Source organism: Petromyzon marinus, unplaced genomic scaffold, assembly GCF_048934315.1.
Source record: "Petromyzon marinus isolate PM22_M1 ecotype Great Lakes invasive population unplaced genomic scaffold, UKy_Petmar_22M1.pri1.0 PM_G_Scaffold_65, whole genome shotgun sequence".
Classification (NCBI taxonomy): domain Eukaryota; kingdom Metazoa; phylum Chordata; class Hyperoartia; order Petromyzontiformes; family Petromyzontidae; genus Petromyzon; species Petromyzon marinus.
The window spans coordinates 553,338-840,000 of record NW_027423019.1 but is presented as its reverse complement, the minus strand read 5'-3'; the positions used below and the strand labels follow the sequence as shown (position 1 = coordinate 840,000).

Below are 286,663 nucleotides of genomic sequence, written 5' to 3'. Positions count from 1 at the left end.
TAGTCTATGGGTGTCTGTGTGATGAGTCTATGGGTCTCTGTGTGAGTAGTCTATGGGTCTCTGTGTGAGTAGTCTATGGGTGTCTGTGTGAGTAGTCTATGGGTGTCTGTGTGAGTAGTCTATGGGTCTCTGTGTAAGTAGTCTATGGGTCTCTGTGTGAGTAGTCTATGGGTGTCTGTGTGAGTAGTCTATGGGTGTCTGTGTGAGTAGTCTATGGGTCTCTGTGTAAGTAATCTATGGGTCTCTGTGTGATGAGTCTATGGGTCTCTGTGTGAGTAGTCTATGGGTCTCTGTGTGATGAGTCTATGGGTCTCTGTGTGAGTAGTCTATGGGTGTCTGTGTGATGAGTCTATGGGTCTCTGTGTGAGTAGTCTATGGGTGTCTGTGTGATGAGTCTATGGGTCTCTGTGTGAGTAGTCTATGGGTCTCTGAGTGAGTAGTCTATGGTGTCTGTGTGATGAGTCCATGGGTCTCTGTGTGAGTAGTCTATGGGTGTCTGTGTGAGTCTATGGGTCTCTGTGTGAGTAGACTATGGGTCTCTGTGTGAGTCTATGGGTCTCTGTGTGAGTCTATGGGTCTCTGTGTGAGTAGTCTATGGGTGTCTGTGTGATGAGTCTATGGGTCTCTGTGTGAGTAGTCTATGGGTGTCTGTGTGAGTAGTCTATGGGTGTCTGTGTGAGTAGTCTATGGGTCTCAGTGTGAGTCTATGGGTCTCTGTGTGAGTAGTCTATGGGTGTCTGTGTGATGAGTCTATGGGTCTCTGTGTGAGTAGTCTATGGGTGACTGTGTGAGTAGTCTATGGGTGTTTGTGTGAGTAGTCTATGGGTCTCAGTGTGAGTCTATGGGTCTCTGTGTGTATGAGTCTATGGGTCTCTGTGTGAGTAGTCTATGGGTGTCTGTGTGATGAGTCTATGGGTCTCTGTGTGAGTAATCTATGGGTCTCTGTGTGAGTAGTCTATGAGTGTCTGTGTGAGTAGTCTATGGGTCTCTGTGTAAGTAGTCTATGGGTCTCTTTGTGAGTAGTCCATGGGTGTCTGTGTGAGTAGTCTATGGGTGTCTGTGTGAGTAGTCTATGGGTCTCTGTGTAAATATTCTATGGGTGTCTGTGTAAGTAATCTATGGGTCTCTGTGTGATGAGTCTATGGGTCTCTGTGTGAGTAGTCTATGGGTCTCTGTGTGATGAGTCTATGGGTCTCTGTGTGAGTAGTCTATGGGTCTCTGAGTGAGTAGTCTATGGTGTCTGTGTGATGAGTCCATGGGTCTCTGTGTGAGTAGTCTATGGGTGTCTGTGTGAGTCTATGGGTCTCTGTGTGAGTAGACTATGGGTCTCTGTGTGAGTCTATGGGTCTCTGTGTGAGTCTATGGGTCTCTGTGTGAGTAGTCTATGGGTGTCTGTGTGATGAGTCTATGGGTCTCTGTGTGAGTAGTCTATGGGTGTCTGTGTGAGTAGTCTATGGGTGTCTGTGTGAGTAGTCTATGGGTCTCAGTGTGAGTCTATGGGTCTCTGTGTGAGTAGTCTATGGGTGTCTGTGTGATGAGTCTATGGGTCTCTGTGTGAGTAGTCTATGGGTGACTGTGTGAGTAGTCTATGGGTGTTTGTGTGAGTAGTCTATGGGTCTCAGTGTGAGTCTATGGGTCTCTGTGTGTATGAGTCTATGGGTCTCTGTGTGAGTAGTCTATGGGTGTCTGTGTGATGAGTCTATGGGTCTCTGTGTGAGTAATCTATGGGTCTCTGTGTGAGTAGTCTATGAGTGTCTGTGTGAGTAGTCTATGGGTCTCTGTGTAAGTAGTCTATGGGTCTCTTTGTGAGTAGTCCATGGGTGTCTGTGTGAGTAGTCTATGGGTGTCTGTGTGAGTAGTCTATGGGTCTCTGTGTAAATATTCTATGGGTGTCTGTGTGAGTAGTCCATGGGTCTCTGTGTGAGTAGTCTATGGGTCTCTGTGTGATGAGTCTATGGGTCTCTGTGTGAGTATTCTATGGGTCTCTGTGTGAGTAGTCTATGGGTCTCTGTGTGAGTCTATGGGTCTCTGAGTGAGTAGTCTATGGGTGTCTGTGTGAGTAGTCTATGGGTCTCTGTGTGAGTCTATGGGTCTCTGTGTGAGTAGTCTATGGGTCTCTGTGTGAGTAGTCTATGGGTGTCTGTGTGAGTAGTCTATGGGTCTCTGTGTGAGTAGTCTATGGGTGTCTGTGTGAGTAGTCTATGGGTCTCTGTGTGAGTAGTCTATGGGTCTCTGTGTGAGTAGTCTATGGGTGTCTGTGTGAGTAGTCTATGGGTGTCTGTGTGAGTAGTCTATGGGTCTCAGTGTGAGTCTATGGGTCTCTGTGTGAGTAGTCTATGGGTGTCTGTGTGATGAGTCTATGGGTCTCTGTGTGAGTAGTCTATGGGTGACTGTGTGAGTAGTCTATGGGTGTTTGTGTGAGTAGTCTATGGGTCTCAGTGTGAGTCTATGGGTCTCTGTGTGTATGAGTCTATGGGTCTCTGTGTGAGTAGTCTATGGGTGTCTGTGTGATGAGTCTATGGGTCTCTGTGTGAGTAATCTATGGGTCTCTGTGTGAGTAGTCTATGAGTGTCTGTGTGAGTAGTCTATGGGTCTCTGTGTAAGTAGTCTATGGGTCTCTTTGTGAGTAGTCCATGGGTGTCTGTGTGAGTAGTCTATGGGTGTCTGTGTGAGTAGTCTATGGGTCTCTGTGTAAATATTCTATGGGTGTCTGTGTAAGTAATCTATGGGTCTCTGTGTGATGAGTCTATGGGTCTCTGTGTGAGTAGTCTATGGGTCTCTGTGTGATGAGTCTATGGGTCTCTGTGTGAGTAGTCTATGGGTCTCTGAGTGAGTAGTCTATGGTGTCTGTGTGATGAGTCCATGGGTCTCTGTGTGAGTAGTCTATGGGTGTCTGTGTGAGTCTATGGGTCTCTGTGTGAGTAGACTATGGGTCTCTGTGTGAGTCTATGGGTCTCTGTGTGAGTCTATGGGTCTCTGTGTGAGTAGTCTATGGGTGTCTGTGTGATGAGTCTATGGGTCTCTGTGTGAGTAGTCTATGGGTGTCTGTGTGAGTAGTCTATGGGTGTCTGTGTGAGTAGTCTATGGGTCTCAGTGTGAGTCTATGGGTCTCTGTGTGAGTAGTCTATGGGTGTCTGTGTGATGAGTCTATGGGTCTCTGTGTGAGTAGTCTATGGGTGACTGTGTGAGTAGTCTATGGGTGTTTGTGTGAGTAGTCTATGGGTCTCAGTGTGAGTCTATGGGTCTCTGTGTGTATGAGTCTATGGGTCTCTGTGTGAGTAGTCTATGGGTGTCTGTGTGATGAGTCTATGGGTCTCTGTGTGAGTAATCTATGGGTCTCTGTGTGAGTAGTCTATGAGTGTCTGTGTGAGTAGTCTATGGGTCTCTGTGTAAGTAGTCTATGGGTCTCTTTGTGAGTAGTCCATGGGTGTCTGTGTGAGTAGTCTATGGGTGTCTGTGTGAGTAGTCTATGGGTCTCTGTGTAAATATTCTATGGGTGTCTGTGTGAGTAGTCCATGGGTCTCTGTGTGAGTAGTCTATGGGTCTCTGTGTGATGAGTCTATGGGTCTCTGTGTGAGTATTCTATGGGTCTCTGTGTGAGTAGTCTATGGGTCTCTGTGTGAGTCTATGGGTCTCTGAGTGAGTAGTCTATGGGTGTCTGTGTGAGTAGTCTATGGGTCTCTGTGTGAGTCTATGGGTCTCTGTGTGAGTAGTCTATGGGTCTCTGTGTGAGTAGTCTATGGGTGTCTGTGTGAGTAGTCTATGGGTCTCTGTGTGAGTAGTCTATGGGTGTCTGTGTGAGTAGTCTATGGGTCTCTGTGTGAGTAGTCTATGGGTCTCTGTGTGAGTAGTCTATGGGTGTCTGTGTGAGTAGTCTATGGGTGTCTGTGTGAGTAGTCTATGGGTCTCTGTGTGAGTAGTCTATGGGTGTCTGTGTGAGTAGTCTATGGGTCTCTGTGTGAGTAGTCTATGGGTGTCTGTGTGAGTAGTCTATGGGTGTCTGTGTGAGTCTATGGGTCTCTGTGTGAGTAGTCTATGGGTGTCTGTGTGAGTAGTCTATGGGTGTCTGTGTGAGTAGTCTATGGGTCTCTGTGTGAGTAGTCTATGGGTGTCTGTGTGAGTAGTCTATGGATCTCTGTGTGAGTAGTCTATGGATCTCTGTGTGAGTAGTCTATGGGTGTCTGTGTGAGTAGTCTATGGGTGTCTGTGTGAGTAGTCTATGGGTGTCTGTGTGAGTAGTCTATGGGTTTCTGTGTGAGTAGTCTATGGGTGTCTGCGTGAGTAGTCTATGGGTCTCTGCATGATGAGTCTATGGGTCTCTGCGTGGGGCAGTGTCAATCCTCACCGATGACAGAGAGGTTGACCCTCCCCTCGAAGTTGTCGTGGGGGAAGGTGGCCACGTGGCAGAGGAAGAGGCCCCCGTCGCCACCCCGCACGTCCAGCAGCTCCAGCGAGACGTCGCCGGGAGGCCCCCCAACGCGGAACCGCAGTCGGCCCGCGAGGGACGAGTTGGAGTACGCCGTGCCGTGCAGCGGGCTGAGTGCGGCCAAATTGGCCCCCGCCCAGACGTTGCCACGGGAGGCCTTCAGCCAGTTGGCCTGCACCACCACCACGGCCGCACCCCACAGAACGCAGCGCAGCAGCGCCACCTTCTGGCCGACCACCGCCGTGACCTGGCCGTCCGTGTCGACACCCACACGAGGGGCTGGGTGGGAAGACAACACAGAGACCCATAGACTACTCATAGAGACCCATAGACTACTCATAGAGACCCATAGACTACTCATAGAGAGCCATAAACTACTCACACAGACACCCATAGACTACTCACAGAGACCCATAGACTACTCATAGAGACCCATAGACTACTCACGCAGAGTCCCATAGACGACTTATAGACCGACAAGACTATTTACGCAGAGATCCATAGAGTACTCATAGAGACCCATAGACTATCTTCTTTGGTAATTTCGATAAAGTCACGTAGAATGAGAATAAAATAATAAATTGATAAAATAACACAATAATATTCTTACGACGTATCGGCCACAACACAAGCGGCCATCATCAGGTGAAGGGACGAGACTGTCTGGAGGACAGCGCTGGTCTGAGCGTGGCTGTGTTCGCTCCAGCGCTGTCCTCGTGTTCGCTCCAGCGCTGTCCTCCAGACAGTCTCGTCCCTTCACCTGATGAAGGCCGCTTGTGTTGTGGCCGAAACGTCGTGAGAATATTATTGTGTTATTTTATTTTATCAATTTATTTTATTCTCATTCTACGCGGTGACTTTACCGAAAGAACCAAAGATGAATCCTTGCAGTTACGAAAGCTTTAAATCGAAATCCATAGACTACTCATAGAAACTCATAGACTACTCACGCAGAGTCCCATAGACCACTCAGAGACCCACAAGACTACTCACACAGAGACCCATAGACCACTCATAGAGATCCACAAGACTACTCACACAGAGACCCACTTCACACGCACAAAAATACCTCTCACTCATTCACCCAGCCACCCACTCACCCACAGTGCTGTGTGGTGGAGGGACGGAGACACACGACAGTGGAGACCACTCCCCTGCCTTCCACCGTGGCAAGTCGGCTACCATTCTCACGCGGACACAGTACTCATCCTCGCGTCCCGGCAGAAGCATCATTCGGTGTTGGTACCGGCATCCGATGAAGCGCTCCTGGCAGTAAGCATCATCATCATCAGTAGTAGCAGCAGTAGTAGTAGCAGCAACAGCATCATCATCAGTAGTAGTAGCATCATCAGTAGTAGTGTCATTGGTAGTATCATCATCATCAGTAGCAGCATCGCCACCCACCCACTCAACCACGCACATCTCCCGCCACAACCTCCCGACCCCCGTCACAACTCCCGCAATCTCTCACCGTGAGTTGAACGCCGCCTCTTGTCGAAATGTCAACCTGATGGTGGAACTTCACGTCGTGCGACACCAGCGCCCTCCACCCCCGCCCGACGGAGACCAACAACGACAGCTTCCGCACCTCCGGCTCTCCGTCGACCACCGCCTCCAACTCCCCAGCCACCCCAGGACCACCGTCATCACGGCGGTCATCGTCACCGCCGTCACGGTCATCGTCATCGCCGTCGTCGTTGTCGCTGTAGCCATCATCGTCGTTGTCTTCATCGTCACCCACAACACCGCACTCCTCATCCTCATCCTCACCACCATCGCCCTCCTCCTCCTCCTCCCCCCGCGTCAGTTTGTCGAGCCTCAGGGTGAACGACGAAGCGCTGAGCACAGCTGAGACACGGGAGAGGGGGGGTCATGGCGAGGGATGTTTGTGTGATCTCTCCCTGTCCTACAGAGTGAGTGAGTGCAGTTTGTGTGATCTCCCCCTGTCCTACAGAGTGTGAGTGGAGTTTGTGTGATCTCCCCCTGTCCTACAGAGTGTGTGGAGTTTGTGTGATCTCCCCCTGTTCTACAGAGTGTGTGAGTGGAGTTTGTGTGATCTCCCCCTGTCCTACAGAGTGAGTGGAGTTTGTGTGATCTCCCCCTGTCCTACAGAGTGAGTGAGTGGAGTTTGTGTGATCTCCCCCTGTGCTACAGAGTGAGTGAGTGGAGTTTGTGTGATCTCCCCCTGTCCTACAGAGTGAGTGAGTGGAGTTTGTGTGATCTCCCCCTGTGCTACAGAGTGAGTGAGTGGAGTTTGTGTGATCTCCCCCTGTCCTACAGAGTGAGTGGAGTTTGTGTGATCTCCCCTTGTGAGCCGAAGACACACACACAGGCAGAAAGAGTCACAGACATACACAGCGACACACACAGACAAAGATGACAAAGATCCTCCGTGTAGCCTGAAAAATACCGTTGGGGCAAGTGCTGTTAGTGAGCACCAGACAGACACGGACAAAGAGAGACACAGAGAGAGAGACACAGAGAGACACACACACAGAGACACAGAGAGACACAGAGAGACACACACACAGAGACACAGAGAGAGACACACACACAGAGACACAGAGAGAGAGACACACACACAGAGACACAGGCATATGTACAATCTCGTGCCACTCACTTTCCATCAAGGGCAGGACCACAACCGCGACCCAGGGTGAGGATCGTGACGGCGAGGATGAGAAGGAGAATCTCACACGGAGGAGGTAGCGGTCACCGGGATCGTCCAGCGCCGAGGAGACGTCGCACCGTGTCTCCGTTGTTGCAGCGCAGACGGTCTGCCAGCGGGCTCGTCTGAAGCTGCGCAGACAGAGACACAGGGAGGAGTGGTGAGGGTGGTGAGGAGCCAGTGGGTGAGAGAGACGTGTGTGTGTGTGAGTGAGTGGGTTGGTGGATGAGTGGGTTGGTGAGTGAGTGGGTGAGTGGGTTGGTGAGTGGGTGAATGGGTTGGTGAGTGAGTGGGTGAATGGGTGAGTGGGTGATTGAGTGGGTGAGTGAGTGGGTTGGTGAGTGAGTGGGTTGGTGAGTGGGTTGGTGAGTGAGTGGGTGGGTGAGTGGGTTGGTGAGTGAGTGGGTGAGTGGGTAAGTTGGTTGGTGAGTGAGTGGGTGAGTGGGTTGGTGAGTGAGTGGGTTAGTGAGTGGGTGAGTGGGTTGGTGAGTGAGTGGCTGAGTGAGTGAGCATCTCACAGTTTGCTCTGAACTCTGTATGTAACATTCAGGAATGTTGAGTTGGTCGTGGTCGTGGTGGTCGAGTTGATGGTTAAAGGATCAACAAGTGGGGGTCTATCCCCTCCATCCCCACTGGGAGCCGCTTCAACGGGGTCCCAGCAAAGGGTCGCCAGGAGGTCTCGAGACTCCAAACGAACATTCAGTGGGAACAGCGGAGCTGGGCAGATGGGGAAAAAACACTCAAGAGTGCGCTAACCACTGCACCACCACTCCTCACTCACACACAGTGCGTTAACCACTGCACCACCACTCCCCACACACTTACACACACAGTGTGCTAACCACTGCACCACCACTCCACACACACAATGCGTTAACCACTGCACCACCACTCCCCACTCACACCCACACAGTGCGTTAACCACTGCACCACCACTCCCCACACACACACAGTGCGTTAACCACTGCACCACCACTCCCCACACACAGTGCGCTAACCACTGCACCACCACTCCCCACACACTCACAGTGCGCTAACCACTGCACCACCACTCCCCACTCACACACAGTGCGCTAACCACTGCACCACCACTCCCCACACACTCACACACAGTGCGCTAACCACTGCACCACCACTCCCCACTCACACACACACAGTGCGCTATCCACTGCACCACCACTCCCCACACACACACAGTGCGCTAACCACTGCACCACCACTCCACACTCACACAGTGCGCTAACCACTGTACCACCACTCCCCACTCACACTTACACAGTGCGCTAACCACTGCACCACCACTCTCCACACAATCACAACCTGGCACCCGATTTATCGACCACCTCGGGCTCTGATCACCTTGGCTGCTGCACGTGACAAGGTGGTGGAGGAGGAGGAGAGGCAGGATGAAGGGGAAGAGTAGGCCAAGTTTGTAGAGTTTCGACATCGCCATTAACTCCACACGCAGCCACGCGCCCGCCTCACCCAAGTCACGTGCTGAGGAAATCGATTCAAGGTTAAATTAAAAACTCGGATCGATTCCTATGGGGATAACAAATGCGAATCGATAGTGGTCAAAAATGTAGCCGATAGCATCGATCCCTATTGGGACTGCATTGGAATTGACGTTGGTCGTGAGTGTAAAATGGAATCGAATACATTTTCGATAACATGGGAATTGATTATGGCGATTTGTTCTAATAACATAGGAATCGATCTAGCTAGTGATTTGAAGCGCATAGAATCGAATCCCATTGGGATACCTACAATGAGAATCGATTGTTAGAAAAGGAGAACGTTTAGAATCGATTCCTATTGAGAATGAATCAGAATCAGAAAGGGTATTCGCTATGAAAGTTCACACCGACACGGAAGTTACTTTGGCAGGATGGTGCATACATTCAACATATAGGAATCTAAAATCTTAAATAAGTTTTAAACAAGTCTTACTATAATAATAAGGATTAAAAGTCTAACTAACACCAAGGGGCTGAAGTATATAAAATTGAATAAATATCGAATATAAAATAGCTTTAAGATATAATTTTAAAAAAATACAAATAGGTTAACATAGTTAATATCGGCAAGGTTTCATTATGTAGATAAAATGTTAACAGGCCAGCAGCAGATGGGAAGAAACTGTCTTTATGGCGTGAGGTTTTGGTCCTGATGGACCGAAGCCTTCTGCCGGAGGGGAGTAGCTGAAACAGAGAGTGTGTCCAGGGTGGGAGGAATCGGCCACAAATCTTCCTCGCTCGCCTCATGGTCCTTGTCGTGTGCAGGTCCTCGAGGGTTGGTAGATTGCAGGCAATCACCTTCTCAGCAGTGTGGATGATACACTGCAGTCTGCTCTCGTCCTTGGCAGTGGCAGCAGCGTACCAGATGGTTATGGAGGAGGTGAGGATGGATTCAATGATCGCTGTATAGAATTGCACCATCATTGTCTTTGGCAGGTTGAATTTCTTCAGCTGCCGTAGAAAGTACATCCTCTGTTGAGCTCTCTTGGTGAGGGAGCTGATGTTCAGTTCCCACTTGAGGTCCCGGGAGAGAATAGTGCCCAGGAAGCGGAAGGACTCTACAATTTTGACTGGGGAGTCTAACAGGGTGATGGGGGTGAGGGGGGCTGTATTCTTCCTGAAGTCCACAACCATCTCAACTGTCTTTAGAGCATTTAGCTCTAAGTTGTTCTGGCTACACCAGGTCACCAGGTTGTCAGCTTCCCACCTATAGTCAGACTCATCCCCACCAGAGATCAGCCCAATGAGGGTGGTGTCGTCCGCAAACTTCAAGAGTTTGACGGACAGATGATTGGAGGTGCAGCTGTTGGTATACAGGGAGAAGAGCAGAGGGGAAAGGACGCAGCCCTGAGGAGTTCCGGTGCTGAAGGACTTGGAGTCGGAGATTTGTGTTCCCAGCTTAACGCACTGCTTCCTGTCAGACAGGAAGTGTGATCCATTTACAGGTGGTGTAGGGCACGTTCAGCTGGAAGAGCTTGTCCTGAAGCAGGGCAGGGATGATGGTGTTAAAGGCAGAGCTGAAGTCCACAAACAGGATCCTGGCGTAGGATGCTGGGGCGTCCAGATGCTGTAGGGTGAAGTGGAGGGCCATGTTAACTGCGTCGTCCACAGACCTGTTGGCTTTGTAGGCAAACTGAAGGGGGTCCAGGAGAGGGTCTGTGATGGCTTTGAGGTGTGCCAGGACCAGGCGCTCAAAAGACTTCATTACCACAGATGTAAGGGCGACCGGTCTGTAATCATTTAGTCCTGTTGGCCTTAGCTTTTTGGGCACAGGGATGATGGTGGAGGACTTGAGACAGGCTGGTACATGGCATGTCTCCAGGGAGGTGTTAAAGATGTTGGTGAACACCGGAGACAGCTGGTCAGCGCTGTGCCTGAGGGTGGCTGGAGAGACAGAGACCGGCCCGGCTGCTTTGCGTGGATTCTGCCTCTTGAAAAGTCTATTAACTTCTCCCTCCTGAAAGGAGATAGTCGTCTCTGTAGTATTGGTGGGGGATGGGGCCTCTTGGGTTGGAAGGGGTGGTTCAGGACAGTCCAATTGTCTTTCAAATCTACAGTAGAACTCGTTCAGGTCGTTGGCTAGGCGGGAGTCGTTAGTGGTGTGGGGGGCTCTGGGTTTGTAGTTGGTGATCTGCCTGAGCCCTCTCCAGACAGAAGCAGCGTCGTTTGTAGAGAACTGGTGTTTTAGTCTCTCTGAGTACAGTCGTTTAGCCTCTCTCACCGCTTTGCTAAACCTGTTCTTCGACTCCTTGAATCTGTCTCTATCTCCACTCCTAAACGCTTCCTCCTTCTCCAACCTCAACCTTCTGAGCTTTGCTGAGAACCAGGGCTTATTGTTGTTAAAGTTCACCCTGGTACGTGTTGGGATACAGCAGTCCTCACAGAAGCTGATGTAGGACGTCACAGCCGCTGTGAGTTCATCTAGACTATTGGTAGCAGTCGTGAACATATCCCAGTCAGTACAGTCTAAGCACGCCCGCAAATCTTCCACAGCCTCACTGGTCCACTGTTTAGATGTCCTCACAGCAGGTTTACAGAGTTTTAGTTTCTGCCTGTATGCAGGAATCAGGTGGACTATGGCATGGTCAGAGTGTCCTAGTGCTGCTCGGGGGACGGCGTGGTAGGCTCTACTGACTGTAGTGTAGCAGTGATCCAGAGTGTTCCCTTCTTTGGTTGGGCATTTAATGAATTGTATGTATTTGGGGAGTTCGTGGCTGAGATTACCTTTGTTAAAGTCGCCAAGTACGATAACCAACGAATCTGGATTTGCTCGCTCCACACTCAGAATCTGATCGGCGAGCATGCGTTGGGCCTCTTTAACCTGAGGACAAGGCGGCAAATAAACTCCGACCAAAATGAGCGACGCGAACTCGCGAGGCGAGTAAAACGGTTTACAGGTTATAAAAATTGATTCAAGGAGTGGAGAACAATGTTGCAGAATCACTGTGACATCTACACACCAGCCACTATTAATGTAAAAACAAATACCACCGCCTTTCGTCTTGCCGGAGAGTGCTATGTCACGATCCGATCTTACAAGATGGAATCCTGCTAGTTGTAGCGAAGTGTCCGGAATCAAATCACACAGCCATGTTTCCGTGAAGCACAAAGCAGAAGTTGAAAGAAAGTCTTTGTTTTTTACCATCAGTAGCTGAAGTTCATCCATTTTGTTGTACAGTGAACGTACGTTGGAGAGAGAAAAGCTCGGAAGCACTGTTCGGATCCCGCGTCTGCGTAGCCGTACTAGAGCCCCCGACCGTTTACCCCTTGGGCGGCGTTTCGCTGCTTGAGCAAAGCCTAGCGCGGCATTGACTAGAATGCCTACTAATTCTGCCGCTGGAAGCAGAAAAGTAGGAATTAAATCCACAGGAGTTGTTTCCCTGATATTTAAAAGTTCGTCTCTTGTTAAAGAACTCCGAAAATCTTGGCAAAACACTGAATTGACAGACAAAACAAGACAAAACAGGGCGCACCGACCGGCTGAGGCTACTATCATCGGCGCCATCTTCGCACCAGCACGGGTGTGCTGAACAGCAGGACTCTCTCACCAGCACTGGTGTGTTGAACAGTAGGCCCCTCTCACCAGCATGAGAGTGGTGAACAGCAGGCCCCTCTCACCAACACGGGTGTGATGAACAGTAGGCCTCTCTCACCAGCATGGGAGTGAACAGCAGGCCCCTCTCACCAACACGGGTGTGATGAACAGCACGCCCCTCTCACCAGCACGGATGTGATGAATAGTAGGCCTCTCTCACCAGCACGGGTGTGTTGAACAGCAGGCCCCTCTCACCAGCACGGGTGTGCTGAACAGTAGGCCCCTCTCACCAGCACGGGTGTGCTGAACAGCAGGCCCCTCTCACCAGCACGGGTGTGTTTAAACAGCAGGCCCCACTCACCAGCACGGGTGTGTTAAACAGCAGGCCCCTCTCACCAGCACGGGTGTGTTGAACAGCAGGCCCGTCTCACCAGCACGGGTGTGCTGAACAGTAGGCCCCTCTCACCAGCACGGGTGTGTTGAACAGCAGGCCCCTCTCACCAGCACGGGTGTACTGAACAGTAGGCCCCTCAACACGGGTGTGCTGAACAGCAGGCCTCTCTCACCAGCACGGGTGTGCTGAACAGCAGGCCCCTCAACAGCAGGCCCCTCTCACCAGCACGGGTGTGCTGAACAGCAGACCCCTCAACACGGGTGTGCTGAACAGCAGGCCTCTCTCACCAGCACGGGTGTGCTGAACAGCAGGCCCCTCTCACCAACACGGATGTGATGAACAGCAGGCCCCTCTCACCAGCACGGGTGTGCTGAACAGCAGGCCCCTCAACAGCAGGCCTCTCTCACCAGCGCAGGTGTGCTGAACAGCAGGCCTCTCAACAGCAGGCCTCTCTCACCAGCAAGGGTGTGCTGAACAGCAGGCCCCTCAACACGGGTGTACTGAACAGCAGGCCTCTCTCACCAGCACGGGTGTGATGAACAGCAGGCCTCTCAACAGCAGGCCTCTCTCACCAGCACGGGTGTGATGAACAGCAGGCCTCTCTCACCAGCACGAGTGTGTTGAACAGCAAGCCCCTCTCAAGACAAAACTGGACAAAACAGGGCGCACCAACCGGCCGAGGCTGCCATCATCGGGGCCATGAACTGTCCTAGTGGTCTTCCCCCCATGTGTACTGTCGCCTGCTGACGTATGTACTGCCGTACACTGTATTTATAACTTTCAGTCGGCAGACGGCGCTATTACGCTACATTTGGAATGTGCTAACCCAGCGGCCCCCACCCTTTTTGGCACCAGGGACCGGTTTCGTGGAAGACAATTTTTTTCACGGACCGGAGGAGGGGGGGGGGTTCATCATTGGGTCTTTCCCCCTTTTCAAAGAAGCTCTCCAGCGACGTTTGTTTATTACACATTGTGGCTACTAGGGGGTTAGAGCTTGTGGGCTTTATACCAACACTGTGACTGAGACAAGTGCGCAGTGCGGGAAAGAGGCGCGGACGGAAGTGGTAAATAATAAAATAATGGGGGCGGGCCACACGCGGACTCACCGCTCACCTCCTGCTGCTGTGCGGCCCGGTTCCTAACAGGGGGTTGGGGACCCCTGTGCTAACCCACCAAGCAGGGTAGGTAAGCATTCTCATTCGTGAGATTCGATATTTCAGAGTCTGTATTTGTGGCGTCCATTGCATTAAGACGGGCAAAGTGCGTGTAATTTGGAGACGGACAAAGGCATCTCGGGGATCACAGATAGCTTGGTGGTGATGGCTATGCTGTATGTAGCCTCTAATCCAGCACCGCAGAGGCAGTGAGGGTGGCTGGACCGCACACGTTTTGCGAAAATCCCTTCCCATGGACGTCGAGGAGGTGCCACTCCCCGGCACGCCGGAAGAAGGCAGTACAGCAAAGTGCAGACTAAATATTGTAGATCCCTTCTGTATGCGTGTATGTTGAACTTCTTTTGCACGGTACGGAGCCAATTGTGCAAATTGGAGGGATCAACACTCATTAACTTAATTTGCAGAGGACTGCAGAGCTTGGCTAATTGTTGGTGTTGGCTCACAGCCTGTATGCCTGAGGTTCCTCAGCGATGGTGAGATGCAATTTGCAATGAATGATGACGCGATATGAAACTAAACATGAGTATTATCAATAGGTGATGTTTTAGTGCGTTAAACGGTGGCTGGATCACACACATTCAGAGGTTCTGATTTGTAATCATCTTGAAAAGCGTGTTACTAAATTTCTGCCAGTAGATGAAGGCGCTATTTTAGTTAGTATTGGCGATGTAATGCGGGTTAAAGCTTGCGCACAAATTGGAGGCTTTGGAAGATAAGCCTATAGAGGTGTTTCACGATAACATGCCATGTCACTTTCATGCAGTAGAGAAGCAGCAGCTCGCCTGCGTTTAAGTGACTCGGTACAATGGTGAGCACAATGCTTGATAAGTAGGGACGTGCTCACCCAGCCATGGATAGAACTAAATAATGAAGCAATTCTGCTGGAGCTTTTCTTTTGTTGGCGGCAGGCTACCTATCTGTAATACCCAATTCTGACGTGGCATTGTGCTTGCCACTCACCCCTTCATGTGCCATGCCGGCCTGTTAAGGCTATATGGGGGATCTTTGTGTTTGTGGAGAGAGTGAAGAGTTTTCCATACCTGGGCAGTGTGCTCATGACCAGCTCCGGTTTGACAACAGAGGTCTCATTCCGAATCAGTCAAGCGGCATTAACTTTCCATCAGTTGCGTAAAGCTACCTGGTCTGTCACTCCCTATGAAGCTTCGGATCTTCTCGGCCAGTCATGCCCTCCCTTCTCTACGCTTGCAAAATGTAAACCCCCCTAAAGGAAAATCTTCCCTGGTTAGAAACATTTAGGCTGGCCTGCCTACGATCCATCCTGGGTTTAACCAGGCTGGATTGTGTGAGGAGCTCACAGATCTTTAAAAGATCTGGACAAAATCCCATCGGTGAGCTCCTCTGGCAGGCAAGGTTGCATTAGTTGGGTCATGTAGCCCACATGCCTAAACAGCTTTTGTTCAGCCAGATAGAGGGGGCTAAACGAGAAGAGATGGAGTGATGTGGTACAAGAGGATGTGGAGCTGAGTGGACTGGTACCAGTGGTGTCTAGATCGGCCTAATTGGAGGAGGCTCGTGAATGCTGCTGCTGGGCAGTTGGGTGGCTGAAGCACAGCAAGTTGGCACAGTACGGGGCACAGGTGGTGCATCGGCCATTCATTTCAGTCAGTGGACCCCTGGCACCTGGGTCTGCCCCATAACCTCCTACCAGTGGGCCTTCGGCACTTCACGTGGCCTCAACATGCACATAGCCTGGCACAAGCGATGTGGTGAGGTCACCGCCACTTAGTGGCGAATGGCGGTTGTTGTGTCGACCTGTATGGGTGGTCTGTGTAATGTAAAGGAAGTGTTTTTGGCGGCCGCAAAGTCCTAAACTTTTTAATGAAAAACAAATGGAACAGGTTCCCTCTTGTGAACAGCAACACAACATTGAGAAACAACGCGCACCACGGTAACTCCCGGGTCGGCCGCAGCGAGATTCTAAACGGCAAACCCCTCTGTGCCGTCACGAGCGCCGCCACCACCGGCCTGTCCCCCCTCCCCCGAACGCCAACGACGACACCTGGTAACCTACCCGCTGGAAAAAATTAACGGTGCTCAAGCGGTAAATGTCATGGGTTTACTCTCCAGCACGCAAATCGGCGGGGTCGAAAGCGGGAGCTCATCGGCCACGGTTTATAGCAGCAGCTGTCAGAGTCGGGATCGAACCCACGACCTCCTGTAGACCGGGCGAGGTAGTTAACATCTCATAGCCACTGTGGTGATGATGATGATGATGAGAGAGTGAGAGAGACGCAAGCTCCAAATATACGGCAGCAGCTGTCAGAATTGGGATCGCACCTACAACCTCCTGTAGGGCTGCACGGATTCCTCCAGTATAGACAAAAGTTTCTGATGGATGTGAAAGTGACGTAACCCTATGAGCCCCACCCGGCACGGCCAATGGGAGACGTTTGTCACGTGAACGGAGTGCGGTCGTTGTTACTGCCGCTGGTGGTGATCACCAAGCGGGACGTCAAACTCCACTGTCAACGTTGTGGGTTTGCTCTCCCAGAACACAATTGGTGTGCGTTAAAGTAGTAACGAATTGAAACTATTAAACTCAACAAATTTATTTTTCATTTTACCAGGCCGAGGACCCACCGACCCACGCAGCTATTTTCATAAGCGACCTGGCCATCACAAACGATAGCTCAATGACGCGGCGTTATCGTCGTCGTCGTGCGTGAGAATCTCCAGCGAGCGGCTCTCCGAACACAACTGACGGGGGCGACGAGGCGCGCGCTCGCACGCGTGGACCCCGTGACGCTTGTGCACGACGTGGTTTTTTGTATTTGTTTGTCGCTGTAACGTTTTTACCCCGGGGCCCCCGACCAGAAGTCTGTGGGAAAAGAGCTTCACAGCTTGTCGGATTCCTACCTCCAGCGTAAATAAATATTTCCGATTCGGATTCCGTTTGCGCTCAGAGGAGGCAATCGACTGGCGGTGACGACGAGAGGCTCCTGCCAAGCGCCACAGGGTAGTAGGCAGATGACCTGCGGGCAGCGTTAAGACCACAGGAATCTGATGAGTGGTGAGGCCAGTGGGCAAGGTCCTTTTTGCGTCGTTTTTTTTCCCCACGAGTTTTTTTTTTGGGGAACCCCTTGCGACCGCATTGGAGGGCGAGGAGGCGGGCGCGAAGGGAAGGACTCTCGCGTTGTTACCGGGGGGAGGTCACTTCCTGGCTCCGGTCACCGCGGCTTTGGCGGGGAAGGGGAAGCGGAGGAAGCCGTCGGATTGCGGCGACCTGCCCGGGGGGCTGCCGTCGAAAAACAACGGCCTCGGCGCAAACTCCGTCCCCTCAGGGCGGCAGCATGGAGGCGTCTTCATCATCCAGCTCCACGCGTTTCCCTCCGCGCCTTGCGATGTTCGCGGGGTCGACGTCTCTGCTACAGGGGGGGGGGGGGGGGGTGGGGGAAAAAATTACATTACGTACAAAACGTCACCGTATGAACCTATCCCCATTTTCCCTGCTTGGTCGGTTCCTAACAAAGTTCAAACATATCATTACCAGAGTTGTTTATTTTCGTTTGCATTTTTGACTGCTTGTGTTGTGGTTATTGCAAACATGATTCCTTGTATAAAGGTGTCAGTTTTTGTTGTGCCAGCCAAAAGGGTAAAAACCTATTCCTATATCTTGTTACTGGCAAAGGAGGTCTCATAATGTAAAGGTTTACCCCGAGCCCTCAATACTCCCTGATGGTGCGCTGTTTTTGAGTTGTACGCCTTTTGGCGTCTTCTGGTCCAACATCAGTGGAGACTAGGCTCTAAGAAAAGCCGTCTCGGGTGTGGACCAATCAAATTCAAGGACAGTGCATATTATTATCAGAGTTGTCTCTTTTGTTTGCATTTTGACTGCTTGTGTTGTGGTTATTGCAAACATGATGCCTTGAATAAAGGTGTCAGTTTTTGTGCCAGCTAAAAGGGTAAAAACCTATTACTAAAGTTCAAACGGCCCTACCGAATCTCACTATGAATGGCGAGGACGCCACGCCGTTCAGAGCCTCCTCCTCCTCAGCGCGTCTCCCCTCGTCGATAGCGGAGAATCGCAGGCGGAGGCGATCGTAGGAGACCTGCAGTTTCTTCTGCTCCCGGTCCCTCTCCAGCAGTTTCTCGGCAGCCTCGTTGTACCTCTTCTTGAACTTGGCCAGCTCGCTCTTGGCAAGCGAGAACTGCCGCTTCAGAGTGGCGACCTCCGTGACCTTGTTCTGGATCTCCTGCTTGAAGCGGTCCTCAGACTGCACCCTGAGCCTCTTTGATTTCACGGCCAAGTGTTCCTGATACAGTCTCTCCTGGTGCACCTGCGAGATGGAAAATTTGATTAAACGTATTTTTTATCGGTTAAAGAGCCGTACGCGCAAGGGGACTTACGTGTAGAAGAATAACTCGGTTAGCGAAGCCTCTGGGAATGACGAAGCTCCAAAAAAAAATCGAAAGAATGAAAAACAAATATTCATAATTTTCAATTTAAAGCTTTCGTGACTGCAGGGATTCATCTTCTGGGTTCTTTCGGTAAAGTCACCACGTAGAATTGAGATAAAAAAATAAAACAGAATTTATTCTGTAATAAAAATTAAAATAATAATAACATAATAAATTCTGTTATTATTTTTATTATTTTATCTCCATTCTACGTGACTTTACCGAAAGAACCCAGCAGGAGAAAAATATTCATAAATCACGCAAATTAATTCAAGAGTGACATCTTAAACGCTGTACATGTTCTAAGTAGTGCCACCGATAATAGACGGACTAAATATTAACTGCGTCATTCCAATGGTGCTCGCTAAATAAAGAAATGCCTCCAAGTCTTTTTGTCTCCGAGTTAGTCACTACTTATGTTTGGAGTTTGCACGTTCTCCCAGTGGCCGTGTGGATTTTCTCCAGGTCCTCTGATTTTTCCCTCCCAATGTTTAGAAACGACATCTAACGCGTTTTAGAGTATTTGACTGCTGTAAATTTCCACGTGATGATAACAGCCGCTTGGGTTGGGCTATCATTCGTGATGGCCAGGTCGCTTCTGCAAAAAAAAGAGGTTACGTAGCTCAGTGGGACTTTATCCGCTAAAATATAAAACATTTCAGTTTGTTACTTTTTAAAAATAAATTTTATTTTTATTTTTAAAAAGTCACCGATCCGTCGCCGATACCTGAAAGATCCAGAATGAAAGCGCCCGCGAACATATCTCCTGGATGACGTCCGGCCCTAGGCCCGCCAGCACCATGGACTTGTGCTCCTCGGGGGGGTTCAAGCAGACCCGCACCACGTCCAGGCTGCCGCGCGGCAAGGCGCCGCACGCCGGGCAGGCGGCCGCCCCCGTCTTGAACTCGCGTTCGCCGTCCTCGTCGCAAAAGAGATGCGAGCAGGAGGTGACCCAGGCGAAGTCGCCGACAATGCGCCGGCACTTCCTCAAGTTGCACACCAGAATTTGTTCGTGCGCCGACATTTCCTCCCCGCCTGACCACTGGCCCCGGGGGGTCGCCAGTTCTCCTGTTCCCAGTCGCCGCCGTTCTGGTTGAGGGAAACGAATCGCGGGTGAAACACGTTTTCGCATGGAGTGCGCGAAATGCGTTCGCGTTTTTTTTTTGCGAGCTCCTTCCGTTTATTGACTGGCTCAGAGCTCCAGAGAGAGCACCGGGGTGCGGTCTCGTTCGTTAAGGGCGGCGAGAGATCTTGGTCAGCGTAATGACGGAAGCAAGTGAGGTACAGTACGATGGCGAAGCAAACAGAAATCAGTTGGGAGAGCGACGGTTTTAGAGGATAAATTGCTGAGCAGGGGGAGTGTTCTGACCTGCGGTTTGGTGAGTGGGTGGATGAGTTTGTGGGTGAGTGAGCGAACTTGTAAGTGGCTGATGGGCTGGGTGTATGCACGTTGAACTTATTTCACACCGTACAGAGCGAACCTTGCTAATCGGAGGTACGGGTAGAGGACAAGAAACAAAACACAAAGACCAGTGCAAAAGAAATTAGTCTTCAATCTAGATGATTTTAAAATGCACAGTTTCAGTGGATTCCTAATAGCGGAAGGAAAATGGTTCCAGACGGACGCAGAAGCGCATCTGAAAGTGCGCAACGCTTGCCCAAAAACCTCTGCGAGGGTGAGTGTGTTGTGACCTGCAGGGTGGTGGGGTGAGTGGATGGGTTTCTGGGTGAGTGAACTTGTCAGTGGCTGACTGGTTCAGTGAGTGTCTTGTTGTGCCTGCAGTTTGGTGAGTGGGTGGGTGAGTTAGTGGGTGAGTGAGCCTGTGAGTGGCCGACTGGCTTTAGTGTGCTGTCGTGACCTGCAATGTGGTGAGTGGGTAAGTGGATGCGTGCGTGGGTGAGTGAGTGAACTAGTCAGTGGCTGGTTGGCTCAGTGAGTGTCTTGTTGTGCTTGCAGTTTGGTGAGTGGGTGCAAGTGAATTAGTGGGTGAGTGAGCCTGTCAGTGGCTGGCTGGCTTAGCGTGCTGTCGTAACCTTCAATGTGATGAGTGGGTGGTTGGATGAGTGAGTTAGTGGGTGAGGAAGCTTGTCAGTGGCTGACTAGCTGCGCGAATGTGCTGCTGTGACCTGCAGTGTGGTGGGTGAGTGAGTTAATGGGTGAGTGAGCTTGTCAGTGGCTGACTGGCTGTGTTGAGTCCTCACCACTTGAGATTGGGACGAATTGGGGAGGCCTTCGTTCCAGAAGTCGATTGACAATGGCAGAGGATAATGACTGCATGCCACACTCAATGTGCCGTCTGTATTCATCCGTATTGTTAATGTATGAATACGCCTGTTGCTCAGGAAAGCCCCACTGAGTCTCAACTCTTCTTCAGGAGGGGTCCTGCCAAGTTTGCACAAGAGGGGGCGATGTTGCTGTGATCCCTCCCACAGCCATTTCCAGGTAATCTTTTAGCTTTGGGATGTGGTTCTGGCAAGTACCAGTTCCACTGTGTTTGTGGGTTTAGCTATGGGAGGTAAACTCGGAGGAAACCAATGGAGATGACACACATGCCACTCTGTAGTACAGAGAATGATCACACAAACCATTGCCGGACAGCTGGGATCACTCCGTGTAGAGTGCTGTACAGTATCTAAATGTGTAGGGGCCATCCCTTTCGTGCGTACGCAAAAATCTGTCAAAACCTGACCCCGTACGCACGCGGACTTTTTACACACCCCCCCCCCCCCCCCACCTGCCTACGTACGTTGGCCTGACGCATCACCCCCCCCCCCCACCCCCTAGAATCCTGTAGAACGGCCGATATGTAATCCACGCAGAAATGATCAATTATTAATATTAACGTGTTTAAGCAAACAGATAGTCCACCGCCGGCTGCATTATTATCGAGGCTTTAACCCCCCCCCCCCCCATTTCCTATGCGTACATTGTGAGTAGACCCCCCCATATGCAAGCGTACGCATTTTGGGTATCCCCCTCCATGACAACGAACTAAATGGATGGCCCCGTATCGGGAAAAATCGGAGGACCCTGAGACAAATCCACGCAATCAACATGGGGAGAGAGACGCAGACTCCAAATATACAGCAGCAGGAGCAAGCGTAGTCAGGGCCTGGGCGCGAACCGACGATCTCCTGTAGGCCAGGCGAGGATGTTAACATCTAGTCACCGTGATGATAACAGGCGAGGTAGTTAACATCTCCTAGTCACCGTGATGATAACAGGCGAGGTAGTTAACATCTCCTAGTCACCTTGATGACAACAGGCGAGGTAGTTAACATCTCCTAGTCACCGTGATGATAACAGGCGAGGTAGTTAACATCTCCTAGTCACCGTGATGATAACAGGCGAGGTAGTTAACATCTCCTAGTCACCTTGATGACAACAGGCGAGGTAGTTAACATCTCCTAGTCACGGTGATGATGACAGGCGAGGTAGTTAACATCTCCTAGTCACCGTGATGATAACAGGCGAGGTAGTTAACATCTCCTAGTCACCGTGATGATAACAGGCGAGGTAGTTAACATCTCCTAGTCACCGTGATGACGACAGGCGAGGTAGTTAACATCTCCTAGTCACCGTGATTATGACAGGCGAGGTAGTTAACATCTCCTAGTCACCGTGATGATAACAGGCGAGGTAGTTAACATCTCCTAGTCACCGTGGTGATAACAGGCGAGGTAGTTAACATCTCCTAGTCACCGTGATGATAACAGGCGAGGTAGTTAACATCTCCTAGTCACCGTGATGATAACAGGCGAGGTAGTTAACATCTCCTAGTCACCGTGATGACGACAGGCGAGGTAGTTAACATCTCCTAGTCACCGTGATAACAGGCGAGGTAGTTAACATCTCCTAGTCACCGTGATGACGACAGGCGAGGTAGTTAACATCTCCTAGTCACCGTGATGATAACAGGCGAGATAGTTAACATCTCCTAGTCACCTTGTAGATGACAGACGAGGTAGTTAACATCTCCTAGTCACCGTGATGACAACAGGCGAGGTAGTTAACACCTCCTAGTCACCGTGATAACAGGCGAGGTAGTTAACATCTCCTAGTCACCGTGATGATAATAGGCGAGGTAGTTAACATCTCCTAGTCACCGTGATGACAACAGGCGAGGTAGTTAACATCTCCTAGTCACCGTGATGATAACAGGGGAGGTAGTTAACATCTCCTAGCACATTCCAAACACTGCACAGCAATCGAATCGCTGGGGATGGGAGGGGGTGGTGTAAAACGTCGTATTTCCAATCAAAGTAAAATGTTGTGGACCCCATGAGGCTGATGAAAGTTTCGCCCTCACGAAAGCGACGCTGGGTCGTGGCTCACGGCGCGATACCAAAATAAAAAATAAAATAAATGAAATAAATCCATCACCTCACAACTTTTTTAGGGTTTCCCGCTCTTTTTTATTGTGTGTATTTAGTGAGACCCTCAGACGTGGTGTCTCATCATTACGTTGCCGAGTAGTTTATTTATAAATACAATTTTACACAGACGTGTAAAATTGTATTTATAAATAAACTACTCGGCAACGTAAAATAACAGCCGCCCCACGTTCTCTACTTGATATAAACCCCGAAGTGTTTAATGTGATTTATAGGAAAATATAGTTTTGTATTGTTTTTACCTCACAGCAATCCACACACACACTGCAGCTGCGCTCGTGACGTCACGGTGGGGGGGGGGGTTGAGGCGTGCGTGACGTCACGGTGTGGGGGTGGTTGCAGGCGTTCGTGACGTCACGATGCAGGAGAGTGGTTGCGGGCGACCGTGTGACGTCACGGACCCCCACCCCCCCGTCCAAGGACGGGCAAAAAAATATTCAATAGAAAACATTTTCAGCTCATGATTATTAATCGTGAGGGGGGGGGGTTGCCCCATGTGGAGTGACGTCACCCGCTCATGAATATTCATGAGGGGAGGGGTTCGGTACGTGGAGTGCCGCGACCTTCTTGTGCGTCGGTGTAAATTTCCACGCGTGCGTGAATATTAATGAAGGGGGAGGGGCTCATGTGGAGTGACGTCACGCGGGGGGGTGGGCCTCATGTGGGGTGACGTCACGCACGTGACGGACAGACACTTCTGGGTGATTATAGTAGGTAATTAATGTATTATATTAAGCTCCTAAAGTTGGTTACTGCTGATCAAACTATATATTTTACTAGGTAAAGCCAGAAGCTACCCCGTGGGTAGTTTCTGGCTTTACGTGGGTTGAAAAACTATGTAGAGAAAACCCGGAATTGTAAGAGGCACAACAGTGCAAATTGAACTCGCTGCTGCTGCAGTTCTCAGATGTTTTCAGTAAAGGGAAATTTGACATTGGATGTACTTCCCTGTTGCATTACCACGTTGATAACGGGGGACGCCACCCTTATTCGCCAAAATTCGTATCGTGCGAGTCCAGCTGAGAAGGAGCACGTGAAATGGGCGGTGGACGAGGTGTTAGTCGCGGAGACAGTTTCACCGTCATACAAGTCCTCGGGGTGCTCCTGTCGTGCTTGTGAAACAAACTGGACGGTAGCCCGAGGTTCTGCATCGATTTCGGAAAGTTTTACGAGGTATCAGTGGCTGATGCGTACCCGCTCCCGTGCATGGATGTGATTTGTTCTGTGGTTCTTTCGGTAAAGTCACGTAGAATGAGAATAAAACAATAAAACAAAACAATGAAATTCTCACAACGTTTCGGCGGGTGCTGGTTTTTGTTTTTTACGTAAGAATTAATGTCGGGATTTTGGCAACTGCCCTTGGATGAATTGTCAAAACCAAAAACTGCATTTCGTATGCCTCACGGGTTTTAACAGTTCAATTGTGTCCCGATGGGTTTACAGTATTCAGTGCTTGCCACGTTTCAGAGAGTCATGAAGCTGGTTCTTGCGGGATTATAACATTTTTGACATGCGTTTTTCTGGATTTTTAATTGTTGTTATTCTGTCTCTCACTGTTCAAATAAACCTACCATTAAAATTATAGACTGATTATTTCTTTGTCAGTGGGCAAACGTACAAAATCAGCTGGGGATCAAATACTTTTTCCCCTCACTGTATTCGTCTTCCCAAGAGATGCCTCGGTTTTCTTTCCTTTCGGAGGTGGCGGCCGTGTGCTCAACAAAAAGCTCGGCCCATTGCGTTCAAAGTTCGTAGGCCAAATCAAAAAAGTTTAAGCGGAAAACCAACCTTGGGTGCAGATTCTACAAATGTATCGCCTCTGGACCAAGTCCTAAATCACCCTTGCTTTCCATCAGCTGCGTTGACATGAATCTCGATGGACTCTCACCTGGTCTTTATTAGGGGCAGGATGTTAATCAATATGGTGCCTGCTCTATGACAAGGCAAAGATCTGTTAATGGAAGTTACACACGTCATGACGCAATGTATACACGCACAGTAGAGTACAGTATATTCACGAGCTTCAGCTTGTGCATTTTGTATGGGCAGGATACGTCGCTGCAAGGGATGATAGCTGGAGGTCGCAACTAATACAGGAGTGGCAGCCCAAGGCGTGAACACCGCCCGACATTGTGACCCGCCCCTAGTGGATATCTGTTAAGAAAAAAAAAAGCTTAATCGGGTTACTCGCGAAATCTAAATAAATATCTTTAAATGGAATCAGCTTTGCGGGGCAGGTGGTTCAGACGGATCGTTACGTTACACCGCAGGGCCGTGACGGGGGGGGGGGGGTTCATCCAGCAATGGATTGAATATGGCCCGTTGACGGAAACACGCGCAGACGCGCACGCGCACCAAGGAATCCTCATCTCCGCTCGAGCGCTGACAGCCGACAGAGGTGACGGACGCGGCGGTTCGCGCAGTGCCAGGGCTCCCAGGGCGTCCTGGCTGCAACCGCGCGTTGACGATCTTCGTTCGGAACCGAATGGGCGCGCGTCAAGGAGCTGCTCCCCCCCCCCCTGCCGCTCGTGACACGTAGAGCGAGGCCGTCGGACGCCGTGCCCGGGGGCGACGCGCGGCACCGACCGAAAGCCGCAGCGGAGAGAGCTGCAGTTACGACGCGCTTTTGGAGCGGTGGTGTTAAGTAACAACGCCGATTGTAAAACACAAGAAAAAACGGCGGAGCTGAACGAAGTTGAAATGGTCACGTTAGGAACAACAACAAAACACTGCGTTGGAAACCAGAACACAACGGACTGACGTTTTGGGTAATGGCCCTAATTCAGATCGGGCCCTTCCCCCTCGGCATTTTCACCGGAGACATTGATCGCCACGTGTTAGAACGTCACCGCAAGACCCAAGGAGTTGAGAAGTTAACATGAGAGTTCTAGATTTGAAGCTTTCGTGACTGCAATGATTCATACTCTTTGTTTTTTTTCGGTAAAGTCACGTAGGTAAAAAAATCAATGAAATAAAAATAAAAGAAATAAAAAGAATTTAGTTGTTTTCATATATTTTTATTTTATTGACAGTGTAAACTTCGCGGTCCACGACAGAGGACACAGGACACTCCGCGTCATACGGTGGACCGCATGACCCACAGTGCAGTGCGTCATGTAACCTGCCACCAATGAATGCCCTTTGACACAGGCTGGCTGTTATGTGTTTACGGGTCACAAGGTTGACTGACGAGACCGAGAGAAGTCAAAACCAGTCCAGGGCGTTTTGCTACTGGAAAGCAATGTATCAGAGGGCCTAATAGGCTTAGACATAGAAAGATGATTTTTTGTCTTTGGTATATATATTTTATCTCAAAAATCCCCGCTGATTGTGCAATGAGCTTCATGTCCTGAGATGAAACATACATTTGGATTTTTCGCAGAGCAATCCATTGCCTTGTGTTAGAGAACAGCCCACTGAAGCGGATATCACAGAGCAACCTCCGAGGTCACTTGATATTACCTACACACGTGCCCTACTTAGTAGGGGGCAGCACTATCCCACTTGCCTTGCCACAAAAGGTGTTCTCCACGTGGAAACACAACAAAATTTAAGATCCTGTCTGCTCACCATTGAGAACTCTATGTAACCACAGGCAGCATTTGCCTGGATTCGACCCCAGAATCTCAACGATGCCAGCAGAGCGCTCTGAACGCCGAGCAACCCAATCTCTTTGGGATTCATTTAGTTGTGAAACGGACTTGGCAATTTACCTTTGTGACCCAAAATGCTCCACAACAACCCATAATTAATGCATTAATGGTGTACATTCTCAAGATCGCTTGGTCGTACGAGTGTTGCATCGACATTTGAGAACTGTGGTAATAAAAAAAAAAACAGATAAGCGGAACAAACCTGACTTTATGTTCACGACTCTTGTTAACGTAAAATGTCATGTCACGGTTGTTAATGATAAAGAGATTCTGGCATGTGTGGGAGTACGCCTCACCGATACTAATCACGCCACGGCCCCTGCAACAACTTTAAAATAATCTCGCTCAGGTTCATGAATTGGGCACCTTAGCAAGACTCTGCCCGGATTCCCGCGGCAGCGTTACCGGGCAAATTCCGCTGACGGAGTCGTGCGGACCCACTTTTGCTGCTATAAATTGTCCACGCGATAAGCCACTTTGTTGAGCTATCATTTGCGGCAAGGTTGCGTCTGAAAAAACAGGTCCCTGCAGGGTGGGCTGGTAGGACAAGTCTCTGCGCTGTCTATTGCTGATTTTACACCCAACAGCACGAGATTTCACTTCGTTAAAGTATTGAAAGGGGACGGACGGACGGACGGACACATTAATCTATTGCAGGCTGGTACACTCAGTTTACAACTTCGTTCCTACCAGTATAAGTGAATACCTCAGTTGGACTTTGCCGGTTAAGATGGGTGTGGTTTAGTTTTATTTGCATGTTTATGGGTGATTGTTTGCCTTTTTTGTACTTTGCACCGGTATCGTGTTTTTATTCTTTGGTTCTTTCGGTAAAGTCACCACCACGTAGAATGAGAATAAAATAATAAATTGATCAAATAAAATAACGCAATAATATTCTCACGACGTTTCTCATTCTACGTGGTGACTTTACCGAAAGAACCAAAGAAGATGAATCCTTGCAGTCACGAAAGCTTTAAATCGAAATTTTTATCGTGTTTTTGTTGTACTGTTTGTTGTAACGTTCTTACCCGCTCCCTACTGGACATCTGTAAAAAAGAGCTTTATAGCTCATCGGATTCCTCCAGTATATATATTCTGATTCTCATTCTGAACTGTAAACTGGTTCTGCTGTAACTTTGTTATGGAACATTACGACAAAAAACTAAAGATTGTTTTACTGACGGAATCGGTCGCCGATTCTGGATTTGAATCCAGACCTCAGCCACCCATTGTTTTAGAGTATTTGGCTGCTATAAACGTCCACATTGATAATCCACTTCGTTGAGCTAACATTTGTGGCCAGTTCACTTCTGAAAAGGCGCTACATAGCTCAGTGGGCCTTACCTGGTAAAATATTAAGTTACAAATTTAACCGGGTCCTCAAGTGCATTGAGTTGACGGTCTAAGCACATTCACCAATGACTGCACGAAAAAATAACAATTGAAATATATTTGCTTTTCACAAAATGTGGATGAATTCAGCTCTTGATAGTTAACTTCAGTTTGACGCAAGGGACATTTTTTGTATGGCATTAGCTTGGGGTGAAGTGGCGTATTGAAAGTGTGCTCAGTCAGAGTTGCGTGACACCTTACGGGGGATGTTCTCCGAGACAACTGCAGAGTTCCGAATGGAAATGTATTGATCTTGATGCCTATTGCACTTCATTGGGGACAAAAGCATAACAAACTACCGATGCCGCCTGAAGCAGAGCCACGCGGACACTCACCGATCAACTCTCTTGGTCCCGTGGACTCCTTGTCATAGTCCTCTACTGCTACCACCACGGACGTTGGTGCCATGAACTCACCCCTCGATTCTTCCGCCCATGCCAGGGACTTTCTAAACTCCTACAAACTTGCTCGATTCCATGAAATGTTCTATTTCAAGGGTCATGATTAAATTAAGAATGTCGTTTTTAACGCTCCTGTCCTATTATTAGTGCCCTCCGCTGCTGGTTTTCGGAGCTCCCTCGCATCATCTCTCCCCCCCACCCCCCCCCCCCCCCCCCAGTTACTTCGTGCCAAGCTACTACGTGTCAATTCACTGCTGGATGAAGGCCATTTCCCACGCCATGGCACTCGAGGGGGGTTATGATGACCTCACCTCACTGGGCTGGTTCGCGTGAGATCCTAGAAGCTCGATTCCAGAGACACGCTGGTCCTTATCCGTGAGCGGCCCTTTCGCCTCGAAAGAGTGACCCAGGTTACGCTCGAAAAAGAGACTTGTCTTGGTCTCTTAAAGTACTTTAACCAGTTTCAACAACATCTATTGTAAACTCTGCCACTCACCGTTTGGCACTTGGATATTTGACCTTTGCTCAGACGGCGAGATTTGCTGGTTTATCCAGGATGCTTCTGTTGCGCGTCGTCGCTTTAAGAAATTATTTGTTCATATTATGTTTGTTGCGGTTGCACCCGACTCAAGAGCCGCATGGCTCACAGGGCTACACCTAATAAATGAAACTTGAACTGACGTTTCAGGCAACAGTCCTCAAGGTGAGATGTGCTCCCCGTTGGGGTGCGTACGCACGCGTGCGCGTGTGTGTGTGCGCCCATCAGACGAGACAAACGTGCGTCCATCGATAGATGTCTTTATATGCGAACGGATCTGTTTGGCATATACAAGTGAAAGCGGTAACGGTAACTTCTACATGCACGGTTACGTTGGCGGTATATACACGGCATCTCTCGGTGTGTTAGCACCGCACAGAGAGGACATGACAGAGGCGGAAGTTAAGAAGAAACAAAAAGTAAATAAAAAAATCACCGTTATTTCATTTTTATAACCCAACGGGAATTTGTCATTTTTCCGATTTCGTGTTATTTTTTTGTTACCGAACAGAAAAACCCCCTCGGTGTACGTACAGCACACGATCCGGCCTCCCCCGCTCTAGAATATACATTTTCTTAAATTTTATTACAAGTGCAACACATTAAAAAAAAATATTCTTAAGAGTGACTGAATCTCTATAAATGTACAATTTCTGTTGTCTGTATTACGACTACCATCATCATTATCATCATCATACAGGCGCTCAAGAACAAATCGCCGACTATTTACATTAGAATATATCGTGTCTTTATTTACTTGTTTTAACTCGCCACCACGTAAGGTAGGTCTAACATTTAGACTAGACACGAGCACACACGCACAGCAGCAGCACAGTCAAACATCATCATCATCATCCCCTCCAGAGGAGCAGCTTAGAGCCTCTGGCAGATGCGTCACGGTATTGCAGGGTCACACACACGTGTGCACATACGTGCACACGTGCATGCACACACGCATGTGCACGCGCACACGTACACACACGCACACACACAAAGACACACGCACAAAGACTCACGTGCGCACAGGCACGCGAACCCTGCCAAGCAGACAGAAGCAAACGAATACAAATAACAACCAGAACGAAGACAAAATCAAGACTCTTGGAGAGAGAGAGAGAATCAACATAAACCCACGTATGCGTGTCTGCATGTGTGTGTGTAAATATTTATATCGACACCACTGGGACGATTAGTGATCGCAGCATCGAACGATGGTGGGGGGCGGCGGCGTTGCGCAATGATGGCACTGCCCCCCCCGCAGCTGTCAACGAGAAAGCAACGGCGGCAGCAGCCGACGCCAAACACAGCCGGCGTGCCAGCCGTGCGCGCGTCTCACGCACGTGGCGTCGCATAGTCACCGCGCGCACTCTACGGCGAGGGGAAGCCGGGCCAGAGGAGAAAAGAAACAACACTATATATTCTTAGCTCTTTCGGTAAAGTCACCACGTTGAAGGGAAACAATAAAATAATAAAATATATTTAAAACAATAAAAAATTCTCACGACGTTTCGACCATAACACAAACGGTCGTCATCAGGTGTGTCGGTTTGCATTAATTTATTTATTTTAAAACGGTGTATTTATTTATAAAAAAACGTTAGCACCACGGGCAGCGATTTGGCAGTTTATTTAGAAGGACTAGTCCATCTATGTTCTGAAAAGAGGAGGGGGGAGACGAAAAATTAATGTATGCTGTCTGAAAGCCACTGTAAGCGTGAACAATCAATTAAGACCTGAAATGGTTTATCAAATCAAATCTTTCCAATGATTGCTAAGCCAGAATCCATCTTCTCGGTTGAAATTGTCTCTGTGCTTGTATATGTGGATAGCCTCATGAACGAATCTCTCATGGTAGCCAGATGGCTTACAAAGAATCTCTGTCTTGGAAAAGTCAATGTCATGTGAGCCTACTGAATTATAACAATGATCTGTTTTATATATATTTTATTGTTTCCCTTCAACGTGACTTTACCGAAAGAGCTAAGAATATAAATGTAATTTAAATAAAATATATTTATTAAAAAATTCAATTTAATTTAACGTAGGTATGAAATAAAATAAATTTAAATAAAATTTAGTTTATTACAAATCTAAATTAAATTTAACGTAGGTATAACATAAAATACATTTAATTTAAATTATAAAAAATATTTATCCATAAAAAAATACGTAGGTATAAAATAAGTTTTAATTAAGTTAAAATTTTAAATTAAATTTAACGTAGGTATAAAACAAAATGTAATAAATTAAATAATAAATACATTTTTTTTCTACCTCCGTGACTTCACCGAAAGAAGCAAAGAGTGTGGACCCACGTGACATCAAGGCTGTCCTAATCTAGGCAAGGCCTCAGGGTGTACCGGGCCTTTCACAACAACAACCGCAGCTGCAGCAACAACGGTTCTCTTGAGAAAACGATTCAAAAATAAAGTCAACGTAGCTTACCTTGACACTAGCGAACTTTAAAGATTAAAATAATTAAAACAAAACTAAACACTCACACGCACATGGGCGCGCGGCGTTCAGCATGTAGGGCATTAAAAATGATAGCGTCCTCCCGCGATCTGATTGGTCGCCGCGTGCCAAAGTGGGGAGGGGGGGGAGGGCCAGCGATCCGATTGGTCGAGAGGCAAACCTGGGCGCGTCTCCGGCGATGGTGCGCAGCGATTGGTCAACGGTTGTCCTATGCTAATTTTGGTATGCTAATTTATTTTAATCTGTATGCTAATGTAGTTTATTTATCCATACTCATTAAGTTTAATGTTTATCCTAAATTAGTTCAAAATGTATGCTCGTTTAGTTAACATTCTATGATAGTATCGTTATATTTTTTTATGCTATAACAGCAGTGCAAACTGACTGTGGTGGTACCTGCTATGATTACAGCAGGCATACTGACTGTGGTGGTACCTGCTATGATAACAGCAGGCATACTGACTAGTGGTACCTGCTATAATTACATCAGTGCATACTGTGGTGGTACCTGCTTTCACTACAGCAGTGCATACTGACTGTGGTGGGACCTGCTAAGGTTACAGCAGTGCATACTGCTTATATGCTTTATCACGTGTCGTGAATGTGATAGTTTCATCCCAGAAATGGTGTCCTTGACCGGCCCAGAGCAGACATTTCACTTTGCCTTAGAACCTGAGGTGGCACAGCATTAGCAATTCCAAGTTCTTTATGTGACCAATAGCAACAAATTACGTGGCAAGCATTTGAAATGAGTGGGTTATGACGTACTGTACTTCACTCTTATCGACCATTAACATAAGTCTGTGTTACTGGCGTTGTGCTGCCTCGGCTGGTACCAACTTCTTCTTTGACCACGTGGACCACGCGGATGAATGGTCTACGCGAGTCGAGCGACCGATGGAGAAGACCCATGGGGGCACGCGGCGGGAGACTTTCAGGCGAAATCGTGGAAGTCGCGTGACAGAAGCCACGCGTGGAGGATAGATGCATGCTGGCGAGACGTCGTCTTCAGTTTAATTTAAGTTTCATGTGTCAGGTGTAGAGCCCTGTGAGCCGTGCGGCCCTTGACTCGGGTGCAACCGCAACAAACAAAAACGTGAACAAGAAACATCTTAAAGTGACTACGCGCAAACAGAAAAATCCGGGAAAAAAACAGCAGAGTCTTCCAGAAAAAAACAACCGTATTTGAACGCTGCGTGCAGAAATCCCAGTGGGATGCAAGTCAAACAATAACCATAAGACAATTTAAATTAAAGTTATCAGGCTAACTCTTTACTACAACAAACGTTTTCAAAATCACCAAAACAAAGCTACAAAAAACAATGTAACAGTGATCGACATAGGCGAGGCCATAACCGATTCAGACAATCGTCACTGGTCTTTGCCGTGAGCGGGGAATCCAACTGGTTGGCCGACTTCGTGGCGAAGCGTGTTCATCACGACACTACCGCTTCCCACATTTACACACTCACGCAAAGACACAGATCCCACAGCACCTGCCCCGAGCACCTTAACAGACTGTTGGGGCAGGTGCTGTTAGCGAGCACCTGCCCCGAGCACTTTAACAGACTGTTGGGGCAGGTGCTGTTAGCGAGCACCTGCCCCGAGCACCTTAACAGACTGTTGGGGCAGGTGCTGTTAGCGAGCACCTGTGCAGGCCAGCACGACTTGATGAATGAGCTATTGTGTGTGTGTGAGAGCTTGAGAGGGTGGGTAGGTGGTTTTGTGAGTGATTGATTGGTATAAATATTCTGATGAATTTGCAATTTGCTATCTGAATTCAATATTTGGACGGCAGAACGTGTATTTACATTCGTATTCATGCGTGTCATGTATGAAGTGTATTTGTTGGGGTGTGTGTGTGTGCACCTTCTACCAACAGTCTGTTCATAAGGGTGCGCGAGGCGCGTGCTAGTGGTTCGTGTGCTGGGCTCCTCTCTGATTCGTGCGCCATGGAGCACGTGACGTGCCGTGCCGTCAGCCAAATAGCCGCGTTCTTGCGGCGCTCAAGATTCCCGAAGAATGACCTCGTACGAGAAGATTTCACAGAAAGACATTGACATGGCGAGTGGAGCGAGTGTCGCTGTGTGTGTGTAGATGCCCATGTGGGGAGCCGGCAGGGCTGTTGCATCGCTAGAGGATTAGCGCGAATTTATATTCCAGTTGTTGAGTTTTTAAAAAAAAAGTCATGGGCCTCCTCTACATCCACTCAGACTCAAAACGATTACCGCGACTGATTCAACGTGTTAAAACATTACCAATGTGGAGACCTCCCCTTGAATCAGCGTAGGGGAGACAAAGGTGGCCAGGCGTGGTGTGCCGTGCTGCTCTTCAGCACGGCTCTGGCCCAAGGCTACCAGGGGGGGATCTTCGTCTCTGTAGCTGTACGTGAGGAGCGTGCTTAGTGGCACGCTTCACAATTTTTATTTCCTCCGCCCCCGGTTCCCTCCCTTTTGACTCCGGATTCTGAGAAGCCTGCGAGGTCCTCATCCACAGCCGCTTGGGCCGAAGCGGTCGCGGTCTACGAGGCGAACCAAGGGTAGTGAACATCTGTGAGAACGAGCTTTACAGTTCATCGTATTCCTCCAGTGTGAATATTGAGATTCTGATTCTGACCAAAGGCAAGGACAGAAATCCCCCGCCCCCCCCCCCCCCCCCCCCCCGTGTAGCCGTAACAGATTTGGGGCAGGTGCTCATCGCGAGTAACCAATCAACACCCACCACTCACTTGCTTCAGTGGGAAACAACTTTGACGTGCCCGCCCTTGCTCGACACTAAACAATGATTTAATAGCGACGACGAGGACATTCATACGTAGAGTGACGCACCTTGAATGACGACATTCAAGGTGCGTCACTCTTCGGCCTGTGGCCGCACCTCTCAGCAATTTACCTCTTTGGTTTTTCCTCTTAAACACCTGGCGAGTTGCTATCTCTTAAACAAGTAATTTGGCAAGGATAGTCTCAGTAACAATAAGTAAGTAAATCAATGGTAAACGAGCGCTAATTTAACGGCGGCTTTCAGACAGCATGCATTAATTTTTCGTCTCCCACCTCCTCTTTTCCGAACATACATGGACTCGTCCATCTGAACCAGGGGTGTCCAAACTACGGCCAACGGGCCAACTGCGGCCCGCGGTCCAGTTTTTATTGGCCCGCAGCAAATTCTGAAAATATAATAGAATATGGCCCGCACAAAAAGCTTGAGCTCAACTCTGTTGCACTTCTCAGTTTCAACACTAGATGGAGCCAGCCACGGAAAACCGTGCTTCTCCACTAAACAAAATTAAGCAAAGAAAAACTTTTACCGCGAGTCACCAGAAATGGCAGCACCGAAGAAACGCAAAATAGCAAGTGAGTGTAGAAGATTTCAAACACGGTGGGAAAATGAATATTTTTTCAAAGAAATCAACGGAAAGTGTGTCTGTTTGATTTGCAATGAAGATGTTGCTGTGATGAAAGAGTATAATGTCCGTCGGCACTATGAAACCAAACATCAGAGCTACACATCGTACACCGGTGCCGAACGAACACAGCAAGTTAAGCAAATGGTGGCTAGCCTGCAAGCTCAATAACAATTTTTTTCGTGCTAACAAAATACAGGAAAACGCCACTACAGCAAGCTATGAAGTCACTAAACTTATTGCCCAGCACGGCAAACCGTTCTCAGACGGTGATTTCATAAAGCAGTGCCTCATCAAAGTCACAGAAATAATGTGCCCGGAAAAAGTGCAGGATTTCAACAGCGTGAGCTTATCCAGAAATACAGTGGTGCGGAGAATCGAGGACTTGTCAGCTAACTTGAAACTTCAGCTGAGAGACAAAGCTTGTGCTTTTGATTTTTACTCGATAGCATGCGACGAGGGCACAGATGCCACAGACACCGCGCAGCTGTTAATTTTTTTGCGGGGAGTAGATGATAATTTTTGCTGTACGGAGGAACTGCTTGATATGATGAGCCTAAAAGGCACGACGGGTAGAGATATTTTTGAAGCTGTGTCAGAGGCAGTTGAAAAGATGGGGCTTAAATGGGACAAGATCTGTGGAGTAACAACGGATGGAGCTCCGGCCATGACGGGCGAGCGCAAAGGAATGGCATCGATGGTGTGCGCCAAGGTAAAAGAGAGCGTAGGTGAGGCTGTTAGGATGCACTGTATAATCCACCAAGAAGCACTGTGTGCCAAGACTGTCCAGCTGGGCGATGTGATGAACACCGTTGTAAAAACTGTCAACATAATTCGAGCTAGAGGACTGTACCACAGAGAATTTCAAGCTTTCCTATCTGATGTGGATGCTGAATACGGGGATGTACTCTACCACTCTGATGTGCGCTGGCTCAGCAGCGGCTCTGTGCTGCAGCGGTTTTATTCGCTGAGATCAGAAATCGACCAGTTTTTGAAAGAGAAGGGCCGACCTCTTCATGAACTGAGTGACCCTCTGTGGCTGGCAGACCTGGCATTTTTAGTTGATCTTACTCATGATCTGAATACACTGAACAAGAACCTACAAGGTAAAGAACAGCTGGTGCCACACCTGTATGCGCACATGAAAGCCTTCTGTGCAAAGCTCCGCCTGTTTGAGACACAACTACGAAGCTTTAATGCTGCACACTTCCCTGCGCTGTCTGAAATCAAGTATGCTTTTCCAAAGGCCGACCTTTCTGCTAAACAGGAGAAATATGTGTCTGTGATTGTATCTCTCGTGACAGAATTCAACCAGCGTTTCCAAGATTTTTCTGTCATTGAAAAACAAATCAAGCTGTTCTCGACTCCCTTCCTGGTGGATGCAGAAGTGGAAGAGAGTCTGCAGTTAGAACTGATTGAAATGCAATGTGATGATTCTCTGAAGAGTCAACATCAGCTTCTCTCCCTCCCTGACTTCTATCAGAGTTTGGATAATGCCAAGTTTCCTCTGATGAGACGCCACGCAAAAAGAATGATGAGCCTGTTCGGCTCAACATACATATGTGAACAAACATTTTCTCTGTTAAATCAGAACAAAAGCAGACTGAGAACCAGAATGACTGACAGCCATCTCTGTGAAGTCCTTCGTGTCTCAACCACCAAACTTTCTCGTGACATGTCAGCCATCCTTCAATCCAAAGGACAGCATCACTGCTCCCACTGAGTGCAATGTTCTTCACATTATAGGTGAGTTAGAAATACACACAGTATTCATGTGTTAATGTCACCTCAAGTGTGTGGCCCGGCCTTTTGTTTATTTTTCTGTATTTGGCCCTCACTAAAAAAAACTTTTGACACCCCTGGTGTAGTGTATAGTAGTGTAGTGTATAGTGGAGTGTATAGTGTAGTGTATAGTGTAGTGTATAGTTTAGTATACTAGTTATCACGTGACTAGTGTAGCCAACCAGGTGGTGACCACACTCGTGCGTGCATCTCCACTCGTCCTTGTCTGAAAGTAAGCGCTCGTGTGTGTATGTGCACCCACGTGTTTGTTCGTGTCTGTATGTACGCACACTGTTGCACATGGTTCGCTCGTGTGGGTGTGTAGTGGAACGCACTGCTCATGAAAACGTTGCCTCGTTACGCGGTAAATGCTGCGGCACAACAGGAGGGAACTGCAGGGATGAGGCTCTCCACTCTTGGTGCTGTGAATTAAAACAGCGCCAGGGTGGAGAATCCCGTCCCTACAGCTCGTAGCTGTGACGAAGCGAGAGTGATCAGCGGACAGCCACCATGGTTGCCAGGTAAGGGGAGACTTCACCCGGAACTCTCCTCCACACGTGTTCCCCTTGAACATTGTCGCAATAAACGTACGATCAGGAATCTTTAAAATATCCGACCTTTGTTGTTCCGCAAGAATATTAACACTCAAACTCATATCGAACTCTTCATGAATTCACTTGGTCAAACAGTTCAGGTACTCGGCAAAGCATTTCACCACCCGGTATGCAACAGTTAAACAATCTACTCCAAATCAACACCGAAATGTCAAATTATCATCCACCATTGACTTCCACATCGATGGAAGCCGTTTTCCATGACGTCCAAGCCATTAAACACCGGAACGAGCGTGCCATTCAAGTACATCTTGAAACCCATTATCTGAAGTAGTTGGTATTAAACAATAACTAAATAATAGAAACACATTTACAATATTGAGCGAAGTTATAGTCACGGACTTTTTTCAACTTTAGCTCAACAGGACCACAAAAGCTCAGATATGTGGTTCATAATAAATGAATCAATCTGATTGAAATCATCAACTGGCCAAACACTTTCCGATTTCAACATCATCTTATAAAAGAATAACATTTTAAATATAAGCGCACAACTTTATCTGTGATGAGCACTGCACTTTCCGTTGTTTTCATGCAGGGGGCGCTGCAAACCTACGCACCCCCTGCATGGACGACGGAGGCGCAGGGACAGACGTTCGATTACGTTGGAATCGATCTGCAGACGGCGGTCTTCTCGCACGGCCAGCTCCGTGTCGCCTTATCACGATCCCGCAATTCCAAACAGGTGAAAGTCTGCATTGAACAGAACCCCCGGCAAGGCCATCTACTTAATTACGAGAGAAAATTCACATGAAATGTCCTTTTCAATTAAGTCTTCCACATGTAAATTGATACAAGCTTTTAATGAAGAAATAACATCATCTAATTCAAAACACAAGACAATTCAAAGATGTTTCATTTTAAAACTTCAAAACGGAGCATGGGGTACTTGCGTGAATGCGTCCTTCGTGTGCAAATGTTGTGACTTTCCTGGCCTGAAGGCCGTCAATGTGTTGGACCCTTATTGGTGCACAGCGTCTCAACAACAGCAGTGGGGTTTGCTTCAACCGATAGGTACGAACATCCAGACGTGAATCACCAAGGAGCATTTATAGTCCTAGCTAGACAAAATCTACGTCAACACGTAAGACAAAACTACTATTCGTGTTGTAGAGAATGTACCTCTTCCTATACGTGTAACTTTCAAGTGGTATGCCTTGTAACTGATGATTGATCCGAGTGTGCTACCTATTTCAAAGACAATGCGTTGCTCCAGATGCTTCGTGGAACACAAAAACACCATTTGACCTGTATCACAAGAACAACGGGTCTCACCTGAGTTCTCTGTACAGGTTACTTTCGAACACACACACACACACACTGTCCTAACATCACTTATTCAATGTTTGAACCTTAAAGATCAAATGTTACAAGTATGCACAAAACCAGGCAAGTATACATTCTAAATTATTGACAGGCATATTAACCATTACTGCAGTGAAATATACTGCATCACGTTACATCGTATTAACAAGAAGCTTTTAAAAAAGTTGCACAGTCTGCTTCAAAGTGTATGTTAAACATACTATTGTGTCATTCAAAACGAGTAGGCCATTGCATGCTGGCGTCTGAGTGAAATTGTAGCAAATTCTAAACATTACCTTCACTTCTTCGCTCATCACTTCTTCACATTTCACCATCACCTCTTCATATTTCACCTCGATACCTTTAAAAGTGTCCAAGCTGGGATTTTCTTCCGGTTCGTGTTTCATGAGGGATGGGCTCATTGCGGCACTTTGACTTTCACAAGCTGATTTCAGACTCCGACTCCGCTCCTTGTGATGCTTTTGTGTTCTCTGGTGTACTTGAAGATTTGATGAATCTGCAAACGACTTCCCGCACAGAGTACACTTGAAGGGCTTCTCTCCTGTGTGTGTTCTCTGGTGTTTTACAAGAGCAGATGAACGTGCAAATGCCTTCACGCACACACTGCACTTGAAGGGTTTCTCTCCCGTGTGTGTTTTCTGGTGTACTTGAAGATGTGGTGACTGTGTAAACACCATCCCGCACACAGTGCACATGAAGGGTTTCTCTCCCGTGTGTGTTCTCTGGTGTGTTACAAGATTACATGACTGTGTAAACGCCATCCCGCACATCGTGCACCTGAAGGGTTTCTCTCCTGTGTGTGTTCTCTGGTGTTTTTTAAGAGTAGATAAATCTGAAAATGCCTTCCCACACACACTGCACCTGAAGGGTTTCTCTCCCGTGTGTGTTCTCTGGTGGGTCTGAAGAACTGATGGCCATGCAAATGCCTTGTTACACACAGTACATTTGAAGGGTTTCTCTCCTGTGTGACTTCTCTGGTGCCGTGTCAAATTTCCAGTCCGGTCCGTGCTGTATGCACGCTGGTCGCATTCTTGACTTGTCGTACCGAGCTGCGCTGAGTGCCTTTGCTCCATCAGACCAATTCTGCAGAGGAAGCGTCAGCTGCAGACAGAAAAAAAGAATATCCACACCATCTACACATCAGGCACAGAGGAATGCACACGTGACTTACACGTCTATACTTATTAATATATTCATGATGTAGTGAAAAAGTTTCCCAAATTCATCAGATTTGATGGAGCCAGGAAGTGACCTCCCCCCGATAACAACGCGAGAGTCCTTCCCTTCGCGCCCGCCTCCCCGCCCTCCAATGCGGTCGCAAGGGGTTCCCCAAAAAAAAAACTCGTGGGGAAAAAAAACGACGCAGAAAGGACCTCGCCCACTGGCCTCACCGCGCATCAGATTCCTGTGGTCTTAACGCTGCCCGCAGGTCATCTGCCTACTCCCTGTGGCGCTTGGCAGGAGCCTCTCGTCGTTACCGCCAGTCGATTGCCTCCTCTGAGCGCAAACGGAATCCGAATCGGAAATATTTATTTACGCTGGAGGTAGGAATCCGACAAGCTGTGAAGCTCTTTTCCACAGACTTGTGGTCGGGGGCACCGGGGTAAAAACGTTACAGCGACAAACAAATGCAAAAAAAACGCGTCGTGCACAAGCGTCACGGGGTCCACGCGTGCGAGCGCGTGGTTCATCGCCCCCATCAGTTGTGTTCGGAGAGCCGCTCGCTGGAGATTTTCACGCACGACGACAACGCCGCGTCATTGAGCCATCGTTTGTGACGGCCGGTTCGCTTGTGAAAATAGCTGCGTAGGTCGGTGGGTCCTCGCCTGGTAAAATGAAAAATAAATTTGTTGAGTTTAATAGTTTCAATTCGTTACTACTTTAGCACACACCAATTGTGTTCTGGGAGAGCAAACCCACAACGTTGACAGTGGAGTTTGACGTCCCGCTTGGTGATCACCACCAGCGGCAGTAACTAAACGACCGCACTCCGTTCAAGTGACAAACGTCTCCCATTGGCCGTGCCGGGTGGGGCTCACAGGGTTACGTCACTTTCACATCCATCAGAAACTTTTGTCTGTACTGGAGGAATCCGTGCAGCCCTACAGGAGGTTGTAGGTGCGATCCCAATTCTGACAGCTGCTGCCGTATATTTGGAGCTTGCGTCTCTCTCACTCTCTCATCATCATCATCACCACAGTGGCTATGAGATGTTAACTACCTCGCCTGGTCTACAGGAGGTCGTGGGTTCGATCCTGACTCTGACAGCTGCTGCTATAAACCGTGGCCGATGAGCGACCGCTTTCGACCCCGCCGCTTTGCGTGCTGGAGAGTAAACCCACGACATTTACCGCTTGAGCACCGTGAATTTTTTTCCGGCGGGTAGGTTGCCGGGTGTCGTCGTTGGCGTTCGGGGGAGGGGGGACAGGCCAGTGGTGGCGGCGCTCGTGATGGCACAGAGGGGTTTGCCGTTTAGAATCTCGCTGCGGCCGACCCGGGAGGTACCGTGGTGCGCGTTTTTTCTCGATGCTGTGTTGGAGTAAGTGCTGTTCACAAGAGGGAACCTGTTCCATTTGTTTTTCATTAAAAAGTTTAGGACTTTGCGGCCGCCAACAACCCTTCCTTTACATTACACAGACCACCCATACAGGTCGACACAATAACCGCCATTCGCCACTAAGTGGCAGTGACCTCACCACGTCGCTTGTGCCAGGCTATGTGCATGTTGAGGCCACGTGAAGTGTCGAAGGCCCGCTGGTAGGAGGTTATGGGGCAGACCCAGGTGCCAGTGGTCCACTGACTGAAATGAATGGCCGATGCACCACCTGTGCCCCGTACTGTGCCAAATTGCTGTGCTTCAGCCACCCAACTGCCCAGCAGCAGCATTCACGAGCCTCCTCCAATTAGGCCGATCTAGACACCACTGGTACCAGTCCACTCAGCTCCACATCCTCTTGTACCACATCACTCCATCTCTTCTCTAGCTCGTGCCGTGCTCGTTTAGCCCCCTCTATCTGGCCGAACAAAAGCTGTTTAGGCATGTGGGCTACATGACCCAACTAATGCAACCTTGCCTGCCAGAGGAGCTCACCGATGGGATTTTGTCCAGATCTTTCAAAGATCTGTGAGCTCCTCACACAATCCAGCCTGATTAAACCCAGGATGGATCTTAGGCAGGCCAGCCTAAATGTTTCTAACCAGGGAAGATTTACCATTCGGGGGGTTTACATTTTGCAAGCGTAGAGAAGGGAGGGCATGACTGTGGCCGAGAAGACCCGAAGCTTCATGTGGAGTGACAGACCAGGTAGCTTTACGCAACTGATGAAAAGTTAATGCCGCTTGACTGATTCGGAATGAGACCTCTGTTGTCAAACCGGAGCTGGTCATGAGCACACTGCCCAGGTATGGAAAATTCTTCACTCTCTCCACAAACACAAAGATCCCCATATAGCCTTAACAGGCCGGCATGGCACATGAAGGGGTGAGTGGCATACACAATGCCACGTCAGAATTGGGTATTACAGATAGATAGCCTGCCGCCAACAAAATAATAGCTCCAGCAGAATTGCTTCATTATTTAGTTCTATCCATGGCTGGGTGAGCACGTCCCTACTTATCAAGCATTGTGCTCACCATTGTACCGAGTCACTTAAACGCAGGCGAGCTGCTGCTTCTCTACTGCATGAAAGTAACATGGCATGTTATCTTGAAACACCTCTATAGGCTTATCTTCCAAAGCCTCCAATTGGTGTGGAAGCTTTAACCCGCATCACATCGCCAATACTGACTAAAATAGCGCCTTCATCTACTAGCAGAAATTTAGTAACACGCTTTTCAACATGATTACAAATCAGAACCTCTGAGTGTGTGTGATCCATCCACCGTTTAACGCACTAAAACATCACCTATTGATCATACTCATGTTTAGTTTCATATCGCGTCATCATTCATTGCAAATTGCATCTCACCATCACTGAGGAACCTCAGGCATACAGGCTGTGAGCCAACACCAACAATTAGCCAAGCTCTGCAGTCCTCTGCAAATTAAGTTAATGAGTGTTGATACCTACAATTAGCACAATTGGCTCCGTACCGTGCAAAAGAAGTTCAACATTCACGCATACAGAAGGGACCTACAATATTTAGTCTGCACTTTGCTGTACTGCCTTCTTCCGGCGTGCCGGGGAGTGGCACCTCCTCGACGTCCATGGGAAGGGATTTTCGCAAAACGTGTGCGGGTCCAGCCACCCTCACTGCCTCTGCGGTGCTGGATTAGAGGCTACGTACAGCATAGCCATCACCACCACGCTATCTGTGATCCCCGAGATGCCTTTGTCCGTCTCCGAATTACACGCACTTTGCCCGTCTGTTGTATATATAGGTGTTATGAAAATTGATGAAAATAATGAAAATTAAATGAAATTTGCATAATTTATCCGAAATTATGTTAATCAGTGTAATTATGCCCATAAATTATGCTGATTCGAGAGATAATCGTATTAATTTATGCGAGTGGGCGTGGTTATGATAATGCAGGTCGTTATGGATTATCAGGTCGAGCCTCGGTGACGAGGATTGTGTTATGAATTGGAATGACGCAATTAATCGTATGCAGTGACGCAGGCGTTGTGAGCGTGAATGAGAGAGAGTCGATTCGACTCTGCTCTTTAATTCCGTATTATCGATAAGGATACGATTACTCTCGATTGAACATTATGAATTATGTGTGTTATGGATTATGTGTGGTGATAGTGTGCTTATGATAGGTCCCCAGGATTCAGATCTCATACGCAGAACAATATTATGCAGAATTTCAGGAAGAATCACACACAAACCTTCTGCTTTGATCAATTTTATTTTCTAGCTAACTTTAATTTTTGGATAATATGAAAACTCAATCTCGGGATGTTGGAATTTCAACACAGCGTTAACATACCATCACGATTGCGTTGTTTCACCCCGATAGCGGCACCTGTGGTTAATCCCCGACGCGTAACGCAATCGATCGGTTGTTGAGAGAGGGATTAAAAACAAGCGAACTATTCTATCAAAACCTTAACCTTATAATATGCAAACTCGTATTCTTGAATGATTACACAACACGGCACTCGGTCTTTGATTCGTATCCAATCCTTAACACATTCTGATATGCGAAATTATTATGCTTGAAATCGTCAGCACAGTACCACGGCGATGTTCGTTCATTGATTCATCAACGATTATGCAATAAAAGCGTTCGACTGAAATAATTCTGATTGCCTCATCAACGTAACTCAATGGGTGGCGATGTTTTCGTTATCAGCTAATAGTTGACGCAGTTATCATGAGTCTTGTATGTTTAATGGGAGGGTTGTTGATTTCTTGCGTTGAGCAAAAGCCTAGGTTGATTTCATTGTCAAAAAAAATGTTTGTTCGTTGTGTAGCGGTGGGGGAGTGAGGAGGGAGTGTGGGGGAGGGGCATACGAACGACTGCCAGTTTCTGTCCACTGCTGGCTGGAAGAGTCAGCACGACGCTCGCCGTCGTCGCGCCGATGGGTGTTGAGTGCGGGGCCGCTTCCCTCTCAGCCCTGGTGACGCGAAGTTGTGCGCTGTAGCACGCTGGTGGCACGCTGTTGGCATGCGCTGGTGCTGGTGGCACGCTGGTGGTGCGCTGTTGGCACGCGCTGGTGCTGATGCTGGTGCTGATGGCACGCTGGTGGCGCGCGCTCCCTCTCCTTGAAGATGCGCGAACGCGCCCGTGCTGGTTCGCTGATAGCAGTTTCTCTCTACTGCTGGCTGAGCTGCTGCACGCTCTTGCTTGGCGTTGCTGGCCACGCTCTTTCTCCTTGAAGATGCGCGAACGCGCCCGTGCTGGTTCGCTGACAGCAGGTTTCCTCCACTGCTGTATGACTCACTTTTGTTGATACATCACGACTCGGCGATCCTCGCTACTCAGCGAGGCTCGGAGCCAGCCGCTCCATGCGACTGCTCGTCCTGTGGACGTCTTGACTCGCTGATCTGTCTTGACTCGCTGCTTCACTTCACTGACTTTTGAAAATGCGGCTGACCGTTATATTCAAAGACAATTCTCTCTGCGCAGTGGAAAAGGGGGGGGGGGCAGGGTCTGTGTGTGTGAGTTCGTGTGTGTACAGATGGCTCCTGCGATAACGATCTGTTTGCCCTGGCGTGAAATTCCTCTCTCGCGCTCTTCGGGAGAGACAAAGGTGGTCGGGAGTACCTATCTCTTTATACTTTCGACTTTATATTTCTCAAATACAATTTGGTCCCATGTTCGCCAAGACTCGTGTTTGTAACTACGTCCTCCCGACACCCCTCTCGGGTTACCGAGGTTCGCATTGATATGATGGAGTTATTAGAAAGAAAAATAATTTTCATCCTGAGTTTAAGAGGTCCGTTTCCAGATTGTTGGAATCCATATCCCTTGGTTCTGTAAGGTTCTATAATGGAATATCGTTTAAGGTTAACACGTTATTATTAATGTTATATTGCAATTTTCTTTAAAACTTTGTTTGCCTGGTTGCCGTGTGTGGGGTGGGATGTGTCTCCTCATCAAACCCGGCTGGCTTTTCCAGATGGCCCCTTGTGATAAGGTGTAATTCCTGCTTCTCCGCGCTGTGAGAGAGACAAAGGTGGTCGGGGTTGCTTGGGATATTGTTTAAACTCTTTCGTAAGTTTGCCTGTTCGCCTCATTCCTTCTCGATAACCTTTGATGTGACTCGGTATTTTGTCTCCAAGCTTTGTTTTAACAGTAAAAGTATTAAAGGTGAAAATCATTTGATAGCGAATTAATTTCGATTTAAAGCTTTCGTGACTGCAATGATTCATCTTCTTTGGTTCTTTCGGTAAAGTCACGTAGAATGAGAATAAAATAATAAATTGATAAAATAAAATAACACAATAATATTCTCACGACGTTTCGGCCACAACACAAGCGGCCTTCATCAGGTGAAGGGACGAGACTGTCTGGTAGGACAGCGCTGGAGTGAAAGAGCCACGTTCAGATCACGGCCTTTAAACTGTGTGAGAGGAACAAAGCGCCTTGACAAAGGAATTAGCATATAATTTAGCATTGAAATGGCTGAATGATTAGCTTGTGACTGGTCACAGAAATAGCTATGTTAAAAGTTAAAGCATACACATCCGCAGAGGCACCCCTTGTTAAAGGAATTAGCATAGAATTTAGCATTGAAATAGCTAAGTTAAAGCATACACATCTGCAGAGGCACCCCTTGACAATGGAATTAGCATAGAATTTAGCATTGAAATATCTGAGTGATTAGCTTGTAACTGCTCACAGAAATAGCTACGTTAAAGTCAGAGCATACACATTCACCGAGGCACTTAGTACAAATCAAACAGGAGAATTTAGCATTGAAATAACTAGGCGAATTTAGCATTGAAATAACTGAGTGATTAGCTAGTGACTGGTCACAGAAATGACTATGTTGAAGTCAAGGCCTACACATCTGAGCTATTCACAGTACTATATAGTGAACCAATAAAAAACTAATATATAAATTACCTTAATGTTATCAATAAACTCTATATTCTCCAATCAGCTAAGCTACCAACAATAAGTCGTTATATATCACAATGCTATATGGCGAAAAAATGGGTGGATTCTTACCCTCAACTTTAGCACCACGGATAGCTACGGGCCCCGTTCAGACGGACGAGTTCGTCCATGGTCGGAACAGAGGAGAGGGAGAGAGACAGCTTAGAGTCGCGGCATCTCTTCAGAAAGGTAAGAGACTCGATTAGTTGAGCCTTCTTATCCCGGAGTCTGTTGAATGATCTTAAGGATGTGTGGAATCCCTCCCCGTAGAGGCGGTTAAATTTCGATTTAAAGCTTTCATGACTTCAATGATTCATCTTCTTTGGTTCTTTCGGTAAAGTCACGTAGAATGAGAATAAAATAATAAATTGATAAAATAAAATAACACAAGCTAATCATTCAGCCATTTCAATGCTAAATTATATGCTAATTCCTTTGTCAAGGCGCTTTGTTCCTCTCACACAGCTTAAAGGCTGTGATCTGAACGTGGCTCTTTCACTCCAGCGCTGTCCTACCAGACAGTCTCGTCCCTTCACCTGATGAAGGCCGCTTGTGTTGTGGCCGAAACGTCGTGAGAATATTATTGTGTTATTTTATTTTATCAATTTATTATTTTATTCTCATTCTACGTGACTTTACCGAAAGAACCAAAGAAAGCGAATTAATTATTGGATAATAATTCACTGATGTATCTGGTGGCCTGGTCTTGATTGGAGTGAGCGCGAGGACCGCTAACTTTAGCTTATTCTTGCATTTTAAATTTGAACCGTTGTTTTAATGACAAAGGAAAAAATATATATGGTTTAACCCGTGGGCGTCCTCGTTTCTGGCTTGCGGAGGGCTTCCCTCTGCGTGACCTCCCTTAGGGCACATCAAACTCTTGTTCATCTGGAGATCTTCGCAGATAGCTGCTAACATCCTCGCCTCGAGAGTTTTATTATTTCTTTATTTTTTAATGGTCTGTTTATGATCGACATCTGGTTTTTCGTGTGCCTGGCTTACGAGTTTTATTGATTATTTTTTTTGTTTGTTAAAAAAAATATTATATATAACGCAAATATTATTTTTTGATTTAAAGCTTTCGTGACTGCAGTAATTCATATTCTTAGTTTTTTCGGTAAAGTCACGTTGAAGAGAAACAACAAAATAATAAAATATATAAAACAATAAAAAATTATCACGACGTTTCGACCATAACTCAAACGGTCATCTTCAGGTGTGTTGGTTTGCAACTAAGAATATGCAAATATTATTGTTAATATCAATTTTTGAAAAGGCTCAACACCAGGCAGCGCTCACAAGCAATGCAAAGTTACATTGTTTCCTCATAGGTTCATGTCATAAAGTTTATAATAAAAACAACAATGATAATTATTACATAATGCATTGGATTGATCCTAACTCTTAACAGAGTTAGTCTGTTGGCAGCAGTCAGTGTCCAGTGTAGTCCTGGCATCTGCTGCTCAGTTTCCTTCCCCGGCTGCGGTCCCAGTGGCACCTCCATCACCCCAACTGTGCGGTCGACCGGCCGCAACCAAACAGCATCATGCTGCGGAAGAGCGCGCGGATCGCGTTCGCCACACGAGCCAGGCCCTTTCGTTCCTGCACTACCACCGCCTCCTGCCACTCTGTCTCCTCCTCTGTCTCATCCTCTGTCTCCTTCCCCGTCGCCTCCTCTGTCTCCTCCGTCTTCTCTTTCTCCGTCTTTTCGACCTCCTGCATCACCATCTCTTCCACCAACACCACCACCATCTTCTCCTTTTCCTCCTCCACAGCCATCTTCTCCTCCATCTCCTTGTCGTCCTCTTCGTCCTCCACCGCTATCTCCTCATGTCTTCTCCAACTCCCTCTCCACCTTCTCCATTTCCTCTTTCACCTCCTCCTTCACTTCCTCTTTCATCTTCTTCTCCACAACCTCTCTCTCCTCTTCAACGGCCTGCGAGGATTGCTGCGCTGGCTCCGCTCTGTGAAGAGACGCGCATGACACCGTTCAACCTTCCTGCTACGGCAGACATCGCAGTCGTCTCCTTACAATCTGTAGGTGGACTGTGTGGCGGATTAATTCGAATTTAATAACCACACAAAACATCACAATCAGTGAGTACGCTTGGCATTGCAGCTGTCATTCTCTCAATGCAAGGCTAGCACGAAGAAAGGTGCTGCTGAATCTAACACAGACTGTTGTAGTTTCACAGTAGTGGCTGGCATTGCTGTGTAAATCCAATCGAATAACTTGCAGTGACATTTGTATATGTGTATTATAATTGATCCCTGGCACACAATGGCATACTCATTTCCAATGACATCAGGGGAGATTTTTTACGTCTGCTACGAAGGAGAGGGTGTGCGTGTCTTTGTGGTTTACGCAGCAGCAGTAATACCCAGGGCAGGACACCAGAGCTGAACTGTAAGCAGTGAGTGATGAACCCGCTATCGCTGGCCCGCTTCACGCATGCACGATTGTGGAAAAAATATCTATGGTGATTCGTGGTCGACTAAGTTGCCCCCTTTGACTTTGATGTCATCTCAGAGCGCTTTACACGTGATGAGCCACTCACATCTTGCATTTCTCGTCTCAATGCATTTGAAAGGGGGCACTCCCCTCCTCCCAATGGCAGCTATCCTTGTGCAGTAAAAATACACTTGGTAGTTGGCCAGGAAGCGGGCATTAGTCTGGCAACAATATAGTGGATGTAGGGTTACATGGTGAATGTATGACCGCATTGTTACGTGGTCTCACCCAGAAACCAATTATGGAGAACATTTCTATCGCCGAATGTACATGTGGGGTTTGCATTGTCTGTGTGTTTGTGCGGGTGGCAGAGCTGGAACATCTTTGCCTCGTAACTAGAGGGATCTGGGTTCGATTCCCAACTTGGGCCACTTTCTCTGTGCGGAGTTTGTTCTCTCCCCCTAGTTCTGGGTGGGCTCTGCAGCTTTCTCCCCATAACTGAACCCACATAAGCAATGCAAATCACTCAATTGGGATCGCAAACAACAGTCATTTTTATATTCTTAGTCCTTTCAGTAAAGTCACGTTGAAGGGAAACAACAACAAAATAATAAAATATATATAAAACAATAAAAATTCTCACGACGTTTCGACCATAACACAAACGGTCGTCTTCAGGTGTGTTGGTTTGCATAAATGTATTTTTAAACGGTGCATTTATTTATTTATAAAAAAAACGTTAGCGCCACGCGCAGCAATTTGGCAGTTTATTTAGGACTAGTCCATCTATGTTCTGAAAAGAGGAGGGGGGAGACGATTTTTTTATTGTTTTATATATATTTTATTATTTTTTGTTGTTTCCCTTCAACGTGACTTTACCGAAAGAACTAAGAATATGAATTACTGCAGTCACGAAAGCTTTAAATCAAAACAGTCATTTTGTTCCCGATTACTAACAAAACTTGGCAGGACCCTGCTGAAAAAAGGTCTTGAGACTCAGTGATGCTTATCCTGCGTAAACAATAATAATAAAAATAAATACACACAGGACACACGCAGCTGGTGGTGGTGCTGGTGGTGGTGCTGGCGGTGGTGCTGGCGGTGGTGCTGGTGGTGGTGCTGGCGGTGGTGCTGGCGGTGGTGCTGGTGGTGGTGCTGGCGGTGGTGCTGGCGGTGGTGCTGGTGGCGGTGCTGGTGGTGGTGCTGGTGGCGGTGCTGGTGGTGGTGCTGGTGGTGGTGCTGGTGGCCGTGGTCCAGAGGCAGTGGTGCTTCAATTTGGTGATGCGCTTCTCCTCCTCGAGACGTTTCACTTCCATGAAATGCTTTAACTGATCGAGGCGCTTCTCCATGAGGTGGTTCACATCTTTGAGGCGCTTTTCCACTAAGCGCTTCACTTCCTCGAGCCGCTCCTCTGCAAGCCGCTTCTCCTCTGCAAGGTGCTTCTCCTCTGCAAGGTGCTTCTCCTCTGCAAGGTGCTTCTCCTCTGCAAGGTGCTTCTCCTCTGCAAGGTGCTTCTCCTCTGCAAGGTGCTTCTCCTCTGCAAGGTGCTTCTCCTCTGCAAGGTGCTTCTCCTCTGCAAGGTGCTTCTCCTCTGCAAGGTGCTTCTCTTCCTCGAGACGCTTCACCTCGCCGAGGTTATTCACCTCCCGAATGCTCCTCTGGTTCTTGGGGCGCCTACACTTGAGCTGCTTCTATTCGTACATATGCGCAACGATAAGCACAGGAACATTCAGACATGCACACACATGCACAAAATCATACTCACACGCACGCAAACATGCATTTCCACCCATACACAAATGCATACTCACACACCTATGCATGGACGCAAACATGCATATTGACTCATGCAAATATGCTGAGCACACACATACATATACACAATCACCCGATGTTAAAACAAACCTTTACCAATCAGTACTTTTGAACACAGAATTAATGTAGCCCTAACCCCTAATTCACCTAAACCCTACAAACTAATGATACATGTTACACCCTCATATATTCCCACAGACACCTATCGACCCCACAGACCTCATGAACCCCATTGAGGCCTTGATCAACTGCGATAATTTAATGGCGATTGTTATCAACATTCATCACGGGCAATAGGTGCCAGAGAATGTTCCATTGTAAGGATCTAGCTGCCCATAAGCTAGAAAAATCTAAAAGCAGCGCTCATAGTGGGCAACTGGAATAGCACCTTCCAATGAGCTCACAGACTGAGGTCGCGTCACTGCCTGAAAAAAAGGCCAATTTATGTGCATGCACAAGTGGAATATGGCATGACATGGTGGCCAGATGGGGTGATGTCAGGAGATGATGTGGTGGTATTTAGATGTGATGTGTTGGAATGTTATGGAGAGATGGTGTCATGTGATGGTGAAGATACATGGTGAGGTTCTATGATGGGTTATTGACTAGATGTTGGGGTGGTATGATGGGAAAGGTGGTGTGGAGAAATGGCTTGATGTGATGTGTAGTCATGTTGTAGTTTGATCGTGTGGTGGCATGGTGTGCTATCATGTAGAGACGGTGTCTTTGACCCTCACCGATCACATACACACCTTTTGGTCGCCATTGTTGTCACCTTGGTTCGGGAAAGGGTCAACTCTGTCCATAATGTCCCCCCACGTAGTCGTTTGGAGCTGCGACTTCCGGGCTACGGAGCACAGACATTTCATTCAAAGGATGAGTAATGGATTAGAGAACGAAGCACATGGAGATTTCACAGAACTCATTCTGAGATCCCTCTAGTTACCTCTTATCACACTACAGGCCCTGCTATTGAGAAATATTCATCACATGGCATTAACACTTTACATGTCATATTGTTGTGAGCATGTTGAGATCATTCATTCCATAAACTTGAGACCCTAGTATAATTATAGGTTGCTGAAACCCAGAGCTTAATCAACATTCTCTGCCATGCTGGATCAGTGTCTAATCCCTTACCCACCAAGCCAGTTCTACTGAATGTCATTATTAGGGAGTTCTCCTCTGCATTTCGTAGTAATTTGTGAAAAGTAAGTTTATAGCTCATCAGAATCCTCCAGAATATATAAATATTCTGATTCTAACTATTTTATGTAGGTATATGTAACTTACTCTCATAGTGCTCCAAGATATCAGCCCACTTAAGTTGTCTGTCCATGGTGTCGGTGTTGTGTCTGTTTGATGGTGGTGGGCTGGAGGGGTTGGAACAAGGATCAAATTTATCAACTCAACGAATCACTCATCCTCTCAATGATTACCATTTCCCACTCACAGTACCAGTTCACTCGCTCTTGTGCATGTTGATTTACAAGCCCCTTCATTTACTTGCTTACTGCCAACTCACTCACTTGTGCACCCGCTCACTCACTCATTCACTGACCCACTCACACATGTTTATTCCAATCCACTATTCCATTGAACATAATCGTCAGACTTAACCATGTTCATGTAGAACCCATTTGTATTAATCCACTGGCTGATAAAGGCCTCTCAATGCCTCATGGATGATGAGGGTTATGTAACCATACTTTAAAACGCTGGTCAGTGTGGGTTGGTGAAGGTCGGGGAGACTGCAAAAGAAAATATATTTCTACACTGCCCTCCAATGCTCACAATGGCTATTACACCATTTATAGCACGTGGTGGCCACCCAATGCTAGGACATCCAATCACTCCCCAAGCTAGACCCTGCTTAGCTTCTGAGACCTGATGAAATCAGGAGCATAACGGGTACTCTATTCATAGGTCAACCAATCATAGTTCATAGTTTATAGTTCATTTATTTGGTATAGCCCTGTGAGCCATTCGGCTCTTGAATCGGGTGCAACCGCAACAAACAAAAAACATGAACAAGAAAACATCTTAAAGTGATTATGTGACTGTGCAAACAGAAAATACAGGAAAAAATATCAAAATATTCCTGAAATAGCACCGTACACCAACGCTGTGTGCAATCGAATAACCTGAGCAATATCCCTCGCCCAAACATCAAAATACTATTACTCAAGCATAACCCGAACACCTGATAGGCAACCCTAACCCGTCATACCGAACACTAACCCTTAATACACAAACCCTAATACACAACCGTAACTCTAACTCCTAAACCGTAACTGTATCACACTTGCCCGTATGGCAAACTCCAACCTCTAATTATAACTGTGAACTCTAACCCTTCACTCTATAAAGAAGACCTGTACCACCGCCGTCGCCTTGCTCTGCAGATGCACATGGACACAACGCACACACACATACATGGGGAAAGGTGATGCAAAAGTATACTGCACTGCAAGCAAGAACTAAAATTATTCGTATATTTGGTATTTTTTACCATTTGTTAGAAAGTAATGCTATCACCAAGGTGCACAAGACACGTGAAGGGATGGCAGCCAATGGTCAAGGATTGGAAAGCATCCTAGAGATGTTCAGAGATGGAGTGATTAAATCAGCTCGCGTACAGGTGCTCGGTGGATTTGTACGTTACGGGACCACGAGCGAGTTACGGGACCATGAGCGATTGCAATAGTTTGGCGAGGCCCTCAGCAGTGTGTTTGTATTAAATCTTTGCATATCCACAATTAGTCACAATGCAGCAATAAATTGGCCAAACAAAATCGTTTGGATGATTGTCTCAATTCTTGGCAACCGGAAACAGCAAACATTGTATAAAGGTGCCAGGTTTTTTGTGCCAGCTAAAAGGGTAAAAACCTATTATTATGTCATGTTACTGGCAAAGGAGGTCTCATGATGTAAAGGCTTACCCCGAGCTCTCAATACTCTGATGGTGCGCTGTTTTTGAGTTGTACGCCTTATGGTGTCATCTGGTCCAACACCAGTAGAGACTAGGCTCTAAGAAAAGCCGTCTCGGCTGTGGACCAATCAAATTCAAGGACAGTGCCAATATTATTATCAGAGTTGTCTATTTTTTGTTTGCATTTTGACTGCTTGTGTTGTGGTCATTGCAAACATGATGCCTTGAATAAAGGTGTCACTTTTTGTGCCAGCCATAAGGGTAAAAACCTATTACTATATCTTGTTACTGGCAAAGGTCTCATGATGTAAAGGCTTACCCCGAGTTCTCAATACTCCCTGATGGTGCGCTGTTTTTGAGTTGTACGCCTTATGGTGTCATCTGGTCCAACACCAGTGGAGACTAGGCTATAAGAAAAGCCGTCTCGGCTGTGGACCAATCAAATTCAAGGACAGTGCCAATATCATTATCAGAGTTGTTTCTTTTTGTTTGCATTTTTGACTGCTTGTGTTGTGGTTATTGCAAACATGATCCCTTGTATAAAGGTGTCAGATTTTTTGTGCCAGCTAAAAGGGTAAAAACCTATTACTATTGGTAAGTTAACTTATTATCGGACAAAAAGCAATATTTGACAATAAGTGAATGGGGGTTCAAAGCAAGTTGCTCAATGGTGAAAGTGTATGCAACTAAGAGAGGCCGCTCTCTCTACTTAGTGTTCACTCAAGTGGTACTCGTGTGATTGTTTCATTGATCCCAGGGGGATGACAAACTAAGTCTAGCGTCAACTGGAAAATTAAGTCACGACTTTTCATTTTGAATTGAGTGACCTATCACACAGTACCCTCCTCCCTGGCTGGATGCTCCATTATTAGGTATCGTTATTACTGAACACCCATGCCTGTTCTTATTTGGAAAAGGTCAATTGCAGCTCTAATGCTAAATTATAAACATGATGATAGCAGCAAGGCTTTGATATGCCAAGTAGGAAGGATTGCCGCCTGGTACTGTTGTTCATCTTGGATTGAACCTGTTCATGTTTTAATTTAAAACTGCTACAGTTTAAAATCATTGTAATTCCAATTTAAAGCCCCTGATAATCCTCATGCCTTTCTTACATGTAAGGGTCTCCAAGACAAAATAAATATCAATTGGACGTTCTAACTTCTGATGCTATTTCATTGAAAAGTTACGTTAACTTATAACACGTTTTAAATATAAAAAGTTACCACTATTGAAATACAGCAATGTATGCCAAAATCCAACATGGTGGATAATTCAATCATCATCATATGTGAGACACCCAGCTGAACTTAAAACCCAGTGTACACCCAGTATTTTGTTTACTTTTATGTATGGGTATTTAAGTGTTACCTGCTGGTATAGGCAAAGTTTATCCCTGTACTCAGATTTCTTCTCACAAACAAACCTACAAGATGAGGAAATGGCCAAACATAAAATGTCTTCTTGAGATCTTGAGACTCGGTGAGACTTGTTTAGATAAATGAAGTGTTATACTGGTAGGAACGAAGTTGTAAACTGAGTGTACCAGCCTGCAATAGATTAATGTGTCCGTCCGTCCCCTTTCAATACTTTAACGAAGTGAAATCTCGTGCTGTTGGGTGTAAAAAAAATTCCAATGTTCCTACCAGCCCACCCTGCAAGGACCTGTTTGTTATAACTTGAATAATATACTTTTGAGTGTATTAGGGTACATGTATTATCATTGTCGTTACTACATAATGCACCTAAACTGACTTAACAATGTATTTGCATGAGATTTTGCAAAGGAGCAAAACATTTCTACACCATATATTTATTTTATTACAGGCGTAGTAACATCACGGATGTCACTGTGTGGTGCCGGCCCTAGCGAGGCACGGCGTGCGATGCATCGTCATCGCGAACACCCCGTAGGTGGGTGTAGTACCAGCCCTAGGGGGGCACGGCGTGCGATGCATCGTCATCGCGAACACCCCGTAGGTGGGTGTAGTACCAGCCCTAGGGGGGCTAGGTGAGCGCTGGAATAGCGCAGTAGCACCACACGTGGCGCGCAGTGCTGACTCCTACAGGAGGGAGTGTGGGAGTGTCAGCCATGGGATGAGGTTACCCTCGGCCATGGCACTCTGGTTGACCCCGGAAGGCACGTGGCGGGTAAGATCTACACAGGGGCCTCAGGAGGGGGCTTGGGGGTGGTCACGTGTCAGGGTAAGCTCCTAGGGAAGGGCCGAGAAACAACAAGAGGTTTCTCGAAGGTGGTCTTGGCCAGCCGCGACCCAGCAGCATATAAACTGGGTCCGCACAGGGACCGAGGTTCAGCGTTGCTACCGTCATCTGAAGATCTACGTCCAAGAAGAAGTCACCAACACGTGGACGAGGACCCCAGCTAGGGAGGGTCCTGTCCGTTGTAGCTACTCCCGGTAACTAGCGTAGTTAGCCTGGTGGTCCACCACCATAGGTTATCTGGTAAAGGGACAGTAACCCCTTGTGTTATGTGTTGGTGTTAATAAATATGTTGCCTCCACGAAGAATATCTGCGACTCAGTTGAATCCACTACACAGGTATTACAAACTGAAAAGGCTCGGTAATAACTAAAAAACGCAATACATTGTATACACTCGAATGTAGCTGTATAATGCTCAGGGAAAGGCTGGTAGAATGGTGCTCGAGAAATTATGTAAAATTAAAGCCGTACAAACAATTGCTATTAGGTTAACTGTCTAGAGTATCGGTCATTTTGTAATGACATTAATGTTTTTTTTGTTACAGGCAGCGTAGAGAATTATGAAAATCTGGTTGCATGCAGGAGTCCTTGATGTGAATGACAATAACTTAGAGAGAAAGTATCACAATAGTCAACCCCCCTCACATGTTGTTATAGGCTGCAGTAACGACGACAGGGTGGGCAGCAGTTAGCAGTTTTGGCAAAAACCCAATGTTGTAATGTCTATGCTCTTCCATCTTTGCTCCATGCTTCCACCAGCCGACACTGAGCAGCAAGGTGCAAGGTTAAACAAAAACTCGGTGACCCGCAGTGTCAGAAGGCCCTCGTCCAGCAGTGTATTAAATTAGGGCTGTACACGTTTATCCTATCATTACATAACAGCCTTTACCTGTCCCACCGTATTTTCATCTTGACATTTAATCGTAAGAATGCGACTTGCTTACATTATCACAATACTATAGAAAAAAATATATATGTATTGCTGTGTTTAAAAGTTCATCCAGTTCCTTCTGACACATGCATTATATGGTGCCTCTAGGCGAGTTTAATTTCAAGCATAAAGTGTTATTTTAGTTACTGTTCAGGCATACGGCTCATCTGATCAACAACAAATGAGTCAACACCGATATAAACAAACCTGTTCACTGTATATTGGAATAAAGATTATGTGGCTGGTATTTTACAACAACTTTGTAGCGTGGTTATTTGCATGCAAAGCAACTATGCCTCACATTTAAATATTGACAGTCTCAAGCTAAGCAAAGTTACATCAGGAATTAAAAAAAAACTACATAGTATCTTTGACAACAAGCATGACAATGTTGCAGTACCAAAAACAGACTTATCACAGAGAAAATGTATAGTTAGACCAGTGGTTCTTAACCTTGTTGGAGGTACCGAACCCCACCAGTTTCATATGCGCATTCACCGAACCCCTCTTTAGTGAAAAATAAAATGTGATTTTTTTCAAATTCAAGACATAGATATGTTTTTTACTGGTACACAAAATGAGCCGTGCATGAACATTACCTTGTTCAAAGAATAAAACCAACACAATGCATAAACTCACAACAAATTACATACCTGGAAATCAATGTGACTTCTGCTGTTGCCTTTGAGAGATCAGTTCAGATATGCGTGGCTTCACCTTGGCAAGTGCCACTCTCATGTCATTTTCACAGCAAAGTCTGTTCCTTTTCTTCGTTTTTATGTCCAGCATCCTCGAAAAGGATTGCTCACAAAGATATGTTGTAACAAATGGTATAACAAAAATCCAGGGCTTTCTTAGCAATAACTGGATACTTGTTCATTTGTCGACACCAAAACGTTGAGAGCGTTGTTGTTCTGAAGAGTTGCTGTTGAACCTGGCTCTGCTGAATTTCAATGATTTCGTCGAGGAATTCATCATTGACATCTGCTGTTTCAACAGCAAACGTGAACGGCTGTCTCACCCATGCTGGATATGACTCTCTTGTAGGGAAATATCTGTCGAGAGACTTTGCAAGCTCATCTAAGTGCGTGGCAATTGTTTGCTTCAGTTCCGTGGATACAGAAATATCTCCGATTCCAGACACATCTTCGATCTTACTTGCACAGTCGTCCAGAAGCGGGAAGTTTGCGAAGTTATTGTTCTCTGTTCGTCGTTTCCATAACGGTAGCTTTTTTTGAAAAGCCTCCAGGTGTTCTTCCGCTTCCATGATATTGACTCCACCACCCTGCATCTGCTGATTGAGATGATTGAGAGCTGCGAATATATCAGCCATGTACGCTAAAATGAGAATGAACTCAGGGTTTTTGAAGCAATCTGTATGGCAGTGTTGGTGCTCTTGCAAAAACAGGGCTAATTCCACACGCATGGCAAAAACACGATTCAGCACCTGTCCCCGGGATAACCACCGAATATTAGAATGGAGCAGAAGTACCTCAAATTCAGAGCCCATTTCTTTACACAGCTCACTGAAGATGCGGTGCCTCAGAGCACTTTTTCGCACATAGTTCACACATTCCACCACAGTTTTTAATACTTCTGCCATTTTTGGAGGTAAGGTTTTTGTTGCCAACGCATGCCTGTGCAGAATACAATGCGTCACAATGATGTGTGGTGCATCGGCCTTTACTAGCGCACCAAAACCAGACTTTCTTCCCAGCATGACTGGAGCTCCATCCGTACAAACTGCAGAAACCATATCCCATGAAAGATTGTTGTCTCTGAAGAAGTCATCCACAAGCTTCTTCACATCGGCTGCCTTCGTTGTTGTTGTAAGAGGCTTACAAAATAAAAACTCTTCTTTTATCATGTCGTCTTTCACATAGCGTACAAAAACAGCAAGCTGGCTTAGATCAGAAACGTCTGTGGTTTCGTCGAGTTGAAGGCTGAATTTTGCCGGGCTTGAAATCAGATCCGCGACTACTTGAGCCAAGATGTCTTTACTCATGTCTTCTATTCTGTCACTGACGGTGTCATTTGAAAGGGGAATTTGGGATAATTTACCTTCGGCCGCTGTTCCGAGTATCAGATTCGCCATCTTTAATGCAGCTGGTTTCACAAGTGTTTCACCAATGGTGTGTGGCTTGCCCTGCTTTGCGATCAGGTAAGCAACTTCGTACGATGCTGTCAGGATCGGTTTGTTAACAGGTACAAATCCAAGAGCAGGCAGAGTGGCCCTTTCATCGAATCTGGCTCTCTTCACCCTGAATTCAGCAAGTGTTGTGTTCTTGTATTCCCCGTCTCCATGCAGCTTCAAGAAGTGTTCCTTTAGTTTTGCCGGTGCAAGACTAGAGTTGCTCAACTTGGCGTTGCAAATCATGCAGATAGGACGCTCACTCCCATCACGTTCCGTGATACATGAGAATCCATGTTGTACATATTCGTCCGACCACTTTCTTCTTTTGCCCGACATAGTTAGTATGGATAAAATATTAAAGAAATCACACGACGTACGACAACAGTCACACGTTGACTACTGAGTACGCACTAAATTCCCCGCAGCGCTGATTGGCCAAGCAGTGTAGCATGATCATCTGCAGCCAGTGATGGCCAAGCGCGCCGTGTGTGTCATCACAAATTTACACAATAATTCAAGTGTGTCCGGACCTCCGTGGCGGGGGCTCTGCCGAACCCCTGAGATCGACTCACCGAACCCCTGGGGTTCGATCGAACCCAGGTTAAGAACCACTGAGTTAGACAATTAGTATTCACATTTGATATATACTTAGCAAAGAGAACCAGTGGACGTTTTTAATGACACACAACCAACGCTGAATGTAAAGAATAACAATTACTAAATACACAAGCCCCCTTTCAGTTAAAATCGTTCAAATCAAACCACGCTACATCAAAGCACGGACCGGCGCTGCCCCCGGCCGGGGCTCGTCCCAGGGCGGCCGGCCGGCAGGGGCTAGGAAAGAGGGGTAAAGCCTCCGGCCTAATCACCAACTCACCGGACACCTGCGGCCCAGCACGTTGAAGATGATCTCATTCTCGCGCGGGGTGAGCACGGCCGGAGCCGGCACACGGCTGCTGCCGCTTTTGCTGCCTTCCCGGCTGCGTAGGCATCGTCGTCAAGAGCGTGGGCCCGCGTCGGCCGTGCGGGCACGCGGCCTCTCGGCGGAGTCTGAAGCCGCCTCGGGAGCCGCGTCCCAGCGCCGTCACCGCCGGGCAAAACTTCAATGACGTCACACACCCAGGGGGAGGAGGGGGGGAGGGGTCAGACACTTGTGTGACGATTTGAATTCGAAAGGGCAATATTTAACAATTTTAAATTAAACAGCGTGGTGTTTACACCATTGGAAACCTCATTTGCCAGTAACAAAATATGATAGTTGTTTTTTTTTACCCTTTAATCTGGCAACAAAACATCGATATATCGGTGTGGTGTTTCTCTGTCGTGTTGCATTTCTCTCAATTAGTTCATTTAGAATTGTGACAATGTTGATTTCTGTATACTACACTGCTTTGAGTAGAGCTGTGGCTACGACTCCAGAGGACATGAGCTCGATTCCCAGCGACGGCTTAACGTCAGTGGCGAGTGACATCTGAACCGATACAGGCTCCTCTCTATCAACCCGCAATGTGCCTGTGTGTACCAGTGTAACTTCCAATTAAATGCTCCTATAAAATGACAAATTCCCCAGTACAAACAGAAAATCACAAGAAACAAGTTGTTGACAGTAGAACTCTGAAGCCCATACAAATGAAAAGAAAAAAATAATTGCCAAAAAAAATAAACCGAAAAAGTTATCTATGTTGTGTTAAATAATTGGCAGAGTAAGAAGGCACTACGTTATATTGTCTGTACAAGATCTGTCTGTCCTACGGGCAGACTTGTTCACACAATGTGAATGTTGAATTTCCATCACGAGCTCAGGGCTGGTGACAGAGATGGGCACTGATCAACATTTTTTTGAGAAGTGAGGCCAATTGAAATGTATGTTAACAATGCGGCTATAAATTTTGATTTAAAGCTTTCGTGACTGCAGTAATTCATATTCTTAGTTTTTTCGGTAAAGTCACGTTGAAGAGAAACAACAAAATAACAAAATATATATAAAACAATAAAAAATTCTCACGACGTTTCGACCATAACTCAAACGGTCATCATCAGGTGTGTCGGTTTGCATAAATTTATTTTGAAAACGGCATGTTTATTTATATATATATAAAAATAACGTTTGCGTCACGCGCAACGATTGGCTGTTTGCCAGGACTAGTCCATCTATTTTTTGAAAAGAGGAGGGGGGAGACGAAATTTGTTTTTATGTATGCTGTCTGAAAGGCACTGTAAGCGTGAACAATCAATCAAGAACTGAAATGATTTATCAAATCTTTCCAATGATTGCTAAGATAGAATCCATCTTCTCGGTTGAAATTGTCTCTGTGTTTGTATATGTGGATAGCCTCATGAACGAATCTCTCATGGAAGCCAGATTACCCTACATTGCTGGGATCACAAAAAAGATCTCCAAAATCTTGAATAAACACAAGATCCAGGTCCGTTTCAACACATTACATAAAATCCGTGATCTGGTTCCGTCTGTAAAAGATGTGATTCCGGACATACAATACCCTGGTGTCTACAAACTAAGTTGCCTCTGTGGTAGTAGTTACATTGGAGAAACCAAACGCCATATCTCGGACCGCATTCGTGAACATAAAGCAGACCTTAAACACGGTAGGACCAACACCTCGGCCGTAGCAGATCATTGTTCTAATTCAGTAGGCTCACATGCCATTGACTTTTCCAAGACGGAGGTTCTTTGTAAGCCATCTGGCTTCCATGAGAGATTCGTTCATGAGGCTATCCACATATACAAACACAGAGACAATTTCAACCGAGAAGATGGATTCTATCTTAGCAATCATTGGAAAGATTTGATAAATCATTTCAGTTCTTGATTGATTGTTCACGCTTACAGTGCCTTTCAGACAGCATACATAAAAACAAATTTCGTCTCCCCCCTCCTCTTTTCAAAAAATAGATGGACTAGTCCTGGCAAACAGCCAATCGTTGCGCGTGACGCAAACGTTATTTATATATATAAATAAATAAACATGCCGTTTTCAAAATAAATTTATGCAAACCGACACACCTGATGATGACCGTTTGAGTTATGGTCGAAACGTCGTGAGAATTTTTTATTGTTTTATATATATTTTGTTATTTTGTTGTTTCTCTTCAACGTGACTTTACCGAAAAAACTAAGAATATGAATGCGGCTATAGCTAAGGGCATTTTCTCCAACATCCCTATAAGGCTGTACAGGGGGGGGATCTTTATTTTGACGAGTGTGACTTGCATCCCACTGGGATTTTTGCACACAGCGTTGGTGTACGGTGTTTTTTCAAGGAAAATTTTGATGTTTTTTTTTCCTGGATTTTCTGTTTGCACAGTCACACAAAGTCACTTTAAGATGTTTTTCTCGTTCGTGTTTTTGTTTTTTTAGTTTGTTGCGGTTGCACTCGATTCAAGAGCCGAATGGCTCACAGGGGGCTATACACCAAATTAATGGAACTGAAACTGAACGAGGGAATCCCGACGCAGGGCTACGTGGCTGCCGCCTCGTGGACGGCCTGAGTATCGCGCGTGAATTCCCTCGCACCGGCAGTCCCCGGCGGCAGCTTCCCCAACAGCCACGAGCCGCGTGCTGAGGTCACTCTGAGCAGAGCAGCGCTCAAGCTGCATTCTGGGCGATGTTGTCGGAGCCCTCAACGCAGCCGGGCAATTTACCTGCAGAACAGAACAGTCCGTTGCAATTATATACACAGAATGTAAACCTTTGACTCGAAACTTTTGTGACCGCAGAAACATTCACATTCTTTTGTTTCTTTCGGTAAAGTCACGTAGATAGAAACTATTAAAGTTTTTTTTTCTTCACTTTATTTTTTTTTCTATCTACGTGACTTTACCGAAAGAACCAAATAATAAGAATGTAGTTGAATTAACGCTTAGGAGGCTTTCACGACCAATATCATCCACAACAGAGGTGTTTTTGGGGGTTAGAACGCGTAAATATACAAATGTGTCGTTAAACCCGCCACCACCCGACACAGCCAACCAGTAAGGGTGGTCACGTAAACAGAACGTGGCCAATTCGTGTATAGTACAGCACTAGTGTGTAGTAGTGTATAGTGTAGTGTATAGTGTAGTGTATATTGTAGTGTATAGTAGTGTATAGTGTAGTGTATAGTAGTGTATAGTGTAGTGTATAGTGTAGTGTATAGTAGTGTATAGAATAGTGTAGTGTATAGTGTAGTGTATAGTGTAGTGTATAGTAGTGTATAGTGTAGTGTATAGTGTAGTGTCTAGTGTAGTGTATAGTGTATTGCATAGTAGTGTATAATGTAATGCATAGTAGTATAGTGCATAGTGTAGTGTATAGTAGTGTATAATGTAGTGTATAGTGTAGTGTATAGTGCAGTGTATAGTGTAGTGTATAGTGTAGTATACTAGTACAGCACACCGGTGTGTTGGAGAGCCAAGCCACAACATTTACAGTCTGAGTACCGTGACGTTTCGCCAGTAATTACAATTAGCTTCATCAGGCGACATCCAGATTTGGTGAAATATGCCAATTTTATTTTTGAGTCCACACACCAAGGCTATTTATTCAGTCAACAGAGGAGCTGCGCAGTGAGCTGCTGCCAAAAGCATTCAGGTTCATCAGACCATTGCCTTGACACCAGTGTTGACTTGGTCGCTGTCAATAAGTATGATGGCAAGTCTTAATATGACTGCTGCTTGCACTGAAAAAAGTTTAACTTCTTAGTTTTCAAAACATAGGCGATGTGTGCGTCTTTTTTTGTCACCGTAAATCTAATATTGCATCTGTTCTCCCACAACAGAATTGTCTGGGCAAACGATTAGCAGCATGTGCCATTACCGGCAAATTGGACAGAGATTGATTCATCTGTCATCGCCTTTCCGAAAATGTCCATCGAGCAATGTGCAACGCAGCTATGGTCAGCACTCCACGCTATTTGTGGTTCCCCACCACTTATGTCATCCACCCGTGGTGCACTGTGTCTACCACGGGGTCAAACCGAGTGCTGGTCAGTCATCATTCGCCTCCTGCGGTCACGATGTTCACACGAATCCTCATCAGAGCACATCGTAAGGTCCAGCAGCTGCTGTAGTTAAAGTAGCTCTGACCATCGTGCTCATCTCTGACCTCTTGTGCAGTTCATTACGAATGTATCAACTAAGGTAATACCGATCGCATTTAGACTCGCATCTGCCGCTGTCACTTCTCGTAAGCTAGCCTATCAGAGAGGATAAGACTGCTCCGTTTTGAACTTGATAATTTAGACAAATGTCTCTTACAATCACACTTAGCATTAACAGATAAAATGTCCACATCTGATTGGGACCTTGTAGATAACATGACTGTTTTTTTTTCTGCCGCGACAATGTCAACCAAATGTAAAGTTAACCTGATTGCTAAAGACAATGCACTATCAAAATAATGAGTGCATTGTCTTTGAGCTGTACGCCTTTTGGCATCATCTGGTCGAGCACCAATTGGGTCGAGGCTCAAAAGAAAGCCGTCCCTTGGTGTGGACCAATCAGTTTCAAGGACAATGCATATATTATCATAGTAGGTTTTTTGTTTGCATTTTGACTGCAGGTATTGCGGTTAATGCAGACATGAATCCTCGTAAAAAGGTTTCAGTTTTGTTGCCAGAAAAAAGGGGAAAAACCCTATCATTACATTTTGGTACTGGCAAAGGAGGTCTAATGATGAATAATAGCTTTCAAACACTGCACAAAATTAATGCAGAACTCCAGGTTATCCACTGTTGGCATAGCCAACACCTTAAACGCCTTTTGTTTTGTCAATATAAATCGGAGCAGGCTATCACGGGCAAAATAACGACGTGCCCGCTAAACTCGGGCCCTCTTGTCCACTGATGAGTGAGGAAGTTTAACAAAAAATGACAACAGAAACTCACGCAAATTAAGAAGTAAGCTAAAGTAACAAAAATATTTGGGTTTCTTTAATCAAAACACACCTCCATATTGATTACAAACCCTCACGCAAACATTCCCCCCAACTCGTGCGTTTATACGTTGGCCGAATGCGAAAGCCACGATGTCACACAAAACGCGTTCTAAGGAGATTTGAACTCTAAATGCTCTGGGTTACAAACCCAGCGCCGTATCACCCGAGCCACGAGGCTGGGTGCTGGCGTGCCCCCCGTGCCGTCGCGAGCGCGTTAGCGGGGTGCCCGCGCTCTGCCGCTCGAATCTTAAAAGCGCAAACGGTCGCCTCCGATTGAATCTTGACGGAAGAATGTCAAGAAAACCTCCAAAGTCGAGACGATCAAAACGGCGGCGGGGCATTGGGGGGCCGAGTAAATGGAACGTGGGATGGCAAAAAGCGATTTGAGCGATAACCTACGCCCGAGAGTAAAACTATCCCGCTAAATCAAGACGTGCAGGTCGTGGGGCGCGTCCACGCCGTGGGAGGCGCCGCCAGCGGCCTGCTCGGGGGGCTCCTGGTGGGCCCTCGGCGTCGCCCCCAGCTCCGTCTGAAGCTCCTTCACCTCGTCACGGAGCTGCCACAATTCCGATGGTGACGTCGCTCTGGGACCCGCCGTGGACTCCGGCACGACAGCATCTGCCACCCTAGAAACGAGTCGAATTTCAATAAGAGTATTTTCATTAACAAAAAATATATATACACTCTCCATGATAGAGGGTTTTTTGGTTATATCGCATGTATAGTGCAGTGTATAGTGTAGTATAAAGTGCAGTGTATAGTGTAATGTATAGTAGTATAAAGTGCAGTGTATAGTGTAGTGTATAGTAGTGTATAGTGTAGTGTATAGTGTAGTGTATAGCGTAGTGTATAGTAGTGTATAGTGCAGTGTATAGTGTATAGTGTAGTGTATAGTGCAGTGTATAGTGTAGTGTATAGTGTAGTGTATAGTGCAGTGCATAATGTAGTGTATAATGCAGTGTATAGTGTAGTGTATAGCGTAGTGTATAGTAGTGTATAGTGCAGTGTATAGTGTATAGTGTAGTGTATAGTGCAGTGTATAGTGTAGTGTATAGTGTAGTGTATAGTGCAGTGCATAATGTAGTGTATAGTGCAGTGGATAGTAGTGTATAGTGTAGTGTATAGTGTACTGTAGTGTGTAGTGTAGTGTATAGTGTAGTGTATAGTGTAGTGTATACTGTAGTGTCTGGTGCAGTGCATAGTGTAGTGTATAGTGCAGTGGATAGTAGTGTATAGTGTAGTTTATAGTGTACTGTAGTGTGTAGTGTATAGTGTAGTGTATAGTGTAGTGTATAGCGCAGTGTATAGTGCAGTGTATAGTGTATAGTGTAGTGAATAGTGCAGTGTATAGTGTAGTGTATAGTGCAGTGTATAGTGTAGTGTATAGTGCAGTGCATAGTGCAGTGGATAGTGCAGTGTATAGTGCAGTGTATTGTAGTGTATAGTGTAGTGTATAGTGCAGTGTATAGTGCAGTGTATAGTGTAGTGTATAGTGCAGTGTATAGTGCAGTGTATAGTGCACACAACATCTATATACATATTCTTAGCTCTTTCGGTAAAGTCACGTTGAAGGGAAACAATAAAATAATAATATATATAAAACAATAAAACCGGATTCCCACCACCATCCATCACAGAAGAATTCTCTCATCAAGACTCTGTACCATAGAGCCCAATGCATATCCGACCAGGAACACATAGTCAGTGAACTCAAGCACGTACACCAAGTTCTTAAGGCTAATGGTTACTCCGACTATACAATCCGCAAAGCTATCACTGAAACCATGAAGGACCCTCTTGAGGAGCCTTTCAAAACCATCACTTTACCCTACATTGCGGCGATCACAAAAAAGATCTCTAAAATCTTGAATAAACACAAGATCCAGGTCCGTTTCAACACATTACATAAAATCCGTGATCTGGTTCCGTCTGTAAAAGAAGTGATTCCGGACATACAGTACCCTGGTGTCTACAAACTAAGCTGCCTCTGTGGTAGTAGTTACATTGGAGAAACCAAACGCCACGTCTCGGACCGCATCCGTGAACACAAAGCAGACCTTAAACACCGTAGGACCAACACCTCGGCCGTGGCAGATCATTGTTATAATTCAGTAGGCTCACATGACATTGACTTTTCCAAGACAGAGGTTCTTTGTAAGCCATCTGGCTACCATGAGAGATTCGTTCATGAGGCTATCCACATATACAAGCACAGAGACAATTCCAACCGAGAAGATGGATTCTGGCTTAGCAATCATTGGAAAGATTTGATTAACCATTTCAGGTCTTAATTGATTGTTCACGCTTACAGTGGCTTTCAGACAGCATACATTAATTTTTCGTCTCCCCCCTCCTCTTTTCAGAACATAGATGGACTCGTCCTTCTAAATAAACTGCCAAATCGCTGCGTGTGGCGCTGACGTTTTTCTTAAAATAAATAAAGACACTGTAAAAAAATAAAAAAATTTATGCAAACCGACACACCTGATGACGACCGTTTGTGTTATGGTCGAAACGTCGTGAGAATTTTTATTGTTATATATATTTTATTATTTTATTGTTTTCCTTCAACGTGACTTTACCGAAAGAGCTAAGAATATGAATTACTGCAGTCACAAAAGCTTTAAATCAAAATCTATATACATAGCTATCAACACATACACTACACTATACACTACACACACAACATCGATATACATTGCTATCAACACATATACTACACTATAAAATATACACAACATATATATATAGCTATCAACACGTACACTACACTATACACTACAAACACAACATCTATATCCATAGCTATCAACACATAAACTACATTGTACACTACACTATAAACTACACACAACATCTATATACATAGCTATCAACACATACACTACACTATACAGTATACACTACACACACAACAGCTATATACATAGCTATCAACACATACACTACACTACACACACATCTATATACATAGCTATCAACACATACACTACACTACACACAACATCTATATATATAGCTATCAACACATACACTACATTATACACTACACTATAAACTATACACAACATCTATATACATAGCTATCAACACATACACTACACTATACACTACACACAACATCTATACATAGCTATCAACACATACACTACACTATACACTACACTATAAACTACAAACATCTATATACATAGCTATCAACACATACACTACACTATAAACTACACACATCTATATACATCGCTATCAACACATACACTGCACTATACATTACAAACACAACATCTATATCCATAGCTATCAACACATACACTACATTGTACACTACACTATAAACTACACACAACATCTATATACATAGCTATCAACACATACACTACACTATACAGTATACACTACACACACAACAGCTATATACATAGCTATCAACACATACACTACACTACACACACATCTATATACATAGCTATCAACACATACACTACACTATACACTACACACAACATCTATATATATAGCTATCAACACATACACTACATTATACACTACACTATAAACTATACACAACATCTATATACATAGCTATCAACACATACACTACACTATACACTACACACAACATCTATACATAGCTATCAACACATACACTACACTATACACTACACTATAAACTACAAACATCTATATACATAGCTATCAACACATACACTACACTATAAACTACACACATCTATATACATCGCTATCAACACATACACTACACTATACACTACAAACACAACATCTATATACATAGCTATAAACACATACACTACATTGTAGTATACACTACACACACAACATCTATATACATAGCTATCAACACATACACTATACACTACACACAGCATATATATAGCTATCAACACATACACTACATTATACACTACACTATAAACTACACACACAACATCTATATACATAGCTATCAACACATACACTACATTATACACTACACTATAAACTATACACAACATCTATATACATAGCTATCAACACATACACTACATTATACACTACACTATACAATACACACAACATCTATATACATAGCTATCAAAACATACACTACATTATACACTATACACTACACACAACATCTATATACATAGCTATCAACACATACACTACATTATACACTACACTATAAACTATACACAACATCTATATACATAGATATCAACACATACACTACATTATACACTACACTATAAACTATACACAACATCTATATATAGCGGTTGGGAAGCTGACGGAACCGTTATTATTTCCCTTCCACGTGACTTTACCGAAAGAACCAAGAATAAGAGACAGCTTTGTTTAGAGCCTAGTCTCAAACAGTGTTAGATGAGAGGACAATGCCACTACGAAGACATTGACAGCTCGGGGTGAGACACACGAGGCTCTAAAGAAAGCTGTCTCTGGTGTGGAACAATCAGTTTCAAAGACAATGCATCATCATCATCTCGTAGACTACCAGAGCATGTTTTTTTTCTGTTTGCATGTTCATTACAAGTACCGTGTGCGTGGCCAATGCAGTGAGATGATTCCTTGCAAGAGGTTTACGTTTGGTGTTATCATGTTCACACAGCTGTTTTATTACTAGAAAGGGTAAAACCAATTCTTATATTTTGTTACTGGCAAGGGAGGTCCCATGATGTTTTTTTGCTGTTGTCATCATCGGCGAAACGTCACGGAAACTCGAATTGTCGGCGTAGTTGGGGGTCGCTCTCTGACACACAGCCGGCGAGTGTCGAGCCGGTAGCGGCCCGGCACGTTTAGTTTACGTGACGCAATGCCAACCGCGCCGGCGAGGCCCCCCACCTGCTCCGTGGCCGGTGCCTCCCGCTCAGCGAGTCGTGGATGGTGCCCAGCCCCAGGTAGGCAATCTCGGACAGTTCGAGCAGGAGGCTGAGACCGGCGACTGCGTACATGACCAGAAGGAAGACGGTCTTCTCTGTGGGGCGCGACACAAAGCAGTCGACGCTATTCGGGCAGGGGTCACGGACGCACTTGAAGCGCGGGGCCACCTCCACGCCGTACATCAGGTACTGCCCCACCAGGAAGCCAACCTCGGCCAGCGTGCGGGCCAGCAGCTGGAGGGTGTAGGCCACCATCAGGCCGTCCGTCTTGATCCTCCACCGCTCGTTGTGCTGCTTCCCCTCGCCGTCTTCTTCACCCTCCACCTCCTCTTCCACCTCCACCTCCTCCTCTTTCTCCGTGCATTCAATCACGCGGTCGGGGCCGCCGGTTCGCTTGGCTCGCTTGGTTTGTTCGTCTCGCTTGTACTCGATCCTACCACGACAGAGAGCGGCGGCGGCGTCGAAGTTTCACCCCTCGCTACGAGCGAGCCACCGTCGGGACTCGAGGTAAGTGAAAATATTTACCTTCCTTTAAAATTTGACGCTTTATTTACTACTAAGCGGGAAGCACCCGGCGTTGCCCGGGGGAAAACATATATTGAAACACTTCTCAAAACTTAAAAACATAACATATACAAGTGGAAAAAAAAACTTTGATCATTGCCTCATTCGTAAAAACTAAAATGAAACCCAACACGCGGCGTAAAAAAACGTACGCTCGCGCGCCAAGATTCGACTCTTTAGATCGCGCAAAGGAATCGAAGGTTGTAGATTTCTTTAGAATCGGCCTATTCCCGTTTAATCGATACCACAAAGCTCACCAGATATCGATTCTCGCCACACTTCATCGTCATTTCCCCACCCCCCCCCCCCAAAAAAATAAGTGTATTTTTATGTTTGCATGGTGTACAGTATGGAAAGTACCCACATGGCAAATTTCAAGTTTGTTGCATGTCGGGAAGTACGCTAAACATTTTGAACAGACACATACTCACAACTTTGCCTTTTATACATGTGCAATTATAATATCGCATGCAAATGTATTATATTTCTTATTGTTGAAGAGTTTAACAATGCTTCCTTTTTGCTGTTGAATCGCAGAATATTTTACGACGCTGACCGTGTGCGTGTTTAAACACAGCGCACATTCGCCCTCCCGAACTGAACTAGCCGTTCGGACGTACCGACGGGGGGGCTCGGGAACGGAACTCCATTCCTAAGTCAAGAGGAAACCTTGCCGGCCCTTTCACCGTTCAAACTCGTGACCAAAACGACGGCGCAACCTAATTAAAAAACAAATTAAAACATTTCCAACTGCGGGCAGCCATTCAAATTTCCACCGTAGCCTCCCCCCCCCCCACCCCCCACTGTCAAAACTCCCTCCGAGAACCTCGGTACCTGGTGATGCGATGCACTGCGAAGCCGAGGTACAGGATGGTGGGCGTGGCGACCGCGATGATCTGGAACACCCAGAAGCGGACGTGGGAGAGCGGGGCGAAGCTGTCGTAGCAGACGTTCTCGCAACCGGGCTGCGCCGTGTTGCACGAGAAGCGGCCCTGCTCGTCGTAGTAGATGGACTCGCCGGCGACCGTCGTGAGAATGACGCGAAAGATGACGAAGGTGGTGATCCACAGCTTGCTCAGGAAGGTGGAGTGCCGATGAACCTCCTCCAGCAGATGCGTGAGGTAGCCCCAGCTCATCGTGGCCGCCGGTCTAATTCAGCGACGCCGCTGCGGGGAAACGTTCACCCGTGTTTGTACAGGCACTACTCTACTTACAAACATTCAACTTCAGGACTTTTAGAGATAATAAAAAAAACCTATCCCGTTTGTCCAGTTGCCCGTTTGGAATGAGAGTCGTAAGTTCAACCTCCACGCACAATAAATGGCAGTGGTGGCATCTACATTGGCAGAATGTGAAGAACCAGTGGCATCTACATCTGCAGAACATGAAGAACCGGTGGCATCTACATCTGCAGAACGTGAAGAACCAGTGGCATCTACATCTGCAGAATGTGAAGAACCAGTGGCATCTACATCTGTAGAACGTGAAGAACCAGTGGCATCTACATCTGCAGAACGTGAAGAACCAGTGGCATCTACATCTACAGAACGTGAAGAACCAGTGGCATCTACATCTGCAGAACGTGAAGAACCAGTGGCATCTACATCGACAGAACATGAAGAACCAGTGGCATCTACATCTGCAGAACGTGAAGAACCAGTGGCATCTACATCGACAGAACGTGAAGAACCAATGGCATCTACATCTGCAGAACGTGAAGAACCAGTGGCATCTACATCTACAGAAAGTGAAGAACCAGTGGCATCTACATCGACAGAACGTGAAGAACCAGTGGCATCTACATCTACAGAACGTGAAGAACGAGTGGCATCTACGTCTACAGAACGTGAAGAACCAATGGCATCTACATCTCCAGAACGTGAAGAACCAGTGGCATCTACATCTACAGAAAGTGAAGAACCTGTGGCATCTACATCGACAGAACGTGAAGAACCAGTGGCATCTACATCTACAGAACGTGAAGAACCAGTGGCATCTACGTCTACAGAACGTGAAGAACCAATGGCATCTGCAGAACGTGAAGAACCAGTGGCATCTACATCTACAGCGCTGGTAGCGGCCATCGGCAAGTCCAATCAAGTTTCAAGTTTCATTTATTAGGTGTATAGCCCTGTGAGTCATGCGGCTCTTGAGTTCGGGTGCAACCGCAACAAACAAAATATGAACAGAGAAACATCTTAAAGCGACGACGCGTAACGGAAACATCCTGTGATAAAACAGCAAATCTTCCAGAAAAGAAAAAAACTTATTACAACTCTGTGTGCAAAAATCTCACAAACCCCTTCTTGAATAAGAGCCTTGAGACTCGGCGAGGAATTCCCCCCCCGGGTGAACTGAATCACATCGTTATTATCACTACTGCCCTCTGTTCGAACAGCGTTCATCTATTTTCGTTGTAAAATGTCAATCGGTCACTTGTTCGGAGGTCATGTCCATGAGGACGCATTTCCTAAGAAGGCCACGGCAGTTGCGTTGGTTCCTCGCGCGCTGCCGAGAGACGAGTTCTCGGTGGCACTCGAGAAAAAACAAACGCGCATCCGTCCCGTGCCCTCCTGGATAGCATCATCAATTGCGGTGTATAAGGGAGCAAAGATGCCGCCCGAGAAGACGATTCGTAATTTGTTTTTTTTGGGGTCAAGATCTCTTGTGGACGCGCGCGTGTGTGTGCGTTCGGGCCCTCCTCCACCCGACACAGCCAATCAATAAAATGTTGACTCCCTCGCCTGGTATACAGGAGGTCGTGGATTCGATCCCGAACCTGACGCCTGCTGTGTACTCCATCTCTTCTCTAGCTGTTTAGGCATCCGCTTGCACACAACAACAACCACCATTCGCCACTAAGTGGCGGTGATGTCACCACGACGCTTGTACCAGGCTATGTGCACCCTGAGGCCACGTGAAGTGTCGAACGCCCGCTAGCAGGAGGTCACGGGGCAGACCCAGGTGCCACGGGTCGACTGACTGAGATGACTGGCTGATGCACCACCTGTGCCCCCTACTGTGCCAACCTGCTGTGCTTAAGCCACCCGGCGCTCCGCTCGTTGTTGTGAGCGTCGCTCCTCCGCCCTCCGTTGTTGTTGGAGGGCGACTGCCTCCAACTGCCCAGTAGCGTCCTTCACGAGCCTCCTCCACAGAGGCCGATCTTGACACCGCTGGTACCAGTCATCGGCAAGTCCACTCAGCTCCACGTCCTCCTGTACCACATCACTCCATCTCCTCTCTAGCCCGTGCCGTGCCCGTTTAGCCCCCTCGATCCGGCCGAACAAAAGCTGTTTCGGCATGCGGTGGCTGGGCATGCGGGCTACATGACCCAGCCAACGCAGCCTTGCCTGCCGGAGGAGCTCACCGATGGGACCTTGCCCAGATCTTTCAAGGATTTGTGAGCTCCTCACACAATCCAGCCTGGTTAAACCCAGGATGGATCGTAGGCAGGCCAGTCTAAATGTTTCTAACCGGTGAAGATGTTCCATTAGGGGGGTCCATGTTTCGCAAGCGTAGAGAAGTGAGGGAATGACTGTGGTCGAGAAGACCTGAAGCTTAGTGCGGAGCCACAGACCAGGTAGCTTCCACACAGCGTTACGCAACCGATGAAAAGATATTGCCGCTCGACTGATTCGGAGTGAGACCTCTGCTGTTAAACTGGAGCTGGTCAAAAGCACACTGCCCAGGCATGGGAAACTCTCCACTCGCTCCACAACTGCCCCATCACCGATTGGGAGTTGTGGGGGTGTAGTGTCCGATGGTACAAAATACCCAGACAGGTGCTTAGTTTTGGTGGGGCTGATGGTAAGGCCCCACCTCTTAGTGGCACGCTCCAGTCTCAGCAGCAGCGTCGACAACTCCTCCTCTGAATGAGCAGCTATTACCAAATCATCAGCATACATAACGTGGTTGAGCAATAGGGAGCCATCCCTTGACCGCACCCGGGCATCGATCAGCCTCCCATTATATCTGTACCATATGGAGATTCCCCCGGTACAGCTATTGAAGGCTTCACGAACTACGTGGTCAAAATAGATGTTAAATAATGTGGGAGCCAGAGGACATCCCTGTCGCACCCCAAGGTGTACAGGGAATGGCTCTGACTCCCGACCACATAGTTTTACCTGGGCCCGCTCACCATCATGAAGGTCCTTAATGATCGTGAGCAGAGGGTCAGGTACTCCAAAAGCACGAAGAACAACCCAGAGCCCTGGCCTATTGATGGTATCATATGCCTTGACCAGGTCAATAAAGCAGAGATGTAGGTCTTGTTGGAATTCCCTACACCTCTGCTGTAGCAGACGGACAGAAAATATGGCATCTGTGCAGGACCGCCCTTTCCTGAAACCGCATTGGGGCTCCGCAAGCCTCTCCTCAGCGTGCCTGGCAATCCTTGCCAGGACCTTTCCCGGCACACTGAGGAGTGAGATGCCCCTGTAGTTGTTACAGTCTGTGCGGTCCCCCTTCATAAAAAGGGGGACCACCAGGGCATCCTTCCAATCCTGCGGAACCCGTCCAGTGGTCCAGACTGTTGTTATGATGTCATATAGGGCAGTCTGTGCACAAACGCCACCCTCCCTCAGCATTTCGCTTGGGAGATCATCTCTGCCCGCTGCCTTTCCTGGTCTCAAACTCCGGATCACCTTCAGTACTTCCTCAACAGATGGCACCTCAGCCAGCCACTCACAGGGGGTGACTTCTTCCAATATTTGAGGCACCGCAGCCTCAGCAGGGTCATCCTCACTTTGTGCCACGATGTTTTCCTGGCTGAGGGATTTTCCCTCCCCCAGGACCTCACAGAAATGCTCAGCAAATCTGCAAACCTGTTCCTGGGGGTCGGAGATTGGATCACCGTTTTTTCCCCTAATGATTGTAATAGGTGTGGCGCTGCAGGTTACTTTTTGATGGAGTTAAATAGAGATTTGTGATCACGGGCCACTGAGGCAGCATCTATCTCCTCAGCAACCCGCGACCACCACCCATCCTTGCAGCGCCTCACGGCCCTCCGAACCTCCGAGCGAAGGCTGCGGTAAGCCTCCTCATTCTCTGACGTGGGATTCTGTAGCCGATGACAGTGGGCCTGTCGCTTTTTCTCAACCATCCTGAACACCTCCTCTGTCAGCCAGGGTCTCTGGGGAGGTCTGGACCGCATACCCAAAGCAGCCATTGCAGCTGCATGAGTCACAGTCCTAAACCTCGCCCATTTACCCTCAACATCAGGAGGAGTCGGGGACGATGCCAATCCCAGCCGCAAGCGATGATGAAATTCTCGCTTGCAACTTTCATCAGATAACTGAGACCAGGAAACTTTAGGTTGGAATGGGGTCCTGGGTGTACACCCACCACCGGAGTGGAAGAATGGCAGGCGCATCTTACAGATGACAAGTCGCTGGTCAGAGGGCAGATCAGCTCCACGGTAGGTCCTGGTGTCAAGGACATGGGCTCGCATCCGCTGGTCTGTCACTATGTAGTCCAGCAGATGTTCTTGCGTGGACCCGGCATGCATCCATGATGTTGTGTGGATGTGCCGATGCCAGAACAGCGTGTTGGTAATTACAAGCCCATGGGCTGCACAAAATCTAGCAGCCTCCTACCGTTGTTATTGAGCTGATCTGGCCCATGCCCTCCAATCACTCCAGACCAGGTGCCAGCATCATGACCAACTCGGGCATTGAAGTCACCCAACATGATGACTCTTTTCCGAGGGGCCAATTTAGCCAGCACCTGTGACAGGAGGTCATAGAAGGCATCTGACTCATCGGCTTTGCCTGCATCCCTCCATGGATGTTCATCTTCGGTGGGGGCATAAGTAACCACGACCACCATTCCTCGCCTCCGGTTGATGGGAAGGCGAGCCCAAAGTAGCCTGGGGCTTACAGCTTCCCACACCTCACCGCCACGCTCCCACGCCCCCTTCATTCTTTTGTTCAAAAGAAGAGCCACACCCTGTTGTTTGGCAGTCTGCTGCCCCGAGTAGAGGACTGTCCACCCCTCATGGTGGCAGGAGCCAGAACCCGTCCACCGGACACACACACAGACACACACACAGACACACACACAGACACACACAGACACACACACACAGACACACACAGACACACACAGAGACAGACACACACACAGACACACACAGACACACACACAGACACACACACTGACACAAACACACACACAGACACACACAGACACAAACACACAGACACACACACACACAGACAACAACAACCGCCATTCGCCACTAAGTGGCGGTGACGTCACCACGACGCTTGTGCCAGGCTATGTGCACCGTGAGGCCACGTGAAGTGTCGAACGCCCGCTGGCAGGAGGTCACTGGGCAGACCCAGGTGCCACGGGTCGACTGACTGAGATGACTGGCTGATGCACCACCTGTGCCCCCTACTGTGCCAACCTGCTGTGCTTTAGCCACCCGGCGTTCCGCTCATTGTTGTGAGCGTCGCTCCTCCGCCCTCCGTTGTTGTTGGAGGGCGACTGCCTCCAACTGCCCAGTAGCATCCTTCACGAGCCTCCTCCACAGAGGCCGATCTTGACATCGCTGGTACCAGTCATCGGCAAGTCCACTCAGCTCCACGTCCTCCTGTACCACATCACTCCATCTCTTCTCTAGCCTGTGCCGCGCCCGCTTAGCCCCCTCAATCCGGCCAAACAAAAGCTGTTTCGGCATGCGGTGGCTGGGCATGCGGGCTACATGACCCAGCCATCGCAGCGTTGCCTGCCGGAGGAGCTCACCGATGGGACCCTGCCCAGATCTTTCAAGGATTTGTGAGCTTCTCACACAATCCAGTCTGGTTAAACCCAGGATGGATCGTAGGCAGGCCAGCCTAAATGTTTCTAACCGGCGAAGATGTTTCACCAGGGGGGTCCACGTTTCGCAAGCGTAGAGAAGGGAGGGAATGACCGTGGCCGAGAAGACATGAAGCTTAGTGCGGAGCGACAGACCAGGTAGCTTCCACACAGCGTTACGCAACCGATGAAAAGATATTGCCGCTCGACTGATTCGGAGTGAGACCTCTGCTGTTAAACTGGAGCCAGTCATAAGCACACTGCCCAGGTATGGGAAACTCTCCACTCTCTCCACAACTGCCCCATCACCGATTGGGAGTTGTGGGGGTGGAGTGTCCGATGGTACAAAATACCCAGGCAGGTGCTTAGTTTTGGTGGGGCTGATGGTAAGGCCCCACCTCTTAGTGGCACGCTCCAGTCTCAGCAGCAGCGTCTCCAACTCCTCCTCTGACTGAGCAGCTATTACCAAATCATCAGCATACATAACGTGGTTGAGCAATAGGGAGCCATCCCTTGACCGCACCCGGGCATCGATTAGCCTCCCATTATATCTGTACCATATGGAGATTCCCCCGGTACAGCTATTGAAGGCTTCACGAACTACGTGGTCAAAATAGATGTTAAATAATGTGGGAGCCAGAGGACATCCCTGTCGCACCCCAAGGTGTACAGGGAATGGCTCTGACTCCCGGCCACGTAGTTTTACCCGGGCCCGCTCACCATCATGAAGGTCCTTAATGATCGTGAGCAGAGGGTCAGGTACTCCAAAAGCACGAAGAACGACCCATAGCCCAGGCCTACTGATGGTATCATAGGCCTTGACCAGGTCAATAAAGCAGAGCTGTAGGTCTTGTTGGAATTCCCTACACCTCTGCTGTAGCAGACGGACAGAAAATATGGCATCTGTGCAGGACCGCCCTTTCCTGAAACCGCATTGGGGCTCCGCAAGCCTCTCCTCAGCGTGCCTGGCAAGGCGATGCTGAATAATCCTTGCCAGGACCTTTCTCGGCACACTGAGGAGTGAGATGCCCCTGTAGTTGTTACAGTCTGTGCGGTCCCCCTTCTTAAAAAGGGGGACCACCAGGGCATCCTTCCAATCCTGCGGAACCCGTCCAGTGGTCCAGACTGTTGTTATGATGTCATATAGGGCAGTCTGTGCACAAACGCCACCCTCCCTCAGCATTTCGCTTGGGAGATCATCTCTGCCCGCTGCCTTTTCTGGTCTCAGACTCCTGATCGCCTTCAATACTTCCTCAGCAGATGGTACCTCAGCCAGCCACTCACAGGGGGTGACTTCTTCCAATATTTGAGGCACCGCAGCCTCAGCAGGGTCATCCTCATTTTGTGCCACGATATTTTCCTGGCTGAGGGATTTTCCCTCCCCCAGGACCTCACAGAAATGCTCAGCAAATCTGCAAACCTGTTCCTGGGGGTCGGAGATTGGATCACCGTTTTTTCCCCTAATGATTGTAATAGGTGTGGCGCTGCAGGTTACTTTTTGATGGAGTTAAATAGAGATTTGTGATCATGGGCCACTGAGGCAGCATCTATCTCCTCAGCAACCCGCGACCACCACCCATCCTTGCAGCGCCTCACGGCCCTCCGAACCTCCGAGCGAAGGCTGCGGTAAGCCTCCTCATTCTCTGACGTGGGATTCTGTAGCCGATGACAGTGGGCCTGTCGCTTTTTCTCAACCATCCTGAACACCTCCTCTGTCAGCCAGGGTCTCTGGGGAGGTCTGGACCGCATACCCAAAGCAGCCATTGCAGCTGCATGAGTCACAGTCCTAAACCTCGCCCATTTACCCTCAACATCAGGAGGAGTCGGGGACGATGCCAATCCCAGCCGCAAGCGATGATGAAATTCTCGCTTGCAACTTTCATCAGATAACTGAGACCAGGAAACTTTAGGTTGGAATGGGGTCCTGGGTGTACACCCACCACCGGACCTCCTGAATGCCGCATAGATCCAGCCGGTACCGGTCCAGCTCCCGACAGAGGAGTGGCAGCCTCTCCTCTGCAGTGAGCGTTCGAACATTCCACGTGGCCACCCGTAGTGGCTTTTCGTTGCTTCTGGAGTAGCCCCGACGGTAGGTATTCAATCTCCTGGCTCCGCCAAATGGGGTTTGGCCAGGAGACGTCATAGACGCCTGGCCCCCCGGGGCCTCCGGCACAAGCTTATTAGTTACATATTTCAGTTTAATTCGTGGTTTCGTGGTAATTAATTGAAGATGGAGGGGTTACCAGCCCCTCGCACCCGTCCAGAGCCCCCGTTTAGCCCCTGTGGTGGACACATATGCCATGAGGGGAGGAGCCAATCAAAACTGGATCTCCCCCCACAGCACTGTCCACGACAGAGTTGCCCGTCCGGCCCCGCGAGGAGGTAGGGGGTTGTTTTGACAGACACACACACACAGACACACACACACACAGACACACACAGACACACAAACACACACACACAGACACACACACAGACACACACACAGACACACACACAGACACACATACAGACACACACACACACACAGACACACACACAGACACACACACACACACAGACACACACACTGACAAACACAGACACACACACAGACACACACACACACACACAGACACACACATACACACAGACCCACACACAGACACACACACACAGAGACAGACACACACACACACAGACACACACACACAGACACACACAGACACACACACAGACACACACACACAGACACAGACAGACACAGACACACACACTGACACAAACACACACACAGACACAAACACACAGACACACACAGACACACACAGACACACACACAGACACGCACACACTGACACAAACACACACACAGACACACACACAGACACAAACACACAGACACACACACAGACACACACACTGACACAAACACACACAGACACACACACAGACACACACAGACAGACACACACAGACACACACACACAGACACACACACACAGACACACACACAGACACACACACTGACACAAACACACACACACAGACACACACAGACAGACACACACAGACACACACACAGACACACACAGACACACAGACACACACACTGACACAAACACAGACACACACACAGACACACACACAGACACAGATACACACACAGACACACACACAGACACACACAGACAGACACACACAGACACACACACAGACACACACAGACACACAGACACACACACTGACACAAACACAGACACACACACAGACACACACACACAGACACACACACACAGATACACACACAGACACACACACACACAGACACACACAGACACACACACAGACACATACAGACACACAGACACACACACTGACACAAACACAGACACACACACAGACACACACACAGACACACACACACAGATACACACACAGACACACACACACAGACACACACAGACAGACACACAGACACACACACAGACACACAGACACACACACTGACACAAACACAGACACACACACAGACAAAAACAAAGACAAAGATCCCCCATATAGCCTTAACAGACTGTAGGGGCAAGTGCTGTTAGCGAGCACCTATGAAGGCCGGAACGGTACACGAGGGGGTGGGTGGCCAGCACCACGCCCGACCGCCTTTGTCTCCCTAGTGGCAATGTTTACACACCGCACCAGGTACTCATTTGAGGCTGAGTCGACCTAGGGGAGGCCCGGGACCGGTTCAGATAATCGTCACTGGTGTTGGCCGTGAGCGGGAATCGAACCCGGGTCGCCAGGTTCATAGCGCAGCGCGCTAACCGCTACACACACACACAGACACACACACAGACAGACACAGACACACACACAAACACAGACACACACACAGACACACACTGACACAGATCTCGGGGCCGTGGCCACAGCAGCAAGGGGAGACAAAGACGGCAGCGGCTGCGTGGGAGACAGCGCAGAGAGAGAGGGAAGGAGGAGGAGGGTGGTGGAGTGGTGGAGTCAGACCTCTGTTGGAGCGCCCGGGAGCCCAGGAGACGTCCCGAGCAGCTGGGAGATGACGCAGAGAGATGAGAGACAGGGACAGCACCTAGCTAGGACGCCACCTTCCAGCCCCTCCCCCTCACTTCCAGCCCTTCCCCCTCACTTCACCCCCTCCACATCCGCCCCTCCCCCACATCCGGCCCCCCTCCACATCCGCCCATCCCCCACATCCGGCCCCCCTCCACATCCGGCCCCTCTTTCGTCCTCTCTTTGGACCCTCCCCCCGGGCCCTCCCCTCACTTATGCCCCTCCCCCCTCGCTTCCGCCCTTCCCACCCTCCCCCCCTCGCTTCCGGCCCTCCTCTCCCCCGTCACCTCCCTCACCTCCGCCCCCCCCTCGCCCCTCACTTCAGACCCCGCCCCCCCTCACTTCCGGCTCCTCCCTTCTCATTCCCCTCCCTTCCCCCCCTGTTGTGGGCGAGGGGTTCGCACCATGAGCTGGAGAACCAAACAACCCGCAGACTGCCTGCTGCTGGATCTCCTCTCTGTTTCAAAGAACACATTTGAACAAATTTTGACCTCGGGTCTTTGCTCATCTACCGGCTTCACATTCCCTATTGCCCGTACAAAAACCCGGAGGAAGGGCCTTTGCTATTGATGCCCCCAGGGTCTGGAATGCTATTGCCAATAAACTGCAACTTGAATCGCTACCTATGAGATATTGACTCAAAACTGCTCTAGAGGAGTTGTACACCCCTAGCTTGCCACTGCAATTCAGTGGCCTAAAATAAAATAAAATGTTTCGCTCCGGATGACCGCTGCAAAGTATTATCTGTTTTGTGATTTAGCGTGCTGATCTTAAAGGTGCATTGAAAAATTTGATACTCCGACCGATGCTCCTGTTGTTTGTGGAGTAACTCATGCAGCCAGCTGTGGCTCTAGGGTTTGGTGTTACATGGTTGTTTATGTAGTTTATTGTTAAAAATTCGGTCACAGTTCCTATGATCACTGTTACATTGCATTTATGGCTTTATTTTGGTGATTTCTAAAAGTTTTTTGGTTTGACCATGTTTTTGTTTATTGTAGTACGGAGTTAGACTGATGGCCTTAATCTTAGTTTTCTTGTTGTTTGACTTGCATCCCAATGGGATTTTTGCACACAGCGTTGGTGTACGGTGCTATTTCAGGAATATTTTGATGCTTTTTTCCTGGATTTTCTGTTTGCACATGCACAAAGTCACTTTAAGATGTTTTCTTGTTCATGTTTTTTTGTTTGTTTGCGTTGCACCCGATTCAAGAGCCGAATGGCTCACAGGGCTATACCAAATAAATGAAACTATGAAACTATGAGAAGGGATGGACTGATGCGGCACAGGAGTATTTGGAGCTGAGTGGACTTGCCGACCAGCGGTGCCAAGCTTGGGCTCTGTGGAGGAGTTTCCTGAAGAACGCTACTGGGCAGTAGAGGCAGTCGCCCTCCCAACAACAGCAGTGGTTGGAGAAGCGATGCTCACAACAACGAGCGTTGCACTGGGCGGATAAAATACAGCGAGTTGGCACAATGGGGAGCACAGGTGGTGAAACAGCCAGTCATCTCGGTTAGTCTGTCCCGTGACCGGCTCGCAGAGAGCCTTCGATACTTCACGTGGCCTCAAAGTGTGCACTTTAAGTGCACCTAACCTGGCACAAGCGCTGTGGTCACGTCACCGCCACTTTATGGCAGTTCTGCATGGGTGCTAAAGAATCAACTAATGTCACCTGCTGGGTCTGTCCCGTGACCTCCTGCACCTAGTCTGGCACAGTGGTGCATCTGCCAGTCATCTCGGTGAGTCAACTAATGTCACCTGCTGGGTCTATCCCGTGACCTCCTGCACCTAGCCTGGCACAGTGGTGCATCTGCCAGTCATCTCGGTCAGTCAACTTATGCCACCTGCTGGGCCTGTCCCGTGACCTCCTGCACCTAGCCTGGCACAGTGGTGCATCTGCCAGTCATCTTGGTGAGTCAACTAATGTGACTTGCTGGCCCTGTCCCGTGACCTCCTGCACCTAGCCTGGCACAGTGGTGCATCTGCCAGTCATCTCGGTGAGTCAACTAATGTCACCTGCTGGGTCTGTCCCGTGACCTCCTGCACCTAGCCTGGCACAGGTTCCAACGCGTTCTACCCTCCCGTCAATCCCCGCAGCTGCTACCGCTGCTGCTGCTGTACAACAGCGATCTCTCTCAGATCTGCGTCACAGTCTCCCACCATGTGGCCTCGTCTCCTCTTCCCCTAGGTCGCTGGAGAAACTCTCCATCCCATACAGGAGCTGTGTCCACAGTCCCCCCTCCCCGCCGCCTCCGCTATCACAGAAGGATTTTCTTTGTCCTTCCGCTGGCTAAAAACCTTTCAGAGGCGTCGTTCGGCGCTCAAAAGTATTTTGAAACTTTGACTTTATTTTCACAACTGTGGAACATTACATCTCTTGACCATTTACTGAAACTGGTAATACGATCAGAGGATTAGATATGCAACACCAACCGTGAAATGTTTTTATTAGATAAACTACATTATAAAAAAAAACATTAACTTATACAAGTTGTGTTGCAGGCAAGGAAATTGCTGTTATGATGAAGACGATCCGTAAAGAATATAAGTGACGCAATTTTGCTAGAACACCTCGGTCAGACGTTTCAAAATCAATTTACCAACTCAGAAAATCCCTCTAAATATTTTCAGAAAGTTCTTCATAGCATCCTCAGCGTCCTCCGTTTGTTGTACGCTAAAATGTCGAACAACAACGACCAGCATTACAATTAGTGCGTCAATTTTAAAAAACCCTCACAGTAGGCCATATTATTCACCATATAGACTATAGTCACTATACTTATTAACCCAGGAAAACATCGGTCAAAAAATACATCACTCCAATAGGGGGCGCCAATTGCTATGAATACAGTAGAAAGGTTTTTGTTTGGGTTAGATCGCATAAATGCGTCGTTATCCCACCACCACCCAACACAGCCAATTAGTAAGGTTTGTCACGTAAACAAGACGTGCCAATTAGTTCATACTTAAGCCCACCGGTGTGTTGCAGAGTAAATGCACAGATCTGGCCGTCCGCCTGATGATGCTGGTTGTAATCACTGGCGAAACGTCGTGCTCAGATTAAAAATGTTGTGGATTTGCTCTCCGTTACATCAACGTGCTGTACTAGTAAGGGTTTTTTGGAGGGGGGGTTATATCGCGCAAATATAAATGTGTGGTTAAACCCGCCACCACCCGACATAGCTGTGGCTCTAGGGTTTGGTGTTACATGTTATTTATGTAGTTTATTGTTAAAAATTCGGTCACAGTTCCTATGATCACTGTTACATTGTATTTATGGCTTTATTTTGGTGATTTCTAAAAGTTTTTGGGTTTGGTAATGTTTTTGTTTATTGTAGTACGGAGTTAGACTGATGCCCTAATCTAAGTTTTCTTGTTTTTGTTTGACTTGCATCCCACTGGGATTTTTGCACACAGCGTTGGTGTGCAGTGCTATTTCAGGAATATTTTGATGTTTTTTCCTGGATTTTCTGTTTGCACATGCACAAAATCACTTCAAGATGTTTTCTTGTTCATGTTTTTTGTTTGTTGCGGTTGCACCTGATTCAAGAGCCGAATGGCTCACAGGGCTATACCAAATAATGAAATTATGAAACTATGAAAACTATGACATCTGAACAGAACATGCCAACTCGTTACCTGCACAGCACACCGGGTGTGTCGTGGAGTAAACCCACAACATTTACAAACTGAGTACGACGTTTCGCCAGTAATTACAACCAGCATCATCAGGCGATAGCCAGATTTGTGGAGACAGGAGGACAGAACAAATCTGGCTGTCGCCTGATGATGCTGGTCGCGAACACTGGCGAAACGTCGTACTCAGATTGTTAATGTTGTGAATTTGCTCTGCAACACACCGGCGTGCTGTACTAGTAACGAATTGGCACGTTCTGTTTACGTGACAAACCTTACTAGTTGGCTGTGTCGGGTGGTGGCGGGTTTAACGACACATTTACATTTTTGCGATCTAACCTAAGAAACCCACACCATTGATAAATGCACAACATTTACAAATTGCGTACTGTGATGCTTCGCTGGTAATTACACCCAGCTTCATGACTGGACTTGTGAGGGTTGCTCATGTTTAATATGGGAGGGTGGGTTGTTCTGATTCATTTTCTCTCACGTGCAATTCCCTCAATATTTTTTTTATAGGGCACCAACGCGGACGGATTCTTTAAACATGCTTCACGACGACAGACAGAAGGACGGTAACCCAATCTAGAATACAATAAATCCTAACATTTGGAATGTATAAACAATGCCTTGATTCCCTTCCTCACTATTGACACATTGCACAAGGTCACGAACCGACTGTGGCGGATGGCAATTTCTTGACAACCGAGTACAATCACTGTCTGAAGATTCAATGAACTCCCTGTTACACACTCGTAACAACAGCACCGTCACTAAGCGTTTCACTTCTTACCCCCACGAGAAATTCAACCTTTCAATATACGGCGTACAATAGTGCAGGACTGTCATTTGCAAATTTGACTCCGGCACGCAATGGCCAACTCATCTTAAAACAATGCTACGGGCTCTTTTTTGCATCCTCTTCGAAGCAGACGGCGTGTCGTACTTAGCAGTTCATTGCCTGGCAGTAATATCCAGGACAGTCTGCTAGATTCTAACCCCGGGACCTTTACAACAAGCGGGGGAAAAAACCCACTACCGCTGGGGCAGGCACTGTATAAGAACGTTAAATACGATAATACTGCACCGGTGTTTGGGCCCGTTGTTTAAAGCACTGGTTTGTCTCACCTAGTGGAGCTTGGAGAAAAAAACATGCGACTTTTGGAATCACCGTAGGATTTCTCACCGCATGCCACCTGAGATGTCAAAAAAGAGTAAGCACTTAAACATCGCCCTCCAATCACAATCGTGTCAAAACACAAGATGTCATTGTGGCGACAGCCGTTGATACCACCAGACTTCTCCAAGCGAAGGAAGAAGAAAGAAGCAAAGAGGGAGTTGTTGTGGTTAGCGCATGCAGAGCGTGGATGAGATGAAACAGTCCGGTAAACCGAGTGCTCAACATGTGTGTAGAGCATCTACATTCTTAGACCTCCTTTGCCAGTACCAAAATGTAATAATAGGGTTTTCCCCTTTTTTTCTGGCAACAAAACTGAAACCCTTTTACAAGGATTCATGTCTGCATTAACCACAACACCTGCAGTCAAAATGCAAACAAAAAACATACTATGATAATATATGCATTGTCCTTGAAACTGATTGGTCCACACCAAGGGACGGCTTTCTTTTGAGCCTTTTGATGTCATCTGGTCGAGCACCAATTGGGTCGAGGCTCAAAAGAAAGCCGTCCCTTGGTGTGGACCAATCAGTTTCAAGGACAATGCATCATATTATCATAGTATGTGTTTTGTTTGCATTTTGACTGCAAGTATTGTGGTTAATGCAGACATGAATCCTTGTAAAAAGGTTTCAGTTTTGTTGACAGAAAAAAGGGGGGAAACCCTATTATTATATGTGTAGAGTTCAATGGGTGAGGTTCAAGCGAAGAGTAGTCACAGTAGATAAAGAACAGTGATAAGGAGGTAACTGTTGTTAAATTCTATGAATAATCATAATTGCAATGCTTTCTTTGGAACTAAACCTTAAACCGCGCGTGCGATCGTGGTTTATCATATTCTTACCAAACGTGCATATTAAATGTAGTATTTACATTTTCATGTTCTGTCTGTGATGCAATTTTACCTGCTCAGGATGTGTTGGCAAAGGTTGATTGGCTTGTGTGACACACGGGGGAACAGCTTGATCACGCTGCTCCTGGCGACTCCACTGCCCATCCAGTCCTGAGCATCTGTCATAAGGTCTCTTCCTATGGTTGCCATGCCTCTTGTCGACTCTGCACAACCAGAATGTGGCCTATTTAGTAGTATTGGCAATCTACCTTTGTACTATTAACTATCACCAATTAATTTGTTTATATAACACGAATGATGTTATATTAATATCCAAATGGCCCTTGGCAGAAAAAAGGTTCCCCACCCCTGCCGTAGACCATGATACCAGCTGGCCAATAATGCCATTGAAATGTACTCCATAGGCATCGGCATCTCTGTGATCGTCAAGGAGGCTAAAATTCAACATTTCATTTGCGATTCCACCAGGCCGGCCACACCCAATGGGCCCTCCCATCTTGCCTGAATTCCACACTGTAATCAGGATGAAGTAAGGCTAATTCTGTGAACTGTTTAAATAGGTATTCTAGTCCATACCTGTCAACTGGTATCGACTTGATACTAGTAAACCAGTATCAACCGGAATATTCTGATTGGCTGTTGCTTATTTCGACCCATAACTTGCATCACTCTCTTAAAGATCAAGCTATTTAATTTTCCAAGAAAACCTCACTGACTCCTAAGACTGTGTTTCCAGAAGATCTTGGTTTGGGATGTTTGGCCATTTCCATTCATGAGAAAGTTAGCATGTTGTAGAAAACTGGAAAACTCGGAGACAACCCAGATCATAGTCCAAGCTATCAACATCTGGCAAGTCCCGATGACCACCCATTGAATGCTGAACCAGACTTAAACCTGATTAGCTTTGGACTAGTAAGACCTGGTGCATTTTGGATGATTTCGCTGAATAACGTTTGCATGTTAAATGTGTGTTGTGTGAAAGGTGATCTGAAAGACAGACCCACTGTCGTCTTGATTTCGAAATGCTGGAACTGGAACATCAGTGACGCTCACGGGAGATCGGAGTTTGGCCACTCCACTTGGTGACTCTGTTGACCCCGACGTGCGATCCACACTCTTGTCACCAGCAAACACAGCTGCACACACCACGTTTCATAGAGAGCGGTATTACAAAGCTTCTTGATGTATATTGTGCCATGTTAAATGTTTATCCTTATCCAGAGTGCATAAATATACAGTAGCAGCCCAAAAGTAAGGGCACAAAGAGTTATTATACTTATTTTTTTACAAACCACATCGGGTTATTTGATTTATTTTAACAAACGTTCAAACTGACTCCCATTGACATTAATGGGTGCTTGAAGTCTCTTTTGAAATTAATTAAGGACTCTTTTGACTGCAGGTGTAATCTTTGAACATTCATCAATTATTTTGTCTCAATTAATTTCGGGTTCTTTGTCGAGGTGACCCCAGGGGCAGAAGAAAATAGGTATTAATAATAATAGATAAAATATTACCTTAAAGAATAAACACATTTTTTTAATGCCAGTGTTACATTAAATGAAATTACTCTAACTTTTGGGCTACCCCGTATGTCGGAAACAGCTTTATATGCTTGGCCTTGTACTTTTGACATTTTTTATCTGCAAAAGAAATCAAGAAATTCCATTTTAATTGATTTTATCATCTATTATAATACATTCCCAAGCGAATTATGTTGAGCTCTTTTTAGAGTCTATGGCCGCATTTTAAAGCTATCCGACATTGTGGCTCAGCACGAGATGGAATGCTTGCAAATTGGAAGATTACAAATTTAAATCCTCATTTAGGATTGACTCTGCCCATCAATCCTGCGTGGTCTGTAAGTACCAGTGTGTGTGAGAACAATTCATCGGTTGTTGTTCTATGCATAGGGTCTCCCCCTGCCGTCGGAAAGGTGAAATCCCACCGCTGGATCAGGGCTATAAACAGCAGTGTGCAACAATGCTCATTTGAGCAAGACAATTATTCTGACTTTTTTGACGACGGCATTTTAAGCCTCCATCTTTTCTTATCTCCTTTAATTTGCTTCCAGGTTTGCACAATTAAAATGTAGGGTTATAAACATATAAATACAACAGTGCCTTATTATTGTTCTGTATCGCAAGGTGAAAAAAGATGCCATGATTACAAGAAAATCAGGGTGGCCTTTGAAACTCCAAGATTTTACACTTTGGAAGCGGAAGGGACAGAGAGATAGATAAATCATGCAGGGCATGATGAAGCATGTCTCGTGGGACAGACACTCGACCAAAGGGCCTAGAAAGAGATGGGCAAAGAGACACATAGTCTCTCCTGCATCGCTTATTTTAACAATAAAACGTTGCAGTTAATTGTAGTCATTGGATTAGGAGGTTAAGAGCTCAGACGACACAGAGTTATCAAAATGACAAGTGTAGCATTTTAAGTTGAGCATATAGCTATTATATACAGACATAACCAAATTAACCAACTGGCCTTGTGGGGACAGGAGCTCAGAAGGGCCACTGCATCTGCAATAAGACAAACACGTTTAAAATATCAAGCTTTGCCATGGCTATACAAGTACAACACACCTTAACACTGTATGACTCAGCATAATTAATGTATTAATCACCATATTCTTGGTTCTTTCGGTAAAGTCACCACGTAGAAGGGGAACAATTAAATAATAAAAATATAAAACAATAAAATTCTCACGACGTTTCGACTGCAACACAAGCAATCATCATCAGGTGTGAAAACCACAAATCTGTGTTTTTCACACCTGATGATGATTGCTGTGGCTTTCACACCTGATGATGATTGCTTGTGTTGCAGTCGAAACGTCGTGAAACAATAGGGAAGCAATAAAATAATAAAAATATAAAACAATCAAATGACTTTACCGAAATAACCAAAAATATGAATCCCTGCAGTCACGAAAGCTTTAAATCAAAAGTATTCATCACTGTTGCATTTTTAATTTTCAGCACACTTAATTTACCGTCAAACGTACCTGTCATCATGCAGTCCACACTGAGGCTTAGGGACGTGAGCAAACTTGGATAAATTCACTGCGATTCCCCCCTTTACAGAGCAAACCTATGATGAATGTACTCAACACAAGACACGACAGGATGCTCACAACATGCTTAAGGTATATCGAGGGTTGACAATTATCGTGCTGAACGCAAATACAATCTGAAACGTTTTGTTTTGTATAACATGACAATTATTATAACAATGACAGGTTACTAATGAAAACAAGTCAATAATGCCACGTTTAATCCTGATGCACTTTTAAATCTAAATTGAAAACTAATTATTTTTTAAACTGATTTTCGTGTTTAGTTTGTTGTCCTTCCCCGCACCTCCGATATGGCACGGTTGGCTACGTACAGTGAGGGAAAAAAGTATTTGATCCCCTGCTGATTTTGTACGTTTGCCCACTAACAAAGAATTGATCAGTCTATAATTTTAATGGTAGGTTTGCTTGAACAGTGAGAGAAAGAATAACAACAAGAAAAATCCAGAAAAACGCATGTCAAAAATGTTATAAATTGATTTGCATTTTAATGAGGGAAATAAGAATTTGACCCCCTCTCAATCAGAAAGATTTCTGGCTCCCAGGTGTCTTTTATACAGGTAACGAGCTGAGATTAGGAGCACACCTGTCCATAGAAGCAATCAATCAATCAGATTCCAAACTCTCCACCATGGCCAAGACCAAAGAGCTCTCCAAGGATGTCAGGGACAAGATTGTAGACCTACACAAGGCTGGAATGGGCTACAAGACCATTGCCAAGCAGCTTGGTGAGAAGGTGACAACAGTTGGTGCGATTATTCGCAAATGGAAGAAACACAAAAGAACTGTCAAACTCCCTCGGCCTGGGGCTCCATGCAAGATCTCACCTCGTGGAGTTGCAATGATCATGAGAACGGGAGGGGTCAGCCCAGAACTACACGGGAGGATCTTGTCAATGATCTCAAGGCAGCTGGGACCATAGTCACGAAAAAAAACACTTGGTAACACACTACGCCGTGAAGGACTGAAATCCTGCAGCGCCCGCAAGGTCCCCCTGCTCAAGAAAGCACATATACATGCCCGTCTGAAGTTTGCCAATGAACATCTGAATGATTCAGAGGACAACTGGGTGAAAGTGTTGTCGTCAGATGAGACCAAAATGGAGCTCTTTGGCATCAACTCAACTCGCCGTGTTTTGAGGAGGAATGCTGCCTATGACCCCAAGAACACCATCCCCACCGTCAAACATGGAGGTGGAAACATTATTCTTTGGGGGTGTTTTTCTGATAAGGGGACCGGACAACTTCACCGCATCAAATCTTGGGTGAGAACCTCCTTCCCTCAGCCAGGGCATTGAAAATGGGTCGTTGATGGGTATTCCAGCATGACAATGACCCAAAACACACGGCCAAGGCAACAAAGGAGTGGCTCAAGAAGAAGCACATTAAGGTCCTGGAGTGGCATAGCCAGTCTCCAGGCCTTAATCCCATAGAAAATCTGTGGAAGGAGCTGAAGGTTCGAGTTGCCAAACGTCAGCCTCGAAACCTTAATGACTTGGAGAAGATCTGCAAAAAGGAGTGGGACAAAATCCCTCCTGAGATGTGTGCAAACCTGGTGGCCAACTACAAGAAACGTCTGACCTCTGTGATTGCCAACAAGGGTTTTGCCACCAAGTACTAAGTCATGTTTTGCAGAGGGGTCAAATACTTATTTCCCTCATTAAAATGCAAATCAATTAATAAAATTTTGACATGCGTTTTTCGGGATTCTGTTGTTGTTATTCTATCTCTCACTGTTCAAATAAACCTACCATTAAAATTATAGACTGATCATTTCTTTGTCAGTGGGCAAACGTACAAAATCAGCAGGGGATCAAATACTTTTTTTTTCCCTCGCTGTACGGTGTGAAAGAACCTCTACATAATACATACATACAAATGCATCTCAGAATATTTCACAAAGCATGGGTGCTTATTGATACATGGGTGCTTATATTTTTAAAAATGTAGCAAAGGCTACAAAGAAACGCATTCAGACAAGGGGCTGTGGTAATCCGTCACCATCCCTGGAGAGAAAACCGCAACGGGCACAAAGTTTCAGTTTAATTTATGAGGATTGACCCTGTGAGCCAATCGGCTATTGGTTTGGGTGCAACCGCCGCAACAAACAATGAAATTACAAGCTACACCTAAAATTAATTGTACACATATATAAACATCACCACGTACATAATCAATAAAATCCTCCAGAAAAAGCACCACCCGTTCATGCTCCGTACAAAAAGTGCAAAAAAATTCCGTTTCGATGCTTGATCCCAATAACAATCATTATACAATACAGATCAAAACAAATTTAAGTATAAATCGATACTAAATTAAAAAAATCGGGCCAAACCAAGCCCCTCTAAAACTTACTGAAACAATGCTACCTAAACAACGTAACAGTTCTCCCAACAAATGTGATTAAAAGGTTACAATAGCGACACACACACAACACACACAACACGCATCACTAAACCTAGCGTCCTTCGCTAGCTGCGTAAGTCATAACAGCCGGATTAACAATAGCAGTAGCAGCGCACTATAATCAACATACATAATCAGTTCATACGTCGGTCATCTAAAGCTACATTTTTGAATTCAGGCCACAGGGGAGCAGTGGCAGCTTTGGTTGTGCGACTCCTCTAGAGCACTCTCGCTCCCAGAGCCACTTCAACATGAGACAATGTACACAACTCTTACAGCATCTCGGGTGCAGTCCACACAATGGAGCGGTGTGCACCACTGCATTGTGTATTCATTTGTACGTTAACAGGGTGCGGTACTCATTGTACAACACTCTATCCGTTCTAAATGTTTGCGTGCGTGTTCGCTACGCGCGTGCCAATTTACACAAAACAAAACGAGGTACATTATAAACACAGGTGCAGTGACAGATATGAGGGCTGTCAAAATGTGCGATGTTTAACCGTGACATTTTCACTCATACCTTGAGCCTTTTGTGACTCGGAAAGCCTGTTACACTTACGGTCTTGCTTTTTAGTTCACTCAGGAAGCTACGCACGTCAGCGCTCGGGGTGCTGGGTGTTAGCGGCGTTGACCTGGCCATATTCCCTTTGCCTACAAGTTAAAACAACAACGCAGGCGCTTAGACCTGAGTGACAACACTGCATTCATCAGGTGCTTTCGCCTTGCGGGTTCAGATCCTAGTGGGGGGGTTGGCTCAGCCTACATTCTCCAGGGTCAGTAAAATTTGTATCATATTGTGGGGAAGACAACAGAATCAAACTCCTGTGATTCACTCACCCCACCACAGGAATGCAGAATTACACCACTGGACTATGGCTGTCATCAGGAAATGAATATCGCCAAATGCTCATTTGAGCGGCAAAACAAAGACTATACGAGTTATTTATTTAGCAGGCCTATGATGCGTGCAACCAATTGTGCATGAGAATCATCGATGACTGATGAAAATTATATGCAAATGTATCATTTTGGCTAACGTTCAAAATGAGACCGCACAAGACAGAATCTACGAGGCAGACCATACGAATGAGACAGAAGAAGCTTGATAACAAAAAATAATGCAGTCTTGAATGGAATCGTGTCAAATCACATTATTTTACACATTCCATTACCAGCCTACAAACAAAATAAATACGTGCACAGCACGCATTCCACGTCTGTCCCTCCACATGAACATTAAAGTAATTGTATACATCCCATCTGTCAAACCTCCATTCTGGGAGTGCATAATTGCAGCAAAATGTGTTTAATACAATAAAACGCCGCACCCGTTTTGGTATTCAGTGTCTCATCAGCAATGTCAGATTTGCTTGGATCAACGCTGGTGAATGGCCAGAAGTGTATCGGTCTTCGTTTGATGAAATACGATATGATACCCAACCCAAAATAATCACAATTGCTCGTAGTAATAACTTTGTAAATACGTTGAATCACGATGAAGGTACTCACAGCACTCGTGTCCACACATTTGTTTATTTTTACAGTTGTGAAGACAGCTTCTCTTGGAATCTTCCAAGCCAGCAGAGTAACCTTCAGAAACAAACGAGAGCTCTGTGGAGAAGTCTTTTTCACTGTAAACGTGTTTTATAACAACACATCACACATCACGTGACGAATACAATCAAACGCTGAATGTTTATGAACATTACTTTCAGCATATTGTAGGTCGAGCGAAGAGTCGAGATGTGTAAGCCACTCTAGTGTGCAGAAGCATGTCTTAAAACGTTCCAAGGAGGATGGGGGGGACAGTCCTGAAGATTTAATTAGATCCCTAAAGTCGTGATTTAAAGCTTTCGTGACTGCAGTGATTCATATTCTTGGTGCTTTCGGTAAAGTCACGTTGAAGGGAAACTATAAAATAATAAGATAAATATAAAACAATAAAATTCTCACGACGTTTCGACTGCAAGACAAGCAGCCATCATCAGGTGTGGTGACTGCTTTGTGTTGCAGTCGAAACGTCGTGAGAATTTTATTGTTTTTATATATATTATTATTATTTTATTGTTTCAGGTGTGATGACTGCTTGTGTTGCAGTCGAAACGTCGTGAGAATTTTATTGTTTTATATATTTTATTTTATTTTATTGTTTCCCTTCAACGTGACTTTACCGCAAGAACCAAGAATATATATCCCTAAAGTCGTATAAAATATATATTATTTATGTATTTTCTCTGAGAATAAAATATTAATTTTCGGGGTCTCAAGGAAGAGGGGAGGGGGGGGTTGGTCGATCACCCCTGTGTCAGTTTGGAACTCTTGAGCACAAGAGAGATGACCTTTGCAGTAAAGTTGTATATGTACAGGTCAACTTCACAACAAAATATAATGCACCACACCTAACGTCCCCTATGTATATTGCCGCATACTTGTCACAGCATGGGTTGGTGGGAACAATTTCACAATGTAAGGATTATATCAGTGTTGTAGATATGAAGATGCTGCATTCTAAATTGCTTCCATGGGATCAAATGCATACAGTCTAAATAAACCAATTTATCTAAAATGCATGTAGAAATGAGGCGACACAAACCATTGCCGGCTGCTTGTGCCGCTGCTGAGGCAAACGCCTTTGGTTTCTCACAGGTAGTAGCATGCAGGGATTGGGCCTGCTGATGCCTCCCATTCCCGTAGAGCCCAGAGGTGCGAGGGCTAGAGTAGAATGGTGTGAAGTTCTGATGGATGTCCATACCAACTGGGGAAAGCATTAAAACCACATTTTTACCACGATAGCTTTAATCATCTTCACCACATTTTTTTTCTGTCACATACGCAGAGAGTGTGAGAAACCTTTCAGTTGTAATTGATCTTGAGCACGAGTTGTCTCTCTACTGTCAACTCTGGAGGACCTCATACCTCCACCTGCACATTTCCCACGTCCACCATTTCCTTACCCCAGCTGCCATCCACACCTTCACATCTACTCACATCCTCAAACTCCAGATGATCCAAGATGCCCCTGACAGGCTTCTCGTCCACATCCGTAAAGAAAACATCACCATAATACTCAGATCTCTCCACTGGCTCTCAATGTAATCCCAGATCAATTTAAAAATAGCACTCACCGTCCTAAAGATACTCCATTGACTCGCCCATGCCTAAATCTCTCCTCTCATCTCACTCTACTCCCCTCCAAATATTCTTCACTCCAGCAACCAAGGTTTTCTGTCAAATTCCCCCTGTAAACCTCGGTTCACTGGGAAGTTGCTAACTCTCGTTTGCTGCCCCCATAATCTGGACCTCCCTCCTCCCAGTCATAAGTTCTGTCGACGCCTTTCTCCTTGTATAAATGCAGCATCAAGAGCTTTCTTTTTCCTCTGCCTATGACCGACTGCCTCTCTAAAAATATTTTTTTGAAAATATGCCTTCTGATTCAAAGCTTTCGTGACTGCAGGGATTCATATTCTTGGTTCTATTCGGTAAAGTCACGTAGAAGGGAAACAATAAATTAATAAAAATATAAAACAATAAAATTCTCACGACGTTTCGACTGCAACACAAGCAATCATCATCTTGCTGTGGGTCGGCAACCAAAATAACAATAAGAGCCTTTTTTTCGAATTCGGTACAAAACTTGATATTTCAACAGCTGCCATACTTGTGAATACTGTACGTTCATGCATTACGTCATGAAGCAGTCTGTATAAAGCTGAACGCGGCTCCGAAGCTGACTCCTGACCAAGGCTGACTGAGAAATATGTCCTGGTGTAGTCTGTGGACAAGGTGGCAAGCCTGAGACTTACCATATGTAGAGCTGAGGAGGTAAACGTTGAGCTCGTCACTCTTTTCCGGCCGAACAACTTCAACTTTCTTCATGAAACTCCCTGTTTTCAGCAGCATGTAATCTCTGTGAAGGTCATATCGGTTATATATGAAGTTTCCACAACTTACTATTACTGCAGGTGTCTTAATAATGAAATATGTGCGCTATGTTGCACTGACGTTAAAGATTTCTGACATTCAAAACGAGTAGACCAGTTCAACTCGTTGACAAATACGAATACAGAAATACGTAAAAAATTACTAAATTGGAATTACACACAGCAACCATCGCCCCCTACTGGCAACCTCATGCCCAATTGCAGGCCAGGTGCTAAATCTCCTTGTGTCCACAGGGACAGTTGTCACTGGGGGTGCCCATTTAAATGTGTCTGAGACGTGGTGTAAGTCGCTTATTGCGCGTCAAGCGCTCATAGACACCCCAGAGTAAAAGGCCCTATCAATGACAGGTGATTATTATAATTTTTTTGCCAGTAACAAGTGCATTTAAAATGTTGTTACATTTGTTTTTAGGAACAATGTTGTTTACATATAGGAAGGAGGCGTAATGTCTGCTTATTTATTTTGTTACATTTACTTCTATATGATGCTGATTGTCATGCTCTATTCCTTTATATTGCTGTATGTTCAGGGGCTGAATGGCAATGTCGAGATCTGATAAACCACGAGAGCTTCAGGAGCGAGTTTGTGTCGTTTTTGTACTGCTCCGTTGAAGGAGAGCAGAGACCACAGTGGTTTACTCTCTGGTCCATAGTTTGGGTTGCATAGCCACGGATCGCACAGCAGGAGACGTGCACATTGGCCTGTTTGATGTTGTGATGTGGTCGATGGTTCACCGGTGTCTTTGAGGAATGTCAAAGCAAGGAGGTGCGATGTTTGGGTCTCTAATTATCAGGCAAAACGATTATTTTGTTCGATTCAACATAAAAAAAAACACGTGGCCTTGTCACAATTACTGCGGTGTGGAATTCAAGCGCACGTGATGATTTGCCGATGGACGAGGTTGTTGTCGGCGTTGCCCAGTAGTAGCATGCAGCAGTGGTTGCTTGGAGCTGTGCGGTGAGACTGTAGGTCTGCACAGTTCTTTAATATCACTGTAATTATCACCTCAGCCACACCTTTGTAGTACCGGTTACCCTGGAAAAAAAAGCAACCAGTGCCATTCTGAATTGATGGTATGCAAAGTTTACCAAGCCATTAAATTAAATTGAATATTACTAAGGTGAAGATAAACGTTAATTAGTCTATTCCTTCATTTAAAACCTAGTGAAAAAACATTTAACAAATGACAGCAACGGCCACTTGCCCCACTGTAGTCACCACGTCTGTACCAAGATACTGGGTGGCATTACAAGTACTCAGAGTGATTTCTTTCTCAAATGAGCATTGAGGTGGTGACCATCTCCCATTTACAACCCCTGAGACAGTGGTGGAAACAATGCGTCTCTATATAACCCATCAAACAATCGCTGTTGACTTCCCCACAAATCGGTGCCTATTTTATCTACCACGGAGGGATGATGGAGTGAGTCAACTCCCAGCTACGACTTGAACTCGCAAACATTCTGATGGCGGGTCGCTCACTCTCCTGCTGAGCCACATGGATAGTTTCACAGGTGCAGTATTATCAAAAGACTAATTAATGTTTGTCTTCAGACTCATGATGTTTCGAGTTCCGTATTTTCCCGCATATAACCCGCGGGTTATACCACTTTTTACAAAACAAAACAAGACCCTGTGGGGTATATGCAGGTGCAGGCTATCCCTAAAATATTTTACACGTGTGACATGTCATAACTCGTTTAATTTTTTCACTGCGCAACACTTCCAGTACCTTTGACTAAAGCACTGCTGAATAAATCACTCGCACTAAAATTGCACGCATTAACACGTTTGAAATGACTCGAATTGCTTGCACAATGAAACGACAATGTTTCAAGTGGGCGCACTTTGTTTAACCGGAGTACATGCGTCTGCGGGTTATATGCGTATGCGGGCTATATGCGGGGAAATTGAGCCACATGGATGGATGGTTTGACAGGTATTTGGCAAAGTCCTAATTGACGTTTGCCTTTGAAAGCCTGCTGCTTTGAGCACATTGAAAGTAGCAACGCACTGAAAGGGAAAATGATTTGCACCCGAGCCTTGTGACTGTGCATTAGTTCTAGATTTGAAGTTTTCGCGACTGCAAGGATCCATACTCTTTGGTTCTATTCGGTAAAGTCACGTAGGTAAAAAAATAAAACAGCAAAAATCACGACGTTTCGGCCACAACACAAGCGGCCTTCATCAGGTGAAGGGACCAGCCTGTCTCGAAGACTGCGCTGGAGTGAAGAAAAAAAAAGGCCGCTTGTGTTGTGGCCGAAACGTCGTGATTTTTGTTGTTTTATTTTTTACCTACGTGACTTTACCGAATAGAACCAAAGAGCATGTGCATTAGTTGTTTTTAGCAATGTGAAATATTTGATTGGAGTCGGGGTTCCGTCTCATGCACCTGCTCCACTCTGACTTGGTACTTGGGCAGATGCTGCACGGCTTCTTTGATCTGGTTCCCAAACGGAGGGTGTCTGTTCACTATCTGCACAACGCAGGAATGCACCGCCAGCAAAACGTCATTCGGTTTTGTTGCAATGTTGTTTACAAACAAGAAATACGCTCATCATTGGTGGGTGTTACTATTATTAAGGAAGGGTGACGATTGTAATGTGTTTCCCATTGAGTAATTTGCAAGTTACTTTTTACATTTTGCTAATTTGGACAATCACGCCGGTACACAACGGTCTTCTTGGCATGACATCATGGGGGTCTGTGACGTCCATTTTGAAGAAGATGGCGTCGAGCATTTTACGGTGAATAAATCCGCAGTATAATTAACCAGAGCGGTCTGCCAGATTCGAACTGCGGCTTCTGGAACAAGCGCTGCCACTGGGCCAATGGCATTAATGGTGTAGCTACCGTATAATTGTACTGGGAAATGCGCTAAACACCAGCACAAACATAGATACATGTTGTGGAGATTAACACTACACCCATTATCTCACCAACTCAATTTCCCGTCCATGAGTGTTTGCAATTTTCTCAAAAGATGTCAATCCAGCGTTGACCAGTGCGCTGGACATTGAGAAGCCTACAGCAGAAACACTGAGGTTAAGTAATGTTTAATTGAAGGGTCTTCTGAAAAGAATGCGTGGTTGTAAATAATTTCTATGTGTTGCTCTTATTCGTAAAAGGGATTATAATTACCGATTTTTTCAAGTTGTTTCAAAACGAAAGGTGAATTTTCCCAAAGCTTTGCACGAAAACATTTAGCGAGGTGGACAGCATTCAGCACAGCCTGGAAATTATTCTGCTTATCCTTTTGCTGCAAAAATTCGGCAAGACCTACAACCACAAAACGGAGATATAACGGATGTAAATACTGTCATGCGTTTAAACGTTAACTTCAGAAACAATGTACATTCGTTTAAATAGTGCAGTTTAAACTTACATTTTGTAAGTCGGATTCCAGTCCTGAAGATTTTGGCAGTGTCCTGCATCAATGCAAAATCTTGCACCAGTACACATCCCAGCTGAGCTTGAATGAGACTACAAACAACGTGTCATTTCAATTATAATCTTAGCTCTTTCGGTAAAGTCACGTTGAAGGGAAACAATAAAATAATAATATATATAAAACAATGTTTATATTCTTAGCTCTTTCGGTAAAGTCACGTTGAAGGGGAACAATAAAATAATTATAATATATATATAAAACAATGTTTTATATTCTTAGCTCTTTCGGTAAAGTCACGTTGAAGGGGAACAATAAAATAATAATATATATAAAACAATGTTTTATATTCTTCGCTCTTTCGGTAAAGTCACGTTGAAGGGGAACAATAAAATAATAATATATATAAAACAATGTTTTATAATCTTAGCTCTTTCGGTAAAGTCACGTTGAAGGGGAACAATTAAATGATAATATATAAAGCATTGTTTTATATTCTTAGCTCTTTCGGTAAAGTCACGTTGAAGGGGAACAATAAAATAATATATATAAAACAATTTTTATATTCTTAGCTCTTTGGTAAAGTCACGTTGAAGGGAAACAATAAAACAATAAAATACATATAAAACAATAAAAATTCTCACGACGTTTCGACCATAACACAAACGGTCGTCATCAGGTGTGTCGGTTTGCAAATGAGTGTCAATACAAACCGACACACCTGATGACGACCGTTTGTGTTATGGTCGAAACGTCGTGAGAATTTGTATTGTTTTATATACATTTTATTATTTTATTGTTTCCCTTCAACGTGACTTTACCTAAAGAGCTAAGAATATGAATTACTGCAGTCACGAAAGCTTTAAATCAAAATCATTTCAATTGTGTAGCAAAAGCTTAATTCTCCACTTGAACAAACTGTTTTTGCAATATAGATGCAGTTTCGAGTGTTAAAATAAGTGTCAATACATCTTGAAGGCTCTCCAATTGGAAGGTGTGATCTGTATGGTGATATCAAATGGATAATAATCTGCAAATGTGTAGAATATTAAAACCCTAAACACGAAGTTGCGTTGCTAAGTATAAAGAAAGTTCATAACCAACTCCAAATGTACGTATATGTTATCTTAACAGGAGCATTGAAATCATAGCTGTACTTACCAGTTTATTTTCATTTCACTGGTTTTTATTTTACCGGACATTGGAAATCTGAAATGACAGAAGCATTCAGATTCACTCATAATGGTTTGTCCAAATAACTAATACACACTGAATATACAATATACACTTAAAATGTGCGAATACAGACTTAAACCCCATTCGCTTATCCATACAATATTTTGAAATACGTAATACATTCACAACTACTATTGTCTCAAATATGTAAATGTTTTCACACTTGATGTTTCACTATCCGAGAAACCTTTTAAATTAAACAATTAGAAAAAAAAATTTAGACCGATAAAACATTTGATTTCGATTTAAAGCTTTCGTGACTGCAATGATTAATCTTCTTTGGTTCTTTCGGTAAAGTCACGTAGAATGATAATAAAATAATAAATTGATAAAATAAAATAACACAATATTCTCACGACGTTTCGGCCACAACACAAGCAGCCTTCATCAGGTGAAGGGGGCGAGACTGTCTGGTAGGACAGCGCTGGAGTGAAAGAGCCACGTTCAGATACGGCCTTTAAGCTATGTGAGAGGAACAAAGCGCCTTGACAAAGGAATTAGCATATAATTTAGCATTGAAATGGCTGAATGATTAGCTTGTGACTGGTCACAGAAATAGCTATGTTAAAAGTTAAAGCATACACACCCGCAGAGGCACCCATTGTTAAAGGGATTAGCATAGAATTTAGCATTGAAATAGCTAAGTTAAGGCATACACATCTTGACAATGGAATTAGCATAGAATTTAGCATTGAGATAGCTGAGTGGTTAGCTTGTACCTGCTGCAGAAATAGAGCTTGTACCTGCTGCAGAAATAGCTACGTTAAAGTCAGAGCATACACATTCACCGAGGCCCTTAGTACAAATCAAACAGGAGAATTTAGCATTGAAATAACTAGGCGAATCCAGCATTGAAACAACTGAGTGATTAGCTAGTGACTGGTCACAGAAATGACTACACATCTGAGCTATTCACAGTACTATATAGTGAACCAATAAAAACTAAAATATAAATTACCTTCATGTTATCAATAAACTCTATATTCTCCAATCAGCTAAGCTACCAACAATAAGTCGTTATATATCACAATGCTATATGGCGAAAAAATGGGTGGATTCTTACCCTCAAATTTCAGCACCACGGATAGCTACGGGTCCCGTTCAGACGGACGAGTTCGTCCATGGTCGGAACAGAGGAGGGGGAGAGAGACAGCTGCGAGGCCCTAGTATGCTCCATATTGTAAAACTATACTAGACCGCAGCTATTTCGCCAGCATTGCCTCTTAATACCTCTCACACCACGGTTAATGGTATAGTTTTACAATATGGAGCATACTAGGGCCTCGCAGCTGTCTCTCTCCCCCTCCTCTGTTCCGACCATGGACGAACTCGTCCGTCTGAACGGGACCCGTAGCTATCCGTGGTGCTGACATTTGAGGGTAAGAATCCACCCATTTTTCCGCCATATAGCATTGTGATATATAACGACTTATTGTTGGTAGCTTAGCTGATTGGAGAATATAGAGTTTATTGATAACATGAAGGTAATTTATATTTTAGTTTTTATTGGTTCACTATATAGTACTGTGAATAGCTCAGATGTGTAGTCATTTCTGTGACCAGTCACTAGCTAATCACTCAGTTGTTTCAATGCTGGATTCGCCTAGTTATTTCAATGCTAAATTCTCCTGTTTGATTTGTACTAAGGGCCTCGGTGAATGTGTATGCTCTGACTTTAACGTAGCTATTTCTGCAGCAGGTACAAGCTCTATTTCTGCAGCAGGTACAAGCTAACCACTCAGCTATCTCAATGCTAAATTCTATGCTAATTCCATTGTCAAGATGTGTATGCCTTAACTTAGCTATTTCAATGCTAAATTCTATGCTAATCCCTTTAATAATGGGTGCCTCTGCGGGTGTGTATGCTTTAACTTTTAACATAGCTATTTCTGTGACCAGTCACAAGCTAATCATTCAGCCATTTCAATGCTAAATTATATGCTAATTCCTTTGTCAAGGCGCTTTGTTCCTCTCACACAGCTTAAAGGCCGTATCTGAACGTGGCTCTTTCACTCCAGCGCTGTCCTACCAGACAGTCTCGCCGCCTTCACCTGATGAAGGCCGCTTGTGTTGTGGCCGAAACGTCGTGAGAATATTATTGTGTTATTTTATTTTATCAATTTATTATTTTATTATAATTCTACGTGACTTTACCGAAAGAACCAAAGAAGAAAAAACATTTGATATGAAACTTTCAAGATTATTCCAGTGTAGGTTCTGGATTTTTATTCCAAAAAATGTAATGACATTAACACAGGATCTTAAAACAAATACCTAACATTCTTCAAACTGGCCAAATATACCATATAAAAATTGCAATTTATTGTAATGTAACTTTACCAATACACAGTATGCATAATTGTATATTTACATATGGCAATTCACCTACATTGGTTTAAACAAAAGTGACTTCTGATGAGATACGGAATGACAAAACCAGTCCAGAGTTTGGTTGTGTGATACCAAGTCTGCTGAAATGATGCACTCCCATAATTCCACGTGGTTGATAGGATGTGTAAAATATATGTATTATTTTATGTGGATGGACAGATATGTGAAGGAGGCATATTGTACGCTTATTATTTTTTTCTTCTTCCATTCTTTACGACGATGCTAATGGTTATTTGGTGACGTGTCACTGATTGTTACCGTATCGTGTGCTTTTTGGCCAAGTTCAATGTGTTCAGGGTTTTCTTCTCATTAACACGGAGCGTGATGTCTTTATACTCTCGACAGCTTGAGATAAGAGTCACCTGTAAAGAAGGTCAAAGATCAAGATGTCATCATCATGGCCAAAATCATTGATGCTACTACTACACAGAATTGAAAAAGAATTCCACCCTCCGTCAGAATCCCGCAGCTGCTGCACAATAGACACACGGTGAGCTCCCAAATCTGCCCTGACACTAAACCCACATCCATTACGGGAACAAATCGGTATTTAACGGCAATTACAAACCTCCAAAACATTTACAATACAAGGTGTCCTGAACCGAAAATGTGTCCAAAGAGATCAGGAGCAAAATGTATCAATTCAGCTAATTGCTAATCGCAAAAATACTCTCTTGTAAAATACACGCGGGAGTTATGACCTGGTGGCTCAACTAGTGTAAGTGAGTGGCTCACAGACGGCAGGCTCCAAGTTCAAATACTGCTGATGAGTTGACTCAACCCACCTTCCCTCCGAGTTTGATAACATGAGCAGCACTCTGTTAGTAAGTCAACGGTGGTTGCGCTGCAGAGAGACCCCTGTCATAGGATTGTGGATTCTCCACGATAGCCTCAGGGCTGTCAACGGTAGATGGATAACCTCAGTGCTCATTTGAGCAGGAAATCACTTTGACTTGGTTCTGAATGCCGCTGTACGATGCATTGATTATGTCTTAAAACGTAGGTGTTAGTTGAACCTTGTGCCAGACGCACACCGATTGATAGAATTGTCAGCAACGATGTATGCAGTAATAAACTAAAAGTCTGTCTTTGTAAGTAAAACTAAAATGAGACGGTATCCTTACTCCAATAAGGTGCACTGTATAGATACAAACGATGATGATCGCCAAACATGGCTAAAAACTGCTCAATTATCTGCACAATTGTAAGTCCGCTTATTAATTTGTTTCTTACAAAATAATTCACGGCCTATTGTCAAACATCCAAAATGATAATTTACAGCCGCTTGTCAAATCCACTGCTGTGAGTCGTTGTGGTTGTTTGCTATGTGTCACATACACACACATATCCTTGTCTGTTAACATCATTACAGTCACCACCTGCAATGCGTTGTCACGAACCCTTTCAGGGGTCTCGATCGTCTGCTAAGTAAGGGGACATTGCCGCAGCAAGCCTTGTTAACGTAAGTCGATGGTGATGTGGAACAATGAGAAACCAACCCTGTGACCTCACTTACCAGGTCTTGCACGGCTTCCGAGCCCTGTATTGTGCCAAACAGCTTGATGGTATCAAATGCCACGTAGTAGTAAGCCATCAATCTACCAACATCTGGACAATATCAAACCATGTTTTGTTAAAATAGCAAAACACATGAAAACAAAGGCAAAGGAGGTCCCATGATATGTTAAAATAAACTGTAATTAAATGCCAGGGTGCTGGTGGCGGCTATACATCGTGCCTGTAATGCAGGGTTGTTGGATCAAACACAAATTGGTAAAACTCCCTTCCCAAGGTCGCCAAGATCGCCATATCCTTGGCTTGCCAGGGGTATGGCGGGAGAGCAAATTCATTATATCCATACGCACAGATATTGAGTTACCACCCCTTGCACACGTGGGGTTTTTCCATGCACAGACACTCATCAATTAATGGAGTTGGCGACACATCCCAACATAAGCAGCACCAGGGCTCGGGCAATAGTTGGCGAAGGTTCTCACTGCCCCCCATTCTTGTCTGGGGGTCCCCCCCTCCCCGTGCCTCCGTTAGGAACCTGTGCACGTGACAAATTCTACAGCACGTTCTGAGATGCCGATTTGCATTGACGACTGGACGCTATACACAACATGAAAATGTGAAATGACGTGTTTTTTCGTCACAAATAAAGCGAACAAACACGTCATGATATGCTGTTTCAGCAGAAGGATTATTTACCTGTTGGCTTAATATCCCCATTCTGCATACAAATTAGCTTGTAAGCTGCCAGCGAGTTCAAACTCTCTAAGCATAGTTCTGAAATAAATAATGTAAACGAAACATTAACGTCGTTGTGGACAAGACAACAAATTAACTAAGCAGGTATTATGCCTTCCCATATTTGTCTCTCCACTAAAATCTAAAATCTGCTTAAAACATTCATAGCTAACAGAGTAGATAATTGCCTATTCATGTCTGGCAGGTCACAAGTATTGCTTCAAACAAGCCTGACTGCTTATACATTGAATGTCGAAACCGGTCCAGATTGTTTGTTGCTGCTGAAAATATTCAATCCCAGAAGGCCGTGTGGCTGATTGGATATGTTAAAAACAATGATTCTACTTTTTATGCGGAGAGACATATATGGGAAGAAGGCATATTGTCAGCTTAATTATTTTGACATAACGATCGTTAAATAAATACAATTAAAGAAAAATCAATGCGTCTCATACTCATTGGTTCTTTCGGTGAAGTCACGTAGGTAGAAAAATTTAATTAAACTGACAAATAATAAATCACGAAGTTTCGATCGCAACACAACAAGCGGTCGCCCTCAGGCGGAAAAAAATCCTCCATCAGTGAAACAGCTGAACCAGCGAGAGAGCTGCGAGAGAGCTCATCTGCTTGGTTCTTTCGGCAAAGTCACCACGTAGAATGGAAATACAATAACAAAAATAAAACATAATACAATAAAATTCTCGCGACGTTTCGGCCACAACACAAGTAGCCTTCCTGAGTCACGAAAGCTCTCTCGCTGGTTCAGCTGTTCACACTGCTGAATTATTATTTTTTCCGCCCGAGGACGACCGCTTGTTGTGTTGCGATCGAAACGTCGTGATATTTATGATGTTTTGTTTTATTTTATTTTGTCTACTGAGTCTGGATTCCTGCAGTCACGAAAGCTTCAAATCAACGTTCAATTTGTCTCAATTTTAAATCATTGAAAATCATGCTGCTTGTAGTGGAAACACAAGGAACAACTTGAATTGACCAACTGGCTCTTTCAGAGGCTGCGTATATGGGTTTTATTCTCAGTGTTTCATCTTCTAACAAGTAGACAGGTTTCTTGAATTGAGCAAGGTTGTAAGAGCTTGAGAAGTGAGACCGTGGGAGGGAATTCACAAGGACTGTAAAGCATCAGTACCAGGGGAAGAATCAAAGACAGAAGTGTCTTGACCTGTCGCGTGGTGGCTGAAGACAGTAACGTACGAAAAACACAAGCAAGCAGTTGTATTTCTCTCAGTTTCAAATTGTCTATTATTCCAGTAAAATTACAGTTTGATGTTCGATTATGTTAATATCACTATACCTTGCAGAAGTTGCTTCTCAATGTCCTCTTTGTTCAGACCAGCGTCAAATTCTGTATCAGTGATTCGTACAGAGTACATTTATTTTTCAGTATGCTGCCTTTTTATGCATTGCTTGAGATGTACTTAAAATGGCTTTAACAGTTGAATATCTTGTCATAGTCAAAGTCAAAACTATGTAAACATTTGATGTCAATGAACGAACTCTAAATTGTCAGAATGTTTAACATTCACTCCTTACAAACATACCGTAATTGTGTCCTTTGTACTTAAGAACATTCAAACGTGTTATTTCCTCCAGTCAGCTCATAATATTTTTGAAAGCCCCAAACGTGAAATGTAATTACAGCTAAAATTACTGTTTTATATTACAATAGCTGATCTATGCAAAGGCATAATGGCTCAAAATACCCAAAGATGGTTTCACACAATGTTTTAGTGCATTGGTTCAACACAAGCAAAACTGTGGACCGGTTTTGCAATTCAGTGTCAAGTCAGGATTGTGTGAGCCAATGCAGGTGAACTGCCAGATCCATAATATAGTTTTTTTGGGTGAGATCGCGTAAATATAGAAATGTGTGTCGTTAAAACCCGCCACCACCCGATACAGCCAACTAATAAGGGTTGCCACGTAAACAGAACGTGCCAATTCATCACTAGTACAGCACTAGTGTGTAGTGTATAGTGTAGTGTATAGTAGTGTATAGTGTAGTGTATAGTGTAGTGTATAGTGTAGTGTATAATGTAGTGTATAGTGTAGTGTACTAGTACAGCACACCGATGTGTTGCAGAGCCACAACATTTACAAACTGAGTACGACTTTTCGCCAGTAATTACAGCTAGCTTCATCAGGGTGGTGGTGGGTTTATCGACACATTTATATACAGTATTAAAAAAACTATTATGGATTATATTGGTCCCGAAAGCCTACGTGTTAAACGAACTGCCAGGTGTTTACAGGCAAGGGCCCTCTCTGTTTTATATTGGTCTTCGCTCTACACAAACCTGCATAATATACATCACGTTATTTTGTGTTTCATTCGAATAAGTGTCGTTCACTCAAATACATTTTGAAAATTAATAGGATACACATGTATATACATCCTTCCAAAATACCTATACTACTCAAGAACACATGTATGTTCTTGATAATTTTCTGAAATAAATGCACGAATAGGTAACTCAACCTTTTCCAATACACCTACTCATGTTTATTGTTATTCTTTTTATATACATAATTGGAACCTGGTGATTATACTATCGCACACATTGCGATAGTATAATCACGCGAATATTGTATGTTTTAATTTTGAATTGTAAATGCATTTCTTACTGTAATACTTTGGGTTTTTGAGTGCCCGAATGTACAGGAATGTGGATCGGATCCAATCCAATGCCACGTTGACATCTGTGATCGTGTGCAGTACAATCTCCGCATTGAGGTGCTCTGTTAAATTCATGTGCAAACTGCAGGAGACCGAAGGTGTTTACAAATTCACGGTAGCTACTTTATAGCAATGGGAACATGGAAGTTGCAGAGGGGAAGCTGATTGATGGAAATTCACAAAATGTGGGAAAAAAAACACATCATTCTGAACGTATCTTGAAATCAATTGAGAAAGTTTTCATTACAGCGTGAAAATGTGAAGATCCTGAACAAGACAGTATAATACAAAATAAATGTTTATTTTGATGTGGTACTTCTCCTCAAAAGAACCAAAGTGCTGTTACATGTGAAAATGTCAACATTTAATACTTTGCACTAAGTAATTGGTCTAGTGTTCCAAAGAAATAGTATGGGCGTCAGTTTTCAATCGTGACTTAATAACATCGACAATGCCCAAAATCACAAATATGGCTGGGGGGGGGGGGCATTCCACAGATGGGGAACCATACAGCAGAAGGCCCAATCGCCCTTGGAGTGCTGTCTCATCTTTGGGATGCAGAGAGGACTGGAATCCATGAAATGTAGATTGTGAGATAGAATACTGGGATTCAAAAAGTCCCAAAGGTAGGTGGGTGCTTTATAGGCCAGTAACACGATCTCAGAGTCGACTCTGAGATTCACCAAGAGCCAAAGTAGAGATTCCAGAACATGTGTGATATATTCGGATGAAGCGGTTAGAGGCAGGAGTCAGGCAAGCTGCGTTGTGGAAACATTTCAGCCGATTATACTCTTTGGTTCTATTCGGTAAAAGTCACGTAGGTAAAAAATAAAACAACAAAAAAATCACGACGTTTCGGCCACAACACAAGCGTCCTTCATCAGGTGAAGGGATCAGGCTGTCTCGAGGACAGCGCTGGAGTGAAACACAGCCACGCTCAGACCGCGACCTTTAAGCGTGGCTGTGTTCCACTTCAGCGCTGTCCTCGAGACAGCCTGATCCCTTCACCTGATGAAGGCCGCTTGTGTTGTGGCCGAAACGTCGTGATTTTTGTTGTTTTATTTTTTACCTACGTGACTTTACCGAATAGAACCAAAGAGTATGGATCCTTGCAATCACGAAAGCTTCAAATCTAGAATTTTAGCCTATTGAGAACTCTTGCAGGAGGCATGCCGACGAACAAGGTGGCATGGCAATAATCGACAAGAGAGAAGAGACGCATTATCCAAATTATCTGCATAATAGTTTGACAAGCATGATGTCGTGCTGACAATACTTTGAAGGTGAAAAAAATCACTTCTGAATTTCACTTTTCACTTTTCAAATAGGTCTCAAACTTCGGAGCAAGGTCACAGAAGCCACCAACGTTGTGTCTGTTACTGTGGGTGATGAGCTGAAGTTGAGTGCACGGAGCCGAGAAGCATAACCTCTGTTTTGTCACAGCATTTTTATGCATCAAAGACTTAAGGCGGAGGAGTCACTGGAGCCAAGATATCGGGGTAATGAGAGGGGAGGGAAGAGAGGGAGAAAGCATGAACAAGAAGAAGCAGCGTCTGTTTTTGATGACATACCAGACATGCAAGTTAGAGGCATCAAAGCTATGAAGAAAAATAAGTAAGCTTGGGCAGGACATGTCACGAGTAGGAATGATGGCCAGTGCTCAAAACTAACGATGGAGTGGTAGCCAAGGTAATGGAACACGTGGATTGTTGTATCACTGGACTGTGAAGGATGTTTACGGCTAAGAAGGCCTTCAGCGGGCAGTGTATGCCGATGCTGACTTTATACATAACGTTCACAAATATGTACATGTTCATGTCCAATATATACATATAATAACAAAACTGCCGTTATTGTCCTACCTGCTTTCTAGTTTCTGGGTCCCACTTAGCATTTGTTCATATTTTTCTTTCAATTCATTTCTTGTCAATATCACCGCAGTGGCTGAAACATCAAACTGTAAACGATATCACGTATGTTACTTCACATCAAAAATAGATAAATAGCCATACTAATAATGAGCTAAATGCAGGAAAATCTTTAATGAGTCTCAGGAAATGCAGATGGATCCTGCATTGAAATATTTGCCTGATTTATTTGGATATGTTTTGTGTTTAGGAGGAAACGAAACTTCCTGGGGGAAACACGCAGGTTCACACATATGGGTTCATAACCAACTTTCTGTACTGCCATCTCTAGTGGGTATGACACACAAATATGCACAATCCACAAACCTTTCGGTAAAGTCACGTTGAAAGGAAACAATATATATTGTTTCCCTTCAACGTGACTTTACAATATATATTGTCTCCCTTCAACGTGACTTTACCGAAAGAGCTAAGAATATGAATTACTGCAGTCACGAAAGCTTTAAATAAAAAAATAAAATCCACAAACCCTTGCTACCACAGGTATATACTACTACAACATACAAAGATCCCCCATAGAGCCTTAACTGGCTGTTGGGGCGAGTGCCGTTAGCGAACACCTATGAAGGCAAGCACAGCACACGAGGGGGTGGGTGGCCAGCACCAGGTCCGGTTAAGATAATCGTCACTCGGGCTTTATAACGCAGCGCGCTCACCGCTACACTACCGCTCCCCACTTCCAGCATGGCGACACGCGTCTATGATCTATTACTTGTGCTTGTTAGCCTATTGGAATTGACGCTTTGCTATTTTGCTAAATAAAAGCACATGTATATGTTTTAACAAATGGTGAACATGCTATGACACATTCATAATTGAGCAAGAATAGTGCAACAGTTCACTTCATCCTGCAGCAGCAGCAGCAGCAGCCAGGTGGCTCAGAGGTAGAGCGGCCATCTTGCAATGGGAAGGTTGTGAGCGGCCATCTTGCAATCGGAAGGCCGCTCTACCTCTGCAGCAACAGCAGCAGCCAGGTGGCTCAGAGGTAGAGCGGCCATCTTGCAATGGGAAGGTTGTGAGTTCAACTCACGGTTAGAGGTCGGCTCAGCCCATCATCCCTCTTTTGGTCGATAAAATAAATATCACTTTGTGAAAAAGTCAACATTGGTTGTCCTTTCGAAAGACTCTCCCATTCCATTGAAATTAAGGAGGTCCACCCCTGGCTTAGGGCTGTATATAGTAGATGGGCACCAACATCAATGCACAAATAAGCAAGAAATCTTTACCTCTTCAAAATAAATGCTATATTGTCCACATGATGGGTTTCAAGAGATGGGATCCAATAAACTAGAATACATTTGTGCACAATGCATTTAAGTTTTGAAAACGGATATTTAGTTCCGAAAAGTAAGGATATATGAACCAATATAGTCAGAATATGTGCATCTACCTGTGGTCTTCCTGCCCTGCCAATCATCTGTAGAATATCTGTTTCCCCATATTCCTGCACCATGCCTCCCCCAGTGTAGTGCATGGTAGATTTGACGATGACCAGGTGTGCAGGAAGGTTTACACCCATAGCCAGTGTACTTGTAGAGACTGCAGACAAATCAAATAAAAACATTCGGTATTTGCACCATTCTTTTATCACAAGGCAATCACGAAAAAAGGCGCTGTGTGTGCACATATTCTGCAGAAGTTTCGCAGTAGGGGCAATGTTGCTATATGCTCCATAATATACGTTTTTGGGTTAGATATATATAAATGTGTCGTTAAAACCCGCCACCATCCACCACAGCCAACTTGTAAGGGTTGTCACGTAAACAGAACGTGGCCAATTCGTCACTAGTACAGCACTAGTGTAACGTGTAGTGTAGTGTGTAGTGTAGTGTATAGTAGTGTATAATGTAGTGTAGTGTATAGTAGTGTAGTGTATAATGTAGTGTATAGTGTAGTGTATAGTAGTGTAGTGTATAATGTAGTGTATAGTGTAGTGTACTAGTACAGCACACCGGTTGTGTGTTGGAGAGCCAAGACACAGCATTTACAAACTGAGTACGACGTTTCACCAGTAATCACAACCAGTTTCATCAGGCGACAGCCATATTGCTATATGCTTCCTGATTGGATATTTTGTGGGAACATTTACAAATCTGGACCTCGACACCAGCACACAACAGCCTACTCTCTTCAAATCATGCCACGGGATAATTAATGTCCACTCTTAAGCAGATGGCACAAAGTATGCTATGATTCATATACTTGCAGTATTAACCATAACGGATTGCCATATTCCAAATGCGAACCTGTGTAACCTCTGTAACGAGCGTCAAGCGCGCTGCCGCCCCAATGCACAAAACATAGCGTAAGTAACTCGGTGAAGTTAATAAGTCATCATAAAAATATTGAACTCTACAAAATACTGTCATCATGTATCTGGCAGCAAATGTATGACATGCGGTTGGTCACAAGGCAGTTGTTAGTTACCACAATTTCAGCGGCATTGGTGTAACACACAAGCAGAACTCTGGATCAGTTTCAACGTTCCGTGTCTCAGCACCAGTCAGGTTTGCTTGAACCATTGATGGTGAACTGCCAGATGCTTACAGGCAAGGATACTCTGTTAGATATCAGTATGGGTTTGTAATCTTGAAATATGCACACATAACAGCCCCTACTAATTTCACAAAGCCACATGCAAACCTGATGCATGGACACATATATCAATTTACAATCTCTCCATGAATAAATAATATGCTCATATTTTACGTACACAGTACTGGCAGTTCTCCTTGCAAGAAAGCATCTTCAATGTTTCCTCTATCAGACGTTTCCACCCCTGCATGATGGTATGCAATTCCTTTCATCAGCAAATCTACAACAATAATAAAACAAATTACGCGAATGTGAATTTGATATTTTGATGCAATTATTTTAAATCATCGTTAAAAACAGTGAGGGCTTTACAAGCTTACCTCTCAACTTGATATCCTTTAGGCAAGAAGCATGCTTCTGCAGTCTGAAATTACAATAAATGACCAGTATATATGGTGTAGTGGTGAGCACGCTAGACTTGTAATCAATTCCACCTTCGAGCACGATCTTTTAAACCCCCCCCCACACTGCCCCTGTCCACCGAGCAGTGTATAAATACATAAATTGGTAGGTCGCGCGTAGTGGGGTAAAGTGTAGGTACGCCTGCCTCTTCCAACACGTCTGGTCAATGTGAAAGAGTAGACCAATATCCCTCTAGAGTAGTGCTTCTCAGCATTTTTATTCCACGGCACAAATCTTCACAGCACACTGAACAAAAAATATCAGTTGGCATTTCATCCAGCAGAGGATTGATCATGGCTGATGATGATGTGTCTGCACGCTCATCTCTCTCTCAAGTGATATATTACTACGGACGGACTTGGTGCCATAGTGTAAGTGTGGAATTTTCACAATCACATGTGTCAATCTCCCCTTGATCACCTTGTTCCCTGGGCCTTAGATGCATTATGATCAGGCCCAGATTAAACTTATGAGGGGCCTCGGTACGTATTTCATATTGCAAAATAAATTATGAAGTCAGTTTAACACGTAGGCTTTCGCGACCAACATCATCGTGGATATTGGAGTCATTCAACATATTTTTTTTCTCTCAAGCGGAGGTTAACACCAGCAGTGGCTCGAACAAGGAACTTGAGGACAGCACCTTGACCGTTACTTTTACACCAATATCTTAATCACAGAACATTTGCGAAACACGAATATGTGTAGAGCCCAATTCCCACGCCTACCTCTGCCTGTGCTGGAAATCAATCATGAATTTAGCATCTTTAGCCAGTGTGGCTGCAGCCAGCTGAACACTTCTTCTCGTCGCACAGAACTGTAAAAGAATAACCACAAGGTGCCTTCAATGCACGCTATTAAAAAGTATGCCTGCTTCCAAAGGAATACACGTGAAATATCTAAGGCCTAAACCATTTTAATATTTATATATGTGCGCTTGACTAGGTGTGATATTCATTGTATAAATGCATACTTTTATAACGTTTTGTGTGCGCAAACGTATATGTGTATGGCCTCTACAGGTGTTCGCTAAATGCTTCTTGCCCAGACAGCGCGAGGCCGTCACCGCCACGGACGTGGTCTACGCCCTCAAGCGCCAGGGCCGCACTCTCTACGGCTTCATCTCTCGCGCACTCAACCAACCCAAAGGCTCTCTTCAGAGCCACCCACCTCTTCTAAACGGCTTGCGCGCCAGCGTTACCAAACCGTCCACGAAAGAAACACTTTCTAAATGGAGCACACAATTCTGGCTTAGTAATCATTGGAAGGATTTTATAAACCATTTCAGGTCTTAATTGATTGTTCACGCTTACGGTGGCTTTCAGACAGCATACATTAATTTTTCGTCTCCCCCCTCCTCTTTTCAGAACATAGATGGACTCGTCCTTCTAAATAAACTGCCAAATCGCTGCACGTGGCGCTGACGTTTTTTTATAAATAAAAACACCGTTCAAAAATAAATTAATTAATGCGAACCGACACTTCTTTCAAATGTTTCTTGCCGTTGCTTTTCACACCTGATGACGACCGTTTATGTTATGGTCGAAACGTCGTGAGAATTTTTTATTGTTTTTTATATATTTTATTATTTTATTGTTTCCCTTCAACGTGACTTTACCGAAAGAGCTAAGAATAATCATGTTTTTCTTGTTCATGTTTTTGTTTGTTGCGGTTGCACCCGATTCAAGAGCCGGATGGCTCACAGGGCTCTACACCAAATGAATGAAACTGAGAAAACTGAAACTGAGTCTTGTAAAGACTAAACAGGGGATATTGCCGTTGTGTGATTGTATATGCATGGTTATAGATATGCAAGTGGGGAGTGGTGGTTAGTGAACCGTGCTACAAACCCTGTTACCCGAGTTCGATTCCCGCTCATGATCAAAAGCGACGGTGAATATTTCAACCAATTCTGGGGCTTCCTTAGGTCTACTCAGCCTCAAATGAGTACCTGCTGTGATACTGAAACATCAGCATTGGGGAAACAAAGGCGGTCCGGCGTGGTGCTGCCCACCCACCCCCTCGTGTGCTCATGATGGTCTTCATAAGTGCTCGCTTACCAGCACTTCCACCAGCACTTCCCCCAAAAGTCTGTTAAGGCTACACATGAGATTTTTGTCCACATGGCATTTCCTGTTTGCTATGTATGTGTCAATGGAGGCCATATACACCTTGACATATTCCATATTTAAGGGCTATGCATGCAAAATATTTAAATTTAAAAAAATATGCAATTAAACTAATCATGCCATTTTGACTTGGAACAACAAATAGGACATGTACTCACAATGAGCGTTGGCTTTTGCTCAGAATATGTTTGTATAATTTTTGCGAGCTTGTAGTTGAGTATCAAGTCAAATTTAAAGGCAGTCTGTAGACGATAGAAAGGAAATCCCAACACGATTTTGCGGAGTTTCACAGGCCGATGCTTTTCATCCAATTTTACGAAGATTGCCGTTCCATCCATATCAGACAACCACTCGGCAACCTAGAAAGAGAAAGGTGGATGCCTCAGCAATATTTGTAGAGGATATACAAATATTAATTTAAATGCATTGAGAGGTATTCATACCTCTCCATATTTTATGTATATAAGTCAAAAAGAATGTCTGGGCATTTGCCCACGTGCAACTTGATTAAGATGACACAAATTCCTTTTAACAGTGGATGTTACAAATTAAATGCAACTAGTTTATAGTAGACATGAAGGTTATTTTTATACTCAAATGAGCATTGAGGCGGTGCTCATATCCTGTTTACAGCCCTGAGCCAGCGGTGGACATTCTACATTCTTATAACGGGGGAGAATCTATCCGTAGAACCAATATTGACTCCCCCACAAAGTGATACTGATTTTAATGACCCCCGAATGACCATGGAACGAGTTAGCACCCCCAACGAGGACTTTAACTCGCAGCCTTCTGATTGCGAGCCGCTCGCTCTACCACTGAGCCACCTGGCTATTAATCAATGTTATAGCAATATATACTCTTTGGTTATTTCGCTCAAGTCACGTAGGTATAAAATAAATACAAATTATATATACGTGACTTCACCGAAAGAACCCAAGTGTATGGATTTCTGCAGTCACGAAAGCTTCAAATCAAGATTGTAGCGATACAGTATATGTTTAAACAATGTTTAATAAGTATGCCAACTCACATCTTCTATATTGGGAATGGTGGCTGACAGGGCGATGATCCGTACTCCCGCACAGGTATGCAGCGGTTGAAGCGCATCCTTTGTGGAGGTTGGAGGGACAAGGTTATAAAGCGTCTTCATTCTGCTGACCACAGCCTCCAAGGTGGCACCACGTGACTCATCCCCTACCGTGTGTACCTACACCGTGACCCACAGCATAACACGACGCAACTTTCATGATTTTTTTTAATCGAAGTATCCCACGATCTTGCCTCAGCGGTCTTTTCCTTGAGTTGTCCAAACTCGTGGAGACCATTACAATGCCTGTATCGGCAATCGGCCCTTCCCCATCCTGCACGCATGAACCACCCTGAAGTACTGAGCTGTCGTGTATTCTTCCAGACTTCTGCATTGCTTACAGTGTTCTGTCTTGCCATGAAATTCCCAACATCTCAGACACCTGGGCACAAATGCCAACAACTTCTTTATAAGTTGTTTGAATGGGTCCAACTTTATGATCGAAAAATTAACACATGGTACTCCCACCTCAATTCGATGACCAAATATTCAAATTAGGTACTGTAACCGTATGCATGCAATCCTCGGTTTACCTGCTTTTGTGGTACGTCATTTTGGAATAACGCGCGCGTTGTATTTAGACTTTATATTGACATACGCTAGGCAATTTTCGGAATATCGTCATCCGCAACTCGAGATGCGCTACCCTAGCCTGGCACCGCGACCCAACGGCGTTGCCAGCAGCCAGTGCGGTACGATAACTCGTGTGCTATACTTGTACAGCATTCATTAACTCTAAGTCTGTCTCCCTCCTCGCCTCCATCCATCCCCTCCGCAACTCCGGCGTCTTAACAAGCAATACCGTATTTCTTTATTTTATAGGAAGTAAATGAGAGTTTACGTGATTTTCTTTTTAATGTAAAGTATTATATTGTGGGTACATGTATTGTATTGATATAGGCTAGGATAATAAAAGCGATTACGTCCGCGAGTGCGAGTGAAATCCCCGAACCACCTCCTGTACCATTATTTCTTCTGGGAAAATTGCTATTGAACATACGCGATTTTGAGATACGCGCACCTTTCCAGGCACACGTCTATCTCATAAGTCAAGGAGTCCCTGTATAACTATGTCACTTTATTGGATTGCAAATCCAGAGCGCGCTAACCATCACACCACTGTGGCCGCTTCCTATAAATTCAATACTGTGCGCAGGAATAACCCGTATTCTTAGCTCTTTCGGTAAACTCACGTTGAAGGGGAACAATAAAATAATAAAATATATATAAAACAATAAAAATTCTCACGACGTTTCGACCATGGTCGACCATATATATTTTATTATTTTATTGTTTCCCTTCAACGTGGTGACTTTTACCGAAAGAGCTAAGAATATGAATTACTGCAGTCACGAAAGCTTTAAATCAAAAAGGAATAACCCGGTTTACGTCGTGGCGGATGCGTTCCTGAAAGGTGCGACAACGAATATCCAAACGACGTCAATCGAAGCAATTTACGCTGTATTTACAAAAGTATGCCGAGGAAAACCAAGAACAATACAGTTATGTACTCTACCTCATCAATCAGAAACAGCCTCACGACCTGCACGAGAGACCTGTCGTGCCACTGTCTTGTTGTGCTATCCCATTTTTCCTGCAAACAAATTAGGTCAGTGAGCCCAGTAGAGATACAAACATTACAATGTACAAACAAGAGATCCCCGTCACCCCAGGTTCATACTCTGGGAGCGTGCCACACCCGAGTATGGAATTATCGGTGGATATGAGAGATCCCGGTGGAGTGTACGGCTGAATCAACTTTGCGGAGCGTACGGTTGAATAATTTCCTGGATGTGAGGTGCAGCAAGCCCATTAAAGGCCTCGAACACGAGTAGGAGAACGTTAAACTCAATGCGGGTGTGAACAGGGAGCCAATGAGAAACCTGAGCACAGGTGAGACATTACGTTGTGTTCCGTATTATGTAGGTTAGCATCAAACTAGGACCCATATCTAACAGAGCGGGTCCTCACCTATACACATCGAGCAATTCAGAAAAATACGCTTAAGAAAGCCTGACTCTGCTGATGAGACAGTGATAAGCAAAACCAGTCCAGAGTATTGCTTGTGTTGAACCAATACTGCTGAAATTATTATGATCCCAGAAGGTCGTGTGGTGGCTGATGGGATGTCTAAAAAATATACCCTTAATTTTAATGTGGAAGGACAGCTACGTGAAGGAGGCGTATTGTCACCTTATTTATTTTTTCAACACTTACCGGTGTTGTCAATATTATTTGGGCATCTTGTGTCTCAAAATAGTCATCGACGTCCGTGTCTCCTGTAAGCTCTTTGCACTGAATGCCGAGTGCTCCAAACTTGTTCTGCCAGTCTTCGAATTTCTCCCGACACAGTGCCTTGATGGGGGCCACTAGGGGGTGCGCGTCACATTCATGCTCACACAGGTCTACATCAAGCGTGCTTGCTGTTGTACGAATACAATACCGTGTGGGCAATTGCAACAATGTATAATGCAACAATTAAGAGACGTACTTACTATAAATAACTTTTGCATTGTAGGAGGGCCCTTGGCATTCCATTAAGAGTCGAATTATGGCCAGCTCAAAAATAACAGTCTTCCCAGAACCAGTCGGAGCACAAACCACTACAGGTCTGTTTGTGTACAGAATCTTAATTTTAAAAAAATGTAAGACAAAGTTTGTTAAACATCGTGTAAAGTCATCTCCAGCATTCATATGAGGTACTGTCATTGCCTCTTGGAAGTTGTGCAAGTGTTATCAATTCGGCAGAGTTAGTCACAATTAAGCATTGAGGCGGTGTTAAGTTGGGGATGAGTCTGTCTCTCCATTGGGTAATCACTGCTGACTCATCCACAAAGTGGTACCAATTATATCAACCCTGATAGGATGATGGGGTGAGTTAACCCCCAACCTAGATTTGAAATCACACATTTCAGATTCTGAGCCGCTCACTCTGCTGTTCAGTCACCTCATCGTAGCATGCATATGCTTGCATGATATGCATGTATTCATAATAAAGGTTTTTGGGTTAGATCGCGTTATTTATAAATGTGTCGTAACCCTCCACCACCTGACACGGCCAATCAGCAAAAAAGTGTCACGTTGACAAAAGACAAATAGTTCACTACTATAGCCCACCGGTGTGTTGAAGAGTGAATCCACAACATTTACAGTTTGAGTACGACGTTTCGCTGGAAATTACATCCAGCATCATCGGGCAATTCGCCAGAATGGTGAATAATATTGGTCGCGAAAGCCTACGTGTTAAATATGCCTGTATGATTACCTCTAGAAATCTTAAACGTTGTAACCTTATGATTGTTTCACTTAGTAATGACCATTAATATCAACCCTCTTGGTACATTCCACAGACATAGTTACCATCAGTAATGAAGATGTATAGTACCGAGCAAAACAAAACTGGTATCACTGCATAGAAATCAAACCGTAAGTTACACGTTTGTTTAAGTGTGAAATGCCATATACTTACGTCATCCATGACGCGAGACTGAACTGAGTTAAAAAAAGGAAACTCCTTGAAAATATGTCTGTAAGGCAACGCTGAAGGTAAGTTTAGGATAACATATGTTTAGGATTATGAATTCCCATGGAGAATAACTGAAAAAGGAGACTTTTGTTACTTTATTCAAAGACAAACATGTGCTAACATTTATTATGAGGAAATTGTACATTCGCATTGTTTGGGGTTATTGTCGTTGTTACGCTTATTTATCAATGAGAGTCTCACTGAGTCTCAACACCTTTTTCAGAAAGCATAACTACATTTTTGCTCATAAAAACACACAATGTCACACAATCCAGCAAGTATTTTAATTATTGTGGTTTCATTGACGTTATTGTTTCTTATTTATATTCTGAAGGGTGCTCCAGATGTTTTGTGACCTCCAATTAATTGACTCGTAACATTTTCCCCCTTTGTGTATTCATTTCTGTTTTGAAGAAACTTTACTTTAAAAATATGAAGATTTTGTGAATTAAATGGGGGGGGGGGGTCACAAAACATCTGGACCACTCTGAATATATAGATGACACAATGATAGAGCACCAGACTAAGACAGAGGAAGGTTACTTGTGTTGTGGCCGAAACGTCGTGAGAATTTAATATTATTGTTTTATTTTATTATTTCCCTTTTACGTGGGTGACTTTACCGAAAGAACCCAGAAGACAGACTAAGACACTTCTAAGGTAAACAAGGTAAACAAAAAAGTCGGTGATTTCCTGCTCAAATGAGCACTGAGGCGGTGCTAAACTCCTGTTTACAGCCCTGAACCAGTGGTGGAAATTCCACATTCTTATAGGACAACCAGTTGACTTCCCCAACAAAGTGGTAATAATTTTATATTAACCCCAGAGGGAAAATGGGCTGAGTCAACCTCCAATCAGGATTTGAATTTCACAACCTTGAGATTGTGAGCTGATCCCTCTACCGCTGAAACCTACCTGGTTGGTTCTTACTTCGTTTCAAGAGCAACACAGCTGAAGGAAGTCCACTCATTAATTTCATATACATTTTGTTGAATGTTCACAAATGAACATAGTAAAAATAGCACAAAAATTTCAACCATGCAATACTCCTCTGTCACATATCTGTCCCTGCACATAATATAAAAAAAATAAGGCGATGTATTACACATCCGAGCGGCCACACGTCTTTCTCGGAGTGAATAATTTCAGCAGCGTTGATGCAACAACAAAAAAGCAAAGTCTAGTCCGGTTGAAGCTCAATTCTGGTGAGTGAAATACCAATCTTACAGGCAAGGGCCCTCACTTGATATGATCGATTATTTTTTTTGTTTTAAAGAGGCAATCTCAAAAAGGATACGAATTTCAGAAACTGATCGCATTTCACTGATACTAAAGTCTTCTGAGTTTTCTGGGGAAAAAAAGAGATATGTTTTCAGTTTCAAGGACAATGCATATATTATCATAGTATGTTTTTTGTTTGCATTTTGACTGTAATTATTGTGGTTAATGCAGTAACGTGAATCCTTGTTAAAAAGGTTTCAGTTTTGTTGCCAGAAAAAAGGGGAAAACCCCTATTATTGCATAATTATACAATTAAAGAGAAATCTGAAAAGTCCCTTCGGAATATTAGGAAGAAGGTTGCAATGTACAGTTAACACAAACGTATAATGAGCACGATTGTGGAGAATACTATAGGTAACTACATAAATAAGCAGCTATGACCCCTTCCCATATATGCGCCTCCACGTAAAAAAATATAAAAGTATTATTTGCACATCCCATCAGCAGCATTGGTACAACACAGGCAAGCTCTGTATTGGTTTCGACAATGAGTATCTTCAAGCTTGCTTGCACCAATGCTGGTGAAGCGACTGATGCTTTACTCAACGATAAAACAAAACCATTTGAGACTACCCATCACATGTACTCATACACCAAGTCTCATTATCTCACCTCCAACGTTCTCTTTGGCTTCTCTACTTTCTGAGGAATTGCCGCATTTGAGATTTCCTTGAAAGTCATTGGTATACGTACCAGAATACTGGCCAAAGCCATCCATCGACTCCACGCCTTTGTGAACACTGTAACGACAACAACAAACATCACATTATTCTCGCATTATTCTTGCAAAACAAGAATTCCGTTTCTGTGTTAGGGAACTCATACATATAGCAACGCGCATGTTGTAAACTCTTCTTATCCACACCGATATGCGGGGTGTTGTTGGTGGATCCAAATATCAATGCTTATCTCCGTCCACTTATCCTCGTGTAGAAGTGTGGACACACACGTACGCGTGTTCCGCGCCGTACGTAGCCAACCGTGCTAATTGGAGGTGCAGGTATTACGGTGTGTTTGATACTGGCAACATTGTATATCGAATGTGGAGATGTGGCTCCACGTGAATATGATGTTTAACTTCAAATAGAGCATCGTGTGAAAGGGTCTGGGCCACCTCACCATGCAACACACCAGCGATTCGTTTTCTGCGTATAGATGAGGGTACTACAGTGGATCGTCATCAGCCATGGTCGATCCACTGCTGGATAAAGGCCTCCGCAATAAGCCGCCGCTTTCTCTCATGGCCCTGCAAGCTAGCAGACCATCATTGCTACCACAATACGTATGTTGCAACAAATGTTTGTTGTCATGGCAATGGGAAATACGATAAAAAATGTACTCTAGTCAACCTTCATGAAGTACATTATTGTAGTAGCCATCATTACTACTGCTATGTATTTTGTACATATTCATATTACGCAACTGTGTTTTTCATTAATAATTAAATGTAAAACGTAGATTAATAATATAGAGTAAACATGCCCACCGCGTTGTTTGAGATGAGGTGCTATAAATAAGCCACATTAATCCAAATGCATTGCATAGAGCACCCAACTCCACAACTATGGGACAATGACGTTCAAGGGCTACAATCCATCTTCAAATCGGGTGCTAAAATGTAAAAAACATGTTTTGACCTATCAAAGGGCAAATGTTGTCCTCGAAATGTAGTACACTTAAGGCGTGCCATGCAAATATAAAAATGCTAACACTGTACGCAGTCATTTGCACATAGCGACGCGTGATTTCACTTTGTTTTTTTGTCGTATTTAGATGTTTTTATACAGTGAAATACATGATACAAACATTAGCTGAAGGCATATGTCGATAGTTGTGAAAGATTATAAATGTATTCATATTGCACACACACTGTAACAAATGATCTGAGCGTCAGCTTCATTTTAGCCTAAGGGACCCCCTCATGACAGCTTGTCCTTGTGCAGCACAAGGTAAACACAACCTTGAGCTAATGGAAATTCCACGTGCCTATGACAGAGGCGAGTTCATCCATAGAACAACCTAAACAGCTATCTGCCGGCAGGGGGCGATGTTGCCTTTGGTTATAGGACCCATATCTGATAGGGTCCTTGCCTGTGTTCTATGGTTCTTTCAGTAAAATCTAGATTTAAAGCTTTCGTGACTGCAGGAATCCATACTCTATATAAAATGTATACCTACGTGACTTTACCGAAAGAACCAAAGAGTATCTTTTAATTAAGCCACGTAGATCGAAAAAAAAGTTATTAAAAACATCACGACGTTTCGATACGCAAACACAAAGCGGTCCGTCATACGCTTGTGTTGCAACCGAAAGGTCGTGATATTTTTAATCGCTTTATTTGGATTATTATTTTTTTCTATGTACGTTAACTTTGTTTTACCGAAAGAACCGTTAGAATACGGACCGCTGCAGTCACGAAAGTTTAAATAAAAATGTCCTTCACCTGTAATGATCCATCTTGCAGTTCACCAGCATTGGTTGAAGCGAGCCAGACTGGTGAATGTTGAACGTGTGCAGAATGTTGCTTTGTGTTAAACCATTGCTGTTTATTTACTTTGAAATAACTGTTACTAAGTTATCCCTGACTAGGTGAATCTCTAACGAGGTTAATCTCTAACGAGGTTAATCTCTAAGTTAATCTCTTACTAAGTTAATCTCTTACTAAGTTAATATCTTAATAAGTTAATATCTAAGTCAATATCTTACTAAGTTAATATCTAAGTTAATATCTTACTAAGTTAATATCTTACTAAGTTAATATCTTACTAAGTTAATATCTAACTAAGTTAATATCTTACTAAGTTAATAACTAAGTTAATCTCTTACTAAGTTAATATATTACTAAGTTTATCTCTAACTAAGTTAATCTCTTACTAAGTTAATCTCTTACTAAGTTAATATCTAACTAAGTTAATATCTTACTAAGTTAATAGCTTACTAAGTTAATCTCTTACTAAGTTAATATCTAACTAAGTTAATATCTTACTAAGTTAATCTCTTACTAAGTTAATATCTTACTAAGTTAATAGCTTACTAAGTTAATCTCTTACTAAGTTAATATCTAACTAAGTTAATATCTTACTAAGTTAATATCTTACTAAGTTAATATCTTACTAAGTTAATCTCTAAGTTAATATCTTACTAAGTTAATCTCTTACTAAGTTAATATCTTACAAAGTTAATATCTTACTAAGTTAATATCTTACAAAGTTAATATCTTACTAAGTTAATCTCTAACTAAGTTAATATCTAACTAAGTTAATCTCATACTAAGTTAATCTCTTACTAAGTTAATATTTAACTAAGTTAATCTCTTACTAAGTTAATATCTTACTAAGTTAATATCTAACTAAGTTAATCTCTTACTAAGTTAATCTCTTACTAAGTTAATCTATAACTAAGTTAATCTCTTACTAAGATCATCTCTTACTAAGTTAATCTCTTACTAAGTTAATATCTAACTAAGTTAATCTCTAACTAAGTTAATCTCTTACTAAGTTAATATCTTACTAAGTTAATATCTTACTAAGTTAATATCTAACTAAGTTAATATCTTACTAAGTTAATATCTTACTAAGTTAATATCTTACTAAGTTAATATCTAACTAAGTTAATATCTTACTAAGTTAATAACTAAGTTAATCTCTTACTAAGTTAATATCTTACTAAGTTAATCTCTAACTAAGTTAATATTTAACTAAGTTAATCTCTTACTAAGTTAATATCTTACTAAGTTAATATCTAACTAAGTTAATCTCTTACTAAGTTAATCTCTTACTAAGTTAATCTATAACTAAGTTAATCTCTTACTAAGATCATCTCTTACTAAGTTAATATTTACTAAGTTAATCTCTTACTAAGTTAACATTTTACTAAGTTATTCTCTAACTAAGTTAATATCTTACTAAGTTAATATCTTACTAAGTTAATCTCTAACTAAGTTGGTCTCTAACTAAGTTAATATCTTACTAAGTTAATCTCTTACTAAGTTAATAACTAAGTTAATATCTTACTATGTTAATATCTTACTAAGTTAATAACTAAGTTAATATCTTACTAAGTTAATCTCTTACTAAGTTAATATCTTACTAAGTTAATCTCTTACTAAGTTATTATCTTACTAAGTTAATATCTAACTAAGTTAATATCTTACTAAGTTAATATCTAACTAAGTTAATATCTAACTAAGTTAATCTCTTACTAAGTTAATCTCTTACTGAGTTAATATCTAACTAAGTTAATATCTTACTAAGTTAATCTCTAACTAAGTTAATCTCTTACTAAGTTAATATCTTAATAAGTTAATCTCTAACTAAGTTAATATCTTACTAAGTTAATCTCTAACTAAGTTAATCTCTTACTAAGTTAATATCTTAATAAGTTAATCTCTAACTAAGTTAATATCTTACTAAGTTAATCTCTAAGTTAATATCTTACTAAGTTAATCTCTAACTAAGTTAATATCTTACTAAGTTAATCTCTAAGTTAATATCTTACTAAGTTAATATCTTACTAAGTTAATATCTAACTAAGTTAATCTCTTACTAAGTTAATCTCTTACTAAGTTAATCTATAACTAAGTTAATCTCTTACTAAGATCATCTCTTACTAAGTTAATCTCTTACTAAGTTAATATCTAACTAAGTTAATCTCTAACTAAGTTAATATTTAACTAAGTTAATCTCTTACTAAGTTAATATCTTACTAAGTTAATATCTAACTAAGTTAATCTCTTACTAAGTTAATCTCTTACTAAGTTAATCTATAACTAAGTTAATCTCTTACTAAGATCATCTCTTACTAAGTTAATATTTACTAAGTTAATCTCTTACTAAGTTAACATTTTACTAAGTTATTCTCTAACTAAGTTAATATCTTACTAAGTTAATATCTTACTAAGTTAATCTCTAACTAAGTTGGTCTCTAACTAAGTTAATATCTTACTAAGTTAATCTCTTACTAAGTTAATAACTAAGTTAATATCTTACTAAGTTAATATCTTACTAAGTTAATAACTAAGTTAATATCTTACTAAGTTAATCTCTTACTAAGTTAATATCTTACTAAGTTAATCTCTTACTAAGTTATTATCTTACTAAGTTAATATCTAACTAAGTTAATATCTTACTAAGTTAATATCTAACTAAGTTAATATCTAACTAAGTTAATCTCTTACTAAGTTAATCTCTTACTGAGTTAATATCTAACTAAGTTAATATCTTACTAAGTTAATCTCTAACTAAGTTAATCTCTTACTAAGTTAATATCTTAATAAGTTAATCTCTAACTAAGTTAATATCTTACTAAGTTAATCTCTAACTAAGTTAATCTCTTACTAAGTTAATATCTTAATAAGTTAATCTCTATCTAAGTTAATATCTTACTAAGTTAATCTCTAAGTTAATATCTTACTAAGTTAATCTCTAACTAAGTTAATATCTTACTAAGTTAATCTCTAAGTTAATATCTTACTAAGTTAATATCTTACTAAGTTAATATCTAACTAAGTTAATCTCTTACTAAGTTAATCTCTTACTAAGTTAATCTATAACTAAGTTAATCTCTTACTAAGATCATCTCTTACTAAGTTAATCTCTTACTAAGTTAATATCTAACTAAGTTAATCTCTAACTAAGTTAATCTCTTACAAAGTTAATATCTTACTAAGTTAATCTCTTACTAAGTTAATATCTTACTAAGTTAATATCTAACTAAGTTAATCTCTTACTAAGTTAATCTCTTACTAAGTTAATCTATAACTAAGTTAATCTCTTACTAAGATCATCTCTTACTAAGTTAATCTCTTACTAAGTTAATATCTAACTAAGTTAATCTCTAACTAAGTTAATCTCTTACTAAGTTAATATCTTACTAAGTTAATATCTTACTAAGTTAATATCTAACTAAGTTAATATCTTACTAAGTTAATATCTTACTAAGTTAATATCTTACTAAGTTAATATCTAACTAAGTTAATATCTTACTAAGTTAATCTCTTACTAAGTTAATATCTTACTAAGTTAATATCTAACTAAGTTAATCTCTTACTAAGTTAATCTCTTACTAAGTTAATCTATAACTAAGTTAATCTCTTACTAAGATCATCTCTTACTAAGTTAATATTTACTAAGTTAATCTCTTACTAAGTTAACATTTTACTAAGTTATTCTCTAACTAAGTTAATATCTTACTAAGTTAATATCTTACTAAGTTAATCTCTAACTAAGTTGGTCTCTAACTAAGTTAATATCTTACTAAGTTAATCTCTTACTAAGTTAATAACTAAGTTAATATCTTACTAAGTTAATATCTTACTAAGTTAATAACTAAGTTAATATCTTACTAAGTTAATCTCTTACTAAGTTAATATCTTACTAAGTTAATCTCTTACTAAGTTATTATCTTACTAAGTTAATATCTAACTAAGTTAATATCTTACTAAGTTAATATCTAACTAAGTTAATATCTAACTAAGTTAATCTCTTACTAAGTTAATCTCTTACTGAGTTAATATCTAACTAAGTTAATATCTTACTAAGTTAATCTCTAACTAAGTTAATCTCTTACTAAGTTAATATCTTAATAAGTTAATCTCTAACTAAGTTAATATCTTACTAAGTTAATCTCTAACTAAGTTAATCTCTTACTAAGTTAATATCTTAATAAGTTAATCTCTAACTAAGTTAATATCTTACTAAGTTAATCTCTAAGTTAATATCTTACTAAGTTAATCTCTAACTAAGTTAATATCTTACTAAGTTAATCTCTAAGTTAATATCTTACTAAGTTAATATCTAACTAAGTTAATCTCTTACTAAGTTAATCTCTTACTAAGTTAATCTATAACTAAGTTAATCTCTTACTAAGATCATCTCTTACTAAGTTAATCTCTTACTAAGTTAATATCTAACTAAGTTAATCTCTAACTAAGTTAATATTTAACTAAGTTAATCTCTTACTAAGTTAATATCTTACTAAGTTAATATCTAACTAAGTTAATCTCTTACTAAGTTAATCTCTTACTAAGTTAATCTATAACTAAGTTAATCTCTTACTAAGATCATCTCTTACTAAGTTAATATTTACTAAGTTAATCTCTTACTAAGTTAACATTTTACTAAGTTATTCTCTAACTAAGTTAATATCTTACTAAGTTAATATCTTACTAAGTTAATCTCTAACTAAGTTGGTCTCTAACTAAGTTAATATCTTACTAAGTTAATCTCTTACTAAGTTAATAACTAAGTTAATATCTTACTAAGTTAATATCTTACTAAGTTAATAACTAAGTTAATATCTTACTAAGTTAATCTCTTACTAAGTTAATATCTTACTAAGTTAATCTCTTACTAAGTTATTATCTTACTAAGTTAATATCTAACTAAGTTAATATCTTACTAAGTTAATATCTAACTAAGTTAATATCTAACTAAGTTAATCTCTTACTAAGTTAATCTCTTACTGAGTTAATATCTAACTAAGTTAATATCTTACTAAGTTAATCTCTAACTAAGTTAATCTCTTACTAAGTTAATATCTTAATAAGTTAATCTCTAACTAAGTTAATATCTTACTAAGTTAATCTCTAACTAAGTTAATCTCTTACTAAGTTAATATCTTAATAAGTTAATCTCTAACTAAGTTAATATCTTACTAAGTTAATCTCTAAGTTAATATCTTACTAAGTTAATCTCTAACTAAGTTAATATCTTACTAAGTTAATCTCTAAGTTAATATCTTACTAAGTTAATATCTTACTAAGTTAATATCTAACTAAGTTAATCTCTTACTAAGTTAATCTCTTACTAAGTTAATCTATAACTAAGTTAATCTCTTACTAAGATCATCTCTTACTAAGTTAATCTCTTACTAAGTTAATATCTAACTAAGTTAATCTCTAACTAAGTTAATCTCTTACAAAGTTAATATCTTACTAAGTTAATCTCTTACTAAGTTAATATCTTACTAAGTTAATATCTAACTAAGTTAATCTCTTACTAAGTTAATCTCTTACTAAGTTAATCTATAACTAAGTTAATCTCTTACTAAGATCATCTCTTACTAAGTTAATCTCTTACTAAGTTAATATCTAACTAAGTTAATCTCTAACTAAGTTAATCTCTTACAAAGTTAATATCTTACTAAGTTAATCTCTAACTAAGTTAATATCTTACTAAGTTAATATTTACTAAGTTAATCTCTTACTAAGTTAACATTTTACTAAGTTATTCTCTAACTAAGTTAATATCTTACTAAGTTAATATCTTACTAAGTTAATCTCTAACTAAGTTGGTCTCTAACTAAGTTAATATCTTACTAAGTTAATCTCTTACTAAGTTAATAACTAAGTTAATATCTTACTAAGTTAATATCTTACTAAGTTAATAACTAAGTTAATATCTTACTAAGTTAATCTCTTACTAAGTTAATATCTTACTAAGTTAATCTCTTACTAAGTTATTATCTTACTAAGTTAATATCTAACTAAGTTAATATCTTACTAAGTTAATATCTAACTAAGTTAATATCTAACTAAGTTAATCTCTTACTAAGTTAATCTCTTACTGAGTTAATATCTAACTAAGTTAATATCTTACTAAGTTAATCTCTAACTAAGTTAATCTCTTACTAAGTTAATATCTTAATAAGTTAATCTCTATCTAAGTTAATATCTTACTAAGTTAATCTCTAAGTTAATATCTTACTAAGTTAATCTCTAACTAAGTTAATATCTTACTAAGTTAATCTCTAAGTTAATATCTTACTAAGTTAATATCTTACTAAGTTAATATCTAACTAAGTTAATCTCTTACTAAGTTAATCTCTTACTAAGTTAATCTATAACTAAGTTAATCTCTTACTAAGATCATCTCTTACTAAGTTAATCTCTTACTAAGTTAATATCTAACTAAGTTAATCTCTAACTAAGTTAATCTCTTACAAAGTTAATATCTTACTAAGTTAATCTCTTACTAAGTTAATATCTTACTAAGTTAATATCTAACTAAGTTAATCTCTTACTAAGTTAATCTCTTACTAAGTTAATCTATAACTAAGTTAATCTCTTACTAAGATCATCTCTTACTAAGTTAATCTCTTACTAAGTTAATATCTAACTAAGTTAATCTCTAACTAAGTTAATCTCTTACTAAGTTAATATCTTACTAAGTTAATATCTTACTAAGTTAATATCTAACTAAGTTAATATCTTACTAAGTTAATATCTTACTAAGTTAATATCTTACTAAGTTAATATCTAACTAAGTTAATATCTTACTAAGTTAATAACTAAGTTAATCTCTTACTAAGTTAATATCTTACTAAGTTAATCTCTAACTAAGTTAATATTTAACTAAGTTAATCTCTTACTAAGTTAATATCTTACTAAGTTAATATCTAACTAAGTTAATCTCTTACTAAGTTAATCTCTTACTAAGTTAATCTATAACTAAGTTAATCTCTTACTAAGATCATCTCTTACTAAGTTAATATTTACTAAGTTAATCTCTTACTAAGTTAACATTTTACTAAGTTATTCTCTAACTAAGTTAATATCTTACTAAGTTAATATCTTACTAAGTTAATCTCTAACTAAGTTGGTCTCTAACTAAGTTAATATCTTACTAAGTTAATCTCTTACTAAGTTAATAACTAAGTTAATATCTTACTAAGTTAATATCTTACTAAGTTAATAACTAAGTTAATATCTTACTAAGTTAATCTCTTACTAAGTTAATATCTTACTAAGTTAATCTCTTACTAAGTTATTATCTTACTAAGTTAATATCTAACTAAGTTAATATCTTACTAAGTTAATATCTAACTAAGTTAATATCTAACTAAGTTAATCTCTTACTAAGTTAATCTCTTACTGAGTTAATATCTAACTAAGTTAATATCTTACTAAGTTAATCTCTAACTAAGTTAATCTCTTACTAAGTTAATATCTTAATAAGTTAATCTCTAACTAAGTTAATATCTTACTAAGTTAATCTCTAACTAAGTTAATCTCTTACTAAGTTAATATCTTAATAAGTTAATCTCTAACTAAGTTAATATCTTACTAAGTTAATCTCTAAGTTAATATCTTACTAAGTTAATCTCTAACTAAGTTAATATCTTACTAAGTTAATCTCTAAGTTAATATCTTACTAAGTTAATATCTAACTAAGTTAATCTCTTACTAAGTTAATCTCTTACTAAGTTAATCTATAACTAAGTTAATCTCTTACTAAGATCATCTCTTACTAAGTTAATCTCTTACTAAGTTAATATCTAACTAAGTTAATCTCTAACTAAGTTAATATTTAACTAAGTTAATCTCTTACTAAGTTAATATCTTACTAAGTTAATATCTAACTAAGTTAATCTCTTACTAAGTTAATCTCTTACTAAGTTAATCTATAACTAAGTTAATCTCTTACTAAGATCATCTCTTACTAAGTTAGTATTTACTAAGTTAATCTCTTACTAAGTTAACATTTTACTAAGTTATTCTCTAACTAAGTTAATATCTTACTAAGTTAATATCTTACTAAGTTAATCTCTAACTAAGTTGGTCTCTAACTAAGTTAATATCTTACTAAGTTAATCTCTTACTAAGTTAATAACTAAGTTAATATCTTACTAAGTTAATATCTTACTAAGTTAATAACTAAGTTAATATCTTACTAAGTTAATCTCTTACTAAGTTAATATCTTACTAAGTTAATCTCTTACTAAGTTATTATCTTACTAAGTTAATATCTAACTAAGTTAATATCTTACTAAGTTAATATCTAACTAAGTTAATATCTAACTAAGTTAATCTCTTACTAAGTTAATCTCTTACTGAGTTAATATCTAACTAAGTTAATATCTTACTAAGTTAATCTCTAACTAAGTTAATCTCTTACTAAGTTAATATCTTAATAAGTTAATCTCTAACTAAGTTAATATCTTACTAAGTTAATCTCTAACTAAGTTAATCTCTTACTAAGTTAATATCTTAATAAGTTAATCTCTAACTAAGTTAATATCTTACTAAGTTAATCTCTAAGTTAATATCTTACTAAGTTAATCTCTAACTAAGTTAATATCTTACTAAGTTAATCTCTAAGTTAATATCTTACTAAGTTAATATCTTACTAAGTTAATATCTAACTAAGTTAATCTCTTACTAAGTTAATCTCTTACTAAGTTAATCTATAACTAAGTTAATCTCTTACTAAGATCATCTCTTACTAAGTTAATCTCTTACTAAGTTAATATCTAACTAAGTTAATCTCTAACTAAGTTAATCTCTTACAAAGTTAATATCTTACTAAGTTAATCTCTTACTAAGTTAATATCTTACTAAGTTAATATCTAACTAAGTTAATCTCTTACTAAGTTAATCTCTTACTAAGTTAATCTATAACTAAGTTAATCTCTTACTAAGATCATCTCTTACTAAGTTAATCTCTTACTAAGTTAATATCTAACTAAGTTAATCTCTAACTAAGTTAATCTCTTACAAAGTTAATATCTTACTAAGTTAATCTCTAACTAAGTTAATATCTTACTAAGTTAATATTTACTAAGTTAATCTCTTACTAAGTTAACATTTTACTAAGTTATTCTCTAACTAAGTTAATATCTTACTAAGTTAATATCTTACTAAGTTAATCTCTAACTAAGTTGGTCTCTAACTAAGTTAATATCTTACTAAGTTAATCTCTTACTAAGTTAATAACTAAGTTAATATCTTACTAAGTTAATATCTTACTAAGTTAATAACTAAGTTAATATCTTACTAAGTTAATCTCTTACTAAGTTAATATCTTACTAAGTTAATCTCTTACTAAGTTATTATCTTACTAAGTTAATATCTAACTAAGTTAATATCTTACTAAGTTAATATCTAACTAAGTTAATATCTAACTAAGTTAATCTCTTACTAAGTTAATCTCTTACTGAGTTAATATCTAACTAAGTTAATATCTTACTAAGTTAATCTCTAACTAAGTTAATCTCTTACTAAGTTAATATCTTAATAAGTTAATCTCTAACTAAGTTAATATCTTAATAAGTTAATCTCTAACTAAGTTAATATCTTACTAGGTTAATCTCTAAGTTAATATCTTACTAAGTTAATCTCTAACTAAGTTAATATCTTACTAAGTTAATCTCTAAGTTAATATCTTACTAAGTTAATATCTTACTAGGTTAATATCTAACTAAGTTAATCTCTTACTAAGTTAATCTCTTACTAAGTTAATCTATAACTAAGTTAATCTCTTACTAAGATCATCTCTTACTAAGTTAATCTCTTACTAAGTTAATATCTAACTAAGTTAATCTCTAACTAAGTTAATCTCTTACAAAGTTAATATCTTACTAAGTTAATCTCTTACTAAGTTAATATCTTACTAAGTTAATATCTAACTAAGTTAATCTCTTACTAAGTTAATCTCTTACTAAGTTAATCTATAACTAAGTTAATCTCTTACTAAGATCATCTCTTACTAAGTTAATCTCTTACTAAGTTAATATCTAACTAAGTTAATCTCTAACTAAGTTAATCTCTTACAAAGTTAATATCTTACTAAGTTAATCTCTAACTAAGTTAATATCTTACTAAGTTAATATTTACTAAGTTAATCTCTTACTAAGTTAACATTTTACTAAGTTATTCTCTAACTAAGTTAATATCTTACTAAGTTAATATCTTACTAAGTTAATCTCTAACTAAGTTGGTCTCTAACTAAGTTAATATCTTACTAAGTTAATCTCTTACTAAGTTAATAACTAAGTTAATATCTTACTAAGTTAATATCTTACTAAGTTAATAACTAAGTTAATATCTTACTAAGTTAATCTCTTACTAAGTTAATATCTTACTAAGTTAATCTCTTACTAAGTTATTATCTTACTAAGTTAATATCTAACTAAGTTAATATCTTACTAAGTTAATATCTAACTAAGTTAATATCTAACTAAGTTAATCTCTTACTAAGTTAATCTCTTACTGAGTTAATATCTAACTAAGTTAATATCTTACTAAGTTAATCTCTAACTAAGTTAATCTCTTACTAAGTTAATATCTTCATAAGTTAATCTCTAACTAAGTTAATATCTTACTAAGTTAATCTCTAACTAAGTTAATCTCTTACTAAGTTAATATCTTAATAAGTTAATCTCTAACTAAGTTAATATCTTACTAAGTTAATCTCTAAGTTAATATCTTACTAAGTTAATCTCTAACTAAGTTAATATCTTACTAAGTTAATCTCTAAGTTAATATCTTACTAAGTTAATATCTTACTAAGTTAATATCTAACTAAGTTAATCTCTTACTAAGTTAATCTCTTACTAAGTTAATCTATAACTAAGTTAATCTCTTACTAAGATCATCTCTTACTAAGTTAATCTCTTACTAAGTTAATATCTAACTAAGTTAATCTCTAACTAAGTTAATCTCTTACAAAGTTAATATCTTACTAAGTTAATCTCTAACTAAGTTAATATCTTACTAAGTTAATCTCTAAGTTAATATCTTACTAAGTTAATATTTACTAAGTTAATCTCTTACTAAGTTAACATTTTACTAAGTTATTCTCTAACTAAGTTAATATCTTACTAAGTTAATATCTTACTAAGTTAATCTCTAACTAAGTTGGTCTCTAACTAAGTTAATATCTTACTAAGTTAATCTCTTACTAAGTTAATAACTAAGTTAATATCTTACTAAGTTAATATCTTACTAAGTTAATAACTAAGTTAATATCTTACTAAGTTAATCTCTTACTAAGTTAATATCTTACTAAGTTAATCTCTTACTAAGTTATTATCTTACTAAGTTAATATCTAACTAAGTTAATATCTTACTAAGTTAATATCTAACTAAGTTAATATCTAACTAAGTTAATCTCTTACTAAGTTAATCTCTTACTGAGTTAATATCTAACTAAGTTAATATCTTACTAAGTTAATCTCTAACTAAGTTAATCTCTTACTAAGTTAATATCTTAATAAGTTAATCTCTAACTAAGTTAATATCTTACTAAGTTAATCTCTAACTAAGTTAATCTCTTACTAAGTTAATATCTTAATAAGTTAATCTCTAACTAAGTTAATATCTTACTAAGTTAATCTCTAAGTTAATATCTTACTAAGTTAATCTCTAACTAAGTTAATATCTTACTAAGTTAATCTCTAAGTTAATATCTTACTAAGTTAATCTCTAACTAAGTTAATATCTAACTAAGTTAATCTCATACTAAGTTAATCTCTTACTAAGTTAATATCTTACTAAGTTAATCTCTAACTAAGTTAATATTTAACTAAGTTAATCTCTTACTAAGTTAATATCTTACTAAGTTAATATCTAACTAAGTTAATCTCTTACTAAGTTAATCTCTTACTAAGTTAATCTATAACTAAGTTAATCTCTTACTAAGATCATCTCTTACTAAGTTAATCTCTTACTAAGTTAATATCTAACTAAGTTAATCTCTAACTAAGTTAATCTCTTACAAAGTTAATATCTTACTAAGTTAATCTCTAACTAAGTTAATATCTTACTAAGTTAATCTCTAAGTTAATATCTTACTAAGTTAATATTTACTAAGTTAATATCTTACTAAGTTAACATTTTACTAAGTTATTCTCTAACTAAGTTAATATCTTACTAAGTTAATATCTTACTAAGTTAATCTCTAACTAAGTTGGTCTCTAACTAAGTTAATATCTTACTAAGTTAATCTCTTACTAAGTTAATAACTAAGTTAATATCTTACTAAGTTAATATCTTACTAAGTTAATAACTAAGTTAATATCTTACTAAGTTAATATCTTACTAAGTTAATATCTTACTAAGTTAATCTCTTACTAAGTTATTATCTTACTAAGTTAATATCTAACTAAGTTAATATCTTACTAAGTTAATATCTAACTAAGTTAATATCTAACTAAGTTAATCTCTTACTAAGTTAATCTCTTACTGAGTTAATATCTAACTAAGTTAATATCTTACTAAGTTAATCTCTAACTAAGTTAATCTCTTACTAAGTTAATATCTTAATAAGTTAATCTCTAACTAAGTTAATATCTTACTAAGTTAATATCTAACTAAGTTAATCTCTTACTAAGTTAATATCTTAATAAGTTAATCTCTAACTAAGTTAATATCTTACTAAGTTAATCTCTAAGTTAATATCTTACTAAGTTAATCTCTAACTAAGTTAATATCTTACTAAGTTAATCTCTAAGTTAATATCTTACTAAGTTAATATCTTACTAAGTTAATATCTAACTAAGTTAATCTCTTACTAAGTTAATCTCTTACTAAGTTAATCTATAACTAAGTTAATCTCTTACTAAGATCATCTCTTACTAAGTTAATCTCTTACTAAGTTAATATCTAACTAAGTTAATCTCTAACTAAGTTAATCTCTTACAAAGTTAATATCTTACTAAGTTAATCTCTTACTAAGTTAATATCTTACTAAGTTAATATCTAACTAAGTTAATCTCTTACTAAGTTAATCTCTTACTAAGTTAATCTATAACTAAGTTAATCTCTTACTAAGATCATCTCTTACTAAGTTAATCTCTTACTAAGTTAATATCTAACTAAGTTAATCTCTAACTAAGTTAATCTCTTACAAAGTTAATATCTTACTAAGTTAATCTCTAACTAAGTTAATATCTTACTAAGTTAATATTTACTAAGTTAATCTCTTACTAAGTTAACATTTTACTAAGTTATTCTCTAACTAAGTTAATATCTTACTAAGTTAATATCTTACTAAGTTAATCTCTAACTAAGTTGGTCTCTAACTAAGTTAATATCTTACTAAGTTAATCTCTTACTAAGTTAATAACTAAGTTAATATCTTACTAAGTTAATATCTTACTAAGTTAATAACTAAGTTAATATCTTACTAAGTTAATCTCTTACTAAGTTAATATCTTACTAAGTTAATCTCTTACTAAGTTATTATCTTACTAAGTTAATATCTAACTAAGTTAATATCTTACTAAGTTAATATCTAACTAAGTTAATATCTAACTAAGTTAATCTCTTACTAAGTTAATCTCTTACTGAGTTAATATCTAACTAAGTTAATATCTTACTAAGTTAATCTCTAACTAAGTTAATCTCTTACTAAGTTAATATCTTAATAAGTTAATCTCTAACTAAGTTAATATCTTACTAAGTTAATCTCTAACTAAGTTAATCTCTTACTAAGTTAATATCTTAATAAGTTAATCTCTAACTAAGTTAATATCTTACTAGGTTAATCTCTAAGTTAATATCTTACTAAGTTAATCTCTAACTAAGTTAATATCTTACTAAGTTAATCTCTAAGTTAATATCTTACTAAGTTAATATCTTACTAAGTTAATATCTAACTAAGTTAATCTCTTACTAAGTTAATCTCTTACTAAGTTAATCTATAACTAAGTTAATCTCTTACTAAGATCATCTCTTACTAAGTTAATCTCTTACTAAGTTAATATCTAACTAAGTTAATCTCTAACTAAGTTAATCTCTTACAAAGTTAATATCTTACTAAGTTAATCTCTTACTAAGTTAATATCTTACTAAGTTAATATCTAACTAAGTTAATCTCTTACTAAGTTAATCTCTTACTAAGTTAATCTATAACTAAGTTAATCTCTTACTAAGATCATCTCTTACTAAGTTAATCTCTTACTAAGTTAATATCTAACTAAGTTAATCTCTAACTAAGTTAATCTCTTACAAAGTTAATATCTTACTAAGTTAATCTCTAACTAAGTTAATATCTTACTAAGTTAATATTTACTAAGTTAATCTCTTACTAAGTTAACATTTTACTAAGTTATTCTCTAACTAAGTTAATATCTTACTAAGTTAATATCTTACTAAGTTAATCTCTAACTAAGTTGGTCTCTAACTAAGTTAATATCTTACTAAGTTAATCTCTTACTAAGTTAATAACTAAGTTAATATCTTACTAAGTTATTATCTTACTAAGTTAATATCTAACTAAGTTAATATCTTACTAAGTTAATATCTAACTAAGTTAATATCTAACTAAGTTAATCTCTTACTAAGTTAATCTCTTACTGAGTTAATATCTAACTAAGTTAATATCTTACTAAGTTAATCTCTAACTAAGTTAATCTCTTACTAAGTTAATATCTTAATAAGTTAATCTCTAACTAAGTTAATATCTTACTAAGTTAATATCTAACTAAGTTAATCTCTTACTAAGTTAATATCTTAATAAGTTAATCTCTAACTAAGTTAATATCTTACTAAGTTAATCTCTAAGTTAATATCTTACTAAGTTAATCTCTAACTAAGTTAATATCTTACTAAGTTAATCTCTAAGTTAATATCTTACTAAGTTAATATCTTACTAAGTTAATATCTAACTAAGTTAATCTCTTACTAAGTTAATCTCTTACTAAGTTAATCTATAACTAAGTTAATCTCTTACTAAGATCATCTCTTACTAAGTTAATCTCTTACTAAGTTAATATCTAACTAAGTTAATCTCTAACTAAGTTAATCTCTTACAAAGTTAATATCTTACTAAGTTAATCTCTTACTAAGTTAATATCTTACTAAGTTAATATCTAACTAAGTTAATCTCTTACTAAGTTAATCTCTTACTAAGTTAATCTATAACTAAGTTAATCTCTTACTAAGATCATCTCTTACTAAGTTAATCTCTTACTAAGTTAATATCTAACTAAGTTAATCTCTAACTAAGTTAATCTCTTACAAAGTTAATATCTTACTAAGTTAATCTCTAACTAAGTTAATATCTTACTAAGTTAATATTTACTAAGTTAATCTCTTACTAAGTTAACATTTTACTAAGTTATTCTCTAACTAAGTTAATATCTTACTAAGTTAATATCTTACTAAGTTAATCTCTAACTAAGTTGGTCTCTAACTAAGTTAATATCTTAATAAGTTAATCTCTTACTAAGTTAATAACTAAGTTAATATCTTACTAAGTTAATGTCTTACTAAGTTAATAACTAAGTTAATATCTTACTAAGTTAATCTCTTACTAAGTTAATATCTTACTAAGTTAATCTCTTACTAAGTTATTATCTTACTAAGTTAATATCTAACTAAGTTAATATCTTACTAAGTTAATATCTAACTAAGTTAATATCTAACTAAGTTAATCTCTTACTAAGTTAATCTCTTACTGAGTTAATATCTAACTAAGTTAATATCTTACTAAGTTAATCTCTAACTAAGTTAATCTCTTACTAAGTTAATATCTTAATAAGTTAATCTCTAACTAAGTTAATATCTTACTAAGTTAATCTCTAACTAAGTTAATCTCTTACTAAGTTAATATCTTAATAAGTTAATCTCTAACTAAGTTAATATCTTACTAGGTTAATCTCTAAGTTAATATCTTACTAAGTTAATCTCTAACTAAGTTAATATCTTACTAAGTTAATCTCTAAGTTAATATCTTACTAAGTTAATATCTTACTAAGTTAATATCTAACTAAGTTAATCTCTTACTAAGTTAATCTCTTACTAAGTTAATCTATAACTAAGTTAATCTCTTACTAAGATCATCTCTTACTAAGTTAATCTCTTACTAAGTTAATATCTAACTAAGTTAATCTCTAACTAAGTTAATCTCTTACAAAGTTAATATCTTACTAAGTTAATCTCTTACTAAGTTAATATCTTACTAAGTTAATATCTAACTAAGTTAATCTCTTACTAAGTTAATCTCTTACTAAGTTAATCTATAAATAAGTTAATCTCTTACTAAGATCATCTCTTACTAAGTTAATCTCTTACTAAGTTAATATCTAACTAAGTTAATCTCTAACTAAGTTAATCTCTTACAAAGTTAATATCTTACCAAGTTAATCTCTAACTAAGTTAATATCTTACTAAGTTAATATTTACTAAGTTAATCTCTTACTAAGTTAACATTTTACTAAGTTATTCTCTAACTAAGTTAATATCTTACTAAGTTAATATCTTACTAAGTTAATCTCTAACTAAGTTGGTCTCTAACTAAGTTAATATCTTACTAAGTTAATCTCTTACTAAGTTAATAACTAAGTTAATATCTTACTAAGTTAATCTCTTACTAAGTTAATATCTTACTAAGTTAATCTCTTACTAAGTTATTATCTTACTAAGTTAATATCTAACTAAGTTAATATCTTACTAAGTTAATATCTAACTAAGTTAATATCTAACTAAGTTAATCTCTTACTAAGTTAATCTCTTACTGAGTTAATCTCTTACTAAGTTAATATCTTAATAAGTTAATCTCTAACTAAGTTAATATCTTACTAAGTTAATCTCTAACTAAGTTAATCTCTTACTAAGTTAATATCTTAATAAGTTAATCTCTAACTAAGTTAATATCTTACTAAGTTAATCTCTAAGTTAATATCTTACTAAGTTAATCTCTAACTAAGTTAATATCTTACTAAGTTAATCTCTAAGTTAATATCTTACTAAGTTAATATCTTACTAAGTTAATATCTAACTAAGTTAATCTCTTACTAAGTTAATCTCTTACTAAGTTAATCTATAACTAAGTTAATCTCTTACTAAGATCATCTCTTACTAAGTTAATCTCTTACTAAGTTAATATCTAACTAAGTTAATCTCTAACTAAGTTAATCTCTTACAAAGTTAATATCTTACTAAGTTAATCTCTAACTAAGTTAATATCTTACTAAGTTAATCTCTAAGTTAATATCTTACTAAGTTAATATTTACTAAGTTAATCTCTTACTAAGTTAACATTTTACTAAGTTATTCTCTAACTAAGTTAATATCTTACTAAGTTAATATCTTACTAAGTTAATCTCTAACTAAGTTGGTCTCTAACTAAGTTAATATCTTACTAAGTTAATCTCTTACTAAGTTAATAACTAAGTTAATATCTTACTAAGTTAATATCTTACTAAGTTAATAACTAAGTTAATATCTTACTAAGTTAATCTCTTACTAAGTTAATATCTTACTAAGTTAATCTCTTACTAAGTTATTATCTTACTAAGTTAATATCTAACTAAGTTAATATCTTACTAAGTTAATATCTAACTAAGTTAATATCTAACTAAGTTAATCTCTTACTAAGTTAATCTCTTACTGAGTTAATATCTAACTAAGTTAATATCTTACTAAGTTAATCTCTAACAAAGTTAATCTCTTACTAAGTTAATATCTTAATAAGTTAATCTCTAACTAAGTTAATATCTTACTAAGTTAATCTCTAACTAAGTTAATCTCTTACTAAGTTAATATCTTAATAAGTTAATCTCTAACTAAGTTAATATCTTACTAAGTTAATCTCTAAGTTAATATCTTACTAAGTTAATCTCTAACTAAGTTAATATCTTACTAAGTTAATCTCTAAGTTAATATCTTACTAAGTTAATCTCTAACTAAGTTAATATCTAACTAAGTTAATCTCATACTAAGTTAATCTCTTACTAAGTTAATATCTTACTAAGTTAATCTCTAACTAAGTTAATATTTAACTAAGTTAATCTCTTACTAAGTTAATATCTTACTAAGTTAATATCTAACTAAGTTAATCTCTTACTAAGTTAATCTCTTACTAAGTTAATCTATAACTAAGTTAATCTCTTACTAAGATCATCTCTTACTAAGTTAATCTCTTACTAAGTTAATATCTAACTAAGTTAATCTCTAACTAAGTTAATCTCTTACAAAGTTAATATCTTACTAAGTTAATCTCTAACTAAGTTAATATCTTACTAAGTTAATCTCTAAGTTAATATCTTACTAAGTTAATATTTACTAAGTTAATCTCTTACTAAGTTAACATTTTACTAAGTTATTCTCTAACTAAGTTAATATCTTACTAAGTTAATATCTTACTAAGTTAATCTCTAACTAAGTTGGTCTCTAACTAAGTTAATATCTTACTAAGTTAATCTCTTACTAAGTTAATAACTAAGTTAATATCTTACTAAGTTAATATCTTACTAAGTTAATAACTAAGTTAATATCTTACTAAGTTAATCTCTTACTAAGTTAATATCTTACTAAGTTAATCTCTTACTAAGTTATTATCTTACTAAGTTAATATCTAACTAAGTTAATATCTTACTAAGTTAATATCTAACTAAGTTAATATCTAACTAAGTTAATCTCTTACTAAGTTAATCTCTTACTGAGTTAATATCTAACTAAGTTAATATCTTACTAAGTTAATCTCTAACTAAGTTAATCTCTTACTAAGTTAATATCTTAATAAGTTAATCTCTAACTAAGTTAATATCTTACTAAGTTAATATCTAACTAAGTTAATCTCTTACTAAGTTAATATCTTAATAAGTTAATCTCTAACTAAGTTAATATCTTACTAAGTTAATCTCTAAGTTAATATCTTACTAAGTTAATATCTTACTAAGTTAATATCTTACTAAGTTATTATATAACTAAGTTAATCTGTTACTAAGTTAATCTCTAACTAAGTTAATCTCTTACTAAGTTAATATCTAACTAAGTTAATATCTTACTAAGTTAATATCTTACTAAGTTATTATATAACTAAGTTAATCTCTTACTAAGTTAATCTCTAACTAAGTTAATCTCTTACTAAGTTAATATCTAACTAAGTTAATATCTTACTAAGTTAATATTTACTAAGTTAATCTCTTACTAAGTTAATATCTTACTAAGTTATTCTCTAACTAAGTTAATATCTTACTAAGTTAATATCTTACTAAGTTAATCTCTTACTAAGTTAATATCTTACTAATTGAATCTCTTACTAAGCTATTATATAACTAAGTTAATCTCTTACTAAGTTAATCTCTAACTAAGTTAATATCTTACTAAGTTAATCTCTAACTAAGTTAATCTCTTACTAAGTTAATATCTAACTAAGTTAATATCTTACTAAGTTAATATCTTACTAAGTTAATATCTTACTAAGTTAATCTCTTACAAAGTTAATCTCTTACTAAGTTAATATCTAACTAAGTTAATATTTTACTAAGTTAATCTCTAACTAAGTTAATCTCTTACTAAGTTAATATCTAACTAAGTTAATATCTTACTAAGTTAATATCTTACTAAGTTAATATCTAACTAAGTTAATATCTTACTAAGTTAATAACTAAGTTAATCTCTTACTAAGTTAATATATTACTAAGTTTATCTCTTACTAAGTTAATCTCTTACTAAGTTAATCTCTTACTAAGTTAATATCTAACTAAGTTAATATCTTACTAAGTTAATATCTTACTAAGTTAATCTCTTACTAAGTTAATATCTAACTAAGTTAATATCTTACTAAGTTAATATCTTACTAAGTTAATATCTTACTAAGTTAATCTCTTACTAAGTTAATATCTAACTAAGTTAATATCTTACTAAGTTAATATCTTACTAAGTTAATATCTAACTAAGTTAATATCTTACTAAGTTAATATCTTACTCAGTTAATCTCTAACTAAGTTAATCTCTAACTAAGTTAATCTCTTACTAAGTTAATATCTTACTAAGTTAATATCTTACTAAGTTAATATCTAACTAAGTTAATATCTTACTAAGTTAATCTCTTACTAAGTTAATATCTTACTAAGTTAATATCTAACTAAGTTAATATCTTACTAAGTTAATAACTAAGTTAATCTCTTACTAAGTTAATATATTACTAAGTTTATCTCTTACTAAGTTAATCTCTTACTAAGTTAATCTCTTACTAAGTTAATATCTAACTAAGTTAATATCTTACTAAGTTAATATCTTACTAAGTTAATCTCTTACTAAGTTAATATCTAACTAAGTTAATATCTTACTAAGTTAATAACTAAGTTAATCTCTTACTAAGTTAATATATTACTAAGTTTATCTCTTACTAAGTTAATCTCTTACTAAGTTAATATCTTACTAAGTTAATATCTTACTAAGTTAATCTCTTACTAAGTTAATATCTAACTAAGTTAATATCTTACTAAGTTAATATCTTACTAAGTTAATATCTAACTAAGTTAATATCTTACTAAGTTAATAACTAAGTTAATCTCTTACTAAGTTAATATATTACTAAGTTTATCTCTTACTAAGTTAATCTCTTACTAAGTTAATATCTTACTAAGTTAATATCTTACTAAGTTAATCTCTTACTAAGTTAATATCTAACTAAGTTAATATCTTACTAAGTTAATATCTTACTAAGTTAATATCTAACTAAGTTAATATCTTACTAAGTTAATAACTAAGTTAATCTCTTACTAAGTTAATATATTACTAAGTTTATCTCTTACTAAGTTAATCTCTTACTAAGTTAATCTCTTACTAAGTTAATATCTAACTAAGTTAATATCTTACTAAGTTAATATCTTACTAAGTTAATCTCTTACTAAGTTAATATCTAACTAAGTTAATATCTTACTAAGTTAATCTCTTACTAAGTTAATATCTTACTAAGTTAATATCTTACTAAGTTAATCTCTTACTAAGTTAATCTCTTACTAAGTTAATCTCTTACTAAGTTAATGTCTTACTAAGTTAATATCTAACTAAGTTAATCTCTAACTAAGTTAATCTCTTACTAAGTTAATATCTAACTAAGTTAATCTCTAACTAAGTTAATATCTTACTAAGTTAATCTCTTACTAAGTTAATATCTTACTAAGTTAATATCTTACTAAGTTAATATTTACTAAGTTAATCTCTTACTAAGTTAATCTCTTACTAAGTTAATCTCTAAGTTAATAACTTACTAAGTTAATCTCTTACTAAGTTAATCTCTAACGAGTCTCACTGAGGCGCCGATGACTCCATGACGACTACCGACTGGGGGCGTTGCCCTGGCAACGGCGTCTACCGCCAACTGCCACCGACCGTCACGTGACGGCCCCTTCCCCCTCCCCACCCTCGCGCTGCAGTTTCCCGCCAAAAGCGCACGCGGCGCTCGTTATGTTAATGAGGATGACGTCGTGACCTGTGGCGCCAATCAGTGCCCACAGCGCCCGTAGGACACCACGTGCCTGGACTGTGAGCGGTAACCCACTGATGATGTGTGCAGGGCAAGGCCGTACTAATTATAATATATTGCTATAAACAATATTTTTTACAAAAAATTATAATTGCTATGCCATGTAAATAAAAACGACAACTTGCTAAACCTTGGCCACAATATCTGGACTTGTCTTCATGTAACAACGCATAGATTTCAGTTCGCGTGATTGTGGTTATGGTTGTACTTTTTAAATCCCTAATCTCTGCCATTACATACGATGATACAAGCAAAGGTCATAAATAAATAAAAACAGAACAATGTAATAATACAACACCACTATTAGACATTATTGTAATAAACAAATAACAAGTCCGTCCCATGTGTTCGTGAATTTTTTTTCATATTTAAGGCAGGAAATTAGTTTTCAAATTTAGATTTATTTTTTCTGGTGGGTGGGAGACCTCTTAAGATTTGGTGCCCCCCACAAATCTTGACTCCATGGCCACGGCCATCGCGCTGGGTCAGCTAGTTCCTACCTCGCGGCACTTGTAAAGCATCTTCTTTGGTTCTTTCGGTAAAGTCACCACGTAGAATGAGAATAAAATAATAAATTAATTAAATAACACAATTAAAATCTCACGACGTTTCGGCCACAACACAAGTGGCCTTCTTCAGGTGAAAGGAACAAACCTGTCGGGACGACAGAGCTTCAATGAACGCTGTTAAGATTCGTAGCGTCTTTTTAAGCTGGTTTAGAGAAGTGAGGCACCTTGACAAAGGGGTTTACATATCAAACAGGAGAATTTATCATTGAAATAACTGAGTGATTAGCTTGAGACTGGTCATAGAAATAGCTATGTTAAAGTCAAAGCTTACACATCCACAGAGGCACCTAGTACAAATCAAACAGGATAATTTAGCATTGAAATAGCTGAGTGATTAGCTTGTGACTGGTCACAGTCGTTCTGTGCTGTCAAGAAGGGACATCCTCGACTTCATGCGAGATATTTTCCTTTGAAGGGCGCACAGCGGTTAGTGACGCGTGTTGAGTGTTTTTATTTGTGTGAAGCAATCATCGTGATTCATGATTCTCCACTGTTGCTCCTGGCACTCGCTTACCGATGGTCAACCTCCTCATCGCCCTCCTATCGCTACTTACCGTGGTTACTTGTTATCGTGAACTTCACTCCTTGATTCTTTCACCCAAAAGTATTTGATCCTCTGCTGATTTTGTACGTTTAGCCAATGACAAAGAAATGATCAGTCTATCATTTTAATGGTAGGTTTATTTGAACGGTGAGAGACAGAATAACAACAAGAAAATCCAGAAAAACGCATGTCAAAAATTGTATACGTTGATTTGCATTTTAATGAGGTAATGTATCACAGCCAAATACAGTACCCTAAACGCACGTTGATTTCCAATGTGGAGGGAAAAAACGGAAGACCTGGAGAAAAATCTACTGCGACTACGGGGAGGGAGACATGTACACTCCAAATATACAGCAGCAGCAGGCGTCAGGGTCTAACTCACGACCTCCTGTATACCAGGTGAGGTAGTCAACATCTCCTAGCCACCGTGATGATGATGATGATGATGAAAGAGAGACATGTACACTCTAAAAATACAGCAGCAGCAGGCGTCAGGGTCTAACTCACAACCTCCTGTATACCAGGCGAGGTAATTCACATCTCCTAGCCACCGTGATGATGAGAGAGAGACATGTACACTCCAAATATACAGCAGCAGGCGTCAGGGTCTATCTCACGACCTCCTGTATACCAGGTGAGGTAGTCAACATCTCCTAGCCACCATGATGATGATGAGAGAGAGACACGCAGACTCTAAATATACAGCAGCAGCAGGCGTCAGGGTCTAACCCACAACCTCCTGTATACCAGGCGAGGTAATTCACATCTCCTAGCCACCGTGATGATGATGATGAGAGAGAGACGCAGACTCCAAATATACAGCAGCAGCAGCAGGCGTCAGGGTCTAACCCACGACCTCCTGTATACCAGGTGAGGTAGTCAACATCTCCTAGCCACCGTGATGATGATGAGAGACATGTACACTCCAAATATACAGCAGCAGCAGGCGTCAGGGTCTAACTCACGACCTCCTGTATACCAGATGAGGTAGTCAACATCTCCTAGCCACCGTGGCACCGGCGGTATTCGGTTTCTGAACCTGATTGGGACCTCTCCTAGGTCGACTCAGTCTTAAATGAGTCGCCGAGGCAGTGCGTCAGTATAAAGAATGGCATCCTCTGTGCTACCAACTTGAGTGCTTTGCTGGCCTCTTTGCCCAACAAACGTTGCTTTTGTGACCAGGACTTGATGTAAAGGAATGACACAAATGCACACCACGTTTTCCCATTGAAAGTAGATACATTTCAAAATATCACCGTCCTGTTCACAAAAGCAAAGTTTGTGTAGAATAATAGCAATTTTCTGTACTTTTGAGGTATAAGCAACTAGGAAATAATACTTATTACCCAGGAACAAGAACATAATAAATTTGTTAAACAGTGTTATTAATGGGAGTGGATTATTAACTTTGCTTTTGTGTCCTGGTCACAAAAGCAAAGTTTGTGGGGAATAATAATAGCCATTTTATATACTTTTGAGGCGTAAGCAATTGTAAAATAACACATCACCCAGGAACCCAAAAAAATCTGTTTTTGTTACACAGTGAATTATTGTTTCACATTTTTAGCAAAACATTTTGAAAAAATATAAAATTTACCCTCATGCACCGCCCAACCATTCTGGTGGATATGGTTAAACATTTATTGTGCTGTTGCGGGGTACTCTGGGTCATAAATCGTGACAAAACATCGTCTGGTTGTTTTGTGCTGACAGGGCCTCATCATTTAATTTGAGGGAGCGCATTATGACAATGCGAACCACAAAGCCAGCAGCACGTGTTGAGCGAGCGTGACGCTTCTGATCAGCCCCAGAAGGGCCGAGACCTTAAAAACAAACACACTGCTGGTTGATGAAAGTTTCGGAATGGCCGATAGCCTGCCAGACTAAAATTACACTGTATTCACATTTCCCCATGAGTGACATTGCAGGTTGGTGAAGGTGGGAGCCCAGGGCCAGTTCAGATATCCCTCGCCACCGATGTTAGCCGTGGCCTGGACTCGAACTCAGGCCGCGAGGTTCGTAGCGAAGTGCCGCAAACGGACCGTTCCTCGGTCGTGATTTATTGCAAGGCGTAGTAGTTGTGCATCATCTGATCAGCGTGAAATATGTTGGACAATGCAATCAGTGTAAACTTATTTCTGATATTGATGAGACCATAAACAATGAGTGTCTATTCAAGAATTTGAAAGTCAATCAATATCAATCAAATATTTGCAAACTGTCATTTGGTACTTTATTGAATTTGTAAACGTGAATTTTTTAAACGTAATTACGCATTATTTGCAATAGTTACCACCCCTTGCTTGCTTAATGCAAAATGTGCATTTGTACGCAATTACCAATATTAACTGCGCAATGCAGGACACACGACATAATGCAGTGAGGTAGTGCACATTATATACATAAACGATTATATACAAATAGAAGACATTATTCCCAACGTTCTGAATATTCTTCACGTACAATCACGTACAACGTGTCCCGTAACGACGCACACACGTCTGCATTAGTAAATGCGTCGTTTGCGTAACGTCACCGGTGAATCATCAGCGCGAGACATTTACGCGTCCCCTGCCGCCGCCCTCCGCCTAGCGTAGAGCTCGGCCGCCTGGCGAGCAGGGGGAAGTAGGAGGTGGAGGAGGAGGAGAGCGGACGTCCTCCCTGGCGACGATCGCCGAGGGCGGAGGCGGGGGCGGAGGGGAAGCCCGCGCCAGCGAGCGCGTCCGTCGGTCCGTCACGGCGGCGGTGGTGGCGGCGGAGCGCCCGAGCCGGGGCGCTCCGCCGGCGAGCGACCTCGCAGAGGGATCCGGATCGGGCTGCCAACACGGCCGCCGCCACGGCCGCCGATGTCGACGTCGACCCTCGTCGGCTCGCTTGCTTTCACCCCCTCGGCTTCGGCATCCCTTCCTCCTCCGACGCCTCCTCCTCGTCGTCCTCCTCCTCCCCGGCTTGGCGTCGCTGCCCGGCGCCGCAAAGTCGCGGCCGCTCAGGTGGAAGTGGCCGCCGCCGCCGCCGTGGGCGACGGCTCGCCGCCGGCACTTGTCGCCGTCGTGCGGCGCGATCGCCAGGGCGCCGGCGTCTCTCGGGCCCGTCGCCAGACGATCTGCGGGGGAGATAAAAAAATAAAAGTAACGGGGTATTTGGCTGCCGCTATAAACGTCCACGTGATAGGCGATAAACAGCTTAGTTGAACCATCGTTTGTGATGGACAGGCTTCTTCTGCGAAAGAGCTGAAACGGCTCAGTGGGCCTTACCTGGTAAAATAAAATCAATTACGTTCTTGGTTCTTTCAGTAAAATCACGTTGAAGGGAAACAACAAAATAAAAAAAATATATAAAACAATAAAATTCTCACGACGTTTCGACTGTAACACAAACAGTCATCATCAGTCACCTGATGATGACTGTTTGTATTTTATTATTTTGGTGTTTCCCTTCAACGTGACTTTACCGAAAGAACCAAGAATATGAATCACTGCAGTCACGAAAGCTTTAAATCAAAATTTAAAATAATTTAGTTTAGTTTCTAACATTAACCCTAACCTAACTCCAGTCGGATACTAACTCTAACCCCAACACGAACCGTTACTTTAACCATAACCAACTACAACTCGAACCCTAACCCTAAACGCCAACCATAACACCACAACCCTAAACTCTAGCCCTGACTTGAACTCTGACCCTGTCTCTGACCCTTTTGTTAGACTTAGCAATATACCCGGACATCTGCAACAACCAACAAAATCGCTGCCACGTCACTGTATAATACGCTCGCATATGCTGTTGGGAATGTAATCCACATTTATAATGTGTGCCTCACTCTCCATTGTACACGCGTTATCTACAATTACGGAGTTAATATCAAAGGAAAGCTCTTGATCTTTCTCCGTCGCTCCCTTGACCGCACGTGGGAATTCACGACGACAGCGCGCTTAATTTTATCTTTTTGTTTATAGGAAATACAGGTTTAAACAAGAATCACAATTTCACGTAATATCAACAATGGCGGGAGGGGGAAAATGTGCGAGCGCCATCTTGAGTAGGCGCACGGGATCGGTGTGGGATGCGTCAAGCCGGAACCACTCAGTCCATGGTATATCATCATAGTAATGCTCACAATAATAACAACAATCACACCGTTGATAACAAGTTTCGACAAAAAACAGTGGGCAGAATATCATCGCAAAGCCGCCGTGATTGATTTTTCAAGGGGGTCGGATCGCCGCACGTGTAACGCGTTGCGCCATGCACCCTCCCTCCACTCGGAACGACAGCCAATTTAACAAAACCTCTCTCTCGTGGTGAACAAACGTCGCCAATTTATCGCTGCCTCGGCAGCACCGCCGGTGATCTCGTCGCCGTTGGCGAGCGATCCACGCAAGACGCCAAATAAAAACGGGCAGCAGACGTGCCACGGGTAGCTGCGCGCAACCGGCGCTGTCGGGCAGTTGCCAGCAGTGAATCGGCTTCACAACAACAACGACGGTGGGTTGCCACGAATTGTGAACTATTTATCATGTTAGCGAGCACCTTTGAAGGCCGGCATGGGGGTGGGGTGGCCCGCATCACGCCCGGCGCCTTCGTCTCCCCAGCGGCGATGTTTAGACGACACCGCGACAAATACTCGCCTGAGGCCGAGTCGAGCTAAAAGGAGGCCCAGATGTCACTCGCTACTGATGTTGGCCGAGACCAGGAATCAAACTCAGGTCACTGGGTTCGTAGGCCGGTGTGCATAGAGGGATCGAGGAATTGAGGGTTAGGGAGATTGATACACGAACCGACATCCAACTGACACACAAACGGACACGTTGTGTTAGTTTGTTGTCCTTCCCCCGCACCTCCGATTAGTACGGTTGGATACATACGGTGCGAAAAAACTTCAACGCACTGTACATACAACACATGAACCAAAACAAACAGAGCCAAAACAACAACAACCGCTATTCGCAGTTGGAGGCAGTCGCCCTCCAACAACAACGAAGGGGGGAGGAGCGACGCTCACAACAACGAGCGGAGCGCCGGGCGGCTAAAGCACAGCAAGATGGCACAGTAGGGGGGTACAGCTGGTGGTGCATCAGCCACTCATCTCAGTCAGTCGACCTGTGGAACCTGGGTTTACCCCGTGACCTCCTGCCGGCGGGCGTTTGACACTTCACGTGGCCTCAAGGTGCACAAAGCCTGGCACAAGCACTGTGGTGACGTCACCGCCACCTAGTGGCGAACGGCGGTTGTTGTTGTTGCTGCAGTGTGCGTAGTGTGTGTACGGTGTGTAGTGCGTGCAGCGTGCGTGCGTACCTGCGCGTTGGAAGAGCAGCGTTTGCTGCTGGAGAGCCACGAGTCGTAAGAGAAGTGGTTGCCCCAGGATCGGCAGCACTCGGCGTGCCCCAAGCACTTTCTGTACTCCTTGCACACCTTGCACGGGTAAGAGGCAAGGGGTTGGGGGTCAGAGTTCAAGTCAGGCCTAGAGTTAGGGTTATACGGTGTTGAAGTTTGCGTTTAGAGTCGGGGGTTACGGTCAGGGTTCGATCCAGATCTTGACGACGCTTCTGCTGCTGCTGCTGCTGTATATTTGGAGTCTGCGTCTCTCTCTCATCATCATCACGGTGGCTATGAGATGTTAACTACCTCGCCTGGTCCGCAGGAGGTCGTGGGTTTGATCCAGATCCTGACGATGCCTGCTGCTGCTGTATATTTGGAGTTTTTTGTGTCTCTCTCATCATCATCACGGTGGCTATGAGATGTTAACTACCTCGCCTGGTCTACAGAAGGTCGAGAGTTCGATCTCGACCTTGACGACGCCTGCTGCCGCCGCATATTTACAGTTTGCGTTGTCATGCTCTGACCCCGTGCCCTGACTGTACATCTGCGAGAAAGAGCTTAATGGCTCTTTGGCTTCCGCCTCCAGTTTAAAATTGTTTAAGATTCTGAAAAAGAGCCACAGTGCTCAGTGGGCCTCACGAGTTGTCAAGATTTCTGGGCGCACTTCCACGTCGAAGAGGGGGTTGGGCACCTTCATCTGCAGAGCGCAGTGGAAGATGAAGATGAACGTGCCCTGGAAGGAGTTGAAGATGATGAAGAGGTAGGCCATGACCAGAGTGGCCTTGTCGATGAAGAGGAACCCGAACGCCCAGGTGAGGCCGAGGAGGCACAGCAGCGCCACGCCGCCCAGCGCACAGGACCTGTGGGCAAGGAAGAACAAAAACGAACGATAACAACGGCCGGCAAAAAAGCGAGCGCCGTGGTGAATATTTGCCATCGCGTAGCGTTGTCGTCATCGTCGTTATTATCGTCGTCGTCGTGAACTTACCGACCCACGCGACACGTTACGTGCGTATCGACGTACAGTAAAACCTTGGGATTGCGAGCACAATTCGTTCCGGAAACGTGTTTGTAATCCAAAGCACTCGTACGTCAGTTGTGATCACGTGACGCTCGGCAGCACGAAGCGTCTACACGTGCTGCCGCTCGTATTGCTAAGACCCTCGCACGTTCATCAAGTGAATATTTATATTTAAACAATGTGTTGCTCGTCTTGCAAAACACTCGCAGACCAAGTTACTCGCAATCCAAGGTTTCGCTCTGAACGTTGAACTTCTTTCGCGCCGTACGTAGCCAACAGTGCTCATCGGAGGTGCGGGGGAAGGACTAACTAACTAACTGTATGAGTGCCCATGAGTAAGACAAGCCAATTGGTAAGGTTTGTCACGTGAGCAAAACGTGGACATTTATAGCGGCCAAACGCTCTAAGCACACGCTTCTTAACGTGAAGGGAAAAGACATGTAGGACCCCGAGAAAAAATTCACGCAACCACGGGGAGAACATTCAAGCTCCAAATATACAGCAGCAGGCAGTGTCAGGGTCGGGTTCGAACCCATGACCTCCTGTATACCAGCCGAGAGAGTTAACATCTCCTAGCCACCGTGATGATGATGATGATGAGACAGAGGTAGAACATTCAAGCTCCAAATATACAGCAGCAGCAGGCAATGTCAGGGTCGGGTTCGAACCCATGACCTCCTGTATACCAGCCGAGGGAGTTAACATCTCCTAGCCACCACGATGGATGGACAGACAGATTGACGTTTCGGGAGGTGGATCAGACTGACCGTTAAATGGACGGATCGCTGGATGAACGAGCAGACAAACGGACAGATGCATGGCTGGAGAGACGAAACGCATACGGAGCGATTAAACCGTCTGCCCCACGGACACGGGAGTCACACCGCCAGCGGGAATGCCAGCGCTGTCAGTCGGTGTCACCGAACGCGAGCACTTTTGAGAGGGCATCATCTGTGGGCACCGAGGGCCCACTCCGACATCGCCACTGCGTGGAGTTCTGTCGCTGTGCAGGAAAGCTCATTTGCTACACGAGACGGGTTGGATGACGAGTCAGACTGATTGGAAGGACAAAGGGATGAATGGCCTTGTGGGAGCAACGGTCTCGATAAAGTTATTTTATTTTAGTTTTTCTTCCGGTTTCGTTTTGACGACACACACCTAGGTCATGGGAACGGAATCGGAAGAAAAACCGGATGACGTTACACCTACGTACGTCACCGGAACGGGAAAGGTTTAAACTAATGCAAGCAGGCGCGTGATTATAAATCCCTTGCAAAGGGCGATCGTTACACGGTGGGTCAAAGCGAACCGATGGTCCCCCGAGAGCTGGACGGAGCTCGTTAAAAGCGAAACCCGAATTTTAAACGACGGTTCCATTTTTGCGCAGGGGTCATTGGCGACCGCGGCTGAGAACCACCAACATTCGCTCGCGACACCGGAACACTCCAGGTGCAATCACGGGTGGCTGGGGCCCAGTTGGTCAAATGAAAAGGCAAGGGAGGGCCCTAATGTGAAGAGTGGGCTGGCGCGGGAACAGCCAGCTTCACCCACCGTGTGTCCCGGCTGAACCTCACGGAAAATGCGGTCGCTTTAAGTGATGAACCCCTACCTCGCCCCTCTCCCCCCTAACCCCAACCCCCCCCCCCCCACACCCGGCCACCTCACTCACTTAATGCTCTCGGGCTTGAGTGGCGCCGAATGCTGCACCATCTTGTACAGAGTCATCAGCAGGAACACGAAGTTCACCTGTGACACCGCACACGCACCGCGCATACGAGTCAAAAGTCCATAAGACGTTGTTTTTTGTTGGGTTAGATTACGTGTCGTTAAGCCCGTCACCACCCCCACCCGACCACGGACAATCAGCAAGCTTTGTCGCGTAAACAGAACCTGACAATTCGTCGCTAGTTCAGCGCACCGGGTGTGTTCGAGAGTAAACCCACAGCAACATTTACAATTCGAGCAGCGTGACGTTTCGCCAGTAATTACAACAACAACAGCCACCATCGTCAGGCGATAGCCAGAATTGCGGAGGATTCCTCCTGCTGTTTTGGTCTTAAATGGAGGCGTAGAGGTGATGTCGTCACTGAGCCTATCAGGTGCGAATATCAGAGGGGGGTGAATTGAGTGATGTAAATAGCAGTGGATGCCTCTACCTACAATAATCATGTCTGCCCGTAACGCTCGTGACGTCACTCCACGTCGACCAGCCCCCCTCATTAATAATCATGAACAGTCACGCAGAAGGGTAACAATAAAATAGTAAAAATATAAAACAATAAAATTCTCACGACGTTTCGACCGCAACAGAAGCAATCATCGTCAGGTGTGGAAACCACGGCAAGAAAATTTGCAGTAGTTTTCACGTTCTGCAGATGTAGAGTGCAAGTGGATTGAATCCACCTGTGTGGCGTTGAGTTTTGTTGTTGTTGTTGCAGCATCATCCCCTCGTCGTATACAAGGCGGCTTTTTCTCCGGGTTCTCTGGTTCCCTACCCGCACGGAGCGACGTTGCATCCTCGAAACACCCCCAAAGGTACGAAAGCTGCTGGCACGTCTGCAACTCGTCCCCCAATGATACGCTCACGTCACAATTTTAGAACCGGCAGGGAGGCATCAACATGGGGACAAATGGGACGGGAAACAGACACGCGCACGAAGCAGAGCACGCGCGCACGTGCGCTGGACTGTTGCAGGCGAGCTAGCGCCTCCGACTAGCACGGTTGGCTACGTACGGTGGGAAAGAAGTTCAACGCACGTACGTAAGTACTGGCGTTAGTGCGGCAATCGGAGGTGCCCGCCTGCAATTTGGGCACGAGATGGGATTTTGGCACGAGACGATTTCGGGAATTCACGCTCAATACGAACGTGGGAATCGCATCAGATTCATCGCGGGACCCGTCACGCTATGCGCACGTCGAGCAGCAGACACGGCGACCCGCCCGCCCGCCCACCTCCCGCCCCCCGGCACGACGCGCACGCACGGAACTCACGAGGATGATGGTGGCCACGGGCGCAAGGAAACTCCAGATGAAATGATTGTCGGTCCGGAGCCAACAGCTGCAGGCGAAACAGAGGACAAACGATCGCCTGGTTAGCCTGACAGGCCGGGATAGCGCGTCCATGCATCCGGTTTTATTCGCCGGCATCTGGTAACATTTGCCACCGTTCAGTTGCACTTGAGCCCCCATCTGGTAACATTGGGGGACATTTGTGTCATTTGTTGTATGCGAGGACACCTGGTGAGACCGGGCGCCAGCCGGCAAGGCCGGGCACCAGTTAGTAAGCCCGGGCGCCAGGTGGCAACACCAGGCGTGAACCGGCGACACCGCGCTCCGGTTAGTAAGCCCGGCGCGCCGGCCGGCCCGGCGGCGAAGAGGGACGACAGGGGGCTTACGCTCGCTCGGTGCCGTAGCCCGTGCGGTCGACGGCGAGGCAGACCCCGACGACGGCGAGCGGCAGGCCGTAGCCCAGGAGGTAGAAGTACTTGCGGCGAGAGCGGCGCCCCTCGAACACCTCCACCAGCATGAGGTAGAGCTGCACGCCCTCCAGGAACATCCACGCAAACGCCGCCAGGAAGAGCAGGTGCAGCAGCGCCGCCAGCACGGGGCACGCCACCTGCGGAGCCGGCGCGGTGGCGGGGGGCAGGCGGGCGGGCGGGCGGCGGTGGCGTTACACGGAATCTGAATCTTTATTTGGACGTGGAGGGAGGAATCCGATGAGCCAAGAAGCTCTTTTCTGACAGACGTCCACCGGTTAGGGGGGGTCACAGGTGTCAGCGAGTTTACTTAAAGCAAAACAACGCGGTAGGAGTGCAAAGTAGAGGAAAGGTAAACAAATCATGAACAAAAATCAACTATTTTTTTTATTTTCCCAGGCAAAGCCCCCCCCCCCCCCCGAGCTGTTAAACAATTTGTTTCAGGAGCGAGTGCAAAATAGAGAAAGTGGTAAGCAAGTGACTAAACGTGAGCGGGCGGGCGGGCGCACCGTGTACTGAGTCTTGTCGATGCCCACAAGGAACAGCAGCTGGGCGAGCAGCAGGTTGAGGCATAAGTTTTTGTGAATGGTGTTGCGGTCACTCTGGAGGCCGCGGAAGAAGCAGAAGGTGAACGTGGCCACGGCGAGGCACACGAGGGACACCAGCACGCCCACCCACGTGATCACCAGCAGCAGCAGCTCGTGGGCGCGGTGCCCGTACTGGCACGCACGGGCAAGACGCGGGCACGGGACACACGGAGGGGCGTGAGGGTGCCGTGGGCAGCCGTACGCATGCATCGGGAACTTCTTTGGCCAAGTACCGTAGCCGGCCGTGCTCGTGGGGGGTGCGGGGGAAGGAAACTAAACGGAAAAAAGTGCTTAAAGAAATTAGTTGTCAATTGAGATTTCAAATATAGCCCTTAACAGACTGCAGGGGCAAGTGCTGTTAGCGACTAGCAGCTATGAAGGCCGGAACGGCACACGAGGGGGTGGGTGGCCAGCACCACGCCCGGCCGCCTTTCTCTCCCAAGTGGCGATGTTTACACACCGCAATAGTTACTGATTTGAGGCCGAGTCGATTGAGATAATTAGTTGGTGGTCATGAGTGGGAATTGAACTCGGGTCGCTGGGTTCGTAGCGCAGCGCCCTAACCGCCAGGCCACCGCTCCCCCACAACATAAACATTACCACTATCAAGTCAACTACCACCACCTCCTCATCCAAACTTGACCACCACCAACATCACCACCATCACCTGCAATCACCACCCTCACCACCCTCACCACCACATCTAAACTTGACCACCATCACCATCATCACCTCCAATCACCACCCTCACCACACTCATCACCACTTCTTTACCACCAACATCACCACCATCACCTCCAATCACTACCCTCAAAACCCTCATCACCACCTCTTTACCACCACCATCACCTCCAATCACCACCCTCACCACCCTCATCACCACCTCTTTACTACCACTTTACCACCACCATCACCATCATCACCTCCAATCACCACCCTCATCACCACCTCTTTACCACCACCATCACCCTCATCACCTCCAATCACCACCCTCACCACCCTCATCACCACCTCTTTACCACCACCATCACCACCATTACCTCCAATCACCACCCTCATCACCACCTCTTTACCACCAACAACACCACCATCACCTCCAATCACCACCCTCACCACCCTCACCACTACATCTAAACTTTACCACCACCATCACCACCGCCACCACCAGCGGGCCGAGGGGTACCACCATCACCCCCCCCCTCCCGAATCTCTGGGCACCTCGACGTGGCCCCTCGCCACGAGCACCGCCAAATTGTTGAGGTGGCCGCAGGAGCAGGTGGCGTGCGCGCTGCTGCTGTTGCTGGGCAGCGGCTCGCAGCCGTGGCTCGACCAGTTGCCCCTCGTGGTGTGGGACGAGTAGCTCCAGAAGGAGCAGCTGGGGCTCAAGTGGTCCAACGTCTGGGGGCGGGGGGGTGGTGTACGGGGAGGAGGAGGACGGCACCCAACTCGTCATTCAACAACGACCCCCAAGCTCACAACCCCCCTCCCCCCGTGCCCCCCCACCGCCCCCCACCCACCCCGTCATCACAGAGCAGGGGAACGTCTTCATCACAGAGCAGGGGAACGTCGTCATCATCACAGAGCAGGGGAACGTCGTCATCATCACAGAGCAGGGGAACGTCGTCATCATCACAGAGCAGGGGAACGTCGTCATCACAGAGCAGGGGAATGTCGTCATCATCACAGAGCAGGGGAACGTCGTCATCATCACAGAGCAGGGGAACGTCATCATCACAGAGCAGGGGAACGTCGTCATCATCACAGAGCAGGGGAACTTCGTCATCACAGAGCAGGGGAACGTCGTCATCACAGAGCAGGGGAACGTCGTCATCATCACAGAGCAGGGGAACGTCGTCATCATCACAGAGCAGGGGAACGTCATCATCACAGAGCAGGGGAACGTCGTCATCATTACAGAGCAGGGGAACTTCGTCATCACAGAGCAGGGGAACGTCGTCATCACAGAGCAGGGGAACGTCGTCATCACAGAGCAGGGGAACGTCGTCATCACAGAGCAGGGGAACGTCGTCATCACAGAGCAGGGGAACGTCGTCATCACAGAGCAGGGGAACGTCGTCATCACAGAGCAGGGGAACGTCGTCATCACGGAGCAGGGGAACGTCATCATCACAGAGCAGGGGAACGTCGTCATCATCACAGAGCAGGGGAACGTCGTCATCACAGAGCAGGGGAACGTCGTCATCACAGAGCAGGGGAACGTCATCATCACAGAGCAGGGGAACGTCATCATCACAGAGCAGGGGAACATCGTCATCATCACAGAGCAGGGGAACGTCGTCATCACAGAGCAGGGGAACGTCGTCATCACAGAGCAGGGGAACGTCGTCATCACAGAGCAGGGGAACGTCGTCATCACAGAGCAGGGGAACGTCGTCATCACAGAGCAGGGGAACGTCATCATCACAGAGCAGGGGAACGTCGTCATCACAGAGCAGGGGAACGTCGTCATCACAGAGCAGGGGAACGTCATCATCACAGAGCAGGGGAACGTCGTCATCACAGAGCAGGGGAACATCGTCATCACAGAGCAGGGGAACGTCGTCATCACAGAGCAGGGGAACGTCGTCGTCATCACAGAGCAGGGGAACGTCGTCATCACAAAGCAGGGGAACGTCGTCATCACAGAGCAGGGGAACGTCGTCATCACAGAGCAGGGGAACGTCGTCATCACGGAGCAGGGGAACGTCGTCATCACAGAGCAGGGGAACGTCGTCATCATCACAGAGCAGGGGAACGTCGTCATCACAGAGCAGGGGAACGTCGTCATCACAGAGCAGGGGAACGTCATCATCACAGAGCAGGGGAACGTCATCATCACAGAGCAGGGGAACATCGTCATCATCACAGAGCAGGGGAACGTCGTCATCACAGAGCAGGGGAACGTCGTCATCACAGAGCAGGGGAACGTCGTCATCACAGAGCAGGGGAACGTCGTCATCACAGAGCAGGGGAACGTCGTCATCACAGAGCAGGGGAACGTCATCATCACAGAGCAGGGGAACGTCGTCATCACAGAGCAGGGGAACGTCGTCATCACAGAGCAGGGGAACGTCATCATCACAGAGCAGGGGAACGTCGTCATCACAGAGCAGGGGAACATCGTCATCACAGAGCAGGGGAACGTCGTCATCACAGAGCAGGGGAACGTCGTCGTCATCACAGAGCAGGGGAACGTCGTCATCACAGAGCAGGGGAACGTCATCATCACAGAGCAGGGGAACGTTGTCATCACAGAGCAGGGGAACGTCGTCATCACGGAGCAGGGAAACGTCGTCATCACGGAGCAGGGGAACGTCGTCATCACAGAGCAGGGGAACGTCGTCATCACAGAGCAGGGGAACGTCGTCATCACAGAGCAGGGGAACGTCATCATCACAGAGCAGGGGAACGTCGTCATCACGGAGCAGGGGAACGTCGTCATCACAGAGCAGGGGAACGTCGTCATCACAGAGCAGGGGAACGTCGTCATCATCACAGAGCAGGGGAACGTCGTCATCACAGAGCAGGGGAACGTCGTCATCACAGAGCAGGGGAACGTCGTCATCACAGCAGGGGAACGTCGTCATCACAGAGCAGGGGAACGTCGTCATCATCACAAAGCAGGGGAACGTCGTCATCACAGAGCAGGGGAACGTCGTCATCACAGAGCAGGGGAACGTCGTCATCACGGAGCAGGGGAACGTCGTCATCACAGAGCAGGGGAACGTCGTCATCACAGAGCAGGGGAACATCGTCATCACAGAGCAGGGGAACGTCGTCATCACAGAGCAGGGGAACGTCGTCATCATCACAGAGCAGGGGAACGTCGTCATCACAGAGCAGGGAAACGTCGTCGTCATCACAGAGCAGGGGAACGTCATCATCATCACAGAGCAGGGGAACGTCGTCATCATCACAGAGCAGGGGAACTTCGTCATCATCACAGAGCAGGGGAACGTCGTCATCACAGAGCAGGGGAACGTCATCATCACAGAGCAGGGGAACGTCGTCATCACGGAGCAGGGGAACGTCGTCATCACAGAGCAGGGGAACGTCGTCATCATCACAGAGCAGGGGAACGTCGTCATCACAGAGCAGGGGAACGTCGTCATCACAGAGCAGGGGAACGTCGTCATCACAGCAGGGGAACGTCGTCATCACAGAGCAGTGGAACGTCGTCATCATCACAGAGCAGGGGAACGTCGTCATCACAGAGCAGGGGAACGTCGTCATCACAGAGCAGGGGAACGTCGTCATCACAGAGCAGGGGAACGTCGTCATCATCACAGAGCAGGGGAACGTCGTCATCACAGAGCAGGGGAACGTCGTCGTCATCACAGAGCAGGGGAACGTCATCATCATCACAGAGCAGGGGAACGTCGTCATCATCACAGAGCAGGGGAACTTCGTCATCATCACAGAGCAGGGGAACGTCATCATCACAGAGCAGGGGAACGTCGTCATCACAGAGCAGGGGAACGTCGTCGTCATCACAGAGCAGGGGAACGTCGTCATCACAGAGCAGGGGAACGTCATCATCACAGAGCAGGGGAACGTCGTCATCACAGAGCAGGGGAACGTCATCATCACAGAGCAGGGGAACGTCGTCATCACAGAGCAGGGGAACGTCGTCATCACAGAGCAGGGGAACGTCGTCATCACAGAGCAGGGGAACGTCATCATCACAGAGCAGGGGAACGTCGTCATCACAGAGCAGGGGAACGTCGTCATCACAGAGCAGGGGAACGTCATCATCACAGAGCAGGGGAACATCGTCATCACCGAGCAGGGGAACGTCGTCATCACAGAGTAGGGGAACGTCGTCATCACAGAGCAGGGGAACGTCGTCATCACAGAGCAGGGGAACGTCGTCATCACAGAGCAGGGGAACGTCGTCGTCATCACAGAGCAGCTGAGAGTGAAGAGATTGGGGGGGGAGGGGGGCATAAAGGAGGGGGAGCGGGTAAGGGGGGAAGGTGGCATTATATAAAGACACCGCGCGATTTCCAGACTCGCACACAACAACAACACAACAACAACAGCTGCTGCTGCTGCTGCCGACGAGCAATCGGGCTTTGTTTGCCAGCTGCCCGGTTTCCGTTTGACCGGTCCCGGTTGTCAACCATCGCTCCCTCCGGAGTCTCTGACCGCACGTAACGAGTCTCTATGATGCGCGTGCAAGGTGCGCTGCACGACACGGCACGGAGCGTGCTTGACGGAACATGGAGCGGATCCCTGTGTTGTGCAGTGCATTGCTCAACAACACGGCACGGAGCGTGATTGACGGAACATGGAGCGGAGCCCTGTGGTGTGCAGTGCATTGCTGCACAACACGGCACGGAGCGTGATTGACGGAACATGGAGCGTGATTGACGGAACACCGTGACGTGCACCCGGGTGCACGTCACGGTGTTCTCAGCCTTGTCTAGACCACCAGCTCAGAGTGAAGCTGAACGCGGTGGCTGTATCAGGTTTACTATCCCCTATAGTTTAGCCGGCTCAGACAGTTTTTCTTCTCTTTTGATTCACTTTCTCATCATTCACGGAAGGCGTCCGATTTCGATTTGGAGTGGACGAACGGGCTCGCTGACGGACGCCATCCCCGTGACGGAACGACGCCCGGCGGATGAGCGACAGCCGGGCGTGACGGAACGGCGGCAGCCGAAGGCGACGGACGAGGCGGGGGGTGAAGACCGCCGAACAGACGGAGCGGAGGAGACGAGATGGTGGGTGGGGGGGGGCGTTGCGGGCATTGCGACGGCCGTGACGACGATGATGACGACTCGATTGGTGTCTCACATGGGGGGAAGGGAGAGGCAGGGAGGGAGGGAGGTGAGGCAGGGAGGAGAGGCAGGCCAGTGAAGGAGGCAGCAGGGAGTTGACGGCTCACCCATTGCGCGATTCTGTTCACCCAGGCGGAAGTGCAGTTGCTCAAATCGGGCCCTCGGGCAGACCAGGCTCCAGCGACGGCATCGCAGGTGTAGAGAGCCGTGCCTGAAGCGTGCACGTGCACAGAGACAAAGTTCCCCCGTGCGGCCCTTGACAGACGCCGCTGGGCCGAGTGCCATTAGCGAACGCCTCTGAGAGACGGCACGGCACACGATAGGGCGGGCGGCCGGTCGCCTTTGCATCTCCGGTGCTGCTGTTTACAAAGCGCGCCGCGTTACCGCCAACAACGTCTGCAGCAGTTCACCGGGTAAGGCCCACTGAGCTGTACAGCCCCTTTGTTTCAGGAGTCACCTGGCAAACGAATGACGGCTCTGGCGAAAGTGGATCACCGCGCGGGAATTTGTAGCGGCGGCCAAACGCCCCAAACGATGCGTGGCGATTCTCAAATGTGGAGGGGAAAACCGGAGGACCCGGGGAAAAATCCACGGGACCACGGGGAGCGAAACATGCAAACTTAAATCCGCAATGCGTCAGCATTGGGATCGAACCCACGACCACCGGGCGAGGTGGTTAACGTCTAGACCACGGGGGAGCCCAGGGTAGGTTCGTATGTTCGGAACCAATGTTGGCCACGAGCGGGAATCAAACTCAGTTCAATGGGTTCATAGCCCACCAACACATACGAATATACGATCACACATACACACACTCTCACACGTAATCAACATACAATCACACATACACACACTCTCACACATAATCAATATGCAATCACACATACACACACTCTCACACATAATCAATATGCAATCACACATACACACTCTCACACATAATCAATATCCAATCACGCACATTTAAATATACAAGAAGGCACACACATTTACACGCACAATACACAATCGTACACATTTGCACATATAGGTAATTCATCGATTTAGTCTGAGTTCACCTAAGGGATGCCCAAGACTCTGGTCAGATATCAATCGCCACCGATGCTGCGGCTGGAAAATCCAATTCAGATCGCCGGGTTCGAAGCGCAGTGCGCCAACAGTGGAGTCGCCGCTCCCCACCTCACGTGATTGATCCACGCGCACACACAGCGTGTGCACAAACACCCACACACGCACGCGTTCACACACAGACACACACACAGATCCCTCTGTAGCCTACATAGACCATTGTCTCCCCAGTACACACACACACAGATCCCTCTGTAGCCTACATAGACCATTGTCTCCCTAGTACACACACACACACAGATCCCTCTGTTGCCTACATAGACCATTGTCTCCCTAGTACACACACACACACAGATCCCTCTGTAGCCTACATAGACCATTGTCTCCCCAGTACACACACACACAAAGATCCCTCTGTAGCCTACATAGACCATTGTCTCCCTAGTACACACACACACACAGATCCCTCTGTAGCCTACATAGACCATTGTCTCCCTAGTACACACACACACACACAGATCCCTCTGTAGCCTACATAGACCATTGTCTCCCCAGTACACACACACACAGATCCCTCTGTAGCCTACATAGACCATTGTCTCCCTAGTACACACACACACACACACAGATCCCTCTGTAGCCTACATAGACCATTGTCTCCCTAGTACACACACACACACAGATCCCTCTGTAGCCTACATTGACCATTGTCTCCCTAGTACACACACACACAGATCCCTCTGTAGCTTACATAGACCATTGTCTCCCTAGTATACACACACACAGATCCCTCTGTAGCCTACATAGACCATTGTCTCCTTAGTACACACACACAAATCCCTCTGTAGCCTACATAGACCATTGTCTCCCTAGTACACACACACACACACAGATCCCTCTGTAGCCTACATAGACCATTGTCTCCCTAGTACACACACACACAGATCCCTCTGTAGCCTACATAGACCATTGTTTCCCTAGTACACACACACACACAGATCCCTCTGTAACCTACATAGACCATTGTCTCCCTAGTACACACACACACAGATCCCTCTGTAGCCTACATAGACCATTGTCTCCCCAGTACACACACACACAGATCCCTCTGTAGCCTACATAGACCATTGTCTCCCAAGTACACACCCACACACAGATCCCTCTGTAACCTACATAGACCATTGTCTCCCCAGTACACACACACACACAGATCCCTCTGTAGCTTACATACACCATTGTCTCCCTAGTACACACACACACACAGATCCCTCTGTAGCCTACATAGACCATTGTCTCCCCAGTACACACACAGATCCCTCTGTAGCCTACATAGAGCATTGTCTCCCTAGTACACACACACACACAGATCCCTCTGTAGCCTACATAGACCATTGTTTCCCTAGTACACACACACACACAGATCCCTCTGTAGCCTACATAGACCATTGTCTCCCTAGTACACACACACACAGATCCCTCTGTAGCCTACATAGACCATTGTCTCCCCATTACACACACACACAGATCCCTCTATAGCCTACATAGACCATTGTCTCCCTAGTACACACACACACACACAGATCCCTCTGTAGCCTACATAGACCATTGTCTCCCCAGTACACACACACACAAAGATCCCTCTGTAGCCTACATAGACCATTATCTCCCTAATACACACACCCACACACAGATCCCTCTGTAACCTACATAGACCATTGTCTCCCTAGTACACACACACACACAGATCCCTCTGTAGCCTACATAGACCATTGTCTCCCTAGTACACACACACAGATCCCTCTGTAGCCTACATAGACCACTGTCTCCCTAAGTACACACACACAGATCCCTCTGTAGCCTACATAGACCATTGTCTCCCTAGTACACACACACACAGATCCCTCTGTAGCCTACATAGACCATTGTCTCCCTAGTACACACACACAGATCCCTCTGTAGCCTACATAGACCATTGTCTCTCCAGTACACACACACACAGATCCCTCTGTAGCCTACATAGACCATTGTCTCCCTAGTACACACACACAGATCCCCCTGTAGCCTACATAGACCATTGTCTCCCTAGTACACACACACAGATCCCTCTGTAGCCTACATAGACCATTGTCTCCCCAGTACACACACACACACAGATCCCTCTGTAGCCTACATAGACCATTGTCTCCCTAGTACACACACACACACAAATAATCCTCTGGAGCCTACATAGACCATTGTCTCCCTAGTACACACACACAGATCCCTCTGTAGCCTACATAGACCACTGTCTCCCTAAGTACACACACACAGATCCCTCTGTAGCCTACATAGACCATTGTCTCCCTAGTACACACACACACAGATCCCTCTGTAGCCTACATAGACCATTGTCTCCCTAGTACACACACACAGATCCCTCTGTAGCCTACATAGACCATTGTCTCTCCAGTACACACACACACAGATCCCTCTGTAGCCTACATAGACCATTGTCTCCCTAGTACACACACACACACAGATCCCCCTGTAGCCTACATAGACCATTGTCTCCCTAGTACACACACACAGATCCCTCTGTAGCCTACATAGACCATTGTCTCCCCAGTACACACACACACACAGATCCCTCTGTAGCCTACATAGACCATTGTCTCCCTAGTACACACACACACACAAATAATCCTCTGGAGCCTATACACTACACTACTATACACTACACTACTATACACTACACTACACACTACTATATACTACACTATACACTACACTATACACTCCTATACACGACACTATACACGACACTATACACTACACTATACACTACACACTAGTGCTGTACTAGTGACGAATTGGCAAGTGACGTGACAACCCTTACTAGTTGGTTGCGTCGGGTGGTGGCGGGTTTAAGGACACACACTGATACATTTACACGATCTAACCCCCCAAAAAAACTCCACTATTGGTGAGAATGTGTGTGATTGGATGTGGTTTTCCCACGTGATATCCTCAAGGCAACATTGCTGAGCGGTGCTTGAGCCCCACATCCCATCTAGCCACGTCTCACCACCTCCCACACTCCACAAAGACAAAAGGACCCCCGCGTGTAACCTTAACAGACCGTTGCACCAAGTGGCTGTTAGCGAGAAGCAACGAATGAAGGCCGTCAAGGCACACGAGAGGGGTGGGTGGCAAGCACCACGCCCGGCCGCCTTTGTCTCCCCAGTGGAGATGTTTTTTTACTAATCGCTGCAGGTACTAATTTGAGGCCGAGTCGACCAAGCGGAGGCCCGGGACGAGTTCAGATGATGGTCACTGGCTGTTGGTGGCCGTGAGCGGGAATCAAATTCGGGTCGCCGGGTTCGTAGCGCAGCGTAGCGCTGACCGCTGCACCGCCGCTCCCCACCCCGCACGGAGGGAGGCACAGACACAGACTGAGACAGCGAGACAAAGGGAGATGGGTAGGGGGGGGTGGATACAGAGAGAAAGAGAGACTGAGATAAGCAGGAGATAGACAACCGGAGAGAGATAGACAGAGAAGCACAAAGAGATAAAGATACAGAGATAGGGTGACAGAGAAAAACAGATAGGTAGAGAGAGATAGAGAGAGAGGCACAAAGAGATAAAGATACAGAGATAGGGTGACAGAGAAAATAGATAGGTAGAGAGAGATAGACAGAGAGAGTTCTACAGAAATAAAAGCATGAGATGCAAAAACGGAGAGCGAGGGGACGGGGGGCAGAGAGAGCGACACACACAGACACACACACAGACACACACACAGACACACACACAGACACACACACAGACAGACACAGACACACACAGACACACACAGACACACACATACAGACACACAAACAGACACACACACACAGACACACAAACAGACACACACACAGACACACACACAGACACACACTCAGACACACACAGACACACACACAGACAGACACAGACACACACAGACACACACACAGACACACACACAGACACACACACAGACACACACACACAGACACACACACACAGACACACAAACAGACACACACACACAGACACACAAACAGACACACACACAGACACACACACACAGACACACACACAGTCACACACACAGACACACACACAGACACACACACAGACACACACTCAGACACACACAGACACACACACAGACACACACACAGACGCACACAGAGTCACACACACAGACACACACAGACACACACACAAACACACACACAGATACACACGCAGACGCACACACAGTGACACACACACACACACAGATACACACACAGACACACACACAGATACACACACAGACACACACACACAGATAAATAGAAAGAAAGATGGAGATAGGAAGATGTGAAACAGACACGCAGATAGAGACACTGATACAGAGGAAGATTTGGGAGACAGAGACACGGAGATAGAGGGAGACGTGAGAGACAGAGACGCAGATAGAGACTCGGAGACAGGGGGAGACAGAGGGAGATGTGAGAGACAGAGACGCAGATAGAGACTCGGAGACAGGGGGAGACAGAGGGAGACGTGAGAGACAGAGACACAGATAGAGACTCGGAGACAGGGGGAGACAGAGGGAGACGTGAGAGACAGAGACGCAGTTAGAGAGTCGGAGAAAGGGGGCGACAGAGAGAGAGGTGAGAGATAGAGACGCAGCTAGAGAGTCGGAGACAGGGGGCGACAGAGGGAGACGTGAGAGACAGAGACGCAGCTAGAGACTCGGAGACAGGGGGAGACAGAGGGAGACGTGAGAGACAGAGACGCAGCTAGAGACTCGGGGACAGGGGGAGACAGAGGGAGACGTGACAGACAGAGACGCAGATAGAGACTCGGAGACACGGGGAGACAGAGGCAGACGTGAGAGACAGAGACACAGCTAGAGACTCGGAGACAGAGAGAGACAGAGGGAGACGTGAGAGACAGAGACACAGCTAGAGACTCGGAGACAGAGGGAGACAGAGGGAGACGTGAGAGACAGAGACACAGATAGAGACTCGGAGACAGGGGGAGACAGAGGGAGACGTGAGAGACAGAGACGCAGTTAGAGAGTCGGAGAAAGGGGGCGACAGAGAGAGAGGTGAGAGATAGAGACGCAGCTAGAGAGTCGGAGACAGGGGGCGACAGAGGGAGACGTGAGAGACAGAGACGCAGCTAGAGACTCGGAGACAGGGGGAGACAGAGGGAGACGTGAGAGACAGAGACGCAGCTAGAGACTCGGGGACAGGGGGAGACAGAGGGAGACGTGACAGACAGAGACGCAGATAGAGACTCGGAGACACGGGGAGACAGAGGCAGACGTGAGAGACAGAGACACAGCTAGAGACTCGGAGACAGAGAGAGACAGAGGGAGACGTGAGAGACAGAGACACAGCTAGAGACTCGGAGACAGAGGGAGACAGAGGGAGACGTGAGAGACAGAGACACAGCTAGAGACCCGGAGACAGGGGGAGACAGAGGGAGACGTGAGAGACAGAGACGCAGCTAGAGACCCGGAGACAGGGGGAGACAGAGGGAGACGTGAGAGACAGAGACGCAGATAGAGACTCGGAGACACGGGGAGACAGAGGGAGACGTGAGAGACAGAGACACAGCTAGAGACTCGGAGACAGGGGGAGACAGAGGGAGACGTGAGAGACAGAGACGCAGCTAGAGACTCGGAGACAGGGGGAGATAGAGAGAGACGTGAGAGACAGAAACACAGCTAGAGACTCGGAGATAGAGGGAGACAGAGGGAGACGTGAGAGACAGAGACGCAGATAGAGACCAGGAGACAGGGGGAGACAGAGGGAGACGTGAGAGACAGAGACACAGATAGAGACTCGGAGACAGAGGGAGACAGAGGGAGACGTGAGAGACAGAGACGCAGATAGAGACTCGGAGACAGGGGGAGACAGAGGGAGACGTGAGAGACAGAAACGCAGCTAGAGACCCGGAGACAGAGGGAGACAGAGGGAGACGTGAGAGACAGAGACGCAGATAGAGACTCGGAGACAGAGGGAGACAGAGGGAGACGGGCGGAGGCGGAGGGCGGGCGGACTCACCGACGGCACCCGCAGGACAGGGCCTCTCCGCCGTCTTGCCCGGCGGCAGCTGGGGCCACTGGACGGCGTGGGCGAGCGTGGGGGGACAGAATGCGGGGTCGCGGGTGCCGCCCTCGCCGCCGTCAGCGGGCGCCGCGTCTCCCGGTTTCACGTCGGTCGTGTCCTGCGGTGGCGTTAAAGAGTGGAGCGCAGCGTTGCAAGTGTTGAACCTCTTTCGCCAACCGTGCAGAGCCAACCGTGCTAATCGGAGGTGCGGTGCGCCAACCGCCACCGCTCACCACCACTACCATCAGCAACAACAACGCCACCACCACAGTCGCCACTACCACTGCCAAAAAATATAAAGATCCCCCACCCCCCCCGTATAACCTTTAACAGACTGTAGGGGCAAGTGCTGTTCGCGAGCAGCTATGAAGGCCGGCACGGCACGCAAGGGGATGGGTGGCCAGCACCATGCCCGACCGCCTGCGGTGATGTTTTTACGCACCGTACCAGCTAATTATTTGAGGCTGAGTCGACCTAGGAGAGGAGTCCCAGGACCGGTTCAGATAATCGTCACCGGTGTTGGCCGTGAGCGGGAATCGAACTCGGGGTCGCCGGGTTCATAGCGCGGCGTAGCGCTAACCGCCGCACCACCGCTCCCCACCACTATCACCACCACCACCACTACTGCCAACACTCTTGCTGCTACCACCACCGTCACCACCACCGTCACCTGCGGCAGTTGCGCAGGGATGGGCGGCACCGTCGCCACGCGGCTCCGCGGAGGACTTGCAGTGCCGCCTCCGCTGGAAGGCCCCGACGTCGAAATCTCGTGCACTGCATTGTGGGAAACGCAAAGAACAAAACGACCGCATTGATGACACGGGCGCGACCGGCTAACATTTACACAGTCGACGGCGGCAAGAGCAGCGACGGCCGGCCGCTCCATTCGACACCGCCTATTGGCACGATCGGCTACGTACGGCGCGGAAAAAGTTCAACGTGCAAACATTCACAACCCAAGCGCAGCGGCGCAGGGCTACCAAACGTCCTGCACTGGCCGAACGTTCCCCGGTTTCAGGAAGGCCATCCCCGGTGTCCCAAAGAGTTCAAAGCTTGAGCCGCTTCAAAGTTTTCTGGCCTCATGCTCGACCCGTGGGGGGGGGGGGGGGCAGCTGGCGAGCGCAACGTCAGAGACAAAAGCCAAGGTGGAGGCCTCCTCACGCACCTCCGATTAGCGCAGTCGGCCACGCGGGGCGCGAGAGAAAGTTCCAACGTACCGCCCCGATCGCTACCGTCGAACAAAGTCGGTCACCGTGTGAAAAACAAGAATAGGCTTGACCCCTTTCTGGCACTAAAACAGGAGGTGTTAAGATGCTCAAACACTAAAACAGACGAAACCTCACACAAGCAATCACGTCCGAAATAACCGCGCACATATCTGTGGTGAACTTGCAAACGGAAACATCACGCTCTGGTAGTATGTGATGCACTGTCTTTGAAACGTATTGGCCTGCACCAGAGACAGCCGTCTTAATGGCCCAGTCCCATCAGTGTCTCACCAGAGAATGCCGAAAGGTGACCAGGACAAGGACAACGGTACTATCGGAGCCTTGATATCTCGGGGGTGAGCAGCTACACCATCGGGAAATATTGTTTTGCCAGTATCAAAAGTATTGAAAGATAAGAATAGGTTTTAGCCCTTTCTGCCAATAACACAGGAGGTTTGATTCAAAGCTTCCGTGACTGCAGGGATTCATATTCTTGGTTCTTTTGGTAAAGTCACCACCATGTAGAAGGGAAACAATAAAATAATAAAAATATAAAACAATAAAATTCTCACGACGTTTCGACTGCAACACAAAGCAATCATCATCAGGTGTGAAAACCACAGCAAGAAAAAACCACAGCAAGAACATTTTCTTGCTCTGGTTTTCACACCTGATGACGATTGCTTGGTGTTGCAGTCGAAACGTCGTGATAATTTTATTGTTTTTTTTATATTTTTATAATGGCGAAAATATGGGTGGATTCTTTCAGACAGCATACATAAAAACAAATTTCGTCTCCCCCCTCCTCTTTTCAAAAAATAGATGGACTAGTCCTGGGCAAACTGCCAATCGCTGCGCGTGACGCAAACGTTATATTTTTTATATATAAATAAATATGCCGTTTTCAAAATACATTTATGCAAACCGACACACCTGATGATGACCGTTTGAGTTATGGTCGAAACGTCGTGAGAATTTTTTATTGTTTTATATATATTTTGTTATTTTGTTGTTTCTCTTCAACGTGACTTTACCGAAAAAACTAAGAATATGAATTACTGCAGTCACGAAAGCTTTAAATCAAAATTTAATATCATCCCTCTTTTTTAATTGAGATAATTCAAAACGTTCGTCTTTGCTGATGTTGCTGGGTGGCAACTTAGCGTTTTTGAGGGTTGCAGCGATTTCAGATCTTGCTACGTCTGCAGCGATGGGACTCAAGCCCTTGAGTGCAACGTCGACATGGGCAAAGATATCATTAACCGGTAAGTGTCTCGGTGTGACAGCAAAGTTTAGACCTTTAGCTAAAACGGATTTCAGACCATCAGAAATGGAACTGTTACTGCGATTAATTACGACTTTGTTGACGTCTATCTTTTCGGTGTGTGGGTCCGATTATTTGCTGGAGAGGTGCTTGAATTTGGAAATCAAATTGTCCCTACATTTGGTCGACATAGTGGCAGCCGAAGAGATAGTCATATTGTCTACATGTTCCCAATCCGATGTAGACATTGTTGCTGTCAATGTTAAGTGTGATTTGTAGAGTGTCTTGTCTAACTGATCGAGTTCGGTGCGTGTAAGTCTGATTTTTTCCGAGATAAGAGCAAAGCTAGTTCTAGTTAGAATTCGTTTTGCATTGAGAGAAGTTGCAACAGAAGAGGTTAGTGTAAATGCGGTTGGTATTACCTTAGAGTCGCGGCATCTCTTCAGAAAGGTGAGAGACTCGATTAGTTGAGCCTTCTTATCCCGGAGTCTGTTGAATGATCTTAAGGATGTGTGAAATCCCTCCTCGTAGAGGCGGTTAAATTTCGATTTAAAGCTTTCGTGACGGCAAGGATTCATCTTCTTTGGTTCTTTCGGTAAAGTCACGTAGAATGAGAATAAAATAATAAATTGATAAAATAAAATAACACAATAATATTCTCACGACGTTTCGGCCACAACACAAGCGGCCTTCATCAGGTGAAGGGACGAGACTGTCTGGTAGGACAGCACTGGAGTGAAAAAAAGCCACGTTCAGATCACGACCTTTAAGCTGTGTCAGAAGAAACAAAGCGCCTTGACAAAGGAATTAGCATATAATTTAGCATTGAAATGGCTGAGTGATTAGCTTGTGACTGGTCACAGAAATGGCTATGTTAAAGTTAAAGCATACACATCCGCAGAGGCACCCCTTGACAAAGGAATTAGCATAGAATTTAGCATTGAAATAGCTAAGTTAAAGCATACACATCCGCAGAGGCACCCCTTGACAAAGGAATTAGCATAGAATTTAGCATTGAAATAGCTGAGTGATTAGCTTGTAACTGGTCACAGAAATATCTATGTTTAAAGTCAGAGCATACACATTCACCGAGGCACCTAGTACAAATCAAACGGGAGAATTTAGCATTGAAATAACTAGGCGAATTTAGCATTGAAATAACTGAGTGATTAGCTAGTGACTGGTCACAGAAATGGCTATGTTGAAGTCAAGATCTACACATCTGAGCTATTCACAGTAACTGGGTATACAATACAATGTATAATGAATACTACATAGTGAACCAATAAAAAACTAAAATATAAATTACCTTAATGTTATCAATGAACTCTATATTCTCCAATCAGCTAAGCTACCAACAATAAGTCGTTATATATCACAATGCTATATGGCGAAAAAATGGGTGGATTCTTACCCTCAACTTTAGCAACACGGATAGCTACGGGCCCCGTTCAGACGGACGAGTTCATCCAAGGTCGGAACAGAGGAGGGGGAGAGAGACAGCTGCGAGGCGCTATTATACTCCATGTTGTAAACCATACCATTAACCGTGGTGTGAGAGGTATTAAGAGTCAATGCTGGTGAAAGAGCTGCGGTCTGAAGGTCATCGTAAAATACAATTAATTAAGAACGGAAATGGTTTAAAACATCTTTCCAATGGTTACTAAGCCAGAATCCATCTTCTCGGTTGAAATTGTCTCTGTGCTTGTATATGTGAATGGCCTCATGAACGAATCTCTCATGGTAGCCGGTTGCTTTGCAAAGAACCTCCGTCTTGGAGAAGTCAATGTCATGTGAGCCCACTGAATTATAACAGTGATCTGCCATGGCAGTGGAGTTCGTCCTACCGTGTTTCAAGTCTGCTTTATGTTCACGGATGCGGTCCGTGATATGTCGTTTGGTTTCTCCAATGTAGCTACTACCACAGAGGCACTTTAGTTTGTAAACCCCCGGGTACTGTATGTCTGGAACAGCATCTTTTACAGATGGAACCAGATCACGGATTTTATGTATTGTGTTGAATCGGACCTGGATCTTGTGTTTATTCCGGATTTTGGAGATCTTTTTAGTGACCCCTGCAATGTAGGGTAAGGTGATGGTTTTGAGTGGCTCCACAAAAGAATCCTTCTTCATGACTGGAGTGATGGCTTTGCGGATTGTGTAGTCGGAGTAACCATTAGCCCTGAGAGCCTGGTGTACGTGCCTGAGTTCACTGGTAATGTGTTCCTGGTCGGAAATGCATTGGGCTCTATGGTATAGAGTCTTGATGAGGGAGTTCTTCTGGAATGGATGGTGGTGGGAATCCGGTTTCAAGTAAGCATCTGTATGTGTGGCTTTCCTGTAGACAGAGTGGCTCATTGAACCATCATGTCTCCTTTTAATTAAGACATCCAAAAAGGGGAGTTTGCCATCTTTTTCGACCTCCATGGTAAATCTGATGGCTGGGTGTATGGAATTGATGTGGTCGCGGAATTGGTCTAGAGCAGGCTGGCCATGTGGCCAGATGACAAAGATGTCATCCACGTACCTCTTCCATAAGGTCGGGCGTAGAGTGGCAGTCTGGATGGCGTCAGTTTCAAAATTTTCCATGAATACGTTGGCTACACCTGGAGATAGGGGGGAGCCCATTGGGGTGCCCTCAGTTTGTTTGTAGAAAGTTCCATTCCAGGTGAAGTATGTGTTGGTTAAGCAATGTCTCACAAGGGGGGGTACACCCACACACCGAAAAGATAGACGTCAACAAAGTCGTAATTAATCGCAGTAACAGTTCCATTTCTGATGGTCTGAAATCCCTTTTAGCTAAAGGTCTAAACTTTGCTGTCACCCCGAGACACTTACCGGTTAACGACATCATTGCCCATGTCGACGTTGCACTCAAGGGCTTGAGTCCCATCGCTGCAGACGTAGCAAGATCTGAAATCGCTGCAACCCTCAAAAACGCTAAGTTGCCACCCAGCAACATCAGCAAAGACGAACGTTTTGAATTATCTCAATTAAAAAGAGGGATGATATTGTCGTCCTCTCAGCCGACAAGGGCAATGCCACTGTCATCATGGACAAAACAGAATATAACAACAAAATTCAAGAACTACTCAACGATGGCAGCTATACAAAAATAAAAAGAGATCCCACCAACAGCCTGGTTACCAAAACGAACAAAATCATCTCTGATTCAACAGAATTAATTGATGAGACCAAACAGTTCTCGTTGAAACCCTCTGCTGCCAGACCACCAAGATTATATGGCCTTCCAAAGATACACAAAGAAGATACACCCCTTCGTCCCATCGTCTCTACTATCAACTCCCCCACCTATAAACTGGCACGTTTTCTTGCTGATATACTGCGACCTTTCACTGGAAAAACCACCTCTGCGGTACTAAATTCTACTCACCTGGTATCGACAATCAAAGGCATTTCCCTGTCTCCAGACGACCTGCTTGTCAGTTTTGATGTGGTGTCCTTGTTCACCAAAGTCCCGGTACCTGACACCATCACTATCATTGAAGACCTGGTTCATCAAGGACTGCACACTGATGTACCCCCCCTGGTGAGACATTGCTTAACCAACACATACTTCACCTGGAATGGAACTTTCTACAAACAAACTGAGGGCACCCCAATGGGCTCCCCCCTATCTCCGGTTGTAGCCAACGTATTCATGGAAAAAATTGAAACTGACGCCATCCAGACTGCCACTCTACGCCCGACCTTATGGAAGAGGTACGTGGATGACACCTTTGTCATCTGGCCACATGGCCAGCCTGCTCTAGACCAATTCCGTGACCACATCAATTCCATACACCCAGCCATCAGATTTACCATGGAGGTCGAAAAAGATGGCAAAATACCCTTTTTGGATGTCTTAATTAAAAGGAGACATGATGGTTCAATGAGCCACTCTGTCTACAGGAAAGCCACCCATATAGATGCTTACTTGAAACTGGATTCCCACCACCATCCATTCCAGAAGAACTCCCTCATCAAGACTCTATACCATAGAGCCCAATGCATTTCCGACCAGGAACACATTACCAGTGAACTCAAGCACGTACACCAGGCTCTCAGGGCTAATGGTTACTCCGACTACACAATCCGCAAAGCCATCACTCCAGTCATGAAGAAGGATTCTCTTGTGGAGACACTCAAAACCATCACCTTACCCTGCATTGCAGGGGTCACTAAAAAGATCTCCAAAATCCTAAATAAACACAAGATCCAGGTCCGATTCAACACAACACATAAAATCCGTGATCTAGTTCCATCTGTAAAAGATGCTGGTCCAGACATACAGTACCCGGGCGTTTACAAACTAAAGTGCCTCTGTGGTAGTATCTACATTGGAGAAACCAAACGACATATCTCGGACCGCATCCGTGAACATAAAGCAGACTTGAAACACGGTAGGACGAACTCCACTGACATGGCAGATCACTGTTATAATTCAGTGGGCTCACATGACATTGACTTCTCCAAGACGGAGGTTCTTTGCAAACCAACCGGCTACCATGAGAGATTCGTTCATGAGGCCATTCACATATACAAGCACAGAGACAATTTCAACCGAGAAGATGGATTCTGGCTTAGTAACCATTGGAAAGATGTTTCAAACCATTTCCGTTCTTAATTAATTTTATTTTACGATGACCTTCAGACCGCAGCTCTTTCACCAGCATTGACTCTTAATACCTCTCACACCACGGTTAATGGTATGGTTTACAACATGGAGTATAATAGCGCCTCGCAGCTGTCTCTCTCCCCCTCCTCTGTTCCGACCTTGGATGAACTCGTCCATCTGAACGGGGCCCGTAGCTATCCGTGTTGCTAAAGTTGAGGGTAAGAATCCACCCATTTTTTCGCCATATAGCATTGTGATATATAACGACTTATTGTTGGTAGCTTAGCTGATTGGAGAATATAGAGTTTATTGATAACATTAAGGTAATTTATATTTTAGTTTTTTATTGGTTCACTATGTAGTATTCATTATACATTGTATTGTATACCCAGTTACTGTGAATAGCTCAGATGTGTAGATCTTGACTTCAACATAGCCATTTCTGTGACCAGTCACTAGTTAATCACTCAGTTAGTTCAATGCTAAATTCGCCTAGTTATTTCAATGCTAAATTCTCCTGTTTGATTTGTACTAGGTGCCTCGGTGAATGTGTATGCTCTGACTTTAAACATAGCTATTTCTGTGACCAGTTACAAGCAAATCACTCAGCTATTTCAATGCTAAATTCTATGCTAATTCCTTTGTCAAGGGGTGCCCCTGCGGATGTGTATGCTTTAACTTAGCTATTTCAATGCTAAATTCTATGCTAATTCCTTTGTCAAGGGGTGCCTCTGCGGATGTGTATGCTTTAACTTTAACATAGCAATTTCTGTGACCAGTCACAAGCTAATCACTCGGCCATTTCAATGCTAAATTATATGCTAATTCCTTTGTCAAGGCGCTTTGTTTCTTCTGACACAGCTTAAAGGTCGTGATCTGAACGTGGCTTTTAATCACTCCAGCGCTGTCCTACCAGACAGTCTCGTCCCTTCACCTGATGAAGGCCGCTTGTGTTGTGGCCGAAACGTCGTGAGAATATTGTGTTCTTTTATTTTATCAATTTATTATTTTATTCTCATTCTACGTGACTTTACCGAAAGAACCAAAGAAGATGAATCCTTGCAGTGACGAAAGCTTTAAATCGAAATTTTACCGCCTCTACGGGGAGGGATTTCACACATCCTTAAGATCATTCAACAGACTCCGGGATAAGAAGGCTCAACTAATCGAGTCTCTCACCTTTCTGAAGAGATGCCGCGACTCTAAGGTAATACCAACCGCATTTACACTAACCTCTGCTGTTGCAACTTCTCTCAATGCAAAACGAATTCTAGCTAGAACTTGCTTCGCTCTTATCTCGGAAAAAATCAGACTTACACGCACCGAACTCGATCAGTTAGACAAGACACTCTACAAATCACACTTAACATTGACAGCAACAATGTCTACATCGGATTGGGAACATGTAGACAATATGACTACCTCTTCGGCTGCCACTATGTCGACCAAATGTAGGGACAATTTGATTTCCAAATTCAAGCACCTCTCCAGCAAATAATCGGACCCACACACCGAAAAGATTAGACGTCAACAAAGTCGTAATTAATCGCAGTAACAGTTCCATTTCTGATGGTCTGAAATCCGTTTTAGCTAAAGGTCTAAACTTTGCTGTCACACCGAGACACTTACCGGTTAATGATATCATTGCCCATGTCGACATTGCACTCAAGGGCTTGAGTCCCATCGCTGCAGACGTAGCAAGATCTGAAATCGCTGCAACCCTCAAAAACGCTAAGTTGCCACCCAGCAACATCAGCAAAGACGCAGGTTTTGAATTATCTCAATTAAAAAAGAGGGATGATATTGTCGTCCTCTCAGCCGACAAGGGCAATGCCACTGTCATCATGGACAAAACAGAATATAACAACAAAATTCAAGAACTACTCAATGATGGCAGCTATACAAAAATAAAAAGAGATCCCACCAACAGCCTGGTTACCAAAACGAACAAAATCATCTCTGATTCAACAGCATTAATTGATGAGACCAAACAGATCTCGTTGAAACCCTCTGCTGCCAGACCACCAAGATTATATGGCCTTCCAAAGATACACAAAGAAGATACACCCCTTCGTCCCATCGTCTCTACTATCAACTCCCCCACCTATAAGCTGGCACGTTTTCTTGCTGATATACTGTGACCTTTCACTGGAAAAACCACCTCTGCGGTACTAAATTCTACTCACCTGGTATCGACAATCAAACGCATTTCCCTGTCTCCAGACGACCTGCTTGTCAGTTTTGATGTGGTGTCCTTGTTCACCAAAGTCCCGGTACCTGACACCATCGCTATCACTGAAGACCTGGTTCATCAAGGACTGCACACTGATGTACACCCCCTGGTGAGACATTGCTTAACCAACACATACTTCACCTGGAATGGAACTTTCTACAAACAAACTGAGGGCACCCCAATGGGCTCCCCCCTATCTCCGGTTGTAGCCAACGTATTCATGGAAGATTTTGAAACTGACGCCATCCAGAATGCCACTCTACGCCCGACCTTATGGAAGAGGTACGTGGATGACACCTTTGTCATCTGGCTACATGGCCAGCCTGCTCTAGACCAATTCCGCGACCACATCAATTCCATACACCCAGCCATCAGATTTACCATGGAGGTCGAAAAAGATGGCAAACTACCCTTTTTGGATGTCCTAATTAAAAAGAGACCTGATGGTTCAATGAGCCACTCTGTCTACAGGAAAGCCACCCATACAGATGCTTACTTGAAACCGGATTCCCACCACCATCCATCCCAGAAGAACTGCCTCATCAAGACTCTATACCATAGAGCCCAATGCATTTCCGACCAGGAACACATTACCAGTGAACTCAAGCACGTACACCAGGCTCTCAGGGCTAATGGCTACTCCGACTACACAATCCGCAAAGCCATCACTCCAGTCATGAAGAAGGATCCTCTTGTGGAGCCACTCAAAACCATCACCTTACCCTACATTGCAGGGGTCACTAAAAAGATCTCCAAAATCCTGAATAAACACAAGATCCAGGTCCGATTCAACACAGTACACAAAATCCGTGATTTAGTTCCATCTGTAAAAGATGCTCTTCCAGACATACAGTACCCGGGCGTTTACAAACTAAAGTGCCTTTGTGGTAGTAGCTACATTGGAGAAACCAAAAGACATATCTCGGACCGCATCCGCGAACATAAAGCAGACTTGAAACACGGTAAGACGAACTCCTCTGCCGTGGCAGATCACTGTTACAATTCAGTGGGCTCACATGACATTGACTTATCCAAGACGGAGGTTCTTTGCAAACCAACTGGCTACCATGAGAGATTCGTTCATGAGGCCATTCACATATACAAGCACAGAGACAATTTCAACCGAGAAGATGGATTCAGGCTTAGTAACCACTGGAAAGATGTGTTAAATCATTTCTGTTCTTAATTAATTGTAATTTTACGATGACCTTCAGACCGCAGCTCTTTCGCCAGCATTGCCTCTTAATACCTCTCACACCACGGTTAATGGTATGGTTTACAACATGGAGTATACTAGGGCTTCGCAGCTGTCTCTCTCCCCCTCCTCTGTTCCGACCATGGACGAACTCGTTCGTCTGAACGGGGCCCGTAGCTATCCGTGGTACGGAAATTTGAGGGTAAGAATCCACCCATTTTTTCGCCATATAGCATTGTGATATATAACGACTTATGGTTGGTAGCTTAGCTGATTGGAGAATATAGAGTTTATTGATAACATGAAGGTAATTTATATTTTAGTTTTTATTGGTTCACTATATAGTACTGTGAATAGCTCAGATATGTTAGTCATTTCTGTGACCAGTCACCAGCAAATCACCCAGTTATTTCAATGCTAAATTCGCCTAGTTATTTCAATGCTAAATTCTCCTGTTTTGATTTGTACTAAGTGCCTCGGTGAATGTGTATGCTCTGACTTCAACGTAACTATTTCTGTAGCAGTTACAAGCGAATGCCTTAATTTAGCTATTTCAATGCTAAATTCTATGCTAATTCCTTTTAACAATGGGTGCCTCTGCGGATGTGTATGCTTTAACTTTTAACATAGCTATTTCTGTGACCAGTCACAAGCTAATCATTCAGCCTTTTCAATGCTAAAATTTTATGCTAATTCCTTCGTCAAGGCTCTTTGTTCCTCTCACACAGCTTAAAAGCCGTGATCTGAACGTGGCTCTCTCACTCCAGCGCTGTCCTACCAGACAGTCTCGCTCCCTTCACCTGATGAAGGCCGCTTGTGTTGTGGCCGAAACGTCGTGAGAATATTATTGTGTTATTTTATTTTATCAATTTATTATTTTATTCTCATTCTACGTGACTTTACCGAAAGAACCAAAGAAGATAATGTATTCAGTTACAGAGCCGCTCGTGAGAGGGAAGTGACGTCATACTACTTCCTGCTGTCGCGAGGCAACAGGAAGCTGCCGTGTGCGCGCTTGCACTGAAATCCGAGGTGAGAAATTCTCTTCGTTGTGGTGGTGGTGGTTGTGGTGGTGGTTGTTGTTGTTTACCAAGGTAGAGCCTGGCTCTCTCGTAGGGATGTCAGTTGAGTAGCAGCGAGCATGGGAATCGATGTCCAAGTTGGAACTTAACAACGCGGGGCCTAGCCACGCGGGGCCTTGCCTCCTGCCCTCGCCTGATTGCATTTACTTTAATTATCTCGCTTAAGTTTAATTTGTCTTCACCCGGCTCGCCAATTTGTAACTTTGTTTTATTGTAAATATTCACGCAGTTTTTATTTTCTTTTTCACCAGGCCAAGCCCGCTTGAGCTGCTATACCGCTCTTGTTATCAGAAGCGACCTGCCCACAACAACACAAGGTGAGGCTTTGTCAACGTGTGTGAATGTTTTGACTTAAAACTTTGGTGACTGCAGGAATTAATATTCTTGGTTCTTTCGGTAAAGTCACGTAGATAGAAAATTAAATAAAAATAGCAATACAATAAATAAATAATTGTGAATAAAGCAAAAAAACTCACGTCGTTTTGATCGCAACACAAGTAGTCTTTATTTAATGTAATTGTATTATCAATTATTGTTATTTTCTATCTACGTAACTTTACTGAAAGAAACAAGAATACGTGTGTCAATGTCTATCGGTCAAAGACACTCAGCGGAGAGACACGCAAACTCCAAATATACAGCAGGCGTCAGGGTCGGGATCGAACCCACGACTTCCTGTATACCAGGTGAGGTAGTTAACATCTCACCACGGAGAGAGACACGCAAACTCCTGTTAGCCTCGGCTATGTTCGTTGATCCTCAATTAATTACTTGGTGGAGTGAGGAAGCATTCATTCCAAGCAGATGAAGGTGGCCAGGCATGATTCTAGACACGCCACCGCCTGTTTACCCAGTGACAGTGTACAGTTTGTGTTTGCAGTAAAGTCTATTAACTCTGTTGAACACGGAGGTTATAGCGTAATAATAGTTTACTTTTGTTTTCCTCTGTAACTCTTTATAAGAATGGAAACAGGAAGTTAACTCAGCACACATGCAGCTGAAGTCGGAACTGTTCATCCCAGCATTTAAGGACATCTGAGCCTGGATTCACACCTCTAAGTTGCGATTCAACGTTAATTGATGAATTTCTGCACAACACAAATAGTATTGTTTTCAACACTTTTTGCTATGTCAGCTGAATTTAGCTCTCATAAATATTCCTTTTGAAGCCAGACAGCTGAAATTGTGTGGTTGGAGTTTTTGGTGAACATTCATTTTGAAGATACGAGGGCTTCCAGGCATGTTTATGACCATTTGCCCTCTCAATGTGTGCCATAACAGCCCTGTGATGAATTTGGGAAACGTTTTTACTACATCCTGAATATATGAATAAGTATAGACGTGTAAGTCACATGTGACTATATATGCATTCCTCTGTGCCTCGATACTGTCGTGTAGATGGTGTGGATATTTTTCTCTGTCTGCAGCTGACGCTTCCTCTGACGCTTCTTCCGCAGAATTGTTCTGATGGAGCAAATGCACTCAGCGCAGCTCGGTAGGACAAGGCTCCAATGCGACCGGTGTGCATACAGCACGGATCGTACTGGAGATTTGACACGGCACCAGAGGACTCACACAGGAGAGAAACCCTTCAAGTGCAGTGTGTGTGGGAAGGCGTTTTCACGGTCATCTGTTCTTAAAGAACACCAGAGAACACACACGGGAGAGAAACCCTTCAAGTGCACTGTGTGTGGGAAGGCATTTTCACTGTCATCTGTTCTTAAAAAACACCAGAGAATACACACAGGAGAGAAACCCTTCAGGTGCATTTTGTGCGGGATGATGTTTGCACAGTCATCACATCTTCAAGTACACCAGAGAACACACACGGGAGAGAAACCCTTCAAGTGCACTCTGTGCGGGAAGGCGTTTTCACAGTCACCACATCTTAAAGTACACCAGAGAACACACACAGGAGAGAAACCCTTCAAGTGCAGTGTGTGTGGGAAGGCGTTTGCACATTCATCTCCTCTTGTAACACACCAGAGAACACACACAGGAGAGAAACCCTTGAGGTACACTCTGTGTGGGATGATGTTTGCACAGTCATCACATCTTAAAGTACACCAGAGAACACACACGGGAGAGAAACCCTTCAGGTGCACTCTGCAGGAAGGCGTTTGCACATTCATAAAATCTTCAAGTACACCAGAGAACACGGAAGCATCAGAAGATCTGCAAGGAGTGGAGTCTGAAATCAGCTTGTGAAAGTCAAAGTGCCACTATAAGCCCATCCCTCATGAAACACGAACCGGAAGAAAATCCCAGCTTGGACACTTTTCAAGATATCAAGGTGAAATATGAAGAGGTGATGGTGAAGAGAGAAGAAGTGACGGTGAAGAAGGAAGAAGTGATGGTGAATAGCAAAGAAGTGTAGGTGAAATGTGAAGATGAAGATTCAACTCCAAAATCGCACCTTCATATTGATGGAGGCAACGTCAAGCAGGGGGTGAATTCTGACTGAGGCAGAGCGAGGCAACTCCCAGCAGTTTGTGGAAGTGGAGGTGTGGGTGGACTTGCTCCTAGACAATACAAAGTCAAGTGGAGACCCGGTAGATGTGTAAGCCAGAGACGATGTCGCTACAATAGATGCACCTTTGTCACAGGCCTTTAATGACAAGAATTTGAAGTTGAACACTCAGCTCCTAGGTTCAACCTGCAGAGTAAGAGCGGCCAGTCTTTGTGGACCTGTGGGTTGGGTCAATCTCTCACCAGGAGCGAGAGACAATAAGCTCCCAAGCATTCACGATGTTCTCATGATAATTGCTTTTACGCTTTGCTCGCTTAATCGCCTCGGCAACTCGGATTTTTGTATCTCGTCTGAGACGCTCGAAGAGCATCCCCAAGTAGCAGCTGCCCCTGTGTGGCACGGAGTGGTGGCCCTGCACCGGCCTGCATGTGGGCAAGAGCCTGTCAGTAGGGGGCGATGATTGATGCGTCATCTCGGTTGTGTAGTTTGTCGGCAATCTTGATTCGAAGCTTTCGTGACTGCAGGAATCCACACTCTCTAGTTATTTCGGTAAAGTCATCACGTGGGTAGAAACATAACAGACCACGGCGTTTAGATCACAACACAAGCAATCGTCATCAGGTGGGACAACCACAGCAAGAAGAAGATGCTGAAGTAGGCGCCTACTTCAGCAGTTTTGTCTTCTTGCTGCTGTGGTTGTCCCACCTGATGATGATTGCTTGTGTTGCGATCTAAACTCCGTGGTCTATTATTTGTAGCTAATGTTTAGAATTTGCTACATTTTGACCCAGACGCCAGCATGCAATGGCCTACTCGTTTTGAATGACACTGCAATAGTACGGTGTACATACACTGTTAAGCAGGCGGTGCGTATTTTTAAAATAACTTCTTGTTAATACGATGTAACCTGATGCAGTCAATTTCGCTGCAGTAATTCAATGTTAATATGCCCGTCAATGATTTAGAATGAATACTTGTCTGACTGCGGGCGTACATGTAACATTTTGTCTGAGGGTCACACATTGAATAAGTGATGTTAGGACAAAGTGTGTGTGTGTGTTTGGAAGTAACCTGTACAGAGAACTCAGGTGAGACCCGTTGTTCTTGTGATACAGGTCAAAGGGTACTTTTGTGTTTCACGAAGCGTCTGCCTCTTTGAAATAGGTAGCACGCTCGGATCATTCATCAGTTACAAGGCATACCACTTGAAAGTTACACGTATAGGAGGAGGTACATTCTCTACAACACGAATTGTAGTTTTGTCTTACGTGTTGACGTAGATTTTGTCTAAATGGGACTAGAAATGCTCCTTGCTGATTCACGTCTGGATGTTCGTAACCATCGGTTGAAGCAAACCCCACTGCTGTTGTTGAGACGCTGTGCACCAATAAGGGTCCAACACATTGACGGCCTTCAGGCCAGGAAAGTCACAACATTTGCACACGAAGGACGCATTCACGCAAATACCCCATGCTCCGTTTTGAAGTTTAAAAATGAAACATCTTTGAATTGTGTTGTGTTTTGAATTAGATGATTTTATTTTTTCATTAAAAGCTTGTATCAATTTACATCTGGGAGACTTCATTGAAAAGGACATTTCGTGTGAATTTTCTCTCGTCATTAAGTAGATGGCCTTGCCGGGGGTTTGGTTTCAATGCGGACACACACAGTGTACACACACACATAGTGTACACACACTCTACACACACAGTGTACACACAGTGTACACACACAGTATACACACACTGTTCACACAGTGTACACACTGTACACACACACACAGTGTACACACAGTATACACACAGTGTATATACACAGTGTACACACACACAGTGTACACACACAGTACACACACACTGTTCACACAGTGTACACACTGTACACACACAGTGTACACACACACAGTATACACACAGTGTACACACACACAGAATACACACACAGTGTACACACACAGTGTACACACACACAGTGTACACACACAGTACACACACACTGTACACACACACAGTGTACACACACAGTGTACACACACATAGTGTACACACAGTGTATACCCTGTGTATGTACATACAGTGTATATATACGTACACACAGTGTACACACACACAGTGTATACACAATAATGTCCACGTTGTTGTAGCTGAGCCCACGCACCCAAGGGAGGGAGCAATGGAAAATTAATCTAAATCAACTTAAACTCCAATCCCGCTCTGTGACGTCACCACTCAGCATTACTTCATCAGCGTGAAACGCCAGGGGGAGGTGTACCTTGCTAGTGACGTCATGTTACCAAGGTATTCCACCGCGCTCTTGAGCGTGACGTCACCTCCGCTTGGGTCACTGCCGTTATTGTTCCAGTGCCATATCTTATTTGGGCAAAGCTACGCCCAGTGACTGGTGGCTCATTAACATAATGTATTAAAGCCGTCGCGAGTTTATTGCGACAGGTTCAGCACCTATATATTGAATGGTACATTAACATAATTTATTCATACTCTAATTTATTTATTTGCGTATAAGCTCGTTGTGGGAGGAGCGTGTCCCGTTCCCCGGAAGTGACGTCATGTCACCTGCTACCTCGTGACGTCACGAGGTAACAGGAAGCTATCGCTTCCTGCACTGAAATCCGAGGTGAGAAATTCTCATTGTGGTGGTGGTTGTTGTGGTGGTGGTTGTGGTGGTGGTGGTTGTGGTGGTGGTTGTTTACCAAGGTAGAGCCTGGCTCTCTCGTAGGGATGTCAGTTGAGTAGCAGCGAGCATGGGAATCGATGTCCAAGTTGGAACTTTACAACGCGGGGCCTAGTCACACGGGGCCTTGCCTCCTGCCCTCGCCTGATTGCGTTTACTTTAATTATCTCGCTTAAGTTGAATTTGTCTTCACCCGGCTCGCCACTTTGTAACTTTGTTTTATTGTAAATATTCACGCAGTTTTTTATTTTCGTTCTTTTGTTAGCAGGCCAAGCCCGCTTGAGCTGCTTTACCACTCTTGTTATCAGAAGCGACCTGCCCACAACAACACAAGGTGAGGCTTTGTCAACGTGTGTGAATGTTTTGACTTAAAACTTTGGTGACTGCAGGAATTAATATTCTTGGTTCTTTCGGTAAAGTCACGCAGATAGAAAGTTAAATAAAAATAACAATGAAAATAAATAAAAATAAATTGTAAATAGAGCAAAACAACTCACGTCGTTTTGATCGCAACACAAGTAGTCTTTAATTTTCGATTTAAAGCTTTCGTGACTGCAAGGATTCATCTTCTTTGGTTCTTTCGGTAAAGTCACGTAGAATGAGAATAAAATAATAAATTGATAAAATAAAATAACACAATAATATTCTCACGATGTTTCGGCCACAACGATGAAGGCCGCTTGTGTTGTGGCCGAAACGTCGTGAGAATATGATTGTGTTATTTTATTTTATCAATTTATTATTTTATTCTCATTCTACGTGACTTTACCGAAAGAACCAAAGAAGAAGTAGTCTTTATTTAATGTAATTGTATTATCTGTTATTGTTATTTTCTATCTACGTAACTTTACTGAAAGAACCAAGAATACGTGTGTCAATGTCTATCGGTCAAAGACGCTAAACGGAGTGACGCGCAAACTCCAAATATACAGCAGGCGTCACGGTCGGGATCGAACCCACGACTTCCTGTATACCAGGTGAGGTAGTTAACATCTCACCACGCAGAGAGACACGCAAACTCCAGTTAGCCTCGGCTATGTTCGTTGATCCTCAATTACTTGGTGGAGTGAGGATGCATTCATGCCAAGCAGATGAAGGTGGCCAGGCATGATTCTAGACACGCCACTGCCTGTTTACCCAGTGACAGTGTACAGTTTGTGTTTGCAGTAACGTCTATTAACTCTGTTGAACACGGAGGTTATATCATAACAGTAGTTTACTTTTGTTTTCCTCTGGAACTCTTTATAAGAATGGAAACAGGAGGTGAACACAGCACACACATTCAGCTGAAGTTTGAACTGTTCATCCCAGCATTTAAGGACATCTGAGCCTGGATTCACACCTCTAAGTTCCGATTGAACATTAATTTATGCATAACACAAATGGTATTGTTTTCAACACCCTTTGCTATGTCAGCTGAATTTAGCTCTCATAAATATTCCTTTTGTAGCCAGACAGCCGAAATTATGTGCTCGGAGTTTTGGGTGAACATTCATTTTGAAGATACGAGGGCTTCCAGGCATGTTTACGACCATTTGCCCTCTCATTGCGTGCCATAACAGCCCTGTGATGAATTTGGGAAACTTTTTCACTGCATCATGAATATATGAATAAGTATAGACGTGTAAGTCACGTGTTACTGTGTATGTATGCATTCCTCTGTGCCTCGATACTGACGTGTAGATGGTGTGGATATTATTTTTTTCTGTCTGCAGCTGACGCTTCCTCTGACGCTTCCTCTGCAGAATTGGTCTGATGGAGCAAATGCACTCAGCGCAGCTCGGTATGACATGTCAACAATGCGACCAGCGTGCATACAGCACGGATCGGACTGGAAATTTGACACGGCACCAGAGAACTCACACAGGAGAGAAACCCTTCAAATGTACTGTGTGTAACAAGGCATTTCCACAGTCATCTGTTCTTAAAATACACCAGAGAACACACACAGGAGAGAAACCCTTCAAGTGCAGTGTGTGTAACAAGGCATTTGCACGGCCATCTACTCTGAAAATACACCAGAGAACACACACGGGAGAGAAACCCTTCAAGTGCAGTGTGTGTGTGAAGGCATTTTCACAGTCATCTACTCTTGTAGCACACCAGAGAACTCACACGGGAGAGAAACCCTTCAAGTGCAGTGTGTGTGGGAAGGCATTTGCAGGGTCATCTGCTCTTGTAGAACACCAGAGAACACACACGGGAGAGAAACCCTTCAAGTGCAGTGTGTGTGGGAAGGCATTTGCGCAGTCATCTGCTCTTGTAGCACACCAGAGAACTCACACGGGAGAGAAACCCTTCAAGTGCAGTGTGTGTGGGAAGGCATTTGCACAGTCAGCTGCTCTTATAGTACACCAGAGAACACACACAGGAGAGAAACCCTTCAAGTGTACTCTGTGCAGGCAGATGTTTGCAAATTCATCAAATCTTCAAGTACACCAGAGAACACAGAAGCATCAGAAGATCCACAAGGAGTGGAGTCTGAAATCAGCTTGTGAAAGTCAAAGTGCCGCAATGAGCCCATCCCTCATGAAACAAGAACCGGAGGAAAATCGCAGCTTTGAGACTTAAAGGTATCGAGGTGAAATGTGAAGAGGTGATGGTGAAGAGGTGATGGTGAAGAGCGAAGAAGTGAAGGTAAAATGTGAAGATGAAGATTCACCAAAATGAGACCTTCTCATCGATGGAGGCAACGTGAAGCAGGAGGAGAATTCTGACTGAGACAGAGCGAGGCAACTCCCAGCAGTTTGTGGAGGTGTGGGTGGACTTCCTAGACAATACAAAGTTAAATGGAGACCCGGTAGATGTGTAAGCTTGAGACAATGTCGTTACAATAGATGCACCTTTGTCACAGGCCTTTAACGAAAAGAATGCGACGTTGAACACTCAGGTCCTAGGTTCATCCTGCAGAGTAAGAGCGAGCGGCCAGTCTTTGTGGACCTGTGTGTTGGGGAGATCTCTGACCAGGAGCGAGAGCCAATAAGCTCCCAAGCATTCACTATGTTATAATAATTGCTTTTACACGGTGCTTGCTTAATTGCCTCGGCAACTCGGAGTTTTGTATCTCGTCTGAAACACTCGAAGAGCATCCCCAAGTAGCAGCTGCCCCTGTGTGGCACAGGGTGGTGGCCCTGCACCGGCCTGCATTTATTATTTTTTCCGCCTGAGGACGACCGCTTGTGTTACGATCGAAACGTCGTGATCTATTATTATTTTTTGTACCTACGTGACTTTACTGAAAGAACCAAAGAGTATGTGAACAAGAGGCTGTCAGTAGGGGGCGATGATTGATGTTTCATCTCAGTTTTGTAATTTGTCGCTAATGTTTAGAATTCGCCAGCATGCAATGGTCTACTCGTTTTGAATGACACAATAGTATGTTTTACATCCACTGTTAAGCAGACGGTGCATATTTTTTTAAATAGCTTTTTAATCAGATGTTATCTGATGCAGTAGATTTCACTGCAGTAATTAAATTTTGTTAAAATTCCAGTCAATAATTTAGAATGAACATCTTCTTTGGTTCTTTCGGTAAAGTCACGTAGAATGAGAATAAATTAATAAATTAATAAAATAACACTAAAATTCTCACGACGTTTCGGCCACAACACAAGTGGCCTACAGGTGAAAGGAACAAACCTGTCGGGACGACAGAGCTTCAATGAACGCTGTTAAGATTTGTAGCGTCTTTTAAGCTGGTTTAGAGAGGTCAGGCACCTTGACAAAGGGGTTTACATATAAAACAGGAGACTTTAGCATTGAAATAGCTGAGTGATTAGCTTGTGACTGGTCATAGAAATAGACTGGTCATAGAAATAGCTTTATTGTGTTATTTTATTAATTTATTATTTTATTCTCATATTCTCATCCTACGTGACTTAAGATGAATCCTTGCAGTCACGAAAGCTTTAAATCGAAATTTAGAATGAACACTTGTCTGATTGTGTGTGTACATGCATCACTTTATTTTTTATAAGGGTCAAACATTGAATAAGTGATGTTAGGACAAAGTGTGTGTGTGTTTTTGGACGTAACCTGTACAGAGAACTCAGGTGAGACCCGTTGTTCTTGTGATACAGGTCAAAGGGTACTTTTGTGTTTCAGGAAGCATCTGGAGCAACTCATTGTCTTTGACATAGGAAGCACACTCGGATCATTCATCAGTTACAAGCCATACCACCTTAAAGTTACACGTAGAGGAGATACATTCTCTACAACACGAATTATAATTTTGTCTTACGTGTTGACGTAGATTTTGTCAAACTCGGACTATAAATGCTCCTTGCTGATTAACGTCTGGATGTTCACAACCATGGCTTGAAGCAAGCCCCACTGCTGTTGAGACATTGTCCACCAAAACCGGTCCACAGTTGGCTTGCACTGAAGCAATGCTGCAGTTATTATGGACTCGCACGAAGGCCGTGGGATTTATATCTCGTGTTAAACATTCCTTTGTTTCGTGGAGAGACCGATTAAATTAAAGACGTCTTGTCTGCTGATCTTGTTCATATCTGTGTACATCGATATCCCACATTGCTTGCACGTACACACCACACGCAATTAAATCAATAAGAATAAGAACGACTTCCGGGCATTGCTAAGATCGAGGAATCTCTTTCAATGGAGCGAGTTAAGTGTGTTCGATTCAACATCTCTCTGTCCGTCTGTGTCATCTGTTTGCCTCTGTGTTTCTCTCTGCCTGTGTTTCTCTGTCGTCTCTGTGTTCCTCTTGTCTGTGTCTGTCCGCCTGTCTTGTCTCTGTCTCTCTAGCAGCGTCTATCCAACCGTATTCAACGACTGTCAGTAGCAACACGCGCCCGGTCAACTTCCACGGCCCGCGACTCAAACTTGTTTATCTGTAACTTTCGCACCATACCTAGCCAACCGTGTGTGAGTCTGTGAGTCTCTGTGTGTGTATCTGTGTGAATCTCTGTGTGTGTATCTGTGTGAGTCTCTGTGTGTGTGTCTGTGTGAGTCTCTGTGTGTGTATCTGTGTGTGTGTATCTGTGTGAGTGTATCTGTGTGAGTCTCTGTGTATCTGTGTGAGTCTCTGTGTGTGTATCTGTGTGAATCTCTGTGTGTGTATCTGTGTGAGTCTCTGTGTGAGTCTCTGTGTGTGTGTCTGTGTGAGTCTGTGTGTGTATCTGTGTGAGTCTCTGTGTGTGTGTATCTGTGTGTATCTGTGTGAGTCTCTGTGTGTGTATCTGTGTGTGTATCTGTGTGAGTCTCTGTGTGTGTATCTGTGTGAGTCTCTGTGTGTGTATCTGTGTGAGTCTCTGTGTGTGTATCTGTGTGAGTCTCTGTGTGTGTATCTGGAACTTATTTCGCACCGTACGTAACCGAACCTGCCCAGGAGGAGCGGCTGGTATCATAAGTCGCTTGCCTTATTGCCTCAGCAACTCGGTGTTTCGTATCGAACCTCATCTCAAACAATGGAAGGGCGCCCCCTAGTGGCAGCTGCCCCTGTGTGGCACAAGGTGGCCCTGCACCGGCCTGCACGTGGACATGAGTCTGTCGGTAGGAGGCGATCATTGACGCGTCATCTCCCTTGTGGAGTTTCTGGATAGTGTTACTGGAATTGCCACAATTTTGACCGTGACACCAACATGCAATGTGTGTTGTGAGTGACACAGTGGCTTGTTTGACATCAGCTGTTAAGCAGACTGCACAGAGGATGTACTTTCTACGGCAGCTGAAGAAATTCAACCTGCCAAAGACAATGATGGTGCAATTCTATACAGCGATCATTGAATCCATCCTCACCTCCTCCATAACCGTCTGGTACGCTGCTGCCACTGCCAAGGACAAGAGCAGACTGCAGCGTATCATCCACACTGCTGAGAAGGTGATTGCCTGCAATCTACCAACCCTCGAGGACCTGCACACGACAAGGACCATGAGGCGAGCGAGGAAGATTGTGGCCGATTCCTCCCACCCTGGACACTCTCTGTTTCAGCTACTCCCCTCCGGCAGAAGGCTTCGGTCCATCAGGACCAAAACCTCACGCCATAAAAACAGATTCTTCCCATCTGCTGCTGGCCTGTTAAACAAGGCCAAGGGCTAACACTGATATTAACATTTTATCTACATAATGACACCTTGTTGATATTAACTATGTTAACCTATTTGTATTTTTTATTTTTAAATTATATCTTAAAGCTATTTTATCGATATTTATTCAATTTTATATACTTCAGCCCCTTGGTGTTAGTTAGACTTTTAACCCTTATTATAGTAAGACTTGTTTAAAACTTATTTAAGATTTTAGATTCCTATATGCTGAATGTATGCACCATCCTGCCAAAGTAACTTCCGTGTCGGTGTGAACTTTCATGGCGAATAAACCCTTTCTGATTCTGATTCATTCTCAATAGGAATCGATTCTAAACGCTCTCCTTTTCTAACACAATCGATTCTCATGGTCGGTATCCCAATGGGATTCGATTTTATGCGCTTTAAATCCCTAGCTAGATCGATTCCTATTTTATTAGAACAAATCGCCATAATCAATTCCCATGTTATCGAAAATGTATTCGATTTCATTTTACACTCACGACCAACGTCAATTCCAATGCAGTCCCAATGTGGATCGATGCCATCGGCTACATTTTTGACCACTATCGATTCGCATTTGTTATCCCCACAGGAATCGATCCGTGTTTTTAATTTAACCTTGAATCGATTTTACTCAGCACGTGACTTGGGTGAGGCGGACGCATGGCTGCGTGTGGGGTTAATGGCGATGTCGAAACTCTACAAACTTGGCCTACTCTTCCCCTTCATCCTGCCTCTCCTCCTCCTCCACCACTTCGTCACGTGCAGCAGCCACGGTGAGCAGAGCCCGAGGTGGTCGATAAATCGGGTACCAGGTTGTGTGATTGTGGGGGGAGTGGTGGTGCAGTGGTTAGCGCACTGTGTGGGGAGTGGTGGTGCAATGGTTAGCACACTGTGTGGGGAGTGGTGGTGCAGTAGTTAGCGCACTGTGTGGGGAGTGGTGGTGCAGTGGTTAGCACACTGTGTGAGTGTGGGGAGTGGTGGTGCAGTGGTTAGCGCACTGTGTGAGTGTGTGGGGAGCGGTGGTGCAGTGGTTAGCGCACTGTGTGTGAGTGGGGAGTGGTGGTGCAGTGGTTAGCGCACTGTGTGTGTGTGGAGTGGTGGTGCAGTGGTTAACGCGCTGTGAGTGTGTGTGTGAGGAGTGGTGGTGCAGTGGTTAGCGCACTGTGTGTGAGTGAGGAGTGGTGGTGCAGTGGTTAGCGCACTGTGTGTGAGTGTGTGGGGAGTGGTGGTGCAGTGGTTACCGCACTGTGTGTGAGTGGGGAGTGGTGGTGCAGTGGTTAGCGCACTGTGTGTGTGAGTGGGGAGTGGTGGTGCAGTGGTTAGCGCACTGTGAGTGTGTGGGGAGTGGTGGTGCAGTGGTTAGCGCACTGTGTGTGTGTGTGGGGAGTGGTGGTGCAGTGGTTAACGCACTGTGTGTGTGTGGAGTGGTGGTGCAGTGGTTAACGCACTGTGTGAGTGGGGAGTGGTGGTGCAGTGGTTAGCGCACTGTGTGGGTGTGAGTGGGGAGTGGTGGTGCAGTGGTTAACGCACTGTGTGTGTGTGGAGTGGTGGTGCAGTGGTTAGCGCACTGTGTGTGTGAGTGAGGAGTGGTGGTGCAGTGGTTAGCGCACTCTTGAGTGTTTTTCCCCATCTGCCCAGCTCCGCTGTTCCCACTGAATGTTCGTTTGGAGTCTCGAGACCTCCTGGCGACCCTTTGCTGGGACCCCGTTGAAGCGGCTCCCAGTGGGGATGGAGGGGATAGACCCCCACTTGTTGATCCTTTCACCATCAACTCGACCACCACAACCACGACCAACTCAACGTTCCTGAATGTTACATACACAGTTCAGAGCAAACTGTGAGATGCTCACTCACTCACTCAGCCACTCACTCACCAACCCACTCACTCACCAACCCATTCACTCACCCACTCACTCAGCCACTCACTCACCAACCCACTCACTCACCCACTCACTCACCAACCCACTCACCAACCCACTCACCCACTCACTCACCCACTCACTTACTCACCCACTCACTCACTCACCAACCTACTCACTCACCCACTCACTCACCAACCCACTCACTCACCCACTCACCAACCAATTACCCACTCACTCACCAACCCACTCACCCACCCACTCACCCACTCACCAACCCACTCACCAATCCACTCACTCACCAACCCACTCACTCACCCACTCACTCACCAACCCACTCACTCACCCACTCACCAACCAACTTACCCACTCACTCACCCCCCCACTCACCCACCCACTCACCCACTCACTCACCAACCCACTCACCAACCCACTCACTCACCAACCCACTCACTCATCCACTAACCAACCAACTTACCCACTCACTCACCAACCCACTCACCCACCCACTCACTCACCAACCCACTCACCAACCCACTCACTGACCAACCCACTCACTCACCCACTCACTCACCAACCCACTCACCAACCCCCTCACCCACTCACTCACCAACCCACTCAATCACCCACTCACTCACCCACTCAATCACCCACTCACCCATTCACCCACTCACTCACCAACCCATTCACCCACTCACCAACCCACTCACCCACTCACTCACCAACCCACTCACCCACCAACCCACTCACTCACACACACACCCATTCACCCACTCACTCACCAACCCACTCACCCACCAACCCACTCACACACACACACACGTCTCTCTCACCCACTGGCTCCTCACCACCCTCACCACTCCTCCCTGTGTCTCTGTCTGCGCAGCTTCAGACGAGCCCGCTGGCAGACCGTCTGCGCTGCCACAACAGAGACGCGGTGCGACGTCTCCTCGGCGCTGGACGATCCCGGTGGCCGCTACCTCCTCCGTGTGAGATTCTCCTTCTCATCCTCGCCATCGCGATCCTCACCCTGGGTAGTGGTTGTGGTCGTGCCCTTGAGGGAAAGTGAGTGGCACGAGATTGTACATATGCCTGTGTCTTTGTGTGTGTCTCTCTCTCTGTGTCTCTGTGTGTGTCTCTCTCTGCGTCTGTGTGTGTGTGTGTCTCTCTCTGTGTCTCTCTCTCTGTGTCTCTCTTTGTCCGTGCCTGTCTGGTGCTCACTAACAGCACTTGCCCCAACGGTGTTTTTCAGGCTACACGGAGGATCTTTGTCATCTTTGTCTGTGTGTGTCTCTCTGTGTGTTTGTGTCTCTGTGTATGTCTTTGACTCTTTCTGCCTGTGTGTGTGTGTCTTCGGCTCACAGGGGGAGATCACACAAACTCCACTCACTCGCTGTGTAGGACAGGGGAAGATCACACAAACTCCACTCACACTGTAGAACAGGGGGAGATCACACAAACTCCACTCACTTGCTCTGTAGGACAGGGGAAGATCACACAAACTCCACTCACACTGTAGAACAGGGGGAGATCACACAAACTCCACTCACTCGCTGTGTAGGACAGGGGGAGATCACACAAACCCCACTCACACACTCTGTAGGACAGGGGGAGATCACACAAACTCCACTTGCTCTGTAGGACAGGGGGAGATCACACAAACTCAACTCACTCGCTGTGTAGGACAGGGGGAGATCACACAAACTCAACTCACACTGTAGAACAGGGGGAGATCACACAAACTCCACTCACTCACTCTGTAGGACAGGGGGAGATCACACAAACTCCACTCACTCGCTGTGTAGGACAGGGGGAGATCACACAAACTCCACTCACTCTGTAGAACAGGGGGAGATCACAAACTCCATTCACTCACTCTGTAGGACAGGGGGAGATCATACAAACTCAACTAACTCACTCACTCACTCTGTAGGACAGGGGGAGATCACACAAACTCCACTCACTCACTCTGTAGGACAGGGGGAGATCACACAAACTCAACTCACTTGCTGTGTAGGACAGGGGGAGATCACACAAACTCCACTCACACTGTAGAACAGGGGGAGATCACACAAACTCCACACACTCACTCTGTAGAACAGGGGGAGATCACACAAACTTCACTCACTCACTCTGTAGAACAGGGGGAGATCACACAAACTCCACTCACTCACTCTGTAGGACAGGGGGAGATCACACAAACTCCACTCACTCTGTAGAACAGGGAGAGATCACACAAACTCCACTCACTCACTCTGTAGAACAGGGGGAAATCACACAAACTCCACTCACTCACTCTGTAGGACAGGGGGAGATCATACAAACTCCACTCTGTAAAACAGGGGGAGATCACACAAAATCCACACACTCACTCTGTAGAACAGGGGGAGATCACGCAAACTCCACTCACTCTGTAGGATAGGGGGAGATCATACAAACTCTACTCACTCACTCTGTAGGACAGGGGGAGATCATACAAACTCCACTCACACACTCTGTAGAACAGGGGCAGATCATACAAACTCCACTCACTCACTGTAGAACAGGGGGAGATCACACAAACTCCACTCACTCACTCTGTAGGACAGGGGGAGATCACACAAACTCCACTCACTCTGTAGAACAGGGGGAGATCACACAAACTCCACTCACTCACTCTGTAGAACAGGGGGAGATCACACAAACTCCACTCACTCAATCTGTAGAACAGGGGGAGATCATACAAACTCCACTCACTCTGTAGTACAGGGGGAGATCACACAAACTCCACTCACACACTCTGTAGGACAGGGGGAGATCATACAAACTCCACTCACACACTCTGTAGGACAGGGGGAGATCACACAAACTCCACTCACACTCACTCTGTGGAACAGGGGGAGATCACACAAACTCCACTCACTCACACTGTAGGACAGGGGGAGATCATACAAACTCCACTCACACACTCTGTAGGACAGGGGGAGATCACACAAACTCCACTCACTCTGTAGAACAGGGGGAGATCACACAAACTCCACTCACTCTGTAGAACAGGGGGAGATCACACAAACTCCACTCACTCTGTAGGACAGGGGGAGATCACACAAACTCCACTCACTCTGTAGGACAGGGGGAGATCACACAAACTCCACTCACTCACTCTGTAGGACAGGGGGAGATTACACAAACTCCACTCACTCTGTAGGACAGGGGGAGATCACACAAACTCCACTCACACACTCTGTAGGACAGGGGGAGATCAAACAAGCTCCACTCATTCACTCTGTAGGACAGGGGGAGATCACACAAACTCCACTCACACACTCTGTCGGACAGGGGGAGATCACACAAACTCCACTCACTCTGTAGGACAGGGAGAGATCACACAAACTCCACTCACTCACTCTGTAGTACAGGGGGAGATCACACAAACTCCACTCATTCACTCTGTAGGACAGGGGGAGATCATACAAACTCCACTCACTCTGTAAAACAGGGGGAGATCACACAAACTCCACACACTCCTTCTGTAGAACAGGGGGAGATCACACAAACTCTACTCACTCTGTAGGACATGGGGAGATCATACAAACTCCACTCACTCACTGTAGAACAGGGGGAGATCACACAAACTCCACTCACTCTGTAGGACAGGGGGAGATCACACAAACTCCACTCACTGACTCTGTAGGACAGGGGGAGATCACACAAACTCCACTCACTCTGTAGAACAGGGGGAGATCACACAAACACCACTCACTCTGTAGGACAGGGGGAGATCATACAAACTCAACTAACTCACTCACTCACTCTGTAGGACAGGGGGAGATCACACAAACTCCACTCACTCACTCTGTAGGACAGGGGGAGATCACACAAACTCAACTCACTTGCTGTGTAGGACAGGGGGAGATCACACAAACTCCACTCACACTGTAGAACAGGGGGAGATCACACAAACTCCACACACTCACTCTGTAGAACAGGGGGAGATCACACAAACTTCACTCACTCACTCTGTAGAACAGGGGGAGATCACACAAACTCCACTCACTCACTCTGTAGGACAGGGGGAGATCACACAAACTCCACTCACTCTGTAGAACAGGGAGAGATCACACAAACTCCACTCACTCACTCTGTAGGACAGGGGGAGATCATACAAACTCCACTCACACACTCTGTAGAACAGGGGCAGATCATACAAACTCCACTCACTCACTGTAGAACAGGGGGAGATCACACAAACTCCACTCACTCACTCTGTAGGACAGGGGGAGATCACACAAACTCCACTCACTCTGTAGAACAGGGGGAGATCACACAAACTCCACTCACTCTGTAGAACAGGGGGAGATCACACAAACTCCACTCACTCAATCTGTAGAACAGGGGGAGATCATACAAACTCCACTCACTCTGTAAAACAGGGGGAGATCACACAAACTCCACACACTCCTTCTGTAGAACAGGGGGAGATCACACAAACTCTACTCACTCTGTAGGACATGGGGAGATCATACAAACTCCACTCACTCACTGTAGAACAGGGGGAGATCACACAAACTCCACTCACTCTGTAGGACAGGGGGAGATCACACAAACTCCACTCACTGACTCTGTAGGACAGGGGGAGATCACACAAACTCCACTCACTCTGTAGAACAGGGGGAGATCACACAAACACCACTCACTCTGTAGGACAGGGGGAGATCACACAAACTCCATTCACTCACTCTGTAGGACAGGGGGAGATCATACAAACTCAACTCACTCACTCACTCTGTAGGACAGGGGGAGATCATACAAACTCCACTCACTCACTGTAGAACAGGGGGAGATCACACAAACTCCACTCACTCACTCTGTAGGACAGGGGGAGATCACACAAACTCCACTCACTCTGTAGAACAGGGGGAGATCACACAAACTCCACTCACTCTGTAGAACAGGGGGAGATCACACAAACTCCACTCACTCAATCTGTAGAACAGGGGGAGATCATACAAACTCCACTCACTCTGTAGTACAGGGGGAGATCACACAAACTCCACTCACACACTCTGTAGGACAGGGGGAGATCATACAAACTCCACTCACACACTCTGTAGGACAGGGGGAGATCACACAAACTCCACTCACACTCACTCTGTGGAACAGGGGGAGATCACACAAACTCCACTCACTCACACTGTAGGACAGGGGGAGATCACACAAACTCCACTCACTCTGTAGAACAGGGGGAGATCACACAAACACCACTCACTCTGTAGGACAGGGGGAGATCATACAAACTCAACTAACTCACTCACTCACTCTGTAGGACAGGGGGAGATCACACAAACTCCACTCACTCACTCTGTAGGACAGGGGGAGATCACACAAACTCAACTCACTTGCTGTGTAGGACAGGGGGAGATCACACAAACTCCACTCACACTGTAGAACAGGGGGAGATCACACAAACTCCACACACTCACTCTGTAGAACAGGGGGAGATCACACAAACTTCACTCACTCACTCTGTAGAACAGGGGGAGATCACACAAACTCCACTCACTCACTCTGTAGGACAGGGGGAGATCACACAAACTCCACTCACTCTGTAGAACAGGGAGAGATCACACAAACTCCACTCACTCACTCTGTAGGACAGGGGGAGATCATACAAACTCCACTCACACACTCTGTAGAACAGGGGCAGATCATACAAACTCCACTCACTCACTGTAGAACAGGGGGAGATCACACAAACTCCACTCACTCACTCTGTAGGACAGGGGGAGATCACACAAACTCCACTCACTCTGTAGAACAGGGGGAGATCACACAAACTCCACTCACTCTGTAGAACAGGGGGAGATCACACAAACTCCACTCACTCAATCTGTAGAACAGGGGGAGATCATACAAACTCCACTCACACACTCTGTAGGACAGGGGGAGATCACACAAACTCCACTCACACTCACTCTGTGGAACAGGGGGAGATCACACAAACTCCACTCACTCACACTGTAGGACAGGGGGAGATCATACAAACTCCACTCACACACTCTGTAGGACAGGGGGAGATCACACAAACTCCACTCACTCTGTAGGACAGAGGGAGATCACACAAACTCCACTCACTCTGTAGGACAGGGGGAGATCACACAAACTCCACTCACTCACTCTGTAGGACAGGGGGAGATTACACAAACTCCACTCACTCTGTAGGACAGGGGGAGATCACACAAACTCCACTCACACACTCTGTAGGACAGGGGGAGATCAAACAAGCTCCACTCATTCACTCTGTAGGACAGGGGGAGATCACACAAACTCCACTCACACACTCTGTCGGACAGGGGGAGATCACACAAACTCCACTCACTCTGTAGGACAGGGAGAGATCACACAAACTCCACTCACTCACTCTGTAGTACAGGGGGAGATCACACAAACTCCACTCATTCACTCTGTAGGACAGGGGGAGATCATACAAACTCCACTCACTCTGTAAAACAGGGGGAGATCACACAAACTCCACACACTCCTTCTGTAGAACAGGGGGAGATCACACAAACTCTACTCACTCTGTAGGACATGGGGAGATCATACAAACTCCACTCACTCACTGTAGAACAGGGGGAGATCACACAAACTCCACTCACTCTGTAGGACAGGGGGAGATCACACAAACTCCACTCACTGACTCTGTAGGACAGGGGGAGATCACACAAACTCCACTCACTCTGTAGAACAGGGGGAGATCACACAAACACCACTCACTCTGTAGGACAGGGGGAGATCATACAAACTCAACTAACTCACTCACTCACTCTGTAGGACAGGGGGAGATCACACAAACTCCACTCACTCACTCTGTAGGACAGGGGGAGATCACACAAACTCAACTCACTTGCTGTGTAGGACAGGGGGAGATCACACAAACTCCACTCACACTGTAGAACAGGGGGAGATCACACAAACTCCACACACTCACTCTGTAGAACAGGGGGAGATCACACAAACTTCACTCACTCACTCTGTAGAACAGGGGGAGATCACACAAACTCCACTCACTCACTCTGTAGGACAGGGGGAGATCACACAAACTCCACTCACTCTGTAGAACAGGGAGAGATCACACAAACTCCACTCACTCACTCTGTAGGACAGGGGGAGATCATACAAACTCCACTCACACACTCTGTAGAACAGGGGCAGATCATACAAACTCCACTCACTCACTGTAGAACAGGGGGAGATCACACAAACTCCACTCACTCACTCTGTAGGACAGGGGGAGATCACACAAACTCCACTCACTCTGTAGAACAGGGGGAGATCACACAAACTCCACTCACTCTGTAGAACAGGGGGAGATCACACAAACTCCACTCACTCAATCTGTAGAACAGGGGGAGATCATACAAACTCCACTCACTCTGTAAAACAGGGGGAGATCACACAAACTCCACACACTCCTTCTGTAGAACAGGGGGAGATCACACAAACTCTACTCACTCTGTAGGACATGGGGAGATCATACAAACTCCACTCACTCACTGTAGAACAGGGGGAGATCACACAAACTCCACTCACTCTGTAGGACAGGGGGAGATCACACAAACTCCACTCACTGACTCTGTAGGACAGGGGGAGATCACACAAACTCCACTCACTCTGTAGAACAGGGGGAGATCACACAAACACCACTCACTCTGTAGGACAGGGGGAGATCACACAAACTCCATTCACTCACTCTGTAGGACAGGGGGAGATCATACAAACTCAACTCACTCACTCACTCTGTAGGACAGGGGGAGATCATACAAACTCCACTCACTCACTGTAGAACAGGGGGAGATCACACAAACTCCACTCACTCACTCTGTAGGACAGGGGGAGATCACACAAACTCCACTCACTCTGTAGAACAGGGGGAGATCACACAAACTCCACTCACTCTGTAGAACAGGGGGAGATCACACAAACTCCACTCACTCAATCTGTAGAACAGGGGGAGATCATACAAACTCCACTCACTCTGTAGTACAGGGGGAGATCACACAAACTCCACTCACACACTCTGTAGGACAGGGGGAGATCATACAAACTCCACTCACACACTCTGTAGGACAGGGGGAGATCACACAAACTCCACTCACACTCACTCTGTGGAACAGGGGGAGATCACACAAACTCCACTCACTCACACTGTAGGACAGGGGGAGATCACACAAACTCCACTCACTCTGTAGAACAGGGGGAGATCACACAAACACCACTCACTCTGTAGGACAGGGGGAGATCATACAAACTCAACTAACTCACTCACTCACTCTGTAGGACAGGGGGAGATCACACAAACTCCACTCACTCACTCTGTAGGACAGGGGGAGATCACACAAACTCAACTCACTTGCTGTGTAGGACAGGGGGAGATCACACAAACTCCACTCACACTGTAGAACAGGGGGAGATCACACAAACTCCACACACTCACTCTGTAGAACAGGGGGAGATCACACAAACTTCACTCACTCACTCTGTAGAACAGGGGGAGATCACACAAACTCCACTCACTCACTCTGTAGGACAGGGGGAGATCACACAAACTCCACTCACTCTGTAGAACAGGGAGAGATCACACAAACTCCACTCACTCACTCTGTAGGACAGGGGGAGATCATACAAACTCCACTCACACACTCTGTAGAACAGGGGCAGATCATACAAACTCCACTCACTCACTGTAGAACAGGGGGAGATCACACAAACTCCACTCACTCACTCTGTAGGACAGGGGGAGATCACACAAACTCCACTCACTCTGTAGAACAGGGGGAGATCACACAAACTCCACTCACTCTGTAGAACAGGGGGAGATCACACAAACTCCACTCACTCAATCTGTAGAACAGGGGGAGATCATACAAACTCCACTCACTCTGTAAAACAGGGGGAGATCACACAAACTCCACACACTCCTTCTGTAGAACAGGGGGAGATCACACAAACTCTACTCACTCTGTAGGACATGGGGAGATCATACAAACTCCACTCACTCACTGTAGAACAGGGGGAGATCACACAAACTCCACTCACTCTGTAGGACAGGGGGAGATCACACAAACTCCACTCACTGACTCTGTAGGACAGGGGGAGATCACACAAACTCCACTCACTCTGTAGAACAGGGGGAGATCACACAAACACCACTCACTCTGTAGGACAGGGGGAGATCACACAAACTCCATTCACTCACTCTGTAGGACAGGGGGAGATCATACAAACTCAACTCACTCACTCACTCTGTAGGACAGGGGGAGATCATACAAACTCCACTCACTCACTGTAGAACAGGGGGAGATCACACAAACTCCACTCACTCACTCTGTAGGACAGGGGGAGATCACACAAACTCCACTCACTCTGTAGAACAGGGGGAGATCACACAAACTCCACTCACTCTGTAGAACAGGGGGAGATCACACAAACTCCACTCACTCAATCTGTAGAACAGGGGGAGATCATACAAACTCCACTCACTCTGTAGTACAGGGGGAGATCACACAAACTCCACTCACACACTCTGTAGGACAGGGGGAGATCATACAAACTCCACTCACACACTCTGTAGGACAGGGGGAGATCACACAAACTCCACTCACACTCACTCTGTGGAACAGGGGGAGATCACACAAACTCCACTCACTCACACTGTAGGACAGGGGGAGATCATACAAACTCCACTCACACACTCTGTAGGACAGGGGGAGATCACACAAACTCCACTCACTCTGTAGAACAGGGGGAGATCACACAAACTCCACTCACTCTGTAGAACAGGGGGAGATCACACAAACTCCACTCACTCTGTAGGACAGGGGGAGATCACACAAACTCCACTCACTCTGTAGGACAGGGGGAGATCACACAAACTCCACTCACTCACTCTGTAGGACAGGGGGAGATTACACAAACTCCACTCACTCTGTAGGACAGGGGGAGATCACACAAACTCCACTCACACACTCTGTAGGACAGGGGGAGATCAAACAAGCTCCACTCATTCACTCTGTAGGACAGGGGGAGATCACACAAACTCCACTCACACACTCTGTCGGACAGGGGGAGATCACACAAACTCCACTCACTCTGTAGGACAGGGAGAGATCACACAAAATCCACTCACTCACTCTGTAGTACAGGGGGAGATCACACAAAGTCCACTCATTCACTCTGTAGGACAGGGGGAGATCATACAAACTCCACTCACTCTGTAAAACAGGGGGAGATCACACAAACTCCACACACTCCTTCTGTAGAACAGGGGGAGATCACACAAACTCTACTCACTCTGTAGGACATGGGGAGATCATACAAACTCCACTCACTCACTGTAGAACAGGGGGAGATCACACAAACTCCACTCACTCTGTAGGACAGGGGGAGATCACACAAACTCCACTCACTGACTCTGTAGGACAGGGGGAGATCACACAAACTCCACTCACTCTGTAGAACAGGGGGAGATCACACAAACACCACTCACTCTGTAGGACAGGGGGAGATCATACAAACTCAACTAACTCACTCACTCACTCTGTAGGACAGGGGGAGATCACACAAACTCCACTCACTCACTCTGTAGGACAGGGGGAGATCACACAAACTCAACTCACTTGCTGTGTAGGACAGGGGGAGATCACACAAACTCCACTCACTCTGTAGAACAGGGAGAGATCACACAAACTCCACTCACTCACTCTGTAGAACAGGGGGAGATCACACAAACTTCACTCACTCACTCTGTAGAACAGGGGGAGATCACACAAACTCCACTCACTCACTCTGTAGGACAGGGGGAGATCACACAAACTCCACTCACTCTGTAGAACAGGGAGAGATCACACAAACTCCACTCACTCACTCTGTAGAACAGGGGGAAATCACACAAACTCCACTCACTCACTCTGTAGGACAGGGGGAGATCATACAAACTCCACTCTGTAAAACAGGGGGAGATCACACAAACTCCACACACTCACTCTGTAGAACAGGGGGAGATCACACAAACTCCACTCACTCTGTAGGACAGGGGGAGATCATACAAACTCTACTCACTCACTCTGTAGGACAGGGGGAGATCATACAAACTCCACTCACACACTCTGTAGAACAGGGGCAGATCATACAAACTCCACTCACTCACTGTAGAACAGGGGGAGATCACACAAACTCCACTCACTCACTCTGTAGGACAGGGGGAGATCACACAAACTCCACTCACTCTGTAGAACAGGGGGAGATCACACAAACTCCACTCACTCTGTAGAACAGGGGGAGATCACACAAACTCCACTCACTCAATCTGTAGAACAGGGGGAGATCATACAAACTCCACTCACTCTGTAGTACAGGGGGAGATCACACAAACTCCACTCACACACTCTGTAGGACAGGGGGAGATCATACAAACTCCACTCACACACTCTGTAGGACAGGGGGAGATCACACAAACTCCACTCACACTCACTCTGTGGAACAGGGGGAGATCACACAAACTCCACTCACTCACTCTGTAGTACAGGGGGAGATCACACAAACTCCACTCATTCACTCTGTAGGACAGGGGGAGATCATACAAACTCCACTCACTCTGTAAAACAGGGGGAGATCACACAAACTCCACACACTCCTTCTGTAGAACAGGGGGAGATCACACAAACTCTACTCACTCTGTAGGACATGGGGAGATCATACAAACTCCACTCACTCACTGTAGAACAGGGGGAGATCACACAAACTCCACTCACTCTGTAGGACAGGGGGAGATCACACAAACTCCACTCACTGACTCTGTAGGACAGGGGGAGATCACACAAACTCCACTCACTCTGTAGAACAGGGGGAGATCACACAAACACCACTCACTCTGTAGGACAGGGGGAGATCATACAAACTCAACTAACTCACTCACTCACTCTGTAGGACAGGGGGAGATCACACAAACTCCACTCACTCACTCTGTAGGACAGGGGGAGATCACACAAACTCAACTCACTTGCTGTGTAGGACAGGGGGAGATCACACAAACTCCACTCACACTGTAGAACAGGGGGAGATCACACAAACTCCACACACTCACTCTGTAGAACAGGGGGAGATCACACAAACTTCACTCACTCACTCTGTAGAACAGGGGGAGATCACACAAACTCCACTCACTCACTCTGTAGGACAGGGGGAGATCACACAAACTCCACTCACTCTGTAGAACAGGGAGAGATCACACAAACTCCACTCACTCACTCTGTAGAACAGGGGGAAATCACACAAACTCCACTCACTCTGTAGGACAGGGGGAGATCATACAAACTCCACTCTGTAAAACAGGGGGAGATCACACAAACTCCACACACTCACTCTGTAGAACAGGGGGAGATCACACAAACTCCACTCACTCTGTAGGACAGGGGGAGATCATACAAACTCTACTCACTCACTCTGTAGGACAGGGGGAGATCATACAAACTCCACTCACACACTCTGTAGAACAGGGGCAGATCATACAAACTCCACTCACTCACTGTAGAACAGGGGGAGATCACACAAACTCCACTCACTCACTCTGTAGGACAGGGGGAGATCACACAAACTCCACTCACTCTGTAGAACAGGGGGAGATCACACAAACTCCACTCACTCTGTAGAACAGGGGGAGATCACACAAACTCCACTCACTCAATCTGTAGAACAGGGGGAGATCATACAAACTCCACTCACTCTGTAAAACAGGGGGAGATCACACAAACTCCACACACTCCTTCTGTAGAACAGGGGGAGATCACACAAACTCTACTCACTCTGTAGGACATGGGGAGATCATACAAACTCCACTCACTCACTGTAGAACAGGGGGAGATCACACAAACTCCACTCACTCTGTAGGACAGGGGGAGATCACACAAACTCCACTCACTGACTCTGTAGGACAGGGGGAGATCACACAAACTCCACTCACTCTGTAGAACAGGGGGAGATCACACAAACACCACTCACTCTGTAGGACAGGGGGAGATCACACAAACTCCATTCACTCACTCTGTAGGACAGGGGGAGATCATACAAACTCAACTCACTCACTCACTCTGTAGGACAGGGGGAGATCATACAAACTCCACTCACTCACTGTAGAACAGGGGGAGATCACACAAACTCCACTCACTCACTCTGTAGGACAGGGGGAGATCACACAAACTCCACTCACTCTGTAGAACAGGGGGAGATCACACAAACTCCACTCACTCTGTAGAACAGGGGGAGATCACACAAACTCCACTCACTCAATCTGTAGAACAGGGGGAGATCATACAAACTCCACTCACTCTGTAGTACAGGGGGAGATCACACAAACTCCACTCACACACTCTGTAGGACAGGGGGAGATCATACAAACTCCACTCACACACTCTGTAGGACAGGGGGAGATCACACAAACTCCACTCACACTCACTCTGTGGAACAGGGGGAGATCACACAAACTCCACTCACTCACACTGTAGGACAGGGGGAGATCATACAAACTCCACTCACACACTCTGTAGGACAGGGGGAGATCACACAAACTCCACTCACTCTGTAGAACAGGGGGAGATCACACAAACTCCACTCACTCTGTAGAACAGGGGGAGATCACACAAACTCCACTCACTCTGTAGGACAGGGGGAGATCACACAAACTCCACTCACTCTGTAGGACAGGGGGAGATCACACAAACTCCACTCACTCACTCTGTAGGACAGGGGGAGATTACACAAACTCCACTCACTCTGTAGGACAGGGGGAGATCACACAAACTCCACTCACACACTCTGTAGGACAGGGGGAGATCAAACAAGCTCCACTCATTCACTCTGTAGGACAGGGGGAGATCACACAAACTCCACTCACACACTCTGTCGGACAGGGGGAGATCACACAAACTCCACTCACTCTGTAGGACAGGGAGAGATCACACAAAATCCACTCACTCACTCTGTAGTACAGGGGGAGATCACACAAAGTCCACTCATTCACTCTGTAGGACAGGGGGAGATCATACAAACTCCACTCACTCTGTAAAACAGGGGGAGATCACACAAACTCCACACACTCCTTCTGTAGAACAGGGGGAGATCACACAAACTCTACTCACTCTGTAGGACATGGGGAGATCATACAAACTCCACTCACTCACTGTAGAACAGGGGGAGATCACACAAACTCCACTCACTCTGTAGGACAGGGGGAGATCACACAAACTCCACTCACTGACTCTGTAGGACAGGGGGAGATCACACAAACTCCACTCACTCTGTAGAACAGGGGGAGATCACACAAACACCACTCACTCTGTAGGACAGGGGGAGATCATACAAACTCAACTAACTCACTCACTCACTCTGTAGGACAGGGGGAGATCACACAAACTCCACTCACTCACTCTGTAGGACAGGGGGAGATCACACAAACTCAACTCACTTGCTGTGTAGGACAGGGGGAGATCACACAAACTCCACTCACTCTGTAGAACAGGGAGAGATCACACAAACTCCACTCACTCACTCTGTAGAACAGGGGGAGATCACACAAACTTCACTCACTCACTCTGTAGAACAGGGGGAGATCACACAAACTCCACTCACTCACTCTGTAGGACAGGGGGAGATCACACAAACTCCACTCACTCTGTAGAACAGGGAGAGATCACACAAACTCCACTCACTCACTCTGTAGAACAGGGGGAAATCACACAAACTCCACTCACTCACTCTGTAGGACAGGGGGAGATCATACAAACTCCACTCTGTAAAACAGGGGGAGATCACACAAACTCCACACACTCACTCTGTAGAACAGGGGGAGATCACACAAACTCCACTCACTCTGTAGGACAGGGGGAGATCATACAAACTCTACTCACTCACTCTGTAGGACAGGGGGAGATCATTCAAACTCCACTCACACACTCTGTAGAACAGGGGCAGATCATACAAACTCCACTCACTCACTGTAGAACAGGGGGAGATCACACAAACTCCACTCACTCACTCTGTAGGACAGGGGGAGATCACACAAACTCCACTCACTCTGTAGAACAGGGGGAGATCACACAAACTCCACTCACTCTGTAGAACAGGGGGAGATCACACAAACTCCACTCACTCAATCTGTAGAACAGGGGGAGATCATACAAACTCCACTCACTCTGTAGTACAGGGGGAGATCACACAAACTCCACTCACACACTCTGTAGGACAGGGGGAGATCATACAAACTCCACTCACACACTCTGTAGGACAGGGGGAGATCACACAAACTCCACTCACACTCACTCTGTGGAACAGGGGGAGATCACACAAACTCCACTCACTCACACTGTAGGACAGGGGGAGATCATACAAACTCCACTCACACACTCTGTAGGACAGGGGGAGATCACACAAACTCCACTCACTCTGTAGAACAGGGGGAGATCACACAAACTCCACTCACTCTGTAGAACAGGGGGAGATCACACAAACTCCACTCACTCTGTAGGACAGGGGGAGATCACACAAACTCCACTCACTCTGTAGGACAGGGGGAGATCACACAAACTCCACTCACTCACTCTGTAGGACAGGGGGAGATTACACAAACTCCACTCACTCTGTAGGACAGGGGGAGATCACACAAACTCCACTCACACACTCTGTAGGACAGGGGGAGATCAAACAAGCTCCACTCATTCACTCTGTAGGACAGGGGGAGATCACACAAACTCCACTCACACACTCTGTCGGACAGGGGGAGATCACACAAACTCCACTCACTCTGTAGGACAGGGAGAGATCACACAAACTCCACTCACTCACTCTGTAGTACAGGGGGAGATCACACAAAGTCCACTCATTCACTCTGTAGGACAGGGGGAGATCATACAAACTCCACTCACTCTGTAAAACAGGGGGAGATCACACAAACTCCACACACTCCTTCTGTAGAACAGGGGGAGATCACACAAACTCTACTCACTCTGTAGGACATGGGGAGATCATACAAACTCCACTCACTCACTGTAGAACAGGGGGAGATCACACAAACTCCACTCACTCTGTACGACAGGGGGAGATCACACAAACTCCACTCACTGACTCTGTAGGACAGGGGGAGATCACACAAACTCCACTCACTCTGTAGAACAGGGGGAGATCACACAAACACCACTCACTCTGTAGGACAGGGGGAGATCACACAAACTCCATTCACTCACTCTGTAGGACAGGGGGAGATCATACAAACTCAACTAACTCACTCACTCACTCTGTAGGACAGGGGGAGATCACACAAACTCAACTCACTTGCTGTGTAGGACAGGGGGAGATCACACAAACTCCACTCACACTGTAGAACAGGGGGAGATCACACAAACTCCACACACTCACTCTGTAGAACAGGGGGAGATCACACAAACTCCACTCACTCACTCTGTAGAACAGGGGGAGATCACACAAACCCCACTCACTCACTCTGTAGGATAGGGGGAGATCACACAAACTCCACTCACTCTGTAGAACAGGCGGAGATCACACAAACTCTACTCACTCTGTAGGACAGGGGGAGATCATATAAACTCCACTCACTCACTGTAGAACAGGGGGAGATCACACAAACTCCACTCACTCTGTAGAACAGGGGGAGATCACACAAACTCCACTCACTCTGTAGTACAGGGGGAGATCACACAAACTCCACTCACACACTCTGTAGGACAGGGGGAGATCATACAAACTCCACTCACACACTCTGTAGGACAGGGGGAGATCACACAAACTCCACTCACACTCACTCTGTGGAACAGGGGGAGATCACACAAACTCCACTCACTCACACTGTAGGACAGGGGGAGAGCATACAAACTCCACTCACACACTCTGTAGGACAGGGGGAGATCACACAAACTCCACTCACTCTGTAGAACAGGGGGAGATCACACAAACTCCACTCACTCTGTAGAACAGGGGGAGATCACACAAACTCCACTCACTCTGTAGGACAGGGGGAGATCACACAAACTCCACTCACTCTGTAGGACAGGGGGAGATCACACAAATTCCACTCACTCACTCTGTAGGACAGGGGGAGATTACACAAACTCCACTCACTCTGTAGGACAGGGGGAGATCACACAAACTCCACTCACACACTCTGTAGGACAGGGGGAGATCAAACAAGCTCCACTCATTCACTCTGTAGGACAGGGGGAGATCACACAAACTCCACTCACACACTCTGTCGGACAGGGGGAGATCACACAAACTCCACTCACTCTGTAGTACAGGGGGAGATCACACAAACTCCACTCACACACTCTGTAGGACAGGGGGAGATCATACAAACTCCACTCACACACTCTGTAGGACAGGGGGAGATCACACAAACTCCACTCACACTCACTCTGTGGAACAGGGGGAGATCACACAAACTCCACTCACTCACACAGTAGGACAGGGGGAGATCATACAAACTCCACTCACACACTCTGTAGGACAGGGGGAGATCACACAAACTCCACTCACTCTGTAGAACAGGGGGAGATCACACAAACTCCACTCACTCTGTAGAACAGGGGGAGATCACACAAACTCCACTCACTCTGTAGGACAGGGGGAGATCACACAAACTCCACTCACTCTGTAGGACAGGGGGAGATCACACAAACTCCACTCACTCACTCTGTAGGACAGGGGGAGATTACACAAACTCCACTCACTCTGTAGGACAGGGGGAGATCACACAAACTCCACTCACACACTCTGTAGGACAGGGGGAGATCAAACAAGCTCCACTCATTCACTCTGTAGGACAGGGGGAGATCACACAAACTCCACTCACACACTCTGTCGGACAGGGGGAGATCACACAAACTCCACTCACTCTGTAGGACAGGGAGAGATCACACAAAATCCACTCACTCACTCTGTAGTACAGGGGGAGATCACACAAAGTCCACTCATTCACTCTGTAGGACAGGGGGAGATCATACAAACTCCACTCACTCTGTAAAACAGGGGGAGATCACACAAACTCCACACACTCCTTCTGTAGAACAGGGGGAGATCACACAAACTCTACTCACTCTGTAGGACATGGGGAGATCATACAAACTCCACTCACTCACTGTAGAACAGGGGGAGATCACACAAACTCCACTCACTCTGTAGGACAGGGGGATATCACACAAACTCCACTCACTGACTCTGTAGGACAGGGGGAGATCACACAAACTCCACTCACTCTGTAGAACAGGGGGAGATCACACAAACACCACTCACTCTGTAGGACAGGGGGAGATCATACAAACTCAACTAACTCACTCACTCACTCTGTAGGACAGGGGGAGATCACACAAACTCCACTCACTCACTCTGTAGGACAGGGGGAGATCACACAAACTCAACTCACTTGCTGTGTAGGACAGGGGGAGATCACACAAACTCCACTCACTCTGTAGAACAAGGAGAGATCACACAAACTCCACTCACTCACTCTGTAGAACAGGGGGAGATCACACAAACTTCACTCACTCACTCTGTAGAACAGGGGGAGATCACACAAACTCCACTCACTCACTCTGTAGGACAGGGGGAGATCACACAAACTCCACTCACTCACTCTGTAGGACAGGGGGAGATCACACAAACTCAACTCACTTGCTGTGTAGGACAGGGGGAGATCACACAAACTCCACTCACTCTGTAGAACAGGGAGAGATCACACAAACTCCACTCACTCACTCTGTAGAACAGGGGGAGATCACACAAACTTCACTCACTCACTCTGTAGAACAGGGGGAGATCACACAAACTCCACTCACTCACTCTGTAGGACAGGGGGAGATCACACAAACTCCACTCACTCTGTAGAACAGGGAGAGATCACACAAACTCCACTCACTCACTCTGTAGAACAGGGGGAAATCACACAAACTCCACTCACTCACTCTGTAGGACAGGGGGAGATCATACAAACTCCACTCTGTAAAACAGGGGGAGATCACACAAACTCCACACACTCACTCTGTAGAACAGGGGGAGATCACACAAACTCCACTCACTCTGTAGGACAGGGGGAGATCATACAAACTCTACTCACTCACTCTGTAGGACAGGGGGAGATCATACAAACTCCACTCACACACTCTGTAGAACAGGGGCAGATCATACAAACTCCACTCACTCACTGTAGAACAGGGGGAGATCACACAAACTCCACTCACTCACTCTGTAGGACAGGGGGAGATCACACAAACTCCACTCACTCTGTAGAACAGGGGGAGATCACACAAACTCCACTCACTCTGTAGAACAGGGGGAGATCACACAAACTCCACTCACTCAATCTGTAGAACAGGGGGAGATCATACAAACTCCACTCACTCTGTAGTACAGGGGGAGATCACACAAACTCCACTCACACACTCTGTAGGACAGGGGGAGATCATACAAACTCCACTCACACACTCTGTAGGACAGGGGGAGATCACACAAACTCCACTCACACTCACTCTGTGGAACAGGGGGAGATCACACAAACTCCACTCACTCACACTGTAGGACAGGGGGAGATCATACAAACTCCACTCACACACTCTGTAGGACAGGGGGAGATCACACAAACTCCACTCACTCTGTAGAACAGGGGGAGATCACACAAACTCCACTCACTCTGTAGAACAGGGGGAGATCACACAAACTCCACTCACTCTGTAGGACAGGGGGAGATCACACAAACTCCACTCACTCTGTAGGACAGGGGGAGATCACACAAACTCCACTCACTCACTCTGTAGGACAGGGGGAGATTACACAAACTCCACTCACTCTGTAGGACAGGGGGAGATCACACAAACTCCACTCACACACTCTGTAGGACAGGGGGAGATCAAACAAGCTCCACTCATTCACTCTGTAGGACAGGGAGAGATCACACAAACTCCACTCACACACTCTGTCGGACAGGGGGAGATCACACAAACTCCACTCACTCTGTAGGACAGGGAGAGATCACACAAACTCCACTCACTCACTCTGTAGTACAGGGGGAGATCACACAAACTCCACTCATTCACTCTGTAGGACAGGGGGAGATCATACAAACTCCACTCACTCACTGTAGAACAGGGGGAGATCACACAAACTCCACTCACTCTGTACGACAGGGGGAGATCACACAAACTCCACTCACTGACTCTGTAGGACAGGGGGAGATCACACAAGCTCCACTCACTCTGTAGAACAGGGGGAGATCACACAAACACCACTCACTCTGTAGGACAGGGGGAGATCACACAAACTCCATTCACTCACTCTGTAGGACAGGGGGAGATCATACAAACTCAACTCACTCACTCACTCTGTAGGACAGGGGGAGATCACACAAACTCAACTCACTTGCTGTGTAGGACAGGGGGAGATCACACAAACTCCACTCACACTGTAGAACAGGGGGAGATCACACAAACTCCACACACTCACTCTGTAGAACAGGGGGAGATCACACAAACTCCACTCACTCACTCTGTAGAACAGGGGGAGATCACACAAACCCCACTCACTCACTCTGTAGGATAGGGGGAGATCACACAAACTCCACTCACTCTGTAGAACAGGCAGAGATCACACAAACTCTACTCACTCTGTAGGACAGGGGGAGATCATATAAACTCCACTCACTCACTGTAGAACAGGGGGAGATCACACAAACTCCACTCACTCTGTAGAACAGGGGGAGATCACACAAACTCCACTCACTCTGTAGTACAGGGGGAGATCACACAAACTCCACTCACACACTCTGTAGGACAGGGGGAGATCATACAAACTCCACTCACACACTCTGTAGGACAGGGGGAGATCACACAAACTCCACTCACACTCACTCTGTGGAACAGGGGGAGATCACACAAACTCCACTCACTCACACTGTAGGACAGGGGGAGATCATACAAACTCCACTCACACACTCTGTAGGACAGGGGGAGATCACACAAACTCCACTCACTCAATCTGTAGAACAGGGGGAGATCATACAAACTCCACTCACTCTGTAGTACAGGGGGAGATCACACAAACTCCACTCACACACTCTGTAGGACAGGGGGAGATCATACAAACTCCACTCACACACTCTGTAGGACAGGGGGAGATCACACAAACTCCACTCACACTCACTCTGTGGAACAGGGGGAGATCACACAAACTCCACTCACTCACACTGTAGGACAGGGGGAGATCATACAAACTCCACTCACACACTCTGTAGGACAGGGGGAGATCACACAAACTCCACTCACTCTGTAGAACAGGGGGAGATCACACAAACTCCACTCACTCTGTAGAACAGGGGGAGATCACACAAACTCCACTCACTCTGTAGGACAGGGGGAGATCACACAAACTCCACTCACTCTGTAGGACAGGGGGAGATCACACAAACTCCACTCACTCACTCTGTAGGACAGGGGGAGATTACACAAACTCCACTCACTCTGTAGGACAGGGGGAGATCACACAAACTCCACTCACACACTCTGTAGGACAGGGGGAGATCAAACAAGCTCCACTCATTCACTCTGTAGGACAGGGGGAGATCACACAAACTCCACTCACACACTCTGTCGGACAGGGGGAGATCACACAAACTCCACTCACTCTGTAGGACAGGGAGAGATCACACAAAATCCACTCACTCACTCTGTAGTACAGGGGGAGATCACACAAAGTCCACTCATTCACTCTGTAGGACAGGGGGAGATCATACAAACTCCACTCACTCTGTAAAACAGGGGGAGATCACACAAACTCCACACACTCCTTCTGTAGAACAGGGGGAGATCACACAAACTCTACTCACTCTGTAGGACATGGGGAGATCATACAAACTCCACTCACTCACTGTAGAACAGGGGGAGATCACACAAACTCCACTCACTCTGTAGGACAGGGGGAGATCACACAAACTCCACTCACTGACTCTGTAGGACAGGGGGAGATCACACAAACTCCACTCACTCTGTAGAACAGGGGGAGATCACACAAACACCACTCACTCTGTAGGACAGGGGGAGATCATACAAACTCAACTAACTCACTCACTCACTCTGTAGGACAGGGGGAGATCACACAAACTCCACTCACTCACTCTGTAGGACAGGGGGAGATCACACAAACTCAACTCACTTGCTGTGTAGGACAGGGGGAGATCACACAAACTCCACTCACTCTGTAGAACAGGGAGAGATCACACAAACTCCACTCACTCACTCTGTAGAACAGGGGGAGATCACACAAACTTCACTCACTCACTCTGTAGAACAGGGGGAGATCACACAAACTCCACTCACTCACTCTGTAGGACAGGGGGAGATCACACAAACTCCACTCACTCTGTAGAACAGGGAGAGATCACACAAACTCCACTCACTCACTCTGTAGAACAGGGGGAAATCACACAAACTCCACTCACTCACTCTGTAGGACAGGGGGAGATCATACAAACTCCACTCTGTAAAACAGGGGGAGATCACACAAACTCCACACACTCACTCTGTAGAACAGGGGGAGATCACACAAACTCCACTCACTCTGTAGGACAGGGGGAGATCATACAAACTCTACTCACTCACTCTGTAGGACAGGGGGAGATCATACAAACTCCACTCACACACTCTGTAGAACAGGGGCAGATCATACAAACTCCACTCACTCACTGTAGAACAGGGGGAGATCACACAAACTCCACTCACTCACTCTGTAGGACAGGGGGAGATCACACAAACTCCACTCACTCTGTAGAACAGGGGGAGATCACACAAACTCCACTCACTCTGTAGAACAGGGGGAGATCACACAAACTCCACTCACTCAATCTGTAGAACAGGGGGAGATCATACAAACTCCACTCACTCTGTAGTACAGGGGGAGATCACACAAACTCCACTCACACACTCTGTAGGACAGGGGGAGATCATACAAACTCCACTCACACACTCTGTAGGACAGGGGGAGATCACACAAACTCCACTCACACTCACTCTGTGGAACAGGGGGAGATCACACAAACTCCACTCACTCACACTGTAGGACAGGGGGAGATCATACAAACTCCACTCACACACTCTGTAGGACAGGGGGAGATCACACAAACTCCACTCACTCTGTAGAACAGGGGGAGATCACACAAACTCCACTCACTCTGTAGAACAGGGGGAGATCACACAAACTCCACTCACTCTGTAGGACAGGGGGAGATCACACAAACTCCACTCACTCTGTAGGACAGGGGGAGATCACACAAACTCCACTCACTCACTCTGTAGGACAGGGGGAGATTACACAAACTCCACTCACTCTGTAGGACAGGGGGAGATCACACAAACTCCACTCACACACTCTGTAGGACAGGGGGAGATCAAACAAGCTCCACTCATTCACTCTGTAGGACAGGGGGAGATCACACAAACTCCACTCACACACTCTGTCGGACAGGGGGAGATCACACAAACTCCACTCACTCTGTAGGACAGGGAGAGATCACACAAACTCCACTCACTCACTCTGTAGTACAGGGGGAGATCACACAAACTCCACTCATTCACTCTGTAGGACAGGGGGAGATCATACAAACTCCACTCACTCACTGTAGAACAGGGGGAGATCACACAAACTCCACTCACTCTGTACGACAGGGGGAGATCACACAAACTCCACTCACTGACTCTGTAGGACAGGGGGAGATCACACAAACTCCACTCACTCTGTAGGACAGGGGGAGATCACACAAACTCCACTCACACTGTAGAACAGGGGGAGATCACACAAACTCCACACACTCACTCTGTAGAACAGGGGGAGATCACACAAACTCCACTCACTCACTCTGTAGAACAGGGGGAGATCACACAAACCCCACTCACTCACTCTGTAGGATAGGGGGAGATCACACAAACTCCACTCACTCTGTAGAACAGGCGGAGATCACACAAACTCTACTCACTCTGTAGGACAGGGGGAGATCATATAAACTCCACTCACTCACTGTAGAACAGGGGGAGATCACACAAACTCCACTCACTCTGTAGAACAGGGGGAGATCACACAAACTCCACTCACTCTGTAGTACAGGGGGAGATCACACAAACTCCACTCACACACTCTGTACGACAGGGGGAGATCATACAAACTCCACTCACACACTCTGTAGGACAGGGGGAGATCACACAAACTCCACTCACACTCACTCTGTGGAACAGGGGGAGATCACACAAACTCCACTCACTCACACTGTAGGACAGGGGGAGATCATACAAACTCCACTCACACACTCTGTAGGACAGGGGGAGATCACACAAACTCCACTCACTCTGTAGAACAGGGGGAGATCACACAAACTCCACTCACTCTGTAGAACAGGGGGAGATCACACAAACTCCACTCACTCTGTAGGACAGGGGGAGATCACACAAACTCCACTCACTCTGTAGGACAGGGGGAGATCACACAAATTCCACTCACTCACTCTGTAGGACAGGGGGAGATTACACAAACTCCACTCACTCTGTAGGACAGGGGGAGATCACACAAACTCCACTCACACACTCTGTCGGACAGGGGGAGATCACACAAACTCCACTCACTCTGTAGGACAGGGAGAGATCACACAAACTCCACTCACTCACTCTGTAGTACAGGAGGAGATCACACAAACTCCACTCATTCACTCTGTAGGACAGGGGGAGATCATACAAACTCCACTCACACACTCTGTAGGACAGGGGGAGATCACACAAACTCCACTCACTCTGTAGAACAGGGGGAGATCACACAAACTCCACTCACTCTGTAGAACAGGGGGAGATCACACAAACTCCACTCACTCTGTAGGACAGGGGGAGATCACACAAACTCCACTCACTCTGTAGGACAGGGGGAGATCACACAAACTCCACTCACTCACTCTGTAGGACAGGGGGAGATTACACAAACTCCACTCACTCTGTAGGACAGGGGGAGATCACACAAACTCCACTCACACACTCTGTAGGACAGGGGGAGATCAAACAAGCTCCACTCATTCACTCTGTAGGACAGGGAGAGATCACACAAACTCCACTCACACACTCTGTCGGACAGGGGGAGATCACACAAACTCCACTCACTCTGTAGGACAGGGAGAGATCACACAAACTCCACTCACTCACTCTGTAGTACAGGGGGAGATCACACAAACTCCACTCATTCACTCTGTAGGACAGGGGGAGATCATACAAACTCCACTCACTCACTGTAGAACAGGGGGAGATCACACAAACTCCACTCACTCTGTACGACAGGGGGAGATCACACAAACTCCACTCACTGACTCTGTAGGACAGGGGGAGATCACACAAGCTCCACTCACTCTGTAGAACAGGGGGAGATCACACAAACACCACTCACTCTGTAGGACAGGGGGAGATCACACAAACTCCATTCACTCACTCTGTAGGACAGGGGGAGATCATACAAACTCAACTCACTCACTCACTCTGTAGGACAGGGGGAGATCACACAAACTCAACTCACTTGCTGTGTAGGACAGGGGGAGATCACACAAACTCCACTCACACTGTAGAACAGGGGGAGATCACACAAACTCCACACACTCACTCTGTAGAACAGGGGGAGATCACACAAACTCCACTCACTCACTCTGTAGAACAGGGGGAGATCACACAAACCCCACTCACTCACTCTGTAGGATAGGGGGAGATCACACAAACTCCACTCACTCTGTAGAACAGGCGGAGATCACACAAACTCTACTCACTCTGTAGGACAGGGGGAGATCATATAAACTCCACTCACTCACTGTAGAACAGGGGGAGATCACACAAACTCCACTCACTCTGTAGAACAGGGGGAGATCACACAAACTCCACTCACTCTGTAGTACAGGGGGAGATCACACAAACTCCACTCACACACTCTGTAGGACAGGGGGAGATCATACAAACTCCACTCACACACTCTGTAGGACAGGGGGAGATCACACAAACTCCACTCACACTCACTCTGTGGAACAGGGGGAGATCACACAAACTCCACTCACTCACACTGTAGGACAGGGGGAGATCATACAAACTCCACTCACACACTCTGTAGGACAGGGGGAGATCACACAAACTCCACTCACTCAATCTGTAGAACAGGGGGAGATCATACAAACTCCACTCACTCTGTAGTACAGGGGGAGATCACACAAACTCCACTCACACACTCTGTAGGACAGGGGGAGATCATACAAACTCCACTCACACACTCTGTAGGACAGGGGGAGATCACACAAACTCCACTCACACTCACTCTGTGGAACAGGGGGAGATCACACAAACTCCACTCACTCACACTGTAGGACAGGGGGAGATCATACAAACTCCACTCACACACTCTGTAGGACAGGGGGAGATCACACAAACTCCACTCACTCTGTAGAACAGGGGGAGATCACACAAACTCCACTCACTCTGTAGAACAGGGGGAGATCACACAAACTCCACTCACTCTGTAGGACAGGGGGAGATCACACAAACTCCACTCACTCTGTAGGACAGGGGGAGATCACACAAACTCCACTCACTCACTCTGTAGGACAGGGGGAGATTACACAAACTCCACTCACTCTGTAGGACAGGGGGAGATCACACAAACTCCACTCACACACTCTGTAGGACAGGGGGAGATCAAACAAGCTCCACTCATTCACTCTGTAGGACAGGGGGAGATCACACAAACTCCACTCACACACTCTGTCGGACAGGGGGAGATCACACAAACTCCACTCACTCTGTAGGACAGGGAGAGATCACACAAAATCCACTCACTCACTCTGTAGTACAGGGGGAGATCACACAAAGTCCACTCATTCACTCTGTAGGACAGGGGGAGATCATACAAACTCCACTCACTCTGTAAAACAGGGGGAGATCACACAAACTCCACACACTCCTTCTGTAGAACAGGGGGAGATCACACAAACTCTACTCACTCTGTAGGACATGGGGAGATCATACAAACTCCACTCACTCACTGTAGAACAGGGGGAGATCACACAAACTCCACTCACTCTGTAGGACAGGGGGAGATCACACAAACTCCACTCACTGACTCTGTAGGACAGGGGGAGATCACACAAACTCCACTCACTCTGTAGAACAGGGGGAGATCACACAAACACCACTCACTCTGTAGGACAGGGGGAGATCATACAAACTCAACTAACTCACTCACTCACTCTGTAGGACAGGGGGAGATCACACAAACTCCACTCACTCACTCTGTAGGACAGGGGGAGATCACACAAACTCAACTCACTTGCTGTGTAGGACAGGGGGAGATCACACAAACTCCACTCACTCTGTAGAACAGGGAGAGATCACACAAACTCCACTCACTCACTCTGTAGAACAGGGGGAGATCACACAAACTTCACTCACTCACTCTGTAGAACAGGGGGAGATCACACAAACTCCACTCACTCACTCTGTAGGACAGGGGGAGATCACACAAACTCCACTCACTCTGTAGAACAGGGAGAGATCACACAAACTCCACTCACTCACTCTGTAGAACAGGGGGAAATCACACAAACTCCACTCACTCACTCTGTAGGACAGGGGGAGATCATACAAACTCCACTCTGTAAAACAGGGGGAGATCACACAAACTCCACACACTCACTCTGTAGAACAGGGGGAGATCACACAAACTCCACTCACTCTGTAGGACAGGGGGAGATCATACAAACTCTACTCACTCACTCTGTAGGACAGGGGGAGATCATACAAACTCCACTCACACACTCTGTAGAACAGGGGCAGATCATACAAACTCCACTCACTCACTGTAGAACAGGGGGAGATCACACAAACTCCACTCACTCACTCTGTAGGACAGGGGGAGATCACACAAACTCCACTCACTCTGTAGAACAGGGGGAGATCACACAAACTCCACTCACTCTGTAGAACAGGGGGAGATCACACAAACTCCACTCACTCAATCTGTAGAACAGGGGGAGATCATACAAACTCCACTCACTCTGTAGTACAGGGGGAGATCACACAAACTCCACTCACACACTCTGTAGGACAGGGGGAGATCATACAAACTCCACTCACACACTCTGTAGGACAGGGGGAGATCACACAAACTCCACTCACACTCACTCTGTGGAACAGGGGGAGATCACACAAACTCCACTCACTCACACTGTAGGACAGGGGGAGATCATACAAACTCCACTCACACACTCTGTAGGACAGGGGGAGATCACACAAACTCCACTCACTCTGTAGAACAGGGGGAGATCACACAAACTCCACTCACTCTGTAGAACAGGGGGAGATCACACAAACTCCACTCACTCTGTAGGACAGGGGGAGATCACACAAACTCCACTCACTCTGTAGGACAGGGGGAGATCACACAAACTCCACTCACTCACTCTGTAGGACAGGGGGAGATTACACAAACTCCACTCACTCTGTAGGACAGGGGGAGATCACACAAACTCCACTCACACACTCTGTAGGACAGGGGGAGATCAAACAAGCTCCACTCATTCACTCTGTAGGACAGGGGGAGATCACACAAACTCCACTCACACACTCTGTCGGACAGGGGGAGATCACACAAACTCCACTCACTCTGTAGGACAGGGAGAGATCACACAAACTCCACTCACTCACTCTGTAGTACAGGGGGAGATCACACAAACTCCACTCATTCACTCTGTAGGACAGGGGGAGATCATACAAACTCCACTCACTCACTGTAGAACAGGGGGAGATCACACAAACTCCACTCACTCTGTACGACAGGGGGAGATCACACAAACTCCACTCACTGACTCTGTAGGACAGGGGGAGATCACACAAACTCCACTCACTCTGTAGAACAGGGGGAGATCACACAAACACCACTCACTCTGTAGGACAGGGGGAGATCACACAAACTCCATTCACTCACTCTGTAGGACAGGGGGAGATCATACAAACTCAACTCACTCACTCACTCTGTAGGACAGGGGGAGATCACACAAACTCAACTCACTTGCTGTGTAGGACAGGGGGAGATCACACAAACTCCACTCACACTGTAGAACAGGGGGAGATCACACAAACTCCACACACTCACTCTGTAGAACAGGGGGAGATCACACAAACTCCACTCACTCACTCTGTAGAACAGGGGGAGATCACACAAACCCCACTCACTCACTCTGTAGGATAGGGGGAGATCACACAAACTCCACTCACTCTGTAGAACAGGCGGAGATCACACAAACTCTACTCACTCTGTAGGACAGGGGGAGATCATATAAACTCCACTCACTCACTGTAGAACAGGGGGAGATCACACAAACTCCACTCACTCTGTAGAACAGGGGGAGATCACACAAACTCCACTCACTCTGTAGTACAGGGGGAGATCACACAAACTCCACTCACACACTCTGTAGGACAGGGGGAGATCATACAAACTCCACTCACACACTCTGTAGGACAGGGGGAGATCACACAAACTCCACTCACACTCACTCTGTGGAACAGGGGGAGATCACACAAACTCCACTCACTCACACTGTAGGACAGGGGGAGATCATACAAACTCCACTCACACACTCTGTAGGACAGGGGGAGATCACACAAACTCCACTCACTCTGTAGAACAGGGGGAGATCACACAAACTCCACTCACTCTGTAGAACAGGGGGAGATCACACAAACTCCACTCACTCTGTAGGACAGGGGGAGATCACACAAACTCCACTCACTCTGTAGGACAGGGGGAGATCACACAAATTCCACTCACTCACTCTGTAGGACAGGGGGAGATTACACAAACTCCACTCACTCTGTAGGACAGGGGGAGATCACACAAACTCCACTCACACACTCTGTAGGACAGGGGGAGATCAAACAAGCTCCACTCATTCACTCTGTAGGACAGGGGGAGATCACACAAACTCCACTCACACACTCTGTCGGACAGGGGGAGATCACACAAACTCCACTCACTCTGTAGGACAGGGAGAGATCACACAAACTCCACTCACTCACTCTGTAGTACAGGAGGAGATCACACAAACTCCACTCATTCACTCTGTAGGACAGGGGGAGATCATACAAACTCCACTCACTCTGTAAAACAGGGGGAGATCACACAAACTCCACACACTCCTTCTGTAGAACAGGGGGAGATCACACAAACTCTACTCACTCTGTAGGACATGGGGAGATCATACAAACTCCACTCACTCACTGTAGAACAGGGGGAGATCACACAAACTCCACTCACTCTGTAGGACAGGGGGAGATCACACAAACTCCACTCACTGACTCTGTAGGACAGGGGGAGATCACACAAACTCCACTCACTCTGTAGAACAGGGGGAGATCACACAAACACCACTCACTCTGTAGGACAGGGGGAGATCACACAAACTCCATTCACTCACTCTGTAGGACAGGGGGAGATCATACAAACTCAACTCACTCACTCACTCTGTAGGACAGGGGGAGATCACACAAACTCAACTCACTTGCTGTGTAGGACAGGGGGAGATCACACAAACTCCACTCACACTGTAGAACAGGGGGAGATCACACAAACTCCACACACTCACTCTGTAGAACAGGGGGAGATCACACAAACTCCACTCACTCACTCTGTAGAACAGGGGGAGATCACACAAACCCCACTCACTCACTCTGTAGGATAGGGGGAGATCACACAAACTCCACTCACTCTGTAGAACAGGCGGAGATCACACAAACTCTTCTCACTCTGTAGGACAGGGGGAGATCATATAAACTCCACTCACTCACTGTAGAACAGGGGGAGATCACACAAACTCCACTCACTCTGTAGGACAGGGGGAGATCACACAAACTCCACTCACTGACTCTGTAGGACAGGGGGAGATCACACAAACTCCACTCACTCTGTAGAACAGGGGGAGATCACACAAACACCACTCACTCACTCTGTAGGATAGGGGGAGATCACACAAACTCCACTCACTCTGTAGAACAGGGAGAGATCACACAAACTCCACTCACTCACTCTGTAGAACAGGGGGAGATCACACAAACTCCACTCACTCACTCTGTAGGACAGGGGGAGATCATACAAACTCCACTCTGTGAAACAGGGGGAGATCACACAAACTCCACACACTCACTCTGTAAAACAGGGGGAGATCACACAAACTCCACTCACTCTGTAGGACAGGGGGAGATCACACAAACTCCACTCACTCTGTAAAACAGGGGGAGATCACACAAACTCCACACACTCCTTCTGTAGAACAGGGAGAGATCACACAAACTCCACACACTCCTTCTGTAGAACAGGGGGAGATCACACAAACTCTACTCACTCACTCTGTAGAACAGGGGGAGATCACACAAACACCACTCACTCTGTAGGACAGGGGGAGATCACACAAACTCCATTCACTCACTCTGTAGAACAGGGGGAGATCATACAAACTCAACTCACTCACTCACTCTGTAGGACAGGGGGAGATCACACAAACTCAACTCACTTGCTGTGTAGGACAGGGGGAGATCACACAAACTCCACTCACACTGTAGAACAGGGGGAGATCACACAAACTCCACACACTCACTCTGTAGAACAGGGGGAGATCACACAAACTCCACTCACTCACTCTGTAGAACAGAGGGAGATCACACAAACCACACTCACTCACTCTGTAGGATAGGGGGAGATCACACAAACTCCACTCACTCTGTAGAACAGGCGGAGATCACACAAACTCTACTCACTCTGTAGGACAGGGGGAGATCATATAAACTCCACTCACTCACTGTAGAACAGGGGGAGATCACACAAACTCCACTCACTCTGTAGGACAGGGGGAGATCACACAAACTCCACTCACTGACTCTGTAGGACAGGGGGAGATCACACAAACTCCACTCACTCTGTAGAACAGGGGGAGATCACACAAACACCACTCACTCACTCTGTAGGATAGGGGGAGATCACACAAACTCCACTCACTCTGTAGAACAGGGAGAGATCACACAAACTCCACTCACTCACTCTGTAGAACAGGGGGAGATCACACAAACTCCACTCACTCACTCTGTAGGACAGGGGGAGATCATACAAACTCCACTCTGTAAAACAGGGGGAGATCACACAAACTCCACACTCTCACTCTGTAAAACAGGGGGAGATCACGCAAACTCCACTCACTCTGTAGGACAGGGGGAGATCACACAAACTCCACTCACTCTGTAAAACAGGGGGAGATCACACAAACTCCACACACTCCTTCTGTAGAACAGGGAGAGATCACACAAACTCCACACACTCCTTCTGTAGAACAGGGGGAGATCACACAAACTCTACTCACTCACTCTGTAGAACAGGGGCAGATCATACAAACTCCACTCACTCACTGTAGAACAGGGGGAGATCACACAAACTCCACTCACTCACTCTGTAGGACAGGGGGAGATCACACAAACTCCACTCACTCTGTAGAACAGGGGGAGATCACACAAACTCCACTCACTCTGTAGAACAGGGGGAGATCACACACACTCCACTCACTCAATCTGTAGAACAGGGGCAGATCATACAAACTCCACTCACTCTGTAGGACAGGGAGAGATCACACAAACTCCACTCACTCTGTAAAACAGGGGGAGATCACACAAACTCCACACACTCCTTCTGTAGAACAGGGGGAGATCACACAAACTCCACACACTTCTTCTGTAGAACAGGGGGAGATCATACAAACTCTACTCACTCACTCTGTAGGACAGGGGGAGATCATACAAACTCCACTCACACACTCTGTAGAACAGGGGCAGATCATACAAACTCCACTCACTCACTGTAGAACAGGGGGAGATCACACAAACTCCTCTCACTCACTCTGTAGGACAGGGGGAGATCACACAAACTCCACTAACTCTGTAGAACAGGGGGAGATCACACAAACTCCACTCACTCTGTAGAACAGGGGAGATCACACAAACTCCACTCACTCAATCTGTAGAACAGGGGGAGATCATACAAACTCCACTCACTCTGTAGTACAGGGGGAGATCACACAAACTCCACTACTCTGTAGAACACGGGGAGATCACACAAACTCCACTCACACACTCTGTAGGACAGGGGGAGATCATACAAACTCCACTCACACACTCTGTAGGACAGGGGGAGATCACACAAACTCCACTCACACTCACTCTGTGGAACAGGGGGAGATCACACAAACTCCACTCACTCTGTAGAACAGGGGGAGATCACACAAACTCCACTCACTCACACTGTAGGACAGGGGTAGATCATACAAACTCCACTCACACAATCTGTAGGACAGGGGGAGATCACACAAACTCCACTCACACTCACTCTTTGGAACAGGGGGAGATCACACAAACTCCACTCACTCTGTAGAACAGGGGGAGATCACACAAACTCCACTCACTCTGTAGAACAGGGGGAGATCACACAAACTCCACTCACTCTGTAGGACAGGGGGAGATCATACAAACTCCACTCTGTAAAACAGGGGGAGATCACACAAACTCCACACACTCACTCTGTAAAACAGGGGGAGATCACACAAACTCCACTCACTCTGTAGGACAGGGGGAGATCACACAAACTCCACTCACTCTGTAAAACAGGGGGAGATCACACAAACTCCACACACTCCTTCTGTAGAACAGGGAGAGATCACACAAACTCCACACACTCCTTCTGTAGAACAGGGGGAGATCACACAAACTCTACTCACTCACTCTGTAGAACAGGGGGAGATCACACAAACACCACTCACTCTGTAGGACAGGGGGAGATCACACAAACTCCATTCACTCACTCTGTAGAACAGGGGGAGATCATACAAACTCAACTCACTCACTCACTCTGTAGGACAGGGGGAGATCACACAAACTCCACTCACTCACTCTGTAGGACAGGGGGAGATCATACAAACTCCACTCTGTAAAACAGGGGGAGATCACACAAACTCCACACACTCACTCTGTAAAACAGGGGGAGATCACACAAACTCCACTCACTCTGTAGGACAGGGGGAGATCACACAAACTCCACTCACTCTGTAAAACAGGGGGAGATCACACAAACTCCACACACTCCTTCTGTAGAACAGGGAGAGATCACACAAACTCCACACACTCCTTCTGTAGAACAGGGGGAGATCACACAAACTCTACTCACTCACTCTGTAGAACAGGGGGAGATCACACAAACACCACTCACTCTGTAGGACAGGGGGAGATCACACAAACTCCATTCACTCACTCTGTAGAACAGGGGGAGATCATACAAACTCAACTCACTCACTCACTCTGTAGGACAGGGGGAGATCACACAAACTCAACTCACTTGCTGTGTAGGACAGGGGGAGATCACACAAACTCCACTCACACTGTAGAACAGGGGGAGATCACACAAACTCCACACACTCACTCTGTAGAACAGGGGGAGATCACACAAACTCCACTCACTCACTCTGTAGAACAGGGGGAGATCACACAAACCCCACTCACTCACTCTGTAGGATAGGGGGAGATCACACAAACTCCACTCACTCTGTAGAACAGGCGGAGATCACACAAACTCTACTCACTCTGTAGGACAGGGGGAGATCATATAAACTCCACTCACTCACTGTAGAACAGGGGGAGATCACACAAACTCCACTCACTCTGTAGGACAGGGGGAGATCACACAAACTCCACTCACTGACTCTGTAGGACAGGGGGAGATCACACAAACTCCACTCACTCTGTAGAACAGGGGGAGATCACACAAACACCACTCACTCACTCTGTAGGATAGGGGGAGATCACACAAACTCCACTCACTCTGTAGAACAGGGAGAGATCACACAAACTCCACTCACTCACTCTGTAGAACAGGGGGAGATCACACAAACTCCACTCACTCACTCTGTAGGACAGGGGGAGATCATACAAACTCCACTCTGTAAAACAGGGGGAGATCACACAAACTCCACACACTCACTCTGTAAAACAGGGGGAGATCACACAAACTCCACTCACTCTGTAGGACAGGGGGAGATCACACAAACTCCACTCACTCTGTAAAACAGGGGGAGATCACACAAACTCCACACACTCCTTCTGTAGAACAGGGAGAGATCACACAAACTCCACACACTCCTTCTGTAGAACAGGGGGAGATCACACAAACTCTACTCACTCACTCTGTAGAACAGGGGCAGATCATACAAACTCCACTCACTCACTGTAGAACAGGGGGAGATCACACAAACTCCACTCACTCACTCTGTAGAACAGGGGGAGATCACACAAACTCCACTCACTCACTCTGTAGGACAGGGGGAGATCATACAAACTCCACTCTGTAAAACAGGGGGAGATCACTCAAACTCCACACACTCACTCTGTAAAACAGGGGGAGATCACACAAACTCCACTCACTCTGTAGGACAGGGGGAGATCACACAAACTCCACTCACTCTGTAAAACAGGGAGAGATCACACAAACTCCACACACTCCTTCTGTAGAACAGGGAGAGATCACACAAACTCCACACACTCCTTCTGTAGAACAGGGGGAGATCACACAAACTCTACTCACTCACTCTGTAGAACAGGGGGAGATCACACAAACACCACTCACTCTGTAGGACAGGGGGAGATCACACAAACTCCATTCACTCACTCTGTAGAACAGGGGGAGATCATACAAACTCAACTCACTCACTCACTCTGTAGGACAGGGGGAGATCACACAAACTCAACTCACTTGCTGTGTAGGACAGGGGGAGATCACACAAACTCCACTCACACTGTAGAACAGGGGGAGATCACACAAACTCCACACACTCACTCTGTAGAACAGGGGGAGATCACACAAACTCCACTCACTCACTCTGTAGAACAGGGGGAGATCACACAAACCCCACTCACTCACTCTGTAGGATAGGGGGAGATCACACAAACTCCACTCACTCTGTAGAACAGGCGGAGATCACACAAACTCTACTCACTCTGTAGGACAGGGGGAGATCATATAAACTCCACTCACTCACTGTAGAACAGGGGGAGATCACACAAACGCCACTCACTCTGTAGGACAGGGGGAGATCACACAAACTCCACTCACTGACTCTGTAGGACAGGGGGAGATCACACAAACTCCACTCACTCTGTAGAACAGAGGGAGATCACACAAACACCACTCACTCACTCTGTAGGATAGGGGGAGATCACACAAACTCCACTCACTCTGTAGAACAGGGAGAGATCACACAAACTCCACTCACTCACTCTGTAGAACAGGGGGAGATCACACAAACTCCACTCACTCACTCTGTAGGACAGGGGGAGATCATACAAACTCCACTCTGTAAAACAGGGGGAGATCACACAAACTCCACACACTCACTCTGTAAAACAGGGGGAGATCACACAAACTCCACTCACTCTGTAGGACAGGGGGAGATCACACAAACTCCACTCACTCTGTAAAACAGGGGGAGATCACACAAACTCCACACACTCCTTCTGTAGAACAGGGAGAGATCACACAAACTCCACACACTCCTTCTGTAGAACAGGGGGAGATCACACAAACTCTACTCACTCACTCTGTAGAACAGGGGCAGATCATACAAACTCCACTCACTCACTGTAGAACAGGGGGAGATCACACAAACTCCACTCACTCACTCTGTAGGACAGGGGGAGATCACACAAACTCCACTCACTCTGTAGAACAGGGGGAGATCACACAAACTCCACTCACTCTGTAGAACAGGGGGAGATCACACACACTCCACTCACTCAATCTGTAGAACAGGGGCAGATCATACAAACTCCACTCACTCTGTAGGACAGGGAGAGATCACACAAACTCCACTCACTCTGTAAAACAGGGGGAGATCACACAAACTCCACACACTCCTTCTGTAGAACAGGGGGAGATCACACAAACTCCACACACTTCTTCTGTAGAACAGGGGGAGATCATACAAACTCTACTCACTCACTCTGTAGGACAGGGGGAGATCATACAAACTCCACTCACACACTCTGTAGAACAGGGGCAGATCATACAAACTCCACTCACTCACTGTAGAACAGGGGGAGATCACACAAACTCCTCTCACTCACTCTGTAGGACAGGGGGAGATCACACAAACTCCACTAACTCTGTAGAACAGGGGGAGATCACACAAACTCCACTCACTCTGTAGAACAGGGGAGATCACACAAACTCCACTCACTCAATCTGTAGAACAGGGGGAGATCATACAAACTCCACTCACTCTGTAGTACAGGGGGAGATCACACAAACTCCACTACTCTGTAGAACACGGGGAGATCACACAAACTCCACTCACACACTCTGTAGGACAGGGGGAGATCATACAAACTCCACTCACACACTCTGTAGGACAGGGGGAGATCACACAAACTCCACTCACACTCACTCTGTGGAACAGGGGGAGATCACACAAACTCCACTCACTCTGTAGAACAGGGGGAGATCACACAAACTCCACTCACTCACACTGTAGGACAGGGGTAGATCATACAAACTCCACTCACACAATCTGTAGGACAGGGGGAGATCACACAAACTCCACTCACACTCACTCTTTGGAACAGGGGGAGATCACACAAACTCCACTCACTCTGTAGAACAGGGGGAGATCACACAAACTCCACTCACTCTGTAGAACAGGGGGAGATCACACAAACTCCACTCACTCTGTAGGACAGGGGGAGATCACACAAACTCCACTCACTCTGTAGGACAGGGGGAGATCACACAAACTCCACTCACTCACTCTGTAGGACAGGGGGAGATCACACAAACTCCACTCACTCTGTAGGACAGGGGGAGATCACACAAACTCCACTCACACACTCTGTAGGACAGGGGGAGATCACACAAGTTCCACTCATTCACTCTGTAGGACAGGGGGAGATCACACAAACTCCACTCACACACTCTGTCGGACAGGGGGAGATCACACAAACTCCACTCACTCTGTAGGACAGGGAGAGATCACACAATCTCCACTCACTCACTCTGTAGTACAGGGGGAGATCACACAAACTCCACTCATTCACTCTGTAGGACAGGGCGAGATCATATAAACTCCACTCACTCTGTAAAACAGGGGGAGATCACACAAACTCCACACACTCCTTCTGTAGAACAGGGGGAGATCACACAAACTCTACTCACTCTGTAGGACAGGGGGAGATCATGCAAACTCCACTCACTCACTGTAGAACAGGGGGAGATCACACAAACTCCACTCACACTCACTCTGTGAACAGGGGGAGATCACACAAACTCCACTCACTCTGTAGGACAGGGGGAGATCACGCAAACTCCACTCACTCTGTAGGACAGGGGGAGATCACACAAACTCCACTCACTCTGTAGAACAGGGGGAGATCACACAAACTCCACTCACTCACACTGTAGGACAGGGGGAGATCATACAAACTCCACTCACACAATCTGTAGGACAGGGGGAGATCACACAAACTCCACTCACACTCACTCTTTGGAACAGGGGGAAATCACACAAACTCCACTCACTCTGTAGAACAGGGGGAGATCACACAAACTCCACTCACTCTGTAGAACAGGGGGAGATCACACAAACTCCACTCACTCTGTAGGACAGGGGGAGATCACACAAACTCCACTCACTCTGTAGGACAGGGGGAGATCACACAAACTCCACTCACTCACTCTGTAGGACAGGGGGAGATCACACAAACTCCACTCACACACTCTGTAGGACAGGGGGAGATCACACAAGTTCCACTCATTCACTCTGTAGGACAGGGGGAGATCACACAAACTCCACTCACACACTCTGTCGGACAGGGGGAGATCACACAAACTCCACTCACTCTGTAGGACAGGGAGAGATCACACAATCTCCACTCACTCACTCTGTAGTACAGGGGGAGATCACACAAACTCCACTCATTCACTCTGTAGGACAGGGCGAGATCATATAAACTCCACTCACTCTGTAAAACAGGGGGAGATCACACAAACTCCACACACTCCTTCTGTAGAACAGGGGGAGATCACACAAACTCTACTCACTCTGTAGGACAGGGGGAGATCATGCAAACTCCACTCACTCACTGTAGAACAGGGGGAGATCACACAAACTCCACTCACACTCACTCTGTGAACAGGGGGAGATCACACAAACTCCACTCACTCTGTAGGACAGGGGGAGATCACGCAAACTCCACTCACTCTGTAGGACAGGGGGAGATCACACAAACTCCACTCACTCTGTAGAACAGGGGGAGATCACACAAACTCCACTCACTCACACTGTAGGACAGGGGGAGATCGTACTAACTCCACTCACACACTCTGTCGGACAGGGGGAGATCACACAAACTCCACTCACACTCACTCTGTGGAACTGGGGGAGATCACACAAACTCCACTCACTCTGTAGAACAGGGGGAGATCACACAAACTCCACTCACTCTGTAGAACAGGGGGAGATCACACAAACTCCACTCACACACTCTGTAGGACAGGGGGAGATCACACAAACTCCACTCACTCACTCTGTAGAACAGGGGGAGATCACACAAACCCCACTCACTCACTCTGTAGGACAGGGGGAGATCACACAAACTCCACTCACTCTGTAGAACAGGGAGAGATCACACAAACTCCACTCACTCACTCTGTAGAACAGGGGGAGATCACACAAACTCCACTCACTCACTCTGTAGGACAGGGGGAGATCATACAAACTCCACTCTGTAAAACAGGGCGAGATCACACAAACTCCACACACTCACTCTGTAAAACAGGGGGAGATCACACAAACTTCACTCACTCTGTAGGACAGGGGGAGATCACACAAACTCCACTCACTCTGTAAAACAGGGGGAGATCACACAAACTCCACACACTCACTCTGTAAAACAGGGGGAGATCACACAAACTTCACTCACTCTGTAGGACAGGGGGAGATCACACAAACTCCACTCACTCTGTAAAACAGGGGGAGATCACACAAACTCCACTCACACACTCTGTAGGACAGGGGGAGATCATACAAACTCCACTCACACACTCTGTAGAACAGGGGCAGATCATACAACTCCACTCACTCACTGTAGAACAGGGGGAGATCACACAAACTCCACTCACTCACTCTGTAGGACAGGGGGAGATCACACAAACTCCACTCACTCTGTAGATCAGGGGGAGATCACACAAACTCCACTCACTCTGTAGAACAGGGGGAGATCACACAAACTCCACTCAATCTGTAGAACAGGGGCAGATCATACAAACTCCACTCACTCTGTAGGACAGGGAGAGATCACACAAACTCCACTCACTCTGTAAAACAGGGGGAGATCACACAAACTCCACACACTCCTTCTGTAGAACAGGGGGAGATCACACAAACTCCACACACTTCTTCTGTAGAACAGGGGGAGATCATACAAACTCTACTCACTCACTCTGTAGGACAGGGGGAGATCATACAAACTCCACTCACACACTCTGTAGAACAGGGGCAGATCATACAAACTCCACTCACTCACTGTAGAACAGGGGGAGATCACACAAACTCCTCTCACTCACTCTGTAGGACAGGGGGAGATCACACAAACTCCACTAACTCTGTAGAACAGGGGGAGATCACACAAACTCCACTCACTCTGTAGTACAGGGGGAGATCACACAAACTCCACTACTCTGTAGAACAGGGGGAGATCACACAAACTCCACTCACACACTCTGTAGGACAGGGGGAGATCATACAAACTCCACTCACACACTCTGTAGGACAGGGGGAGATCACACAAACTCCACTCACACTCACTCTGTGGAACAGGGGGAGATCACACAAACTCCACTCACTCTGTAGAACAGGGGGAGATCACACAAACTCCACTACTCTGTAGAACAGGGGGAGATCACACAAACTCCACTCACTCAATCTGTAGAAGAGGGGGAGATCATACAAACTCCACTCACTCTGTAGTACAGGGGGAGATCACACAAACTCCACTACTCTGTAGAACAGGGGGAGATCACACAAACTCCACTCACACACTCTGTAGGACAGGGGGAGATCATACAAACTCCACTCACACACTCTGTAGGACAGGGGGAGATCACACAAACTCCACTCACACTCACTCTGTGGAACAGGGGGAGATCACACAAACTCCACTCACTCTGTAGAACAGGGGGAGATCACACAAACTCCACTCACTCTGTAGAACAGGGGGAGATCACACAAACTCCACTCACTCACACTGTAGGACAGGGGGAGATCATACAAACTCCACTCACACAATCTGTAGGACAGGGGGAGATCACACAAACTCCACTCACACTCACTCTTTGGAACAGGGGGAGATCACACAAACTCCACTCACTCTGTAGAACAGGGGGAGATCACACAAACTCCACTCACTCTGTAGAACAGGGGGAGATCACACAAACTCCACTCACTCTGTAGGACAGGGGGAGATCACACAAACTCCACTCACTCTGTAGGACAGGGGGAGATCACACAAACTCCACTCACTCTGTAGGACAGGGGGAGATCACACAAACTCCACTCACACACTCTGTCGGACAGGGGGAGATCACACAAACTCCACTCACTCTGTAGGACAGGGAGAGATCACACAATCTCCACTCACTCACTCTGTAGTACAGGGGGAGATCACACAAACTCCACTCATTCACTCTGTAGGACAGGGCGAGATCATATAAACTCCACTCACTCTGTAAAACGGGGGGAGATCACACAAACTCCACACACTCCTTCTGTAGAACAGGGGGAGATCACACAAACTCTACTCACTCTGTAGGACAGGGGGAGATCATGCAAACTCCACTCACTCACTGTAGAACAGGGTGAGATCACACAAACTCCACTCACTCTGTAGGACAGGGGGAGATCACACAAACTCCACTCACTGACTCTGTAGGACAGGGTGAGATCACACAAACTCCACTCACTCTGTAGAACAGGGGGAGATCACACAAACTCCACTCACTCTGTAGGACAGGGGGAGATCACACAAACTCCACTCACTCTGTAGAACAGGGGGAGATCACACAAACTCCACTCACTCACACTGTAGGACAGGGGGAGATCATACAAACTCCACTCACACAATCTGTAGGACAGGGGGAGATCACACAAATTCCACTCACACTCACTCTTTGGAACAGGGGGAGATCATACAAACTCCACTCACTCTGTAGAACCGGGGGAGATCACACAAACTCCACTCACTCTGTAGAACAGGGGGAGATCACACAAACTCCACTCACTCTGTAGGACAGGGGGAGATCACACAAACTCCACTCACTCTGTAGGACAGGGGGAGATCACACAAACTCCACTCACTCACTCTGTAGGACAGGGGGAGATCACGCAAACTCCACTCACTCTGTAGGACAGGGGGAGATCACACAAACTCTACTCACACACTCTGTAGGACAGGGGGAGATCACACAAGTTCCACTCATTCACTCTGTAGGACAGGGGGAGATCACACAAACTCCACTCACACACTCTGTCGGACAGGGGGAGATCACACAAACTCCACTCACTCTGTAGGACAGGGAGAGATCACACAATCTCCACTCACTCACTCTGTAGTACAGGGGGAGATCACACAAACTCCACTCATTCACTCTGTAGGACAGGGCGAGATCATATAAACTCCACTCACTCTGTAAAACAGGGGGAGATCACACAAACTCCACACACTCCTTCTTTAGAACAGGGGGAGATCACACAAACTCTACTCACTCTTTAGGACAGGGGGAGATCATGCAAACTCCACTCACTCACTGTAGAACAGGGTGAGATCACACAAACTCCACTCACTCTGTAGGACAGGGGGAGATCACACAAACTCCACTCACTGACTCTGTAGGACAGGGTGAGATCACACAAACTCCACTCACTCTGTAGAACAGGGGGAGATCACACAAACTCCACTCACTCTGTAGGACAGGGGGAGATCACACAAACTCCACTCACTCACTCTGTAGGACAGGGGGAGATCACACAAACTCCACTCACTCGCTGTGTAGGACAGGGGGAGATCACACCAACTCCACTCACTCTGTAGAACAGGGGGAGATCACAAGCTCCATTCACTCACTCTGTAGGACAGGGGGAGATCATACAAACTCAACTCACTCACTCACTCTGTAGGACAGGGGGAGATCACACAATCTCCACTCACTCACTCTGTAGGACAGGGGGAGATCACACAAACTCAACTCACTTGCTGTGTAGGACAGGGGGAGATCACACAAACTCCACTCACACTGTAGAACAGGGGGAGATCACACAAACTCCACACACTCACTCTGTAGAACAGGGGGAGATCACACAAACTCCACTCACTCACTCTGTAGAACAGGGGGAGATCACACAAACTCCACTCACTCTGTAGGACAGGGGGAGATCATACAAACTCCACTCACTCACTCTGTAGGACAGGGGGAGATCACACAAACCCCACTCACTCACTCTGTAGGACAGGGGGAGATCACACAAACTCCATTCACTCTGTAGAACAGGGAGAGATCACACAAACTCCACTCACTCACTCTGTAGAACAGGGGGAGATCACACAAACTCCACTCACTCACTCTGTAGGACAGGGGGAGATCATACAAACTCCACTCTGTAAAACAGGGGGATGTCACACAAACTCCACACACTCACTCTGTAGAACAGGGGGAGATCACACAAACGCCACTCACTCTGTAGGACAGGGGGAGATCATACAAACTCCACTCACTCACTCTGTAGGACAGGGGGAGATCATACAAACTCCACTCACATACTGTAGAACAGGGGAGATCACACAAACTCCACTCACTCAATCTGTAGAACAGGGGGAGATCATACAAACTCCACTCACTCTGTAGTACAGGGGGAGATCACACAAACTCCACTCACTCTGTAGAACAGGGGGAGATCACACAAACTCCACTCACACACTCTGTAGGACAGGGGGAGATCATACAAACTCCACTCACACACTCTGTCGGACAGGGGGAGATCACACAAACTCCACTCACACTCACTCTGTGGAACTGGGGGAGATCACACAAACTCCACTCACTCTGTAGAACAGGGGGAGATCACACAAACTCCACTCACTCTGTAGAACAGGGGGAGATCACACAAACTCCACTCACTCTGTAGGACAGGGGGAGATCACACAAACTCCACTCACTCACTCTGTAGGACAGGGGGAGATCACAAAAACTCCACTCACTCACTCTGTAGGACAGGGGGAGATCACACAAACTCCACTCACTCTGTAGGACAGGGAGAGATCACACAAACTCCACTCACACACTCTGTAGGACAGGGGGAGATCACACAAACTCCACTCACACACTCTGTAGGACAGGGGGAGATCATACAAACTCCACTCACACACTCTGTCGGACAGGGGGAGATCACACAAACTCCACTCACACTCACTCTGTGGAACTGGGGGAGATCACACAAACTCCACTCACTCTGTAGAACAGGGGGAGATCACACAAACTCCACTCACTCTGTAGAACAGGGGGAGATCACACAAACTCCACTCACACACTCTGTAGGACAGGGGGAGATCACACAAACTCCACTCACTCACTCTGTAGAACAGGGGGAGATCACACAAACCCCACTCACTCACTCTGTAGGACAGGGGGAGATCACACAAACTCCACTCACTCTGTAGAACAGGGAGAGATCACACAAACTCCACTCACTCACTCTGTAGAACAGGGGGAGATCACACAAACTCCACTCACTCACTCTGTAGGACAGGGGGAGATCATACAAACTCCACTCTGTAAAACAGGGCGAGATCACACAAACTCCACACACTCACTCTGTAAAACAGGGGGAGATCACACAAACTTCACTCACTCTGTAGGACAGGGGGAGATCACACAAACTCCACTCACTCTGTAAAACAGGGGGAGATCACACAAACTCCACACACTCACTCTGTAAAACAGGGGGAGATCACACAAACTTCACTCACTCTGTAGGACAGGGGGAGATCACACAAACTCCACTCACTCTGTAAAACAGGGGGAGATCACACAAACTCCACTCACACACTCTGTAGGACAGGGGGAGATCATACAAACTCCACTCACACACTCTGTAGAACAGGGGCAGATCATACAACTCCACTCACTCACTGTAGAACAGGGGGAGATCACACAAACTCCACTCACTCACTCTGTAGGACAGGGGGAGATCACACAAACTCCACTCACTCTGTAGATCAGGGGGAGATCACACAAACTCCACTCACTCTGTAGAACAGGGGGAGATCACACAAACTCCACTCAATCTGTAGAACAGGGGCAGATCATACAAACTCCACTCACTCTGTAGGACAGGGAGAGATCACACAAACTCCACTCACTCTGTAAAACAGGGGGAGATCACACAAACTCCACACACTCCTTCTGTAGAACAGGGGGAGATCACACAAACTCCACACACTTCTTCTGTAGAACAGGGGGAGATCATACAAACTCTACTCACTCACTCTGTAGGACAGGGGGAGATCATACAAACTCCACTCACACACTCTGTAGAACAGGGGCAGATCATACAAACTCCACTCACTCACTGTAGAACAGGGGGAGATCACACAAACTCCTCTCACTCACTCTGTAGGACAGGGGGAGATCACACAAACTCCACTAACTCTGTAGAACAGGGGGAGATCACACAAACTCCACTCACTCTGTAGTACAGGGGGAGATCACACAAACTCCACTACTCTGTAGAACAGGGGGAGATCACACAAACTCCACTCACACACTCTGTAGGACAGGGGGAGATCATACAAACTCCACTCACACACTCTGTAGGACAGGGGGAGATCACACAAACTCCACTCACACTCACTCTGTGGAACAGGGGGAGATCACACAAACTCCACTCACTCTGTAGAACAGGGGGAGATCACACAAACTCCACTACTCTGTAGAACAGGGGGAGATCACACAAACTCCACTCACTCAATCTGTTGAACAGGGGGAGATCATACAAACTCCACTCACTCTGTAGTACAGGGGGAGATCACACAAACTCCACTACTCTGTAGAACAGGGGGAGATCACACAAACTCCACTCACACACTCTGTAGGACAGGGGGAGATCATACAAACTCCACTCACACACTCTGTAGGACAGGGGGAGATCACACAAACTCCACTCACACTCACTCTGTGGAACAGGGGGAGATCACAAAAACTCCACTCACTCTGTAGAACAGGGGGAGATCACACAAACTCCACTCACTCTGTAGAACAGGGGGAGATCACACAAACTCCACTCACTCACACTGTAGGACAGGGGGAGATCATACAAACTCCACTCACACAATCTGTAGGACAGGGGGAGATCACACAAACTCCACTCACACTCACTCTTTGGAACAGGGGGAGATCACACAAACTCCACTCACTCTGTAGAACAGGGGGAGATCACACAAACTCCACTCACTCTGTAGAACAGGGGGAGATCACACAAACTCCACTCACTCTGTAGGACAGGGGGAGATCACACAAACTCCACTCACTCTGTAGGACAGGGGGAGATCACACAAACTCCACTCACTCTGTAGGACAGGGGGAGATCACACAAACTCCACTCACACACTCTGTCGGACAGGGGGAGATCACACAAACTCCACTCACTCTGTAGGACAGGGAGAGATCACACAATCTCCACTCACTCACTCTGTAGTACAGGGGGAGATCACACAAACTCCACTCATTCACTCTGTAGGACAGGGCGAGATCATATAAACTCCACTCACTCTGTAAAACAGGGGGAGATCACACAAACTCCACACACTCCTTCTGTAGAACAGGGGGAGATCACACAAACTCTACTCACTCTGTAGGACAGGGGGAGATCATGCAAACTCCACTCACTCACTGTAGAACAGGGTGAGATCACACAAACTCCACTCACTCTGTAGGACAGGGGGAGATCACACAAACTCCACTCACTGACTCTGTAGGACAGGGTGAGATCACACAAACTCCACTCACTCTGTAGAACAGGGGGAGATCACACAAACTCCACTCACTCTGTAGGACAGGGGGAGATCACACAAACTCCACTCACTCTGTAGAACAGGGGGAGATCACACAAACTCCACTCACTCACACTGTAGGACAGGGGGAGATCATACAAACTCCACTCACACAATCTGTAGGACAGGGGGAGATCACACAAATTCCACTCACACTCACTCTTTGGAACAGGGGGAGATCATACAAACTCCACTCACTCTGTAGAACCGGGGGAGATCACACAAACTCCACTCACTCTGTAGAACAGGGGGAGATCACACAAACTCCACTCACTCTGTAGGACAGGGGGAGATCACACAAACTCCACTCACTCTGTAGGACAGGGGGAGATCACACAAACTCCACTCACTCACTCTGTAGGACAGGGGGAGATCACGCAAACTCCACTCACTCTGTAGGACAGGGGGAGATCACACAAACTCTACTCACACACTCTGTAGGACAGGGGGAGATCACACAAGTTCCACTCATTCACTCTGTAGGACAGGGGGAGATCACACAAACTCCACTCACACACTCTGTCGGACAGGGGGAGATCACACAAACTCCACTCACTCTGTAGGACAGGGAGAGATCACACAATCTCCACTCACTCACTCTGTAGTACAGGGGGAGATCACACAAACTCCACTCATTCACTCTGTAGGACAGGGCGAGATCATATAAACTCCACTCACTCTGTAAAACAGGGGGAGATCACACAAACTCCACACACTCCTTCTTTAGAACAGGGGGAGATCACACAAACTCTACTCACTCTGTAGGACAGGGGGAGATCATGCAAACTCCACTCACTCACTGTAGAACAGGGTGAGATCACACAAACTCCACTCACTCTGTAGGACAGGGGGAGATCACACAAACTCCACTCACTGACTCTGTAGGACAGGGTGAGATCACACAAACTCCACTCACTCTGTAGAACAGGGGGAGATCACACAAACTCCACTCACTCTGTAGGACAGGGGGAGATCACACAAACTCCACTCACTCACTCTGTAGGACAGGGGGAGATCACACAAACTCCACTCACTCGCTGTGTAGGACAGGGGGAGATCACACCAACTCCACTCACTCTGTAGAACAGGGGGAGATCACAAGCTCCATTCACTCACTCTGTAGGACAGGGGGAGATCATACAAACTCAACTCACTCACTCACTCTGTAGGACAGGGGGAGATCACACAATCTCCACTCACTCACTCTGTAGGACAGGGGGAGATCACACAAACTCAACTCACTTGCTGTGTAGGACAGGGGGAGATCACACAAACTCCACTCACACTGTAGAACAGGGGGAGATCACACAAACTCCACACACTCACTCTGTAGAACAGGGGGAGATCACACAAACTCCACTCACTCACTCTGTAGAACAGGGGGAGATCACACAAACTCCACTCACTCTGTAGGACAGGGGGAGATCATACAAACTCCACTCACTCACTCTGTAGGACAGGGGGAGATCACACAAACCCCACTCACTCACTCTGTAGGACAGGGGGAGATCACACAAACTCCATTCACTCTGTAGAACAGGGAGAGATCACACAAACTCCACTCACTCACTCTGTAGAACAGGGGGAGATCACACAAACTCCACTCACTCACTCTGTAGGACAGGGGGAGATCATACAAACTCCACTCTGTAAAACAGGGGGATGTCACACAAACTCCACACACTCACTCTGTAGAACAGGGGGAGATCACACAAACTCCACTCACTCTGTAGGACAGGGGGAGATCATACAAACTCCACTCACTCACTCTGTAGGACAGGGGGAGATCATACAAACTCCAGTCACATACTGTAGAACAGGGGAGATCACACAAACTCCACTCACTCAATCTGTAGAACAGGGGGAGATCATACAAACTCCACTCACTCTGTAGTACAGGGGGAGATCACACAAACTCCACTCACTCTGTAGAACAGGGGGAGATCACACAAACTCCACTCACACACTCTGTAGGACAGGGGGAGATCATACAAACTCCACTCACACACTCTGTCGGACAGGGGGAGATCACACAAACTCCACTCACACTCACTCTGTGGAACTGGGGGAGATCACACAAACTCCACTCACTCTGTAGAACAGGGGGAGATCACACAAACTCCACTCACTCTGTAGAACAGGGGGAGATGACACAAACTCCACTCACTCTGTAGGACAGGGGGAGATCACACAAACTCCACTCACTCACTCTGTAGGACAGGGGGAGATCACAAAAACTCCACTCACTCACTCTGTAGGACAGGGGGAGATCACACAAACTCCACTCACTCTGTAGGACAGGGAGAGATCACACAAACTCCACTCACACACTCTGTAGGACAGGGGGAGATCACACAAACTCCACTAACCCTGTAGGACTGGGGGAGATCACACAAGCTCCACTCATTCACTCTGTAGGACAGGGGGAGATCACACAAACTCCACTCACACACTCTGTCGGACAGGGGGAGATCACACAAACTCCACTCACTCTGTAGGACAGGGAGAGATCACACAAACTCCACTCACTCACTCTGTAGGACAGGGGGAGATCACACAAACTCCACTCACTCACTCTGTAGGACAAGGGGAGATCACAAAAACTCCACTCACTCACTCTGTAGGACAGGGGGAGATCACACAAACTCCACTCACTCTGTAGGACAGGGGGAGATCACACAAACTCCACTCACACACTCTGTAGGACAGGGGGAGATCACACAAACTCCACTCACCCTGTAGGACAGGGGGAGATCACACAAGCTCCACTCATTCACTCTGTAGGACAGGGGGAGATTACACAAACTCCACTCACACACTCTGTCGGACAGGGGGAGATCACACAAACTCCACTCACTCTGTAGGACAGGGAGAGATCACACAAACTCCACTCACTCACTCTGTAGTACAGGGGGAGATCACACAAACTCCACTCATTCACTCTGTAGGACAGGGGGAGATCCTACAAACTCCACTCACTCTGTAAAACAGGGGGAGATCACACAAACTCCACACACTCCTTCTGTAGAACAGGGGGAGATCACACAAACTCTACTCACTCTGTAGGACAGGGGGAGATCGTACAAACTCCACTCACTCACTGTAGAACAGGGGGAGATCACACAAACTCCACTCACTCTGTAGGACAGGGGGAGATCACACAAACTCCACTCACTCTGTAGGACAGGGGGAGATCACACAAACTCCACTCACTCACTCTGTAGGACAGGGGGAGATCACGCAAACTCCACTCACTCTGTAGGACAGGGGGAGATCACACAAACTCTACTCACACACTCTGTAGGACAGGGGGAGATCACACAAGTTCCACTCATTCACTCTGTAGGACAGGGGGAGATCACACAAACTCCACTCACACACTCTGTCGGACAGGGGGAGATCACACAAACTCCACTCACTCTGTAGGACAGGGAGAGATCACACAATCTCCACTCACTCACTCTGTAGTACAGGGGGAGATCACACAAACTCCACTCATTCACTCTGTAGGACAGGGCGAGATCATATAAACTCCACTCACTCTGTAAAACAGGGGGAGATCACACAAACTCCACACACTCCTTCTTTAGAACAGGGGGAGATCACACAAACTCTACTCACTCTGTAGGACAGGGGGAGATCATGCAAACTCCACTCACTCACTGTAGAACAGGGTGAGATCACACAAACTCCACTCACTCTGTAGGACAGGGGGAGATCACACAAACTCCACTCACTGACTCTGTAGGACAGGGTGAGATCACACAAACTCCACTCACTCTGTAGAACAGGGGGAGATCACACAAACTCCACTCACTCTGTAGGACAGGGGGAGATCACACAAACTCCACTCACTCACTCTGTAGGACAGGGGGAGATCACACAAACTCCACTCACTCGCTGTGTAGGACAGGGGGAGATCACACCAACTCCACTCACTCTGTAGAACAGGGGGAGATCACAAGCTCCATTCACTCACTCTGTAGGACAGGGGGAGATCATACAAACTCAACTCACTCACTCACTCTGTAGGACAGGGGGAGATCACACAATCTCCACTCACTCACTCTGTAGGACAGGGGGAGATCACACAAACTCAACTCACTTGCTGTGTAGGACAGGGGGAGATCACACAAACTCCACTCACACTGTAGAACAGGGGGAGATCACACAAACTCCACACACTCACTCTGTAGAACAGGGGGAGATCACACAAACTCCACTCACTCACTCTGTAGAACAGGGGGAGATCACACAAACTCCACTCACTCTGTAGGACAGGGGGAGATCATACAAACTCCACTCACTCACTCTGTAGGACAGGGGGAGATCACACAAACCCCACTCACTCACTCTGTAGGACAGGGGGAGATCACACAAACTCCATTCACTCTGTAGAACAGGGAGAGATCACACAAACTCCACTCACTCACTCTGTAGAACAGGGGGAGATCACACAAACTCCACTCACTCACTCTGTAGGACAGGGGGAGATCATACAAACTCCACTCTGTAAAACAGGGGGATGTCACACAAACTCCACACACTCACTCTGTAGAACAGGGGGAGATCACACAAACTCCACTCACTCTGTAGGACAGGGGGAGATCATACAAACTCCACTCACTCACTCTGTAGGACAGGGGGAGATCATACAAACTCCACTCACATACTGTAGAACAGGGGAGATCACACAAACTCCACTCACTCAATCTGTAGAACAGGGGGAGATCATACAAACTCCACTCACTCTGTAGTACAGGGGGAGATCACACAAACTCCACTCACTCTGTAGAACAGGGGGAGATCACACAAACTCCACTCACACACTCTGTAGGACAGGGGGAGATCATACAAACTCCACTCACACACTCTGTCGGACAGGGGGAGATCACACAAACTCCACTCACTCACTCTGTAGGACAGGGGGAGATCACAAAAACTCCACTCACTCACTCTGTGGAACTGGGGGAGATCACACAAACTCCACTCACTCTGTAGAACAGGGGGAGATCACACAAACTCCACTCACTCTGTAGAACAGGGGGAGATCACACAAACTCCACTCACTCTGTAGGACAGGGGGAGATCACACAAACTCCACTCACTCACTCTGTAGGACAGGGGGAGATCACAAAAACTCCACTCACTCACTCTGTAGGACAGGGGGAGATCACACAAACTCCACTCACTCTGTAGGACAGGGAGAGATCACACAAACTCCACTCACACACTCTGTAGGACAGGGGGAGATCACACAAACTCCACTCACCCTGTAGGACAGGGGGAGATCACACAAGCTCCACTCATTCACTCTGTAGGACAGGGGGAGATCACACAAACTCCACTCACACACTCTGTCGGACAGGGGGAGATCACACAAACTCCACTCACTCTGTAGGACAGGGAGAGATCACACAAACTCCACTCACTCACTCTGTAGGACAGGGGGAGATCACACAAACTCCACTCACTCACTCTGTAGGACAGGGGGAGATCACAAAAACTCCACTCACTCACTCTGTAGGACAGGGGGAGATCACACAAACTCCACTCACTCTGTAGGACAGGGGGAGATCACACAAACTCCACTCACACACTCTGTAGGACAGGGGGAGATCACACAAACTCCACTCACCCTGTAGGACAGGGGGAGATCACACAAGCTCCACTCATTCACTCTGTAGGACAGGGGGAGATTACACAAACTCCACTCACACACTCTGTCGGACAGGGGGAGATCACACAAACTCCACTCACTCTGTAGGACAGGGAGAGACGACACAAACTCCACTCACTCACTCTGTAGTACAGGGGGAGATCACACAAACTCCACTCATTCACTCTGTAGGACAGGGGGAGATCATACAAACTCCACTCACTCTGTAAAACAGGGGGAGATCACACAAACTCCACACACTCCTTCTGTAGAACAGGGGGAGATCACACAAACTCTACTCACTCTGTAGGACAGGGGGAGATCGTACAAACTCCACTCACTCACTGTAGAACAGGGGGAGATCACACAAACTCCACTCACTCTGTAGGACAGGGGGAGATCACACAAACTCCACTCACTCTGTAGGACAGGGGGAGATCACACAAACTCCACTCACTCTGTTGGACAGGGGGAGATCACACAAACTCCACTCACTCTGTAGGACAGGGGGAGATCACACAAACTCCACTCACTCACTCTGTAGGACAGGTGGAGATCACACAAACTCCACTCACTCACTCTGTAGGACAGGGGGAGATCACACAAACTCCACTCACTCTGTAAAACAGGGGGAGATCACACAAACTCCACACACTCACTCTGTAGGACAGGAGGAGATCACACAAACTCCACTCACTCACTGTAGGACAGGGGGAGATCACACACACTCCACTCACACACTCTGTAGGACAGGGGGAGATCACACAAACTCCACTCACTCTGTAGGACAGGTGGAAATCACACAAACTCCACACACTCTGTAGGACAGGGGGAGATCACACAAACTCCACTCACTCTGTAGAACAGGGGGCATCACACAAACTCCACTCACACACTCTGTAGGACAGGGGGAGATCACACAAACTCCACTCACTCTGTAGTACAGGGGGAGATCACACAAACTCCACTCACTCTGTAGAACATGGGGATATCACACAAACTCCACTCACTCTGTAGGACAGGGGGAGATCATACAAACTCCACTCACACACTCTGTAGGACAGGGGGAGATCACACAAACTCCACTCACACTCACTCTGTGAACAGGGGGAGATCACACAAACTCCACTCACTCTGTAGGACAGGGGGAGATCACGCAAACTCCACTCACTCTGTAGGACAGGGGGAGATCACACAAACTCCACTCACTCACTCTGTAGGACAGGGGGAGATCACACAAACTCCACTCACTCTGTAGGACAGGGGGAGATCACACAAACTCCACTCACTCTGTAGGACAGAGAGAGATCACACAAACTCCACTCACTCACTCTGTAGGACAGGGGGAGATCACACAAACTCCACCCACTCACTCTGTACGACAGGGGGAGATCACACAAACTCCACTCACTCTGTAAAACAGGGGGAGATCACACAAACTCCACACACTCACTCTGTAGGACAGGGGGAGATCACACAAACTCCACTCACTCACTGTAGGACAGGGGGAGATCACACAAACTCCACTCACACACTCTGTAGGACAGGGGGAGATCACACAAACTCCACTCACTCTGTAGGACAGGGGGAGATCACACAAACTCCACTCACTCGCTGTGTAGGACAGGGTGAGATCACACAAACTCCACTCACTCTTTAGAACAGGGGGAGATCACAAGCTCCATTCACTCACTCTGTAGGACAGGGGGAGATCATACAAACTCAACTCACTCACTCACTCTGTAGGACAGGGGGAGATCACACAATCTCCACTCACTCACTCTGTAGGACAGGGGGAGATCACACAAACTCAACTCACTTGCTGTGTAGGACAGGGGGAGATCACACAAACTCCACTCACACTGTAGAACAGGGGGAGATCACACAAACTCCACACACTCACTCTGTAGAACAGGGGGAGATCACACAAACTCCACTCACTCACTCTGTAGAACAGGGGGAGATCACACAAACTCCACTCACTCTGTAGGACAGGGGGAGATCATACAAACTCCACTCACTCACTCTGTAGGACAGGGGGAGATCACACAAACCCCACTCACTCACTCTGTAGGACAGGGGGAGATCACACAAACTCCATTCACTCTGTAGAACAGGGAGAGATCACACAAACTCCACTCACTCACTCTGTAGAACAGGGGGAGATCACACAAACTCCACTCACTCACTCTGTAGGACAGGGGGAGATCATACAAACTCCACTCTGTAAAACAGGGGGATGTCACACAAACTCCACACACTCACTCTGTAGAACAGGGGGAGATCACACAAACTCCACTCACTCTGTAGGACAGGGGGAGATCATACAAACTCCACTCACTCACTCTGTAGGACAGCGGGAGATCATACAAACTCCACTCACATACTGTAGAACAGGGGAGATCACACAAACTCCACTCACTCAATCTGTAGAACAGGGGGAGATCATACAAACTCCACTCACTCTGTAGTACAGGGGGAGATCACACAAACTCCACTCACTCTGTAGAACAGGGGGAGATCACACAAACTCCACTCACACACTCTGTAGGACAGGGTGAGATCATACAAACTCCACTCACACACTCTGTCGGACAGGGGGAGATCACACAAACTCCACTCACACTCACTCTGTGGAACTGGGGGAGATCACACAAACTCCACTCACTCTGTAGAACAGGGGGAGATCACACAAACTCCACTCACTCTGTAGAACAGGGGGAGATCACACAAACTCCACTCACTCTGTAGGACAGGGGGAGATCACACAAACTCCACTCACTCACTCTGTAGGACAGGGGGAGATCACAAAAACTCCACTCACTCACTCTGTAGGACAGGGGGAGATCACACAAACTCCACTCACTCTGTAGGACAGGGGGAGATCACACAAACTCCACTCACCCTGTAGGACAGGGGGAGATCATACAAACTCAACTCACTCACTCACTCTGTAGGTCAGGGGGAGATCACACAATCTCCACTCACTCACTCTGTAGGACAGGGGGAGATCACACAAACTCAACTCACTTGCTGTGTAGGACAGGGGGAGATCACACAAACTCCACTCACACTGTAGAACAGGGGGAGATCACACAAACTCCACACACTCACTCTGTAGAACAGGGGGAGATCACACAAACTCCACTCACTCACTCTGTAGAACAGGGGGAGATCACACAAACTCCACTCACTCTGTAGGACAGGGGGAGATCATACAAACTCCACTCACTCACTCTGTAGGACAGGGGGAGATCACACAAACCCCACTCACTCACTCTGTAGGACAGGGGGAGATCACACAAACTCCATTCACTCTGTAGAACAGGGAGAGATCACACAAACTCCACTCACTCACTCTGTAGAACAGGGGGAGATCACACAAACTCCACTCACTCACTCTGTAGGACAGGGGGAGATCATACAAACTCCACTCTGTAAAACAGGGGGATGTCACACAAACTCCACACACTCACTCTGTAGAACAGGGGGAGATCACACAAACTCCACTCACTCTGTAGGACAGGGGGAGATCATACAAACTCCACTCACTCACTCTGTAGGACAGCGGGAGATCATTCAAACTCCACTCACATACTGTAGAACAGGGGAGATCACACAAACTCCACTCACTCAATCTGTAGAACAGGGGGAGATCATACAAACTCCACTCACTCTGTAGTACAGGGGGAGATCACACAAACTCCACTCACTCTGTAGAACAGGGGGAGATCACACAAACTCCACTCACACACTCTGTAGGACAGGGTGAGATCATACAAACTCCACTCACACACTCTGTCGGACAGGGGGAGATCACACAAACTCCACTCACACTCACTCTGTGGAACTGGGGGAGATCACACAAACTCCACTCACTCTGTAGAACAGGGGGAGATCACACAAACTCCACTCACTCTGTAGAACAGGGGGAGATCACACAAACTCCACTCACTCTGTAGGACAGGGGGAGATCACACAAACTCCACTCACTCACTCTGTAGGACAGGGGGAGATCACAAAAACTCCACTCACTCACTCTGTAGGACAGGGGGAGATCACACAAACTCCACTCACTCTGTAGGACAGGGGGAGATCACACAAACTCCACTCACCCTGTAGGACAGGGGGAGATCACACAAGCTCCACTCATTCACTCTGTAGGACAGGGGGAGATCACACAAACTCCACTCACACACTCTGTCGGACAGGGGGAGATCACACAAACTCCACTCACTCTGTAGGACAGGGAGAGATCACACAAACTCCACTCACTCACTCTGTAGTACAGGGGGAGATCACACAAACTCCACTCATTCACTCTGTAGGACAGGGGGAGATCATACAAACTCCACTCACTCTGTAAAACAGGGGGAGATCACACAAACTCCACACACTCCTTCTGTAGAACAGGGGGAGATCACACAAACTCTACTCACTCTGTAGGACAGGGGGAGATCATACAAACTCCACTCACTCACTGTAGAACAGGGGGAGATCACACAAACTCCACTCACTCTGTAGGACAGGGGGAGATCACACAAACTCCACTCACTCTGTAGGACAGGGGGAGATCACACAAACTCCACTCACTCTGTTGGACAGGGGGAGATCACACAAACTCCACTCACTCTGTAGGACAGGGGGAGATCACACAAACTCCACTCACTCTGTAGGACAGGGGGAGATCACACAAACTCCACTCACTCTGTTGGACAGGGGGAGATCACACAAACTCCACTCACTCTGTAGGACAGGGGGAGATCACACAAACTCCACTCACTCACTCTGTAGGACAGGTGGAGATCACACAAACTCCACTCACTCACTCTGTAGGACAGGGGGAGATCACACAAACTCCACTCACTCTGTAAAACAGGGGGAGATCACACAATCTCCACTCACTCACTCTGTAGGACAGGGGGAGATCACACAAACTCAACTCACTTGCTGTGTAGGACAGGGGGAGATCACACAAACTCCACTCACACTGTAGAACAGGGGGAGATCACACAAACTCCACACACTCACTCTGTAGAACAGGGGGAGATCACACAAACTCCACTCACTCACTCTGTAGAACAGGGGGAGATCACACAAACTCCACTCACTCTGTAGGACAGGGGGAGATCATACAAACTCCACTCACTCACTCTGTAGGACAGGGGGAGATCACACAAACCCCACTCACTCACTCTGTAGGACAGGGGGAGATCACACAAACTCCATTCACTCTGTAGAACAGGGAGAGATCACACAAACTCCACTCACTCACTCTGTAGAACAGGGGGAGATCACACAAACTCCACTCACTCACTCTGTAGGACAGGGGGAGATCATACAAACTCCACTCTGTAAAACAGGGGGATGTCACACAAACTCCACACACTCACTCTGTAGAACAGGGGGAGATCACACAAACTCCACTCACTCTGTAGGACAGGGGGAGATCATACAAACTCCACTCACTCACTCTGTAGGACAGCGGGAGATCATACAAACTCCACTCACATACTGTAGAACAGGGGAGATCACACAAACTCCACTCACTCAATCTGTAGAACAGGGGGAGATCATACAAACTCCACTCACTCTGTAGTACAGGGGGAGATCACACAAACTCCACTCACTCTGTAGAACAGGGGGAGATCACACAAACTCCACTCACACACTCTGTAGGACAGGGTGAGATCATACAAACTCCACTCACACACTCTGTCGGACAGGGGGAGATCACACAAACTCCACTCACACTCACTCTGTGGAACTGGGGGAGATCACACAAACTCCACTCACTCTGTAGAACAGGGGGAGATCACACAAACTCCACTCACTCTGTAGAACAGGGGGAGATCACACAAACTCCACTCACTCTGTAGGACAGGGGGAGATCACACAAACTCCACTCACTCACTCTGTAGGACAGGGGGAGATCACAAAAACTCCACTCACTCACTCTGTAGGACAGGGGGAGATCACACAAACTCCACTCACTCTGTAGGACAGGGGGAGATCACACAAACTCCACTCACCCTGTAGGACAGGGGGAGATCACACAAGCTCCACTCATTCACTCTGTAGGACAGGGGGAGATCACACAAACTCCACTCACACACTCTGTCGGACAGGGGGAGATCACACAAACTCCACTCACTCTGTAGGACAGGGAGAGATCACACAAACTCCACTCACTCACTCTGTAGTACAGGGGGAGATCACACAAACTCCACTCATTCACTCTGTAGGACAGGGGGAGATCATACAAACTCCACTCACTCTGTAAAACAGGGGGAGATCACACAAACTCCACACACTCCTTCTGTAGAACAGGGGGAGATCACACAAACTCTACTCACTCTGTAGGACAGGGGGAGATCATACAAACTCCACTCACTCACTGTAGAACAGGGGGAGATCACACAAACTCCACTCACTCTGTAGGACAGGGGGAGATCACACAAACTCCACTCACTCTGTAGGACAGGGGGAGATCACACAAACTCCACTCACTCTGTTGGACAGGGGGAGATCACACAAACTCCACTCACTCTGTAGGACAGGGGGAGATCACACAAACTCCACTCACTCTGTAGGACAGGGGGAGATCACACAAACTCCACTCACTCTGTTGGACAGGGGGAGATCACACAAACTCCACTCACTCTGTAGGACAGGGGGAGATCACACAAACTCCACTCACTCACTCTGTAGGACAGGTGGAGATCACACAAACTCCACTCACTCACTCTGTAGGACAGGGGGAGATCACACAAACTCCACTCACTCTGTAAAACAGGGGGAGATCACACAAACTCCACACACTCACTCTGTAGGACAGGAGGAGATCACACAAACTCCACTCACTCACTGTAGGACAGGGGGAGATCACACACACTCCACTCACACACTCTGTAGGACAGGGGGAGATCACACAAACTCCACTCACTCTGTAGGACAGGTGGAAATCACACAAACTCCACACACTCTGTAGGACAGGGGGAGATCACACAAACTCCACTCACTCTGTAGAACAGGGGGCATCACACAAACTCCACTCACACACTCTGTAGGACAGGGGGAGATCACACAAACTCCACTCACTCTGTAGTACAGGGGGAGATCACACAAACTCCACTCACTCTGTAGAACATGGGGATATCACACAAACTCCACTCACTCTGTAGGACAGGGGGAGATCATACAAACTCCACTCACACACTCTGTAGGACAGGGGGAGATCACACAAACTCCACTCACACTCACTCTGTGAACAGGGGGAGATCACACAAACTCCACTCACTCTGTAGGACAGGGGGAGATCACACAAACTCCACTCACACTCACTCTGTGAACAGGGGGAGATCATACAAACTCCACTCTGTAAAACAGGGGGATGTCACACAAACTCCACACACTCACTCTGTAGAACAGGGGGAGATCACACAAACTCCACTCACTCTGTAGGACAGGGGGAGATCATACAAACTCCACTCACTCACTCTGTAGGACAGGGGGAGATCATACAAACTCCACTCACATACTGTAGAACAGGGGAGATCACACAAACTCCACTCACTCAATCTGTAGAACAGGGGGAGATCATACAAACTCCACTCACTCTGTAGTACAGGGGGAGATCACACAAACTCCACTCACTCTGTAGAACAGGGGGAGATCACACAAACTCCACTCACACACTCTGTAGGACAGGGTGAGATCATACAAACTCCACTCACACACTCTGTCGGACAGGGGGAGATCACACAAACTCCACTCACACTCACTCTGTGGAACTGGGGGAGATCACACAAACTCCACTCACTCTGTAGAACAGGGGGAGATCACACAAACTCCACTCACTCTGTAGAACAGGGGGAGATCACACAAACTCCACTCACTCTGTAGGACAGGGGGAGATCACACAAACTCCACTCACTCACTCTGTAGGACAGGGGGAGATCACAAAAACTCCACTCACTCACTCTGTAGGACAGGGGGAGATCACACAAACTCCACTCACTCTGTAGGACAGGGGGAGATCACACAAACTCCACTCACCCTGTAGGACAGGGGGAGATCACACAAGCTCCACTCATTCACTCTGTAGGACAGGGGGAGATCACACAAACTCCACTCACACACTCTGTCGGACAGGGGGAGATCACACAAACTCCACTCACTCTGTAGGACAGGGAGAGATCACACAAACTCCACTCACTCACTCTGTAGTACAGGGGGAGATCACACAAACTCCACTCATTCACTCTGTAGGACAGGGGGAGATCATACAAACTCCACTCACTCTGTAAAACAGGGGGAGATCACACAAACTCCACACACTCCTTCTGTAGAACAGGGGGAGATCACACAAACTCTACTCACTCTGTAGGACAGGGGGAGATCATACAAACTCCACTCACTCACTGTAGAACAGGGGGAGATCACACAAACTCCACTCACTCTGTAGGACAGGGGGAGATCACGCAAACTCCACTCACTCTGTAGGACAGGGGGAGATCACACAAACTCCACTCACTCTGTTGGACAGGGGGAGATCACACAAACTCCACTCACTCTGTAGGACAGGGGGAGATCACACAAACTCCACTCACTCTGTAGGACAGGGGGAGATCACACAAACTCCACTCACTCTGTTGGACAGGGGGAGATCACACAAACTCCACTCACTCTGTAGGACAGGGGGAGATCACACAAACTCCACTCACTCACTCTGTAGGACAGGTGGAGATCACACAAACTCCACTCACTCACTCTGTAGGACAGGGGGAGATCACACAAACTCCACTCACTCTGTAAAACAGGGGGAGATCACACAAACTCCACACACTCACTCTGTAGGACAGGAGGAGATCACACAAACTCCACTCACTCACTGTAGGACAGGGGGAGATCACACACACTCCACTCACACACTCTGTAGGACAGGGGGAGATCACACAAACTCCACTCACTCTGTAGGACAGGTGGAAATCACACAAACTCCACACACTCTGTAGGACAGGGGGAGATCACACAAACTCCACTCACTCTGTAGAACAGGGGGCATCACACAAACTCCACTCACACACTCTGTAGGACAGGGGGAGATCACACAAACTCCACTCACTCTGTAGTACAGGGGGAGATCACACAAACTCCACTCACTCTGTAGAACATGGGGATATCACACAAACTCCACTCACTCTGTAGGACAGGGGGAGATCATACAAACTCCACTCACACACTCTGTAGGACAGGGGGAGATCACACAAACTCCACTCACACTCACTCTGTGAACAGGGGGAGATCACACAAACTCCACTCACTCTGTAGGACAGGGGGAGATCACACAAACTCCACTCACTCTGTAGGACAGGGGGAGATCACACAAACTCCACTCACTCACTCTGTAGGACAGGGGGAGATCACACAAACTCCACTCACTCTGTAGGACAGGGGGAGATCACACAAACTCCACTCACTCTGTAGGACAGAGAGAGATCACACAAACTCCACTCACTCACTCTGTAGGACAGGGGGAGATCACACAAACTCCACCCACTCACTCTGTACGACAGGGGGAGATCACACAAACTCCACTCACTCTGTAAAACAGGGGGAGATCACACAAACTCCACACACTCACTCTGTAGGACAGGGGGAGATCACACAAACTCCACTCACTCACTGTAGGACAGGGGGAGATCACACAAACTCCACTCACACACTCTGTAGGACAGGGGGAGATCACACAAACTCCACTCACTCTGTAGGACAGGGGGAGATCACACAAACTCCACTCACACACTCTGTAGGACAGGGGGAGATCACACAAACTCCACTCTGTAGGACACGGGGAGATCACACAAACTCCACTCACTCTGTAGGACAGGGGGAGATCACACAAACTCCACTCACTCACTCTGTGAACAGGGGGAGATCACACAAACTCCACTCACTCTGTAGGACAGGGGGAGATCACACAAACTCCACTCACTCTGTAGGACAGGGGGAGATCACACAAACTCCACTCACTCACTCTGTAGGACAGGGGGAGATCACACAAACTCCACTCACTCTGTAGGACAGGGGGAGATCACACAAACTCCACTCACTCTGTAGGACAGAGAGAGATCACACAAACTCCACTCACTCACTCTGTAGGACAGGGGGAGATCACACAAACTCCACTCACACACTCTGTAGGACAGGGGGAGATCACACAAACTCCACTCTGTAGGACACGGGGAGATCACACAAACTCCACTCACTCTGTAGGACAGGGGGAGATCACACAAACTCCACTCACTCACTCTGTGAACAGGGGGAGATCACACAAACTCCACTCACTCTGTAGGACAGGGGGAGATCACACAAACTCCACTCACTCTGTAGGACAGGGGGAGATCACACAAACTCCACTCACTCACTCTGTAGGACAGGGAGAGATCACACAAACTCCACTCACTCACTCTGTAGTACAGGGGGAGATCACACAAACTCCACTCATTCACTCTGTAGGACAGGGGGAGATCATACAAACTCCACTCACTCTGTAAAACAGGGGGAGATCACACAAACTCCACACACTCCATCTGTAGAACAGGGGGAGATCACACAAACTCTACTCACTCTGTAGGACAGGGGGAGATCGTACAAACTCCACTCACTCACTGTAGAACAGGGGGAGATCACACAACCTCCACTCACTCTGTAGGACAGGGGGAGATCACACAAACTCCACTCACTCTGTAGGACAGGGGGAGATCACACAAACTCCACTCACTCTGTAGGACAGGGAGAGATCACACAAACTCCACTCACTCTGTAGGACAGGGGGAGATCACACAATCTCCACTCACTCACTCTGTAGGACAGGGGGAGATCACACAAACTCCACTCACTCTGTAAAACAGGGGGAGATCACACAAACTCCACACACTCACTCTGTAGGATAGGAGGAGATCACACAAACTCCACTCACTCACTGTAGGACAGGGGGAGATCACACACACTCCACTCACACACTCTGTAGGACAGGGGGAGATCACACAAACTCCACTCACTCTGTAGGACAGGTGGAGATCACACAAACTCCACACACTCTGTAGAACAGGGGGAGATCACACAAACTCCACTCACACACTCTGTAGGACAGGGGGAGATCACACAAACTCCACTCACTCTGTAGGACAGGGGGAGATCACACAAACTCCACTCACTCTGTAGTAAAGGGGGAGATCACACAAACTCCACTCACTCTGTAGAACATGGGGATATCACACAAACTCCACTCACACACTCTGTAGGACAGGGGGAGATCATACAAACTCCACTCACACACTCTGTAGGACAGGGGGAGATCACACAAACTCCACTCACACTCATTCTGTGGAACAGGGGGAGATCACACAAACTCCACTCACTCTGTAGGACAGGGGGAGATCACACAAACTCCACTCACTCTGTAGGACAGGGGGAGATCACACAAACTCCACTCACTCACTCTGTAGGACAGGGGGAGATCACACAAACTCCACTCACTCTGTAGGACAGGGGGAGATGACACAAACTCCACTCACACACTCTGTGGGACAGGGGGAGATCACACAAACTCCACTCTCCCTGTAGGACAGGGGGAGATCACACAAGCTCCACTCATTCACTCTGTAGGAAAGGGGGAGATCACACAAACGCCACTCACACACTCTGTCGGACAGGGGGAGATCACACAAACTCCACTCACTCTGTAGGACAGGGAGAGATCACACAAACTCCACTCACTCTGTAGTACAGGGGGAAATCACACAAACTCCACTCATTCACTCTGTAGGACAGGGGGAGATCATACAAACTCCACTCACTCTGTAAAACAGGGGGAGATCACACAAACTCAACACACTCCTTCTGTAGAACAGGGGGAGATCACACAAACTCTACTCACTCTGTAGGACAGGGGGAGATCATACAAACTCCACTCACTCACTGTAGAACAGGGGAGATCACACAAACTCCACTCACTCTGTAGGACAGTGGGAGATCACACAAACTCCACTCACTCTGTAGGACAGGGAGAGATCACACAAACTCCACTCACTCACTCTGTAGGACAGGGGGAGATCACACAAACTCCACCCACTCACTCTGTAGGACAGGGGGAGATCACACAAACTCCACTCACTCTGTAAAACAGGGGGAGATCACACAAACTCCACTCACTCACTGTAGGACAGGGGGAGATCACACAAACTCCACTCACACACTCTGTAGGACAGGGGGAGATCACACAAACTCCACTCACTCTGTAGGACAGGGGGAGATCACACAAACTCCACTCACACACTCTGTAGGACAGGGGGAGATCACACAAACTCCACTCACTCTGTAGGACAGGGGGAGATCACACAAACTGTACACACTCTGTAGGACAGGGGGAGATCACACAAACTCCACTCACACACTCTGTAGGACAGGGGGAGATCACACAAACTCCACTCACTCTGTAGGACAGGGGGAGATCACACAAACTCCACACACTCTGTAGAACAGGGGGTGATCACACAAACTCCACACACTCTGTGTAGGACAGGGGGAGATCACACAAACTCCACTCACACTCACTCTGTAGAACACGGGGAGATCACACAAACTCCACTCACTCTGTAGGACAGGGGGAGATCACACAAACTCCACTCACTCTGTAGAACATGGGGATATCACACAAACTCCACTCACACACTCTGTAGGACAGGGGAAGATCATACAAACTCCACTCACACACTCTGTAGGACAGGGGGAGATCACACAAACTCCACTCACACTCACTCTGTGGAACAGGGGGAGATCACACAAACTCCACTCACTCTGTAGGACAGGGGGAGATCACACAAACTCCACTCACTCTGTAGGACAGGGGGAGATCACACAAACTCCACTCACTCACTCTGTAGGACAGGGGGAGATCACACAAACTCCACTCACTCTGTAGGACAGGGGGAGATCACACAAACTCCACTCACACACTCTGTGGGACAGGGGGAGATCACACAAACTCCACTCTCCCTGTAGGACAGGGGGAGATCACACAAGCTCCACTCATTCACTCTGTAGGACAGGGGGAGATCACACAAACTCCACTCACACACTCTGTCGGACAGGGGGAGATCACACAAACTCCACTCACTCTGTAGGACAGGGAGAGATCACACAAACTCCACTCACTCTGTAGTACAGGGGGAGATCACACAAACTCCACTCATTCACTCTGTAGGACAGGGGGAGATCATACAAACTCCACTCACTCTGTAAAATAGGGGGAGATCACACAAACTCCACACACTCTTTCTGTAGAACAGGGGGAGATCACACAAACTCTACTCACTCTGTAGGACAGGGGGAGATCATACAAACTCCACTCACTCACTGTAGAACAGGGGGAGATCACACAAACTCCACTCACTCTGTAGGACAGGGGGAGATCACACAAACTCCACTCACTCTGTAGGACAGGGAGAGATCACACAAACTCCACTCACTCACCGTAGGACAGGGGGAGATCACACAAACTCCACTCACACACTCTGTTGGACAGGGGGAGATCACACAAACTCCACTCTGTAGGACAGGGGGAGATCACACAAACTCTACACACTCTGTAGGACAGGGGGAGATCACACAAACTCCACTCACTCTATAGAACAGGGGGAGATCACACAAACTCCACTCACACACTCTGTAGGACAGGGGGAGATCACACAAACTCCACTCACTCTGTAGGACAGGGGGAGATCACACAAACTCCACACACTCTGTAGAACAGGGGGAGATCACACAAACTCCACACACTCTGTGTAGGACAGGGGGAGATCACACAAACTCCACTCACACTCACTCTGTAGGACAGGGGGAGATCACACAAACTTCACACACTCTGTAGAACACGGGGAGATCACACAAACTCCACTCACTCTGTAGGACAGGGGGAGATCACACAAACTCCACTCACTCTGTAGAACACGGGGAGATCACACAAACTCCACTCACTCTGTAGAACAGGGGGAGATTACACAAACTCCACTCACTCACTCTGCAGGACAGGGGGAGATCACACAAACTCCACACACTCTGTAGGACAGGGGGAGATCACACAAACATCCCTCGCCATGACCCCCCCTCTCCCGTGTCTCAGCTGTGCTCAGCGCTCCGTCGTTCACCCTGAGGCTCGACAAACTGACGCTGGGGAAGGAGGAGGAGGGCGATGGTCATGGTGAGGAGGAGAAGGATGAGGAGTGCGGTGTTGTGGGTGACGATGAAGACAACGACGATGATGGCTACAACGACAACGACGATGACGATGTCCGTGATGGCGGTGATGACGACCGCCGTGACTATAACGTTGATGTCGATGGCGACGACTTCGACGACGATGACGATGGCCGTGACGGCGGTGACGATGACCGCCGTGACTACGACGTCGAGGTCGATGGCGACAACCTCGACGACGATGGTCCTGGGGAGGCTGGGGAGTTGGAGGCGGTGGTTGACGGAGAGCCGGAGGTGTGGAAGCTGTCGTTGTTGGTCTCCGTCGGGCGTGGGTTGAGGACGCTGGTGTCCCACGACGTGGAGTTCCACCATCAGGTTGACATCTCGACAAGAGGCGGCGTTCGACGCACGGTGAGAGGTTGCCGGAGTTGTGACGGGGGTCGGGAGGTTGTGGCGGGAGATGTGTGTGGTTGAGTGGGTGGGTGGTGATGCTGCTACTGATGATGATGATACTACCAATGACACTACTACTGATGATGCTACTACTACTGATGATGATGCTGTTGCTGCTACTACTACTGCTGCTACTACTGATGATGATGATGATGATGCTTACTGCCAGGAGCGCTTCATCGGATGCCGGTACCAACACCAAATGATGCTTCTGCCGGGACGCGAGGATGAGTACTGTGTCCGCGTGAGAATGGTAGCCGACTTCCCACGGTGGAAGGCAGGGGAGTGGTCTCCACTGTCGTGTGTCTCCGTCCCTCCACCACACAGCACCGTGGGTGAGTGGGTGGCTGGGTGAATGAGTGAGAGGTATTTTTGTGCGTGTGAAGTGGGTCTCTGTGTGAGTAGCCTTGTGGGTCTCTATGAGTGGTCTATGGGTCTCTGTGTGAGTAGTCTATGGGTCTCTATGTGTAGTCTATGGGTCTCTGTGTGAGTAGTCTATGGGTCTCTATGAGTAGTCTATGGGTTTCTGCGTGAGTAATCTATGGGTCTCTGCGTGAGTAGTCTATGGGTCTCTGCGTGAGTAGTCTATTGGTCTCTGTGTGAGTAGTCTATGGGTCTCTGTGTGAGTAGTCTATGGGTCTCTATGAGTAGTCTATGGGTCTCTGCGTGAGTAGTCTATGGGTCTCTGCGTGAGTAGTCTATGGGTCTCTGCGTGAGTAGTCTATGGGTCTCTGCGTGAGTAGTCTATGGGTCTCTGTGTGAATAGTCTATGGGTCTCTGTGTGACTAGTCTATGGGTCTCTGTGTGAGTGGTCTATGGGTCTCTATGAGTAGTCTTTGGGTCTCTGCGTGAGAAGTCTATGGGTCTCTGTGCGAGTAGTCTATGGGTCTCTGTGTGAGTAGTCTATGGGTCTCTGTGAGTAGTCTATGGGTGTCTGTGTGAGTAGTTTATGGGTCTCTATGAGTAGTCTATGGGTCTCTATGAGTAGTCTATGAGTAGTCTATGGGTCTCTGTGTGGTCTTCCCACCCAGCCCCTCGTGTGGGTGTCGAAACGGACGGCCAGGTCACGGCGGTCGTCGGCCAAAAGGTGGCGCTGCTGCGCTGCATCCTCTGGGGTGCGGCCGTGGTGGTGGTGCAGGCCAACTGGCTGAAGGCCTCCCGTGACGACGTCTGGGCGGGGGCCAATTTGGCCACGCTCAGCCCGCTGCACGGCACGGCGTACTCCAACTCGTCCCTCGCGGGCCGACTGCGGTTCCGCGTTGGGGGGCCTCCCGGCGACGTCTCGCTGGAAATGCTGGACGTGCGGGCTGGCGACGGGGGCCTCTTCCTCTGCCACGTGGCCACCTTCCCCCACGGCAACTTCGAGGGGAGGGTCAACCTCTCTGTCATCAGTGAGGATTGGCACTGCCCCACGCAGAGACCCATAGACTCATCACACAGACACCCATAGACTACTCACACAGAGACCCATAGACTCATCACGCAGAGACCCATAGACTACTCACGCAGAGACCCATAGCCTACTCACACAGACACCCATAGACTACTCACACAGAGACCCATAGACTACTCACACAGAGACCCATAGACGACTCACACAGAGACCCATAGACTCATCACACAGAGACCCATAGACTACTCACACAGAGACCCATAGACTACTCACACAGAGACCCATAGACTACTCACACAGACACCCATAGACTACTCACACAGAGACCCATAGACTACTGACACAGAGACCCATAGACTCATCACACGGAGACCCATAGACTCACACTGAGACCCATAGACTACTCACACAGAGACCCATAGACTACTCACACAAAGACCCATAGACTCATCACACAGACACCCATAGACTACTCACACAGAGACCCATAGACTCATCACACAGAGACCCATAGACTCACACAGAGACCCATAGACTACTGACGCAGAGACCCATAGACTACTCACACAGACACCCATAGACTACTCACACAGACACCCATAGACTAGTCACACAGAGACCCATAGACTACTCACACAGACACCCATAGACTACTCACACAGACACCCATAAACTACTCACACAGAGACCCATAGACTACTCACACAGACTCCCATAGACTACTCACACAGAGACCCATAGACTACTCACACAGACACCCATAGACTAAATTTCGATTTAAAGCTTTCGTGACTGCAATGATTCATCTTCTTTGGTTCTTTCGGTAAAGTCACGTAGAACGAGAATAAATAATAAATTGATAAAATAAAATAACACAATAAAATTCTCATGACGTTCTGGCCACAACACAAGCGGCCTTCATCAGGTGAAGGGACGAGACTGTCTGGAGGACAGCGCTGGAGCGAACAAAGCCATGCTCAGATCGCGACCTTTAAGCTGTGTGAGAAGAAACAAAGCGCCTTGACAAAGGAATTAGCATAGAATTTAGCATTGAAATAGCTGAGTGATTAGCTTGTGACTGGTCACAGAAATGGCTATGTTAAAGTCAAAGCATACACATCTACAGAGGCACCCCTTGACAAAGGAATTAGCATATAATTTAGCATTGAAATGGCTGAATGATTAGCTTGTGACTGGTCACAGAAATAGCTATGTTAAAAGTTAAAGCATACACACCCGCAGAGGCACCCATTGTTAAAGGGATTAGCATGGAATTTAGCATTGAAATAGCTAAGTTAAGGCATACACATCTTGACAATGGAATTAGCATAGAATTTTGCATTTAGAAAGCTGAGTGATTAGCTTGTACCTGCTGCAGAAATAGAGCTTGTACCTGCTGCAGAAATAGCTACGTTAAAGTCAGAGCATACACATTCACCGAGGCCCTTAGTACAAATCAAACAGGAGAATTTAGCATTGAAATAATTAGGAGAATTTAGCATTGAAATAACTGAGTGATTAGCTTGTGACTGGTCACAGAAATAGCTATGTTAAAGTCAAAGCCTACATATCTGAGCTATTCACAGTAACTGGGTATACACTACACTATATAATGAAAACTATATAGTAAACCAATAAAAAACTAAAATATAAATTACCTCAATGTTATCAATAAACTCTATATATTCTCCAATCAGCTAAGCTACCACAATAAGTCGTTATATATCACAATGCTATCTGGCGAAAAAATGGGTGGATTCTTACCCTCAACTTTAGCACCACGGATAGCTACGAGCCCCGTTCAGACGGACGAGTTCACCCATGGTCGGAACGGAGGAGGGGGAGAGAGACAGCTGCGAGGCGCTGTTATACTCCATGTTGTAAACCACACCATTAACCGTGGTGTGAGAGGTATTAAGAGTCAATGCCAGCGAAAGAGCTGCGGTCTGAAGGTCATCGTAAAATACAATTAATTAAGAACGGAAATGGTTTAAAACATCTTTCCAATGGTTACTAAGCCAGAATCCATCTTCTCGGTTGAAATTGTCTCTGTGCTTGTATATGTGAATGGCCTCATGAACGAATCTCTCATGGTAGCCACTGTCATCATGGACAAAACAGAATATAACAACAAAATTCAAGAACTACTCAACGATGGCAGCTATACAAAAATATAAAGAGATCCCACCAACAGCCTGGTTACCAAAACGAACAAAATCATCTCTGATTCAACAGCATTAATGGATCAGACCAAACAGTTCTCGTTGAAACCCTCTGCTGCCAGACCACCAAGATTATATGGCCTTCCAAAGGTACACAAAGAAGATACACCCCTTCGTCCCATCGTCTCTACTATCAAATCCCCCACCTATAAACTGGCACGTTTTCTTGCTGATATACTGCGACCTTTCACTGGAAAAACCACCTCTGCAGTACTAAATTCGACTCACCTGGTATTGACAATCAAAGGCATTTCCCTGTCCCCAGACGACCTGCTTGTCAGTGTTGATGTGGTGTCCTTGTTCACCAAAGTCCCGGTACCTGACACCATCGCTATCATTGAAGACCTGGTTCATCAAGGACTGCATACTGATGTACCCCCCCTGGTGAGACATTGCTTAACCAACACATACTTCACCTGGAATGGAACTTTCTACAAACAAACTGAGGGCACCCTAATTGGCTCCCCCCTATCTCCGGTTGTAGCCAACGTATTCATGGAAAAATTTGAAACTGACGCCATCCATGACTGCCACTCTACGCCCGACCTTATGGAAGAGGTACGTGGATGACACCTTTGTCATCTGGCCACATGGCCAGCCTGCTCTAGATCAATTCCGCGACCACATCAATTCCATACACCCAGCCATCAGATTTACCATGGAGGTCGAAAAAGATGGCAAACTACCCTTTTTGGATGTCTTAATTAAAAGGACACATGATGGTTCAATGAGCCACTCTGTCTACAGGAAAGCTACACATACAGATGCTTACTTGAAACCGGATTCCCACCACCATCCATCCCAGAAGAACTCCCTCATGAAGACTCTATACCATAAGCCCAATGCATTTCCGACCAGGAACACATTACCAGTGAACTCAAGCACGTACACCAGGCTCTCAGGGCTAATGGTTACTCCGACTACACAATCCGCAAAGCCATCACTCCAGTCATGAAGAAGGATCCTCTTGTGGAGCCACTCAAAACCATCACCTTACCCTACATTGCAGGGGTCACTCAAAAGATCTCCAAAATCCTGAATAAACACAAGATCCAGGTCCGATTCAACACAGTACATAAAATCCGTGATCTGGTTCCATCTGTAAAAGATGCTGTTCCAGACATACAGTACCCGGGCGTTTACAAACTAAAGTGCCTCTGTGGTAGTAGCTACATTGGAGAAACCAAACGACATATCTCGGACCGCATCTGCGAACATAAAGCAGACTTGAAACACGGTAAGACGAACTCCTCTGCCGTGGCAGATCACTGTTATAATTCAGTGGGCTCACATGACATTGACTTCTCCAAGACGGAGGTTCTTTCCAAACCAACCGGCTACCATGAGAGATTCGTTCATGAGGCCATTCACATATACAAGCACAGAGACAATTTCAACCGAGAAGATGGATTCTGGCTTAGTAACCATTGGAAAGATGTTTTAAACCATTTCTGTTCTTAATTCATTGTATTTTTCGATGACCTTCAGACCGCAGCTCTTTCGCTGGCATTGACTCTTAATACCTATCACACCACGGTTAATGGTATGGTTTACAACATGGAGTATTAACAGCGCCACGCAGCTGTCTCTCTCCCCCTCCTCTGTTCCGACCATGGATGAACTCGTCCGTCTGAACGGGGCTCGTAGCTATCAGTGGTGCTAAAGTTGAGGGTAAGAATCCACCCATTTTTTCGCCATATAGCATTGTGGTATATAACGACTTATTGTTGGTAGCTTAGCTGATTGGAGAATATAGAGTTTATTGATAACATTGGGGTAATTTTTATTTTAGTTTTTTATTGGTTTACTATGTAGTATTCATTATCTAGTGTAGTGTATACCCAGTTACTGTGAATTGCTCAGATGTGTAGGCTTTGATTTTAACATAGCCATTTCTGTGACCAGTCACAAGCTAATCACTCAGTTATTTCAATGCTAAATTCTCCTAGTTATTTTAATGCTAAATTCTCCTGTTTGATTTGTACTAGGTGCCTCTGTGAATGTGTATGCTTTGACTTTAACATAGCCATTTCTGTGACCAGTCACAAGCTAATCACTCAGCTATTTCAATGCTAAATTCTATGCTAATTCCTTTGTCAAGGGGTGCCTCTGTGGATGTGTATGCTTTGACTTTAACATAGCCATTTCTGTGACCAGTCACAAGCTAATCACTCAGCCATTTCAATGCTAAATTCTATGCTAATTCCTTTGTCAAGGCGCTTTGTTTCTTCTCACACAGCTTAAAGGTCGCGATCTCAGAAGGCTTTGTTCGCTCCAGCGCTGTCCTCCAGACAGTCTCGTCCCTTCACCTGATGAAGGCCGCTTGTGTTGTGGCCGAAATGTCGTGAGAATTTTATTGCGTTTTTTTATTTGATAAATTTATTATTTTATTCTCATTCTACGTGACTTTACCGAAAGAACCAAAGAAGACCCATAGACTACTCACACAGAGACCCATAGACTACTCACACAGAGACCCACAGACTCACACAGAGACCCATAGACTACTCACATAGAGACCCATAGACTACTCACACAGAGACCCACAGACTCACACAGAGACCCATAGACTACTCACACAGAGACCCATAGACTACTCACACAGAGACCCATAGACTCAGACAGAGACCCATAGACTCATCACACAGACACCCATAGACTACTCACAGAGAGACCCATAGACTCACACAGAGACCCATAGACTCATCACACAGACACCCATAGACTACTCACACAGAGACCCATAGACTCACACAGAGACCCATAGACTCATCACACCGAGACCCATAGACTACTCACACAGAGACCCATAGACTCACCACACAGACACCCATAGACTACTCACACAGAGACCCATAGACTACTCACACAGAGACCCATAGACTCATCATACAGACACCCATAGCCTACTCACACAGACACCCATAGACTACTCACAGACACCCATAGACTCACACAGACACCCATAGACTACTCACACAGAGACCCATAGACTACTCACACAGAGACCCATAGACTCATCATACAGACACCCATAGCCTACTCACACAGACACCCATAGACTACTCACAGACACCCATAGACTCACACAGAGACCCATAGACTCATCACACAGACACCCATAGACTACTCACACAGAGACCCATAGACTACTCACACAGAGACCCATAGACTCATCACACAGACACCCATAGACTACTCACACAGACACCCATAGACTTCTCAGACAGAGACCCATAGACTCACACAGAGACCCAAAGCTGATGTAGATGCCACTGGTTCTTCACGTTCTGCAGATGTAGATGCCACTGGTTCTTCACGTTCTGCAGATGTAGATGCCATTTGTTCTTCACCTTTTACAGATGTAGATTACACTAATTCTTCACGCTCTGCAGATGTAGATGCCACTGGTTCTTCACGCTCTGCAGATGTAGATGCCACTAATTCTTCACGTTCTGCAGATGTAGATGCCACTGGTTCTTCACATTCTGCAGATGTAGATGCCACTGGTTCTTCACGTTCTATAGATGTAGATGCCGCTGGTTCTTCACGCTCTGCAGATGTAGATGCCACTGGTTCTTCACGTTCAGCAGATGTAGATGCCACTGATTCTTCACGTTCTGCAGATTAGATGCCGCTGGTTCTTCACGCTCTGCAGATGTAGATGCCACTGGTTCTTCACTGTCTGCAGATGTAGATGCCACTGGTTCTTCACGCTCTGCAGATGTAGAGGCCACTGGTTCTTCGCGTTCTGCAGATGTAGATGCCACTGGTTCTTCACCTTCTGGAGATGTAGATGCCACTGGTTCTTCACGTTCTACAGATGGAGAGGCCACTGGTTCTTCACGTTCTGCCACTGGTTCTTCACGTTCTACAGATGTAAATGACACTGGATCTTCACGTTCTACAGATGTAAATGACACTGGATCTTCACGTTCTACCGATGTAGACGCCACCACCGCCGTCTGTTGCACGCCGGTTGAACTCACGACTTTCGGTCTGAACAGGCAACTGGACACACGAACAGGTTTGTTCACATCTCTGAATGTTGCATGTGTGTGTGTCCGTGTACGTTTGTGCGTGCATGCACGTGTGTTGGTGCGTGTCTGTCCGTGTGCGTGTGCATGGTTGTCTGTCCGTATGCGTGTGCGTGCGTGTGCGTGTGTGTGCGTGCGTGTCCGCGTGCGTGTGTGTGCGTGCGTGTCCGTGTGTGTGTGTGCGTGTCCGTGTGTGTGTCCGTGTGTGTGTCCCTGTTCTGGCCACCCATCCCCTCGTTTGTCACAATCACGGCCTTCACAGCTGCTGATACTCGCTAACGGCACCCGCCCCGACAGTCCGCCGGGGCCTTTATGGGGGAGACTTTGTCTCCGTCCGTCCCTTCGTCTCGCTCCCTCGACCCGCAACACCCGGGTGCGAGCGCCACGAGCCTCGAAGCGCACCTAGCCTGGCGCGTGTGGTCATCGCGGCGGTTGTTGTCGTCGTGCTACGGCGGCACGCTGACGCCACGCGGGGGATCGTTGTTGTGCCACGCAGAGAAGGCGGCGGCGACGGGCCGGGCCAGCTGGGCCGCTCCGGCCGCGATCCTCGCCGTGTCCCTCGCCCTGGTGGCCACGCTGCTGCTGCTGCTGCTGCTCTACCGCCGCCGACGCCGCCGGCAGCAGCAGCATTGGCAGGAGCCCTGGGGCCCCACGTGAGTCGCTCGCTTCTCTCGGACGTGGGGCGGACGTCGGCGGTGCCCGCGGGGTCATCTTTGTGACGACCTGCCGTTGTGCCCCCCCCCACCACCCCCCCCACTACCCCCTCACTACCCCCCCACTACCCCCCCACTACCCACATGCGTGCAGGGAGGATCCCCCCACTCTCCCCAAGGCACCACAGAGAAACGCGGAGGGCGACCGTGGCTACGTGAGTGGCACACCGCCAGGACACAGAGGGGTGTATAGTGTAGTGTATAGTGTAGTGTGTAGTGTAGTGTGTAGTGTAGTGTATAGTGTAGTGTGTAGTGTAGTGTATAGTTTAGTGTGTAGTGTAGTGTATAGTGTAGTGTATAGTGTAGTGTATACTAGTGTAGTGTATAGTGTAGTGTATAGTAGTGTATAGTGTGTAGTGTAGTGTATAGTGTAGTGTGTAGTGTATAGTGTAGTGTATAGTGTAGTGTATAGTGTAGTGTATACTAGTGTAGTGTGTATAGTATAGTGTAGTGTATAGTAGTGTATAGTAGTGTAGTGTATAGTAGTGTGTAGTGTAGTGTATAGTGTAGTGTATAGTGTAGTGTATAGTAGTGTAGTGTATAGTGTAGTGTATAGTGTAGTGTATATATAGAGACACACTTAGACTCGACCTAAAGCTTTCGTGACTGCAGGAATTCATTTTCTTTGGGTCTTTCGGTAAAGTTGTGCCCACTTTGTTTATGACCCTTGGGCTACACCCAACTTTAAAACTTTAAAACAGCCTGCTGCCTGCTCAGCAACTTTCTTCCCCCTCGTTTCGCCTCCTGATGACGATTGCCAAATTAATACCCACAGACTCACCACACAGAGACCCATAGACTCACCACACAGAAACCCATAGACTCACCAGACAGATACCCACAGACTCACCACACAGAGACCCACAGACTCACCAGACAGATACCCACAGACTCACCACACAGAGACCCACAGACTCACCAGACAGATACTCACAGACTCACCACACAGAGACCCACAGACTCACCAGACAGAGACCCACAGACTCACCACACAGAGACCCACAGACTCACCACATAGAGACCCACAGACTCACCACACAGAGACCCACAGACTCACCACACAGAGACCCACAGACTCACCACACAGAGACCCACAGACTCACCACACAGAGACCCACAGACTCACAACACAGAGACCCACAGACTCACCACACAGAGATCCACAGACTCGCCACACAGAGACCCACAGACTCACCACACAGAGACACCCACAGACTCACCACACAGAGACCCACAGACTCACCACACAGAGACCCACAGACTCACCACACACTGTGCGTGTTGTGGGGATGCTCCGTGTGTAGTTGCTAATGCTAGAGAGTGGCAACAAGGCGGATATGGAGCTGCATGAGTTGCCACCGCAGCCTCAGCACCAAGACAGCGGAGCTGGCAGCTACGACTACACGGTGAGGAGGGGTGGGTGGCGAGCGAGCGAGCGAGCGGTGAGCGAGTGTCCGTCCACTGCTTAGGCTGAGTGAGCGATCCGCTTCTGGCCACCCCAGTGGGTGGGGGGTGGGGGTGGGGTCGGTCACCGTCTCTCTAATTTATTCCGACCCCCGCAGGTTTTCACAGACGAAGATGACGATGAGGAGTGGAAGGAAGATTTTTGAGAAGCGGCTCGGGGTGGGGCGGGGGGGGGAGGAGCGAGAGTGCTCCACCTTGCCGTGCTCCGCCTTGCCGTGCTCCACCTTGCCGTGCCCCGCCTTGCCGTGCCTCCGGTTGCCGGCGGCAACGCCGGGGATTGTCGCTTCGCGAGCGGGTGAACCCCCCCCCCCCGTAAGAACCAAGAAGAATTGTTGTTGTTGTTGTTGTTTGATCCCAACTGAGCGATGTTTTTCAGCATTGGGGGATATTTGCCTTGTGCCGGTTACAATCGGTGCCCCGAGTTTGGCTTTTCACTTTTTTTTGGGTGGGGTGGGGGTGGGAATTTTGTTTTACGAAAGAGCTCTCCGTTACCGGACGCAGTTTTTTGTTATTTTATTTTAGTCTTCGCGACGGTCTCTCACCTCCCAGCGCTTTCCCCCGGCGTTGTGCCGCTGGACGGGAGGCGACCGGGCGTCGTGCCAGGGAGCCAGGGAGAAGGGGGTGGGGGGAGAATTTAAATTCGCCCTCGCGTGGCCGGGGGTCGACGAGCGGCGACATCGGCACGGTCCGTCACGACGTCCGGCACCGAGAGGGAGTACCGCGTGTTTATATTATTGTTTTACCGGGGCGACAAGCGGCGTCACGATGGCGCGTACAACGGCGTGAGCCTTCCTGCGCCACGTCAGCGTCTCGGTTTTTTTATTTCTCCCCGAACCCGGCCAGTTTCATCGGCCGCTCCCGCGATGCCGCAGCACTTTCGTAGTTTGACGCTGTTGGTTTTCGGCGAGCCGATATCATCCGGGTTAGATTGTGTGAATGAATAAATGCACAATTGTCGCTGTCGCCTGATGAAGCTGGTTGTTGTGATTGCTGGCGAAATGTCACGGTATCCAGAGTGCAAATGTTGTTGCTTGGCTCGCTAACCCACCAGTCTTCTTTGGTTCTTTCGGTAAAGTCACTTGTGTTGTGGCCGAAACGTCGTGAGAATATTATTGTGTTATTTTATTTTATCAATTTATTATTTTATTCTCATTCTACGTGACTTTACCGAAAGAACCAAAGAAGATGAATCCTTGCAGTCACGAAAGCTTTAAATCGAAATTTAACCCACCACTATTCTGTATTAGTCTACTACACTATACTATACACTACACTATACACTACACACTACACTATACACTCCACTACACACTATATATACTACACTATATATATTACACTACACACTATACTATACACTATACACTACACACTATATATATACTACACTATTTTGTTGCTTGGCTTGCTAACCCACCAGTGTGCTGTACTAGTGTACTACACTACACTACATCACACTATACACTACACTATACACTACACTATATACTACACTATACATTACACTATACACTACTATACACTACACTATACACTACACTACACACTATATATACTACGCTCTGTTGTTGCTTGGCTCGCTAACCCACCAGTGTGCTGTACTAGTGTACTACACTACACTATACACTACACTATACACTACACCATACACTACACTATACACTACCCTATATATACTACACTATACAATACACTACACTATACACTACACTATACACTACACTATACACTACACACTATATATATACTACACACTATACACTACACACTATATATACTACACTATATGCTACACTATACACTATATACACTACACTATACTACTATACACTACACTATACACTGCACTATATACTACATTATACACTACGACACACTACATTAGTAGGATCCGTCGATTGTTTTGTGATGTTCTTCTGCCCGTTCACCCAGAGCCTTACTGCTTATTCATATTCTCTGGTTCTTTCAGTAAAGTCACGTAGATAGAACAAATAAAGTGAATAAAAAATACCACGTTTAGATCGCAACACGGAGAGCCATTGACTCACACGGAGCACCACAGAATCACAGAGACATAGACTCACACAGAGAGCCACAGACTCACACAGAGAGCCACAGAATCACAGAGCCATAGACTCACACAGAGAGCCAGAGACTCACACAGACAGCCACAGAATCACAGCCATAGACTCACACAGAGAGCTACAGACTCACAGAGAGCCACAGAATCACAGAGCCAGAGACTCACACAGAGAGCCATAGACTCACACGGAGAGCCACAGACTCACACAGAGCCACACAATGACAGAGCCATCGACTCACACAGAGCCACACAATGACAGAGCCATAGACTCACACGGAGAGCCACAATCACAGAGACAGACTCACACGGAGAGCCACAGAATGACAGAGTCACAACGACAGAGCCATAGACTCACACGGAGAGCCATTGACTCACACAGAGCCACAGAATCACAGAGACATAGACTCACACGGAGAGCCATCGACTCACACAGACAGCCACAGAATCACAGAGCGATAGACTCACACAGAGAGCCATCGACTCACACAGACAGCCACAGAATCACAGAGACATAGACTCACACGAAGAGCCATCGACTCACACAGACAGCCACAGAATCACAGAGCAATAGACTCACACAGAGACCCATAGAGACCCATAGACTCACACAGAGACCCATAGACTCGCACGCAGCCAAAACAAACTACAAAACAATTCACGGCCAAACACATCCGAAGAGAGGCGCCCGACAGACACCCGAGTTCGATTCCCGCTCACGGATGCGCCCTACCCAACACCATCAAAGACGTAACCGGTCAAACTGGGGGGGGGGGGGGGGGGGAGACAAAGGCGGCCGGGCGTGGTTGCTGGCCCACACCCCCGTCTCGTGTGACGTCTTTAAATGCAAAAGCACTGAAGCTGGCGCGTGTCTTGACAATGGCGCCCTCTAGTGGCTGCTCACGCGTGGCGATGGCGCTTTGTTGACAAATTAGAGACAACGATCCCCCGCGCCCCCCCCCGGAGGGGAGGCGGTGGGCGGGTCTCGTGATGGGGGGAGGGGCAGTCACGTGCCTCTACGGGTGGGGGTGGGCGGGTCTCGTGATGGGGGGAGGGGCAGTCACGTGCTTCTACGAGTGGGGGTGGGCGGGTCTCGTGATGGGGGGAGGGGCAGTCACGTGCCTACGGGTGGGGAGTTTGGTGGTGTGAGGTGACGAGAAGGGAGTGATTTGAGGTGCGGAGTTTAGGCGAGAGAGAGGAGGTGTGGCGAGAGAGAGGAGGTGAGGCAAGGAGAGAGAGGAGGTGAGGCAAGGAGAGAGAGGAGGTGAGGCGAGGAGCGAGGCGTGAAGGGGCTGAAATCCGGCAAGTGGAGGGAGCCACATTGCATTCATGGCTTTTATTTTGGTGATTTCGAAAAGTTTTTTTGGTTTTGGCCACGTTTTTGTTTATTGTAGTACGGAGTTAGACTGATGGCCTTAATCTTAGTTGTCTTGTGGTTGTTGTTATTTGACTTGCATTCCACTGGGATTTTTGCACACAGCGTTGGTGTACGGTGCTATTTCAGGAATATTTTGATGTTTTTTTCCTGGATTTGTAGTAGCTACATTGGAGAAACCAAAAGACATATCTCGGACCGCATCCGCGAACACAAAGCAGACTTGAAACACGGTAGGACGAACTCCTCTGCCGTGGCAGATCACTGTTATAATTCAGTGGGCTCACATGACATTGACTTCTCCAAGACGGAGGTTCTTTCCAAACCAACCGGCTACCATGAGAGATTCGTTCATGAGGCCATTCACATATACAAGCACAGAGACAATTTCAACCGAGAAGATGGATTCAGGCTTAGTAACCACTGGAAAGATGTTTTAAATCATTTCTGTTCTTAATTAATTGTATTTTTACGATGACCTTCAGACCGCAGCTCTTTCGCCAGCATTGCCTCTTAATACCTCTCACACCACGGTTAATGGTATAGTTTTACAATATGGAGCATACTAGGGCCTCGCAGCTGTCTCTCTCCCCCTCCTCTGTTCCGACCATGGACGAACTCGTCCGTCTGAACGGGGCCCGTGGTGCTGAAATTTGAGGGTAAGAATCCACCCATTTTTTCGCCATATAGCATTGTGATATATAACGACTTATTGTTGGTAGCTTAGCTGATTGGAGAATATAGAGTTTATTGATAACATGAAGGTAATTTATATTTTAGTTTTTATTGGTTCACTATATAGTACTGTGAATAGCTCAGATGTGTAGTCATTTCTGTGACCAGTCACTAGCTAATCACTCAGTTGTTTCAATGCTGGATTCGCCTAGTTATTTCAATGCTAAATTCTCCTGTTTGATTTGTACTAAGGGCCTCGGTGAATGTGTATGCTCTGACTTTAACGTAGCTATTTCTGCAGCAGGTACAAGCTCTATTTCTGCAGCAGGTACAAGCTAATCACTCAGCTTTCTAAATGCAAAATTCTATGCTAATTCCATTGTCAAGATGTGTATGCCTTAACTTAGCTATTTCAATGCTAAATTCCATGCTAATCCCTTTAACAATGGGTGCCTCTGCGGGTGTGTATGCTTTAACTTTTAACATAGCTATTTCTGTGACCAGTCACAAGCTAATCATTCAGCCATTTCAATGCTAAATTATATGCTAATTCCTTTGTCAAGGCGCTTTGTTCCTCTCACACAGCTTAAAGGCCGTATCTGAACGTGGCTCTTTCACTCCAGCGCTGTCCTACCAGACAGTCTCGCCCCCCTTCACCTGATGAAGGCCGCTTGTGTTGTGGCCGAAACGTCGTGAGAATATTATTGTGTTATTTTATTTTATCAATTTATTATTTTATTATCATTCTACGTGACTTTACCGAAAGAACCAAAGAAGATCACTTCAAGATGTTTTCTTGTTCATGTTTGTTTTGTTTGTTGCGATTGCACCCGATTCAAGAGCCGAATGGCTCACAGGGCTATACCAACATAAATGAACTATGAACTAACTATGAACTATGCTTCGCCGTTCTTACCCTCACCGCGATCACGGCGGCAGCAAGCAGCGGCAAGCAGGGGCGGCACCGCTCCCCCATCGCCATGAGCCTCCTCCACTCAAGCCGCCGGCCGCGTCCGCACCGCCTCGTCCAGGCCCCGGCGTGGCTGGCGCCGCGCGCCACGCTGCGGTGAGATCCCCGCTCGGCCAGGACGCTCCGCGGCTCCGAGCTGATGGAGGCGCCGCGGTTCGCGTGGGGCACCGACGGCTTCTACGCGGCGCGGCGGGGCGAGGGCCGTGGCGGCGGGGGCGCCGGGGCGGGCGGCGTCGTGGACGAGTGCCGCTTCCGTTCCCGCTCGCCGACGCGACCGGAGCGGTACTGCGCTCCGCCTCGCGGCACGGGGGGGGGGGGGCCTCGAGGCACGGGGGGGGGGCCTCGAGGCACGGGGGGGGGGGGCCTCGAGGCACGGGGGGGCCTCGAGGCACGGGTGGGGGCCTCGAGGCACGGAGGGGGCCTCGAGGCACGGGAGGGGCCTCGAGGCACAGGGGGGCCTCAAGGCACGGGGGGGCCTCAAGGCACGGGGGGGCCTCGAGGCACGGGGGGGCCTCAAGGCACGGGGGGGGCCTCGAGGCACGGGGGGGCCTCAAGGCACGGGGGGGGCCTTACTGGCGAGCGCGCCGTGAAGAAAAAACAAAAAATTTAAAAAAAAATTCCTTCTAGAAAAGTAGAGAAGGGGGGGTGTGGGGTTACGTAAAACAAAGCATTAAAAAATCCCCCAAAAAATCGAGTGCAACTGGGTTAAATGTTAATTAACCAAGTCACCAGGAATGTGTCCGATCTCACGCGATCTCGGAAGCTCAGCACGGTTGAGTCTGGATCGTGCGTCGATCGGTGACCACCATACAAACCGGCTTAGTGCAGGCTGCTGTTATGCTTCATGGTGGGCAGCTCTATCATCTTAATGCTCCTGCTCTCACCATAATCCTCACAACTCACATGGTGGAAAGCCCTCATCCAGTGGTGAATTAATAAAGTGATGTACAAATATAAGACAACGGTCTGATTTGCTCCCCAAAAAGGTAAGATTAAATCCCCATTAGCCTAATAAACTTAAAAAGCAATGTTTAAACAACCAAACTCGTAATTTGTTTTATTGATGGGGAATATTGCTGGGGAGATGCTTTATCGCTAGCCATGCTATCTTAATGTTTACAGCTGTAATCCTCTTGTTACGTGTGCATTGCATCAATAAATTGAGAAATATTCAGATAATTAGCGCTGTAAATGCCTCGGAGGCCAATTTCATTTTCCAAATATAATTTCAGGTAAGAATAGGAGGAATAAGAAGTGTGTTTAGTATAGAACATGCAGTGCAGTCGCCATCCATGTTAATGTAAGCCACAGGATGGCAGCAGCATGTATACACTTGATTGAAACCTTCCACTTTTATAACGAAAGCTGTTTTATAAGCAGACTTGAAGATAATGTTATAGTAAACGTGCGTATAATATGTTTTTAACATCTCTTTTTTAACATTTTTTTTTATTATACAACTAATTCCTAAATGTTACATGTATAATAAAAGGAATTTACTCGCAACACAAGACGGTCGCTTGTGTTGCGATGGAAACGTGATATTGTTCTTATTTTCATTATTTTTTCTATCTACGTGGCTTTACCGAAAGACCCAAAGAATATAGAAATTACATTTTGTATGACTTACCCAACCAAGATGGTTCTTGTATCATATGCTAGATGTACTGTAATTGAACATTTGTCTTGGTTTTTGTTTCTGACCGTGCAGATATGCCTGACCGGGTGCCCTCAGGATGCCATGATTAAGATTAATAGAATCTGTCACGAGCATAATTTCAAGTTCTTTGCAGGAGATGTGTTTGGTTATCACAGCTACATGTTTATATTCTTAGCTCTTTCGGTAAAGTCACGTTTAAGGGAAACAATAAAATAATAAAATATATATAAAACAATAAAAATTATCACGATGTCTCATATCCTGCGTCCTTTCACTGGAAAAACCACCTCTGCGGTACAAAATTCTACTCACCTGGTATCGACAATCAAGGGTATTTCCCTGTCCCCAGACGACCTGCTTGTCAGTTTTGATGTAGTTTCCTTATTCACCAAGGTTCCTGTACCTGACACCATCGCAATCATTGAAGACTTGGTTCATCAAGGACTAAACACTGAGGTACCCACCCTGGTGAGACTGTTTAACCAATACATACTTCACTTGGAATGGAACTTTCTACAAACTGAGGGCGCCCCAATGGGCTCCCCCCTATCTCCGGTTATAGCTAACATTTTCATGGAGAAATTTGAGACTGACGCCATCCAGACTGCCACTCTGCACCCAACCTTATGGAAAAGGTACATGGATGACACCTTTATCATCTGGCCACATGGCCGGCCTGCTCTAGACCAATTCTTCGACCACATCAATTCCATACACCCAGCCATCAGATTTACCATGGAAGTCGAAAAAGATGGCAAGCTACCTTTTTTGGATGTCCTAATTAAAAAGAGACCTGATGGTTCAATGAGCCACTCTGTCTACAGGAAAGCTACCCATACGGATGCTTATCTGAAACCGGATTCCTACCACCATCCATCACAGAAGAATTCTCTCATCAAGAGTATCATAGAGCCCAATGCATATCCGACCAGGAACACATAGGCAGTGAACTCAAGCACGTACACCAAGCTCTTAAGGCTAATGGTTACTCCGACTATACAATCCGCAAAGCTATCACTCAAACCATGAAGAAGGACCCTCTTGAGGAGCCTTTCAAAACCATCACTTTACCCTACATTGCGGGGATCACAAAAAAGATCTCCAAAATCTTGAATAAACACAAGATCCAGGTCCGTTTCAACACATTTCATAAAATCCGTGATCTGGTTCCGTCTGTAAAAGATGTGATTCCGGACATACAGTACCCTGGTGTCTACAAACTAAGTTGCTTCTGTGGTAGTAGTTACATTGGAGAAACCAAACGTCATGTCTCGGACCGCATTCGTGAACACAAAGCAGACCTTAAACACGGTAGGACCAACACCTCGGCCGTGGCAGATCATTGTTATAATTCAGTAGGCTCACATGACATTGACTTTTCCAAGACAGGTTCTTTGTAAGCCATCTGGCTACCATAAGATATTCGTTCATGAGGCTATCCACATATACAAGCACAGAGACAATTTCAACCGAGAAGATGGATTCTGGCTTAGCAATCATTGGAAAGATTTGATAAACTATTTCAGGTCTTAATTGATTGTTCACGCTTACAGTGGCTTTCAGACAGCATACATTAATTTTTCGTCTCCCCCCTCCTCTTTTCAGAACATAGATGGACTAGTCCTTCTAAATAAACTGCCAAATCGCTGCGCGTGGCGCTGGTGTTTTTTTAAATATAAATAAATAAATGCACCGTTAAAATAAATAAATTAATGCAAACCGACACACCTGATGACGACCGTTTGTGTTATGGTCGAAACGTGATAATTTGTATTGTTTTATATATTTTTTATTATTTTATTGTTTCCCTTCAATAATAAAATATATATAATATATATATACCTTATTATTTTTTTGTTTCCCTTCAACGTGACTTTACCGAAAGAGCTAAGAATATGAGTTTATCAATCTACATGACGACGACGATGATGATGATGAGGTTGTCAATCTCCATGACGACGATGATGATGACGAGTTTGTCAATCTCCATGACGACGATGATGATGACGAGTTTGTAAATCTCCATGAAGACGATGATGATGATGAGTCTGTCAATCTCCATGACGATGACGATGAGTTTGTCAATCTCCATGATGACGACGATGATGATGAGTTTGTAAATCTCCATGACGACGATGATGATGACGAGTGTTAATCTCCATGACGACGACGACGATGATGATGACGAGTTTGTAAATCTCCATGACGACGACCTCCAAGCCTCGTGGAGCCTCCAGCAGCCCCCGTTGCCATGGCCACGGGCACAACCACTTGAAGACTTCAACCCGGGGGTGGTGGTCGACATCGGGCGGTGGCAGCGTTCAGTGGCGATCATCTGCGTTGTGTCGCATTTGCGTGAGAGAGAGAGAGTTTCAAGTTTTCAAGTTTCATTTATTAGGTGTAGCCCTGTGAGCCATGCGGCTCTTAAGTCGGGTGCAACCGCAACAAACAAAATTTGAACACAGAACATCTTAAAGCGACAATGCGTAACAGAAACATTCTGGAATAAACCAGCAAATATTCCACACAAAAAAACATGTTAAAACGCTGTGTGTTAAAATCAATGTGGTGCAAGCCAACAACAACAACCATAAGACAATTTAGATTAACCATGTTTTCTAATCACCAAAATAAAGCTGTAAAAACAATGTAACAACAGTAATCATAGGAACTGTGAATTTAAATTTAACAATAAACGATATACATAATTCGTACGACAAAAAAACTGCAGCCATAGCTGGCAGCACGACACTCCCAGTGTATGATGTGTGAGTGAGTCAGCAGCAGAGTGAGTGAGTGTATGATGTGCGAGTCAGCGTATGATGAGTGAGTCAGCAGCAGCGTGAGTGAGTGTATGATGTGCGAGTCAGCGTATGAAGAGTGAGTTAGTGAATGATGTGTGAGCGAGTGTATGCTGTGTGAGCGAGTCAGTGGCAGTGTGAGTGTATGATGTGTGAGTCAGCGCACGATGTGTTAGTCAGCGCATGATGAGTGAGTCAGTGTATGATGTGCAAGTGAGCCAGCAAACAATGAGTGAACCTGTGTATGATGAGTGAATGGGTCAGTGGTTGTGCGAGTGTATGATGTGTGAGTGAGTAAGCGCATGATGAGCGAGTCAGTGCATGATGTGTGAGTGAGTCAGTGCATGGTGTGAGTGAGTCAGTGCATGGTGTGAGTGAGTCAGTGTATGATGTGTGAGTGAGTCAGTGCATGGTGTGAGTGAGTCAGTGTATGATGTGTGAGTGAGTCAGTGCATAATGTGTGAGTAAGTCAGTGCATGGAGTGAGTGAGTCAGTGTATGTGTGAGAAAGTCAGTGTATGATGTGTGAGTGAGTCAGTGCATGGTGTGAGTGAGTCAGTGTATGATGTGAGCGTGAGTCAGTGTATGATGTGTGAGTGAGTCAGTGTATGATGTGAGGGTGAGTCAGTGTATGATGTGTGAGTGAGTCAGTGTAGAATGTGTGAGTGAGTCAGTGCATGATGTGTGAGTGAGTCAGTGTATGATGTGTGAGTGAGTCTGTGTATGATGTGAGAGTGAGTCAGTGTATGATGTGTGAGTGAGTCAGTGTATGATGTGTGAGTGAGTCAGTGCATGGTGTGAGTGAGTCAGTGTATGATGTGTGAGTGAGTCAGTGCATGGTGTGAGTGAGTCAGTGTATGATGTGTGAGTGAGTCTGTGTATGATGTGTGAGTGAGTCAGTGCATGGTGTGAGTGAGTCAGTGTATGATGTGTGAGTGAGTCAGTGTATGATGTGTGAGTGAGTCAGTGTATGATGTGTGAGTGAGTCAGTGCATAATGTGCGAGTGAGTCAGTGCATGGTGTGTGAGTGAGTCAGAGCATAATGTGCGAGTGAGTCAGTATATGATGTGTGAGTGAGTCAGTGTATGATGTGTGAGTGAGTCAGTGTATGATGTGTGAGTGAGTCAGTGTATGATGTGTGAGCGAGTCAGTGCATAATGTGCGAGTGAGTCAGTGCATGGTGTGTGAGTGAGTCAGAGCATAATGTGCGAGTGAGTCAGTATATGATGTGTGAGTGAGTCAGTGTATGATGTGTGAGTGAGTCAGTGTATGATGTGTGAGTGAGTCAGTGTATGATGTGTGAGCGAGTCAGTGTATGATGTGTGAGAAAGTCAGTGTATGATGTGTGAGTGAGTCAGTGCATGGTGTGAGTTAGTCAGTGCATGATGTGTGAGCGAGTCAGTGTATGATGTGAGTGAGTCAGTGTATGATGTGTGAGCGAGTCAGTGTATGATGTGTGAGTGAGTCAGTGCATGGTGTGAGTGAGTCAGTGTATGATGTGTGAGTGAGTCAGTGCATGATGTGTGAGTGAGTCAGTGCATGGTGTGAGTTAGTCAGTGCATGATGTGTGAGCGAGTCAGTGTATGATGTGTGAGCAAGTCAGTGTATGATGTGTGAGTGAGTCAGTGTATGATGTGTGAGTGAGTCAGTGTATGATGTGTGAGAAAGTCAGTGTCGGCTCCCTCTGCTTGCGCCGTCTCCCCGCCCCCCCCCCCTTGACTCCGTCGGCCCCCCCCCAGCTCCGTCGCCCCCCCCCGGCTCCATCGCTCCCCCGCTGGCTCCGTCGCCCCCCCCGGCTCCATTGCCCCCCCCCCCCAGCTCCGTCGGCCCCCCCTGGCTTGGTCGCCCCTCCCCGGCTCTGTCGGCCCCCCCCCCCAGCTCCGTCAGCCCCCCCGGCTCCGTCGCCCCCCCCCGACACCGTCGGCCCCGCCCCCACCTCCGTCGGCCCCCCCCTGGCTCTGTCGCCCCCCCCCCAGCTCCGTTGGCCCCCCCCTGGCTCCGTCAGCCCCCCCCAGCTCCGTCGGCCCCCCCCCGACTCCGTCGCCCCCCCTGGTTCCGTCGGCCCCCCCCGGCTCCGTCGGCCCCCACCCAGCTCCGTCGGCCCCCCCCCGACTCCGTCGGCCCCCCCTGGCTCCGTTGCCCCCCCCCGGCCCCCCCAGCTCCGTCGGCCCCCTCGGCTCCGTCGGCCCCCTCCGTCGGCTCCCTCGTCCCCCTCACAAACGACAGACACGGTCAGATATCTTCCATGGTAGGTTGGCAGTCACCTTTAAGTGCAATAAAAAATAGTTATAATAATTGTAACAACAATGAAAATAGCAATGACAATCATAATATTACCGACAAGGATGATTGTAAACGGGGTTACACTCCCACTCCCCCACCACCTCAATTTAACATGGGTTGACCCACGGGTGACCGCCCGATGTTTTGTAAACAAGTTTAACGTTGAGGGGGTTGTTGGTTATTGGATTCCTCGGACGTGGTGAAGGAGTTTAAAGTTCTCTGCTCGACTCGGCAGAATCGGCGTCTTGGGAAAGGCGATGTTGAGCTGAGAGCCTTGGGAGGAGCGAGAGAGTCTCTTAGCACGTGGGGGAATATCGTCACCCAAAAAAGTAAGAATCGTTTAAATGTGTCTTTGTGTATGTGCGGCGGTGAAGAGCTTCATAGATAATCGGATTTCTTCCGGTAATAAATGTTCTCATGAAACATCCTTAACCTATAAGTTAAACGTAATTGAGGATTCAGGCTTCGCCTAGTAACAGGTTAGTAGGCCTCAAGCCTTAGGCCTAAAGGTTTAATCTTTAATTTGTTCACCCACCTAAGGTGTTTAATAATTTAATTATACAGAGATCGTGAGATGGCAAATCTTCAGTCACCCCTTAAACTGTAAGTGCATTTTTTTTTACTAATTTGAGGATTATTGTATGAAAATGTTGATGTAAATAATAAAATTTAATTTAATTTTATGCGTAATTATCCAAAGTTATGTTAATGTTTCAATTATGTGCATAAATTATGCTAAGTGGAGATATGACGTATTAATTTATGCGAACGCATGCTATTATGCTAATGTATACAGTTATGATAATTAGGCTTAGCTTCGTTGCCCAGGGTCGTATCATCAATCGGCATCATACAATTAATTGTATGAAGTTATGCAGGTGTGCTGTAAGTATGCCAGATTGAGCTCGGCTTTGTTGTCTAGGTTCGTATTATCGATCGCTATGATACAATTATTCTCGCTTTAACATTTACTGATTATGTATTAGTGTGTTATCTCAGGTCTCCAAATTCAAATCTCACTGCAGGATACAGTTCTTGTAATTAAGAATTAACTTAGGAAATAAACACTCAAACACTGCTGTGTTAAGCAATTTTAATTTCTAAACAAAACTTTAACACTCTAATATGCGAATTCTTATGCTTTAAATTGTCAACACAGTATTCCAGGAGATGTTCCCCTCATTGATCCATACATTTAACCCTCAATAATCACGTTTGTTAACTGGGTACCAGAACAATTGATTACTTCCTCAGAGTAACACGATCATATACGGCGATAGGGAACAAAACTCCTTAAAAATTCGTGCAACGATATTCATACAAAGGCAATAAAGAAACATGTCCTGAAGGCAAAGTACACGGTAATTAATTCATGAGCAAGATTACGTAATTGCGAAATGTCTTGGAACAAGGGTGTGTGGCAGTACGCCTGCTTCAGCAAATACTCATCAATTGGCTAAGGCTTCATGGATTCATACATTTAACCCTCAATGATCACGTTTGTTTACTGGGTACCGGAACAAACGATTGCTTCATCAGAGTAACATGAGCATATACGGCAAATAGGAATAAAAGTCCTTCTTAGCTCTTTCGGTAAAGTCACGTTGAAGGGCAACAATAAAACATATATAAAACAATAAAAATTCTCACGACGTTTCCACCATAACACAAACGTCGTGAGAATTTTTATTGTTTTATATATATTTTATTATTTTATTGTTTCCCTTCAACGTGACTTTACCGAAAGAGCTAAGAATATGAATTACTGTAGTCACGAAAGCTTTAAATCAAAAGGAATAAAAGTCCTTAAAAAATTCATGCAACGACATTCACACGAAGGCAATAAAGAAACTTATCCCGAAGGCAAAACGTATACGGCAATGAATCCATGGGCAAGATTACGTAAGTTAACGAAATGTTGAAACCATGGTGTGCAGCAGTAGGCCTGCTTCAGCAAATACTCATTAATTGGCTGAGGTTTCAATACATTCACGGGCCAGATTCTGTGATCAAAGGAAGATTTCAACGCAGTGTTCTCCCTGTGAGTGTGTGAATTCGTAACTTATGTTTTTAAACGTTTAGCTTTCATCAATGAATTCGTTGATAATATTTATGCAAATCAAAAAGAAACATAACTACTAAAAATACTTCTACACGACCGTTTCCCCGTAACCCAATGGCAACCGTGTTCTTCGTTATCAGTTGATACTTGACGCACTTATCATGAGTCTTCTTAGTAATGATTCGTGTATATGTATTGAGTGGGCATGGTATGGGTTGAGTGGGGATGTGTTGTTGATCAATTATTTGCGTCAAGCAGATGCCAGGTGATGCGTTGCAATGTGTGGCGGCGTGCATGTCATACGGATAGCTGGGTTCTCCTCTCACACGGGCGGCCGGAGTTCGGTCCGCAGCCAGTCCGAAGAGTCGGGACGACGCGATGATCCCGTCTTCAGGTAGCACCCACAGCTCTTCCGCTGGCAGCTGACACCCTTGCTTGGTGCGCGCCGGCTCCGGCTCTCTGGCGACGAACGATGCTTTCATTCGTCGATGGATGACGCTGGAATTCTGGTCAGCTTAGCTCGAACTGCAGTGGCTCTTGTGAGTCGACGCCCAGAGCAGAATGATTTTCGAGCGATACTTCTTCGGACGGCGCTGAATTCGCACGGCGTAGCATGTCGCTACTCGGCGAGCCTCACCATCCTGGATGAGTTGCGGAGTCTTCTTCTGCGTCGGCGGTGATCTCCTGCGTCGGTGGCTGGCTGTTATCTTCGGTAGCTGGTCATCTTCGGTAGCTGATGATCGCCGTCTTCTGCCGCTGGTAGCTGTGTTGCAATGTATGGCCCGTGTCTCTCTTTTTATGCCAAAATTTCTTTCTCTACTCGCCTTCTCACAAAGGACCGGAACTTTCTATGATCTCGCTCTGTGTTGTGGGGGGGGGGGGGGGGGGAGTTGTATGTGTGTCTGTGTGTGTGTCATTTATTAAGCCATCTGTGTCTCTCCCCAAGCCATCTTTTCATCTGTGGAACACAGATGCCCCCCTGCAATACAAGAGTAATTTCCCTCGCTCTGGGCGTTACATTCTTTGCTATGCCGTGCTGCGGGAAGACAAAGACGGTTGGGAGGGTCTTTTCCTATGGGATACAGTTTATCTTGGTTGTGTGTGACCTATTTCGCCTCATCTTTTCTGGATAACCCTCGGTTTAATAATGCATAATTATTATTTGGTTAATGTTTCCCAAGATTTGTGATTTAACATTGTAATCACCACGTATTTCTTAGGGGTTTTTTTATTTCGTCCCCCTGTCAGTATCCGCGGACCCGTGCTGTTATACTAGAGTAATTTATTGGTGTCCTCAGTTTTAGAGGTATAACTTAGTTTCGGTTAAGCTTCTTGACTGCTGGAATTAATTTCTATGGTTTTTGTAAAGTCACGTAAATGGCAAGATGTAGTGTAATTTAAGGTGAATAACGTTAGTATCAGTATTATGTACGAGAAGTAATACCCACTATGTAGATTGTAGTCTGTTTTTTTATCGTAGCGAGTGTATAGATTCCTATAATGTCAACTTATTCTTTAAAGCTTTCGTGACTGCAAGGATTCATCTTCTTTGGTTCTTTCGGTAAAGTCACGTAGAATGAGAATAAAATAATAAAATAATAAAATAAAATAACACAATAAAATTCTCACGA

At 45.6% G+C, this 286,663-nt stretch overlaps 7 protein-coding genes and 1 long non-coding RNA gene across 10 annotated transcripts in view; 2 read left to right on the top strand and 6 right to left on the bottom strand.

The window, feature by feature from the left end:
- Window positions 1–8,597, bottom strand: part of LOC142919882 (uncharacterized) — a 12,078-nt gene extending 3,481 nt beyond the window's left edge. Inside the window, exons 1-6 of the mRNA XM_076062559.1 lie at window positions 8,454–8,597; window positions 7,613–7,811; window positions 7,047–7,225; window positions 5,898–6,274; window positions 5,527–5,692; window positions 4,346–4,705 (exon numbers count right to left, since the gene is read on the bottom strand). Coding sequence (XP_075918674.1) covers window positions 4,346–4,705; window positions 5,527–5,692; window positions 5,898–6,274; window positions 7,047–7,225; window positions 7,613–7,811; window positions 8,454–8,547 — 1,375 coding nt within the window. The 5' untranslated portion in view covers window positions 8,548–8,597. The remainder of the gene's footprint in view (window positions 1–4,345; window positions 4,706–5,526; window positions 5,693–5,897; window positions 6,275–7,046; window positions 7,226–7,612; window positions 7,812–8,453) is intronic.
- Window positions 8,598–17,659: 9,062 nt separating this feature from the next.
- LOC142919881 (E3 ubiquitin-protein ligase CCNB1IP1-like) lies at window positions 17,660–20,507 on the bottom strand. Its single transcript, XM_076062558.1, has 3 exons — window positions 20,337–20,507; window positions 18,862–19,223; window positions 17,660–18,013 (listed from the first exon to the last, which is right to left on the bottom strand). The coding sequence occupies exons 1-3, from the start codon at window positions 20,410–20,412 to the stop codon at window positions 17,660–17,662; spliced, it is 792 nt and encodes a 263-aa protein (XP_075918673.1). The 5' UTR covers window positions 20,413–20,507.
- A 43,550-nt stretch (window positions 20,508–64,057) lies between these two features.
- LOC116937365 (gap junction gamma-1 protein-like) lies at window positions 64,058–80,469 on the bottom strand. Its single transcript, XM_076062540.1, has 4 exons — window positions 80,361–80,469; window positions 70,389–70,720; window positions 68,953–69,423; window positions 64,058–64,715 (listed from the first exon to the last, which is right to left on the bottom strand). Exons 2-4 carry the CDS (start codon window positions 70,688–70,690, stop codon window positions 64,511–64,513), a joined length of 978 nt encoding a protein of 325 aa, XP_075918655.1. The 5' UTR covers window positions 70,691–70,720; window positions 80,361–80,469; the 3' UTR covers window positions 64,058–64,510.
- A 2,280-nt stretch (window positions 80,470–82,749) lies between these two features.
- On the bottom strand, window positions 82,750–87,660 carry LOC142919859 (uncharacterized). Its single transcript, XR_012938518.1, has 4 exons — window positions 87,091–87,660; window positions 86,143–86,293; window positions 85,189–85,256; window positions 82,750–83,095 (listed from the first exon to the last, which is right to left on the bottom strand). It is a non-coding gene; the product is annotated as an uncharacterized LOC142919859 (long non-coding RNA).
- Window positions 87,661–88,476: 816 nt separating this feature from the next.
- Window positions 88,477–123,159, bottom strand: LOC142919880 (putative ATP-dependent DNA helicase HFM1). Its single transcript, XM_076062557.1, has 31 exons — window positions 122,881–123,159; window positions 121,049–121,176; window positions 120,453–120,503; window positions 119,099–119,169; window positions 118,125–118,257; window positions 117,847–117,998; window positions 117,146–117,223; window positions 115,573–115,749; window positions 114,698–114,898; window positions 113,139–113,227; window positions 112,329–112,372; window positions 112,127–112,228; window positions 110,804–110,952; window positions 109,348–109,442; window positions 107,434–107,567; window positions 106,103–106,153; window positions 104,752–104,829; window positions 104,057–104,148; window positions 102,799–102,902; window positions 100,075–100,122; window positions 98,911–99,008; window positions 98,667–98,804; window positions 98,465–98,550; window positions 97,918–98,001; window positions 96,403–96,560; window positions 95,387–95,490; window positions 94,177–94,338; window positions 93,093–93,173; window positions 92,104–92,234; window positions 89,107–89,192; window positions 88,477–88,621 (listed from the first exon to the last, which is right to left on the bottom strand). Exons 1-31 carry the CDS (start codon window positions 122,910–122,912, stop codon window positions 88,477–88,479), a joined length of 3,282 nt encoding a protein of 1,093 aa, XP_075918672.1. The 5' UTR covers window positions 122,913–123,159.
- Window positions 123,160–145,680: 22,521 nt separating this feature from the next.
- LOC142919879 (adhesion G protein-coupled receptor L2-like) lies at window positions 145,681–169,953 on the bottom strand. Its single transcript, XM_076062556.1, has 12 exons — window positions 169,907–169,953; window positions 169,597–169,669; window positions 168,882–169,044; window positions 161,850–161,953; window positions 157,178–157,357; window positions 155,882–156,091; window positions 155,292–155,512; window positions 154,888–154,954; window positions 153,565–153,641; window positions 151,566–151,734; window positions 150,851–150,967; window positions 145,681–148,658 (listed from the first exon to the last, which is right to left on the bottom strand). The coding sequence occupies exons 1-12, from the start codon at window positions 169,951–169,953 to the stop codon at window positions 148,542–148,544; spliced, it is 1,545 nt and encodes a 514-aa protein (XP_075918671.1). The 3' UTR covers window positions 145,681–148,541.
- A 22,417-nt stretch (window positions 169,954–192,370) lies between these two features.
- LOC142919869 (uncharacterized) lies at window positions 192,371–272,096 on the top strand. Of its 3 annotated transcripts, none has more exons than XM_076062539.1 (11): window positions 192,371–192,517; window positions 193,383–193,581; window positions 194,490–194,668; window positions 260,772–261,256; window positions 261,468–261,633; window positions 262,330–262,689; window positions 268,824–268,940; window positions 269,447–269,603; window positions 269,758–269,818; window positions 270,968–271,069; window positions 271,226–272,096. In XM_076062539.1, exons 1-11 carry the CDS (start codon window positions 192,424–192,426, stop codon window positions 271,271–271,273), a joined length of 1,968 nt encoding a protein of 655 aa, XP_075918654.1. In that variant the 5' UTR covers window positions 192,371–192,423; the 3' UTR covers window positions 271,274–272,096. The 3 variants fall into 3 exon arrangements, with proteins under 3 accessions (XP_075918654.1, XP_075918653.1, XP_075918652.1); XM_076062538.1 differs by having other exon boundaries at window positions 268,791–268,940; XM_076062537.1 differs by having other exon boundaries at window positions 268,737–268,940.
- An 11,048-nt stretch (window positions 272,097–283,144) lies between these two features.
- The window catches only part of LOC142919868 (uncharacterized), a 7,632-nt gene continuing 4,113 nt past the window's right edge, over window positions 283,145–286,663 (top strand). The window contains exon 1 of the mRNA XM_076062536.1: window positions 283,145–283,299. The gene's annotated coding sequence lies outside the window, so the exon portion shown is untranslated. The remainder of the gene's footprint in view (window positions 283,300–286,663) is intronic.

Bases quoted from the DNA above. Each gene is read 5' to 3' on its own strand.
- LOC142919881 (XM_076062558.1), bottom strand. From the start codon at position 20,412: ATGCAGTCATTATCCTCTGCCATTGTCAATCGACTTCTGGAACGAAGG. The intron at 19,224-20,336 runs GTGAGGACTCAA...TCCCTCAACCAG, and splicing joins ATTCGTCCCAATCTCAAGTG to AACGGCGGCGACTGGGAACA. The intron at 18,014-18,861 runs GTATCGGCGACG...TCCATCTCGCAG, and splicing joins TTTCATTCTGGATCTTTCAG to GTGCACCAGGAGAGACTGTA.
- LOC116937365 (XM_076062540.1), bottom strand. From the start codon at position 70,690: ATGAGCTGGGGCTACCTCACGCATCTGCTGGAGGAGGTTCATCGGCAC. The intron at 69,424-70,388 runs GTACCGAGGTTC...CTGTCGTGGTAG, and splicing joins GCAGTGCATCGCATCACCAG to GATCGAGTACAAGCGAGACG. The intron at 64,716-68,952 runs GTGGGGGGCCTC...ACTCGTTTCTAG, and splicing joins AGGCACCGGCCACGGAGCAG to GGTGGCAGATGCTGTCGTGC.
- LOC142919880 (XM_076062557.1), bottom strand. From the start codon at position 122,912: ATGCTGGTGAACTGCAAGATGGATCATTACAG. The intron at 115,750-117,145 runs GTAGAGTACATA...GTCACGGTGTAG, and splicing joins GGCTGTTTCTGATTGATGAG to GTACACACGGTAGGGGATGA. The intron at 113,228-114,697 runs GTGAGTACATGT...ATTCTTTTACAG, and splicing joins AGCAAAAGCCAACGCTCATT to TTCTGTGCGACGAGAAGAAG.
- LOC142919879 (XM_076062556.1), bottom strand. From the start codon at position 169,953: ATGGCCTTCCTGAAACCGGGGAACGTTCGGCCAGTGCAGGACGTTTG. The intron at 157,358-161,849 runs GTGAGCCGTCAA...CCCCGCCCCCAG, and splicing joins TGAACAGAATCGCGCAATGG to ACGTTGGACCACTTGAGCCC. The intron at 148,659-150,850 runs GTACGCACGCAC...TCTCCCCCGCAG, and splicing joins GCTGCTCTTCCAACGCGCAG to ATCGTCTGGCGACGGGCCCG.
- LOC142919869 (XM_076062537.1), top strand. From the start codon at position 192,424: ATGGCGATGTCGAAACTCTACAAACTTGGCCTACTCTTCCCCTTCATC. The intron at 268,941-269,446 runs GTTTGTTCACAT...TGTGCCACGCAG, and splicing joins GCAACTGGACACACGAACAG to AGAAGGCGGCGGCGACGGGC. The intron at 269,819-270,967 runs GTGAGTGGCACA...CTCCGTGTGTAG, and splicing joins CGGAGGGCGACCGTGGCTAC to TTGCTAATGCTAGAGAGTGG.